The following is a 288358-nucleotide window of genomic DNA, read 5'->3' as shown; positions in this document are numbered from 1 at the left end:
AAGTAAAGTAGTTGCAAACTCATCCTTTTAGAAACTTGTTTGGGCTGTTGAGAGGACTTAAAAACCATCAAAAATTTCAATCCTGCATGATTCTACCAAGAAATGTGATTCTTCATTCAAAACGCTGTTTTTTGCTACTGGGCTCTATTGAATAATGAATGTTTTGAATTTTCTCCAAAAGTAAAGTAGTTGCAAACTCATCCTTTTAGAGTCTTGTTTGGGCTCATGAGAGGAGTAGAAAAACATCAAAAATTTCAGTCCTGCACGATTCTACCAAGAAATGTGAGTGTTCATTCAAACCGCTGTTTTTTGATATTTTGGGCCCTATTGAATAATGAATGTTTTGAATTTTCTCCAAAAGTAAAGTAGTTGCAAACTCATCCTTTTAGAAACTTGTTTGGGCTGTTGAGAGGAGTAAAAGACCATCAAAAATTTCAATTCAATCCTTCATGATTCTACCAAGAAATGTGATTCTTCATTCAAAACCTGATTTTTGCTATTGGGCTCTATTGAATAATGAATGTTTTGAATTTTCTCCAAAAGTAAAGTAGTTGCAAACTCATCCTTTTAGAGTCTTGTTTGGGCTCATGAGAGGAGTAGAAAAACATCAAAAATTTCAGTCCTGCACGATTCTACCAAGAAATGTGAGTAGTCATTCAAACCGCTGGTTTTTGATATTTTGGGCCCTATTGAATAATGGATGTTTTGAATTTTCTCCAAAAGTAAAGAAGTTGCAAACTCATCCTTTTAGAAACTTGTTTGGGCTGTTGAGAGGAGTAGAAAACCATCAAAAATTTCAATCCTGCATGATTCTACCAAGAAATGTGATTCTTCATTCAAAACCTGATTTTTGCTATTGGGCTCTATTGAATAATGAATGTTTTGAATTTTCTCCAAAAGTAAAGTAGTTGCAAACTCATCCTTTTAGAGTCTTGTTTGGGCTCATGAAAGGAGTAGAAAAACATCAAAAATTTCAGTCCTGCACGATTCTACCAAGAAATGTGAGTAGTCATTCAAACCGCTGGTTTTTGATATTTTGGGCCCTATTGAATAATGAATGTTTTGAATTTTCTCCAAAAGTAAAGTAGTTGCAAACTCATCCTTTTAGAAACTTGTTTGGGTTGTTGAGAGGAGTAAAAAACCATCAAAAATTTCAATCCTGCATGATTCTACCAAGAAATGTGATTCTTCATTCAAAACCTGATTTTTGCTATTGGGCTCTATTGAATAATGAATGTTTTCAATATTCTCCAAAAGTAAAGTAGTTGCAAACTCATCCTTTTAGAGTCTTGTTTGGGCTCATGAGAGGAGAAGAAAAACATCAAAAATTTCAGTCCTGCACGATTCTACCAAGAAATGTGAGAATTCATTCAAACCGCTGTTTTTTTATATTTTGGGCCCTATTGAATAATGAATGTTTTGAATTTTCTCCAAAAGTAAAGTAGTTGCAAACTTATCCTTTTAGAAACTTGTTTGGGCTGTTGAGAGGAGTAAAAAACCATCAAAAATTTCAATCCTGCATGATTCTACCAAGAAATGTGATTCTTCATTCAAAACCTGATTTTTGCTATTGGGCTCTATTGAATAATGAATGTTTTGAATTTTCTCCAAAAGTAAAGTAGTTGCAAACTCATCCTTTTAGAGTCTTGTTTGGGCTCATGAGCGGAGTAGAAAAACATCAAAAATTTCAGTCCTGCACGATTCTACCAAGAAATGTGAGTATTCATTCAAACCGCTGGTTTTTGATATTTTGGGCCCTATTGAATTATGAATCTTTTGAATTTTCTCCAAAAGTAAAGTAGTTGCAAACTCATCCTTTTAGAAACTTGTTTGGGCTGTTGAGAGGAGTAAAAAACCATCAAAAATTTCAATCCTGCATGATTCTACCAAGAAATGTGATTCTTCATTCAAAAGCTGGTTTTTGCTACTGGGCTCTATTGAATAATGAATGTTTTGAATTTTCTCCAAAAGTAAAGTAGTTGCAAACTCATCCTTTTAGAGTCTTGTTTGGGCTCATGAAAGGAGTAGAAAAACATCAAAAATTTCAGTCCTGCACGATTCTACCAAGAAATGTGAGTATTCATTCAAACCGCTGGTTTTTGATATTTTGGGCCCTATTGAATAATGAATGTTTTGAATTTTCTCCAAAAGTAAAGTAGTTGCAAACTCATCCTTTTAGAAACTTGTTTGGGTTGTTGAGAGGAGTAAAAAACCATCAAAAATTTCAATCCTGCATGATTCTACCAAGAAATGTGATTCTTCATTCAAAACCTGATTTTTGCTATTGGGCTCTATTGAATAATGAATGTTTTCAATATTCTCCAAAAGTAAAGTAGTTGCAAACTCATCCTTTTAGAGTCTTGTTTGGGCTCATGAGAGGAGTAGAAAAACATCAAAAATTTCAGTCCTGCACGATTCTACCAAGAAATGTGAGAATTCATTCAAACCGCTGTTTTTTTATATTTTGGGCCCTATTGAATAATGAATGTTTTGAATTTTCTCCAAAAGTAAAGTAGTTGCAAACTTATCCTTTTAGAAACTTGTTTGGGCTGTTGAGAGGAGTAAAAAACCATCAAAAATTTCAATCCTGCATGATTCTACCAAGAAATGTGATTCTTCATTCAAAACCTGATTTTTGCTATTGGGCTCTATTGAATAATGAATGTTTTGAATTTTCTCCAAAAGTAAAGTAGTTGCAAACTCATCCTTTTAGAGTCTTGTTTGGGCTCATGAGCGGAGTAGAAAAACATCAAAAATTTCAGTCCTGCACGATTCTACCAAGAAATGTGAGTATTCATTCAAACCGCTGGTTTTTGATATTTTGGGCCCTATTGAATTATGAATGTTTTGAATTTTCTCCAAAAGTAAAGTAGTTGCAAACTCATCCTTTTAGAAACTTGTTTGGGCTGTTGAGAGGAGTAAAAAACCATCAAAAATTTCAATCCTGCATGATTCTACCAAGAAATGTGATTCTTCAATCAAAACGCTGGTTTTTGCTACTGGGCTCTATTGAATAATGAATGTTTTGAATTTTCTCCAAAAGTAAAGTAGTTGCAAACTCATCCTTTTAGAGTCTTGTTTGGGCTCATGAGCGGAGTAGAAAAACATCAAAAATTTCAGTCCTGCACGATTCTACCAAGAAATGTGAGTGTTCATTCAAACCGCTGTTTTTTGATATTTTGGGCCCTATTGAATAATGAATGTTTTGAATTTTCTCCAAAAGTAAAGTAGTTGCAAACTCATCCTTTTAGAAACTTGTTTGGGCTGTTGAGAGGAGTAAAAAACCATCAAAAATTTCAATTCAATCCTTCATGATTCTACCAAGAAATGTGATTCTTCATTCAAAACCTGATTTTTGCTATTGGGCTCTATTGAATAATGAATGTTTTGAATTTTCTCCAAAAGTAAAGTAGTTGCAAACTCATCCTTTTAGAGTCTTGTTTGGGCTCATGAGAGGAGTAGAAAAACATCAAAAATTTCAGTCTTGCACGATTCTACCAAGAAATGTGAGTAGTCATTCAAACCGCTGGTTTTTGATATTTTGGGCCCTATTGAATAATGAATGTTTTGAATTTTCTCCAAAAGTAAAGAAGTTGCAAACTCATCCTTTTAGAAACTTGTTTGGGCTGTTGAGAGGAGTAGAAAACCATCAAAAATTTCAATCCTGCATGATTCTACCAAGAAATGTGATTCTTCATTCAAAACCTGATTTTTGCTATTGGGCTCTATTGAATAATGAATGTTTTGAATTTTCTCCAAAAGTAAAGTAGTTGCAAACTCATCCTTTTAGAGTCTTGTTTGGGCTCATGAAAGGAGTAGAAAAACATCAAAAATTTCAGTCCTGCACGATTCTACCAAGAAATGTGAGTATTCATTCAAACCGCTGGTTTTTGATATTTTGGGCCCTATTGAATAATGAATGTTTTGAATTTTCTCCAAAAGTAAAGTAGTTGCAAACTCATCCTTTTAGAAACTTGTTTGGGCTGTTGAGAGGAGTAAAAAACCATCAAAAATTTCAATCCTGCATGATTCTACCAAGAAATGTGATTCTTCATTCAAAACGCTGGTTTTTGCTACTGGGCTCTATTGAATAATGAATGTTTTGAATTTTCTCCAAAAGTAAAGTAGTTGCAAACTCATCCTTTTAGAGTCTTGTTTGGGCTCATGAGCGGAGTAGAAAAACATCAAAAATTTCAGTCCTGCACGATTCTACCAAGAAATGTGAGTGTTCATTCAAACCGCTGTTTTTTGATATTTTGGGCCCTATTGAATAATGAATGTTTTGAATTTTCTCCAAAAGTAAAGTAGTTGCAAACTCATCCTTTTAGAAACTTGTTTGGGCTGTTGAGAGGAGTAAAAAACCATCAAAAATTTCAATTCAATCCTTCATGATTCTACCAAGAAATGTGATTCTTCATTCAAAACCTGATTTTTGCTATTGGGCTCTATTGAATAATGAATGTTTTGAATTTTCTCCAAAAGTAAAGTAGTTGCAAACTCATCCTTTCAGAGTCTTGTTTGGGCTCATGAGAGGAGTAGAAAAACATCAAAAATTTCAGTCCTGCACGATTCTACCAAGAAATGTGAGTAGTCATTCAAACCGCTGGTTTTTGATATTTTGGGCCCTATTGAATAATGAATGTTTTGAATTTTCTCCAAAAGTAAAGTAGTTGCAAACTCATCCTTTTAGAAACTTGTTTGGGTTGTTGAGAGGAGTAAAAAACCATCAAAAATTTCAATCCTGCATGATTCTACCAAGAAATGTGATTCTTCATTCAAAACCTGATTTTTGCTATTGGGCTCTATTGAATAATGAATGTTTTCAATATTCTCCAAAAGTAAAGTAGTTGCAAACTCATCCTTTTAGAGTCTTGTTTGGGCTCATGAGAGGAGAAGAAAAACATCAAAAATTTCAGTCCTGCACGATTCTACCAAGAAATGTGAGAATTCATTCAAACCGCTGTTTTTTTATATTTTGGGCCCTATTGAATAATGAATGTTTTGAATTTTCTCCAAAAGTAAAGTAGTTGCAAACTTATCCTTTTAGAAACTTGTTTGGGCTGTTGAGAGGAGTAAAAAACCATCAAAAATTTCAATCCTGCATGATTCTACCAAGAAATGTGATTCTTCATTCAAAACCTGATTTTTGCTATTGGGCTCTATTGAATAATGAATGTTTTGAATTTTCCCCAAAAGTAAAGTAGTTGCAAACTCATCCTTTTAGAGTCTTGTTTGGGCTCATGAGCGGAGTAGAAAAACATCAAAAATTTCAGTCCTGCACGATTCTACCAAGAAATGTGAGTATTCATTCAAACCGCTGGTTTTTGATATTTTGGGCCCTATTGAATTATGAATCTTTTGAATTTTCTCCAAAAGTAAAGTAGTTGCAAACTCATCCTTTTAGAAACTTGTTTGGGCTGTTGAGAGGAGTATAAAACCATCAAAAATTTCAATCCTGCATGATTCTACCAAGAAATGTGATTCTTCATTCAAAAGCTGGTTTTTGCTACTGGGCTCTATTGAATAATGAATGTTTTGAATTTTCTCCTAAAGTAAAGTAGTTGCAAACTCATCCTTTTAGAGTCTTGTTTGGGCTCATGAAAGGAGTAGAAAAACATCAAAAATTTCAGTCTTGCACGATTCTACCAAGAAATGTGAGTATTCATTCAAACCGCTGGTTTTTGATATTTTGGGCCCTATTGAATAATGAATGTTTTGAATTTTCTCCGAAAGTAAAGTAGTTGCAAACTCATCCTTTTAGAAACTTGTTTGGGTTGTTGAGAGGAGTAAAAAACCATCAAAAATTTCAATCCTGCATGATTCTACCAAGAAATGTGATTCTTCATTCAAAACCTGATTTTTGCTATTGGGCTCTATTGAATAATGAATGTTTTCAATATTCTCCAAAAGTAAAGAAGTTGCAAACTCATCCTTTTAGAGTCTTGTTTGGGCTCATGAGAGGAGTAGAAAAACATCAAAAATTTCAGTCCTGCACGATTCTACCAAGAAATGTGAGAATTCATTCAAACCGCTGTTTTTTTATATTTTGGGCCCTATTGAATAATGAATGTTTTGAATTTTCTCCAAAAGTAAAGTAGTTGCAAACTTATCCTTTTAGAAACTTGTTTGGGCTGTTGAGAGGAGTAAAAAACCATCAAAAATTTCAATCCTGCATGATTCTACCAAGAAATGTGATTCTTCATTCAAAACCTGATTTTTGCTATTGGGCTCTATTGAATAATGAATGTTTTGAATTTTCTCCAAAAGTGAAGTAGTTGCAAACTCATCCTTTTAGAGTCTTGTTTGGGCTCATGAGCGGAGTAGAAAAACATCAAAAATTTCAGTCCTGCACGATTCTACCAAGAAATGTGAGTATTCATTCAAACCGCTGGTTTTTGATATTTTGGGCCCTATTGAATTATGAATGTTTTGAATTTTCTCCAAAAGTAAAGTAGTTGCAAACTCATCCTTTTAGAAACTTGTTTGGGCTGTTGAGAGGAGTAAAAAACCATCAAAAATTTCAATCCTGCATGATTCTACCAAGAAATGTGATTTTTCATTCAAAACGCTGGTTTTTGCTACTGGGCTCTATTGAATAATGAATGTTTTGAATTTTCTCCAAAAGTAAAGTAGTTGCAAACTCATCCTTTTAGAGTCTTGTTTGGGCTCATGAGAGGAGTAGAAAAACATCAAAAATTTCAGTCCTGCACGATTCTACCAAGAAATGTGAGTATTCATTCAAACCGCTGGTTTTTGATATTTTGGGCCCTATTGAATAATGAATGTTTTGAATTTTCTCCAAAAGTAAAGTAGTTGCAAACTCATCCTTTTAGAGTCTTGTTTGGGCTCATGAGAGGAGTAGAAAAACATCAAAAATTTCAGTCCTGCACGATTCTACCAAGAAATGTGAGTAGTCATTCAAACCGCTGGTTTTTGATATTTTGGGCCCTATTGAATAATGAATGTTTTGAATTTTCTCCAAAAGTAAAGTAGTTGCAAACTCATCCTTTTAGAAACTTGTTTGGGCTGTTGAGAGGAGTAAAAAACCATCAAAAATTTCAATCCTGCATGATTCTACCAAGAAATGTGATTCTTCATTCAAAACCTGATTTTTGCAATTGGGCTCTATTGAATAATGAATGTTTTGAATTTTCTCCAAAAGTAAAGTAGTTGCAAACTCATCCTTTTAGAGTCTTGTTTGGGCTCATGAGAGGAGTAGAAAAACATCAAAAATTTCAGTCCTGCACGATTCTACCAAGAAATGTGAGAATTCATTCAAACCGCTGGTTTTTGATATTTTGGGCCCTATTGAATAATAAATGTTTTGAATTTTCTCCAAAAGTAAAGTAGTTGCAAACTCATCCTTTTAGAGTCTTGTTTGGGCTCATGAGAGGAGTAGAAAAACATCAAAAATTTCAGTCCTGCACGATTCTACCAAGAAATGTGAGTATTCATTCAAACCGCTGGTTTTTGATATTTTGGGCCCTATTGAATAATGAATGTTTTGAATTTTCTCCAAAAGTAAAGTAGTTGCAAACTCATCCTTTTAGAAACTTGTTTGGGTTGTTTAGAGGAGTAAAAAACCATCAAAAATTTCAATCCTGCATGATTCTACCAAGAAATGTGATTCTTCATTCAAAACCTGATTTTTGCTATTGGGCTCTATTGAATAATGAATGTTTTGAATTTTCTCCAAAAGTAAAGTAGTTGCAAACTCATGCTTTTAGAGTCTTGTTTGGGCTCATGAAAGGAGTAGAAAAACATCAAAAATTTCAGTCCTGCACGATTCTACCAAGAAATGTGAGTATTCATTCAAACCGCTGGTTTTTGATATTTTGGGCCCTATTGAATAATGAATGTTTTGAATTTTCTCCAAAAGTAAAGTAGTTGCAAACTCATCCTTTTAGAGTCTTGTTTGGGCTCATGAGAGGAGTAGAAAAACATCAAAAATTTCAGTCCTGCACGATTCTACCAAGAAATGTGAGTAGTCATTCAAACCGCTGGTTTTTGATATTTTGGGCCCTATTGAATAATGAATGTTTTGAATTTTCTCCAAAAGTAAAGTAGTTGCAAACTCATCCTTTTAGAAACTTGTTTGGGCTGTTGAGAGGAGTAAAAAACCATCAAAAATTTCAATCCTGCATGATTCTACCAAGAAATGTGATTCTTCATTCAAAACCTGATTTTTGCTATTGGGCTCTATTGAATAATGAATGTTTTGAATTTTCTCCAAAAGTAAAGTAGTTGCAAACTCATCCTTTTAGAGTCTTGTTTGGGCTCATGAGAGGAGTAGAAAAACATCAAAAATTTCAGTCCTGCACGATTCTACCAAGAAATGTGAGTATTCATTCAAACCGCTGGTTTTTGATATTTTGGGCCCTATTGAATAATGAATGTTTTGAATTTTCTCCAAAAGTAAAGTAGTTGCAAACTCATCCTTTTAGAAACTTGTTTGGGCTGTTGAGAGGAGTAAAAAACCATCAAAAATTTCAATCCTGCATGATTCTACCAAGAAATGTGATTCTTCATTCAAAACCTGATTTTTGCTATTGGGCTCTATTGAATAATGAATGTTTTGAATTTTCTCCAAAAGTAAAGTAGTTGCAAACTCATGCTTTTAGAGTCTTGTTTGGGCTCATGAAAGGAGTAGAAAAACATCAAAAATTTCAGTCCTGCACGATTCTACCAAAAAATGTGAGTATTCATTCAAACCGCTGGTTTTTGATATTTTGGGCCCTATTGAATAATGAATGTTTTGAATTTTCTGCAAAAGTAAAGTAGTTGCAAACTCATCCTTTTAGAGTCTTGTTTGGGCTCATGAAAGGAGTAGAAAAACATCAAAAATTTCAGTCCTGCACGATTCTACCAAGAAATGTGAGTATTCATTCAAACCGCTGGTTTTTGCTACTGGGCTCTATTGAATAATGAATGTTTTGAATTTTCTCCAAAAGTAAAGTAGTTGCAAACTCATCCTTTTAGAGTCTTGTTTGGGCTCATGAAAGGAGTAGAAAAACATCAAAAATTTCAGTCCTGCACGATTCTACCAAGAAATGTGAGTATTCATTCAAACCGCTGGTTTTTGATATTTTGGGCCCTATTGAATAATGAATGTTTTGAATTTTCTCCAAAAGTAAAGTAGTTGCAAACTCATCCTTTTAGAAACTTGTTTGGGCTGTTGAGAGGAGTAAAAAACCATCAAAAATTTCAATCCTGCATGATTCTACCAAGAAATGTGATTCTTCATTCAAAACCTGATTTTTGCTATTGGGCTCTATTGAATAATGAATGTTTTGAATTTTCTCCAAAAGTAAAGTAGTTGCAAACTCATCCTTTCAGAGTCTTGTTTGGGCTCATGAGAGGAGTAGAAAAACATCAAAAATTTCAGTCCTGCACGATTCTACCAAGAAATGTGAGTAGTCATTCAAACCACTGGTTTTTGATATTTTGGGCCCTATTGAATAATGAATGTTTTGAATTTTCTCCAAAAGTAAAGTAGTTGCAAACTCATCCTTTTAGAAACTTGTTTGGGTTGTTGAGAGGAGTAAAAAACCATCAAAAATTTCAATCCTGCATGATTCTACCAAGAAATGTGATTCTTCATTCAAAACCTGATTTTTGCTATTGGGCTCTATTGAATAATGAATGTTTTGAATTTTCTCCAAAAGTAAAGTAGTTGCAAACTCATCCTTTTAGAGTCTTGTTTGGGCTCATGAGAGGAGTAGAAAAACATCAAAAATTTCAGTCCTGCACGATTCTACCAAGAAATGTGAGTATTGATTCAAACCGCTGGTTTTTGATATTTTGGGCCCTATTGAATAATGAATGTTTTGAATTTTCTCCAAAAGTAAAGTAGTTGCAAACTCATCCTTTTAGAAACTTGTTTGGGTTGTTGAGAGGAGTAAAAAACCATCAAAAATTTCAATCCTGCATGATTCTACCAAGAAATGTGATTCTTCATTCAAAACCTGATTTTTGCTATTGGGCTCTATTGAATAATGAATGTTTTGAATATTCTCCAAAAGTAAAGTAGTTGCAAACTCATCCTTTTAGAGTCTTGTTTGGGCTCATGAGAGGAGTAGAAAAACATCAAAAATTTCAGTCCTGCACGATTCTACCAAGAAATGTGAGTATTCATTCAAACCGCTGGTTTTTGATATTTTGGGCCCTATTGAATAATGAATGTTTTGAATTTTCTCCAAAAGTAAAGTAGTTGCAAACTCATCCTTTTAGAAACTTGTTTGGGCTGTTGAGAGGAGTAAAAAAACATCAAAAATTTCAATCCTGCATGATTCTACCAAGAAATGTGATTCTTCATTCAAAACCTGATTTTTGCTATTGGGCTCTATTGAATAATGAATGTTTTGAATTTTCTCCAAAAGTAAAGTAGTTGCAAACTCATGCTTTTAGAGTCTTGTTTGGGCTCATGAAAGGAGTAGAAAAACATCAAAAATTTCAGTCCTGCACGATTCTACCAAGAAATGTGTGTATTCATTCAAACCGCTGGTTTTTGATATTTTGGGCCCTATTGAATAATGAATGTTTTGAATTTTCTCCAAAAGTAAAGTAGTTGCAAACTCATCCTTTTAGAGTCTTGTTTGGGCTCATGAAAGGAGTAGAAAAACATCAAAAATTTCAGTCCTGCACGATTCTACCAAGAAATGTGAGTATTCATTCAAACCGCTGGTTTTTGCTACTGGGCTCTATTGAATAATGAATGTTTTGAATTTTCTCCAAAAGTAAAGTAGTTGCAAACTCATCCTTTTAGAGTCTTGTTTGGGCTCATGAAAGGAGTAGAAAAACATCAAAAATTTCAGTCCTGCACGATTCTACCAAGAAATGTGAGTATTCATTCAAACCGCTGGTTTTTGATATTTTGGGCCCTATTGAATAATGAATGTTTTGAATTTTCTCCAAAAGTAAAGTAGTTGCAAACTCATCCTTTTAGAAACTTGTTTGGGCTGTTGAGAGGAGTAAAAAACCATCAAAAATTTCAATCCTGCATGATTCTACCAAGAAATGTGATTCTTCATTCAAAACCTGATTTTTGCTATTGGGCTCTATTGAATAATGAATGTTTTGAATTTTCTCCAAAAGTAAAGTAGTTGCAAACTCATCCTTTCAGAGTCTTGTTTGGGCTGATGAGAGGAGTAGAAAAACATCAAAAATTTCAGTCCTGCACGATTCTACCAAGAAATGTGAGTAGTCATTCAAACCGCTGGTTTTTGATATTTTGGGCCCTATTGAATAATGAATGTTTTGAATTTTCTCCAAAAGTAAAGTAGTTGCAAACTCATCCTTTTAGAAACTTGTTTGGGTTGTTGAGAGGAGTAAAAAACCATCAAAAATTTCAATCCTGCATGATTCTACCAAGAAATGTGATTCTTCATTCAAAACCTGATTTTTGCTATTGGGCTCTATTGAATAATGAATGTTTTCAATATTCTCCAAAAGTAAAGTAGTTGCAAACTCATCCTTTTAGAGTCTTGTTTGGGCTCATGAGAGGAGTAGAAAAACATCAAAAATTTCAGTCCTGCACGATTCTACCAAGAAATGTGAGAATTCATTCAAACCGCTGTTTTTTTATATTTTGGGCCCTATTGAATAATGAATGTTTTGAATTTTCTCCAAAAGTAAAGTAGTTGCAAACTTATCCTTTTAGAAACTTGTTTGGGCTGTTGAGAGGAGTAAAAAACCATCAAAAATTTCAATCCTGCATGATTCTACCAAGAAATGTGATTCTTCATTCAAAACCTGATTTTTGCTATTGGGCTCTATTGAATAATGAATGTTTTGAATTTTCTCCAAAAGTGAAGTAGTTGCAAACTCATCCTTTTAGAGTCTTGTTTGGGCTCAAGAGCGGAGTAGAAAAACATCAAAAATTTCAGTCCTGCACGATTCTACCAAGAAATGTGAGTGTTCATTCAAACCGCTGGTTTTTGATATTTTGGGCCCTATTGAATTATGAATGTTTTGAATTTTCTCCAAAAGTAAAGTAGTTGCAAACTCATCCTTTTAGAAACTTGTTTGGGCTGTTGAGAGGAGTAAAAAACCATCAAAAATTTAAATCCTGCATGATTCTACCAAGAAATGTGATTCTTCATTCAAAACGCTGGTTTTTGCTACTGGGCTCTTTTGAATAATGAATGTTTTGAATTTTCTCCACAAGTAAAGTAGTTGCAAACTCATCCTTTTAGAGTCTTGTTTGGGCTCATGAGAGGAGTAGAAAAACATCAAAAATTTCAGTCCTGCACGATTCTACCAAGAAATGTGAGTAGTCATTCAAACCGCTGGTTTTTGATATTTTGGGCCCTATTGAATAATGAATGTTTTGAATTTTCTCCAAAAGTAAAGTAGTTGCAAACTCATCCTTTTAGAAACTTGTTTGGGCTGTTGAGAGGAGTAAAAAACCATCAAAAATTTCAATCCTGCATGATTCTACCAAGAAATGTGATTCTTCATTCAAAAGCTGATTTTTGCAATTGGGCTCTATTGAATAATGAATGTTTTGAATTTTCTCCAAAAGTAAAGTAGTTGCAAACTCATCCTTTTAGAGTCTTGTTTGGGCTCATGAAAGGAGTAGAAAAACATCAAAAATTTCAGTCCTGCACGATTCTACAAAGAAATGTGAGTATTCATTCAAACCGCTGGTTTTTGATATTTTGGGCCCTATTGAATAATGAATGTTTTGAATTTTCTCCAAAAGTAAAGTAGTTGCAAACTCATCCTTTTAGAGTCTTGTTTGGGCTCATGAGAGGAGTAGAAAAACATCAAAAATTTCAGTCCTGCACGATTCTACCAAGAAATGTGAGTAGTCATTCAAACCGCTGGTTTTTGATATTTTGGGCCCTATTGAATAATGAATGTTTTGAATTTTCTCCAAAAGTAAAGTAGTTGCAAACTCATCCTTTTAAAAACTTGTTTGGGCTGTTGAGAGGAGTAAAAAACCATCAAAAATTTCAATCCTGCATGATTCTACCAAGCAATGTGATTCTTCATTCAAAACGCTGATTTTTGCTACTGGGCTCTACTGAATAATGAATGTTTTGAATTTTCTCCAAAAGTAAAGTAGTTGCAAACTCATCCTTTTAGAGTCTTGTTTGGGCTCATGAGAGGAGTAGAAAAACATCAAAAATTTCAGTCCTGCACGATTCTACCAAGAAATGTGAGAATTCATTCAAACCGCTGGTTTTTGATATTTTGGGCCCTATTGAATAATGAATGTTTTGAATTTTCTCCAAAAGTAAAGTAGTTGCAAACTCATCCTTTTAGAGTCTTGTTTGGGCTCATGAGAGGAGTAGAAAAACATCAAAAATTTCAGTCCTGCACGATTCTACCAAGAAATGTGAGTATTCATTCAAACCGCTGGTTTTTGATATTTTGGGCCCTATTGAATAATGAATGTTTTGAATTTTCTCCAAAAGTAAAGTAGTTGCAAACTCATCCTTTTAGAAACTTGTTTGGGTTGTTTAGAGGAGTAAAAAACCATCAAAAATTTCAATCCTGCATGATTCTACCAAGAAATGTGATTCTTCATTCAAAACCTGATTTTTGCTATTGGGCTCTATTGAATAATGAATGTTTTGAATTTTCTCCAAAAGTAAAGTAGTTGCAAACTCATGCTTTTAGAGTCTTGTTTGGGCTCATGAAAGGAGTAGAAAAACATCAAAAATTTCAGTCCTGCACGATTCTACCAAGAAATGTGAGTATTCATTCAAACCGCTGGTTTTTGATATTTTGGGCCCTATTGAATAATGAATGTTTTGAATTTTCTCCAAAAGTAAAGTAGTTGCAAACTCATCCTTTTAGAGTCTTGTTTGGGCTCATGAGAGGAGTAGAAAAACATCAAAAATTTCAGTCCTGCACGATTCTACCAAGAAATGTGAGTAGTCATTCAAACCGCTGGTTTTTGATATTTTGGGCCCTATTGAATAATGAATGTTTTGAATTTTCTCCAAAAGTAAAGTAGTTGCAAACTCATCCTTTTAGAAACTTGTTTGGGCTGTTGAGAGGAGTAAAAAACCATCAAAAATTTCAATCCTGCATGATTCTACCAAGAAATGTGATTCTTCATTCAAAACCTGATTTTTGCTATTGGGCTCTATTGAATAATGAATGTTTTGAATTTTCTCCAAAAGTAAATTAGTTGCAAACTCATCCTTTTAGAGTCTTGTTTGGGCTCATGAGAGGAGTAGAAAAACATCAAAAATTTCAGTCCTGCACGATTCTACCAAGAAATGTGAGTATTCATTCAAACCGCTGGTTTTTGATATTTTGGGCCCTATTGAATAATGAATGTTTTGAATTTTCTCCAAAAGTAAAGTAGTTGCAAACTCATCCTTTTAGAAACTTGTTTGGGTTGTTGAGAGGAGTAAAAAACCATCAAAAATTTCAATCCTGCATGATTCTACCAAGAAATGTGATTCTTCATTCAAAACCTGATTTTTGCTATTGGGCTCTATTGAATAATGAATGTTTTGAATATTCTCCAAAAGTAAAGTAGTTGCAAACTCATCCTTTTAGAGTCTTGTTTGGGCTCATGAGAGGAGTAGAAAAACATCAAAAATTTCAGTCCTGCACGATTCTACCAAGAAATGTGAGTATTCATTCAAACCGCTGGTTTTTGATATTTTGGGCCCTATTGAATAATGAATGTTTTGAATTTTCTCCAAAAGTAAAGTAGTTGCAAACTCATCCTTTTAGAAACTTGTTTGGGCTGTTGAGAGGAGTAAAAAACCATCAAAAATTTCAATCCTGCATGATTCTACCAAGAAATGTGATTCTTCATTCAAAACCTGATTTTTGCTATTGGGCTCTATTGAATAATGAATGTTTTGAATTTTCTCCAAAAGTAAAGTAGTTGCAAACTCATGCTTTTAGAGTCTTGTTTGGGCTCATGAAAGGAGTAGAAAAACATCAAAAATTTCAGTCCTGCACGATTCTACCAAGAAATGTGAGTATTCATTCAAACCGCTGGTTTTTGATATTTTGGGCCCTATTGAATAATGAATGTTTTGAATTTTCTCCAAAAGTAAAGTAGTTGCAAACTCATCCTTTTAGAGTCTTGTTTGGGCTCATGAGAGGAGTAGAAAAACATCAAAAATTTCAGTCCTGCACGATTCTACCAAGAAATGTGAGTAGTCATTCAAACCGCTGGTTTTTGATATTTTGGGCCCTATTGAATAATGAATGTTTTGAATTTTCTCCAAAAGTAAAGTAGTTGCAAACTCATCCTTTTAGAAACTTGTTTGGGCTGTTGAGAGGAGTAGAAAACCATCAAAAATTTCAATCCTGCATGATTCTACCAAGAAATGTGATTCTTCATTCAAAACCTGATTTTTGCTATTGGGCTCTATTGAATAATGAATGTTTTGAATTTTCTCCAAAAGTAAAGTAGTTGCAAACTCATCCTTTTAGAGTCTTGTTTGGGCTCATGAAAGGAGTAGAAAAACATCAAAAATTTCAGTCCTGCACGATTCTACCAAGAAATGTGAGTAGTCATTCAAACCGCTGGTTTTTGATATTTTGGGCCCTATTGAATAATGAATGTTTTGAATTTTCTCCAAAAGTAAAGTAGTTGCAAACTCATCCTTTTAGAAACTTGTTTGGGTTGTTGAGAGGAGTAAAAAACCATCAAAAATTTCAATCCTGCATGATTCTACCAAGAAATGTGATTCTTCATTCAAAACCTGATTTTTGCTATTGGGCTCTATTGAATTATGAATGTTTTCAATATTCTCCAAAAGTAAAGTAGTTGCAAACTCATCCTTTTAGAGTCTTGTTTGGGCTCATGAGAGGAGTAGAAAAACATCAAAAATTTCAGTCCTGCACGATTCTACCAAGAAATGTGAGAATTCATTCAAACCGCTGTTTTTTTATATTTTGGGCCCTATTGAATAATGAATGTTTTGAATTTTCTCCAAAAGTAAAGTAGTTGCAAACTTATCCTTTTAGAAACTTGTTTGGGCTGTTGAGAGGAGTAAAAAACCATCAAAAATTTCAATCCTGCATGATTCTACCAAGAAATGTGATTCTTCATTCAAAACCTGATTTTTGCTATTGGGCTCTATTGAATAATGAATGTTTTGAATTTTCTCCAAAAGTAAAGTAGTTGCAAACTCATCCTTTTAGAGTCTTGTTTGGGCTCATGAGCGGAGTAGAAAAACATCAAAAATTTCAGTCCTGCACGATTCTACCAAGAAATGTGAGTATTCATTCAAACCGCTGGTTTTTGATATTTTGGGCCCTATTGAATTATGAATGTTTTGAATTTTCTCCAAAAGTAAAGTAGTTGCAAACTCATCCTTTTAGAAACTTGTTTGGGCTGTTGAGAGGAGTAAAAAACCATCAAAAATTTCAATCCTGCATGATTCTACCAAGAAATGTGATTCTTCAATCAAAACGCTGGTTTTTGCTACTGGGCTCTATTGAATAATGAATGTTTTGAATTTTCTCCAAAAGTAAAGTAGTTGCAAACTCATCCTTTTAGAGTCTTGTTTGGGCTCATGAGCGGAGTAGAAAAACATCAAAAATTTCAGTCCTGCACGATTCTACCAAGAAATGTGAGTGTTCATTCAAACCGCTGTTTTTTGATATTTTGGGCCCTATTGAATAATGAATGTTTTGAATTTTCTCCAAAAGTAAAGTAGTTGCAAACTCATCCTTTTAGAAACTTGTTTGGGCTGTTGAGAGGAGTAAAAAACCATCAAAAATTTCAATTCAATCCTTCATGATTCTACCAAGAAATGTGATTCTTCATTCAAATCCTGATTTTTGCTATTGGGCTCTATTGAATAATGAATGTTTTGAATTTTCTCCAAAAGTAAAGTAGTTGCAAACTCATCCTTTTAGAGTCTTGTTTGGGCTCATGAGAGGAGTAGAAAAACATCAAAAATTTCAGTCCTGCACGATTCTACCAAGAAATGTGAGTAGTCATTCAAACCGCTGGTTTTTGATATTTTGGGCCCTATTGAATAATGAATGTTTTGAATTTTCTCCAAAAGTAAAGAAGTTGCAAACTCATCCTTTTAGAAACTTGTTTGGGCTGTTGAGAGGAGTAGAAAACCATCAAAAATTTCAATCCTGCATGATTCTACCAAGAAATGTGATTCTTCATTCAAAACCTGATTTTTGCTATTGGGCTCTATTGAATAATGAATGTTTTGAATTTTCTCCAAAAGTAAAGTAGTTGCAAACTCATCCTTTTAGAGTCTTGTTTGGGCTCATGAAAGGAGTAGAAAAACATCAAAAATTTCAGTCCTGCACGATTCTACCAAGAAATGTGAGTAGTCATTCAAACCGCTGGTTTTTGATATTTTGGGCCCTATTGAATAATGAATGTTTTGAATTTTCTCCAAAAGTAAAGTAGTTGCAAACTCATCCTTTTAGAAACTTGTTTGGGTTGTTGAGAGGAGTAAAAAACCATCAAAAATTTCAATCCTGCATGATTCTACCAAGAAATGTGATTCTTCATTCAAAACCTGATTTTTGCTATTGGGCTCTATTGAATAATGAATGTTTTCAATATTCTCCAAAAGTAAAGTAGTTGCAAACTCATCCTTTTAGAGTCTTGTTTGGGCTCATGAGAGGAGTAGAAAAACATCAAAAATTTCAGTCCTGCACGATTCTACCAAGAAATGTGAGAATTCATTCAAACCGCTGTTTTTTTATATTTTGGGCCCTATTGAATAATGAATGTTTTGAATTTTCTCCAAAAGTAAAGTAGTTGCAAACTTATCCTTTTAGAAACTTGTTTGGGCTGTTGAGAGGAGTAAAAAACCATCAAAAATTTCAATCCTGCATGATTCTACCAAGAAATGTGATTCTTCATTCAAAACCTGATTTTTGCTATTGGGCTCTATTGAATAATGAATGTTTTGAATTTTCTCCAAAAGTAAAGTAGTTGCAAACTCATCCTTTTAGAGTCTTGTTTGGGCTCATGAGCGGAGTAGAAAAACATCAAAAATTTCAGTCCTGCACGATTCTACCAAGAAATGTGAGTATTCATTCAAACCGCTGGTTTTTGATATTTTGGGCCCTATTGAATTATGAATGTTTTGAATTTTCTCCAAAAGTAAAGTAGTTGCAAACTCATCCTTTTAGAAACTTGTTTGGGCTGTTGAGAGGAGTAAAAAACCATCAAAAATTTCAATCCTGCATGATTCTACCAAGAAATGTGATTCTTCAATCAAAACGCTGGTTTTTGCTACTGGGCTCTATTGAATAATGAATGTTTTGAATTTTCTCCAAAAGTAAAGTAGTTGCAAACTCATCCTTTTAGAGTCTTGTTTGGGCTCATGAGCGGAGTAGAAAAACATCAAAAATTTCAGTCCTGCACGATTCTACCAAGAAATGTGAGTGTTCATTCAAACCGCTGTTTTTTGATATTTTGGGCCCTATTGAATAATGAATGTTTTGAATTTTCTCCAAAAGTAAAGAAGTTGCAAACTCATCCTTTTAGAAACTTGTTTGGGCTGTTGAGAGGAGTAAAAAACCATCAAAAATTTCAATTCAATCCTTCATGATTCTACCAAGAAATGTGATTCTTCATTCAAAACCTGATTTTTGCTATTGGGCTCTATTGAATAATGAATGTTTTGAATTTTCTCCAAAAGTAAAGTAGTTGCAAACTCATCCTTTTAGAGTCTTGTTTGGGCTCATGAGAGGAGTAGAAAAACATCAAAAATTTCAGTCCTGCACGATTCTACCAAGAAATGTGAGTAGTCATTCAAACCGCTGGTTTTTGATATTTTGGGCCCTATTGAATAATGAATGTTTTGAATTTTCTCCAAAAGTAAAGAAGTTGCAAACTCATCCTTTTAGAAACTTGTTTGGGCTGTTGAGAGGAGTAGAAAACCATCAAAAATTTCAATCCTGCATGATTCTACCAAGAAATGTGATTCTTCATTCAAAACCTGATTTTTGCTATTGGGCTCTATTGAATAATGAATGTTTTGAATTTTCTCCAAAAGTAAAGTAGTTGCAAACTCATCCTTTTAGAGTCTTGTTTGGGCTCATGAAAGGAGTAGAAAAACATCAAAAATTTCAGTCCTGCACGATTCTACCAAGAAATGTGAGTATTCATTCAAACCGCTGGTTTTTGATATTTTGGGCCCTATTGAATAATGAATGTTTTGAATTTTCTCCAAAAGTAAAGTAGTTGCAAACTCATCCTTTTAGAAACTTGTTTGGGCTGTTGAGAGGAGTAAAAAACCATCAAAAATTTCAATCCTGCATGATTCTACCAAGAAATGTGATTCTTCATTCAAAACGCTGGTTTTTGCTACTGGGCTCTATTGAATAATGAATGTTTTGAATTTTCTCCAAAAGTAAAGTAGTTGCAAACTCATCCTTTTAGAGTCTTGTTTGGGCTCATGAGCGGAGTAGAAAAACATCAAAAATTTCAGTCCTGCACGATTCTACCAAGAAATGTGAGTGTTCATTCAAACCGCTGTTTTTTGATATTTTGGGCCCTATTGAATAATGAATGTTTTGAATTTTCTCCAAAAGTAAAGTAGTTGCAAACTCATCCTTTTAGAAACTTGTTTGGGCTGTTGAGAGGAGTAAAAAACCATCAAAAATTTCAATTCAATCCTTCATGATTCTACCAAGAAATGTGATTCTTCATTCAAAACCTGATTTTTGCTATTGGGCTCTATTGAATAATGAATGTTTTGAATTTTCTCCAAAAGTAAAGTAGTTGCAAACTCATCCTTTCAGAGTCTTGTTTGGGCTCATGAGAGGAGTAGAAAAACATCAAAAATTTCAGTCCTGCACGATTCTACCAAGAAATGTGAGTAGTCATTCAAACCGCTGGTTTTTGATATTTTGGGCCCTATTGAATAATGAATGTTTTGAATTTTCTCCAAAAGTAAAGTAGTTGCAAACTCATCCTTTTAGAAACTTGTTTGGGTTGTTGAGAGGAGTAAAAAACCATCAAAAATTTCAATCCTGCATGATTCTACCAAGAAATGTGATTCTTCATTCAAAACCTGATTTTTGCTATTGGGCTCTATTGAATAATGAATGTTTTCAATATTCTCCAAAAGTAAAGTAGTTGCAAACTCATCCTTTTAGAGTCTTGTTTGGGCTCATGAGAGGAGAAGAAAAACATCAAAAATTTCAGTCCTGCACGATTCTACCAAGAAATGTGAGAATTCATTCAAACCGCTGTTTTTTTATATTTTGGGCCCTATTGAATAATGAATGTTTTGAATTTTCTCCAAAAGTAAAGTAGTTGCAAACTTATCCTTTTAGAAACTTGTTTGGGCTGTTGAGAGGAGTAAAAAACCATCAAAAATTTCAATCCTGCATGATTCTACCAAGAAATGTGATTCTTCATTCAAAACCTGATTTTTGCTATTGGGCTCTATTGAATAATGAATGTTTTGAATTTTCCCCAAAAGTAAAGTAGTTGCAAACTCATCGTTTTAGAGTCTTGTTTGGGCTCATGAGCGGAGTAGAAAAACATCAAAAATTTCAGTCCTGCACGATTCTACCAAGAAATGTGAGTATTCATTCAAACCGCTGGTTTTTGATATTTTGGGCCCTATTGAATTATGAATCTTTTGAATTTTCTCCAAAAGTAAAGTAGTTGCAAACTCATCCTTTTAGAAACTTGTTTGGGCTGTTGAGAGGAGTATAAAACCATCAAAAATTTCAATCCTGCATGATTCTACCAAGAAATGTGATTCTTCATTCAAAAGCTGGTTTTTGCTACTGGGCTCTATTGAATAATGAATGTTTTGAATTTTCTCCTAAAGTAAAGTAGTTGCAAACTCATCCTTTTAGAGTCTTGTTTGGGCTCATGAAAGGAGTAGAAAAACATCAAAAATTTCAGTCTTGCACGATTCTACCAAGAAATGTGAGTATTCATTCAAACCGCTGGTTTTTGATATTTTGGGCCCTATTGAATAATGAATGTTTTGAATTTTCTCCGAAAGTAAAGTAGTTGCAAACTCATCCTTTTAGAAACTTGTTTGGGTTGTTGAGAGGAGTAAAAAACCATCAAAAATTTCAATCCTGCATGATTCTACCAAGAAATGTGATTCTTCATTCAAAACCTGATTTTTGCTATTGGGCTCTATTGAATAATGAATGTTTTCAATATTCTCCAAAAGTAAAGTAGTTGCAAACTCATCCTTTTAGAGTCTTGTTTGGGCTCATGAGAGGAGTAGAAAAACATCAAAAATTTCAGTCCTGCACGATTCTACCAAGAAATGTGAGAATTCATTCAAACCGCTGTTTTTTTATATTTTGGGCCCTATTGAATAATGAATGTTTTGAATTTTCTCCAAAAGTAAAGTAGTTGCAAACTTATCCTTTTAGAAACTTGTTTGGGCTGTTGAGAGGAGTAAAAAACCATCAAAAATTTCAATCCTGCATGATTCTACCAAGAAATGTGATTCTTCATTCAAAACCTGATTTTTGCTATTGGGCTCTATTGAATAATGAATGTTTTGAATTTTCTCCAAAAGTGAAGTAGTTGCAAACTCATCCTTTTAGAGTCTTGTTTGGGCTCATGAGCGGAGTAGAAAAACATCAAAAATTTCAGTCCTGCACGATTCTACCAAGAAATGTGAGTATTCATTCAAACCGCTGGTTTTTGATATTTTGGGCCCTATTGAATTATGAATGTTTTGAATTTTCTCCAAAAGTAAAGTAGTTGCAAACTCATCCTTTTAGAAACTTGTTTGGGCTGTTGAGAGGAGTAAAAAACCATCAAAAATTTCAATCCTGCATGATTCTACCAAGAAATGTGATTTTTCATTCAAAACGCTGGTTTTTGCTACTGGGCTCTATTGAATAATGAATGTTTTGAATTTTCTCCAAAAGTAAAGTAGTTGCAAACTCATCCTTTTAGAGTCTTGTTTGGGCTCATGAGAGGAGTAGAAAAACATCAAAAATTTCAGTCCTGCACGATTCTACCAAGAAATGTGAGTATTCATTCAAACCGCTGGTTTTTGATATTTTGGGCCCTATTGAATAATGAATGTTTTGAATTTTCTCCAAAAGTAAAGTAGTTGCAAACTCATCCTTTTAGAGTCTTGTTTGGGCTCATGAGAGGAGTAGAAAAACATCAAAAATTTCAGTCCTGCACGATTCTACCAAGAAATGTGAGTAGTCATTCAAACCGCTGGTTTTTGATATTTTGGGCCCTATTGAATAATGAATGTTTTGAATTTTCTCCAAAAGTAAAGTAGTTGCAAACTCATCCTTTTAGAAACTTGTTTGGGCTGTTGAGAGGAGTAAAAAACCATCAAAAATTTCAATCCTGCATGATTCTACCAAGAAATGTGATTCTTCATTCAAAACCTGATTTTTGCAATTGGGCTCTATTGAATAATGAATGTTTTGAATTTTCTCCAAAAGTAAAGTAGTTGCAAACTCATCCTTTTAGAGTCTTGTTTGGGCTCATGAGAGGAGTAGAAAAACATCAAAAATTTCAGTCCTGCACGATTCTACCAAGAAATGTGAGAATTCATTCAAACCGCTGGTTTTTGATATTTTGGGCCCTATTGAATAATAAATGTTTTGAATTTTCTCCAAAAGTAAAGTAGTTGCAAACTCATCCTTTTAGAGTCTTGTTTGGGCTCATGAGAGGAGTAGAAAAACATCAAAAATTTCAGTCCTGCACGATTCTACCAAGAAATGTGAGTATTCATTCAAACCGCTGGTTTTTGATATTTTGGGCCCTATTGAATAATGAATGTTTTGAATTTTCTCCAAAAGTAAAGTAGTTGCAAACTCATCCTTTTAGAAACTTGTTTGGGTTGTTTAGAGGAGTAAAAAACCATCAAAAATTTCAATCCTGCATGATTCTACCAAGAAATGTGATTCTTCATTCAAAACCTGATTTTTGCTATTGGGCTCTATTGAATAATGAATGTTTTGAATTTTCTCCAAAAGTAAAGTAGTTGCAAACTCATGCTTTTAGAGTCTTGTTTGGGCTCATGAAAGGAGTAGAAAAACATCAAAAATTTCAGTCCTGCACGATTCTACCAAGAAATGTGAGTATTCATTCAAACCGCTGGTTTTTGATATTTTGGGCCCTATTGAATAATGAATGTTTTGAATTTTCTCCAAAAGTAAAGTAGTTGCAAACTCATCCTTTTAGAGTCTTGTTTGGGCTCATGAGAGGAGTAGAAAAACATCAAAAATTTCAGTCCTGCACGATTCTACCAAGAAATGTGAGTAGTCATTCAAACCGCTGGTTTTTGATATTTTGGGCCCTATTGAATAATGAATGTTTTGAATTTTCTCCAAAAGTAAAGTAGTTGCAAACTCATCCTTTTAGAAACTTGTTTGGGCTGTTGAGAGGAGTAAAAAACCATCAAAAATTTCAATCCTGCATGATTCTACCAAGAAATGTGATTCTTCATTCAAAACCTGATTTTTGCTATTGGGCTCTATTGAATAATGAATGTTTTGAATTTTCTCCAAAAGTAAAGTAGTTGCAAACTCATCCTTTTAGAGTCTTGTTTGGGCTCATGAGAGGAGTAGAAAAACATCAAAAATTTCAGTCCTGCACGATTCTACCAAGAAATGTGAGTATTCATTCAAACCGCTGGTTTTTGATATTTTGGGCCCTATTGAATAATGAATGTTTTGAATTTTCTCCAAAAGTAAAGTAGTTGCAAACTCATCCTTTTAGAAACTTGTTTGGGCTGTTGAGAGGAGTAAAAAACCATCAAAAATTTCAATCCTGCATGATTCTACCAAGAAATGTGATTCTTCATTCAAAACCTGATTTTTGCTATTGGGCTCTATTGAATAATGAATGTTTTGAATTTTCTCCAAAAGTAAAGTAGTTGCAAACTCATGCTTTTAGAGTCTTGTTTGGGCTCATGAAAGGAGTAGAAAAACATCAAAAATTTCAGTCCTGCACGATTCTACCAAGAAATGTGTGTATTCATTCAAACCGCTGGTTTTTGATATTTTGGGCCCTATTGAATAATGAATGTTTTGAATTTTCTCCAAAAGTAAAGTAGTTGCAAACTCATCCTTTTAGAGACTTGTTTGGGCTCATGAAAGGAGTAGAAAAACATCAAAAATTTCAGTCCTGCACGATTCTACCAAGAAATGTGAGTATTCATTCAAACCGCTGGTTTTTGCTACTGGGCTCTATTGAATAATGAATGTTTTGAATTTTCTCCAAAAGTAAAGTAGTTGCAAACTCATCCTTTTAGAGTCTTGTTTGGGCTCATGAAATGAGTAGAAAAACATCAAAAATTTCAGTCCTGCACGATTCTACCAAGAAATGTGAGTATTCATTCAAACCGCTGGTTTTTGATATTTTGGGCCCTATTGAATAATGAATGTTTTGAATTTTCTCCAAAAGTAAAGTAGTTGCAAACTCATCCTTTTAGAAACTTGTTTGGGCTGTTGAGAGGAGTAAAAAACCATCAAAAATTTCAATCCTGCATGATTCTACCAAGAAATGTGATTCTTCATTCAAAACCTGATTTTTGCTATTGGGCTCTATTGAATAATGAATGTTTTGAATTTTCTCCAAAAGTAAAGTAGTTGCAAACTCATCCTTTCAGAGTCTTGTTTGGGCTGATGAGAGGAGTAGAAAAACATCAAAAATTTCAGTCCTGCACGATTCTACCAAGAAATGTGAGTAGTCATTCAAACCGCTGGTTTTTGATATTTTGGGCCCTATTGAATAATGAATGTTTTGAATTTTCTCCAAAAGTAAAGTAGTTGCAAACTCATCCTTTTAGAAACTTGTTTGGGTTGTTGAGAGGAGTAAAAAACCATCAAAAATTTCAATCCTGCATGATTCTACCAAGAAATGTGATTCTTCATTCAAAACCTGATTTTTGCTATTGGGCTCTATTGAATAATGAATGTTTTCAATATTCTCCAAAAGTAAAGTAGTTGCAAACTCATCCTTTTAGAGTCTTGTTTGGGCTCATGAGAGGAGTAGAAAAACATCAAAAATTTCAGTCCTGCACGATTCTACCAAGAAATGTGAGAATTCATTCAAACCGCTGTTTTTTTATATTTTGGGCCCTATTGAATAATGAATGTTTTGAATTTTCTCCAAAAGTAAAGTAGTTGCAAACTTATCCTTTTAGAAACTTGTTTGGGCTGTTGAGAGGAGTAAAAAACCATCAAAAATTTCAATCCTGCATGATTCTACCAAGAAATGTGATTCTTCATTCAAAACCTGATTTTTGCTATTGGGCTCTATTGAATAATGAATGTTTTGAATTTTCTCCAAAAGTGAAGTAGTTGCAAACTCATCCTTTTAGAGTCTTGTTTGGGCTCAAGAGCGGAGTAGAAAAACATCAAAAATTTCAGTCCTGCACGATTCTACCAAGAAATGTGAGTGTTCATTCAAACCGCTGGTTTTTGATATTTTGGGCCCTATTGAATTATGAATGTTTTGAATTTTCTCCAAAAGTAAAGTAGTTGCAAACTCATCCTTTTAGAAACTTGTTTGGGCTGTTGAGAGGAGTAAAAAACCATCAAAAATTTCAATCCTGCATGATTCTACCAAGAAATGTGATTCTTCATTCAAAACGCTGGTTTTTGCTACTGGGCTCTATTGAATAATGAATGTTTTGAATTTTCTCCACAAGTAAAGTAGTTGCAAACTCATCCTTTTAGAGTCTTGTTTGGGCTCATGAGAGGAGTAGAAAAACATCAAAAATTTCAGTCCTGCACGATTCTACCAAGAAGTGTGAGTGTTCATTCAAACCGCTGGTTTTTGATATTTTGGGCCCTATTGAATAATAAATGTTTTGAATTTTCTCCAAAAGTAAAGTAGTTGCAAACTCATCCTTTTAGAAACTTGTTTGGGCTGTTGAGAGGAGTAAAAAACCATCAAAAATTTCAATCCTGCATGATTCTACCAAGAAATGTGATTCTTCATTCAAAACCTGATTTTTGCTATTGGGCTCTATTGAATAATGAATGTTTTGAATTTTCTCCAAAAGTAAAGTAGTTGCAAACTCATGCTTTTAGAGTCTTGTTTGGGCTCATGAAAGGAGTAGAAAAACATCAAAAATTTCAGTCCTGCACGATTCTACCAAGAAATGTGAGTATTCATTCAAACCGCTGGTTTTTGATATTTTGGGCCCTATTGAATAATGAATGTTTTGAATTTTCTCCAAAAGTAAAGTAGTTGCAAACTCATCCTTTTAGAGTCTTGTTTGGGCTCATGAGAGGAGTAGAAAAACATCAAAAATTTCAGTCCTGCACGATTCTACCAAGAAATGTGAGTAGTCATTCAAACCGCTGGTTTTTGATATTTTGGGCCCTATTGAATAATGAATGTTTTGAATTTTCTCCAAAAGTAAAGTAGTTGCAAACTCATCCTTTTAGAAACTTGTTTGGGCTGTTGAGAGGAGTAAAAAACCATCAAAAATTTCAATCCTGCATGATTCTACCAAGAAATGTGATTCTTCATTCAAAACCTGATTTTTGCAATTGGGCTCTATTGAATAATGAATGTTTTGAATTTTCTCCAAAAGTAAAGTAGTTGCAAACTCATCCTTTTAGAGTCTTGTTTGGGCTCATGAAAGGAGTAGAAAAACATCAAAAATTTCAGTCCTGCACGATTCTACAAAGAAATGTGAGTATTCATTCAAACCGCTGGTTTTTGATATTTTGGGCCCTATTGAATAATGAATGTTTTGAATTTTCTCCAAAAGTAAAGTAGTTGCAAACTCATCCTTTTAGAGTCTTGTTTGGGCTCATGAGAGGAGTAGAAAAACATCAAAAATTTCAGTCCTGCACGATTCTACCAAGAAATGTGAGTAGTCATTCAAACCGCTGGTTTTTGATATTTTGGGCCCTATTGAATAATGAATGTTTTGAATTTTCTCCAAAAGTAAAGTAGTTGCAAACTCATCCTTTTAAAAACTTGTTTGGGCTGTTGAGAGGAGTAAAAAACCATCAAAAATTTCAATCCTGCATGATTCTACCAAGCAATGTGATTCTTCATTCAAAACGCTGATTTTTGCTACTGGGCTCTACTGAATAATGAATGTTTTGAATTTTCTCCAAAAGTAAAGTAGTTGCAAACTCATCCTTTTAGAGTCTTGTTTGGGCTCATGAGAGGAGTAGAAAAACATCAAAAATTTCAGTCCTGCACGATTCTACCAAGAAATGTGAGAATTCATTCAAACCGCTGGTTTTTGATATTTTGGGCCCTATTGAATAATGAATGTTTTGAATTTTCTCCAAAAGTAAAGTAGTTGCAAACTCATCCTTTTAGAGTCTTGTTTGGGCTCATGAGAGGAGTAGAAAAACATCAAAAATTTCAGTCCTGCACGATTCTACCAAGAAATGTGAGTATTCATTCAAACCGCTGGTTTTTGATATTTTGGGCCCTATTGAATAATGAATGTTTTGAATTTTCTCCAAAAGTAAAGTAGTTGCAAACTCATCCTTTTAGAAACTTGTTTGGGTTGTTTAGAGGAGTAAAAAACCATCAAAAATTTCAATCCTGCATGATTCTACCAAGAAATGTGATTCTTCATTCAAAACCTGATTTTTGCTATTGGGCTCTATTGAATAATGAATGTTTTGAATTTTCTCCAAAAGTAAAGTAGTTGCAAACTCATGCTTTTAGAGTCTTGTTTGGGCTCATGAAAGGAGTAGAAAAACATCAAAAATTTCAGTCCTGCACGATTCTACCAAGAAATGTGAGTATTCATTCAAACCGCTGGTTTTTGATATTTTGGGCCCTATTGAATAATGAATGTTTTGAATTTTCTCCAAAAGTAAAGTAGTTGCAAACTCATCCTTTTAGAGTCTTGTTTGGGCTCATGAGAGGAGTAGAAAAACATCAAAAATTTCAGTCCTGCACGATTCTACCAAGAAATGTGAGTAGTCATTCAAACCGCTGGTTTTTGATATTTTGGGCCCTATTGAATAATGAATGTTTTGAATTTTCTCCAAAAGTAAAGTAGTTGCAAACTCATCCTTTTAGAAACTTGTTTGGGCTGTTGAGAGGAGTAAAAAACCATCAAAAATTTCAATCCTGCATGATTCTACCAAGAAATGTGATTCTGCATTCAAAACCTGATTTTTGCTATTGGGCTCTATTGAATAATGAATGTTTTGAATTTTCTCCAAAAGTAAATTAGTTGCAAACTCATCCTTTTAGAGTCTTGTTTGGGCTCATGAGAGGAGTAGAAAAACATCAAAAATTTCAGTCCTGCACGATTCTACCAAGAAATGTGAGTATTCATTCAAACCGCTGGTTTTTGATATTTTGGGCCCTATTGAATAATGAATGTTTTGAATTTTCTCCAAAAGTAAAGTAGTTGCAAACTCATCCTTTTAGAAACTTGTTTGGGTTGTTGAGAGGAGTAAAAAACCATCAAAAATTTCAATCCTGCATGATTCTACCAAGAAATGTGATTCTTCATTCAAAACCTGATTTTTGCTATTGGGCTCTATTGAATAATGAATGTTTTGAATATTCTCCAAAAGTAAAGTAGTTGCAAACTCATCCTTTTAGAGTCTTGTTTGGGCTCATGAGAGGAGTAGAAAAACATCAAAAATTTCAGTCCTGCACGATTCTACCAAGAAATGTGAGTATTCATTCAAACCGCTGGTTTTTGATATTTTGGGCCCTATTGAATAATGAATGTTTTGAATTTTCTCCAAAAGTAAAGTAGTTGCAAACTCATCCTTTTAGAAACTTGTTTGGGCTGTTGAGAGGAGTAAAAAACCATCAAAAATTTCAATCCTGCATGATTCTACCAAGAAATGTGATTCTTCATTCAAAACCTGATTTTTGCTATTGGGCTCTATTGAATAATGAATGTTTTGAATTTTCTCCAAAAGTAAAGTAGTTGCAAACTCATGCTTTTAGAGTCTTGTTTGGGCTCATGAAAGGAGTAGAAAAACATCAAAAATTTCAGTCCTGCACGATTCTACCAAGAAATGTGAGTATTCATTCAAACCGCTGGTTTTTGATATTTTGGGCCCTATTGAATAATGAATGTTTTGAATTTTCTCCAAAAGTAAAGTAGTTGCAAACTCATCCTTTTAGAGTCTTGTTTGGGCTCATGAGAGGAGTAGAAAAACATCAAAAATTTCAGTCCTGCACGATTCTACCAAGAAATGTGAGTAGTCATTCAAACCGCTGGTTTTTGATATTTTGGGCCCTATTGAATAATGAATGTTTTGAATTTTCTCCAAAAGTAAAGTAGTTGCAAACTCATCCTTTTAGAAACTTGTTTGGGCTGTTGAGAGGAGTAAAAAACCATCAAAAATTTCAATCCTGCATGATTCTACCAAGAAATGTGATTCTTCATTCAAAACCTGATTTTTGCTATTGGCTCTATTGAATAATGATTGTTTTGAATTTTCTCCAAAAGTAAAGTAGTTGCAAACTCATCCTTTTAGAGTCTTGTTTGGGCTCATGAGAGGAGTAGAAAAACATCAAAAATTTCAGTCCTGCACGATTCTACCAAGAAATGTGCGTGTTCATTCAAACCGCTGGTTTTTGATATTTTGGGCCCTATTGAATAATGAATGTTTTGAATTTTCTCCAAAAGTAAAGTAGTTGCAAACTCATCCTTTTAGAGTCTTGTTTGGGCTCATGAGAGGAGTAGAAAAACATCAAAAATTTCAGTCCTGCACGATTCTACCAAGAAATGTGAGTAGTCATTCAAACCGCTGGTTTTTGATATTTTGGGCCCTATTGAATAATGAATGTTTTGAATTTTCTCCAAAAGTAAAGTAGTTGCAAACTCATCCTTTTAAAAACTTGTTTGGGCTGTTGAGAGGAGTAAAAAACCATCAAAAATTTCAATCCTGCATGATTCTACCAAGCAATGTGATTCTTCATTCAAAACGCTGATTTTTGCTACTGGGCTCTATTGAATAATGAATGTTTTGAATTTTCTCCAAAAGTAAAGTAGTTGCAAACTCATCCTTTTAGAGTCTTGTTTGGGCTCATGAGAGGAGTAGAAAAACATCAAAAATTTCAGTCCTGCACGATTCTACCAAGAAATGTGAGTATTCATTCAAACCGCTGGTTTTTGATATTTTGGGCCCTATTGAATAATGAATGTTTTGAATTTTCTCCAAAAGTAAAGTAGTTGCAAACTCATCCTTTTAGAAACTTGTTTGGGCTGTTGAGAGGAGTAAAAAACCATCAAAAATTTCAATCCTGCATGATTCTACCAAGAAATGTGATTCTTCATTCAAAACCTGATTTTTGCTATTGGGCTCTATTGAATAATGAATGTTTTGAATTTTCTCCAAAAGTAAAGTAGTTGCAAACTCATCCTTTTAGAGTCTTGTTTGGGCTCATGAGAGGAGTAGAAAAACATCAAAAATTTCAGTCCTGCACGATTCTAAAAAGAAATGTGAGTATTCATTCAAACCGCTGGTTTTTGATATTTTGGGCCCTATTGAATAATGAATGTTTTGAATTTTCTCCAAAAGTAAAGAAGTTGCAAACTCATCCTTTTAGAAACTTGTTTGGGCTGTTGAGAGGAGTAAAAAACCATCAAAAATTTCAATCCTGCATGATTCTACCAAGAAATGTGATTCTTCATTCAAAACCTGATTTTTGCTATTGGGCTCTATTGAATAATGAATGTTTTGAATTTTCTCCAAAAGTAAAGTAGTTGCAAACTCATCCTTTTAGAGTCTTGTTTGGGCTCATGAAAGGAGTAGAAAAACATCAAAAATTTCAGTCCTGCACGATTCTACCAAGAAATGTGAGTATTCATTCAAACCGCTGGTTTTTGATATTTTGGGCCCTATTGAATAATGAATGTTTTGAATTTTCTCCAAAAGTAAAGTAGTTGCAAACTCATCCTTTTAGAAACTTGTTTGAGCTGTTGAGAGGAGTAAAAAATCATCAAAATTTTCAATCCTGCATGATTCTACCAAGAAATGTTATTCTTCATTCAAAACCTGATTTTTGCTATTGGGCTCTATTGAATAATGAATGTTTTGAATTTTCTCCAAAAGTAAAGTAGTTGCAAACTCATCCTTTTAGAGTCTTGTTTGGGCTCATGAGAGGAGTAGAAAAACATCAAAAATTTCAGTCCTGCACGATTCTACCAAGAAATGTGAGTATTCATTCAAACCGCTGGTTTTTGATATTTTGGGCCCTATTGAATAATGAATGTTTTGAATTTTCTCCAAAAGTAAAGTAGTTGCAAACTCATCCTTTTAGAAACTTGTTTGGGCTGTTGAGAGGAGTAAAAAACCATCAAAAATTTCAATCCTGCATGATTCTACCAAGAAATGTGATTCTTCATTCAAAACCTGATTTTTGCTATTGGGCTCTATTGAATAATGAATGTTTTGAATTTTCTCCAAAAGTAAAGTAGTTGCAAACTCATCCTTTTAGAGTCTTGTTTGGGCTCATGAGAGGAGTAGAAAAACATCAAAAATTTCAGTCCTGCACGATTCTAAAAAGAAATGTGAGTATTCATTCAAACCGCTGGTTTTTGATATTTTGGGCCCTATTGAATAATGAATGTTTTGAATTTTCTCCAAAAGTAAAGAAGTTGCAAACTCATCCTTTTAGAAACTTGTTTGGGCTGTTGAGAGGAGTAAAAAACCATCAAAAATTTCAATCCTGCATGATTCTACCAAGAAATGTGATTCTTCATTCAAAACCTGATTTTTGCTATTGGGCTCTATTGAATAATGAATGTTTTGAAGTTTCTCCAAAAGTAAAGTAGTTGCAAACTCATCCTTTTAGAGACTTGTTTGGGCTCATGAGAGGAGTAGAAAAACATCAAAAATTTCAGTCCTGCACGATTCTACCAAGAAATGTGTGTTCATTCAAACCGCTGGTTTTTGATAGTTTGGGCCCTATTGAATAATGAATGTTTTGAATTTTCTCCAAAAGTAAAGTAGTTGCAAACTCATCCTTTTAGAAACTTGTTTGGGCTGTTGAGAGGAGTAAAAAACCATCAAAAATTTCAATCCTGCATGATTCTACCAAGAAATGTGATTCTTCATTCAAAACCTGATTTTTGCTATTGGGCTCTATTGAATAATGAATGTTTTGAAGTTTCTCCAAAAGTAAAGTAGTTGCAAACTCATGCTTTTAGAGACTTGTTTGGGCTCATGAGAGGAGTAGAAAAACATCAAAAATTTCAGTCCTGCATGATTCTACCAAGAAATGTGTGTTCATTGAAACCGCTGGTTTTTGATAGTTTGGGCCCTATTGAATAATGAATGTTTTGAATTTTCTCCAAAAGTAAAGTAGTTGCAAACTCATCCTTTTAGAAACTTGTTTGTGCTGTTGAGAGGAGTAAAAAACCAGCAAAAATTTCAATCCTGCATGATTCTACCAAGAAATGTGATTCTTCATTCAAAACCTGATTTTTGCTATTGGGCTCTATTGAATAATGAATGTTTTGAATTTTCTCCAAAAGTAAAGTAGTTGCAAACTCATGCTTTTAGAGACTTGTTTGGGCTCATGAGAGGAGTAGAAAAACATCAAAAATTTCAGTCCTGCATGATTCTACCAAGAAATGTGTGCTCATTGAAACCGCTGGTTTTTGATAGTTTGGGCCCTATTGAATAATGAATGTTTTGAATTTTCTCCAAAAGTAAAGTAGTTGCAAACTCATCCTTTTAGAAACTTGTTTGGGCTGTTGAGAGGAGTAAAAAACCATCAAAAATTTCAATCCTGCATGATTCTACCAAGAAATGTGATTCTTCATTCAAAACCTGATTTTTGCTATTGGGCTCTATTGAATAATGAATGTTTTGAATTTTCTCCAAAAGCAAAGCAGTTGCAAACTCATCCTTTTAGAAACTTGTTTGGGCTGTTGAGAGGAGTAAAAAACCATCAAAAATTTCAATCCTGCATGATTTTACCAAGAAATGTGATTCTTCATTCAAAACCTGATTTTTGCTATTGGGCTCTATTGAATAATGAATGTTTTGAATTTTCTCCAAAAGTAAAGTAGTTGCAAACTCATGCTTTTAGAGACTTGTTTGGGCTCATGAGAGGAGTAGAAAAACATCAAACATTTCAGTCCTGCATGATTCTACCAAGAAATGTGTGTTCATTGAAACCGCTGGTTTTTGATAGTTTGGGCCCTATTGAATAATGAATGTTTTGAATTTTCTCCAAAAGTAAAGTAGTTACAAACTCATCCTTTTAGAAACTTGTTTGGGCTGTTGAGAGGAGTAAAAAACCATCAAAAATTTCAATCCTGCATGATTCTACCAAGAAATGTGATTCTTCATTCAAAACGCTGGTTTTTGCTATTGGGCTCTATTGAATAATGAATGTTTTGAATTTTCTCCAAAAGTAAAGTAGTTGCAAACTCATCCTTTTAGAGACTTGTTTGGGCTCATGAGAGGAGTAGAAAAACATCAAAAATTTCAGTCCTACATGATTCTACCAAGAAATGTGTGTTCATTGAAACCGCTGGCTTTTGATAGTTTGGGCCCTATTGAATAATGAATGTTTTGAATTTTCTCCAAAAGTAAAGTAGTTGCAAACTCATCCTTTTAGAAACTTGTTTGGGCTGTTGAGAGGAGTAAAAAACCATCAAAAATTTCAATCCTGCATGATTCTACCAAGAAATGTGATTCTTCATTCAAAACGCTGGTTTTTGCTATTGGGCTCTATTGAATAATGAATGTTTTGAATTTTCTCCAAAAGTAAAGTAGTTGCAAACTCATCCTTTTAGAGACTTGTTTGGGCTCATGAGTGGAGTAGAAAAACATCAAAAATTTCAGTCCTGCACGATTCTACCAAGAAATGTGTGTTCATTCAAACCGCTGGTTTTTGATATTTTGGGCCCTATTGAATAATGAATGTTTTGAATTTTCTCCAAAAGTAAAGAAGTTGCAAACTCATCCTTTTAGAAACTTGTTTGGGCTGTTGAGTGGAGTAAAAAACCATCAAAAATTTCAATCCTGCATGATTCTACCAAGAAATGTGATTCCTCATTCAAAACGCTGGTTTTTGCTATTGGGCTCTATTGAATAATGAATGTTTTGAATTTTCTCCAAAAGTAAAGTAGTTGCAAACATCCTTTTAGAGACTTGTTTGGGCTCATGAGAGGAGTAGAAAAACATCAAAAATTTCAGTCCTGCACGATTCTACCAAGAAATGTGTGTTCATTCAAACCGCTGGTTTTTGATATTTTGGGCCCTATTGAATAATGAATGTTTTGAATTTTCTCCAAAAGTAAAGTAGTTGTAAACTCATCCTTTTAGAAACTTGTTTGGGCTGTTGAGTGGAGTAAAAAACCATCAAAAATTTCAATCCTGCATGATTCTACCAAGAAATGTGATTCTTCATTCAAAACCTGATTTTTGCTATTGGGCTCTATTGAATAATGAATGTTTTGAATTTTCTCCAAAAAGAAAAGTAGTTGCAAACTCATGCTTTTAGAGACTTGTTTGGGCTCATGAGAGGAGTAGAAAAACATCAAAAATTTCAGTCCTGCATGATTCTACCAAGAAATGTGTGTTCATTGAAACCGCTGGTTTTTGATAGTTTGGGCCCTATTGAATAATGAATGTTTTGAATTTTCTCCAAAAGTAAAGTAGTTGCAAACTCATCCTTTTAGAAACTTGTTTGGGCTGTTGAGAGGAGTAAAAAACCATCAAAAATTTCAATCCTGCATGATTTTACCAAGAAATGTGATTCTTCATTCAAAACCTGATTTTTGCTATTGGGCTCTATTGAATAATGAATGTTTTGAATTTTCTCCAAAAGTAAAGTAGTTGCAAACTCATGCTTTTAGAGACTTGTTTGGGCTCATGAGAGGAGTAGAAAAATATCAAAAATTTCAGTCCTGCATGATTCTACCAAGAAATGTGTGTTCATTGAAACCGCTGGTTTTTGATAGTTTGGGCCCTATTGAATAATGAATGTTTTGAATTTTCTCCAAAAGTAAAGTAGTTGCAAACTCATCCTTTTAGAAACTTGTTTGTGCTGTTGAGAGGAGTAAAAAACCATCAAAAATTTCAATCCTGCATGATTCTACCAAGAAATGTGATTCTTCATTCAAACCCTGATTTTTGCTATTGGGCTCTATTGAATAATGAATGTTTTGAATTTTCTCCAAAAGTAAAGTAGTTGCAAACTCATGCTTTTAGAGACTTGTTTGGGCTCATGAGAGGAGTAGAAAAACATCAAAAATTTCAGTCCTGCATGATTCTACCAAGAAATGTGTGTTCATTTAAACCGCTGGTTTTTGATAGTTTGGGCCCTATTGAATAATGAATGTTTTGAATTTTCTCCAAAAGTAAAGCAGTTGCAAACTCATCCTTTTAGAAACTTGTTTGGGCTGTTGAGAGGAGTAAAAAACCATCAAAAATTTCAATCCTGCATGATTCTACCAAGAAATGTGATTCTTCATTCAAAACCTGATTTTTGCTATTGGGCTCTATAGAATAATGAATGTTTTGAATTTTCTCCAAAAGTAAAGTAGTTGCAAACTCATGCTTTTAGAGACTTGTTTGGGCTCATGAGAGGAGTAGAAAAACATCAAAAATTTCAGTCCTGCATGATTCTACCAAGAAATGTGTGTTCATTGAAACCGCTGGTTTTTGATAGTTTGGGCCCTATTGAATAATGAATGTTTTGAATTTTCTCCAAAAGTATAGTTGCAAACTCATCCTTTTAGAAACTTGTTTGGGCTGTTGAGAGGAGTAAAAAACCATCAAAAATTTCAATCCTGCATGATTTTACCAAGAAATATGATTCTTCATTCAAAACCTGATTTTTGCTATTGGGCTCTATTGAATAATGAATGTTTTGAAGTTTCTCCAAAAGTAAAGTAGTTGCAAACTCATGCTTTTAGAGACTTGTTTGGGCTCATGAGAGGAGTAGAAAAACATCAAAAATTTCAGTCCTGCATGATTCTACCAAGAAATGTGTGTTCATTGAAACCGCTGGTTTTTGATAGTTTGGGCCCTATTGAATAATGAATGTTTTGAATTTTCTCCAAAAGTATAGTTGCAAACTCATCCTTTTAGAAACTTGTTTGGGCTGTTGAGAGGAGTAAAAAACCATCAAAAATTTCAATCCTGCATGATTTTACCAAGAAATATGATTCTTCATTCAAAACCTGATTTTTGCTATTGGGCTCTATTGAATAATGAATGTTTTGAAGTTTCTCCAAAAGTAAAGTAGTTGCAAACTCATGCTTTTAGAGACTTGTTTGGGCTCATGAGAGGAGTAGAAAAACATCAAAAATTTCAGTCCTGCATGATTCTACCAAGAAATGTGTGTTCATTGAAACCGCTGGTTTTTGATAGTTTGGGCCCTATTGAATAATGAATGTTTTGAATTTTCTCCAAAAGTAAAGTAGTTGCAAACTCATCCTTTTAGAGACTTGTTTGGGCTCATGAGAGGAGTAGAAAAACATCAAAAATTTCAGTCCTGCACGATTCTACCAAGAAATGTGTGTTCATTGAAACCGCTGGTTTTTGATAGTTTGGGCCCTATTGAATAATGAATGTTTTGAATTTTCTCCAAAAGTAAAGTAGTTGCAAACTCATCCTTTTAGAAACTTGTTTGGGCTGTTGAGAGGAGTAAAAAACCATCAAAAATTTCAATCCTGCATGATTCTACCATGAAATGTGATTCTTCATTCAAAACGCTGGTTTTTGCTATTGGGCTCTATTGAATAATGAATGTTTTGAATTTTCTCCAAAAGTAAAGTAGTTGCAAACTCATCCTTTTAGAGACTTGTTTGGGCTCATGAGAGGAGTAGAAAAACATCAAAAATTTCAGTCCTGCACGATTCTACCAAGAAATGTGTGTTCATTCAAACCGCTGGTTTTTGATATTTTGGGCCCTATTGAATAATGAATGTTTTGAATTTTCTCCAAAAGTAAAGTAGTTGCAAACTCATCCTTTTAGAAACTTGTCTGGGCTGTTGAGAGGAGTAAAAAACCATCAAAAATTTCAATCCTGCATGATTCTACCAAGAAATGTGATTCTTCATTCAAAACCTGATTTTTGCTATTGGGCTCTATTGAATAATGAATGTTTTGAATTTTCTCCAAAAGTAAAGTAGTTGCAAACTCATGCTTTTAGAGACTTGTTTGGGCTCATGAGAGGAGTAGAAAAACATCAAAAATTTCAGTCCTGCATGATTCTACCAAGAAATGTGTGTTCATTGAAACCGCTGGTTTTTGATAGTTTGGGCCCTATTGAATAATGAATGTTTTGAATTTTCTCCAAAAGTAAAGTAGTTGCAAACTCATCCTTTTAGAAACTTGTTTGGGCTGTTGAGAGGAGTAAAAAACCATCAAAAATTTCAATCCTGCATGATTCTACCAAGAAATGTGATTCTTCATTCAAAACGCTGGTTTTTGCTATTGGGCTCTATTGAATAATGAATGTTTTGAGTTTTCTCCAAAAGTAAAGTAGTTGCAAACTCATCCTTTTAGAGACTTGTTTGGGCTCATGAGAGGAGTAGAAAAACATCAAAAATTTCAGTCCTGCATGATTCTACCAAGAAATGTGTGTTCATTGAAACCGCTGGCTTTTGATAGTTTGGGCCCTATTGAATAATGAATGTTTTGAATTTTCTCCAAATTAAAGTAGTTGCAAACTCATCCTTTTAGAAACTTGTTTGGGCTGTTGAGAGGAGTAAAAAACCATCAAAAATTTCAATCCTGCATGATTCTACCAAGAAATGTGATTCTTCATTCAAAACGCTGGTTTTTGCTATTGGGCTCTATTGAATAATGAATGTTTTGAATTTTCTCCAAAAGTAAAGTAGTTGCAAACTCATCCTTTTAGAGACTTGTTTGGGCTCATGAGAGGAGTAGAAAAACATCAAAAATTTCAGTCCTGCACGATTCTACCAAGAAATGTGTGTTCATTCAAACCGCTGGTTTTTGATATTTTGGGCCCTATTGAATAATGAATGTTTTGAATTTTCTCCAAAAGTAAAGTAGTTGCAAACTCATCCTTTTAGAAACTTGTTTGGGCTGTTGAGTGGAGTAAAAAACCATCAAAAATTTCAATCCTGCATGATTCTACCAAGAAATGTGATTCTTCATTCAAAACCTGATTTTTGCTATTGGGCTTTATTGAATAATGAATGTTTTGAATTTTCTCCAAAAATAAAAGTAGTTGCAAACTCATGCTTTTAGAGACTTGTTTGGGCTCATGAGAGGAGTAGAAAAATATCAAAAATTTCAGTCCTGCATGATTCTACCAAGAAATGTGTGTTCATTGAAACCGCTGGTTTTTGATAGTTTGGGCCCTATTGAATAATGAATGTTTTGAATTTTCTCCAAAAGTAAAGTAGTTGCAAACTCATCCTTTTAGAAACTTGTTTGTGCTGTTGAGAGGAGTAAAAAACCATCAAAAATTTCAATCCTGCATGATTCTACCAAGAAATGTGATTCTTCATTCAAAACCTGATTTTTGCTATTGGGCTCTATTGAATAATGAATGTTTTGAATTTTCTCCAAAAGTAAAGTAGTTGCAAACTCATGCTTTTAGAGACTTGTTTGGGCTCATGAGAGGAGTAGAAAAACATCAAAAATTTCAGTCCTGCATGATTCTACCAAGAAATGTGTGTTCATTGAAACCGCTGGTTTTTGATAGTTTGGGCCCTATTGAATAATGAATGTTTTGCATTTTCTCCAAAAGTAAAGTAGTTGCAAACTCATACTTTTAGAAACTTGTTTGGGCTGTTGAGAGGAGTAAAAAACCATCAAAAATTTCAATCCTGCATGATTCTACCAAGAAATGTGTGTTCATTGAAACCGCTGGCTTTTGATAGTTTGGGCCCTATTGAATAATGAATGTTTTGAATTTTCTCCAAAAGTAAAGTAGTTGCAAACTCATCCTTTTAGAAACTTGTTTGGGCTGTTGAGAGGAGTAAAAAACCATCAAAAATTTCAATCCTGCATGATTTTACCAAGAAATGTGATTCTTCATTCAAAACCTGATTTTTGCTATTGGGCTCTGTTGAATAATGAATGTTTTGAAGTTTCTCCAAAAGTAAAGTAGTTGCAAACTCATGCTTTTAGAGACTTGTTTGGGCTCATGAGAGGAGTAGAAAAACATCAAAAATTTCAGTCCTGCATGATTCTACCAAGAAATGTGTGTTCATTGAAACCGCTGGTTTTTGATAGTTTGGGCCCTATTGAATAAAGAATGTTTTAAATTTTCTCCAAAAGTAAAGTAGTTGCAAACTCATCCTTTTAGAAACTTGTTTGTGCTGTTGAGAGGAGTAAAAAACCATCAAAAATTTCAATCCTGCATGATTCTACCAAGAAATGTGATTCTTCATTCAAAACCTGATTTTTGCTATTGGGCTCTATTGAATAATGAATGTTTTGAATTTTCTCCAAAAGTAAAGTAGTTGCAAACTCATGCTTTTAGAGACTTGTTTGGGCTCATGAGAGGAGTAGAAAAACATCAAAAATTTCAGTCCTGCATGATTCTACCAAGAAATGTGTGTTCATTGAAACCGCTGGTTTTTGATAGTTTGTGCCCTATTGAATAATGAATGTTTTGAATTTTCTCTAAAAGTAAAGTAGTTGCAAACTCATCCTTTTAGAAACTTGTTTGGGCTGTTGAGAGGAGTAAAAAACCATCAAAAATTTCAATCCTGCATGATTCTACCAAGAAATGTGATTCTTCATTCAAAACCTGATTTTTGCTATTGGGCTTTATTGAATAATGAATGTTTTGAATTTTCTCCAAAAATAAAAGTAGTTGCAAACTCATGCTTTTAGAGACTTGTTTGGGCTCATGAGAGGAGTAGAAAAATATCAAAAATTTCAGTCCTGCATGATTCTACCAAGAAATGTGTGTTCATTGAAACCGCTGGTTTTTGATAGTTTGGGCCCTATTGAATAATGAATGTTTTGAATTTTCTCCAAAAGTAAAGTAGTTGCAAACTCATCCTTTTAGAAACTTGTTTGTGCTGTTGAGAGGAGTAAAAAACCATCAAAAATTTCAATCCTGCATGATTCTACCAAGAAATGTGATTCTTCATTCAAAACCTGATTTTTGCTATTGGGCTCTATTGAATAATGAATGTTTTGAATTTTCTGCAAAAGTAAAGTAGTTGCAAACTCATGCTTTTAGAGACTTGTTTGGGCTCATGAGAGGAGTAGAAAAACATCAAAAATTTCAGTCCTGCATGATTCTACCAAGAAATGTGTGTTCATTGAAACCGCTGGTTTTTGATAGTTTGGGCCCTATTGAATAATGAATGTTTTGAATTTTCTCCAAAAGTAAAGTAGTTGCAAACTCATACTTTTAGAAACTTGTTTGGGCTGTTGAGAGGAGTAAAAAACCATCAAAAATTTCAATCCTGCATGATTCTACCAAGAAATGTGTGTTCATTGAAACCGCTGGCTTTTGATAGTTTGGGCCCTATTGAATAATGAATGTTTTGAATTTTCTCCAAAAGTAAAGTAGTTGCAAACTCATCCTTTTAGAAACTTGTTTGGGCTGTTGAGAGGAGTAAAAAACCATCAAAAATTTCAATCCTGCATGATTTTACCAAGAAATGTGATTCTTCATTCAAAACCTGATTTTTGCTATTGGGCTCTGTTGAATAATGAATGTTTTGAAGTTTCTCCAAAAGTAAAGTAGTTGCAAACTCATGCTTTTAGAGACTTGTTTGGGCTCATGAGAGGAGTAGAAAAACATCAAAAATTTCAGTCCTGCATGATTCTACCAAGAAATGTGTGTTCATTGAAACCGCTGGTTTTTGATAGTTTGTGCCCTATTGAATAATGAATGTTTTGAATTTTCTCTAAAAGTAAAGTAGTTGCAAACTCATCCTTTTAGAAACTTGTTTGGGCTGTTGAGAGGAGTAAAAAACCATCAAAAATTTCAATCCTGCATGATTCTACCAAGAAATGTGATTCTTCATTCAAAACCTGATTTTTGCTATTGGGCTCTATTGAATAATGAATGTTTTGAATTTTCTCCAAAAGTAAAGTAGTTGCAAACTCATGCTTTTAGAGACTTGTTTGGGCTCATGAGAGGAGTAGAAAAACATCAAAAATTTCAGTCCTGCATGATTCTACCAAGAAATGTGTGTTCATTAAAACCGCTGGTTTTTGATAGTTTGGGCCCTATTGAATAATGAATGTTTTGAATTTTCTCCAAAAGTAAAGTAGTTGCAAACTCATCCTTTTAGAAACTTGTTTGGGCTGTTGAGTGGAGTAAAAAACCATCAAAAATTTCAATCCTGCATGATTCTACCAAGAAATGTGATTCTTCATTCAAAACGCTGGTTTTTGCTATTGGGCTCTATTGAATAATGAATGTTTTGAATTTTCTCCAAAAGTAAAGTAGTTGCAAACATCCTTTTAGAGACTTGTTTGGGCTCATGAGAGGAGTAGAAAAACATCAAAAATTTCAGTCCTGCACGATTCTACCAAGAAATGTGTGTTCATTCAAACCGCTGGTTTTTGATATTTTGGGCCCTATTGAATAATGAATGTTTTGAATTTTCTCCAAAAGTAAAGTAGTTGCAAACTCATCCTTTTAGAAACTTGTTTGGGCTGTTGAGTGGAGTAAAAAACCATCAAAAATTTCAATCCTGCATGATTCTACCAAGAAATGTGATTCTTCATTCAAAACCTGATTTTTGCTATTGGGCTCTATTGAATAATGAATGTTTTGAATTTTCTCCAAAAATAAAAGTAGTTGCAAACTCATGCTTTTAGAGACTTGTTTGGGCTCATGAGAGGAGTAGAAAAACATCAAAAATTTCAGTCCTGCATGATTCTACCAAGAAATGTGTGTTCATTGAAACCGCTGGTTTTTGATAGTTTGGGCCCTATTGAATAATGAATGTTTTGAATTTTCTCCAAAAGTAAAGTAGTTGCAAACTCATCCTTTTAGAAACTTGTTTGGGCTGTTGAGAGGAGTAAAAAACCATCAAAAATTTCAATCCTGCATGATTTTACCAAGAAATGTGATTCTTCATTCAAAACCTGATTTTTGCTATTGGGCTCTATTGAATAATGAATGTTTTGAATTTTCTCCAAAAGTAAAGTAGTTGCAAACTCATGCTTTTAGAGACTTGTTTGGGCTCATGAGAGGAGTAGAAAAATATCAAAAATTTCAGTCCTGCATGATTCTACCAAGAAATGTGTGTTCATTGAAACCGCTGGTTTTTGATAGTTTGGGCCCTATTGAATAATGAATGTTTTGAATTTTCTCCAAAAGTAAAGTAGTTGCAAACTCATCCTTTTAGAAACTTGTTTGTGCTGTTGAGAGGAGTAAAAAACCATCAAAAATTTCAATCCTGCATGATTCTACCAAGAAATGTGATTCTTCATTCAAACCCTGATTTTTGCTATTGGGCTCTATTGAATAATGAATGTTTTGAATTTTCTCCAAAAGTAAAGTAGTTGCAAACTCATGCTTTTAGAGACTTGTTTGGGCTCATGAGAGGAGTAGAAAAACATCAAAAATTTCAGTCCTGCATGATTCTACCAAGAAATGTGTGTTCATTGAAACCGCTGGTTTTTGATAGTTTGTGCCCTATTGAATAATGAATGTTTTGAATTTTCTCTAAAAGTAAAGTAGTTGCAAACTCATCCTTTTAGAAACTTGTTTGGGCTGTTGAGAGGAGTAAAAAACCATCAAAAATTTCAATCCTGCATGATTCTACCAAGAAATGTGATTCTTCATTCAAAACCTGATTTTTGCTATTGGGCTCTATAGAATAATGAATGTTTTGAATTTTCTCCAAAAGTAAAGTAGTTGCAAACTCATGCTTTTAGAGACTTGTTTGGGCTCATGAGAGGAGTAGAAAAACATCAAAAATTTCAGTCCTGCATGATTCTACCAAGAAATGTGTGTTCATTGAAACCGCTGGTTTTTGATAGTTTGGGCCCTATTGAATAATGAATGTTTTGAATTTTCTCCAAAAGTATAGTTGCAAACTCATCCTTTTAGAAACTTGTTTGGGCTGTTGAGAGGAGTAAAAAACCATCAAAAATTTCAATCCTGCATGATTTTACCAAGAAATATGATTCTTCATTCAAAAACTGATTTTTGCTATTGGGCTCTATTGAATAATGAATGTTTTGAAGTTTCTCCAAAAGTAAAGTAGTTGCAAACTCATGCTTTTAGAGACTTGTTTGGGCTCATGAGAGGAGTAGAAAAACATCAAAAATTTCAGTCCTGCATGATTCTACCAAGAAATGTGTGTTCATTGAAACCGCTGGTTTTTGATAGTTTGGGCCCTATTGAATAATGAATGTTTTGAATTTTCTCCAAAAGTAAAGTAGTTGCAAACTCATCCTTTTAGAAACTTGTTTGGGCTGTTGAGAGGAGTAAAAAACCATCAAAAATTTCAATCCTGCATGATTCTACCATGAAATGTGATTCTTCATTCAAAACGCTGGTTTTTGCTATTGGGCTCTATTGAATAATGAATGTTTTGAATTTTCTCCAAAAGTAAAGTAGTTGCAAACTCATCCTTTTAGAGACTTGTTTGGGCTCATGAGAGGAGTAGAAAAACATCAAAAATTTCAGTCCTGCACGATTCTACCAAGAAATGTGTGTTCATTCAAACCGCTGGTTTTTGATATTTTGGGCCCTATTGAATAATGAATGTTTTGAATTTTCTCCAAAAGTAAAGTAGTTGCAAACTCATCCTTTTAGAAACTTGTCTGGGCTGTTGAGAGGAGTAAAAAACCATCAAAAATTTCAATCCTGCATGATTCTACCAAGAAATGTGATTCTTCATTCAAAACCTGATTTTTGCTATTGGGCTCTATTGAATAATGAATGTTTTGAATTTTCTCCAAAAGTAAAGTAGTTGCAAACTCATGCTTTTAGAGACTTGTTTGGGCTCATGAGAGGAGTAGAAAAACATCAAAAATTTCAGTCCTGCATGATTCTACCAAGAAATGTGTGTTCATTGAAACCGCTGGTTTTTGATAGTTTGGGCCCTATTGAATAATGAATGTTTTGAATTTTCTCCAAAAGTAAAGTAGTTGCAAACTCATCCTTTTAGAAACTTGTTTGGGCTGTTGAGAGGAGTAAAAAACCATCAAAAATTTCAATCCTGCATGATTCTACCAAGAAATGTGATTCTTCATTCAAAACGCTGGTTTTTGCTATTGGGCTCTATTGAATAATGAATGTTTTGAGTTTTCTCCAAAAGTAAAGTAGTTGCAAACTCATCCTTTTAGAGACTTGTTTGGGCTCATGAGAGGAGTAGAAAAACATCAAAAATTTCAGTCCTGCATGATTCTACCAAGAAATGTGTGTTCATTGAAACCGCTGGCTTTTGATAGTTTGGGCCCTATTGAATAATGAATGTTTTGAATTTTCTCCAAATTAAAGTAGTTGCAAACTCATCCTTTTAGAAACTTGTTTGGGCTGTTGAGAGGAGTAAAAAACCATCAAAAATTTCAATCCTGCATGATTCTACCAAGAAATGTGATTCTTCATTCAAAACGCTGGTTTTTGCTATTGGGCTCTATTGAATAATGAATGTTTTGAATTTTCTCCAAAAGTAAAGTAGTTGCAAACTCATCCTTTTAGAGACTTGTTTGGGCTCATGAGAGGAGTAGAAAAACATCAAAAATTTCAGTCCTGCACGATTCTACCAAGAAATGTGTGTTCATTCAAACCGCTGGTTTTTGATATTTTGGGCCCTATTGAATAATGAATGTTTTGAATTTTCTCCAAAAGTAAAGTAGTTGCAAACTCATCCTTTTAGAAACTTGTTTGGGCTGTTGAGTGGAGTAAAAAAACATCAAAAATTTCAATCCTGCATGATTCTACCAAGAAATGTGATTCTTCATTCAAAACCTGATTTTTGCTATTGGGCTTTATTGAATAATGAATGTTTTGAATTTTCTCCAAAAATAAAAGTAGTTGCAAACTCATGCTTTTAGAGACTTGTTTGGGCTCATGAGAGGAGTAGAAAAATATCAAAAATTTCAGTCCTGCATGATTCTACCAAGAAATGTGTGTTCATTGAAACCGCTGGTTTTTGATAGTTTGGGCCCTATTGAATAATGAATGTTTTGAATTTTCTCCAAAAGTAAAGTAGTTGCAAACTCATCCTTTTAGAAACTTGTTTGTGCTGTTGAGAGGAGTAAAAAACCATCAAAAATTTCAATCCTGCATGATTCTACCAAGAAATGTGATTCTTCATTCAAAACCTGATTTTTGCTATTGGGCTCTATTGAATAATGAATGTTTTGAATTTTCTCCAAAAGTAAAGTAGTTGCAAACTCATGCTTTTAGAGACTTGTTTGGGCTCATGAGAGGAGTAGAAAAACATCAAAAATTTCAGTCCTGCATGATTCTACCAAGAAATGTGTGTTCATTGAAACCGCTGGTTTTTGATAGTTTGGGCCCTATTGAATAATGAATGTTTTGCATTTTCTCCAAAAGTAAAGTAGTTGCAAACTCATACTTTTAGAAACTTGTTTGGGCTGTTGAGAGGAGTAAAAAACCATCAAAAATTTCAATCCTGCATGATTCTACCAAGAAATGTGTGTTCATTGAAACCGCTGGCTTTTGATAGTTTGGGCCCTATTGAATAATGAATGTTTTGAATTTTCTCCAAAAGTAAAGTAGTTGCAAACTCATCCTTTTAGAAACTTGTTTGTGCTGTTGAGAGGAGTAAAAAACCATCAAAAATTTCAATCCTGCATGATTCTACCAAGAAATGTGATTCTTCATTCAAAACCTGATTTTTGCTATTGGGCTCTATTGAATAATGAATGTTTTGAATTTTCTCCAAAAGTAAAGTAGTTGCAAACTCATGCTTTTAGAGACTTGTTTGGGCTCATGAGAGGAGTAGAAAAACATCAAAAATTTCAGTCCTGCATGATTCTACCAAGAAATGTGTGTTCATTGAAACCGCTGTTTTTTGATAGTTTGTGCCCTATTGAATAATGAATGTTTTGAATTTTCTCTAAAAGTAAAGTAGTTGCAAACTCATCCTTTTAGAAACTTGTTTGGGCTGTTGAGAGGAGTAAAAAACCATCAAAAATTTCAATCCTGCATGATTCTACCAAGAAATGTGATTCTTCATTCAAAACCTGATTTTTGCTATTGGGCTTTATTGAATAATGAATGTTTTGAATTTTCTCCAAAAATAAAAGTAGTTGCAAACTCATGCTTTTAGAGACTTGTTTGGGCTCATGAGAGGAGTAGAAAAATATCAAAAATTTCAGTCCTGCATGATTCTACCAAGAAATGTGTGTTCATTGAAACCGCTGGTTTTTGATAGTTTGGGCCCTATTGAATAATGAATGTTTTGAATTTTCTCCAAAAGTAAAGTAGTTGCAAACTCATCCTTTTAGAAACTTGTTTGTGCTGTTGAGAGGAGTAAAAAACCATCAAAAATTTCAATCCTGCATGATTCTACCAAGAAATGTGATTCTTCATTCAAAACCTGATTTTTGCTATTGGGCTCTATTGAATAATGAATGTTTTGAATTTTCTGCAAAAGTAAAGTAGTTGCAAACTCATGCTTTTAGAGACTTGTTTGGGCTCATGAGAGGAGTAGAAAAACATCAAAAATTTCAGTCCTGCATGATTCTACCAAGAAATGTGTGTTCATTGAAACCGCTGGTTTTTGATAGTTTGGGCCCTATTGAATAATGAATGTTTTGAATTTTCTCCAAAAGTAAAGTAGTTGCAAACTCATACTTTTAGAAACTTGTTTGGGCTGTTGAGAGGAGTAAAAAACCATCAAAAATTTCAATCCTGCATGATTCTACCAAGAAATGTGTGTTCATTGAAACCGCTGGCTTTTGATAGTTTGGGCCCTATTGAATAATGAATGTTTTGAATTTTCTCCAAAAGTAAAGTAGTTGCAAACTCATCCTTTTAGAAACTTGTTTGGGCTGTTGAGAGGAGTAAAAAACCATCAAAAATTTCAATCCTGCATGATTTTACCAAGAAATGTGATTCTTCATTCAAAACCTGATTTTTGCTATTGGGCTCTGTTGAATAATGAATGTTTTGAAGTTTCTCCAAAAGTAAAGTAGTTGCAAACTCATGCTTTTAGAGACTTGTTTGGGCTCATGAGAGGAGTAGAAAAACATCAAAAATTTCAGTCCTGCATGATTCTACCAAGAAATGTGTGTTCATTGAAACCGCTGGTTTTTGATAGTTTGTGCCCTATTGAATAATGAATGTTTTGAATTTTCTCTAAAAGTAAAGTAGTTGCAAACTCATCCTTTTAGAAACTTGTTTGGGCTGTTGAGAGGAGTAAAAAACCATCAAAAATTTCAATCCTGCATGATTCTACCAAGAAATGTGATTCTTCATTCAAAACCTGATTTTTGCTATTGGGCTCTATTGAATAATGAATGTTTTGAATTTTCTCCAAAAGTAAAGTAGTTGCAAACTCATGCTTTTAGAGACTTGTTTGGGCTCATGAGAGGAGTAGAAAAACATCAAAAATTTCAGTCCTGCATGATTCTACCAAGAAATGTGTGTTCATTAAAGCCGCTGGTTTTTGATAGTTTGGGCCCTATTGAATAATGAATGTTTTGAATTTTCTCCAAAAGTAAAGTAGTTGCAAACTCATCCTTTTAGAAACTTGTTTGGGCTGTTGAGTGGAGTAAAAAACCATCAAAAATTTCAATCCTGCATGATTCTACCAAGAAATGTGATTCTTCATTCAAAACGCTGGTTTTTGCTATTGGGCTCTATTGAATAATGAATGTTTTGAATTTTCTCCAAAAGTAAAGTAGTTGCAAACATCCTTTTAGAGACTTGTTTGGGCTCATGAGAGGAGTAGAAAAACATCAAAAATTTCAGTCCTGCACGATTCTACCAAGAAATGTGTGTTCATTCAAACCGCTGGTTTTTGATATTTTGGGCCCTATTGAATAATGAATGTTTTGAATTTTCTCCAAAAGTAAAGTAGTTGCAAACTCATCCTTTTAGAAACTTGTTTGGGCTGTTGAGTGGAGTAAAAAACCATCAAAAATTTCAATCCTGCATGATTCTACCAAGAAATGTGATTCTTCATTCAAAACCTGATTTTTGCTATTGGGCTCTATTGAATAATGAATGTTTTGAATTTTCTCCAAAAATAAAAGTAGTTGCAAACTCATGCTTTTAGAGACTTGTTTGGGCTCATGAGAGGAGTAGAAAAACATCAAAAATTTCAGTCCTGCATGATTCTACCAAGAAATGTGTGTTCATTGAAACCGCTGGTTTTTGATAGTTTGGGCCCTATTGAATAATGAATGTTTTGAATTTTCTCCAAAAGTAAAGTAGTTGCAAACTCATCCTTTTAGAAACTTGTTTGGGCTGTTGAGAGGAGTAAAAAAACATCAAAAATTTCAATCCTGCATGATTTTACCAAGAAATGTGATTCTTCATTCAAAACCTGATTTTTGCTATTGGGCTCTATTGAATAATGAATGTTTTGAATTTTCTCCAAAAGTAAAGTAGTTGCAAACTCATGCTTTTAGAGACTTGTTTGGGCTCATGAGAGGAGTAGAAAAATATCAAAAATTTCAGTCCTGCATGATTCTACCAAGAAATGTGTGTTCATTGAAACCGCTGGTTTTTGATAGTTTGGGCCCTATTGAATAATGAATGTTTTGAATTTTCTCCAAAAGTAAAGTAGTTGCAAACTCATCCTTTTAGAAACTTGTTTGTGCTGTTGAGAGGAGTAAAAAACCATCAAAAATTTCAATCCTGCATGATTCTACCAAGAAATGTGATTCTTCATTCAAACCCTGATTTTTGCTATTGGGCTCTATTGAATAATGAATGTTTTGAATTTTCTCCAAAAGTAAAGTAGTTGCAAACTCATGCTTTTAGAGACTTGTTTGGGCTCATGAGAGGAGTAGAAAAACATCAAAAATTTCAGTCCTGCATGATTCTACCAAGAAATGTGTGTTCATTGAAACCGCTGGTTTTTGATAGTTTGTGCCCTATTGAATAATGAATGTTTTGAATTTTCTCTAAAAGTAAAGTAGTTGCAAACTCATCCTTTTAGAAACTTGTTTGGGCTGTTGAGAGGAGTAAAAAACCATCAAAAATTTCAATCCTGCATGATTCTACCAAGAAATGTGATTCTTCATTCAAAACCTGATTTTTGCTATTGGGCTCTATTGAATAATGAATGTTTTGAATTTTCTCCAAAAGTAAAGTAGTTGCAAACTCATGCTTTTAGAGACTTGTTTGGGCTCATGAGAGGAGTAGAAAAACATCAAAAATTTCAGTCCTGCATGATTCTACCAAGAAATGTGTGTTCATTAAAACCGCTGGTTTTTGATAGTTTGGGCCCTATTGAATAATGAATGTTTTGAATTTTCTCCAAAAGTAAAGTAGTTGCAAACTCATCCTTTTAGAAACTTGTTTGGGCTGTTGAGTGGAGTAAAAAACCATCAAAAATTTCAATCCTGCATGATTCTGCCAAGAAATGTGATTCTTCATTCAAAACGCTGGTTTTTGCTATTGGGCTCTATTGAATAATGAATGTTTTGAATTTTCTCCAAAAGTAAAGTAGTTGCAAACATCCTTTTAGAGACTTGTTTGGGCTCATGAGAGGAGTAGAAAAACATCAAAAATTTCAGTCCTGCACGATTCTACCAAGAAATGTGTGTTCATTCAAACCGCTGGTTTTTGATATTTTGGGCCCTATTGAATAATGAATGTTTTGAATTTTCTCCAAAAGTAAAGTAGTTGCAAACTCATCCTTTTAGAAACTTGTTTGGGCTGTTGAGTGGAGTAAAAAACCATCAAAAATTTCAATCCTGCATGATTCTACCAAGAAATGTGATTCTTCATTCAAAACCTGATTTTTGCTATTGGGCTCTATTGAATAATGAATGTTTTGAATTTTCTCCAAAAATAAAAGTAGTTGCAAACTCATGCTTTTAGAGACTTGTTTGGGCTCATGAGAGGAGTAGAAAAACATCAAAAATTTCAGTCCTGCATGATTCTACCAAGAAATGTGTGTTCATTGAAACCGCTGGTTTTTGATAGTTTGGGCCCTATTGAATAATGAATGTTTTGAATTTTCTCCAAAAGTAAAGTAGTTGCAAACTCATCCTTTTAGAAACTTGTTTGGGCTGTTGAGAGGAGTAAAAAACCATCAAAAATTTCAATCCTGCATGATTTTACCAAGAAATGTGATTCTTCATTCAAAACCTGATTTTTGCTATTGGGCTCTATTGAATAATGAATGTTTTGAATTTTCTCCAAAAGTAAAGTAGTTGCAAACTCATGCTTTTAGAGACTTGTTTGGGCTCATGAGAGGAGTAGAAAAATATCAAAAATTTCAGTCCTGCATGATTCTACCAAGAAATGTGTGTTCATTGAAACCGCTGGTTTTTGATAGTTTGGGCCCTATTGAATAATGAATGTTTTGAATTTTCTCCAAAAGTAAAGTAGTTGCAAACTCATCCTTTTAGAAACTTGTTTGTGCTGTTGAGAGGAGTAAAAAACCATCAAAAATTTCAATCCTGCATGATTCTACCAAGAAATGTGATTCTTCATTCAAACCCTGATTTTTGCTATTGGGCTCTATTGAATAATGAATGTTTTGAATTTTCTCCAAAAGTAAAGTAGTTGCAAACTCATGCTTTTAGAGACTTGTTTGGGCTCATGAGAGGAGTAGAAAAACATCAAAAATTTCAGTCCTGCATGATTCTACCAAGAAATGTGTGTTCATTGAAACCGCTGGTTTTTGATAGTTTGGGCCCTATTGAATAATGAATGTTTTGAATTTTCTCCAAAAGTAAAGTAGTTGCAAACTCATACTTTTAGAAACTTGTTTGGGCTGTTGAGAGGAGTAAAAAACCATAAAAAATTTCAATCCTGCATGATTCTACCAAGAAATGTGATTCTTCATTCAAAACGCTGGTTTTTGCTATTGGGCTCTATTGAATAATGAATGTTTTGAATTTTCTCCAAAAGTAAAGTAGTTGCAAACTCATCCTTTTAGAGACTTGTTTGGGCTCATGAGAGGAGTAGAAAAACATCAAAAATTTCAGTCCTGCACGATTCTACCAAGAAATGTGTGTTCATTGAAACCGCTGGTTTTTGATAGTTTGGGCCCTATTGAATAATGAATGTTTTGAATTTTCTCCAAAAGTAAAGTAGTTGCAAACTCATCCTTTTAGAAACTTGTTTGGGCTGTTGAGAGGAGTAAAAAACCATCAAAAATTTCAATCCTGCATGATTCTACCAAGAAATGTGATTCTTCATTCAAAACGCTGGTTTTTGCTATTGGGCTCTATTGAATAATGAATGTTTTGAATTTTCTCCAAAAGTAAAGTAGTTGCAAACTCATCCTTTTAGAGACTTGTTTGGGCTCATGAGAGGAGTAGAAAAACATCAAAAATTTCAGTCCTGCATGATTCTACCAAGAAATGTGTGTTCATTGAAACCGCTGGCTTTTGATAGTTTGGGCCCTATTGAATAATGAATGTTTTGAATTTTCTCCAAATTAAAGTAGTTGCAAACTCATCCTTTTAGAAACTTGTTTGGGCTGTTGAGTGGAGTAAAAAACCATCAAAAATTTCAATCCTGCATGATTCTACCAAGAAATGTGATTCTTCATTCAAAACCTGATTTTTGCTATTGGGCTTTATTGAATAATGAATGTTTTGAATTTTCTCCAAAAATAAAAGTAGTTGCAAACTCATGCTTTTAGAGACTTGTTTGGGCTCATGAGAGGAGTAGAAAAATATCAAAAATTTCAGTCCTGCATGATTCTACCAAGAAATGTGTGTTCATTCAAACCGCTGGTTTTTGATAGTTTGGGCCCTATTGAATAATGAATGTTTTGAATTTTCTCCAAAAGTAAAGTAGTTGCAAACTCATCCTTTTAGAAACTTGTTTGTGCTGTTGAGAGGAGTAAAAAACCATCAAAAATTTCAATCCTGCATGATTCTACCAAGAAATGTGATTCTTCATTCAAAACCTGATTTTTGCTATTGGGCTCTATTGAATAATGAATGTTTTGAATTTTCTCCAAAAGTAAAGTAGTTGCAAACTCATGCTTTTAGAGACTTGTTTGGGCTCATGAGAGGAGTAGAAAAAAATCAAAAATTTCAGTCCTGCATGATTCTACCAAGAAATGTGTGTTCATTGAAACCGCTGGTTTTTGATAGTTTGGGCCCTATTGAATAATGAATGTTTTGAATTTTCTCCAAAAGTAAAGTAGTTGCAAACTCATACTTTTAGAAACTTGTTTGGGCTGTTGAGAGGAGTAAAAAACCATCAAAAATTTCAATCCTGCATGATTCTACCAAGAAATGTGTGTTCATTGAAACCGCTGGCTTTTGATAGTTTGGGCCCTATTGAATAATGAATGTTTTGAATTTTCTCCAAAAGTAAAGTAGTTGCAAACTCATCCTTTTAGAAACTTGTTTGGGCTGTTGAGAGGAGTAAAAAACCATCAAAAATTTCAATCCTGCATGATTCTACCAAGAAATGTGATTCTTCATTCAAAACCTGATTTTTGCTATTGGGCTCTATTGAATAATGAATGTTTTGAATTTTCTCCAAAAGTAAAGTAGTTGCAAACTCATGCTTTTAGAGACTTGTTTGGGCTCATGAGAGGAGTAGAAAAACATCAAAAATTTCAGTCCTGCATGATTCTACCAAGAAATGTGTGTTCATTCAAACCGCTGGTTTTTGATAGTTTGGGCCCTATTGAATAATGAATGTTTTGAATTTTCTCCAAAAGTAAAGTAGTTGCAAACTCATCCTTTTAGAAACTTGTTTGGGCTGTTGAGAGGAGTAAAAAACCATCAAAAATTTCAATCCTGCATGATTCTACCAAGAAATGTGATTCTTCATTCAAAACGCTGGTTTTTGCTATTGGGCTCTATTGAATAATGAATGTTTTGAATTTTCTCCAAAAGTAAAGTAGTTGCAAACTCATCCTTTTAGAGACTTGTTTGGGCTCATGAGTGGAGTAGAAAAACATCAAAAATTTCAGTCCTGCACGATTCTACCAAGAAATGTGTGTTCATTCAAACCGCTGGTTTTTGATATTTTGGGCCCTATTGAATAATGAATGTTTTGAATTTTCTCCAAAAGTAAAGTAGTTGCAAACTCATCCTTTTAGAAACTTGTTTGGGCTGTTGATTGGAGTAAAAAACCATCAAAAATTTCAATCCTGCATGATTCTACCAAGAAATGTGATTCTTCATTCAAAACGCTGGTTTTTGCTATTGGGCTCTATTGAATAATGAATGTTTTGAATTTTCTCCAAAAGTAAAGTAGTTGCAAACATCCTTTTAGAGACTTGTTTGGGCTCATGAGAGGAGTAGAAAAACATCAAAAATTTCAGTCCTGCACGATTCTACCAAGAAATGTGTGTTCATTCAAACCGCTGGTTTTTGATATTTTGGGCCCTATTGAATAATGAATGTTTTGAATTTTCTCCAAAAGTAAAGTAGTTGCAAACTCATCCTTTTAGAAACTTGTTTGGGCTGTTGAGTGGAGTAAAAAACCATCAAAAATTTCAATCCTGCATGATTCTACCAAGAAATGTGATTCTTCATTCAAAACCTGATTTTTGCTATTGGGCTCTATTGAATAATGAATGTTTTGAATTTTCTCCAAAAGTAAAGTAGTTGCAAACTCATGCTTTTAGAGACTTGTTTGGGCTCATGAGAGGAGTAGAAAAATATCAAAAATTTCAGTCCTGCATGATTCTACCAAGAAATGTGTGTTCATTGAAACCGCTGGTTTTTGATAGTTTGGGCCCTATTGAATAATGAATGTTTTGAATTTTCTCCAAAAGTAAAGTAGTTGCAAACTCATCCTTTTAGAAACTTGTTTGTGCTGTTGAGAGGAGTAAAAAACCATCAAAAATTTCAATCCTGCATGATTCTACCAAGAAATGTGATTCTTCATTCAAACCCTGATTTTTGCTATTGGGCTCTATTGAATAATGAATGTTTTGAATTTTCTCCAAAAGTAAAGTAGTTGCAAACTCATGCTTTTAGAGACTTGTTTGGGCTCATGAGAGGAGTAGAAAAACATCAAAAATTTCAGTCTTGCATGATTCTACCAAGAAATGTGTGTTCATTGAAACCGCTGGTTTTTGATAGTTTGGGCCCTATTGAATAATGAATGTTTTGAATTTTCTCCAAAAGTAAAGTAGTTGCAAACTCATACTTTTAGAAACTTGTTTGGGCTGTTGAGAGGAGTAAAAAACCATCAAAAATTTCAATCCTGCATGATTCTACCAAGAAATGTGATTCTTCATTCAAAACGCTGGTTTTTGCTATTGGGCTCTATTGAATAATGAATGTTTTGAATTTTCTCCAAAAGTAAAGAAGTTGCAAACTCATCCTTTTAGAGACTTGTTTGGGCTCATGAGAGGAGTAGAAAAACATCAAAAATTTCAGTCCTGCATGGTTCTACCAAGAAATGTGTGTTCATTGAAACCGCTGGGTTTTGATAGTTTGGGCCCTATTGAATAATGAATGTTTTGAATTTTCTCCAAAAGTAAAGTAGTTGCAAACTCATCCTTTTAAAATTTGTTTGGGCTGTTGAGAGGAGTAAAAAACCATCAAAAATTTCAATCCTGCATGATTCTACCATGAAATGTGATTCTTCATTCAAAACGCTGGTTTTTGCTATTGGGCTCTATTGAATAATGAATGTTTTGAATTTTCTCCAAAAGTAAAGTAGTTGCAAACTCATCCTTTTAGAGACTTGTTTGGGCTCATGAGAGGAGTAGAAAAACATCAAAAATTTCAGTCCTGCACGATTCTACCAAGAAATGTGTGTTCATTCAAACCGCTGGTTTTTGATATTTTGGGCCCTATTGAATAATGAATGTTTTGAATTTTCTCCAAAAGTAAAGTAGTTGCAAACTCATCCTTTTAGAAACTTGTCTGGGCTGTTGAGAGGAGTAAAAAACCATCAAAAATTTCAATCCTGCATGATTCTACCAAGAAATGTGATTCTTCATTCAAAACCTGATTTTTGCTATTGGGCTCTATTGAATAATGAATGTTTTGAATTTTCTCCAAAAGTAAAGTAGTTGCAAACTCATGCTTTTAGAGACTTGTTTGGGCTCATGAGAGGAGTAGAAAAACATCAAAAATTTCAGTCCTGCATGATTCTACCAAGAAATGTGTGTTCATTGAAACCGCTGGTTTTTGATAGTTTGGGCCCTATTGAATAATGAATGTTTTGAATTTTCTCCAAAAGTAAAGTAGTTGCAAACTCATCCTTTTAGAAACTTGTTTGGGCTGTTGAGAGGAGTAAAAAACCATCAAAAATTTCAATCCTGCATGATTCTACCAAGAAATGTGATTCTTCATTCAAAACGCTGGTTTTTGCTATTGGGCTCTATTGAATAATGAATGTTTTGAATTTTCTCCAAAAGTAAAGTAGTTGCAAACTCATCCTTTTAGAGACTTGTTTGGGCTCATGAGAGGAGTAGAAAAACATCAAAAATTTCAGTCCTGCATGATTCTACCAAGAAATGTGTGTTCATTGAAACCGCTGGCTTTTGATAGTTTGGGCCCTATTGAATAATGAATGTTTTGAATTTTCTCCAAATTAAAGTAGTTGCAAACTCATCCTTTTAGAAACTTGTTTGGGCTGTTGAGAGGAGTAAAAAACCATCAAAAATTTCAATCCTGCATGATTCTACCAAGAAATGTGATTCTTCATTCAAAACGCTGGTTTTTGCTATTGGGCTCTATTGAATAATGAATGTTTTGAATTTTCTCCAAAAGTAAAGTAGTTGCAAACTCATCCTTTTAGAGACTTGTTTGGGCTCATGAGAGGAGTAGAAAAACATCAAAAATTTCAGTCCTGCACGATTCTACCAAGAAATGTGTGTTCATTCAAACCGCTGGTTTTTGATATTTTGGGCCCTATTGAATAATGAATGTTTTGAATTTTCTCCAAAAGTAAAGTAGTTGCAAACTCATCCTTTTAGAAACTTGTTTGGGCTGTTGAGTGGAGTAAAAAACCATCAAAAATTTCAATCCTGCATGATTCTACCAAGAAATGTGATTCTTCATTCAAAACCTGATTTTTGCTATTGGGCTTTATTGAATAATGAATGTTTTGAATTTTCTCCAAAAATAAAAGTAGTTGCAAACTCATGCTTTTAGAGACTTGTTTGGGCTCATGAGAGGAGTAGAAAAATATCAAAAATTTCAGTCCTGCATGATTCTACCAAGAAATGTGTGTTCATTGAAACCGCTGGTTTTTGATAGTTTGGGCCCTATTGAATAATGAATGTTTTGAATTTTCTCCAAAAGTAAAGTAGTTGCAAACTCATCCTTTTAGAAACTTGTTTGTGCTGTTGAGAGGAGTAAAAAACCATCAAAAATTTCAATCCTGCATGATTCTACCAAGAAATGTGATTCTTCATTCAAAACCTGATTTTTGCTATTGGGCTCTATTGAATAATGAATGTTTTGAATTTTCTCCAAAAGTAAAGTAGTTGCAAACTCATGCTTTTAGAGACTTGTTTGGGCTCATGAGAGGAGTAGAAAAACATCAAAAATTTCAGTCCTGCATGATTCTACCAAGAAATGTGTGTTCATTGAAACCGCTGGTTTTTGATAGTTTGGGCCCTATTGAATAATGAATGTTTTGCATTTTCTCCAAAAGTAAAGTAGTTGCAAACTCATACTTTTAGAAACTTGTTTGGGCTGTTGAGAGGAGTAAAAAACCATTAAAAATTTCAATCCTGCATGATTCTACCAAGAAATGTGTGTTCATTGAAACCGCTGGCTTTTGATAGTTTGGGCCCTATTGAATAATGAATGTTTTGAATTTTCTCCAAAAGTAAAGTAGTTGCAAACTCATCCTTTTAGAAACTTGTTTGGGCTGTTGAGAGGAGTAAAAAACCATCAAAAATTTCAATCCTGCATGATTTTACCAAGAAATGTGATTCTTCATTCAAAACCTGATTTTTGCTATTGGGCTCTGTTGAATAATGAATGTTTTGAAGTTTCTCCAAATGTAAAGTAGTTGCAAACTCATGCTTTTAGAGACTTGTTTGGGCTCATGAGAGGAGTAGAAAAACATCAAAAATTTCAGTCCTGCATGATTCTACCAAGAAATGTGTGTTCATTGAAACCGCTGGTTTTTGATAGTTTGGGCCCTATTGAATAAAGAATGTTTTAAATTTTCTCCAAAAGTAAAGTAGTTGCAAACTCATCCTTTTAGAAACTTGTTTGTGCTGTTGAGAGGAGTAAAAAACCATCAAAAATTTCAATCCTGCATGATTCTACCAAGAAATGTGATTCTTCATTCAAAACCTGATTTTTGCTATTGGGCTCTATTGAATAATGAATGTTTTGAATTTTCTCCAAAAGTAAAGTAGTTGCAAACTCATGCTTTTAGAGACTTGTTTGGGCTCATGAGAGGAGTAGAAAAACATCAAAAATTTCAGTCCTGCATGATTCTACCAAGAAATGTGTGTTCATTGAAACCGCTGGTTTTTGATAGTTTGTGCCCTATTGAATAATGAATGTTTTGAATTTTCTCTAAAAGTAAAGTAGTTGCAAACTCATCCTTTTAGAAACTTGTTTGGGCTGTTGAGAGGAGTAAAAAACCATCAAAAATTTCAATCCTGCATGATTCTACCAAGAAATGTGATTCTTCATTCAAAACCTGATTTTTGCTATTGGGCTCTATTGAATAATGAATGTTTTGAATTTTCTGCAAAAGTAAAGTAGTTGCAAACTCATGCTTTTAGAGACTTGTTTGGGCTCATGAGAGGAGTAGAAAAACATCAAAAATTTCAGTCCTGCATGATTCTACCAAGAAATGTGTGTTCATTGAAACCGCTGGTTTTTGATAGTTTGGGCCCTATTGAATAATGAATGTTTTGAATTTTCTCCAAAAGTAAAGTAGTTGCAAACTCATACTTTTAGAAACTTGTTTGGGCTGTTGAGAGGAGTAAAAAACCATCAAAAATTTCAATCCTGCATGATTCTACCAAGAAATGTGTGTTCATTGAAACCGCTGGCTTTTGATAGTTTGGGCCCTATTGAATAATGAATGTTTTGAATTTTCTCCAAAAGTAAAGTAGTTGCAAACTCATCCTTTTAGAAACTTGTTTGGGCTGTTGAGAGGAGTAAAAAACCATCAAAAATTTCAATCCTGCATGATTTTACCAAGAAATGTGATTCTTCATTCAAAACCTGATTTTTGCTATTGGGCTCTGTTGAATAATGAATGTTTTGAAGTTTCTCCAAAAGTAAAGTAGTTGCAAACTCATGCTTTTAGAGACTTGTTTGGGCTCATGAGAGGAGTAGAAAAACATCAAAAATTTCAGTCCTGCATGATTCTACCAAGAAATGTGTGTTCATTGAAACCGCTGGTTTTTGATAGTTTGTGCCCTATTGAATAATGAATGTTTTGAATTTTCTCTAAAAGTAAAGTAGTTGCAAACTCATCCTTTTAGAAACTTGTTTGGGCTGTTGAGAGGAGTAAAAAACCATCAAAAATTTCAATCCTGCATGATTCTACCAAGAAATGTGATTCTTCATTCAAAACCTGATTTTTGCTATTGGGCTCTATTGAATAATGAATGTTTTGAATTTTCTCCAAAAGTAAAGTAGTTGCAAACTCATGCTTTTAGAGACTTGTTTGGGCTCATGAGAGGAGTAGAAAAATATCAAAAATTTCAGTCCTGCATGATTCTACCAAGAAATGTGTGTTCATTGAAACCGCTGGTTTTTGATAGTTTGGGCCCTATTGAATAATGAATGTTTTGAATTTTCTCCAAAAGTAAAGTAGTTGCAAACTCATCCTTTTAGAAACTTGTTTGTGCTGTTGAGAGGAGTAAAAAACCATCAAAAATTTCAATCCTGCATGATTCTACCAAGAAATGTGATTCTTCATTCAAACCCTGATTTTTGCTATTGGGCTCTATTGAATAATGAATGTTTTGAATTTTCTCCAAAAGTAAAGTAGTTGCAAACTCATGCTTTTAGAGACTTGTTTGGGCTCATGAGAGGAGTAGAAAAACATCAAAAATTTCAGTCCTGCATGATTCTACCAAGAAATGTGTGTTCATTGAAACCGCTGGTTTTTGATAGTTTGGGCCCTATTGAATAATGAATGTTTTGAATTTTCTCCAAAAGTAAAGTAGTTGCAAACTCATACTTTTAGAAACTTGTTTGGGCTGTTGAGAGGAGTAAAAAACCATAAAAAATTTCAATCCTGCATGATTCTACCAAGAAATGTGATTCTTCATTCAAAACGCTGGTTTTTGCTATTGGGCTCTATTGAATAATGAATGTTTTGAATTTTCTCCAAAAGTAAAGTAGTTGCAAACTCATCCTTTTAGAGACTTGTTTGGGCTCATGAGAGGAGTAGAAAAACATCAAAAATTTCAGTCCTGCACGATTCTACCAAGAAATGTGTGTTCATTGAAACCGCTGGTTTTTGATAGTTTGGGCCCTATTGAATAATGAATGTTTTGAATTTTCTCCAAAAGTAAAGTAGTTGCAAACTCATCCTTTTAGAAACTTGTTTGGGCTGTTGAGAGGAGTAAAAAACCATCAAAAATTTCAATCCTGCATGATTCTACCAAGAAATGTGATTCTTCATTCAAAACGCTGGTTTTTGCTATTGGGCTCTATTGAATAATGAATGTTTTGAATTTTCTCCAAAAGTAAAGTAGTTGCAAACTCATCCTTTTAGAGACTTGTTTGGGCTCATGAGAGGAGTAGAAAAACATCAAAAATTTCAGTCATGCATGATTCTACCAAGAAATGTGTGTTCATTGAAACCGCTGGCTTTTGATAGTTTGGGCCCTATTGAATAATGAATGTTTTGAATTTTCTCCAAATTAAAGTAGTTGCAAACTCATCCTTTTAGAAACTTGTTTGGGCTGTTGAGTGGAGTAAAAAACCATCAAAAATTTCAATCCTGCATGATTCTACCAAGAAATGTGATTCTTCATTCAAAACCTGATTTTTGCTATTGGGCTTTATTGAATAATGAATGTTTTGAATTTTCTCCAAAAATAAAAGTAGTTGCAAACTCATGCTTTTAGAGACTTGTTTGGGCTCATGAGAGGAGTAGAAAAATATCAAAAATTTCAGTCCTGCATGATTCTACCAAGAAATGTGTGTTCATTGAAACCGCTGGTTTTTGATAGTTTGGGCCCTATTGAATAATGAATGTTTTGAATTTTCTCCAAAAGTAAAGTAGTTGCAAACTCATCCTTTTAGAAACTTGTTTGTGCTGTTGAGAGGAGTAAAAAACCATCAAAAATTTCAATCCTGCATGATTCTACCAAGAAATGTGATTCTTCATTCAAACCCTGATTTTTGCTATTGGGCTCTATTGAATAATGAATGTTTTGAATTTTCTCCAAAAGTAAAGTAGTTGCAAACTCATGCTTTTAGAGACTTGTTTGGGCTCATGAGAGGAGTAGAAAAACATCAAAAATTTCAGTCCTGCATGATTCTACCAAGAAATGTGTGTTCATTGAAACCGCTGGTTTTTGATAGTTTGGGCCCTATTGAATAATGAATGTTTTGAATTTTCTCCAAAAGTAAAGTAGTTGCAAACTCATACTTTTAGAAACTTGTTTGGGCTGTTGAGAGGAGTAAAAAACCATAAAAAATTTCAATCCTGCATGATTCTACCAAGAAATGTGATTCTTCATTCAAAACGCTGGTTTTTGCTATTGGGCTCTATTGAATAATGAATGTTTTGAATTTTCTCCAAAAGTAAAGTAGTTGCAAACTCATCCTTTTAGAGACTTGTTTGGGCTCATGAGAGGAGTAGAAAAACATCAAAAATTTCAGTCCTGCACGATTCTACCAAGAAATGTGTGTTCATTGAAACCGCTGGTTTTTGATAGTTTGGGCCCTATTGAATAATGAATGTTTTGAATTTTCTCCAAAAGTAAAGTAGTTGCAAACTCATCCTTTTAGAAACTTGTTTGGGCTGTTGAGAGGAGTAAAAAACCATCAAAAATTTCAATCCTGCATGATTCTACCAAGAAATGTGATTCTTCATTCAAAACGCTGGTTTTTGCTATTGGGCTCTATTGAATAATGAATGTTTTGAATTTTCTCCAAAAGTAAAGTAGTTGCAAACTCATCCTTTTAGAGACTTGTTTGGGCTCATGAGAGGAGTAGAAAAACATCAAAAATTTCAGTCATGCATGATTCTACCAAGAAATGTGTGTTCATTGAAACCGCTGGCTTTTGATAGTTTGGGCCCTATTGAATAATGAATGTTTTGAATTTTCTCCAAATTAAAGTAGTTGCAAACTCATCCTTTTAGAAACTTGTTTGGGCTGTTGAGTGGAGTAAAAAACCATCAAAAATTTCAATCCTGCATGATTCTACCAAGAAATGTGATTCTTCATTCAAAACCTGATTTTTGCTATTGGGCTTTATTGAATAATGAATGTTTTGAATTTTCTCCAAAAATAAAAGTAGTTGCAAACTCATGCTTTTAGAGACTTGTTTGGGCTCATGAGAGGAGTAGAAAAATATCAAAAATTTCAGTCCTGCATGATTCTACCAAGAAATGTGTGTTCATTCAAACCGCTGGTTTTTGATAGTTTGGGCCCTATTGAATAATGAATGTTTTGAATTTTCTCCAAAAGTAAAGTAGTTGCAAACTCATCCTTTTAGAAACTTGTTTGTGCTGTTGAGAGGAGTAAAAAACCATCAAAAATTTCAATCCTGCATGATTCTACCAAGAAATGTGATTCTTCATTCAAAACCTGATTTTTGCTATTGGGCTCTATTGAATAATGAATGTTTTGAATTTTCTCCAAAAGTAAAGTAGTTGCAAACTCATGCTTTTAGAGACTTGTTTGGGCTCATGAGAGGAGTAGAAAAACATCAAAAATTTCAGTCCTGCATGATTCTACCAAGAAATGTGTGTTCATTGAAACCGCTGGTTTTTGATAGTTTGGGCCCTATTGAATAATGAATGTTTTGAATTTTCTCCAAAAGTAAAGTAGTTGCAAACTCATACTTTTAGAAACTTGTTTGGGCTGTTGAGAGGAGTAAAAAACCATCAAAAATTTCAATCCTGCATGATTCTACCAAGAAATGTGTGTTCATTGAAACCGCTGGCTTTTGATAGTTTGGGCCCTATTGAATAATGAATGTTTTGAATTTTCTCCAAAAGTAAAGTAGTTGCAAACTCATCCTTTTATAAACTTGTTTGGGCTGTTGAGAGGAGTAAAAAACCATCAAAAATTTCAATCCTGCATGATTCTACCAAGAAATGTGATTCTTCATTCAAAACCTGATTTTTGCTATTGGGCTCTATTGAATAATGAATGTTTTGAATTTTCTCCAAAAGTAAAGTAGTTGCAAACTCATGCTTTTAGAGACTTGTTTGGGCTCATGAGAGGAGTAGAAAAACATCAAAAATTTCAGTCCTGCATGATTCTACCAAGAAATGTGTGTTCATTCAAACCGCTGGTTTTTGATAGTTTGGGCCCTATTGAATAATGAATGTTTTGAATTTTCTCCAAAAGTAAAGTAGTTGCAAACTCATCCTTTTAGAAACTTGTTTGGGCTGTTGAGAGGAGTAAAAAACCATCAAAAATTTCAATCCTGCATGATTCTACCAAGAAATGTGATTCTTCATTCAAAACGCTGGTTTTTGCTATTGGGCTCTATTGAATAATGAATGTTTTGAATTTTCTCCAAAAGTAAAGTAGTTGCAAACTCATCCTTTTAGAGACTTGTTTGGGCTCATGAGTGGAGTAGAAAAACATCAAAAATTTCAGTCCTGCACGATTCTACCAAGAAATGTGTGTTCATTCAAACCGCTGGTTTTTGATATTTTGGGCCCTATTGAATAATGAATGTTTTGAATTTTCTCCAAAAGTAAAGTAGTTGCAAACTCATCCTTTTAGAAACTTGTTTGGGCTGTTGAGTGGAGTAAAAAACCATCAAAAATTTCAATCCTGCATGATTCTACCAAGAAATGTGATTCTTCATTCAAAACGCTGGTTTTTGCTATTGGGCTCTATTGAATAATGAATGTTTTGAATTTTCTCCAAAAGTAAAGTAGTTGCAAACTCATCCTTTTAGAGACTTGTTTGGGCTCATGAGAGGAGTAGAAAAACATCAAAAATTTCAGTCCTGCACGATTCTACCAAGAAATGTGTGTTCATTCAAACCGCTGGTTTTTGATATTTTGGGCCCTATTGAATAATGAATGTTTTGAATTTTCTCCAAAAGTAAAGTAGTTGCAAACTCATCCTTTTAGAAACTTGTTTGGGCTGTTGAGTGGAGTAAAAAACCATCAAAAATTTCAATCCTGCATGATTCTACCAAGAAATGTGATTCTTCATTCAAAACCTGATTTTTGCTATTGGGCTCTATTGAATAATGAATGTTTTGAATTTTCTCCAAAAGTAAAGTAGTTGCAAACTCATGCTTTTAGAGACTTGTTTGGGCTCATGAGAGGAGTAGAAAAATATCAAAAATTTCAGTCCTGCATGATTCTACCAAGAAATGTGTGTTCATTGAAACCGCTGGTTTTTGATAGTTTGGGCCCTATTGAATAATGAATGTTTTGAATTTTCTCCAAAAGTAAAGTAGTTGCAAACTCATCCTTTTAGAAACTTGTTTGTGCTGTTGAGAGGAGTAAAAAACCATCAAAAATTTCAATCCTGCATGATTCTACCAAGAAATGTGATTCTTCATTCAAACCCTGATTTTTGCTATTGGGCTCTATTGAATAATGAATGTTTTGAATTTTCTCCAAAAGTAAAGTAGTTGCAAACTCATGCTTTTAGAGACTTGTTTGGGCTCATGAGAGGAGTAGAAAAACATCAAAAATTTCAGTCTTGCATGATTCTACCAAGAAATGTGTGTTCATTGAAACCGCTGGTTTTTGATAGTTTGGGCCCTATTGAATAATGAATGTTTTGAATTTTCTCCAAAAGTAAAGTAGTTGCAAACTCATACTTTTAGAAACTTGTTTGGGCTGTTGAGAGGAGTAAAAAACCATCAAAAATTTCAATCCTGCATGATTCTACCAAGAAATGTGATTCTTCATTCAAAACGCTGGTTTTTGCTATTGGGCTCTATTGAATAATGAATGTTTTGAATTTTCTCCAAAAGTAAAGAAGTTGCAAACTCATCCTTTTAGAGACTTGTTTGGGCTCATGAGAGGAGTAGAAAAACATCAAAAATTTCAGTCCTGCACGGTTCTACCAAGAAATGTGTGTTCATTGAAACCGCTGGGTTTTGATAGTTTGGGCCCTATTGAATAATGAATGTTTTGAATTTTCTCCAAAAGTAAAGTAGTTGCAAACTCATCCTTTTAAAATTTGTTTGGGCTGTTGAGAGGAGTAAAAAACCATCAAAAATTTCAATCCTGCATGATTCTACCATGAAATGTGATTCTTCATTCAAAACGCTGGTTTTTGCTATTGGGCTCTATTGAATAATGAATGTTTTGAATTTTCTCCAAAAGTAAAGTAGTTGCAAACTCATCCTTTTAGAGACTTGTTTGGGCTCATGAGAGGAGTAGAAAAACATCAAAAATTTCAGTCCTGCACGATTCTACCAAGAAATGTGTGTTCATTCAAACCGCTGGTTTTTGATATTTTGGGCCCTATTGAATAATGAATGTTTTGAATTTTCTCCAAAAGTAAAGTAGTTGCAAACTCATCCTTTTAGAAACTTGTCTGGGCTGTTGAGAGGAGTAAAAAACCATCAAAAATTTCAATCCTGCATGATTCTACCAAGAAATGTGATTCTTCATTCAAAACCTGATTTTTGCTATTGGGCTCTATTGAATAATGAATGTTTTGAATTTTCTCCAAAAGTAAAGTAGTTGCAAACTCATGCTTTTAGAGACTTGTTTGGGCTCATGAGAGGAGTAGAAAAACATCAAAAATTTCAGTCCTGCATGATTCTACCAAGAAATGTGTGTTCATTGAAACCGCTGGTTTTTGATAGTTTGGGCCCTATTGAATAATGAATGTTTTGAATTTTCTCCAAAAGTAAAGTAGTTGCAAACTCATCCTTTTAGAAACTTGTTTGGGCTGTTGAGAGGAGTAAAAAACCATCAAAAATTTCAATCCTGCATGATTCTACCAAGAAATGTGATTCTTCATTCAAAACGCTGGTTTTTGCTATTGGGCTCTATTGAATAATGAATGTTTTGAATTTTCTCCAAAAGTAAAGTAGTTGCAAACTTATCCTTTTAGAGACTTGTTTGGGCTCATGAGAGGAGTAGAAAAACATCAAAAATTTCAGTCCTGCATGATTCTACCAAGAAATGTGTGTTCATTGAAACCGCTGGCTTTTGATAGTTTGGGCCCTATTGAATAATGAATGTTTTGAATTTTCTCCAAATTAAAGTAGTTGCAAACTCATCCTTTTAGAAACTTGTTTGGGCTGTTGAGTGGAGTAAAAAACCATCAAAAATTTCAATCCTGCATGATTCTACCAAGAAATGTGATTCTTCATTCAAAACGCTGGTTTTTGCTATTGGGCTCTATTGAATAATGAATGTTTTGAATTTTCTCCAAAAGTAAAGTAGTTGCAAACTCATCCTTTTAGAGACTTGTTTGGGCTCATGAGAGGAGTAGAAAAACATCAAAAATTTCAGTCCTGCACGATTCTACCAAGAAATGTGTGTTCATTCAAACCTGCTGGTTTTTGATATTTTGGGCCCTATTGAATAATGAATGTTTTGAATTTTCTCCAAAAGTAAAGTAGTTGCAAACTCATCCTTTTAGAAACTTGTTTGGGCTGTTGAGTGGAGTAAAAAACCATCAAAAATTTCAATCCTGCATGATTCTACCAAGAAATGTGATTCTTCATTCAAAACCTGATTTTTGCTATTGGGCTTTATTGAATAATGAATGTTTTGAATTTTCTCCAAAAATAAAAGTAGTTGCAAACTCATGCTTTTAGAGACTTGTTTGGGCTCATGAGAGGAGTAGAAAAATATCAAAAATTTCAGTCCTGCATGATTCTACCAAGAAATGTGTGTTCATTGAAACCGCTGGTTTTTGATAGTTTGGGCCCTATTGAATAATGAATGTTTTGAATTTTCTCCAAAAGTAAAGTAGTTGAAAACTCATACTTTTAGAAACTTGTTTGGGCTGTTGAGTGGAGTAAAAAATCATCAAAAATTTCAATCCTGCATGATTCTACCAAGAAATGTGTGTTCATTGAAACCGCTGGCTTTTGATAGTTTGGGCCCTATTGAATAATGAATGTTTTGAATTTTCTCCAAAAGTAAAGTAGTTGCAAACCCATCCTTTTAGAAACTTGTTTGGGCTGTTGAGAGGAGTAAAAAACCATCAAAAATTTCAATCCTGCATGATTTTACCAAGAAATGTGATTCTTCATTCAAAACCTGATTTTTGCTATTGGGCTCTGTTGAATAATGAATGTTTTGAAGTTTCTCCAAAAGTAAAGTAGTTGCAAACTCATGCTTTTAGAGACTTGTTTGGGCTCATGAGAGGAGTAGAAAAACATCAAAAATTTCAGTCCTGCATGATTCTACCAAGAAATGTGTGTTCATTGAAACCGCTGGTTTTTGATAGTTTGGGCCCTATTGAATAATGAATGTTTTGAATTTTCTCCAAAAGTAAAGTAGTTGCAAACTCATCCTTTTAGAAACTTGTTTGTGCTGTTGAGAGGAGTAAAAAACCATCAAAAATGTCAATCCTGCATGATTCTACCAAGAAATGTGATTCTTCATTCAAAACCTGATTTTTGCTATTGGGCTCTATTGAATAATGAATGTTTTGAATTTTCTCCAAAAGTAAAGTAGTTGCAAACTCATGCTTTTAGAGACTTGTTTGGGCTCATGAGAGGAGTAGAAAAACATCAAAAATTTCAGTCCTGCATGATTCTACCAAGAAATGTGTGTTCATTGAAACCGCTGGTTTTTGATAGTTTGGGCCCTATTGAATAATGAATGTTTTGAATTTTCTCTAAAAGTAAAGTAGTTGCAAACTCATCCTTTTAGAAACTTGTTTGGGCTGTTGAGAGGAGTAAAAAACCATCAAAAATTTCAATCCTGCATGATTCTACCAAGAAATGTGATTCTTCATTCAAAACCTGATTTTTGCTATTGGGCTCTATTGAATAATGAATGTTTTGAATTTTCTCCAAAAGTAAAGTAGTTGCAAACTCATGCTTTTAGAGACTTGTTTGGGCTCATGAGAGGAGTAGAAAAACATCAAAAATTTCAGTCCTGCATGATTCTACCAAGAAATGTGTGTTCATTAAAACCGCTGGTTTTTGATAGTTTGGGCCCTATTGAATAATGAATGTTTTGAATTTTCTCCAAAAGTAAAGTAGTTGCAAACTCATCCTTTTATTAACTTGTTTGGGCAGTTGAGAGGAGTAAAAAACCATCAAAAATTTCAATCCTGCATGATTCTACCAAGAAATGTGATTCTTCATTCAAAACCTGATTTTTGCTATTGGGCTCTATTGAATAATGAATGTTTTGAATTTTCTCCAAAAGTAAAGTAGTTGCAAACTCATGCTTTTAGAGACTTGTTTGGGCTCATGAGAGGAGTAGAAAAACATCAAAAATGTCAGTCCTGCATGATTCTACCAAGAAATGTGTGATCATTGAAACCGCTGGTTTTTGATAGTTTGGGCCCTATTGAATAATGAATGTTTTGAATTTTCTCCAAAAGTAAAGTAGTTGCAAACTCATCCTTTTAGAGACTTGTTTGGGCTGTTGAGAGGAGTAAAAAACCATCAAAAATTTCAATCCTGCATGATTTTACCAAGAAATGTGATTCTTCATTCAATACCTGATTTTTGCTATTGGGCTCTATTGAATAATGAATGTTTTGAATTTTCTCCAAAAGTAAAGTAGTTGCAAACTCATGCTTTTAGAGACTTGTTTGGGCTCATGAGAGGAGTAGAAAAGCATCAAAAATTTCAGTCCTGCATGATTCTACCAAGAAATGTGTGTTCATTGAAACCGCTGGTTTTTGATAGTTTGGGCCCTATTGAATAATGAATGTTTTGAATTTTCTCCAAAAGTAAAGTAGTTGCAAACTCATCCTTTTAGAAACTTGTTTGGGCTGTTGAGTGGAGTAAAAAACCATCAAAAATTTCAATCCTGCATGATTCTACCAAGAAATGTGATTCTTCATTCAAAACGCTGGTTTTTGCTATTGGGCTCTATTGAATAATGAATGTTTTGAATTTTCTCCAAAAGTAAAGTAGTTGCAAACATCCTTTTAGAGACTTGTTTGGGCTCATGAGAGGAGTAGAAAAACATCAAAAATTTCAGTCCTGCACGATTCTACCAAGAAATGTGTGTTCATTCAAACCGCTGGTTTTTGATATTTTGGGCCCTATTGAATAATGAATGTTTTGAATTTTCTCCAAAAGTAAAGTAGTTGCAAACTCATCCTTTTAGAAACTTGTTTGGGCTGTTGAGTGGAGTAAAAAACCATCAAAAATTTCAATCCTGCATGATTCTACCAAGAAATGTGATTCTTCATTCAAAACCTGATTTTTGCTATTGGGCTCTATTGAATAATGAATGTTTTGAATTTTCTCCAAAAATAAAAGTAGTTGCAAACTCATGCTTTTAGAGACTTGTTTGGGCTCATGAGAGGAGTAGAAAAACATCAAAAATTTCAGTCCTGCATGATTCTACCAAGAAATGTGTGTTCATTGAAACCGCTGGTTTTTGATAGTTTGGGCCCTATTGAATAATGAATATTTTGAATTTTCTCCAAAAGTAAAGTAGTTGCAAACTCATCCTTTTAGAAACTTGTTTGGGCTGTTGAGAGGAGTAAAAAACCATCAAAAATTTCAATCCTGCATGATTTTACCAAGAAATGTGATTCTTCATTCAAACCCTGATTTTTGCTATTGGGCTCTATTGAATAATGAATGTTTTGAATTTTCTCCAAAAGTAAAGTAGTTGCAAACTCATGCTTTTAGAGACTTGTTTGGGCTCATGAGAGGAGTAGAAAAACATCAAAAATTTCAGTCCTGCATGATTCTACCAAGAAATGTGTGTTCATTGAAACCGCTGGTTTTTGATAGTTTGGGCCCTATTGAATAATGAATGTTTTGAATTTTCTCCAAAAGTAAAGTAGTTGCAAACTCATCCTTTTAGAAACTTGTTTGGGCTGTTGAGAGGAGTAAAAAACCATCAAAAATTTCAATCCTGCATGATTCTACCAAGAAATGTGATTCTTCATTCAAAACGCTGGTTTTTGCTATTGGGCTCTATTGAATAATGAATGTTTTGAATTTTCTCCAAAAGTAAAGTAGTTGCAAACTCATCCTTTTAGAGACTTGTTTGGGCTCATGAGAGGAGTAGAAAAACATCAAAAATTTCAGTCCTGCACGATTCTACCAAGAAATGTGTGTTCATTGAAACCGCTGGTTTTTGATAGTTTGGGCCCTATTGAATAATGAATGTTTTGAATTTTCTCCAAAAGTAAAGTAGTTGCAAACTCATCCTTTTAGAAACTTGTTTGGGCTGTTGAGAGGAGTAAAAAACCATCAAAAATTTCAATCCTGCATGATTCTAACATGAAATGTGATTCTTCATTCAAAACGCTGGTTTTTGCTATTGGGCTCTATTGAATAATGAATGTTTTGAATTTTCTCCAAAAGTAAAGTAGTTGCAAACTCATCCTTTTAGAGACTTGTTTGGGCTCATGAGAGGAGTAGAAAAACATCAAAAATTTCAGTCCTGCACGATTCTACCAAGAAATGTGTGTTCATTCAAACCGCTGGTTTTTGATAGTTTGGGCCCTATTGAATAATGAATGTTTTGAATTTTCTCCAAAAGTAAAGTAGTTGCAAACTCATCCTTTTAGAAACTTGTTTGTGCTGTTGAGAGGAGTAAAAAACCATCAAAAATTTCAATCCTGCATGATTCTACCAAGAAATGTGATTCTTCATTCAAAACCTGATTTTTGCTATTGGGCTCTATTGAATAATGAATGTTTTGAATTTTCTCCAAAAGTAAAGTAGTTGCAAACTCATGCTTTTAGAGACTTGTTTGGGCTCATGAGAGGAGTAGAAAAACATCAAAAATTTCAGTCCTGCATGATTCTACCAAGAAATGTGTGTTCATTGAAACCGCTGGTTTTTGATAGTTTGGGCCCTATTGAATAATGAATGTTTTGAATTTTCTCCAAAAGTAAAGTAGTTGCAAACTCATACTTTTAGAAACTTGTTTGGGCTGTTGAGAGGAGTAAAAAACCATCAAAAATTTCAATCCTGCATGATTCTACCAAGAAATGTGTGTTCATTGAAACCGCTGGCTTTTGATAGTTTGGGCCCTATTGAATAATGAATGTTTTGAATTTTCTCCAAAAGTAAAGTAGTTGCAAACTCATCCTTTTAGAAACTTGTTTGGGCTGTTGAGAGGAGTAAAAAACCATCAAAAATTTCAATCCTGCATGATTTTACCAAGAAATGTGATTCTTCATTCAAAAACTGATTTTTGCTATTGGGCTCTGTTGAATAATGAATGTTTTGAAGTTTCTCCAAAAGTAAAGTAGTTGCAAACTCATGCTTTTGGAGACTTGTTTGGGCTCATGAGAGGAGTAGAAAAACATCAAAAATTTCAGTCCTGCATGATTCTACCAAGAAATGTGTGTTCATTGAAACCGCTGGTTTTTGATAGTTTGGGCCCTATTGAATAATGAATGTTTTGAATTTTCTCCAAAAGTAAAGTAGTTGCAAACTCATCCTTTTAGAAACTTGTTTGTGCTGTTGAGAGGAGTAAAAAACCATCAAAAATTTCAATCCTGCATGATTCTACCAAGAAATGTGATTCTTCATTCAAAACCTGATTTTTGCTATTGGGCTCTATTGAATAATGAATGTTTTGAATTTTCTCCAAAAGTAAAGTAGTTGCAAACTCATGCTTTTAGAGACTTGTTTGGGCTCATGAGAGGAGTAGAAAAACATCAAAAATTTCAGTCCTGCATGATTCTACCAAGAAATGTGTGTTCATTGAAACCGCTGGTTTTTGATAGTTTGGGCCCTATTGAATAATGAATGTTTTGAATTTTCTCTAAAAGTAAAGTAGTTGCAAACTCATCCTTTTAGAAACTTGTTTGGGCTGTTGAGAGGAGTAAAAAACCATCAAAAATTTCAATCCTGCATGATTCTACCAAGAAATGTGATTCTTCATTCAAAACCTGATTTTTGCTATTGGGCTCTATTGAATAATGAATGTTTTGAATTTTCTCCAAAAGTAAAGTAGTTGCAAACTCATGCTTTTAGAGACTTGTTTGGGCTCATGAGAGGAGTAGAAAAACATCAAAAATTTCAGTCCTGCATGATTCTACCAAGAAATGTGTGTTCATTAAAACCGCTGGTTTTTGATAGTTTGGGCCCTATTGAATAATGAATGTTTTGAATTTTCTCCAAAAGTAAAGTAGTTGCAAACTCATCCTTTTAGAAACTTGTTTGGGCTGTTGAGAGGAGTAAAAAACCATCAAAAATTTCAATCCTGCATGATTCTACCAAGAAATGTGATTCTTCATTCAAAACGCTGGTTTTTGCTATTGGGCTCTATTGAATAATGAATGTTTTGAATTTTCTCCAAAAGTAAAGTAGTTGCAAACTCATCCTTTTAGAGACTTGTTTGGGCTCATGAGAGGAGTAGAAAAACATCAAAAATTTCAGTCCTGCACGATTCTACCAAGAAATGTGTGTTCATTCAAACCGCTGGTTTTTGATATTTTGGGCCCTATTGAATAATGAATGTTTTGAATTTTCTCCAAAAGTAAAGTAGTTGCAAACTCCTCCTTTTAGAAACTTGTCTGGGCTGTTGAGAGGAGTAAAAAACCATCAAAAATTTCAATCCTGCATGATTCTACCAAGAAATGTGATTCTTCATTCAAAACCTGATTTTTGCTATTGGGCTCTATTGAATAATGAATGTTTTGAATTTTCTCCAAAAGTAAAGTAGTTGCAAACTCATGCTTTTAGAGACTTGTTTGGGCTCATGAGAGGAGTAGAAAAACATCAAAAATTTCAGTCCTGCATGATTCTACCAAGAAATGTGTGTTCATTGAAACCGCTGGTTTTTGATAGTTTGGGCCCTATTGAATAATGAATGTTTTGAATTTTCTCCAAAAGTAAAGTAGTTGCAAACTCATCCTTTTAGAGACTTGTTTGGGCTGTTGAGAGGAGTAAAAAACCATCAAAAATTTCAATCCTGCATGATTTTACCAAGAAATGTGATTCTTCATTCAATACCTGATTTTTGCTATTGGGCTCTATTGAATAATGAATGTTTTGAATTTTCTCCAAAAGTAAAGTAGTTGCAAACTCATGCTTTTAGAGACTTGTTTGGGCTCATGAGAGGAGTAGAAAAGCATCAAAAATTTCAGTCCTGCATGATTCTACCAAGAAATGTGTGTTCATTGAAACCGCTGGTTTTTGATAGTTTGGGCCCTATTGAATAATGAATGTTTTGAATTTTCTCCAAAAGTAAAGTAGTTGCAAACTCATCCTTTTAGAGACTTGTTTGGGCTCATGAGAGGAGTAGAAAAACATCAAAAATTTCAGTCCTGCACGATTCTACCAAGAAATGTGTGTTCATTCAAACCGCTGGTTTTTGATAGTTTGGGCCCTATTGAATAATGAATGTTTTGAATTTTCTCCAAAAGTAAAGTAGTTGCAAACTCATCCTTTTAGAAACTTGTTTGTGCTGTTGAGAGGAGTAAAAAACCATCAAAAATTTCAATCCTGCATGATTCTACCAAGAAATGTGATTCTTCATTCAAAACCTGATTTTTGCTATTGGGCTCTATTGAATAATGAATGTTTTGAATTTTCTCCAAAAGTAAAGTAGTTGCAAACTCATGCTTTTGGAGACTTGTTTGGGCTCATGAGAGGAGTAGAAAAACATCAAAAATTTCAGTCCTGCATGATTCTACCAAGAAATGTGTGTTCATTGAAACCGCTGGTTTTTGATAGTTTGGGCCCTATTGAATAATGAATGTTTTGAATTTTCTCCAAAAGTAAAGTAGTTGCAAACTCATACTTTTAGAAACTTGTTTAGGCTGTTGAGAGGAGTAAAAAACCATCAAAAATTTCAATCCTGCATGATTCTACCAAGAAATGTGTGTTCATTGAAACCGCTGGCTTTTGATAGTTTGGGCCCTATTGAATAATGAATGTTTTGAATTTTCTCCAAAAGTAAAGTAGTTGCAAACTCATCCTTTTAGAAACTTGTTTGGGCTGTTGAGAGGAGTAAAAAACCATCAAAAATTTCAATCCTGCATGATTTTACCAAGAAATGTGATTCTTCATTCAAAACCTGATTTTTGCTATTGGGCTCTATTGAATAATGAATGTTTTGAATTTTCTCCAAAAATAAAAGTAGTTGCAAACTCATGCTTTTAGAGACTTGTTTGGGCTCATGAGAGGAGTAGAAAAACATCAAAAATTTCAGTCCTGCATGATTCTACCAAGAAATGTGTGTTCATTGAAACCGCTGGTTTTTGATAGTTTGGGCCCTATTGAATAATGAATGTTTTGAATTTTCTCCAAAAGTAAAGTAGTTGCAAACTCATCCTTTTAGAAACTTGTTTGGGCTGTTGAGAGGAGTAAAAAACCATCAAAAATTTCAATCCTGCATGATTTTACCAAGAAATGTGATTCTTCATTCAAAACCTGATTTTTGCTATTGGGCTCTATTGAATAATGAATGTTTTGAATTTTCTCCAAAAGTAAAGTAGTTGCAAACTCATGCTTTTAGAGACTTGTTTGGGCTCATGAGAGGAGTAGAAAAATATCAAAAATTTCAGTCCTGCATGATTCTACCAAGAAATGTGTGTTCATTGAAACCGCTGGTTTTTGATAGTTTGGGCCCTATTGAATAATGAATGTTTTGAATTTTCTCCAAAAGTAAAGTAGTTGCAAACTCATCCTTTTAGAAACTTGTTTGTGCTGTTGAGAGGAGTAAAAAACCATCAAAAATTTCAATCCTGCATGATTTTACCAAGAAATGTGATTCTTCATTCAAACCCTGATTTTTGCTATTGGGCTCTATTGAATAATGAATGTTTTGAATTTTCTCCAAAAGTAAAGTAGTTGCAAACTCATGCTTTTAGAGACTTGTTTGGGCTCATGAGAGGAGTAGAAAAACATCAAAAATTTCAGTCCTGCATGATTCTACCAAGAAATGTGTGTTCATTGAAACCGCTGGTTTTTGATAGTTTGGGCCCTATTGAATAATGAATGTTTTGAATTTTCTCCAAAAGTAAAGTAGTTGCAAACTCATCCTTTTAGAAACTTGTTTGGGCTGTTGAGAGGAGTAAAAAACCATCAAAAATTTCAATCCTGCATGATTCTACCAAGAAATGTGATTCTTCATTCAAAACGCTGGTTTTTGCTATTGGGCTCTATTGAATAATGAATGTTTTGAATTTTTTTCCAAAAGTAAAGTAGTTGCAAACTCATCCTTTTAGAGACTTGTTTGGGCTCATGAGAGGAGTAGAAAAACATCAAAAATTTCAGTCCTGCACGATTCTACCAAGAAATGTGTGTTCATTGAAACCGCTGGTTTTTGATAGTTTGGGCCCTATTGAATAATGAATGTTTTGAATTTTCTCCAAAAGTAAAGTAGTTGCAAACTCATCCTTTTAGAAACTTGTTTGGGCTGTTGAGAGGAGTAAAAAACCATCAAAAATTTCAATCCTGCATGATTCTAACATGAAATGTGATTCTTCATTCAAAACGCTGGTTTTTGCTATTGGGCTCTATTGAATAATGAATGTTTTGAATTTTCTCCAAAAGTAAAGTAGTTGCAAACTCATCCTTTTAGAGACTTGTTTGGGCTCATGAGAGGAGTAGAAAAACATCAAAAATTTCAGTCCTGCACGATTCTACCAAGAAATGTGTGTTCATTCAAACCGCTGGTTTTTGATAGTTTGGGCCCTATTGAATAATGAATGTTTTGAATTTTCTCCAAAAGTAAAGTAGTTGCAAACTCATCCTTTTAGAAACTTGTTTGTGCTGTTGAGAGGAGTAAAAAACCATCAAAAATTTCAATCCTGCATGATTCTACCAAGAAATGTGATTCTTCATTCAAAACCTGATTTTTGCCATTGGGCTCTATTGAATAATGAATGTTTTGAATTTTCTCCAAAAGTAAAGTAGTTGCAAACTCATGCTTTTAGAGACTTGTTTGGGCTCATGAGAGGAGTAGAAAAACATCAAAAATTTCAGTCCTGCATGATTCTACCAAGAAATGTGTGTTCATTGAAACCGCTGGTTTTTGATAGTTTGGGCCCTATTGAATAATGAATGTTTTGAATTTTCTCCAAAAGTAAAGTAGTTGCAAACTCATACTTTTAGAAACTTGTTTGGGCTGTTGAGAGGAGTAAAAAACCATCAAAAATTTCAATCCTGCATGATTCTACCAAGAAATGTGTGTTCATTGAAACCGCTGGCTTTTGATAGTTTGGGCCCTATTGAATAATGAATGTTTTGAATTTTCTCCAAAAGTAAAGTAGTTGCAAACTCATCCTTTTAGAAACTTGTTTGGGCTGTTGAGAGGAGTAAAAAACCATCAAAAATTTCAATCCTGCATGATTTTACCAAGAAATGTGATTCTTCATTCAAAACCTGATTTTTGCTATTGGGCTCTGTTGAATAATGAATGTTTTGAAGTTTCTCCAAAAGTAAAGTAGTTGCAAACTCATGCTTTTAGAGACTTGTTTGGGCTCATGAGAGGAGTAGAAAAACATCAAAAATTTCAGTCCTGCATGATTCTACCAAGAAATGTGTGTTCATTGAAACCGCTGGTTTTTGATAGTTTGGGCCCTATTGAATAATGAATGTTTTGAATTTTCTCCAAAAGTAAAGTAGTTGCAAACTCATCCTTTTAGAAACTTGTTTGTGCTGTTGAGAGGAGTAAAAAACCATCAAAAATTTCAATCCTGCATGATTCTACCAAGAAATGTGATTCTTCATTCAAAACCTGATTTTTGCTATTGGGCTCTATTGAATAATGAATGTTTTGAATTTTCTCCAAAAGTAAAGTAGTTGCAAACTCATGCTTTTAGAGACTTGTTTGGGCTCATGAGAGGAGTAGAAAAACATCAAAAATTTCAGTCCTGCATGATTCTACCAAGAAATGTGTGTTCATTGAAACCGCTGGTTTTTGATAGTTTGGGCCCTATTGAATAATGAATGTTTTGAATTTTCTCTAAAAGTAAAGTAGTTGCAAACTCATCCTTTTAGAAACTTGTTTGGGCTGTTGAGAGGAGTAAAAAACCATCAAAAATTTCAATCCTGCATGATTCTACCAAGAAATGTGATTCTTCATTCAAAACCTGATTTTTGCTATTGGGCTCTATTGAATAATGAATGTTTTGAATTTTCTCCAAAAGTAAAGTAGTTGCAAACTCATGCTTTTAGAGACTTGTTTGGGCTCATGAGAGGAGTAGAAAAACATCAAAAATTTCAGTCCTGCATGATTCTACCAAGAAATGTGTGTTCATTAAAACCGCTGGTTTTTGATAGTTTGGGCCCTATTGAATAATGAATGTTTTGAATTTTCTCCAAAAGTAAAGTAGTTGCAAACTCATCCTTTTAGAAACTTGTTTGGGCTGTTGAGAGGAGTAAAAAACCATCAAAAATTTCAATCCTGCATGATTCTACCAAGAAATGTGATTCTTCATTCAAAACGCTGGTTTTTGCTATTGGGCTCTATTGAATAATGAATGTTTTGAATTTTCTCCAAAAGTAAAGTAGTTGCAAACTCATCCTTTTAGAGACTTGTTTGGGCTCATGAGAGGAGTAGAAAAACATCAAAAATTTCAGTCCTGCACGATTCTACCAAGAAATGTGTGTTCATTCAAACCGCTGGTTTTTGATATTTTGGGCCCTATTGAATAATGAATGTTTTGAATTTTCTCCAAAAGTAAAGTAGTTGCAAACTCATCCTTTTAGAAACTTGTCTGGGCTGTTGAGAGGAGTAAAAAACCATCAAAAATTTCAATCCTGCATGATTCTACCAAGAAATGTGATTCTTCATTCAAAACCTGATTTTTGCTATTGGGCTCTATTGAATAATGAATGTTTTGAATTTTCTCCAAAAGTAAAGTAGTTGCAAACTCATGCTTTTAGAGACTTGTTTGGGCTCATGAGAGGAGTAGAAAAACATCAAAAATTTCAGTCCTGCATGATTCTACCAAGAAATGTGTGTTCATTGAAACCGCTGGTTTTTGATAGTTTGGGCCCTATTGAATAATGAATGTTTTGAATTTTCTCCAAAAGTAAAGTAGTTGCAAACTCATCCTTTTAGAGACTTGTTTGGGCTGTTGAGAGGAGTAAAAAACCATCAAAAATTTCAATCCTGCATGATTTTACCAAGAAATGTGATTCTTCATTCAATACCTGATTTTTGCTATTGGGCTCTATTGAATAATGAATGTTTTGAATTTTCTCCAAAAGTAAAGTAGTTGCAAACTCATGCTTTTAGAGACTTGTTTGGGCTCATGAGAGGAGTAGAAAAGCATCAAAAATTTCAGTCCTGCATGATTCTACCAAGAAATGTGTGTTCATTGAAACCGCTGGTTTTTGATAGTTTGGGCCCTATTGAATAATGAATGTTTTGAATTTTCTCCAAAAGTAAAGTAGTTGCAAACTCATCCTTTTAGAGACTTGTTTGGGCTCATGAGAGGAGTAGAAAAACATCAAAAATTTCAGTCCTGCACGATTCTACCAAGAAATGTGTGTTCATTCAAACCGCTGGTTTTTGATAGTTTGGGCCCTATTGAATAATGAATGTTTTGAATTTTCTCCAAAAGTAAAGTAGTTGCAAACTCATCCTTTTAGAAACTTGTTTGTGCTGTTGAGAGGAGTAAAAAACCATCAAAAATTTCAATCCTGCATGATTCTACCAAGAAATGTGATTCTTCATTCAAAACCTGATTTTTGCTATTGGGCTCTATTGAATAATGAATGTTTTGAATTTTCTCCAAAAGTAAAGTAGTTGCAAACTCATGCTTTTAGAGACTTGTTTGGGCTCATGAGAGGAGTAGAAAAACATCAAAAATTTCAGTCCTGCATGATTCTACCAAGAAATGTGTGTTCATTGAAACCGCTGGTTTTTGATAGTTTGGGCCCTATTGAATAATGAATGTTTTGAATTTTCTCCAAAAGTAAAGTAGTTGCAAACTCATACTTTTAGAAACTTGTTTGGGCTGTTGAGAGGAGTAAAAAACCATCAAAAATTTCAATCCTGCATGATTCTACCAAGAAATGTGTGTTCATTGAAACCGCTGGCTTTTGATAGTTTGGGCCCTATTGAATAATGAATGTTTTGAATTTTCTCCAAAAGTAAAGTAGTTGCAAACTCATCCTTTTAGAAACTTGTTTGGGCTGTTGAGAGGAGTAAAAAACCATCAAAAATTTCAATCCTGCATGATTTTACCAAGAAATGTGATTCTTCATTCAAAACCTGATTTTTGCTATTGGGCTCTGTTGAATAATGATTGTTTTGAAGTTTCTCCAAAAGTAAAGTAGTTGCAAACTCATGCTTTTAGAGACTTGTTTGGGCTCATGAGAGGAGTAGAAAAACATCAAAAATTTCAGTCCTGCATGATTCTTCCAATAAATGTGTGTTCATTGAAACCGCTGGTTTTTGATAGTTTGGGCCCTATTGAATAATGAATGTTTTGAATTTTCTCCAAAAGTAAAGTAGTTGCAAACTCATCCTTTTAGAAACTTGTTTGTGCTGTTGAGAGGAGTAAAAAACCATCAAAAATTTCAATCCTGCATGATTCTACCAAGAAATGTGATTCTTCATTCAAAACCTGATTTTTGCTATTGGGCTCTATTGAATAATGAATGTTTTGAATTTTCTCCAAAAGTAAAGTAGTTGCAAACTCATGCTTTTAGAGACTTGTTTGGGCTCATGAGAGGAGTAGAAAAACATCAAAAATTTCAGTCCTGCATGATTCTACCAAGAAATGTGTGTTCATTAAAACCGCTGGTTTTTGATAGTTTGGGCCCTATTGAATAATGAATGTTTTGAATTTTCTCCAAAAGTAAAGTAGTTGCAAACTCATCCTTTTAGAAACTTGTTTGGGCTGTTGAGAGGAGTAAAAAACCATCAAAAATTTCAATCCTGCATGATTCTACCAAGAAATGTGATTCTTCATTCAAAACGCTGGTTTTTGCTATTGGGCTCTATTGAATAATGAATGTTTTGAATTTTCTCCAAAAGTAAAGTAGTTGCAAACTCATCCTTTTAGAGACTTGTTTGGGCTCATGAGAGGAGTAGAAAAACATCAAAAATTTCAGTCCTGCACGATTCTACCAAGAAATGTGTGTTCATTCAAACCGCTGGTTTTTGATATTTTGGGCCCTATTGAATAATGAATGTTTTGAATTTTCTCCAAAAGTAAAGTAGTTGCAAACTCATCCTTTTAGAAACTTGTCTGGGCTGTTGAGAGGAGTAAAAAACCATCAAAAATTTCAATCCTGCATGATTCTACCAAGAAATGTGATTCTTCATTCAAAACCTGATTTTTGCTATTGGGCTCTATTGAATAATGAATGTTTTGAATTTTCTCCAAAAGTAAAGTAGTTGCAAACTCATGCTTTTAGAGACTTGTTTGGGCTCATGAGAGGAGTAGAAAAACATCAAAAATTTCAGTCCTGCATGATTCTACCAAGAAATGTGTGTTCATTGAAACCGCTGGTTTTTGATAGTTTGGGCCCTATTGAATAATGAATGTTTTGAATTTTCTCCAAAAGTAAAGTAGTTGCAAACTCATCCTTTTAGAGACTTGTTTGGGCTGTTGAGAGGAGTAAAAAACCATCAAAAATTTCAATCCTGCATGATTTTACCAAGAAATGTGATTCTTCATTCAATACCTGATTTTTGCTATTGGGCTCTATTGAATAATGAATGTTTTGAATTTTCTCCAAAAGTAAAGTAGTTGCAAACTCATGCTTTTAGAGACTTGTTTGGGCTCATGAGAGGAGTAGAAAAGCATCAAAAATTTCAGTCCTGCATGATTCTACCAAGAAATGTGTGTTCATTGAAACCGCTGGTTTTTGATAGTTTGGGCCCTATTGAATAATGAATGTTTTGAATTTTCTCCAAAAGTAAAGTAGTTGCAAACTCATCCTTTTAGAGACTTGTTTGGGCTCATGAGAGGAGTAGAAAAACATCAAAAATTTCAGTCCTGCACGATTCTACCAAGAAATGTGTGTTCATTCAAACCGCTGGTTTTTGATAGTTTGGGCCCTATTGAATAATGAATGTTTTGAATTTTCTCCAAAAGTAAAGTAGTTGCAAACTCATCCTTTTAGAAACTTGTTTGTGCTGTTGAGAGGAGTAAAAAACCATCAAAAATTTCAATCCTGCATGATTCTACCAAGAAATGTGATTCTTCATTCAAAACCTGATTTTTGCTATTGGGCTCTATTGAATAATGAATGTTTTGAATTTTCTCCAAAAGTAAAGTAGTTGCAAACTCATGCTTTTAGAGACTTGTTTGGGCTCATGAGAGGAGTAGAAAAACATCAAAAATTTCAGTCCTGCATGATTCTACCAAGAAATGTGTGTTCATTGAAACGCTGGTTTTTGATAGTTTGGGCCCTATTGAATAATGAATGTTTTGAATTTTCTCCAAAAGTAAAGTAGTTGCAAACTCATACTTTTAGAAACTTGTTTGGGCTGTTGAGAGGAGTAAAAAACCATCAAAAATTTCAATCCTGCATGATTCTACCAAGAAATGTGTGTTCATTGAAACCGCTGGCTTTTGATAGTTTGGGCCCTATTGAATAATGAATGTTTTGAATTTTCTCCAAAAGTAAAGTAGTTGCAAACTCATCCTTTTAGAAACTTGTTTGGGCTGTTGAGAGGAGTAAAAAACCATCAAAAATTTCAATCCTGCATGATTTTACCAAGAAATGTGATTCTTCATTCAAAACCTGATTTTTGCTATTGGGCTCTGTTGAATAATGATTGTTTTGAAGTTTCTCCAAAAGTAAAGTAGTTGCAAACTCATGCTTTTAGAGACTTGTTTGGGCTCATGAGAGGAGTAGAAAAACATCAAAAATTTCAGTCCTGCATGATTCTTCCAATAAATGTGTGTTCATTGAAACCGCTGGTTTTTGATAGTTTGGGCCCTATTGAATAATGAATGTTTTGAATTTTCTCCAAAAGTAAAGTAGTTGCAAACTCATCCTTTTAGAAACTTGTTTGTGCTGTTGAGAGGAGTAAAAAACCATCAAAAATTTCAATCCTGCATGATTCTACCAAGAAATGTGATTCTTCATTCAAAACCTGATTTTTGCTATTGGGCTCTATTGAATAATGAATGTTTTGAATTTTCTCCAAAAGTAAAGTAGTTGCAAACTCATGCTTTTAGAGACTTGTTTGGGCTCATGAGAGGAGTAGAAAAACATCAAAAATTTCAGTCCTGCATGATTCTACCAAGAAATGTGTGTTCATTAAAACCGCTGGTTTTTGATAGTTTGGGCCCTATTGAATAATGAATGTTTTGAATTTTCTCCAAAAGTAAAGTAGTTGCAAACTCATCCTTTTAGAAACTTGTTTGGGCTGTTGAGAGGAGTAAAAAACCATCAAAAATTTCAATCCTGCATGATTCTACCAAGAAATGTGATTCTTCATTCAAAACGCTGGTTTTTGCTATTGGGCTCTATTGAATAATGAATGTTTTGAATTTTCTCCAAAAGTAAAGTAGTTGCAAACTCATCCTTTTAGAGACTTGTTTGGGCTCATGAGAGGAGTAGAAAAACATCAAAAATTTCAGTCCTGCACGATTCTACCAAGAAATGTGTGTTCATTCAAACCGCTGGTTTTTGATATTTTGGGCCCTATTGAATAATGAATGTTTTGAATTTTCTCCAAAAGTAAAGTAGTTGCAAACTCATCCTTTTAGAAACTTGTCTGGGCTGTTGAGAGGAGTAAAAAACCATCAAAAATTTCAATCCTGCATGATTCTACCAAGAAATGTGATTCTTCATTCAAAACCTGATTTTTGCTATTGGGCTCTATTGAATAATGAATGTTTTGAATTTTCTCCAAAAGTAAAGTAGTTGCAAACTCATGCTTTTAGAGACTTGTTTGGGCTCATGAGAGGAGTAGAAAAACATCAAAAATTTCAGTCCTGCATGATTCTACCAAGAAATGTGTGTTCATTGAAACCGCTGGTTTTTGATAGTTTGGGCCCTATTGAATAATGAATGTTTTGAATTTTCTCCAAAAGTAAAGTAGTTGCAAACTCATCCTTTTAGAGACTTGTTTGGGCTGTTGAGAGGAGTAAAAAACCATCAAAAATTTCAATCCTGCATGATTTTACCAAGAAATGTGATTCTTCATTCAATACCTGATTTTTGCTATTGGGCTCTATTGAATAATGAATGTTTTGAATTTTCTCCAAAAGTAAAGTAGTTGCAAACTCATGCTTTTAGAGACTTGTTTGGGCTCATGAGAGGAGTAGAAAAGCATCAAAAATTTCAGTCCTGCATGATTCTACCAAGAAATGTGTGTTCATTGAAACCGCTGGTTTTTGATAGTTTGGGCCCTATTGAATAATGAATGTTTTGAATTTTCTCCAAAAGTAAAGTAGTTGCAAACTCATCCTTTTAGAAACTTGTTTGGGCTGTTGAGAGGAGTAAAAAACCATCAAAAATTTCAATCCTGCATGATTTTACCAAGAAATGTGATTCTTCATTCAAAACCTGATTTTTGCTATTGGGCTCTATTGAATAATGAATGTTTTGAATTTTCTCCAAAAGTAAAGAAGTTGCAAACTCATGCTTTTAGAGACTTGTTTGGGCTCATGAGAGGAGTAGAAAAACATCAAAATTTTCAGTCCTGCATGATTCTACCAAGAAATGTGTGTTCATTGAAACCGCTGGTTTTTGATAGTTTGGGCCCTATTGAATAATGAATGTTTTGAATTTTCTCCAAAAGTAAAGTAGTTGCAAACTCATCCTTTTAGAAACTTGTTTGGGCTGTTGAGAGGAGTAAAAAACCATCAAAAATTTCAATCCTGCATGATTCTACCAAGAAATGTGATTCTTCATTCAAAACCTGATTTTTGCTATTGGGCTCTATTGAATAATGAATGTTTTGAATTTTCTCCAAAAGTAAAGTAGTTGCAAACTCATGCTTTTAGAGACTTGTTTGGGCTCATGAGAGGAGTAGAAAAGCATCAAAAATTTCAGTCCTGCATGATTCTACCAAGAAATGTGTGTTCATTGAAACCGCTGGTTTTTGATAGTTTGGGCCCTATTGAATAATGAATGTTTTGAATTTTCTCCAAAAGTAAAGTAGTTGCAAACTCATCCTTTTAGAAACTTGTTTGGGCTGTTGAGAGGAGTAAAAAACCATCAAAAATTTCAATCCTGCATGATTCTACCAAGAAATGTGATTCTTCATTCAAAACGCTGGTTTTTGCTATTGGGCTCTATTGAATAATGAATGTTTTGAATTTTCTCCAAAAGTAAAGTAGTTGCAAACTCATCCTTTTAGAGACTTGTTTGGGCTCATGGGAGGAGTAGAAAAAAATCAAAAATTTCAGTCCTGCACGATTCTACCAAGAAATGTGTGTTCATTCAAACCGCTGGTTTTTGATATTTTGGGCCCTATTGAATAATGAATGTTTTGAATTTTCTCCAAAAGTAAAGTAGTTGCAAACTCATCCTTTTAGAAACTTGTTTGGGCTCTTGAGAGGAGTAAAAAACCATCAAAAATTTCAATCCTGCATGATTCTACCAAGAAATGTGATTCTTCATTCAAAACCTGATTTTTGCTATTGGGCTCTATTGAATAATGAATGTTTTGAATTTTCTCCAAAAGTAAAGTAGTTGCAAACTCATCCTTTTAGAGACTTGTTTGGGCTCATGAGAGGAGTAGAAAAACATCAAAAATTTCAGTCCTGCATGATTCTACCAAGAAATGTGTGTTCATTGAAACCGCTGGTTTTTGATAGTTTGGGCCCTATTGAATAATGAATGTTTTGAATTTTCTCCAAAAGTATAGTTGCAAACTCATCCTTTTAGAAACTTGTTTGGGCTGTTGAGAGGAGTAAAAAACCATCAAAAATTTCAATCCTGCATGATTTTACCAAGAAATGTGATTCTTCATTCAAAACCTGATTTTTGCTATTGGGCTCTATTGAATAATGAATGTTTTGAAGTTTCTCCAAAAGTAAAGTAGTTGCAAACTCATGCTTTTAGAGACATGTTTGGGCTCATGAGAGGAGTAGAAAAACATCAAAAATTTCAGTCCTGCATGATTCTACCAAGAAATGTGTGTTCATTGAAACCGCTGGTTTTTGATAGTTTGGGCCCTATTGAATAATGAATGTTTTGAATTTTCTCCAAAAGTAAAGTAGTTGCAAACTCATCCTTTTAGAAACTTGTTTGTGCTGTTGAGAGGAGTAAAAAACCATCAAAAATTTCAATCCTGCATGATTCTACCAAGAAATGTGATTCTTCATTCAAAACCTGATTTTTGCTATTGGGCTCTATTGAATAATGAATGTTTTGAATTTTCTCCAAAAGTAAAGTAGTTGCAAACTCATGCTTTTAGAGACTTGTTTGGGCTCATGAGAGGAGTAGAAAAACATCAAAAATTTCAGTCCTGCATGATTCTACCAAGAAATGTGTGTTCATTGAAACCGCTGGTTTTTGATAGTTTGGGCCCTATTGAATAATGAATGTTTTGAATTTTCTCCAAAAGTAAAGTAGTTGCAAACTCATCCTTTTAGAAACTTGTTTGGGCTGTTGAGAGGAGTAAAAAACCATCAAAAATTTCAATCCTGCATGATTCTACCAAGAAATGTGATTCTTCATTCAAAACCTGATTTTTGCTATTGGGCTCTATTGAATAATGAATGTTTTGAATTTTCTCCAAAAGTAAAGTAGTTGCAAACTCATGCTTTTAGAGACTTGTTTGGGCTCATGAGAGGAGTAGAAAAACATCAAAAATTTCAGTCCTGCATGATTCTACCAAGAAATGTGTGTTCATTGAAACCGCTGGTTTTTGATAGTTTGGGCCCTATTGAATAATGAATGTTTTGAATTTTCTCCAAAAGTAAAGTAGTTGCAAACTCATCCTTTTAGAAACTTGTTTGGGCTGTTGAGAGGAGTAAAAATCCATCAAAAATTTCAATCCTGCATGATTCTACCAAGAAATGTGATTCTTCATTCAAAACGCTGGTTGTTGCTATTGGGCTCTATTGAATAATGAATGTTTTGAATTTTCTCCAAAAGTAAAGTAGTTGCAAACTCATCCTTTTAGAGACTTGTTTGGGCTCATGAGAGGAGTAGAAAAACACCAAAAATTTCAGTCCTGCATGATTCTACCAAGAAATGTGTGTTCATTGAAACCGCTGGCTTTTGATAGTTTGGGCCCTATTGAATAATGAATGTTTTGAATTTTCTCCAAAAGTAAAGTAGTTGCAAACTCATCCTTTTAGAAACTTGTTTGGGCTGTTGAGAGGAGTAAAAAACCATCAAAAATTTCAATCCTGTATGATTCTACCAAGAAATGTGATTCTTCATTCAAAACGCTGGTTTTTGCTATTGGGCTCTATTGAATAATGAATGTTTTGAATTTTCTCCAAAAGTAAAGTAGTTGCAAACATCCTTTTAGAGACTTGTTTGGGCTCATGAGAGGAGTAGAAAAACATCAAAAATTTCAGTCCTGCACGATTCTACCAATAAATGTGTGTTCAATGAAACCGCTGGTTTTTGATAGTTTGGGCCCTATTGAATAATGAATGTTTTGAATTTTCTCCAAAAGTAAAGTAGTTGCAAACTCATCCTTTTAGAAACTTGTTTGTGCTGTTGAGAGGAGTAAAAAACCATCAAAAATTTCAATCCTGCATGATTCTACCAAGAAATGTGATTCTTCATTCAAAACCTGATTTTTGCTATTGGGCTCTATTGTATAATGAATGTTTTGAATTTTCTCCAAAAGTAAAGTAGTTGCAAACTCATGCTTTTAGAGACTTGTTTGGGCTCATGAGAGGAGTAGAAAAACATCAAAAATTTCAGTCCTGCATGATTCTACCAAGAAATGTGTGTTCATTGAAACCGCTGGTTTTTGATAGTTTGGGCCCTATTGAATAATGAATGTTTTGAATTTTCTCCAAAAGTAAAGTAGTTGCAAACTCATCCTTTTAGAAACTTGTTTGGGCTGTTGAGAGGAGTAAAAAACCATCAAAAATTTCAATCCTGCATGATTCTACCAAGAAATGTGTTTCTTCATTCAAAACGCTGGTTTTTGCTATTGGGCTCTATTGAAGAAAGAATGTTTTGAATTTTCTCCAAAAGTAAAGTAGTTGCAAACTCATCCTTTTAGAGACTTGTTTGGGCTCATGAGAGGAGTAGAAAAACATCAAAAATTTCAGTCCTGCACGATTCTACCAAGAAATGTGTGTTCATTCAAACCGCTGGTTTTTGATATTTTGGGCCCTATTGAATAATGAATGTTTTGAATTTTCTCCAAAAGTAAAGTAGTTGCAAACTCATGCTTTTAGAAACTTGTTTGGGCTCATGAGAGGAGTAGAAAAACATCATAAATTTCAGTCCTGCATGATTCTACCAAGAAATGTGTGTTCATTGAAACCGCTGGTTTTTGATAGTTTGGGCCCTATTGAATAATGAATGTTTTGAATTTTCTCCAAAAGTAAAGTAGTTGCAAACTCATCCTTTTAGAAACTTGTTTGGGCTGTTGAGAGGAGTAAAAAACCATCAAAAATTTCAATCCTGCATGATTCTACCAAGAAATGTGATTCTTCATTCAAAACGCTGGTTTTTGCTATTGGGCTCTATTGAATAAAGAATGTTTTGAATTTTCTCCAAAAGTAAAGTAGTTGCAAACTCATCCTTTTAGAGACTTGTTTGGGCTCATGAGAGGAGTAGAAAAACATCAAAAATTTCAGTCCTGCACGATTCTACCAAGAAATGTGTGTTCATTCAAACCGCTGGTTTTTGATATTTTGGGCCCTATTGAATAATGAATGTTTTGAATTTTCTCCAAAAGTAAAGTAGTTGCAAACTCATCCTTTTAGAAACTTGTCTGGGCTGTTGAGAGGAGTAAAAAACCATCAAAAATTTCAATCCTGCATGATTCTACCAAGAAATGTGATTCTTCATTCAAAACCTGATTTTTGCTATTGGGCTCTATTGTATAATGAATGTTTTGAATTTTCTCCAAAAGTAAAGTAGTTGCAAACTCATGCTTTTAGAGACTTGTTTGGGCTCATGAGAGGAGTAGAAAAACATCAAAAATTTCAGTCCTGCATGATTCTACCAAGAAATGTGTGTTCATTGAAAGTGCTGGTTTTTGATAGTTTGGGCCCTATTGAATAATGAATGTTTTGAATTTTCTCCAAAAGTAAAGTAGTTGCAAACTCATCCTTTTAGAAACTTGTTTGGGCTGTTGAGAGGAGTAAAAAACCATCAAAAATTTCAATCCTGCATGATTCTACCAAGAAATGTGTTTCTTCATTCAAAACGCTGGTTTTTGCTATTGGGCTCTATTGAATAAAGAATGTTTTGAATTTTCTCCAAAAGTAAAGTAGTTGCAAACTCATCCTTTTAGAGACTTGTTTGGGCTCATGAGAGGAGTAGAAAAACATCAAAAATTTCAGTCCTGCACGATTCTACCAAGAAATGTGTGTTCATTCAAACCGCTGGTTTTTGATATTTTGGGCCCTATTGAATAATGAATGTTTTGAATTTTCTCCAAAAGTAAAGTAGTTGCAAACTCATGCTTTTAGAAACTTGTTTGGGCTCATGAGAGGAGTAGAAAAACATCATAAATTTCAGTCCTGCATGATTCTACCAAGAAATGTGTGTTCATTGAAACCGCTGGTTTTTGATAGTTTGGGCCCTATTGAATAATGAATGTTTTGAATTTTCTCCAAAAGTAAAGTAGTTGCAAACTCATCCTTTTAGAAACTTGTTTGGGCTGTTGAGAGGAGTAAAAAACCATCAAAAATTTCAATCCTGCATGATTCTACCAAGAAATGTGATTCTTCATTCAAAACGCTGGTTTTTGCTATTGGGCTCTATTGAATAAAGAATGTTTTGAATTTTCTCCAAAAGTAAAGTAGTTGCAAACTCATCCTTTTAGAGACTTGTTTGGGCTCATGAGAGGAGTAGAAAAACATCAAAAATTTCAGTCCTGCACGATTCTACCAAGAAATGTGTGTTCATTCAAACCGCTGGTTTTTGATATTTTGGGCCCTATTGAATAATGAATGTTTTGAATTTTCTCCAAAAGTAAAGTAGTTGCAAACTCATCCTTTTAGAAACTTGTCTGGGCTGTTGAGAGGAGTAAAAAACCATCAAAAATTTCAATCCTGCATGATTCTACCAAGAAATGTGATTCTTCATTCAAAACCTGATTTTTGCTATTGGGCTCTATTGAATAATGAATGTTTTGAATTTTCTCCAAAAGTAAAGTAGTTGCAAACTCATGCTTTTAGAAACTTGTTTGGGCTCATTAGAGGAGTAGAAAAACATCATAAATTTCAGTCCTGCATGATTCTACCAAGAAATGTGTGTTCATTGAAACCGCTGGTTTTTGATAGTTTGGGCCCTATTGAATAATGAATGTTTTGAATTTTCTCCAAAAGTAAAGTAGTTGCAAACTCATCCTTTTAGAAACTTGTTTGGGCTGTTGAGAGGAGTAAAAAACCATCAAAAATTTCAATCCTGCATGATTCTACCAAGAAATGTGATTCTTCATTCAAAACGCTGGTTTTTGCTATTGGGCTCTATTGAATAATGAATGTTTTGAATTTTCTCCAAAAGTAAAGTAGTTGCAAACTCAGCCTTTTAGAGACTTGTTTGGGCTCATGAGAGGAGTAGAAAAACATCAAAAATTTCAGTCCTGCATGATTCTACCAAGAAATGTGTGTTCATTGAAACCGCTGGCTTTTGATAGTTTGGGCCCTATTGAATAATGAATGTTTTGAATTTTCTCCAAAAGTAAAGTAGTTGCAAACTCATCCTTTTAGAAACTTGTTTGGGCTGTTGAGAGGAGTAAAAAACTATCAAAAATTTCAATCCTGCATGATTCTACCAAGAAATGTGATTCTTCATTCAAAACGCTGGTTTTTGCTATTGGGCTCTATTGAATAATGAATGTTTTGAATTTTCTCCAAAAGTAAAGTAGCTGCAAACTCATCCTTTTAGAGACTTGTTTGGGCTCATGAGTGGAGTAGAAAAACATCAAAAATTTCAGTCCTGCACGATTCTACCAAGAAATGTGTGTTCATTCAAACCGCTGGTTTTTGATATTTTGGGCCCTATTGAATAATGAATGTTTTGAATTTTCTCCAAAAGTAAAGTAGTTGCAAACTCATCCTTTTAGAAACTTGTTTGGGCTGTTGAGTGGAGTAAAAAACCATCAAAAATTTCAATCCTGCATGATTTTACCAAGAAATGTGATTCTTCATTCAAAACCTGATTTTTGCTATTGGGCTCTATTGAATAATGAATGTTTTGAATTTTCTCCAAAAGTAAAGTAGTTGCAAACTCATGCTTTTAGAGACTTGTTTGGGCTCATGAGAGGAGTAGAAAAACATCAAAAATTTCAGTCCTGCATGATTCTACCAAGAAATGTGTGTTCATTGAAACCGCTGGCTTTTGATAGTTTGGGCCCTATTGAATAATGAATGTTTTGAATTTTCTCCAAAAGTAAAGTAGTTGCAAACTCATCCTTTTAGAAACTTGTTTGGGCTGTTGAGAGGAGTAAAAAACCATCAAAAATTTCAATCCTGCATGATTCTACCAAGAAATGTGATTCTTCATTCAAAACGCTGGTTTTTGCTATTGGGCTCTATTGAATAATGAATGTTTTGAATTTTCTCCAAAAGTAAAGTAGTTGCAAACATCCTTTTAGAGACTTGTTTGGGCTCATGAGAGGAGTAGAAAAACATCAAAAATTTCAGTCCTGCACGATTCTACCAAGAAATGTGTGTTCATTCAAACCGCTGGTTTTTGCTATTGGGCTCTATTGAATAATGAATGTTTTGAATTTTCTCCAAAAGTAAAGTAGTTGGAAACTCATCCTTTTAGAGTCTTGTTTGGGCTCATGAAAGGAGTAGAAAAACATCAAAAATTTCAGTCCTGCACGATTCTACCAAGAAATGTGAGTATTCATTCAAACCGCTGGTTTTTGCTACTGGGCTCTATTGAATAATGAATGTTTTGAATTTTCTCCAAAAGTAAAGTAGTTGCAAACTCATCCTTTTAGAGTCTTGTTTGGGCTCATGAAAGGAGTAGAAAAACATCAAAAATTTCAGTCCTGCACGATTCTACCAAGAAATGTGAGTATTCATTCAAACCGCTGGTTTTTGATATTTTGGGCCCTATTGAATAATGAATGTTTTGAATTTTCTCCAAAAGTAAAGTAGTTGCAAACTCATCCTTTTAGAAACTTGTTTGGGCTGTTGAGAGGAGTAAAAAACCATCAAAAATTTCAATCCTGCATGATTCTACCAAGAAATGTGATTCTTCATTCAAAACCTGATTTTTGCTATTGGGCTCTATTGAATAATGAATGTTTTGAATTTTCTCCAAAAGTAAAGTAGTTGCAAACTCATCCTTTTAGAGTCTTGTTTGGGCTCATGAGCGGAGTAGAAAAACATCAAAAATTTCAGTCCTGCACGATTCTACCAAGAAATGTGAGTATTCATTCAAACCGCTGGTTTTTGATATTTTGGGCCCTATTGAATTATGAATGTTTTGAATTTTCTCCAAAAGTAAAGTAGTTGCAAACTCATCCTTTTAGAAACTTGTTTGGGCTGTTGAGAGGAGTAAAAAACCATCAAAAATTTCAATCCTGCATGATTCTACCAAGAAATGTGATTCTTCATTCAAAACGCTGGTTTTTGCTATTGGGCTCTATTGAATAATGAATGTTTTGAATTTTCTCCAAAAGTAAAGTAGCTGCAAACTCATCCTTTTAGAGACTTGTTTGGGCTCATGAGTGGAGTAGAAAAACATCAAAAATTTCAGTCCTGCACGATTCTACCAAGAAATGTGTGTTCATTCAAACCGCTGGTTTTTGATAGTTTGGGCCCTATTGAATAATGAATGTTTTGAATTTTCTCCAAAAGTAAAGTAGTTGCAAACTCATCCTTTTAGAAACTTGTTTGGGCTGTTGAGTGGAGTAAAAAACCATCAAAAATTTCAATCCTGCATGATTCTACCAAGAAATGTGATTCTTCATTCAAAACCTGATTTTTGCTATTGTGCTCTATTGAATAATGAATGTTTTGAATTTTCTCCAAAAATAAAAGTAGTTGCAAACTCATGCTTTTAGAGACTTGTTTGGGCTCATGAGAGGAGTAGAAAAACATCAAAAATTTCAGTCCTGCATGATTCTACCAAGAAATGTGTGTTCATTGAAACGGCTCGTTTTTGATAGTTTGGGCCCTATTGAATAATGAATGTTTTGAATTTTCTCCAAAAGTAAAGTAGTTGCAAACTCATCCTTTTAGAAACTTGTTTGGGCTGTTGAGAGGAGTGAAAAACCATCAAAAATTTCAATCCTGCATGATTTTACCAAGAAATGTGATTCTTCATTCAAAACCTGATTTTTGCTATTGGGCTCTATTGAATAATGAATGTTTTGAATTTTCTCCAAAAGTAAAGTAGTTGCAAACTCATGCTTTTAGAGACTTGTTTGGGCTCAGGAGAGGAGTAGAAAAACATCAAAAATTTCAGTCCTGCATGATTCTACCAAGAAATGTGTGTTCATTGAACCCGCTGGCTTTTGATAGTTTGGGCCCTATTGAATAATGAATGTTTTGAATTTTCTCCAAAAGTAAAGTAGTTGCAAACTCATCCTTTTAGAAACTTGTTTGGGCTGTTGAGAGGAGTAAAAAACCATCAAAAATTTCAATCCTGCATGATTCTACCAAGAAATGTGATTCTTCATTCAAAACGCTGGTTTTTGCTATTGGGCTCTATTGAATAATGAATGTTTTGAATTTTCTCCAAAAGTAAAGTAGTTGCAAACATCCTTTTAGAGACTTGTTTGGGCTCATGAGAGGAGTAGAAAAACATCAAAAATTTCAGTCCTGCACGATTCTACCAAGAAATGTGTGTTCATTCAAACCGCTGGTTTTTGCTATTGGGCTCTATTGAATAATGAATGTTTTGAATTTTCTCCAAAAGTAAAGTAGTTGCAAACTCATCCTTTTAGAGTCTTGTTTGGGCTCATGAAAGGAGTAGAAAAACATCAAAAATTTCAGTCCTGCACGATTCTACCAAGAAATGTGAGTATTCATTCAAACCGCTGGTTTTTGCTACTGGGCTCTATTGAATAATGAATGTTTTGAATTTTCTCCAAAAGTAAAGTAGTTGCAAACTCATCCTTTTAGAGTCTTGTTTGGGCTCATGAAAGGAGTAGAAAAACATCAAAAATTTCAGTCCTGCACGATTCTACCAAGAAATGTGAGTATTCATTCAAACCGCTGGTTTTTGATATTTTGGGCCCTATTGAATAATGAATGTTTTGAATTTTCTCCAAAAGTAAAGTAGTTGCAAACTCATCCTTTTAGAAACTTGTTTGGGCTGTTGAGAGGAGTAAAAAACCATCAAAAATTTCAATCCTGCATGATTCTACCAAGAAATGTGATTCTTCATTCAAAACCTGATTTTTGCTATTGGGCTCTATTGAATAATGAATGTTTTGAATTTTCTCCAAAAGTAAAGTAGTTGCAAACTCATCCTTTTAGAGTCTTGTTTGGGCTCATGAGCGGAGTAGAAAAACATCAAAAATTTCAGTCCTGCACGATTCTACCAAGAAATGTGAGTATTCATTCAAACCGCTGGTTTTTGATATTTTGGGCCCTATTGAATTATGAATGTTTTGAATTTTCTCCAAAAGTAAAGTAGTTGCAAACTCATCCTTTTAGAAACTTGTTTGGGTTGTTGAGAGGAGTAAAAAACCATCAAAAATTTCAATCCTGCATGATTCTACCAAGAAATGTGATTCTTCATTCAAAACCTGATTTTTGCTATTGGGCTCTATTGAATAATGAATGTTTTGAATTTTCTCCAAAAGTAAAGTAGTTGCAAACTCATCCTTTTAGAGTCTTGTTTGGGCTCATGAGAGGAGTAGAAAAACATCAAAAATTTCTGTCCTGCACGATTCTACCAAGAAATGTGAGTATTCATTCAAACCGCTGGTTTTTGATATTTTGGGCCCTATTGAATAATGAATGTTTTGAATTTTCTCCAAAAGTAAAGTAGTTGCAAACTCATCCTTTTAGAAACTTGTTTGGGTTGTTGAGAGGAGTAAAAAACCATCAAAAATTTCAATCCTGCATGATTCTACCAAGAAATGTGATTCTTCATTCAAAACCTGATTTTTGCTATTGGGCTCTATTGAATAATGAATGTTTTGAATATTCTCCAAAAGTAAAGTAGTTGCAAACTCATCCTTTTAGAGTCTTGTTTGGGCTCATGAGAGGAGTAGAAAAACATCAAAAATTTCAGTCCTGCACGATTCTACCAAGAAATGTGAGTATTCATTCAAACCGCTGGTTTTTGATATTTTGGGCCCTATTGAATAATGAATGTTTTGAATTTTCTCCAAAAGTAAAGTAGTTGCAAACTCATCCTTTTAGAAACTTGTTTGGGCTGTTGAGAGGAGTAAAAAACCATCAAAAATTTCAATCCTGCATGATTCTACCAAGAAATGTGATTCTTCATTCAAAACCTGATTTTTGCTATTGGGCTCTATTGAATAATGAATGTTTTGAATTTTCTCCAAAAGTAAAGTAGTTGCAAACTCATGCTTTTAGAGTCTTGTTTGGGCTCATGAAAGGAGTAGAAAAACATCAAAAATTTCAGTCCTGCACGATTCTACCAAGAAATGTGAGTATTCATTCAAACCGCTGGTTTTTGATATTTTGGGCCCTATTGAATAATGAATGTTTTGAATTTTCTCCAAAAGTAAAGTAGTTGCAAACTCATCCTTTTAGAGTCTTGTTTGGGCTCATGAAAGGAGTAGAAAAACATCAAAAATTTCAGTCCTGCACGATTCTACCAAGAAATGTGAGTATTCATTCAAACCGCTGGTTTTTGCTACTGGGCTCTATTGAATAATGAATGTTTTGAATTTTCTCCAAAAGTAAAGTAGTTGCAAACTCATCCTTTTAGAGTCTTGTTTGGGCTCATGAAAGGAGTAGAAAAACATCAAAAATTTCAGTCCTGCACGATTCTACCAAGAAATGTGAGTATTCATTCAAACCGCTGGTTTTTGATATTTTGGGCCCTATTGAATAATGAATGTTTTGAATTTTCTCCAAAAGTAAAGTAGTTGCAAACTCATCCTTTTAGAAACTTGTTTGGGCTGTTGAGAGGAGTAAAAAACCATCAAAAATTTCAATCCTGCATGATTCTACCAAGAAATGTGATTCTTCATTCAAAACCTGATTTTTGCTATTGGGCTCTATTGAATAATGAATGTTTTGAATTTTCTCCAAAAGTGAAGTAGTTGCAAACTCATCCTTTTAGAGTCTTGTTTGGGCTCATGAGCGGAGTAGAAAAACATCAAAAATTTCAGTCCTGCACGATTCTACCAAGAAATGTGAGTATTCATTCAAACCGCTGGTTTTTGATATTTTGGGCCCTATTGAATTATGAATGTTTTGAATTTTCTCCAAAAGTAAAGTAGTTGCAAACTCATCCTTTTAGAAACTTGTTTGGGCTGTTGAGAGGAGTAAAAAACCATCAAAAATTTCAATCCTGCATGATTCTACCAAGAAATGTGATTCTTCATTCAAAACGCTGGTTTTTGCTACTGGGCTCTATTGAATAATGAATGTTTTGAATTTTCTCCAAAAGTAAAGTAGTTGCAAACTCATCCTTTTAGAGTCTTGTTTGGGCTCATGAGAGGAGTAGAAAAACATCAAAAATTTCAGTCCTGCACGATTCTACCAAGAAGTGTGAGTGTTCATTCAAACCGCTGGTTTTTGATATTTTGGGCCCTATTGAATAATGAATGTTTTGAATTTTCTCCAAAAGTAAAGTAGTTGCAAACTCATCCTTTTAGAAACTTGTTTGGGCTGTTGAGAGGAGTAAAAAACCATCAAAAATTTCAATCCTGCATGATTCTACCAAGAAATGTGATTCTTCATTCAAAACCTGATTTTTGCTATTGGGCTCTATTGAATAATGAATGTTTTGAATTTTCTCCAAAAGTAAAGTAGTTGCAAACTCATGCTTTTAGAGTCTTGTTTGGGCTCATGAAAGGAGTAGAAAAACATCAAAAATTTCAGTCCTGCACGATTCTACCAAGAAATGTGAGTATTCATTCAAACCGCTGGTTTTTGATATTTTGGGCCCTATTGAATAATGAATGTTTTGAATTTTCTCCAAAAGTAAAGTAGTTGCAAACTCATCCTTTTAGAGTCTTGTTTGGGCTCATGAGAGGAGTAGAAAAACATCAAAAATTTCAGTCCTGCACGATTCTACCAAGAAATGTGAGTAGTCATTCAAACCGCTGGTTTTTGATATTTTGGGCCCTATTGAATAATGAATGTTTTGAATTTTCTCCAAAAGTAAAGTAGTTGCAAACTCATCCTTTTAGAAACTTGTTTGGGCTGTTGAGAGGAGTAAAAAACCATCAAAAATTTCAATCCTGCATGATTCTACCAAGAAATGTGATTCTTCATTCAAAACCTGATTTTTGCAATTGGGCTCTATTGAATAATGAATGTTTTGAATTTTCTCCAAAAGTAAAGTAGTTGCAAACTCATCCTTTTAGAGTCTTGTTTGGGCTCATGAAAGGAGTAGAAAAACATCAAAAATTTCAGTCCTGCACGATTCTACCAAGAAATGTGAGTATTCATTCAAACCGCTGGTTTTTGATATTTTGGGCCCTATTGAATAATGAATGTTTTGAATTTTCTCCAAAAGTAAAGTAGTTGCAAACTCATCCTTTTAGAGTCTTGTTTGGGCTCATGAGAGGAGTAGAAAAACATCAAAAATTTCAGTCCTGCACGATTCTACCAAGAAATGTGAGTAGTCATTCAAACCGCTGGTTTTTGATATTTTGGGCCCTATTGAATAATGAATGTTTTGAATTTTCTCCAAAAGTAAAGTAGTTGCAAACTCATCCTTTTAAAAACTTGTTTGGGCTGTTGAGAGGAGTAAAAAACCATCAAAAATTTCAATCCTGCATGATTCTACCAAGGAATGTGATTCTTCATTCAAAACGCTGATTTTTGCTACTGGGCTCTACTGAATAATGAATGTTTTGAATTTTCTCCAAAAGTAAAGTAGTTGCAAACTCATCCTTTTAGAGTCTTGTTTGGGCTCATGAGAGGAGTAGAAAAACATCAAAAATTTCAGTCCTGCACGATTCTACCAAGAAATGTGAGAATTCATTCAAACCGCTGGTTTTTGATATTTTGGGCCCTATTGAATAATGAATGTTTTGAATTTTCTCCAAAAGTAAAGTAGTTGCAAACTCATCCTTTTAGAGTCTTGTTTGGGCTCATGAGAGGAGTAGAAAAACATCAAAAATTTCAGTCCTGCACGATTCTACCAAGAAATGTGAGTATTCATTCAAACCGCTGGTTTTTGATATTTTGGGCCCTATTGAATAATGAATGTTTTGAATTTTCTCCAAAAGTAAAGTAGTTGCAAACTCATCCTTTTAGAAACTTGTTTGGGTTGTTTAGAGGAGTAAAAAACCATCAAAAATTTCAATCCTGCATGATTCTACCAAGAAATGTGATTCTTCATTCAAAACCTGATTTTTGCTATTGGGCTCTATTGAATAATGAATGTTTTGAATTTTCTCCAAAAGTAAAGTAGTTGCAAACTCATGCTTTTAGAGTCTTGTTTGGGCTCATGAAAGGAGTAGAAAAACATCAAAAATTTCAGTCCTGCACGATTCTACCAAGAAATGTGAGTATTCATTCAAACCGCTGGTTTTTGATATTTTGGGCCCTATTGAATAATGAATGTTTTGAATTTTCTCCAAAAGTAAAGTAGTTGCAAACTCATCCTTTTAGAGTCTTGTTTGGGCTCATGAGAGGAGTAGAAAAACATCAAAAATTTCAGTCCTGCACGATTCTACCAAGAAATGTGAGTAGTCATTCAAACCGCTGGTTTTTGATATTTTGGGCCCTATTGAATAATGAATGTTTTGAATTTTCTCCAAAAGTAAAGTAGTTGCAAACTCATCCTTTTAGAAACTTGTTTGGGCTGTTGAGAGGAGTAAAAAACCATCAAAAATTTCAATCCTGCATGATTCTACCAAGAAATGTGATTCTTCATTCAAAACCTGATTTTTGCTATTGGGCTCTATTGAATAATGAATGTTTTGAATTTTCTCCAAAAGTAAAGTAGTTGCAAACTCATCCTTTTAGAGTCTTGTTTGGGCTCATGAGAGGAGTAGAAAAACATCAAAAATTTCAGTCCTGCACGATTCTACCAAGAAATGTGAGTATTCATTCAAACCGCTGGTTTTTGATATTTTGGGCCCTATTGAATAGAGTTGAGCGATACCAGCCGATACTTGAAAATATCGGATCGGAATGGATCGGCCGATCTTAAAAAAAAGTATCGGTATCGCCGATTCCGATACCGGGAACCAATGCAAGTCAATGGGGCCAAAATATCGGAATTAAAAAAAAACCTTTCTTTCCTTGTAGGTTAATTCTACATGAAGAAAAACAACTAAGAATAATGTAGAATGTATTGTGGGAGGTGGAGGAGACATTAAAGCCATAGAGGTTTAGCCCAATCAAATGGAATAGCAGGAATTAAACTTTTTTTTTTAAAGATGTTAGGAGTTACAAAGATATTGACTATGTTAGCCTCATTTATATTTTGCCAGACATGTATGTCTTCTTCTTCTACTTCCTTTTTTTACATTCTTCTTCTTCTTCTTCTACTTCCTTTTTTTACATTCTTCTTCTTCTTCTTCTACTTCCTTTTTTTACATTCTTCTTCTTATTCCTTTTTTTACATTCTTCTTCTTCTTCTTCTACTTCCTTTTTTTACATTCTTCTTCTTCTTCTTCTTCTTCTTCTTCTTCTTCTTCTTCTTCTTCTTCTTCTTCTTCTTCTTCTTCTTCTTCTTCTTCTTCCTTTTCTTACATTCTTCATATTCTTCTTATTCAACAATTATTATTCTACATATTCAGCTTCTTCATCTTCTTCCTATTCTTCTTCATCATATTCTTGTTTGTGTCAGGCATTCCTGTAGTTGTTATCTAGAAAAGTTAGAAGTTTACACCTTCCGTTCTGCCTGTCACAAAAGATTTACAACAGGATTTGTCCGCGTTCAGTTTGGCCTGCAGAAGCAGGCCTTTTCCAGGGGCACCACGAGGAGGAACGGACTCACCCCCATACACTGCTTAGTCTTCTTCTGCTTATAAATAAGATAATATCATTTGCTCAGAGTATTAGTCTTATGCTTAATGTTCTTCTGCTTTGTTTTTTTATGCTTCTTTGTCTTCTCTCTCTTGTTGTTCTGCATCTTGGTGGTTGTCTTCCTGTTCTTTGTCCTCTTGAACCAGCTGACGGTACTGGCACCCGGAGGGGCAGCAGAAGGAACAAGAGCCAATGGCACTACCGAGGACCAGCTGACGGTGCTGGAACCCGGTTACTAAGCAGGAGGTACCTGTGCTACAAAGCACTACCAAGGACCAGCAGACGTTGCCGGAACTCGGATACCGAGATGGAGGCACCTAGGCCAAACGCTCTGACGAGAACCAGCTGACGGTGCTGGAACCCGGAGGGGTAGCATAAGCTGCAAGAGCAAATGGAAATAGCGAGGACCAGCTGACAGTGCTGGCACCCGGAGGGGCAGCAGAAGGAATAAGAGCCAATGGCACAACCGAGGACCAGCTGACGGTGCTGGAACCCGGTTACTAAGCAGGAGGTACCTGTGCTACAAAGCACTACCAAGGACCAGCAGACGTTGCCGGAACTCGGATACCGAGATGGAGGCACCTAGGCCAAAGGCTCTGACGAGAACCAGCTGACGGTGCTGGAACCCGGAGGGGTAGCATAAGCTGCAAGAGCAAATGGAAATAGCGAGGACCAGCTGACAGTGCTGGCACCCGGAGGGGCAGCAGAAGGAATAAGAGCCAATGGCACAACCGAGGACCAGCTGACGGTGCTGGAACCCGGTTACTAAGCAGGAGGTACCTGTGCTACAAAGCACTACCAAGGACCAGCAGACGTTGCTGGAACTCGGATACCGAGATGGAGGCACCTAGGCCAAAGGCTCTGATGAGAACCAGCTGACGGTGCTGGAACCCGGAGGGGTATCAGAAGTTACCCCTGAAAAGCAAAGTTGGCATGCCGCAAGCTGGCCGCAGTTACCGAATCACACAGTCCTACAGGGGGTGCTTGTCCTACTGGCACTATGGAACAAACCTTTCTTACCAGAACCCGCAGTCCACATAGGAAGCACCTAAACTGCTGGCACCCTAGCCTCGGCTAACCCAACCGCAACACGACATGGCAACTTGGGGTGGCAAACTGACATTGACACTTCCCGGAAACAGCAGGCAGGGCTGGAACCAAGCTGGGCAGGAGGGAGTACCCGTGCCAAAGTCAGTTATGAGCAGCAACTGGCGATGTTGGAGCCCAGGACAAGCACTTAGCAGGCTGAGGCCTGATGTGCTGTCAATTGGGAGGCAGCAGGACAGATTGCCATCAAAACAGCAGGGGAACAGCTGACGTTACTGAACCCCACAAACACAGGAGCTAGTGTTTTACTCTGTGAAGACGGCACTTCCGAGCAACAACTGGCTGTGTTGAAGCCCAGGGACAAGCACGGAGCAGGCTTAGGCTGCATTGAAGAAATTTTAAGATCGGTTGTAGACTACTAATTTGAACCAAGCTCCACTTAGGCCTGTGGATTCACTGATTTTCGTATTTCCCCTGTCCTCCAACCCCGCCAGTTACAGCTCCGAAGTGGCGTCTGCACAATCCACACTTGTTCCTGTGTTACAGGTGTTCAGTCCGGTCAGTTAATCCCCTGATGTGTGTCCGGCAATGTCGCCTGCTCTGTCCACATTCCGATAATGGGAATGTGGACAGAGCAGGCGACATTGCCGGACACACATCAGGGGATTAACTGATCGGACTGAACACCTGTAACACAGGAACAAGTGTGGATTGTGCAGACGCCACTTCGGAGCTGTAACTGGCAGGGTTGGAGGACAGGGGAAATACGAGAGACAGTGGAGCCACAGGCCTAATTGGAGCACGGTTAAAAATCAGTAGTGGTACGACTGTGTAGGCAGCAGGAGACTTTGCCATCCACACAGCAGGGGATCAGCTGACATTACTGAACCCCACTGAGACACGGGAGCAAGTATCTCTTTCCGTGTGGACGGCACTTCCGAACTACAACTGGCTGTGTTGAAGCCCAGGAAATAGGAGGGTGTAGGCAGAGGCCTACTGTATTTTGAATGAGTTTACAGCAGGAGAGACTGCCATCCACAAAGCAGGGGATCAGCTGACGTTACTGAACCCCACTGAGACACGGGAGCAAGTATCTCTTTCCGTGTGGACGGCACTTCCGAACTACAACTGGCTGTGTTGAAGCCCAGGAAATAGGAGGGTGTAGGCAGAGGCCTACTGTATTTTGAATGAGTTTACAGCAGGAGAGACTGCCATCCACACAGCAGGGGATCAGCTGACGTTACTGAACCCCACTGAGACACGGGAGCAAGTATCTCTTTCCGTGTGGACGGCACTTCCGAACTACAACTGGCTGTGTTGAAGCCCAGGAAATAGGAGGGTGTAGGCAGAGGCCTACTGAATTTTGAATGAGGTGACAGCAGGAGAGACTGCCATCCACACAGCAGGGGATCAGCTGACGTTACTGAACCCCACTGAGACACGGGAGCAAGTATCTCTTTCCGTGTGGACGGCACTTCCGAACTACAACTGGCTGTGTTGAAGCCCAGGAAATAGGAGGGTGTAGGCAGAGGCCTACTGAATTTTGAATGAGGTGACAGCAGGAGAGACTGCCATCCACACAGCAGGGGATCAGCTGACGTTACTGAACCCCACTGAGACACGGGAGCAAGTGTCTCTTTCCGTGTGGACGGCACTTCCGAACTAGAACTGGCTGTGTTGAAGCCCAGGAAATAGGAGGGTGTAGGCAGAGGCCTACTGAATTTTGAATGAGGTGACAGCAGGAGAGACTGCCATCCACACAGCAGGGGATCAGCTGACGTTACTGAACCCCACTGAGACACGGGAGCAAGTGTCTCTTTCCGTGTGGACGGCACTTCCGAACTACAACTGGCTGTGTTGAAGCCCAGGAAATAGGAGGGTGTAGGCAGAGGCCTACTGAATTTTGAATGAGGTGACAGCAGGAGAGACTGCCATCCACACAGCAGGGGATCAGCTGACGTTACTGAACCCCACTGAGACACGGGAGCAAGTATCTCTTTCCGTGTGGACGGCACTTCCGAACTACAACTGGCTGTGTTGAAGCCCAGGAAATAGGAGGGTGTAGGCAGAGGCCTACTGTATTTTGAATGAGTTTACAGCAGGAGAGACTGCCATCCACACAGCAGGGGATCAGCTGACGTTACTGAACCCCACTGAGACACGGGAGCAAGTGTCTCTTTCCGTGTGGACGGCACTTCCGAACTACAACTGGCTGTGTTGAAGCCCAGGAAATAGGAGGGTGTAGGCAGAGGCCTACTGTATTTTGAATGAGTTTACAGCAGGAGAGACTGCCATCCACACAGCAGGGGATCAGCTGACGTTACTGAACCCCACTGAGACACGGGAGCAAGTGTCTCTTTCCGTGTGGACGGCACTTCCGAACTACAACTGGCTGTGTTGAAGCCCAGGAAATAGGAGGGTGTAGGCAGAGGCCTACTGAATTTTGAATGAGGTGACAGCAGGAGAGACTGCCATCCACACAGCAGGGGATCAGCTGACGTTACTGAACCCCACTGAGACACGGGAGCAAGTATCTCTTTCCGTGTGGACGGCACTTCCGAACTACAACTGGCTGTGTTGAAGCCCAGGAAATAGGAGGGTGTAGGCAGAGGCCTACTGAATTTTGAATGAGGTGACAGCAGGAGAGACTGCCATCCACACAGCAGGGGATCAGCTGACGTTACTGAACCCCACTGAGACACGGGAGCAAGTGTCTCTTTCCGTGTGGACGGCACTTCCGAACTACAACTGGCTGTGTTGAAGCCCAGGAAATAGGAGGGTGTAGGCAGAGGCCTACTGAATTTTGAATGAGGTGACAGCAGGAGAGACTGCCATCCACACAGCAGGGGATCAGCTGACGTTACTGAACCCCACTGAGACACGGGAGCAAGTGTCTCTTTCCGTGTGGACGGCACTTCCGAACTACAACTGGCTGTGTTGAAGCCCAGGAAATAGGAGGGTGTAGGCAGAGGCCTACTGTATTTTGAATGAGTTTACAGCAGGAGAGACTGCCATCCACACAGCAGGGGATCAGCTGACGTTACTGAACCCCACTGAGACACGGGAGCAAGTATCTCTTTCCGTGTGGACGGCACTTCCGAACTACAACTGGCTGTGTTGAAGCCCAGGAAATAGGAGGGTGTAGGCAGAGGCCTACTGTCTTTGTAATGCGGAGACAGCAGGAGAGACTGCCATCTCCACAGCAGGGGAACAGCTGGCAGTGCTGAACCCCACTAACACTTGAACGAATGTGTTTGGCTCTGTGGAGACGACACTTCTGAACACCAACTGACGCTGTTGGAGCCCAGGATTAGGCGAGGAGCAGGCTGGGGCCTACTGGATTTTGGCAGGTGAAGGCAGCAGGAGACTTGCCATCTCCACAGCAGGGGAACAGCTGGCAGTGCTGAACCCCACTAACACTTGAACGAATGTGTTTGGTTCTGTGGAGACGACACTTCTGAACACCAACTGACGCTGTTGGAGCCCAGGATTAGGCGAGGAGCAGGCTGGGGCCTACTGGATTTTGGCAGGTGAAGGCAGCAGGAGACTTGCCATCTCCACAGCAGGGGAACAGCTGGCAGTGCTGAACCCCACTAACACTTGAACGAATGTGTTTGGTTCTGTGGAGACGACACTTCTGAACACCAACTGACGCTGTTGGAGCCCAGGATTAGGCGAGGAGCAGGCTGGGGCCTACTGGATTTTGGCAGGTGAAGGCAGCAGGAGACTTGCCATCTCCACAGCAGGGGAACAGCTGGCAGTGCTGAACCCCACTAACACTTGAACGAATGTGTTTGGTTCTGTGGAGACGACACTTCTGAACACCAACTGACGCTGTTGGAGCCCAGGATTAGGCGAGGAGCAGGCTGGGGCCTACTGGATTTTGGCAGGTGAATGCAGCAGGAGACTTGCCATCTCCACAGCAGGGGAACAGCTGGCAGTGCTGAACCCCACTAACACTTGAACGAACGTGTTTGGCTCTGTGGAGACAACACTTCTGAACACCAACTGACGCTGTTGGAGCCCAGGATTAGGCGAGGAGCAGGCTGGGGCCTACTGGATTTTGGCAGGTGAAGGCAGCAGGAGACTTGCCATCTCCACAGCAGGGGAACAGCTGGCAGTGCTGAACCCCACTAACACTTGAACGAATGTGTTTGGTTCTGTGGAGACGACACTTCTGAACACCAACTGACGCTGTTGGAGCCCAGGATTAGGCGAGGAGCAGGCTGGGGCCTACTGGATTTTGGCAGGTGAATGCAGCAGGAGACTTGCCATCTCCACAGCAGGGGAACAGCTGGCAGTGCTGAACCCCACTAACACTTGAACGAACGTGTTTGGCTCTGTGGAGACGACACTTCTGAACACCAACTGACGCTGTTGGAGCCCAGGATTAGGCGAGGAGCAGGCTGGGGCCTACTGGATTTTGGCAGGTGAATGCAGCAGGAGACTTGCCATCTCCACAGCAGGGGAACAGCTGGCAGTGCTGAACCCCACTAACACTTGAACGAACGTGTTTGGCTCTGTGGAGACGACACTTCTGAACACCAACTGACGCTGTTGGAGCCCAGGATTAGGCGAGGAGCAGGCTGGGGCCTACTGGATTTTGGCAGGTGAAGGCAGCAGGAGACTTGCCATCTCCACAGCAGGGGAACAGCTGGCAGTGCTGAACCCCACTAACACTTGAACGAATGTGTTTGGCTCTGTGGAGACGACACTTCTGAACACCAACTGACGCTGTTGGAGCCCAGGATTAGGCGAGGAGCAGGCTGGGGCCTACTGGATTTTGGCAGGTGAAGGCAGCAGGAGACTTGCCATCTCCACAGCAGGGGAACAGCTGGCAGTGCTGAACCCCACTAACACTTGAACGAATGTGTTTGGCTCTGTGGAGACGACACTTCTGAACACCAACTGACGCTGTTGGAGCCCAGGATTAGGCGAGGAGCAGGCTGGGGCCTACTGGATTTTGGCAGGTGAAGGCAGCAGGAGACTTGCCATCTCCACAGCAGGGGAACAGCTGGCAGTGCTGAACCCCACTAACACTTGAACGAATGTGTTTGGTTCTGTGGAGACGACACTTCTGAACACCAACTGACGCTGTTGGAGCCCAGGATTAGGCGAGGAGCAGGCTGGGGCCTACTGGATTTTGGCAGGTGAATGCAGCAGGAGACTTGCCATCTCCACAGCAGGGGAACAGCTGGCAGTGCTGAACCCCACTAACACTTGAACGAACGTGTTTGGCTCTGTGGAGACGACACTTCTGAACACCAACTGACGCTGTTGGAGCCCAGGATTAGGCGAGGAGCAGGCTGGGGCCTACTGGATTTTGGCAGGTGAAGGCAGCAGGAGACTTGCCATCTCCACAGCAGGGGAACAGCTGGCAGTGCTGAACCCCACTAACACTTGAACGAATGTGTTTGGCTCTGTGGAGACGACACTTCTGAACACCAACTGACGCTGTTGGAGCCCAGGATTAGGCGAGGAGCAGGCTGGGGCCTACTGGATTTTGGCAGGTGAAGGCAGCAGGAGACTTGCCATCTCCACAGCAGGGGAACAGCTGGCAGTGCTGAACCCCACTAACACTTGAACGAATGTGTTTGGCTCTGTGGAGACGACACTTCTGAACACCAACTGACGCTGTTGGTGCCCAGGATTACGCATGCCGCATGCAGAGGCCAATGGGCAGCGGTTTTTATGGAGGTTGTGGACTACTACTGATTCTAACCATGCTCCACTTAGGCCTCTGGCTCCACTGTCTCTACTATTTACCCTGGCCTCCAACCCCGCCAGCTACATCTCTGAAGTGGCGTCAGCACAATCTACACTTGTTCCTGTGTTACTGGTGCTCAGTCCCATCAGTTGATCCCCTGATGTTTGTCCGGCAAGTTCGCCAGCTCTGTCCTCATTCCCACTACTGGTTATGGGAATGTGGACAGAGCAGGAGACCTTGCCGGACACACATCAGGGGATAAACTGATGGGACTGAGCCACAGGAACACAGGAACAAGTGTAGATTGTGCTGACGCCACTTCAGAGATGTAGATGGCGGGGTTGGAGGTCAGGGGAAATAGTAGAGACAGTGGAGCCAGAGACCTAAGTTGGGCACGGTTAAAAATCAGTAGTGGTTTGAATGTTGATGGAGCTGGTGACTCTGCCGTCCACACAGCAGGGGATCAGCTGGCATTACTGAACCCCAGTAACACAGGAGCTAGTGTGTTTCTCTGTGCAGACGACACATCTGAGCGACAACTGGCTGTGTTGAAGCACAGGGATTATAGTTCAGGTGGTAGAAAAATGAACACACCAGCAGACCTGGATACAGTTGCCAACCACTAATTTAGTCTGTAAGAGGAATGGCAAAGTCTTTGGAGATCCAGGCCTTGTTCATTTTCAGAAAAGTCAGCCGGTCAACATTATCGGAAGATAGTCGCGTGCGACGGTCTGTTAGTACACCACCTGCGGCACTAAAGACACGTTCCGATAATACACTGGCAGCAGGGCAAGCCAGCACCTCCAATGCATACTGGCTAAGCTCTGGCCATGTATCCAGCTTAGAGACCCAAAACTTGAAGGGGGAAGAGCCATCTGGGAGTACAGCGACAGGGCAAGACATGTAGTCTGACACCATCTGACGGAAGCGTTGCCTCCTGCTGACTCGAGGCGTCGCTGATGGTGTAGACAATTGTGGTGGACACACAAAACTTTGCCACATTTGGGCCATAGTGGTCTTGCCTTGTGCTGCGGCACTGCCTCTGCTCCCTCTTTGTGCAGAGTTTCCTCCACTGCCTCGACGCACAGAGCTGCTTTGTAAAGCACTTGCAACAATGCTGTCGGGTGGAATGGAAAACATTATGGACTGCACCAGTGACTCTTCGTACTCCCGCATTTTACGCTCCCGGTTCAACGTTGGTATGAGCCTTTGTACGCTGTCCCGGTAGCGAGGATCTAGGAGGGTGTACACCCAATAATCAGCCGAGACGAGAATGTGGGCGATGCGGCGGTCGTTTCTCAGGCACTGCAGCATGAAATCAACCATGTGCTGCAGACTCCCAACTGCCAAAGAACCGCTGTCCCCTGTTTGAGGCGTGACCTCGACCTGCTCTGCATCACCCCACCCTCGCTGTACATACTGAGTAGAGGTTTGTGTACCTCCCTCCTCTGGAGAGATGTCTTCCTCCTCCATCGACTCCTCCTCATCCTCCTCACAAAGTGTCCCCTGCCTAGGCCTTTGTGAGGAAACACGTAGCGCAGACTGTCCAGAAGCAGATGGCATTTGGGACTCCTCATCCTCCACCTCTTCTGAAACCTCATCCCTTAGTGCTTGCAGTGTTTGTTGAAGCAGGCAGATAAGGGGGACAGTCATGCTGACTAGTGCATCATCTGCACTCGCCATCCGCGTGGATTCATCGAAGGCACGCAAAACGAGGCAGATGTCCTTCATAGAGGCCCACTCAATGGTGCTGAAGTGTGAACGGCGCACAGTGCGACTTGTTTGCGCCTGATGCAGCTGGTACTCCATGACTGCTGCCTGCTGCTCACACAACCGCTCCAACATATGTAACGTTGAATTCCACCGGGTGGGTAGGTCACATATGATGCGATGTTCTGGAAGGCCAAATCGTCGCTGCAGAGCAGCGAGGCGCGATCTTGCCGTGCTGGAACGTCGCAAGTGAGCGCACTCTATGCGGACCTTGTGCAACAGTGCATCAAGATCCGGATAGTCCCTCAGAAAGCTCTGCACGACCAAGTTAAGAACATGTGCCAGACATGGGATGTGTGTGAGGTTGCCTAGGCCAAGAGCTGCCACCAGATTTCGGCCATTGTCACACACTACCAAGCCCGGCTGGAGATTCGCTGGCCCAAACCACACATCGCTCTCCAGCTTGATAGCATTCCAGAGCTCCTGCGCTGTGTGGCTTCGATTCCCCAAAGAAATTAATTTGAGTACAGCCTGTTGACGTTTGGCCACGGCTGTGCTCATATCGGTCGTAACAGGCTCCTGCTCTGCTGTTTCTGAGGAACTTGAGTAGGAGGAGGAGTCTATGTGTACAGACTGGAGTCCTTGCAATCCGTGGCGTTGGAAGAACACGTACAGCGCCACTCTCCAGATCCGTACCCGGCTCCACAACATTGACCCAGTGGGCAGTGAGGGAAAGGTATCGTCCCTGTCCATGGTTACTGGTCCACGCATCGGTGGTCAGGTGGACCTTGCTACTAACGGCGTTTAGTAGCGCATGTTTTATTTTGCCCTCAACATGTTTCTGCAGGGCAGGGACGGCTCGCCTGCTGAAATAAAAGCGGCTGGGCACGTTGTATTGGGGGACTGCCAATGCCATTAAGTCCCGGAAGGTGTCAGTGTCCACCAGCCTGAATGACAGCATTTCAACTGCCAGAAGTTTGGCAATGCCAGCATTCAGAGACTGTGCTCGGGGATGGTTTGCCGAGTAAGGGCGCCTTTTATCCCATGCCTGTGCTACCGATGGCTGTGATGGATGGGAACGTGCTGTTATGGGTGGAATCTGACAGGGTCTCCGGACAACAGTGGCAGAGGTTCTTCCTTGGCGATCCTGTGAGGAAGCCGAACCAGCAGTGTGTGAGCTGGAGGAAGAGGGCCCAACACGAACTGAAGAGGTGGTAGGTGGTGCTGTACGTTGGCCTACGTCTTGAGGGTGTCTATGCAACTCCAACTCGTGCTTGGTGCGCACATGTTTCCACATATTTGTGGTATTGAGGTTGCTGACATTTCTCCCTCTTTTGACTCTCTGATGACACAGCTTGCATTTGACAAAGCAAATGTCATCTGCAACTGTGTCAAAAAAGGACCACGCACTGCAACTCTTGTGAGCGCCCGGTTTGCCTTTGGAAGGAGGAATGCTCCTAACGGGTGTCGAAGTGGAGGGTACAGGCAACCAAGTCTTCCCCCTCCCTCTGCCTCCTGTTTTGGCCGGTAGGGGAATCTCTTCCTCCGAGCTGCTCCCACCACCTTCCTGTTGCTCACGCCATGATGGGTCAAGGACCTCATCATCTTCCCTCCCCTCTTCAAACAGCTGCTTCTCCGGGGTTGTCTCGCCAGCACCGTACGCACCAGAAAGTGGCAACTGAGTCTCGTCATCATCTGATGCGTACTGAGGTGTGCTGACCATAGGCACTGGCCCACTCGCCTCTTCAGATTCAGAGGGACAAAGAAGTTGCGCATCACTGCATACTCCCTCTTCTTCACATTCAGGAATGCTGCTTGGCTGGCCCCCTCTTTCCAAGCCAACAGATTCCGAGAACAGAAGTAGAGATTGTGATGGCTCCTGTCCATGTCTCTCTGACTGCCTGGGCACTTTGGCAGGTGGTGAAGAGACAGATGGTTGCTCTTCGGTGCTCTGACCCTGAGAGGATGCGGAAGTAATTGAAGTCGATGCGTTAGCTGCCATCCATCCGACAACGGCTTCAATTTGTTCCTCCCGCAGCAGTGGGGTACGTTGAGGTCCTACAAAGCTGCGCATAAAGGACTGTTGCCTGCTAAAACTGGGGGATGCTGATCCACTGGTGCCCGCAGCAGGCCCAGAATCCCCACGTCCTCTACCTGTAGAATCCCCACGTCCTCTCCCTGCAGAATCCCCACGTCCTCTCCCTGCTGAAACTCCACGCCCACGCCCCCGCGCCTTACTCCCTGCCTTCTTCATCTTGCAAGACTGCTTAAGATAGGCAAAAAAGGACAAAGGGGGGCCTTAGTGTGCTTATTCCTGAACAGCTGGTTACAGGTACAAGAAACACTAATTTTATGAAGTGTGTGTGTGTGGACTAGACTTTAATAGGAGCTGATGTGGCCTACACAAGTTCAAAATGTAGTGTTTGGTGAACTTTTTATGTGGTTTCTTTGTTTGAAACAAACTCAAAGTATGAGAACAAAGAATTGAAACTGATAGTATCACCAACTTTTTGGAGCTATTACAATGCAGGCAGGTAACCTACAATGCAAAAGATGAGGCTCCAAAAAAATTGGGTAATACTAATCTGGCTGCGCCGGCAGGGCACAAGCCAGAAAAAAAGGCTCCTCTATCTACTCCTATATAGTGTTTGCAACCAACCAATGTTGATGGATACGGATGGATGCACACTAATAGGAGAAGGAAAAATGAGCTGCACTCAGAGACAAATATGTGTGAGGCAGTGACGCACGTTGAGCGTCCTACAACCAGACGTAGCTGCAGGACACTCTACTCAGCGTGAGCTGCACTCACACACAGTCAGAGACCTCTCAGACAGCCGTCAACAGTGCAGCTAAGTGGGCACTGGCACTGACAGGCTGCAGAAAGGCTCCGCTGTGTACTCCTATATAGTGTTTGCAACCACCGTAGATGGAGACGGATGGATGCACACTAATAGAAGAAAAAATGAGCTGCACTCAAATAAAAATATGTGTGAGGCAGTGACGCACGCTGAGCGTCCTACAGCCAGACGTAGCTGCAGGACACACTACTCAGCGTGAGCTGCACTCACACACAGTCAGAGACCTCTCAGACAGCCGTGAACAGTGCAGCAAAGTGGACACTAGCACTGAAAGGCTGCAGAAAGGCTCCGCTGTCTACTACTAGTGTTTGCAACCAACGTATATGGATACGGATGGAAGCACACTAGATTGAAATTATTTAAAAAATGCAGCTCAAAAAATAAAAGATGTATGAGGCAGCAGTGATCACACTGGGTGGCCTACAGCCTGACGTGGCTGCAGGACCCACTCCACAGCGTGAGCTGCACTCACACAGCCCTTGCAGACAGCTGTGAAAACAGCGCTGCTAGGGAAAAGCAAGCTACAGTGGTGGTTTATGTAGCCTGGATAAAGCACAATATTGTTTTTAGAATCGCTATTTCTAACTGTCCCTCACAGTCTTCTACAGCAGCCTGTCCCTAACTGAATTCACAGCAGAGTGACCAGAAATGGCGGCTGCGGTGGCTTTTATAGTGCATCATGACATCATTTCGGCAGCCAATCACAGCCATGCCAATAGTTAACATGCCTACATGCCTAACAGGATGTGCCCACACTTCGGAGGATTCCCATTGGCTTAATCAAAGCAAGCAGGCTCATAGCATGATGGGAACTTCCTATTCCGATTCCGATCCCGGAATCCGATATGAAAAAAGTATCGGAATTAAGTATCGGAATTCCGATACCGCTGATATCGGCCGATACCCGATACTTGCGGTATCGGAATGCTCAACACTACTATTGAATAATGAATGTTTTGAATTTTCTCCAAAAGTAAAGTAGTTGCAAACTCATCCTTTTAGAAACTTGTTTGGGTTGTTGAGAGGAGTAAAAAACCATCAAAAATTTCAATCCTGCATGATTCTACCAAGAAATGTGATTCTTCATTCAAAACCTGATTTTTGCTATTGGGCTCTATTGAATAATGAATGTTTTGAATATTCTCCAAAAGTAAAGTAGTTGCAAACTCATCCTTTTAGAGTCTTGTTTGGGCTCATGAGAGGAGTAGAAAAACATCAAAAATTTCAGTCCTGCACGATTCTACCAAGAAATGTGAGTATTCATTCAAACCGCTGGTTTTTGATATTTTGGGCCCTATTGAATAATGAATGTTTTGAATTTTCTCCAAAAGTAAAGTAGTTGCAAACTCATCCTTTTAGAAACTTGTTTGGGCTGTTGAGAGGAGTAAAAAACCATCAAAAATTTCAATCCTGCATGATTCTACCAAGAAATGTGATTCTTCATTCAAAACCTGATTTTTGCTATTGGGATCTATTGAATAATGAATGTTTTGAATTTTCTCCAAAAGTAAAGTAGTTGCAAACTCATGCTTTTAGAGTCTTGTTTGGGCTCATGAAAGGAGTAGAAAAACATCAAAAATTTCAGTCCTGCACGATTCTACCAAGAAATGTGAGTATTCATTCAAACCGCTGGTTTTTGATATTTTGGGCCCTATTGAATAATGAATGTTTTGAATTTTCTCCAAAAGTAAAGTAGTTGCAAACTCATCCTTTTAGAGTCTTGTTTGGGCTCATGAGAGGAGTAGAAAAACATCAAAAATTTCAGTCCTGCACGATTCTACCAAGAAATGTGAGTAGTCATTCAAACCGCTGGTTTTTGATATTTTGGGCCCTATTGAATAATGAATGTTTTGAATTTTCTCCAAAAGTAAAGTAGTTGCAAACTCATCCTTTTAGAAACTTGTTTGGGCTGTTGAGAGGAGTAAAAAACCATCAAAAATTTCAATCCTGCATGATTCTACCAAGAAATGTGATTCTTCATTCAAAACCTGATTTTTGCTATTGGGCTCTATTGAATAATGATTGTTTTGAATTTTCTCCAAAAGTAAAGTAGTTGCAAACTCATCCTTTTAGAGTCTTGTTTGGGCTCATGAGAGGAGTAGAAAAACATCAAAAATTTCAGTCCTGCACGATTCTACCAAGAAATGTGCGTGTTCATTCAAACCGCTGGTTTTTGATATTTTGGGCCCTATTGAATAATGAATGTTTTGAATTTTCTCCAAAAGTAAAGTAGTTGCAAACTCATCCTTTTAGAGTCTTGTTTGGGCTCATGAGAGGAGTAGAAAAACATCAAAAATTTCAGTCCTGCACGATTCTACCAAGAAATGTGAGTAGTCATTCAAACCGCTGGTTTTTGATATTTTGGGCCCTATTGAATAATGAATGTTTTGAATTTTCTCCAAAAGTAAAGTAGTGGCAAACTCATCCTTTTAAAAACTTGTTTGGGCTGTTGAGAGGAGTAAAAAACCATCAAAAATTTCAATCCTGCATGATTCTACCAAGCAATGTGATTCTTCATTCAAAACGCTGATTTTTGCTACTGGGCTCTATTGAATAATGAATGTTTTGAATTTTCTCCAAAAGTAAAGTAGTTGCAAACTCATCCTTTTAGAGTCTTGTTTGGGCTCATGAGAGGAGTAGAAAAACATCAAAAATTTCAGTCCTGCACGATTCTACCAAGAAATGTGAGTATTCATTCAAACCGCTGGTTTTTGATATTTTGGGCCCTATTGAATAATGAATGTTTTGAATTTTCTCCAAAAGTAAAGTAGTTGCAAACTCATCCTTTTAGAAACTTGTTTGGGCTGTTGAGAGGAGTAAAAAACCATCAAAAATTTCAATCCTGCATGATTCTACCAAGAAATGTGATTCTTCATTCAAAACCTGATTTTTGCTATTGGGCTCTATTGAATAATGAATGTTTTGAATTTTCTCCAAAAGTAAAGTAGTTGCAAACTCATCCTTTTAGAGTCTTGTTTGGGCTCATGAGAGGAGTAGAAAAACATCAAAAATTTCAGTCCTGCACGATTCTAAAAAGAAATGTGAGTATTCATTCAAACCGCTGGTTTTTGATATTTTGGGCCCTATTGAATAATGAATGTTTTGAATTTTCTCCAAAAGTAAAGTAGTTGCAAACTCATCCTTTTAGAAACTTGTTTGAGCTGTTGAGAGGAGTAAAAAATCATCAAAATTTTCAATCCTGCATGATTCTACCAAGAAATGTTATTCTTCATTCAAAACCTGATTTTTGCTATTGGGCTCTATTGAATAATGAATGTTTTGAATTTTCTCCAAAAGTAAAGTAGTTGCAAACTCATCCTTTTAGAGTCTTGTTTGGGCTCATGAGAGGAGTAGAAAAACATCAAAAATTTCATTCCTGCACGATTCTACCAAGAAATGTGAGTATTCATTCAAACCGCTGGTTTTTGATATTTTGGGCCCTATTGAATAATGAATGTTTTGAATTTTCTCCAAAAGTAAAGTAGTTGCAAACTCATCCTTTTAGAAACTTGTTTGGGCTGTTGAGAGGAGTAAAAAACCATCAAAAATTTCAATCCTGCATGATTCTACCAAGAAATGTGATTCTTCATTCAAAACCTGATTTTTGCTATTGGGCTCTATTGAATAATGAATGTTTTGAATTTTCTCCAAAAGTAAAGTAGTTGCAAACTCATCCTTTTAGAGTCTTGTTTGGGCTCATGAGAGGAGTAGAAAAACATCAAAAATTTCAGTCCTGCACGATTCTACCAAGAAATGTGCGTGTTCATTCAAACCGCTGGTTTTTGATATTTTGGGCCCTATTGAATAATGAATGTTTTGAATTTTCTCCAAAAGTAAAGTAGTTGCAAACTCATCCTTTTAGAGTCTTGTTTGGGCTCATGAAAGGAGTAGAAAAACATCAAAAATTTCAGTCCTGCACGATTCTACCAAGAAATGTGAGTAGTCATTCAAACCGCTGGTTTTTGATATTTTGGGCCCTATTGAATAATGAATGTTTTGAATTTTCTCCAAAAGTAAAGTAGTTGCAAACTCATCCTTTTAAAAACTTGTTTGGGCTGTTGAGAGGAGTAAAAAACCATCAAAAATTTCAATCCTGCATGATTCTACCAAGCAATGTGATTCTTCATTCAAAACGCTGATTTTTGCTACTGGGCTCTATTGAATAATGAATGTTTTGAATTTTCTCCAAAAGTAAAGTAGTTTCAAACTCATCCTTTTAGAGTCTTGTTTGGGCTCATGAGAGGAGTAGAAAAACATCAAAAATTTCAGTCCTGCACGATTCTACCAAGAAATGTGAGTATTCATTCAAACCGCTGGTTTTTGATATTTTGGGCCCTATTGAATAATGAATGTTTTGAATTTTCTCCAAAAGTAAAGTAGTTGCAAACTCATCCTTTTAGAAACTTGTTTGGGCTGTTGAGAGGAGTAAAAAACCATCAAAAATTTCAATCCTGCATGATTCTACCAAGAAATGTGATTCTTCATTCAAAACCTGATTTTTGCTATTGGGCTCTATTGAATAATGAATGTTTTGAATTTTCTCCAAAAGTAAAGTAGTTGCAAACTCATCCTTTTAGAGTCTTGTTTGGGCTCATGAGAGGAGTAGAAAAACATCAAAAATTTCAGTCCTGCACGATTCTAAAAAGAAATGTGAGTATTCATTCAAACCGCTGGTTTTTGATATTTTGGGCCCTATTGAATAATGAATGTTTTGAATTTTCTCCAAAAGTAAAGAAGTTGCAAACTCATCCTTTTAGAAACTTGTTTGGGCTGTTGAGAGGAGTAAAAAACCATCAAAAATTTCAATCCTGCATGATTCTACCAAGAAATGTGATTCTTCATTCAAAACCTGATTTTTGCTATTGGGCTCTATTGAATAATGAATGTTTTGAAGTTTCTCCAAAAGTAAAGTAGTTGCAAACTCATCCTTTTAGAGACTTGTTTGGGCTCATGAGAGGAGTAGAAAAACATCAAAAATTTCAGTCCTGCACGATTCTACCAAGAAATGTGTGTTCATTCAAACCGCTGGTTTTTGATATTTTGGGCCCTATTGAATAATGAATGTTTTGAATTTTCTCCAAAAGTAAAGTAGTTGCAAACTCATCCTTTTAGAAACTTGTTTGGGCTGTTGAGAGGAGTAAAAAACCATCAAAAATTTCAATCCTGCATGATTCTACCAAGAAATGTGATTCTTCATTCAAAACCTGATTTTTGCTATTGGGCTCTATTGAATAATGAATGTTTTGAAGTTTCTCCAAAAGTAAAGTAGTTGCAAACTCATGCTTTTAGAGACTTGTTTGGGCTCATGAGAGGAGTAGAAAAACATCAAAAATTTCAGTCCTGCATGATTCTACCAAGAAATGTGTGTTCATTGAAACCGCTGGTTTTTGATAGTTTGGGCCCTATTGAATAATGAATGTTTTGAATTTTCTCCAAAAGTAAAGTAGTTGCAAACTCATCCTTTTAGAAACTTGTTTGTGCTGTTGAGAGGAGTAAAAAACCAGCAAAAATTTCAATCCTGCATGATTCTACCAAGAAATGTGATTCTTCATTCAAAACCTGATTTTTGCTATTGGGCTCTATTGAATAATGAATGTTTTGAAGTTTCTCCAAAAGTAAAGTAGTTGCAAACTCATCCTTTTAGAGACTTGTTTGGGCTCATGAGAGGAGTAGAAAAACATCAAAAATTTCAGTCCTGCACGATTCTACCAAGAAATGTGTGTTCATTCAAACCGCTGGTTTTTGATATTTTGGGCCCTATTGAATAATGAATGTTTTGAATTTTCTCCAAAAGTAAAATAGTTGCAAACTCATCCTTTTAGAAACTTGTTTGGGCTGTTGAGAGGAGTAAAAAACCATCAAAAATTTCAATCCTGCATGATTCTACCAAGAAATGTGATTCTTCATTCAAAACCTGATTTTTGCTATTGGGCTCTATTGAATAATGAATGTTTTGAATTTTCTCCAAAAGTAAAGCAGTTGCAAACTCATCCTTTTAGAAACTTGTTTGGGCTGTTGAGAGGAGTAAAAAACCATCAAAAATTTCAATCCTGCATGATTTTACCAAGAAATGTGATTCTTCATTCAAAACCTGATTTTTGCTATTGGGCTCTATTGAATAATGAATGTTTTGAATTTTCTCCAAAAGTAAAGTAGTTGCAAACTCATGCTTTTAGAGACTTGTTTGGGCTCATGAGAGGAGTAGAAAAACATCAAAAATTTCAGTCCTGCATGATTCTACCAAGAAATGTGTGTTCATTGAAACAGCTGGTTTTTGATAGTTTGGGCCCTATTGAATAATGAATGTTTTGAATTTTCTCCAAAAGTAAAGTAGTTACAAACTCATCCTTTTAGAAACTTGTTTGGGCTGTTGAGTGGAGTAAAAAACCATCAAAAATTTCAATCCTGCATGATTCTACCAAGAAATGTGATTCTTCATTCAAAACGCTGGTTTTTGCTATTGGGCTCTATTGAATAATGAATGTTTTGAATTTTCTCCAAAAGTAAAGTAGTTGCAAACTCATCCTTTTAGAGACTTGTTTGGGCTCATGAGTGGAGTAGAAAAACATCAAAAATTTCAGTCCTGCACGATTCTACCAAGAAATGTGTGTTCATTCAAACCGCTGGTTTTTGATATTTTGGGCCCTATTGAATAATGAATGTTTTGAATTTTCTCCAAAAGTAAAGTAGTTGCAAACTCATCCTTTTAGAAACTTGTTTGGGCTGTTGAGTGGAGTAAAAAACCATCAAAAATTTCAATCCTGCATGATTCTACCAAGAAATGTGATTCCTCATTCAAAACGCTGGTTTTTGCTATTGGGCTCTATTGAATAATGAATGTTTTGAATTTTCTCCAAAAGTAAAGTAGTTGCAAACATCCTTTTAGAGACTTGTTTGGGCTCATGAGAGGAGTAGAAAAACATCAAAAATTTCAGTCCTGCACGATTCTACCAAGAAATGTGTGTTCATTCAAACCGCTGGTTTTTGATATTTTGGGCCCTATTGAATAATGAATGTTTTGAATTTTCTCCAAAAGTAAAGTAGTTGCAAAGTCATCCTTTTAGAAACTTGTTTGGGCTGTTGAGTGGAGTAAAAAACCATCAAAAATTTCAATCCTGCATGATTCTACCAAGAAATGTGATTCTTCATTCAAAACCTGATTTTTGCTATTGGGCTCTATTGAATAATGAATGTTTTGAATTTTCTCCAAAAATAAAAGTAGTTGCAAACTCATGCTTTTAGAGACTTGTTTGGGCTCATGAGAGGAGTAGAAAAACATCAAAAATTTCAGTCCTGCATGATTCTACCAAGAAATGTGTGTTCATTGAAACCGCTGGTTTTTGATAGTTTGGGCCCTATTGAATAATGAATGTTTTGAATTTTCTCCAAAAGTAAAGTAGTTGCAAACTCATCCTTTTAGAAACTTGTTTGGGCTGTTGAGAGGAGTAAAAAACCATCAAAAATTTCAATCCTGCATGATTTTACCAAGAAATGTGATTCTTCATTCAAAACCTGATTTTTGCTATTGGGCTCTATTGAATAATGAATGTTTTGAATTTTCTCCAAAAGTAAAGTAGTTGCAAACTCATGCTTTTAGAGACTTGTTTGGGCTCATGAGAGGAGTAGAAAAACATCAAAAATTTCAGTCCTGCATGATTCTACCAAGAAATGTGTGTTCATTGAAACCGCTGGTTTTTGATAGTTTGGGCCCTATTGAATAATGAATGTTTTGAATTTTCTCCAAAAGTAAAGTAGTTGCAAACTCATCCTTTTAGAAACTTGTTTGTGCTGTTGAGAGGAGTAAAAAACCAGCAAAAATTTCAATCCTGCATGATTCTACCAAGAAATGTGATTCTTCATTCAAAACCTGATTTTTGCTATTGGGCTCTATTGAATAATGAATGTTTTGAATTTTCTCCAAAAGTAAAGTAGTTGCAAACTCATGCTTTTAGAGACTTGTTTGGGCTCATGAGAGGAGTAGAAAAACATCAAAAATTTCAGTCCTGCATGATTCTACCAAGAAATGTGTGCTCATTGAAACCGCTGGTTTTTGATAGTTTGGGCCCTATTGAATAATGAATGTTTTGAATTTTCTCCAAAAGTAAAGTAGTTGCAAACTCATCCTTTTAGAAACTTGTTTGGGCTGTTGAGAGGAGTAAAAAACCATCAAAAATTTCAATCCTGCATGATTCTACCAAGAAATGTGATTCTTCATTCAAAACCTGATTTTTGCTATTGGGCTCTATTGAATAATGAATGTTTTGAATTTTCTCCAAAAGTAAAGCAGTTGCAAACTCATCCTTTTAGAAACTTGTTTGGGCTGTTGAGAGGAGTAAAAAACCATCAAAAATTTCAATCCTGCATGATTTTACCAAGAAATGTGATTCTTCATTCAAAACCTGATTTTTGCTATTGGGCTCTATTGAATAATGAATGTTTTGAATTTTCTCCAAAAGTAAAGTAGTTGCAAACTCATGCTTTTAGAGACTTGTTTGGGCTCATGAGAGGAGTAGAAAAACATCAAAAATTTCAGTCCTGCATGATTCTACCAAGAAATGTGTGTTCATTGAATCCGCTGGTTTTTGATAGTTTGGGCCCTATTGAATAATGAATGTTTTGAATTTTCTCCAAAAGTAAAGTAGTTACAAACTCATCCTTTTAGAAACTTGTTTGGGCTGTTGAGAGGAGTAAAAAACCATCAAAAATTTCAATCCTGCATGATTCTACCAAGAAATGTGATTCTTCATTCAAAACGCTGGTTTTTGCTATTGGGCTCTATTGAATAATGAATGTTTTGAATTTTCTCCAAAAGTAAAGTAGTTGCAAACTCATCCTTTTAGAGACTTGTTTGGGCTCATGAGTGGAGTAGAAAAACTTCAAAAATTTCAGTCCTGCACGATTCTACCAAGAAATGTGTGTTCATTCAAACCGCTGGTTTTTGATATTTTGGGCCCTATTGAATAATGAATGTTTTGAATTTTCTCCAAAAGTAAAGTAGTTGCAAACTCATCCTTTTAGAAACTTGTTTGGGCTGTTGAGTGGAGTAAAAAACCATCAAAAATTTCAATCCTGCATGATTCTACCAAGAAATGTGATTCCTCATTCAAAACGCTGGTTTTTGCTATTGGGCTCTATTGAATAATGAATGTTTTGAATTTTCTCCAAAAGTAAAGTAGTTGCAAACATCCTTTTAGAGACTTGTTTGGGCTCATGAGAGGAGTAGAAAAACATCAAAAATTTCAGTCCTGCACGATTCTACCAAGAAATGTGTGTTCATTCAAACCGCTGGTTTTTGATATTTTGGGCCCTATTGAATAATGAATGTTTTGAATTTTCTCCAAAAGTAAAGTAGTTGCAAAGTCATCCTTTTAGAAACTTGTTTGGGCTGTTGAGTGGAGTAAAAAACCATCAAAAATTTCAATCCTGCATGATTCTACCAAGAAATGTGATTCTTCATTCAAAACCTGATTTTTGCTATTGGGCTCTATTGAATAATGAATGTTTTGAATTTTCTCCAAAAATAAAAGTAGTTGCAAACTCATGCTTTTAGAGACTTGTTTGGGCTCATGAGAGGAGTAGAAAAACATCAAAAATTTCAGTCCTGCATGATTCTACCAAGAAATGTGTGTTCATTGAAACCGCTGGTTTTTGATAGTTTGGGCCCTATTGAATAATGAATGTTTTGAATTTTCTCCAAAAGTAAAGTAGTTGCAAACTCATCCTTTTAGAAACTTGTTTGGGCTGTTGAGAGGAGTAAAAAACCATCAAAAATTTCAATCCTGCATGATTTTACCAAGAAATGTGATTCTTCATTCAAAACCTGATTTTTGCTATTGGGCTCTATTGAATAATGAATGTTTTGAATTTTCTCCAAAAGTAAAGTAGTTGCAAACTCATGCTTTTAGAGACTTGTTTGGGCTCATGAGAGGAGTAGAAAAACATCAAAAATTTCAGTCCTGCATGATTCTACCAAGAAATGTGTGTTCATTGAAACCGCTGGTTTTTGATAGTTTGGGCCCTATTGAATAATGAATGTTTTGAATTTTCTCCAAAAGTAAAGTAGTTGCAAACTCATCCTTTTAGAAACTTGTTTGTGCTGTTGAGAGGAGTAAAAAACCAGCAAAAATTTCAATCCTGCATGATTCTACCAAGAAATGTGATTCTTCATTCAAAACCTGATTTTTGCTATTGGGCTCTATTGAATAATGAATGTTTTGAATTTTCTCCAAAAGTAAAGTAGTTGCAAACTCATGCTTTTAGAGACTTGTTTGGGCTCATGAGAGGAGTAGAAAAACATCAAAAATTTCAGTCCTGCATGATTCTACCAAGAAATGTGTGCTCATTGAAACCGCTGGTTTTTGATAGTTTGGGCCCTATTGAATAATGAATGTTTTGAATTTTCTCCAAAAGTAAAGTAGTTGCAAACTCATCCTTTTAGAAACTTGTTTGGGCTGTTGAGAGGAGTAAAAAACCATCAAAAATTTCAATCCTGCATGATTCTACCAAGAAATGTGATTCTTCATTCAAAACCTGATTTTTGCTATTGGGCTCTATTGAATAATGAATGTTTTGAATTTTCTCCAAAAGTAAAGCAGTTGCAAACTCATCCTTTTAGAAACTTGTTTGGGCTGTTGAGAGGAGTAAAAAACCATCAAAAATTTCAATCCTGCATGATTTTACCAAGAAATGTGATTCTTCATTCAAAACCTGATTTTTGCTATTGGGCTCTATTGAATAATGAATGTTTTGAATTTTCTCCAAAAGTAAAGTAGTTGCAAACTCATGCTTTTAGAGACTTGTTTGGGCTCATGAGAGGAGTAGAAAAACATCAAAAATTTCAGTCCTGCATGATTCTACCAAGAAATGTGTGTTCATTGAATCCGCTGGTTTTTGATAGTTTGGGCCCTATTGAATAATGAATGTTTTGAATTTTCTCCAAAAGTAAAGTAGTTACAAACTCATCCTTTTAGAAACTTGTTTGGGCTGTTGAGAGGAGTAAAAAACCATCAAAAATTTCAATCCTGCATGATTCTACCAAGAAATGTGATTCTTCATTCAAAACGCTGGTTTTTGCTATTGGGCTCTATTGAATAATGAATGTTTTGAATTTTCTCCAAAAGTAAAGTAGTTGCAAACTCATCCTTTTAGAGACTTGTTTGGGCTCATGAGTGGAGTAGAAAAACATCAAAAATTTCAGTCCTGCACGATTCTACCAAGAAATGTGTGTTCATTCAAACCGCTGGTTTTTGATATTTTGGGCCCTATTGAATAATGAATGTTTTGAATTTTCTCCAAAAGTAAAGTAGTTGCAAACTCATCCTTTTAGAAACTTGTTTGGGCTGTTGAGTGGAGTAAAAAACCATCAAAAATTTCAATCCTGCATGATTCTACCAAGAAATGTGATTCCTCATTCAAAACGCTGGTTTTTGCTATTGGGCTCTATTGAATAATGAATGTTTTGAATTTTCTCCAAAAGTAAAGTAGTTGCAAACATCCTTTTAGAGACTTGTTTGGGCTCATGAGAGGAGTAGAAAAACATCAAAAATTTCAGTCCTGCACGATTCTACCAAGAAATGTGTGTTCATTCAAACCGCTGGTTTTTGATATTTTGGGCCCTATTGAATAATGAATGTTTTGAATTTTCTCCAAAAGTAAAGTAGTTGCAAACTCATCCTTTTAGAAACTTGTTTGGGCTGTTGAGTGGAGTAAAAAACCATCAAAAATTTCAATCCTGCATGATTCTACCAAGAAATGTGATTCTTCATTCAAAACCTGATTTTTGCTATTGGGCTCTATTGAATAATGAATGTTTTGAATTTTCTCCAAAAATAAAAGTAGTTGCAAACTCATGCTTTTAGAGACTTGTTTGGGCTCATGAGAGGAGTAGAAAAACATCAAAAATTTCAGTCCTGCATGATTCTACCAAGAAATGTGTGTTCATTGAAACTGCTGGTTTTTGATAGTTTGGGCCCTATTGAATAATGAATGTTTTGAATTTTCTCCAAAAGTAAAGTAGTTGCAAACTCATCCTTTTAGAAACTTGTTTGGGCTGTTGAGAGGAGTAAAAAACCATCAAAAATTTCAATCCTGCATGATTTTACCAAGAAATGTGATTCTTCATTCAAAACCTGATTTTTGCTATTGGGCTCTATTGAATAATGAATGTTTTGAATTTTCTCCAAAAGTAAAGTAGTTGCAAACTCATGCTTTTAGAGACTTGTTTGGGCTCATGAGAGGAGTAGAAAAATATCAAAAATTTCAGTCCTGCATGATTCTACCAAGAAATGTGTGTTCATTGAAACCGCTGGTTTTTGATAGTTTGGGCCCTATTGAATAATGAATGTTTTGAATTTTCTCCAAAAGTAAAGTAGTTGCAAACTCATCCTTTTAGAAACTTGTTTGTGCTGTTGAGAGGAGTAAAAAACCATCAAAAATTTCAATCCTGCATGATTCTACCAAGAAATGTGATTCTTCATTCAAACCCTGATTTTTGCTATTGGGCTCTATTGAATAATGAATGTTTTGAATTTTCTCCAAAAGTAAAGTAGTTGCAAACTCATGCTTTTAGAGACTTGTTTGGGCTCATGAGAGGAGTAGAAAAACATCAAAAATTTCAGTCCTGCATGATTCTACCAAGAAATGTGTGTTCATTTAAACCGCTGGTTTTTGATAGTTTGGGCCCTATTGAATAATGAATGTTTTGAATTTTCTCCAAAAGTAAAGTAGTTGCAAACTCATCCTTTTAGAAACTTGTTTGGGCTGTTGAGAGGAGTAAAAAACCATCAAAAATTTCAATCCTGCATGATTCTACCAAGAAATGTGATTCTTCATTCAAAACCTGATTTTTGCTATTGGGCTCTATAGAATAATGAATGTTTTGAATTTTCTCCAAAAGTAAAGTAGTTGCAAACTCATGCTTTTAGAGACTTGTTTGGGCTCATGAGAGGAGTAGAAAAACATCAAAAATTTCAGTCCTGCATGATTCTACCAAGAAATGTGTGTTCATTGAAACCGCTGGTTTTTGATAGTTTGGGCCCTATTGAATAATGAATGTTTTGAATTTTCTCCAAAAGTATAGTTGCAAACTCATCCTTTTAGAAACTTGTTTGGGCTGTTGAGAGGAGTAAAAAACCATCAAAAATTTCAATCCTGCATGATTTTACCAAGAAATGTGATTCTTCATTCAAAACCTGATTTTTGCTATTGGGCTCTATTGAATAATGAATGTTTTGAAGTTTCTCCAAAAGTAAAGTAGTTGCAAACTCATGCTTTTAGAGACTTGTTTGGGCTCATGAGAGGAGTAGAAAAACATCAAAAATTTCAGTCCTGCATGATTCTACCAAGAAATGTGTGTTCATTGAAACCGCTGGTTTTTGATAGTTTGGGCCCTATTGAATAATGAATGTTTTGAATTTTCTCCAAAAGTAAAGTAGTTGCAAACTCATCCTTTTAGAAACTTGTTTGTGCTGTTGAGAGGAGTAAAAAACCATCAAAAATTTCAATCCTGCATGATTCTACCAAGAAATGTGATTCTTCATTCAAAACCTGATTTTTGCTATTGGGCTCTATTGAATAATGAATGTTTTGAATTTTCTCCAAAAGTAAAGTAGTTGCAAAGTCATGCTTTTAGAGACTTGTTTGGGCTCATGAGAGGAGTAGAAAAACATCAAAAATTTCAGTCCTGCATGATTCTACCAAGAAATGTGTGTTCATTGAAACCGCTGGTTTTTGATAGTTTGGGCCCTATTGAATAATGAATGTTTTGAATTTTCTCCAAAAGTAAAGTAGTTGCAAACTCATCCTTTTAGAAACTTGTTTGGGCTGTTGAGAGGAGTAAAAAACCATCAAAAATTTCAATCCTGCATGATTTTACCAAGAAATGTGATTCTTCATTCAAAACCTGATTTTTGCTATTGGGCTCTATTGAATAATGAATGTTTTGAATTTTCTCCAAAAGTAAAGTAGTTGCAAACTCATCCTTTTAGAGACTTGTTTGGGCTCATGAGAGGAGTAGAAAAACATCAAAAATTTCAGTCCTGCACGATTCTACCAAGAAATGTGTGTTCATTGAAACCGCTGGTTTTTGATAGTTTGGGCCCTATTGAATAATGAATGTTTTGAATTTTCTCCAAAAGTAAAGTAGTTGCAAACTCATCCTTTTAGAAACTTGTTTGGGCTGTTGAGTGGAGTAAAAAACCATCAAAAATTTCAATCCTGCATGATTCTACCAAGAAATGTGATTCTTCATACAAAACCTGATTTTTGCTATTGGGCTCTATTGAATAATGAATGTTTTGAATTTTCTCCAAAAATAAAAGTAGTTGCAAACTCATGCTTTTAGAGACTTGTTTGGGCTCATGAGAGGAGTAGAAAAACATCAAAAATTTCAGTCCTGCATGATTCTACCAAGAAATGTGTGTTCATTGAAACCGCTGGTTTTTGATAATTTGGGCCCTATTGAATAATGAATGTTTTGAATTTTCTCCAAAAGTAAAGTAGTTGCAAACTCATCCTTTTAGAAACTTGTTTGGGCTGTTGAGAGGAGTAAAAAACCATCAAAAATTTCAATCCTGCATGATTCTACCAAGAAATGTGATTCTTCATTCAAAACCTGATTTTTGCTATTGGGCTCTATTGAATAATGAATGTTTTGAATTTTCTCCAAAAGTAAAGTAGTTGCAAACTCATGCTTTTAGAGACTTGTTTGGGCTCATGAGAGGAGTAGAAAAACATCAAAAATTTCAGTCCTGCATGATTCTACCAAGAAATGTGTGTTCATTGAAACCGCTGGTTTTTGGTAGTTTGGGCCCTATTGAATAATGAATGTTTTGAATTTTCTCCAAAAGTAAAGTAGTTGCAAACTCATCCTTTTAGAAACTTGTTTGGGCTGTTGAGAGGAGTAAAAAACCATCAAAAATTTCAATCCTGCATGATTCTACCAAGAAATGTGATTCTTCATTCAAAACGCTGGTTTTTGCTATTGGGCTCTATTGAATAATGAATGTTTTGAATTTTCTCCAAAAGTAAAGTAGTTGCAAACTCATCCTTTTAGAGACTTGTTTGGGCTCATGAGAGGAGTAGAAAAACATCAAAAATTTCAGTCCTGCACGATTCTACCAAGAAATGTGTGTTCATTCAAACCGCTGGTTTTTGATATTTTGGGCCCTATTGAATAATGAACGTTTTGAATTTTCTCCAAAAGTAAAGTAGTTGCAAACTCATCCTTTTAGAAACTTGTTTGGGCTGTTGAGAGGAGTAAAAAACCTTCAAAAATTTCAATCCTGCATGATTCTACCAAGAAATGTGATTCTTCATTCAAAACTCTGGTTTTTGCTATTGCGCTCTATTGAATAATGAATGTTTTGAATTTTCTCCAAAAGTAAAGTAGTTGCAAACTCATCCTTTTAGAGACTTGTTTGGGCTCATGAGAGGAGTAGAAAAACATCAAAAATTTCAGTCCTGCATGATTCTACCAAGAAATGTGTGTTCATTGAAACCGCTGGCTTTTGATAGTTTGGGCCCTATTGAATAATGAATGTTTTGAATTTTCTCCAAAAGTAAAGTAGTTGCAAACTCATCCTTTTAGAAACTTGTTTGGGCTGTTGAGAGGAGTAAAAAACCATCAAAAATTTCAATCCTGCATGATTCTACCAAGAAATGTGATTCTTCATTCAAAACGCTGGTTTTTGCTATTGGGCTCTATTGAATAATGAATGTTTTGAATTTTCTCCAAAAGTAAAGTAGTTGCAAACATCCTTTTAGAGACTTGTTTGGGCTCATGAGAGGAGTAGAAAAACATCAAAAATTTCAGTCCTGCACGATTCTACCAAGAAATGTGTGTTCATTCAAACCGCTGGTTTTTGATATTTTGGGCCCTATTGAATAATGAATGTTTTGAATTTTCTCCAAAAGTAAAGTAGTTGCAAACTCATCCTTTTAGAAACTTGTTTGGGCTGTTGAGTGGAGTAAAAAACCATCAAAAATTTCAATCCTGCATGATTCTACCAAGAAATGTGATTCTTCATTCAAAACCTGATTTTTGCTATTGGGCTCTATTGAATAATGAATGTTTTGAATTTTCTCCAAAAATAAAAGTAGTTGCAAACTCATGCTTTTAGAGACTTGTTTGGGCTCATGAGAGGAGTAGAAAAATATCAAAAATTTCAGTCCTGCATGATTCTACCAAGAAATGTGTGTTCATTGAAACCGCTGGTTTTTGATAGTTTGGGCCCTATTGAATAATGAATGTTTTGAATTTTCTCCAAAAGTAAAGTAGTTGCAAACTCATCCTTTTAGAAACTTGTTTGGGCTGTTGAGAGGAGTAAAAAACCATCACAAATTTCAATCCTGCATGATTCTACCAAGAAATGTGATTCTTCATTCAAAACGCTGGTTTTTGCTATTGGGCTCTATTGAATAATGAATGTTTTGAATTTTCTCCAAAAGTAAAGTAGTTGCAAACTCATCCTTTTAGAGACTTGTTTGGGCTCATGAGAGGAGTAGAAAAACATCAAAAATTTCAGTCCTGCACGATTCTACCAAGAAATGTGTGTTCATTCAAACCGCTGGTTTTTGATATTTTGGGCCCTATTGAATAATGAATGTTTTGAATTTTCTCCAAAAGTAAAGTAGTTGCAAACTCATCCTTTTAGAAACTTGTCTGGGCTGTTGAGAGGAGTAAAAAACCATCAAAAATTTCAATCCTGCATGATTCTACCAAGAAATGTGATTCTTCATTCAAAACCTGATTTTTGCTATTGGGCTCTGTTGAATAATGAATGTTTTGAAGTTTCTCCAAAAGTAAAGTAGTTGCAAACTCATGCTTTTAGAGACTTGTTTGGGCTCATGAGAGGAGTAGAAAAACATCAAAAATTTCAGTCCTGCATGATTCTACCAAGAAATGTGTGTTCATTGAAACCGCTGGTTTTTGATAGTTTGGGCCCTATTGAATAATGAATGTTTTGAATTTTCTCCAAAAGTAAAGTAGTTGCAAACTCATCCTTTTAGAAACTTGTTTGTGCTGTTGAGAGGAGTAAAAAACCATCAAAAATGTCAATCCTGCATGATTCTACCAAGAAATGTGATTCTTCATTCAAAACCTGATTTTTGCTATTGGGCTCTATTGAATAATGAATGTTTTGAATTTTCTCCAAAAGTAAAGTAGTTGCAAACTCATGCTTTTAGAGACTTGTTTGGGCTCATGAGAGGAGTAGAAAAACATCAAAAATTTCAGTCCTGCATGATTCTACCAAGAAATGTGTGTTCATTGAAACCGCTGGTTTTTGATAGTTTGGGCCCTATTGAATAATGAATGTTTTGAATTTTCTCTAAAAGTAAAGTAGTTGCAAACTCATCCTTTTAGAAACTTGTTTGGGCTGTTGAGAGGAGTAAAAAACCATCAAAAATTTCAATCCTGCATGATTCTACCATGAAATGTGATTCTTCATTCAAAACCTGATTTTTGCTATTGGGCTCTATTGAATAATGAATGTTTTGAATTTTCTCCAAAAGTAAAGTAGTTGCAAACTCATGCTTTTAGAGACTTGTTTGGGCTCATGAGAGGAGTAGAAAAACATCAAAAATTTCAGTCCTGCATGATTCTACCAAGAAATGTGTGTTCATTAAAACCGCTGGTTTTTGATAGTTTGGGCCCTATTGAATAATGAATGTTTTGAATTTTCTCCAAAAGTAAAGTAGTTGCAAACTCATCCTTTTATTAACTTGTTTGGGCTGTTGAGAGGAGTAAAAAACCATCAAAAATTTCAATCCTGCATGATTCTACCAAGAAATGTGATTCTTCATTCAAAACGCTGGTTTTTGCTATTGGGCTCTATTGAATAATGAATGTTTTGAATTTTCTCCAAAAGTAAAGTAGTTGCAAACTCATCCTTTTAGAGACTTGTTTGGGCTCATGAGAGGAGTAGAAAAACATCAAAAATTTCAGTCCTGCACGATTCTACCAAGAAATGTGTGTTCATTCAAACCGCTGGTTTTTGATATTTTGGGCCCTATTGAATAATGAATGTTTTGAATTTTCTCCAAAAGTAAAGTAGTTGCAAACTCATCCTTTTAGAAACTTGTCTGGGCTGTTGAGAGGAGTAAAAAACCATCAAAAATTTCAATCCTGCATGATTCTACCAAGAAATGTGATTCTTCATTCAAAACCTGATTTTTGCTATTGGGCTCTATTGAATAATGAATGTTTTGAATTTTCTCCAAAAGTAAAGTAGTTGCAAACTCATGCTTTTAGAGACTTGTTTGGGCTCATGAGAGGAGTAGAAAAGCATCAAAAATTTCAGTCCTGCATGATTCTACCAAGAAATGTGTGTTCATTGAAACCGCTGGTTTTTGATAGTTTGGTCCCTATTGAATAATGAATGTTTTGAATTTTCTCCAAAAGTAAAGTAGTTGCAAACTCATCCTTTTAGAAACTTGTTTGGGCTGTTGAGAGGAGTAAAAAACCATCAAAAATTTCAATCCTGCATGATTTTACCAAGAAATGTGATTCTTCATTCAAAACCTGATTTTTGCTATTGGGCTCTATTGAATAATGAATGTTTTGAATTTTCTCCAAAAGTAAAGAAGTTGCAAACTCATGCTTTTAGAGACTTGTTTGGGCTCATGAGAGGAGTAGAAAAACATCAAAATTTTCAGTCCTGCATGATTCTACCAAGAAATGTGTGTTCATTGAAACCGCTGGTTTTTGATAGTTTGGGCCCTATTGAATAATGAATGTTTTGAATTTTCTCCAAAAGTAAAGTAGTTGCAAACTCATCCTTTTAGAAACTTGTTTGGGCTGTTGAGTGGAGTAAAAAACCATCAAAAATTTCAATCCTGCATGATTCTACCAAGAAATGTGATTCTTCATTCAAAACGCTGGTTTTTGCTATTGGGCTCTATTGAATAATGAATGTTTTGAATTTTCTCCAAAAGTAAAGTAGTTGCAAACATCCTTTTAGAGACTTGTTTGGGCTCATGAGAGGAGTAGAAAAACATCAAAAATTTCAGTCCTGCACGATTCTACCAAGAAATGTGTGTTCATTCAAACCGCTGGTTTTTGATATTTTGGGCCCTATTGAATAATGAATGTTTTGAATTTTCTCCAAAAGTAAAGTAGTTGCAAACTCATCCTTTTAGAAACTTGTTTGGGCTGTTGAGTGGAGTAAAAAACCATCAAAAATTTCAATCCTGCATGATTCTACCAAGAAATGTGATTCTTCATTCAAAACCTGATTTTTGCTATTGGGCTCTATTGAATAATGAATGTTTTGAATTTTCTCCAAAAATAAAAGTAGTTGCAAACTCATGCTTTTAGAGACTTGTTTGGGCTCATGAGAGGAGTAGAAAAACATCAAAAATTTCAGTCCTGCATGATTCTACCAAGAAATGTGTGTTCATTGAAACCGCTGGTTTTTGATAGTTTGGGCCCTATTGAATAATGAATGTTTTGAATTTTCTCCAAAAGTAAAGTAGTTGCAAACTCATCCTTTTAGAAACTTGTTTGGGCTGTTGAGAGGAGTAAAAAACCATCAAAAATTTCAATCCTGCATGATTTTACCAAGAAATGTGATTCTTCATTCAAACCCTGATTTTTGCTATTGGGCTCTATTGAATAATGAATGTTTTGAATTTTCTCCAAAAGTAAAGTAGTTGCAAACTCATGCTTTTAGAGACTTGTTTGGGCTCATGAGAGGAGTAGAAAAACATCAAAAATTTCAGTCCTGCATGATTCTACCAAGAAATGTGTGTTCATTGAAACCGCTGGTTTTTGATAGTTTGGGCCCTATTGAATAATGAATGTTTTGAATTTTCTCCAAAAGTAAAGTAGTTGCAAACTCATCCTTTTAGAAACTTGTTTGGGCTGTTGAGAGGAGTAAAAAACCATCAAAAATTTCAATCCTGCATGATTCTACCAAGAAATGTGATTCTTCATTCAAAACGCTGGTTTTTGCTATTGGGCTCTATTGAATAATGAATGTTTTGAATTTTCTCCAAAAGTAAAGTAGTTGCAAACTCATGCTTTTAGAGACTTGTTTGGGCTCATGAGAGGAGTAGAAAAACATCAAAAATTTCAGTCCTGCACGATTCTACCAAGAAATGAGTGTTCATTGAAACCGCTGGTTTTTGATAGTTTGGGCCCTATTGAATAATGAATGTTTTGAATTTTCTCCAAAAGTAAAGTAGTTGCAAACTCATCCTTTTAGAAACTTGTTTGGGCTGTTGAGAGGAGTAAAAAACCATCAAAAATTTCAATCCTGCATGATTCTACCATGAAATGTGATTCTTCATTCAAAACGCTGGTTTTTGCTATTGGGCTCTATTGAATAATGAATGTTTTGAATTTTCTCCAAAAGTAAAGTAGTTGCAAACTCATCCTTTTAGAGACTTGTTTGGGCTCATGAGAGGAGTAGAAAAACATCAAAAATTTCAGTCCTGCACGATTCTACCAAGAAATGTGTGTTCATTCAAACCGCTGGTTTTTGATAGTTTGGGCCCTATTGAATAATGAATGTTTTGAATTTTCTCCAAAAGTAAAGTAGTTGCAAACTCATCCTTTTAGAAACTTGTTTGTGCTGTTGAGAGGAGTAAAAAACCATCAAAAATTTCAATCCTGCATGATTCTACCAAGAAATGTGATTCTTCATTCAAAACCTGATTTTTGCTATTGGGCTCTATTGAATAATGAATGTTTTGAATTTTCTCCAAAAGTAAAGTAGTTGCAAACTCATGCTTTTAGAGACTTGTTTGGGCTCATGAGAGGAGTAGAAAAACATCAAAAATTTCAGTCCTGCATGATTCTACCAAGAAATGTGTGTTCATTGAAACCGCTGGTTTTTGATAGTTTGGGCCCTATTGAATAATGAATGTTTTGAATTTTCTCCAAAAGTAAAGCAGTTGCAAACTCATACTTTTAGAAACTTGTTTGGGCTGTTGAGAGGAGTAAAAAACCATCAAAAATTTCAATCCTGCATGATTCTACCAAGAAATGTGTGTTCATTGAAACCGCTGGCTTTTGATAGTTTGGGCCCTATTGAATAATGAATGTTTTGAATTTTCTCCAAAAGTAAAGTAGTTGCAAACTCATGCTTTTAGAAACTTGTTTGGGCTGTTGAGAGGAGTAAAAAACCATCAAAAATTTCAATCCTGCATGATTTTACCAAGAAATGTGATTCTTCATTCAAAACCTGATTTTTGCTATTGGGCTCTGTTGAATAATGAATGTTTTGAAGTTTCTCCAAAAGTAAAGTAGTTGCAAACTCATGCTTTTAGAGACTTGTTTGGGCTCATGAGAGGAGTAGAAAAACATCAAAAATTTCAGTCCTGCATGATTCTACCAAGAAATGTGTGTTCATTGAAACCGCTGGTTTTTGATAGTTTGGGCCCTATTGAATAATGAATGTTTTGAATTTTCTCCAAAAGTAAAGTAGTTGCAAACTCATCCTTTTAGAAACTTGTTTGTGCTGTTGAGAGGAGTAAAAAACCATCAAAAATTTCAATCCTGCATGATTCTACCAAGAAATGTGATTCTTCATTCAAAACCTGATTTTTGCTATTGGGCTCTATTGAATAATGAATGTTTTGAATTTTCTCCAAAAGTAAAGTAGTTGCAAACTCATGCTTTTAGAGACTTGTTTGGGCTCATGAGAGGAGTAGAAAAACATCAAAAATTTCAGTCCTGCATGATTCTACCAAGAAATGTGTGTTCATTGAAACCGCTGGTTTTTGATAGTTTGGGCCCTATTGAATAATGAATGTTTTGAATTTTCTCTAAAAGTAAAGTAGTTGCAAACTCATCCTTTTAGAAACTTGTTTGGGCTGTTGAGAGGAGTAAAAAACCATCAAAAATTTCAATCCTGCATGATTCTACCAAGAAATGTGATTCTTCATTCAAAACCTGATTTTTGCTATTGGGCTCTATTGAATAATGAATGTTTTGAATTTTCTCCAAAAGTAAAGTAGTTGCAAACTCATGCTTTTAGAGACTTGTTTGGGCTCATGAGAGGAGTAGAAAAACATCAAAAATTTCAGTCCTGCATGATTCTACCAAGAAATGTGTGTTCATTAAAACCGCTGGTTTTTGATAGTTTGGGCCCTATTGAATAATGAATGTTTTGAATTTTCTCCAAAAGTAAAGTAGTTGCAAACTCATCCTTTTAGAAACTTGTTTGGGCTGTTGAGAGGAGTAAAAAACCATCAAAAATTTCAATCCTGCATGATTCTACCAAGAAATGTGATTCTTCATTCAAAACGCTGGTTTTTGCTATTGGGCTCTATTGAATAATGAATGTTTTGAATTTTCTCCAAAAGTAAAGTAGTTGCAAACTCATCCTTTTAGAGACTTGTTTGGGCTCATGAGAGGAGTAGAAAAACATCAAAAATTTCAGTCCTGCACGATTCTACCAAGAAATGTGTGTTCATTCAAACCGCTGGTTTTTGATATTTTGGGCCCTATTGAATAATGAATGTTTTGAATTTTCTCCAAAAGTAAAGTAGTTGCAAACTCATCCTTTTAGAAACTTGTCTGGGCTGTTGAGAGGAGTAAAAAACCATCAAAAATTTCAATCCTGCATGATTCTACCAAGAAATGTGATTCTTCATTCAAAACCTGATTTTTGCTATTGGGCTCTATTGAATAATGAATGTTTTGAATTTTCTCCAAAAGTAAAGTAGTTGCAAACTCATGCTTTTAGAGACTTGTTTGGGCTCATGAGAGGAGTAGAAAAACATCAAAAATTTCAGTCCTGCATGATTCTACCAAGAAATGTGTGTTCATTGAAACCGCTGGTTTTTGATAGTTTGGGCCCTATTGAATAATGAATGTTTTGAATTTTCTCCAAAAGTAAAGTAGTTGCAAACTCATCCTTTTAGAGACTTGTTTGGGCTGTTGAGAGGAGTAAAAAACCATCAAAAATTTCAATCCTGCATGATTTTACCAAGAAATGTGATTCTTCATTCAATACCTGATTTTTGCTATTGGGCTCTATTGAATAATGAATGTTTTGAATTTTCTCCAAAAGTAAAGTAGTTGCAAACTCATGCTTTTAGAGACTTGTTTGGGCTCATGAGAGGAGTAGAAAAGCATCAAAAATTTCAGTCCTGCATGATTCTACCAAGAAATGTGTGTTCATTGAAACCGCTGGTTTTTGATAGTTTGGGCCCTATTGAATAATGAATGTTTTGAATTTTCTCCAAAAGTAAAGTAGTTGCAAACTCATCCTTTTAGAAACTTGTTTGGGCTGTTGAGAGGAGTAAAAAACCATCAAAAATTTCAATCCTGCATGATTTTACCAAGAAATGTGATTCTTCATTCAAAACCTGATTTTTGCTATTGGGCTCTATTGAATAATGAATGTTTTGAATTTTCTCCAAAAGTAAAGAAGTTGCAAACTCATGCTTTTAGAGACTTGTTTGGGCTCATGAGAGGAGTAGAAAAACATCAAAATTTTCAGTCCTGCATGATTCTACCAAGAAATGTGTGTTCATTGAAACCGCTGGTTTTTGATAGTTTGGGCCCTATTGAATAATGAATGTTTTGAATTTTCTCCAAAAGTAAAGTAGTTGCAAACTCATCCTTTTAGAAACTTGTTTGGGCTGTTGAGAGGAGTAAAAAACCATCAAAAATTTCAATCCTGCATGATTCTACCAAGAAATGTGATTCTTCATTCAAAACGCTGGTTTTTGCTATTGGGCTCTATTGAATAATGAATGTTTTGAATTTTCTCCAAAAGTAAAGTAGTTGCAAACTCATCCTTTTAGAGACTTGTTTGGGCTCATGGGAGGAGTAGAAAAAAATCAAAAATTTCAGTCCTGCACGATTCTACCAAGAAATGTGTGTTCATTCAAACCGCTGGTTTTTGATATTTTGGGCCCTTTTGAATAATGAATGTTTTGAATTTTCTCCAAAAGTAAAGTAGTTGCAAACTCATCCTTTTAGAAACTTGTTTGGGCTCTTGAGAGGAGTAAAAAACCATCAAAAATTTCAATCCTGCATGATTCTACCAAGAAATGTGTGTTCATTGAAACCGCTGGTTTTTGATAGTTTGGGCCCTATTGAATAATGAATGTTTTGAATTTTCTCCAAAAGTATAGTTGCAAACTCATCCTTTTAGAAACTTGTTTGGGCTGTTGAGAGGAGTAAAAAACCATCAAAAATTTCAATCCTGCATGATTTTACCAAGAAATGTGATTCTTCATTCAAAACCTGATTTTTGCTATTGGGCTCTATTGAATAATGAATGTTTTGAAGTTTCTCCAAAAGTAAAGTAGTTGCAAACTCATGCTTTTAGAGACTTGTTTGGGCTCATGAGAGGAGTAGAAAAACATCAAAAATTTCAGTCCTGCATGATTCTACCAAGAAATGTGTGTTCATTGAAACCGCTGGTTTTTGATAGTTTGGGCCCTATTGAATAATGAATGTTTTGAATTTTCTCCAAAAGTAAAGTAGTTGCAAACTCATCCTTTTAGAAACTTGTTTGTGCTGTTGAGAGGAGTAAAAAACCATCAAAAATTTCAATCCTGCATGATTCTACCAAGAAATGTGATTCTTCATTCAAAACCTGATTTTTGCTATTGGGCTCTATTGAATAATGAATGTTTTGAATTTTCTCCAAAAGTAAAGTAGTTGCAAACTCATGCTTTTAGAGACTTGTTTGGGCTCATGAGAGGAGTAGAAAAACATCAAAAATTTCAGTCCTGCATGATTCTACCAAGAAATGTGTGTTCATTGAAACCGCTGGTTTTTGATAGTTTGGGCCCTATTGAATAATGAATGTTTTGAATTTTCTCCAAAAGTAAAGTAGTTGCAAACTCATCCTTTTAGAAACTTGTTTGGGCTGTTGAGAGGAGTAAAAAACCATCAAAAATTTCAATCCTGCATGATTCTACCAAGAAATGTGATTCTTCATTCAAAACGCTGGTTTTTGCTATTGGGCTCTATTGAATAATGAATGTTTTGAATTTTCTCCAAAAGTAAAGTAGTTGCAAACTCATCCTTTTAGAGACTTGTTTGGGCTCATGAGAGGAGTAGAAAAACACCAAAAATTTCAGTCCTGCATGATTCTACCAAGAAATGTGTGTTCATTGAAACCGCTGGCTTTTGATAGTTTGGGCCCTATTGAATAATGAATGTTTTGAATTTTCTCCAAAAGTAAAGTAGTTGCAAACTCATCCTTTTAGAAACTTGTTTGGGCTGTTGAGAGGAGTAAAAAACCATCAAAAATTTCAATCCTGTATGATTCTACCAAGAAATGTGATTCTTCATTCAAAACGCTGGTTTTTGCTATTGGGCTCTATTGAATAATGAATGTTTTGAATTTTCTCCAAAAGTAAAGTAGTTGCAAACATCCTTTTAGAGACTTGTTTGGGCTCATGAGAGGAGTAGAAAAACATCAAAAATTTCAGTCCTGCACGATTCTACCAAGAAATGTGTGTTCATTCAAACCGCTGGTTTTTGATATTTTGGGCCCTATTGAATAATGAATGTTTTGAATTTTCTCCAAAAGTAAAGTAGTTGCAAACTCATCCTTTTAGAAACTTGTCTGGGCTGTTGAGAGGAGTAAAAAACCATCAAAAATTTCAATCCTGCATGATTCTACCAAGAAATGTGATTCTTCATTCAAAACCTGATTTTTGCTATTGGGCTCTATTGAATAATGAATGTTTTGAATTTTCTCCAAAAGTAAAGTAGTTGCAAACTCATGCTTTTAGAAACTTGTTTGGGCTCATTAGAGGAGTAGAAAAACATCATAAATTTCAGTCCTGCATGATTCTACCAAGAAATGTGTGTTCATTGAAACCGCTGGTTTTTGATAGTTTGGGCCCTATTGAATAATGAATGTTTTGAATTTTCTCCAAAAGTAAAGTAGTTGCAAACTCATCCTTTTAGAAACTTGTTTGGGCTGTTGAGAGGAGTAAAAAACCATCAAAAATTTCAATCCTGCATGATTCTACCAAGAAATGTGATTCTTCATTCAAAACGCTGGTTTTTGCTATTGGGCTCTATTGAATAATGAATGTTTTGAATTTTCTCCAAAAGTAAAGTAGTTGCAAACTCAGCCTTTTAGAGACTTGTTTGGGCTCATGAGAGGAGTAGAAAAACATCAAAAATTTCAGTCCTGCATGATTCTACCAAGAAATGTGTGTTCATTGAAACCGCTGGCTTTTGATAGTTTGGGCCCTATTGAATAATGAATGTTTTGAATTTTCTCCAAAAGTAAAGTAGTTGCAAACTCATCCTTTTAGAAACTTGTTTGGGCTGTTGAGAGGAGTAAAAAACTATCAAAAATTTCAATCCTGCATGATTCTACCAAGAAATGTGATTCTTCATTCAAAACGCTGGTTTTTGCTATTGGGCTCTATTGAATAATGAATGTTTTGAATTTTCTCCAAAAGTAAAGTAGCTGCAAACTCATCCTTTTAGAGACTTGTTTGGGCTCATGAGTGGAGTAGAAAAACATCAAAAATTTCAGTCCTGCACGATTCTACCAAGAAATGTGTGTTCATTCAAACCGCTGGTTTTTGATATTTTGGGCCCTATTGAATAATGAATGTTTTGAATTTTCTCCAAAAGTAAAGTAGTTGCAAACTCATCCTTTTAGAAACTTGTTTGGGCTGTTGAGTGGAGTAAAAAACCATCAAAAATTTCAATCCTGCATGATTCTACCAAGAAATGTGATTCTTCATTCAAAACCTGATTTTTGCTATTGTGCTCTATTGAATAATGAATGTTTTGAATTTTCTCCAAAAATAAAAGTAGTTGCAAACTCATGCTTTTAGAGACTTGTTTGGGCTCATGAGAGGAGTAGAAAAACATCAAAAATTTCAGTCCTGCATGATTCTACCAAGAAATGTGTGTTCATTGAAACGGCTCGTTTTTGATAGTTTGGGCCCTATTGAATAATGAATGTTTTGAATTTTCTCCAAAAGTAAAGTAGTTGCAAACTCATCCTTTTAGAAACTTGTTTGGGCTGTTGAGAGGAGTAAAAAACCATCAAAAATTTCAATCCTGCATGATTTTACCAAGAAATGTGATTCTTCATTCAAAACCTGATTTTTGCTATTGGGCTATATTGAATAATGAATGTTTTGAAGTTTCTCCAAAAGTAAAGTAGTTGCAAACTCATGCTTTTAGAGACTTGTTTGGGCTCATGAGAGGAGTAGAAAAACATCAAAAATTTCAGTCCTGCATGATTCTACCAAGAAATGTGTGTTCATTGAAACCGCTGGCTTTTGATAGTTTGGGCCCTATTGAATAATGAATGTTTTGAATTTTCTCCAAAAGTAAAGTAGTTGCAAACTCATCCTTTTAGAAACTTGTTTGTGCTGTTGAGAGGAGTAAAAAACCATCAAAAATTTCAATCCTGCATGATTCTACCAAGAAATGTGATTCTTCATTCAAACCCTGATTTTTGCTATTGGGCTCTATTGAATAATGAATGTTTTGAATTTTCTCCAAAAGTAAAGTAGTTGCAAACTCATGCTTTTAGAGACTTGTTTGGGCTCATGAGAGGAGTAGAAAAACATCAAAAATTTCAGTCCTGCATGATTCTACCAAGAAATGTGTGTTCATTGAAACCGCTGGTTTTTGATAGTTTGAGCCCTATTGAATAATGAATGTTTTGAATTTTCTCCAAAAGTAAAGTAGTTGCAAACTCATACTTTTAGAAACTTGTTTGGGCTGTTGAGAGGAGTAAAAAACCATCAAAAATTTCAATCCTGCATGATTCTACCAAGAAATGTGATTCTTCATTCAAAACGCTGGTTTTTGCTATTGGGCTCTATTGAATAATGAATGTTTTGAATTTTCTCCAAAAGTAAAGTAGTTGCAAACTCATCCTTTTAGAGACTTGTTTGGGCTCATGAGAGGAGTAGAAAAACATCAAAAATTTCAGTCCTGCACGATTCTACCAAGAAATGTGTGTTCATTGAAACCGCTGGTTTTTGATAGTTTGGGCCCTATTGAATAATGAATGTTTTGAATTTTCTCCAAAAGTAAAGTAGTTGCAAACTCATCCTTTTAGAAACTTGTTTGGGCTGTTGAGTGGAGTAAAAAACCATCAAAAATTTCAATCCTGCATGATTCTACCAAGAAATGTGATTCTTCATACAAAACCTGATTTTTGCTATTGGGCTCTATTGAATAATGAATGTTTTGAATTTTCTCCAAAAATAAAAGTAGTTGCAAACTCATGCTTTTAGAGACTTGTTTGGGCTCATGAGAGGAGTAGAAAAACATCAAAAATTTCAGTCCTGCATGATTCTACCAAGAAATGTGTGTTCATTGAAACCGCTGGTTTTTGATAATTTGGGCCCTATTGAATAATGAATGTTTTGAATTTTCTCCAAAAGTAAAGTAGTTGCAAACTCATCCTTTTAGAAACTTGTTTGGGCTGTTGAGAGGAGTAAAAAACCATCAAAAATTTCAATCCTGCATGATTCTACCAAGAAATGTGATTCTTCATTCAAAACCTGATTTTTGCTATTGGGCTCTATTGAATAATGAATGTTTTGAATTTTCTCCAAAAGTAAAGTAGTTGCAAACTCATGCTTTTAGAGACTTGTTTGGGCTCATGAGAGGAGTAGAAAAACATCAAAAATTTCAGTCCTGCATGATTCTACCAAGAAATGTGTGTTCATTGAAACCGCTGGTTTTTGGTAGTTTGGGCCCTATTGAATAATGAATGTTTTGAATTTTCTCCAAAAGTAAAGTAGTTGCAAACTCATCCTTTTAGAAACTTGTTTGGGCTGTTGAGAGGAGTAAAAAACCATCAAAAATTTCAATCCTGCATGATTCTACCAAGAAATGTGATTCTTCATTCAAAACGCTGGTTTTTGCTATTGGGCTCTATTGAATAATGAATGTTTTGAATTTTCTCCAAAAGTAAAGTAGTTGCAAACTCATCCTTTTAGAGACTTGTTTGGGCTCATGAGAGGAGTAGAAAAACATCAAAAATTTCAGTCCTGCACGATTCTACCAAGAAATGTGTGTTCATTCAAACCGCTGGTTTTTGATATTTTGGGCCCTATTGAATAATGAACGTTTTGAATTTTCTCCAAAAGTAAAGTAGTTGCAAACTCATCCTTTTAGAAACTTGTTTGGGCTGTTGAGAGGAGTAAAAAACCTTCAAAAATTTCAATCCTGCATGATTCTACCAAGAAATGTGATTCTTCATTCAAAACGCTGGTTTTTGCTATTGCGCTCTATTGAATAATGAATGTTTTGAATTTTCTCCAAAAGTAAAGTAGTTGCAAACTCATCCTTTTAGAGACTTGTTTGGGCTCATGAGAGGAGTAGAAAAACATCAAAAATTTCAGTCCTGCATGATTCTACCAAGAAATGTGTGTTCATTGAAACCGCTGGCTTTTGATAGTTTGGGCCCTATTGAATAATGAATGTTTTGAATTTTCTCCAAAAGTAAAGTAGTTGCAAACTCATCCTTTTAGAAACTTGTTTGGGCTGTTGAGAGGAGTAAAAAACCATCAAAAATTTCAATCCTGCATGATTCTACCAAGAAATGTGATTCTTCATTCAAAACGCTGGTTTTTGCTATTGGGCTCTATTGAATAATGAATGTTTTGAATTTTCTCCAAAAGTAAAGTAGTTGCAAACATCCTTTTAGAGACTTGTTTGGGCTCATGAGAGGAGTAGAAAAACATCAAAAATTTCAGTCCTGCACGATTCTACCAAGAAATGTGTGTTCATTCAAACCGCTGGTTTTTGATATTTTGGGCCCTATTGAATAATGAATGTTTTGAATTTTCTCCAAAAGTAAAGTAGTTGCAAACTCATCCTTTTAGAAACTTGTTTGGGCTGTTGAGTGGAGTAAAAAACCATCAAAAATTTCAATCCTGCATGATTCTACCAAGAAATGTGATTCTTCATTCAAAACCTGATTTTTGCTATTGGGCTCTATTGAATAATGAATGTTTTGAATTTTCTCCAAAAGTAAAGTAGTTGCAAACTCATGCTTTTAGAGACTTGTTTGGGCTCATGAGAGGAGTAGAAAAACATCAAAAATTTCAGTCCTGCATGATTCTACCAAGAAATGTGTGTTCATTGAAACCGCTGGTTTTTGATAGTTTGGGCCCTATTGAATAATGAATGTTTTGAATTTTCTCCAAAAGTAAAGTAGTTGCAAACTCATCCTTTTAGAAACTTGTTTGGGCTGTTGAGAGGAGTAAAAAACCATCACAAATTTCAATCCTGCATGATTCTACCAAGAAATGTGATTCTTCATTCAAAACGCTGGTTTTTGCTATTGGGCTCTATTGAATAATGAATGTTTTGAATTTTCTCCAAAAGTAAAGTAGTTGCAAACTCATCCTTTTAGAGACTTGTTTGGGCTCATGAGAGGAGTAGAAAAACATCAAAAATTTCAGTCCTGCACGATTCTACCAAGAAATGTGTGTTCATTCAAACCGCTGGTTTTTGATATTTTGGGCCCTATTGAATAATGAATGTTTTGAATTTTCTCCAAAAGTAAAGTAGTTGCAAACTCATCCTTTTAGAAACTTGTCTGGGCTGTTGAGAGGAGTAAAAAACCATCAAAAATTTCAATCCTGCATGATTCTACCAAGAAATGTGATTCTTCATTCAAAACCTGATTTTTGCTATTGGGCTCTGTTGAATAATGAATGTTTTGAAGTTTCTCCAAAAGTAAAGTAGTTGCAAACTCATGCTTTTAGAGACTTGTTTGGGCTCATGAGAGGAGTAGAAAAACATCAAAAATTTCAGTCCTGCATGATTCTACCAAGAAATGTGTGTTCATTGAAACCGCTGGTTTTTGATAGTTTGGGCCCTATTGAATAATGAATGTTTTGAATTTTCTCCAAAAGTAAAGTAGTTGCAAACTCATCCTTTTAGAAACTTGTTTGTGCTGTTGAGAGGAGTAAAAAACCATCAAAAATGTCAATCCTGCATGATTCTACCAAGAAATGTGATTCTTCATTCAAAACCTGATTTTTGCTATTGGGCTCTATTGAATAATGAATGTTTTGAATTTTCTCCAAAAGTAAAGTAGTTGCAAACTCATGCTTTTAGAGACTTGTTTGGGCTCATGAGAGGAGTAGAAAAACATCAAAAATTTCAGTCCTGCATGATTCTACCAAGAAATGTGTGTTCATTGAAACCGCTGGTTTTTGATAGTTTGGGCCCTATTGAATAATGAATGTTTTGAATTTTCTCTAAAAGTAAAGTAGTTGCAAACTCATCCTTTTAGAAACTTGTTTGGGCTGTTGAGAGGAGTAAAAAACCATCAAAAATTTCAATCCTGCATGATTCTACCAAGAAATGTGATTCTTCATTCAAAACCTGATTTTTGCTATTGGGCTCTATTGAATAATGAATGTTTTGAATTTTCTCCAAAAGTAAAGTAGTTGCAAACTCATGCTTTTAGAGACTTGTTTGGGCTCATGAGAGGAGTAGAAAAACATCAAAAATTTCAGTCCTGCATGATTCTACCAAGAAATGTGTGTTCATTAAAACCGCTGGTTTTTGATAGTTTGGGCCCTATTGAATAATGAATGTTTTGAATTTTCTCCAAAAGTAAAGTAGTTGCAAACTCATCCTTTTATTAACTTGTTTGGGCTGTTGAGAGGAGTAAAAAACCATCAAAAATTTCAATCCTGCATGATTCTACCAAGAAATGTGATTCTTCATTCAAAACGCTGGTTTTTGCTATTGGGCTCTATTGAATAATGAATGTTTTGAATTTTCTCCAAAAGTAAAGTAGTTGCAAACTCATCCTTTTAGAGACTTGTTTGGGCTCATGAGAGGAGTAGAAAAACATCAAAAATTTCAGTCCTGCACGATTCTACCAAGAAATGTGTGTTCATTCAAACCGCTGGTTTTTGATATTTTGGGCCCTATTGAATAATGAATGTTTTGAATTTTCTCCAAAAGTAAAGTAGTTGCAAACTCATCCTTTTAGAAACTTGTCTGGGCTGTTGAGAGGAGTAAAAAACCATCAAAAATTTCAATCCTGCATGATTCTACCAAGAAATGTGATTCTTCATTCAAAACCTGATTTTTGCTATTGGGCTCTATTGAATAATGAATGTTTTGAATTTTCTCCAAAAGTAAAGTAGTTGCAAACTCATGCTTTTAGAGACTTGTTTGGGCTCATGAGAGGAGTAGAAAAACATCAAAAATGTCAGTCCTGCATGATTCTACCAAGAAATGTGTGATCATTGAAACCGCTGGTTTTTGATAGTTTGGGCCCTATTGAATAATGAATGTTTTGAATTTTCTCCAAAAGTAAAGTAGTTGCAAACTCATCCTTTTAGAGACTTGTTTGGGCTGTTGAGAGGAGTAAAAAACCATGAAAAATTTCAATCCTGCATGATTTTACCAAGAAATGTGATTCTTCATTCAATACCTGATTTTTGCTATTGGGCTCTATTGAATAATGAATGTTTTGAATTTTCTCCAAAAGTAAAGTAGTTGCAAACTCATGCTTTTAGAGACTTGTTTGGGCTCATGAGAGGAGTAGAAAAGCATCAAAAATTTCAGTCCTGCATGATTCTACCAAGAAATGTGTGTTCATTGAAACCGCTGGTTTTTGATAGTTTGGTCCCTATTGAATAATGAATGTTTTGAATTTTCTCCAAAAGTAAAGTAGTTGCAAACTCATCCTTTTAGAAACTTGTTTGGGTTGTTGAGAGGAGTAAAAAACCATCAAAAATTTCAATCCTGCATGATTTTACCAAGAAATGTGATTCTTCATTCAAAACCTGATTTTTGCTATTGGGCTCTATTGAATAATGAATGTTTTGAATTTTCTCCAAAAGTAAAGAAGTTGCAAACTCATGCTTTTAGAGACTTGTTTGGGCTCATGAGAGGAGTAGAAAAACATCAAAATTTTCAGTCCTGCATGATTCTACCAAGAAATGTGTGTTCATTGAAACCGCTGGTTTTTGATAGTTTGGGCCCTATTGAATAATGAATGTTTTGAATTTTCTCCAAAAGTAAAGTAGTTGCAAACTCATCCTTTTAGAAACTTGTTTGGGCTGTTGAGTGGAGTAAAAAACCATCAAAAATTTCAATCCTGCATGATTCTACCAAGAAATGTGATTCTTCATTCAAAACGCTGGTTTTTGCTATTGGGCTCTATTGAATAATGAATGTTTTGAATTTTCTCCAAAAGTAAAGTAGTTGCAAACATCCTTTTAGAGACTTGTTTGGGCTCATGAGAGGAGTAGAAAAACATCAAAAATTTCAGTCCTGCACGATTCTACCAAGAAATGTGTGTTCATTCAAACCGCTGGTTTTTGATATTTTGGGCCCTATTGAATAATGAATGTTTTGAATTTTCTCCAAAAGTAAAGTAGTTGCAAACTCATCCTTTTAGAAACTTGTTTGGGCTGTTGAGTGGAGTAAAAAACCATCAAAAATTTCAATCCTGCATGATTCTACCAAGAAATGTGATTCTTCATTCAAAACCTGATTTTTGCTATTGGGCTCTATTGAATAATGAATGTTTTGAATTTTCTCCAAAAATAAAAGTAGTTGCAAACTCATGCTTTTAGAGACTTGTTTGGGCTCATGAGAGGAGTAGAAAAACATCAAAAATTTCAGTCCTGCATGATTCTACCAAGAAATGTGTGTTCATTGAAACCGCTGGTTTTTGATAGTTTGGGCCCTATTGAATAATGAATGTTTTGAATTTTCTCCAAAAGTAAAGTAGTTGCAAACTCATCCTTTTAGAAACTTGTTTGGGCTGTTGAGAGGAGTAAAAAACCATCAAAAATTTCAATCCTGCATGATTTTACCAAGAAATGTGATTCTTCATTCAAACCCTGATTTTTGCTATTGGGCTCTATTGAATAATGAATGTTTTGAATTTTCTCCAAAAGTAAAGTAGTTGCAAACTCATGCTTTTAGAGACTTGTTTGGGCTCATGAGAGGAGTAGAAAAACATCAAAAATTTCAGTCCTGCATGATTCTACCAAGAAATGTGTGTTCATTGAAACCGCTGGTTTTTGATAGTTTGGGCCCTATTGAATAATGAATGTTTTGAATTTTCTCCAAAAGTAAAGTAGTTGCAAACTCATCCTTTTAGAAACTTGTTTGGGCTGTTGAGAGGAGTAAAAAACCATCAAAAATTTCAATCCTGCATGATTCTACCAAGAAATGTGATTCTTCATTCAAAACGCTGGTTTTTGCTATTGGGCTCTATTGAATAATGAATGTTTTGAATTTTCTCCAAAAGTAAAGTAGTTGCAAACTCATGCTTTTAGAGACTTGTTTGGGCTCATGAGAGGAGTAGAAAAACATCAAAAATTTCAGTCCTGCACGATTCTACCAAGAAATGTGTGTTCATTGAAACCGCTGGTTTTTGATAGTTTGGGCCCTATTGAATAATGAATGTTTTGAATTTTCTCCAAAAGTAAAGTAGTTTCAAACTCATCCTTTTAGAAACTTGTTTGGGCTGTTGAGAGGAGTAAAAAACCATCAAAAATTTCAATCCTGCATGATTCTACCATGAAATGTGATTCTTCATTCAAAACGCTGGTTTTTGCTATTGGGCTCTATTGAATAATGAATGTTTTGAATTTTCTCCAAAAGTAAAGTAGTTGCAAACTCATCCTTTTAGAGACTTGTTTGGGCTCATGAGAGGAGTAGAAAAACATCAAAAATTTCAGTCCTGCACGATTCTACCAAGAAATGTGTGTTCATTCAAACCGCTGGTTTTTGATAGTTTGGGCCCTATTGAATAATGAATGTTTTGAATTTTCTCCAAAAGTAAAGTAGTTGCAAACTCATCCTTTTAGAAACTTGTTTGTGCTGTTGAGAGGAGTAAAAAACCATCAAAAATTTCAATCCTGCATGATTCTACCAAGAAATGTGATTCTTCATTCAAAACCTGATTTTTGCTATTGGGCTCTATTGAATAATGAATGTTTTGAATTTTCTCCAAAAGTAAAGTAGTTGCAAACTCATGCTTTTAGAGACTTGTTTGGGCTCATGAGAGGAGTAGAAAAACATCAAAAATTTCAGTCCTGCAAGATTCTACCAAGAAATGTGTGTTCATTGAAACCGCTGGTTTTTGATAGTTTGGGCCCTATTGAATAATGAATGTTTTGAATTTTCTCCAAAAGTAAAGTAGTTGCAAACTCATACTTTTAGAAACTTGTTTGGGCTGTTGAGAGGAGTAAAAAACCATCAAAAATTTCAATCCTGCATGATTCTACCAAGAAATGTGTGTTCATTGAAACCGCTGGCTTTTGATAGTTTGGGCCCTATTGAATAATGAATGTTTTGAATTTTCTCCAAAAGTAAAGTAGTTGCAAACTCATGCTTTTAGAAACTTGTTTGGGCTGTTGAGAGGAGTAAAAAACCATCAAAAATTTCAATCCTGCATGATTTTACCAAGAAATGTGATTCTTCATTCAAAACCTGATTTTTGCTATTGGGCTCTGTTGAATAATGAATGTTTTGAAGTTTCTCCAAAAGTAAAGTAGTTGCAAACTCATGCTTTTAGAGACTTGTTTGGGCTCATGAGAGGAGTAGAAAAACATCAAAAATTTCAGTCCTGCATGATTCTACCAAGAAATGTGTGTTCATTGAAACCGCTGGTTTTTGATAGTTTGGGCCCTATTGAATAATGAATGTTTTGAATTTTCTCCAAAAGTAAAGTAGTTGCAAACTCATCCTTCTAGAAACTTGTTTGTGCTGTTGAGAGGAGTAAAAAAACATCAAAAATTTCAATCCTGCATGATTCTACCAAGAAATGTGATTCTTCATTCAAAACCTGATTTTTGCTATTGGGCTCTATTGAATAATGAATGTTTTGAATTTTCTCCAAAAGTAAAGTAGTTGCAAACTCATGCTTTTAGAGACTTGTTTGGGCTCATGAGAGGAGTAGAAAAACATCAAAAATTTCAGTCCTGCATGATTCTACCAAGAAATGTGTGTTCATTGAAACCGCTGGTTTTTGATAGTTTGGGCCCTATTGAATAATGAATGTTTTGAATTTTCTCTAAAAGTAAAGTAGTTGCAAACTCATCCTTTTAGAAACTTGTTTGGGCTGTTGAGAGGAGTAAAAAACCATCAAAAATTTCAATCCTGCATGATTCTACCAAGAAATGTGATTCTTCATTCAAAACGCTGGTTTTTGCTATTGGGCTCTATTGAATAATGAATGTTTTGAATTTTCTCCAAAAGTAAAGTAGTTGCAAACTCATCCTTTTAGAGACTTGTTTGGGCTCATGAGAGGAGTAGAAAAACATCAAAAATTTCAGTCCTGCACGATTCTACCAAGAAATGTGTGTTCATTCAAACCGCTGGTTTTTGATATTTTGGGCCCTATTGAATAATGAATGTTTTGAATTTTCTCCAAAAGTAAAGTAGTTGCAAACTCATCCTTTTAGAAACTTGTCTGGGCTGTTGAGAGGAGTAAAAAACCATCAAAAATTTCAATCCTGCATGATTCTACCAAGAAATGTGATTCTTCATTCAAAACCTGATTTTTGCTATTGGGCTCTATTGAATAATGAATGTTTTGAATTTTCTCCAAAAGTAAAGTAGTTGCAAACTCATGCTTTTAGAGACTTGTTTGGGATCATGAGAGGAGTAGAAAAACATCAAAAATTTCAGTCCTGCATGATTCTACCAAGAAATGTGTGTTCATTGAAACTGCTGGTTTTTGATAGTTTGGGCCCTATTGAATAATGAATGTTTTGAATTTTCTCCAAAAGTAAAGTAGTTGCAAACTCATCCTTTTAGAGACTTGTTTGGGCTGTTGAGAGGAGTAAAAAACCATCAAAAATTTCAATCCTGCATGATTTTACCAAGAAATGTGATTCTTCATTCAATACCTGATTTTTGCTATTGGGCTCTATTGAATAATGAATGTTTTGAATTTTCTCCAAAAGTAAAGTAGTTGCAAACTCATGCTTTTAGAGACTTGTTTGGGCTCATGAGAGGAGTAGAAAAGCATCAAAAATTTCAGTCCTGCATGATTCTACCAAGAAATGTGTGTTCATTGAAACCGCTGGTTTTTGATAGTTTGGGCCCTATTGAATAATGAATGTTTTGAATTTTCTCCAAAAGTAAAGTAGTTGCAAACTCATCCTTTTAGAAACTTGTTTGGGCTGTTGAGAGGAGTAAAAAACCATCAAAAATTTCAATCCTGCATGATTTTACCAAGAAATGTGATTCTTCATTCAAAACCTGATTTTTGCTATTGGGCTCTATTGAATAATGAATGTTTTGAATTTTCTCCAAAAGTAAAGAAGTTGCAAACTCATGCTTTTAGAGACTTGTTTGGGCTCATGAGAGGAGTAGAAAAACATAAAAATTTTCAGTCCTGCATGATTCTACCAAGAAATGTGTGTTCATTGAAACCGCTGGTTTTTGATAGTTTGGGCCCTATTGAATAATGAATGTTTTGAATTTTCTCCAAAAGTAAAGTAGTTGCAAACTCATCCTTTTAGAAACTTGTTTGGGCTGTTGAGAGGAGTAAAAAACCATGAAAAATTTCAATCCTGCATGATTCTACCAAGAAATGTGATTCTTCATTCAAAACCTGATTTTTGCTATTGGGCTCTATTGAATAATGAATGTTTTGAATTTTCTCCAAAAGTAAAGTAGTTGCAAACTCATGCTTTTAGAGACTTGTTTGGGCTCATGAGAGGAGTAGAAAAGCATCAAAAATTTCAGTCCTGCAGGATTCTACCAAGAAATGTGTGTTCATTGAAACCGCTGGTTTTTGATAGTTTGGGCCCTATTGAATAATGAATGTTTTGAATTTTCTCCAAAAGTAAAGTAGTTGCAAACTCATCCTTTTAGAAACTTGTTTGGGCTGTTGAGAGGAGTAAAAAACCATCAAAAATTTCAATCCTGCATGATTCTACCAAGAAATGTGATTCTTCATTCAAAACGCTGGTTTTTGCTATTGGGCTCTATTGAATAATGAATGTTTTGAATTTTCTCCAAAAGTAAAGTAGTTGCAAACTCATCCTTTTAGAGACTTGTTTGGGCTCATGGGAGGAGTAGAAAAAAATCAAAAATTTCAGTCCTGCACGATTCTACCAAGAAATGTGTGTTCATTCAAACCGCTGGTTTTTGATATTTTGGGCCCTATTGAATAATGAATGTTTTGAATTTTCTCCAAAAGTAAAGTAGTTGCAAACTCATCCTTTTAGAAACTTGTTTGGGCTCTTGAGAGGAGTAAAAAACCATCAAAAATTTCAATCCTGCATGATTCTACCAAGAAATGTGATTCTTCATTCAAAACCTGATTTTTGCTATTGGGCTCTATTGAATAATGAATGTTTTGAATTTTCTCCAAAAGTAAAGTAGTTGCAAACTCATCCTTTTAGAGACTTGTTTGGGCTCATGAGAGGAGTAGAAAAACATCAAAAATTTCAGTCCTGCATGATTCTACCAAGAAATGTGTGTTCATTGAAACCGCTGGTTTTTGATAGTTTGGGCCCTATTGAATAATGAATGTTTTGAATTTTCTCCAAAAGTATAGTTGCAAACTCATCCTTTTAGAAACTTGTTTGGGCTGTTGAGAGGAGTAAAAAACCATCAAAAATTTCAATCCTGCATGATTTTACCAAGAAATGTGATTCTTCATTCAAAACCTGATTTTTGCTATTGGGCTCTATTGAATAATGAATGTTTTGAAGTTTCTCCAAAAGTAAAGTAGTTGCAAACTCATGCTTTTAGAGACTTGTTTGGGCTCATGAGAGGAGTAGAAAAACATCAAAAATTTCAGTCCTGCATGATTCTACCAAGAAATGTGTGTTCATTGAAACCGCTGGTTTTTGATAGTTTGGGCCCTATTGAATAATGAATGTTTTGAATTTTCTCCAAAAGTAAAGTAGTTGCAAACTCATCCTTTTAGAAACTTGTTTGTGCTGTTGAGAGGAGTAAAAAACCATCAAAAATTTCAATCCTGCATGATTCTACCAAGAAATGTGATTCTTCATTCAAAACCTGATTTTTGCTATTGGGCTCTATTGAATAATGAATGTTTTGAATTTTCTCCAAAAGTAAAGTAGTTGCAAACTCATGCTTTTAGAGACTTGTTTGGGCTCATGAGAGGAGTAGAAAAACATCAAAAATTTCAGTCCTGCATGATTCTACCAAGAAATGTGTGTTCATTGAAACCGCTGGTTTTTGATAGTTTGGGCCCTATTGAATAATGAATGTTTTGAATTTTCTCCAAAAGTAAAGTAGTTGCAAACTCATCCTTTTAGAAACTTGTTTGGGCTGTTGAGAGGAGTAAAAAACCATCAAAAATTTCAATCCTGCATGATTCTACCAAGAAATGTGATTCTTCATTCAAAACGCTGGTTTTTGCTATTGGGCTCTATTGAATAATGAATGTTTTGAATTTTCTCCAAAAGTAAAGTAGTTGCAAACTCATCCTTTTAGAGACTTGTTTGGGCTCATGAGAGGAGTAGAAAAACACCAAAAATTTCAGTCCTGCATGATTCTACCAAGAAATGTGTGTTCATTGAAACCGCTGGCTTTTGATAGTTTGGGCCCTATTGAATAATGAATGTTTTGAATTTTCTCCAAAAGTAAAGTAGTTGCAAACTCATCCTTTTAGAAACTTGTTTGGGCTGTTGAGAGGAGTAAAAAACCATCAAAAATTTCAATCCTGTATGATTCTACCAAGAAATGTGATTCTTCATTCAAAACGCTGGTTTTTGCTATTGGGCTCTATTGAATAATGAATGTTTTGAATTTTCTCCAAAAGTAAAGTAGTTGCAAACTCATCCTTTTAGAGACTTGTTTGGGCTCATGAGAGGAGTAGAAAAACACCAAAAATTTCAGTCCTGCATGATTCTACCAAGAAATGTGTGTTCATTGAAACCGCTGGCTTTTGATAGTTTGGGCCCTATTGAATAATGAATGTTTTGAATTTTCTCCAAAAGTAAAGTAGTTGCAAACTCATCCTTTTAGAAACTTGTTTGGGCTGTTGAGAGGAGTAAAAAACCATCAAAAATTTCAATCCTGTATGATTCTACCAAGAAATGTGATTCTTCATTCAAAACGCTGGTTTTTGCTATTGGGCTCTATTGAATAATGAATGTTTTGAATTTTCTCCAAAAGTAAAGTAGTTGCAAACATCCTTTTAGAGACTTGTTTGGGCTCATGAGAGGAGTAGAAAAACATCAAAAATTTCAGTCCTGCACGATTCTACCAAGAAATGTGTGTTCATTCAAACCGCTGGTTTTTGATATTTTGGGCCCTATTGAATAATGAATGTTTTGAATTTTCTCCAAAAGTAAAGTAGTTGCAAACTCATCCTTTTAGAAACTTGTCTGGGCTGTTGAGAGGAGTAAAAAACCATCAAAAATTTCAATCCTGCATGATTCTACCAAGAAATGTGATTCTTCATTCAAAACCTGATTTTTGCTATTGGGCTCTATTGAATAATGAATGTTTTGAATTTTCTCCAAAAGTAAAGTAGTTGCAAACTCATGCTTTTAGAAACTTGTTTGGGCTCATTAGAGGAGTAGAAAAACATCATAAATTTCAGTCCTGCATGATTCTACCAAGAAATGTGTGTTCATTGAAACCGCTGGTTTTTGATAGTTTGGGCCCTATTGAATAATGAATGTTTTGAATTTTCTCCAAAAGTAAAGTAGTTGCAAACTCATCCTTTTAGAAACTTGTTTGGGCTGTTGAGAGGAGTAAAAAACCATCAAAAATTTCAATCCTGCATGATTCTACCAAGAAATGTGATTCTTCATTCAAAACGCTGGTTTTTGCTATTGGGCTCTATTGAATAATGAATGTTTTGAATTTTCTCCAAAAGTAAAGTAGTTGCAAACTCAGCCTTTTAGAGACTTGTTTGGGCTCATGAGAGGAGTAGAAAAACATCAAAAATTTCAGTCCTGCATGATTCTACCAAGAAATGTGTGTTCATTGAAACCGCTGGCTTTTGATAGTTTGGGCCCTATTGAATAATGAATGTTTTGAATTTTCTCCAAAAGTAAAGTAGTTGCAAACTCATCCTTTTAGAAACTTGTTTGGGCTGTTGAGAGGAGTAAAAAACTATCAAAAATTTCAATCCTGCATGATTCTACCAAGAAATGTGATTCTTCATTCAAAACGCTGGTTTTTGCTATTGGGCTCTATTGAATAATGAATGTTTTGAATTTTCTCCAAAAGTAAAGTAGCTGCAAACTCATCCTTTTAGAGACTTGTTTGGGCTCATGAGTGGAGTAGAAAAACATCAAAAATTTCAGTCCTGCACGATTCTACCAAGAAATGTGTGTTCATTCAAACCGCTGGTTTTTGATATTTTGGGCCCTATTGAATAATGAATGTTTTGAATTTTCTCCAAAAGTAAAGTAGTTGCAAACTCATCCTTTTAGAAACTTGTTTGGGCTGTTGAGTGGAGTAAAAAACCATCAAAAATTTCAATCCTGCATGATTCTACCAAGAAATGTGATTCTTCATTCAAAACCTGATTTTTGCTATTGTGCTCTATTGAATAATGAATGTTTTGAATTTTCTCCAAAAATAAAAGTAGTTGCAAACTCATGCTTTTAGAGACTTGTTTGGGCTCATGAGAGGAGTAGAAAAACATCAAAAATTTCAGTCCTGCATGATTCTACCAAGAAATGTGTGTTCATTGAAACGGCTCGTTTTTGATAGTTTGGGCCCTATTGAATAATGAATGTTTTGAATTTTCTCCAAAAGTAAAGTAGTTGCAAACTCATCCTTTTAGAAACTTGTTTGGGCTGTTGAGAGGAGTAAAAAACCATCAAAAATTTCAATCCTGCATGATTTTACCAAGAAATGTGATTCTTCATTCAAAACCTGATTTTTGCTATTGGGCTATATTGAATAATGAATGTTTTGAAGTTTCTCCAAAAGTAAAGTAGTTGCAAACTCATGCTTTTAGAGACTTGTTTGGGCTCATGAGAGGAGTAGAAAAACATCAAAAATTTCAGTCCTGCATGATTCTACCAAGAAATGTGTGTTCATTGAAACCGCTGGCTTTTGATAGTTTGGGCCCTATTGAATAATGAATGTTTTGAATTTTCTCCAAAAGTAAAGTAGTTGCAAACTCATCCTTTTAGAAACTTGTTTGGGCTGTTGAGAGGAGTAAAAAACCATCAAAAATTTCAATCCTGCATGATTCTACCAAGAAATGTGATTCTTCATTCAAAACGCTGGTTTTTGCTATTGGGCTCTATTGAATAATGAATGTTTTGAATTTTCTCCAAAAGTAAAGTAGTTGCAAACATCCTTTTAGAGACTTGTTTGGGCTCATGAGAGGAGTAGAAAAACATCAAAAATTTCAGTCCTGCACGATTCTACCAAGAAATGTGTGTTCATTCAAACCGCTGGTTTTTGATATTTTGGGAACTATTGAATAATGAATGTTTTGAATTTTCTCCAAAAGTAAAGTAGTTGCAAACTCATCCTTTTAGAAACTTGTTTGGGCTGTTGAGTGGAGTAAAAAACCATCAAAAATTTCAATCCTGCATGATTCTACCAAGAAATGTGATTCTTCATTCAAAACCTGATTTTTGCTATTGGGCTCTATTGAATAATGAATGTTTTGAATTTTCTCCAAAAATAAAAGTAGTTGCAAACTCATGCTTTTAGAGACTTGTTTGGGCTCATGAGAGGAGTAGAAAAACATCAAAAATTTCAGTCCTGCATGATTCTACCAAGAAATGTGTGTTCATTGAAACCGCTGGTTTTTGATAGTTTGGGCCCTATTGAATAATGAATGTTTTGAATTTTCTCCAAAAGTAAAGTAGTTGCAAACTCATCCTTTTAGAAACTTGTTTGGGCTGTTGAGAGGAGTAAAAAACCATCAAAAATTTCAATCCTGCATGATTTTACCAAGAAATGTGATTCTTCATTCAAAACCTGATTTTTGCTATTGGGCTCTATTGAATAATGAATGTTTTGAATTTTCTCCAAAAGTAAAGTAGTTGCAAACTCATGCTTTTAGAGACTTGTTTGGGCTCATGAGAGGAGTAGAAAAATATCAAAAATTTCAGTCCTGCATGATTCTACCAAGAAATGTGTGTTCATTGAAACCGCTGGTTTTTGATAGTTTGGGCCCTATTGAATAATGAATGTTTTGAATTTTCTCCAAAAGTAAAGTAGTTGCAAACTCATCCTTTTAGAAACTTGTTTGTGCTGTTGAGAGGAGTAAAAAACCATCAAAAATTTCAATCCTGCATGATTCTACCAAGAAATGTGATTCTTCATTCAAACCCTGATTTTTGCTATTGGGCTCTATTGAATAATGAATGTTTTGAATTTTCTCCAAAAGTAAAGTAGTTGCAAACTCATGCTTTTAGAGACTTGTTTGGGCTCATGAGAGGAGTAGAAAAACATCAAAAATTTCAGTCCTGCATGATTCTACCAAGAAATGTGTGTTCATTGAAACCGCTGGTTTTTGATAGTTTGAGCCCTATTGAATAATGAATGTTTTGAATTTTCTCCAAAAGTAAAGTAGTTGCAAACTCATACTTTTAGAAACTTGTTTGGGCTGTTGAGAGGAGTAAAAAACCATCAAAAATTTCAATCCTGCATGATTCTACCAAGAAATGTGATTCTTCATTCAAAACGCTGGTTTTTGCTATTGGGCTCTATTGAATAATGAATGTTTTGAATTTTCTCCAAAAGTAAAGTAGTTGCAAACTCATCCTTTTAGAGACTTGTTTGGGCTCATGAGAGGAGTAGAAAAACATCAAAAATTTCAGTCCTGCACGATTCTACCAAGAAATGTGTGTTCATTGAAACCGCTGGTTTTTGATAGTTTGGGCCCTATTGAATAATGAATGTTTTGAATTTTCTCCAAAAGTAAAGTAGTTGCAAACTCATCCTTTTAGAAACTTGTTTGGGCTGTTGAGTGGAGTAAAAAACCATCAAAAATTTCAATCCTGCATGATTCTACCAAGAAATGTGATTCTTCATACAAAACCTGATTTTTGCTATTGGGCTCTATTGAATAATGAATGTTTTGAATTTTCTCCAAAAATAAAAGTAGTTGCAAACTCATGCTTTTAGAGACTTGTTTGGGCTCATGAGAGGAGTAGAAAAACATCAAAAATTTCAGTCCTGCATGATTCTACCAAGAAATGTGTGTTCATTGAAACCGCTGGTTTTTGATAATTTGGGCACTATTGAATAATGAATGTTTTGAATTTTCTCCAAAAGTAAAGTAGTTGCAAACTCATCCTTTTAGAAACTTGTTTGGGCTGTTGAGAGGAGTAAAAAACCATCAAAAATTTCAATCCTGCATGATTCTACCAAGAAATGTGATTCTTCATTCAAAACCTGATTTTTGCTATTGGGCTCTATTGAATAATGAATGTTTTGAATTTTCTCCAAAAGTAAAGTAGTTGCAAACTCATGCTTTTAGAGACTTGTTTGGGCTCATGAGAGGAGTAGAAAAACATCAAAAATTTCAGTCCTGCATGATTCTACCAAGAAATGTGTGTTCATTGAAACCGCTGGTTTTTGGTAGTTTGGGCCCTATTGAATAATGAATGTTTTGAATTTTCTCCAAAAGTAAAGTAGTTGCAAACTCATCCTTTTAGAAACTTGTTTGGGCTGTTGAGAGGAGTAAAAAACCATCAAAAATTTCAATCCTGCATGATTCTACCAAGAAATGTGATTCTTCATTCAAAACGCTGGTTTTTGCTATTGGGCTCTATTGAATAATGAATGTTTTGAATTTTCTCCAAAAGTAAAGTAGTTGCAAACTCATCCTTTTAGAGACTTGTTTGGGCTCATGAGAGGAGTAGAAAAACATCAAAAATTTCAGTCCTGCACGATTCTACCAAGAAATGTGTGTTCATTCAAACCGCTGGTTTTTGATATTTTGGGCCCTATTGAATAATGAACGTTTTGAATTTTCTCCAAAAGTAAAGTAGTTGCAAACTCATCCTTTTAGAAACTTGTTTGGGCTGTTGAGAGGAGTAAAAAACCTTCAAAAATTTCAATCCTGCATGATTCTACCAAGAAATGTGATTCTTCATTCAAAACGCTGGTTTTTGCTATTGCGCTCTATTGAATAATGAATGTTTTGAATTTTCTCCAAAAGTAAAGTAGTTGCAAACTCATCCTTTTAGAGACTTGTTTGGGCTCATGAGAGGAGTAGAAAAACATCAAAAATTTCAGTCCTGCATGATTCTACCAAGAAATGTGTGTTCATTGAAACCGCTGGCTTTTGATAGTTTGGGCCCTATTGAATAATGAATGTTTTGAATTTTCTCCAAAAGTAAAGTAGTTGCAAACTCATCCTTTTAGAAACTTGTTTGGGCTGTTGAGAGGAGTAAAAAACCATCAAAAATTTCAATCCTGCATGATTCTACCAAGAAATGTGATTCTTCATTCAAAACGCTGGTTTTTGCTATTGGGCTCTATTGAATAATGAATGTTTTGAATTTTCTCCAAAAGTAAAGTAGTTGCAAACATCCTTTTAGAGACTTGTTTGGGCTCATGAGAGGAGTAGAAAAACATCAAAAATTTCAGTCCTGCACGATTCTACCAAGAAATGTGTGTTCATTCAAACCGCTGGTTTTTGATATTTTGGGCCCTATTGAATAATGAATGTTTTGAATTTTCTCCAAAAGTAAAGTAGTTGCAAACTCATCCTTTTAGAAACTTGTTTGGGCTGTTGAGTGGAGTAAAAAACCATCAAAAATTTCAATCCTGCATGATTCTACCAAGAAATGTGATTCTTCATTCAAAACCTGATTTTTGCTATTGGGCTCTATTGAATAATGAATGTTTTGAATTTTCTCCAAAAATAAAAGTAGTTGCAAACTCATGCTTTTAGAGACTTGTTTGGGCTCATGAGAGGAGTAGAAAAATATCAAAAATTTCAGTCCTGCATGATTCTACCAAGAAATGTGTGTTCATTGAAACCGCTGGTTTTTGATAGTTTGGGCCCTATTGAATAATGAATGTTTTGAATTTTCTCCAAAAGTAAAGTAGTTGCAAACTCATCCTTTTAGAAACTTGTTTGTGCTGTTGAGAGGAGTAAAAAACCATCAAAAATTTCAATCCTGCATGATTCTACCAAGAAATGTGATTCTTCATTCAAAACCTGATTTTTGCTATTGGGCTCTATTGAATAATGAATGTTTTGAATTTTCTCCAAAAGTAAAGTAGTTGCAAACTCATGCTTTTAGAGACTTGTTTGGGCTCATGAGAGGAGTAGAAAAACATCAAAAATTTCAGTCCTGCATGATTCTACCAAGAAATGTGTGTTCATTGAAACCGCTGGTTTTTGATAGTTTGGGCCCTATTGAATAATGAATGTTTTGAATTTTCTCCAAAAGTAAAGTAGTTGCAAACTCATCCTTTTAGAAACTTGTTTGGGCTGTTGAGAGGAGTAAAAAACCATCAAAAATTTCAATCCTGCATGATTCTACCAAGAAATGTGATTCTTCATTCAAAACGCTGGTTTTTGCTATTGGGCTCTATTGAATAATGAATGTTTTGAATTTTCTCCAAAAGTAAAGTAGTTGCAAACTCATCCTTTTAGAGACTTGTTTGGGCTCATGAGTGGAGTAGAAAAACATCAAAAATTTCAGTCCTGCACGATTCTACCAAGAAATGTATGTTCATTCAAACCGCTGGTTTTTGATATTTTGGGCCCTATTGAATAATGAATGTTTTGAATTTTCTCCAAAAGTAAAGTAGTTGCAAACTCATCCTTTTAGAAACTTGTTTGGGCTGTTGAGAGGAGTAAAAAACCATCAAAAAATTCAATCCTGCATGATTTTACCAAGAAATGTGATTCTTCATTCAAAACCTGATTTTTGCTATTGGGCTCTATTGAATAATGAATGTTTTGAATTTTCTCCAAAAGTAAAGTAGTTGCAAACTCATGCTTTTAGAGACTTGTTTGGGCTCATGAGAGGAGTAGAAAAATATCAAAAATTTCAGTCCTGCATGATTCTACCAAGAAATGTGTGTTCATTGAAACCGCTGGTTTTTGATAGTTTGGGCCCTATTGAATAATGAATGTTTTGAATTTTCTCCAAAAGTAAAGTAGTTGCAAACTCATCCTTTTAGAAACTTGTTTGTGCTGTTGAGAGGAGTAAAAAACCATCAAAAATTTCAATCCTGCATGATTCTACCAAGAAATGTGATTCTTCATTCAAACCCTGATTTTTGCTATTGGGCTCTATTGAATAATGAATGTTTTGAATTATCTCCAAAAGTAAAGTAGTTGCAAGCTCATGCTTTTAGAGACTTGTTTGGGCTCATGAGAGGAGTAGAAAAACATCAAAAATTTCAGTCCTGCATGATTCTACCAAGAAATGTGTGTTCATTGAAACCGCTGGTTTTTGATAGTTTGGGCCCTATTGAATAATGAATGTTTTGAATTTTCTCCAAAAGTAAAGTAGTTGCAAACTCATACTTTTAGAAACTTGTTTGGGCTGTTGAGAGGAGTAAAAAACCATCAAAAATTTCAATCCTGCATGATTCTACCAAGAAATGTGATTCTTCATTCAAAACGCTGGTTTTTGCTATTGGGCTCTATTGAATAATGAATGTTTTGAATTTTCTCCAAAAGTAAAGTAGTTGCAAACTCATCCTTTTAGAGACTTGTTTGGGCTCATGAGAGGAGTAGAAAAACATCAAAAATTTCAGTCCTGCACGATTCTACCAAGAAATGTGTGTTCATTGAAACCGCTGGTTTTTGATAGTTTGGGCCCTATTGAATAATGAATGTTTTGAATTTTCTCCAAAAGTAAAGTAGTTGCAAACTCATCCTTTTAGAAACTTGTTTGGGCTGTTGAGAGGAGTAAAAAACCATCAAAAATTTCAATCCTGCATGATTCTACCATGAAATGTGATTCTTCATTCAAAACGCTGGTTTTTGCTATTGGGCTCTATTGAATAATGAATGTTTTGAATTTTCTCCAAAAGTAAAGTAGTTGCAAACTCATCCTTTTAGAGACTTGTTTGCGCTCATGAGAGGAGTAGAAAAACATCAAAAATTTCAGTCCTGCACGATTCTACCAAGAAATGTGTGTTCATTCAAACCGCTGGTTTTTGATATTTTGGGCCCTATTGAATAATGAATGTTTTGAATTTTCTCCAAAAGTAAAGTAGTTGCAAACTCATCCTTTTAGAGACTTGTTTGCGCTCATGAGAGGAGTAGAAAAACATCAAAAATTTCAGTCCTGCACGATTCTACCAAGAAATGTGTGTTCATTCAAACCGCTGGTTTTTGATATTTTGGGCCCTATTGAATAATGAATGTTTTGAATTTTCTCCAAAAGTAAAGTAGTTGCAAACTCATCCTTTTAGAAACTTGTTTGGGCTGTTGAGTGGAGTAAAAAAACATCAAAAATTTCAATCCTGCATGATTCTACCAAGAAATATGATTCTTCATTCAAAACCTGATTTTTGCTATTGGGCTCTATTGAATAATGAATGTTTTGAATTTTCTCCAAAAATAAAAGTAGTTGCAAACTCATGCTTTTAGAGACTTGTTTGGGCTCATGAGAGGAGTAGAAAAACATCAAAAATTTCAGTCCTGCATGATTCTACCAAGAAATGTGTGTTCATTGAAACCGCTGGTTTTTGATAGTTTGGGCCCTATTGAATAATGAATGTTTTGAATTTTCTCCAAAAGTAAAGTAGTTGCAAACTCATCCTTTTAGAAACTTGTTTGGGCTGTTGAGAGGAGTAAAAAACCATCAAAAATTTCAATCCTGCATGATTTTACCAAGAAATGTGATTCTTCATTCAAAACCTGATTTTTGCTATTGGGCTCTATTGAATAATGAATGTTTTGAATTTTCTCCAAAAGTAAAGTAGTTGCAAACTCATGCTTTTAGAGACTTGTTTGGGCTCATGAGAGGAGTAGAAAAATATCAAAAATTTCAGTCCTGCATGATTCTACCAAGAAATGTGTGTTCATTGAAACCGCTGGTTTGTGATAGTTTGGGCCCTATTGAATAATGAATGTTTTGAATTTTCTCCAAAAGTAAAGTAGTTGCAAACTCATCCTTTTAGAAACTTGTTTGTGCTGTTGAGAGGAGTAAAAAACCATCAAAAATTTCAATCCTGCATGATTCTACCAAGAAATGTGATTCTTCATTCAAACCCTGATTTTTGCTATTGGGCTCTATTGAATAATGAATGTTTTGAATTTTCTCCAAAAGTAAAGTAGTTGCAAACTCATGCTTTTAGAGACTTGTTTGGGCTCATGAGAGGAGTAGAAAAACATCAAAAATTTCAGTCCTGCATGATTCTACCAAGAAATGTGTGTTCATTGAAACCGCTGGTTTTTGATAGTTTGGGCCCTATTGAATAATGAATGTTTTGAATTTTCTCCAAAAGTAAAGTAGTTGCAAACTCATCCTTTTAGAAACTTGTTTGGGCTGTTGAGAGGAGTAAAAAACCATCAAAAATTTCAATCCTGCATGATTCTACCAAGAAATGTGATTCTTCATTCAAAACGCTGGTTTTTGCTATTGGGCTCTATTGAATAATGAATGTTTTGAATTTTCTCCAAAAGTAAAGTAGTTGCAAACTCATCCTTTTAGAGACTTGTTTGGGCTCATGAGAGGAGTAGAAAAACATCAAAAATATCAGTCCTGCACGATTCTACCAAGAAATGTGTGTTCATTGAAACCGCTGGTTTTTGATAGTTTGGGCCCTATTGAATAATGAATGTTTTGAATTTTCTCCAAAAGTAAAGTAGTTGCAAACTCATCCTTTTAGAAACTTGTTTGGGCTGTTGAGAGGAGTAAAAACCATCAAAAATTTCAATCCTGCATGATTCTACCATGAAATGTGATTCTTCATTCAAAACGCTGGTTTTTGCTATTGGGCTCTATTGAATAATGAATGTTTTGAATTTTCTCCAAAAGTAAAGTAGTTGCAAACTCATCCTTTTAGAGACTTGTTTGGGCTCATGAGAGGAGTAGAAAAACATCAAAAATTTCAGTCCTGCACGATTCTACCAAGAAATGTGTGTTCATTCAAACCGCTGGTTTTTGATATTTTGGGCCCTATTGAATAATGAATGTTTTGAATTTTCTCCAAAAGTAAAGTAGTTGCAAACTCATCCTTTTAGAAACTTGTCTGGGCTGTTGAGAGGAGTAAAAAACCATCAAAAATTTCAATCCTGCATGATTCTACCAAGAAATGTGATTCTTCATTCAAAACGCTGATTTTTGCTATTGGGCTCTATTGAATAATGAATGTTTTGAATTTTCTCCAAAAGTAAAGGAGTTGCAAACTCATGCTTTTAGAGACTTGTTTGGGCTCATGAGAGGAGTAGAAAAACATCATAAATTTCAGTCCTGCATGATTCTACCAAGAAATGTGTGTTCATTGAAACCGCTGGTTTTTGATAGTTTGGGCCCTATTGAATAATGAATGTTTTGAATTTTCTCCAAAAGTAAAGTAGTTGCAAACTCATCCTTTTAGAAACTTGTTTGGGCTGTTGAGAGGAGTAAAAAACCATCAAAAATTTCAATCCTGCATGATTCTACCAAGAAATGTGATTCTTCATTCAAAACGCTGGTTTTTGCTATTGGGCTCTATTGAATAATGAATGTTTTGAATTTTCTCCAAAAGTAAAGTAGTTGCAAACTCATCCTTTTAGAGACTTGTTTGGGCTCATGAGAGGAGTAGAAAAACATCAAAAATTTCAGTCCTGCATGATTCTACCAAGAAATGTGTGTTCATTGAAACCGCTGGCTTTTGATAGTTTGGGCCCTATTGAATAATGAATGTTTTGAATTTTCTCCAAAAGTAAAGTAGTTGCAAACTCATCCTTTTAGAAACTTGTTTGGGCTATTGAGAGGAGTAAAAAACCATCAAAAATTTCAATCCTGCATGATTCTACCAAGAAATGTGATTCTTCATTCAAAACGCTGGTTTTTGCTATTGGGCTCTATTGAATAATGAATGTTTTGAATTTTCTCCAAAAGTAAAGTAGTTGCAAACATCCTTTTAGAGACTTGTTTGGGCTCATGAGAGGAGTAGAAAAACATCAAAAATTTCAGTCCTGCACGATTCTACCAAGAAATGTGTGTTCATTCAAACCGCTGGTTTTTGATATTTTGGGAACTATTGAATAATGAATGTTTTGAATTTTCTCCAAAAGTAAAGTAGTTGCAAACTCATCCTTTTAGAAACTTGTTTGGGCTGTTGAGTGGAGTAAAAAACCATCAAAAATTTCAATCCTGCATGATTCTACCAAGAAATGTGATTCTTCATTCAAAACCTGATTTTTGCTATTGGGCTCTATTGAATAATGAATGTTTTGAATTTTCTCCAAAAATAAAAGTAGTTGCAAACTCATGCTTTTAGAGACTTGTTTGGGCTCATGAGAGGAGTAGAAAAACATCAAAAATTTCAGTCCTGCATGATTCTACCAAGAAATGTGTGTTCATTGAAACCGCTGGTTTTTGATAGTTTGGGCCCTATTGAATAATGAATGTTTTGAATTTTCTCCAAAAGTAAAGTAGTTGCAAACTCATCCTTTTAGAAACTTGTTTGGGCTGTTGAGAGGAGTAAAAAACCATCAAAAATTTCAATCCTGCATGATTTTACCAAGAAATGTGATTCTTCATTCAAACCCTGATTTTTGCTATTGGGCTCTATTGAATAATGAATGTTTTGAATTTTCTCCAAAAGTAAAGTAGTTGCAAACTCATGCTTTTAGAGACTTGTTTGGGCTCATGAGAGGAGTAGAAAAACATCAAAAATTTCAGTCCTGCATGATTCTACCAAGAAATGTGTGTTCATTGAAACCGCTGGTTTTTGATAGTTTGGGCCCTATTGAATAATGAATGTTTTGAATTTTCTCCAAAAGTAAAGTAGTTGCAAACTCATACTTTTAGAAACTTGTTTGGGCTGTTGAGAGGAGTAAAAAACCATCAAAAATTTCAATCCTGCATGATTCTACCAAGAAATGTGATTCTTCATTCAAAACGCTGGTTTTTGCTATTGGGCTCTATTGAATAATGAATGTTTTGAATTTTCTCCAAAAGTAAAGTAGTTGCAAACTCATCCTTTTAGAGACTTGTTTGGGCTCATGAGAGGAGTAGAAAAACATCAAAAATTTCAGTCCTGCACGATTCTACCAAGAAATGTGTGTTCATTGAAACCGCTGGTTTTTGATAGTTTGGGCCCTATTGAATAATGAATGTTTTGAATTTTCTCCAAAATTAAAGTAGTTGCAAACTCATCCTTTTAGAAACTTGTTTGGGCTGTTGAGTGGAGTAAAAAACCATCAAAAATTTCAATCCTGCATGATTCTACCAAGAAATGTGATTCTTCATTCAAAACCTGATTTTTGCTATTGGGCTCTATTGAATAATGAATGTTTTGAATTTTCTCCAAAAATAAAAGTAGTTGCAAACTCATGCTTTTAGAGACTTGTTTGGGCTCATGAGAGGAGTAGAAAAACATCAAAAATTTCAGTCCTGCATGATTCTACCAAGAAATGTGTGTTCATTGAAACCGCTGGTTTTTGATAATTTGGGCCCTATTGAATAATGAATGTTTTGAATTTTCTCCAAAAGTAAAGTAGTTGCAAACTCATCCTTTTAGAAACTTGTTTGGGCTGTTGAGAGGAGTAAAAAACCATCAAAAATTTCAATCCTGCATGATTCTACCAAGAAATGTAATTCTTCATTCAAAACCTGATTTTTGCTATTGGGCTCTATTGAATAATGAATGTTTTGAATTTTCTCCAAAAGTAAAGTAGTTGCAAACTCATGCTTTTAGAGACTTGTTTGGGCTCATGAGAGGAGTAGAAAAACATCAAAAATTTCAGTCCTGCATGATTCTACCAAGAAATGTGTGTTCATTGAAACCGCTGGTTTTTGGTAGTTTGGGCCCTATTGAATAATGAATGTTTTGAATTTTCTCCAAAAGTAAAGTAGTTGCAAACTCATCCTTTTAGAAACTTGTTTGGGCTGTTGAGAGGAGTAAAAAACCATCAAAAATTTCAATCCTGCATGATTCTACCAAGAAATGTGATTCTTCATTCAAAACGCTGGTTTTTGCTATTGGGCTCTATTGAATAATGAATGTTTTGAATTTTCTCCAAAAGTAAAGTAGTTGCAAACTCATCCTTTTAGAGACTTGTTTGGGCTCATGAGAGGAGTAGAAAAACATCAAAAATTTCAGTCCTGCACGATTCTACCAAGAAATGTGTGTTCATTCAAACCGCTGGTTTTTGATATTTTGGGCCCTATTGAATAATGAATGTTTTGAATTTTCTCCAAAAGTAAAGTAGTTGCAAACTCATCCTTTTAGAAACTTGTCTGGGCTGTTGAGAGGAGTAAAAAACCATCAAAAATTTCAATCCTGCATGATTCTACCAAGAAATGTGATTCTTCATTCAAAACCTGATTTTTGCTATTGGGCTCTATTGAATAATGAATGTTTTGAATTTTCTCCAAAAGTAAAGTAGTTGCAAACTCATGCTTTTAGAGACTTGTTTGGGCTCATGAGAGGATTAGAAAAACATCATAAATTTCAGTCCTGCATGATTATACCAAGAAATGTGTGTTCATTGAAACCGCTGGTTTTTGATAGTTTGGGCCCTATTGAATAATGAATGTTTTGAATTTTCTCCAAAAGTAAAGTAGTTGCAAACTCATCCTTTTAGAAACTTGTTTGGGCTGTTGAGAGGAGTAAAAAACCATCAAAAATTTCAATCCTGCATGATTCTACCAAGAAATGTGATTCTTCATTCAAAACGCTGGTTTTTGCTATTGGGCTCTATTGAATAATGAATGTTTTGAATTTTCTCCAAAAGTAAAGTAGTTGCAAACTCATCCTTTTAGAGACTTGTTTGGGCTCATGAGAGGAGTAGAAAAACATCAAAAATTTCAGTCCTGCACGATTCTACCAAGAAATGTGTGTTCATTGAAACCGCTGGTTTTTGATAGTTTGGGCCCTATTGAATAATGAATGTTTTGAATTTTCTCCAAAAGTAAAGTAGTTGCAAACTCATCCTTTTAGAAACTTGTTTGGGCTGTTGAGTGGAGTAAAAAACCATCAAAAATTTCAATCCTGCATGATTCTACCAAGAAATGTGATTCTTCATTCAAAACCTGATTTTTGCTATTGGGCTCTATTGAATAATGAATGTTTTGAATTTTCTCCAAAAATAAAAGTAGTTGCAAACTCATGCTTTTAGAGACTTGTTTGGGCTCATGAGAGGAGTAGAAAAACATCAAAAATTTCAGTCCTGCATGATTCTACCAAGAAATGTGTGTTCATTGAAACCGCTGGTTTTTGATAATTTGGGCCCTATTGAATAATGAATGTTTTGAATTTTCTCCAAAAGTAAAGTAGTTGAAAACTCATCCTTTTAGAAACTTGTTTGGGCTGTTGAGAGGAGTAAAAAACCATCAAAAATTTCAATCCTGCATGATTCTACCAAGAAATGTGATTCTTCATTCAAAACCTGATTTTTGCTATTGGGCTCTATTGAATAATGAATGTTTTGAATTTTCTCCAAAAGTAAAGTAGTTGCAAACTCATCCTTTTAGAAACTTGTTTGAGCTGTTGAGAGGAGTAAAAAACCATCAAAAATTTCAATCCTGCATGATTCTACCAAGAAATGTGATTCTTCATTCAAACCCTGATTTTTGCTATTGGGCTCTATTGAATAATGAATGTTTTGAATTTTCTCCAAAAGTAAAGTAGTTGCAAACTCATGCTTTTAGAGACTTGTTTGGGCTCATGAGAGGAGTAGAAAAACATCAAAAATTTCAGTCCTGCATGATTCTACCAAGAAATGTGTGTTCATTGAAACCGCTGGTTTTTGATAGTTTGGGCCCTATTGAATAATGAATGTTTTGAATTTTCTCCAAAAGTAAAGTAGTTGCAAACTCATACTTTTAGAAACTTGTTTGGGCTGTTGAGAGGAGTAAAAAAACATCAAAAATTTCAATCCTGCATGATTCTACCAAGAAATGTGATTCTTCATTCAAAACGCTGGTTTTTGCTATTGGGCTCTATTGAATAATGAATGTTTTGAATTTTCTCCAAAAGTAAAGTAGTTGCAAACTCATCCTTTTAGAGACTTGTTTGGGCTCATGAGAGGAGTAGAAAAACATCAAAAATGTCAGTCCTGCATGATTCTACCAAGAAATGTGTGTTCATTGAAACCGCTGGCTTTTGATAGTTTGGGCCCTATTGAATAATGAATGTTTTGAATTTTCTCCAAAAGTAAAGTAGTTGCAAACTCATCCTTTTAGAAACTTGTTTGGGCTGTTGAGAGGAGTAAAAAACCATCAAAAATTTCAATCCTGCATGATTCTACCAAGAAATGTGATTCTTCATTCAAAACGCTGGTTTTTGCTATTGGGCTCTATTGAATAATGAATGTTTTGAATTTTCTCCAAAAGTAAAGTAGTTGCAAACATCCTTTTAGAGACTTGTTTGGGCTCATGAGAGGAGTAGAAAAACATCAAAAATTTCAGTCCTGCACGATTCTACCAAGAAATGTGTGTTCATTCAAACCGCTGGTTTTTGATATTTTGGGCCCTATTGAATAATGAATGTTTTGAATTTTCTCCAAAAGTAAAGTAGTTGCAAACTCATCCTTTTAGAAACTTGTTTGGGCTGTTGAGAGGAGTAAAAACCATCAAAAATTTCAATCCTGCATGATTCTACCAAGAAATGTGATTCTTCATTCAAACCCTGATTTTTGCTATTGGGCTCTATTGAATAATGAATGTTTTGAATTTTCTCCAAAAGTAAGGTAGTTGCAAACTCATGCTTTTAGAGACTTGTTTGGGCTCATGAGAGGAGTAGAAAAACATCAAAAATTTCAGTCCTGCATGATTCTACCAAGAAATGTGTGTTCATTGAAACCGCTGGTTTTTGATAGTTTGGGCCCTATTGAATAATGAATGTTTTGAATTTTCTCCAAAAGTAAAGTAGTTGCAAACTCATACTTTTAGAAACTTGTTTGGGCTGTTGAGAGGAGTAAAAAACCATCAAAAATTTCAATCCTGCATGATTCTACCAAGAAATGTGATTCTTCATTCAAAACGCTGGTTTTTGCTATTGGGCTCTATTGAATAATGAATGTTTTGAATTTTCTCCAAAAGTAAAGTAGTTGCAAACTCATCCTTTTAGAGACTTGTTTGGGCTCATGAGAGGAGTAGAAAAACATCAAAAATATCAGTCCTGCACGATTCTACCAAGAAATGTGTGTTCATTGAAACCGCTGGTTTTTGATAGTTTGGGCCCTATTGAATAATGAATGTTTTGAATTTTCTCCAAAAGTAAAGTAGTTGCAAACTCATCCTTTTAGAAACTTGTTTGGGCTGTTGAGAGGAGTAAAAACCATCAAAAATTTCAATCCTGCATGATTCTACCATGAAATGTGATTCTTCATTCAAAACGCTGGTTTTTGCTATTGGGCTCTATTGAATAATGAATGTTTTGAATTTTCTCCAAAAGTAAAGTAGTTGCAAACTCATCCTTTTAGAGACTTGTTTGGGCTCATGAGAGGAGTAGAAAAACATCAAAAATTTCAGTCCTGCACGATTCTACCAAGAAATGTGTGTTCATTCAAACCGCTGGTTTTTGATATTTTGGGCCCTATTGAATAATGAATGTTTTGAATTTTCTCCAAAAGTAAAGTAGTTGCAAACTCATCCTTTTAGAAACTTGTCTGGGCTGTTGAGAGGAGTAAAAAACCATCAAAAATTTCAATCCTGCATGATTCTACCAAGAAATGTGATTCTTCATTCAAAACCTGATTTTTGCTATTGGGCTCTATTGAATAATGAATGTTTTGAATTTTCTCCAAAAGTAAAGGAGTTGCAAACTCATGCTTTTAGAGACTTGTTTGGGCTCATGAGAGGAGTAGAAAAACATCATAAATTTCAGTCCTGCATGATTCTACCAAGAAATGTGTGTTCATTGAAACCGCTGGTTTTTGATAGTTTGGGCCCTATTGAATAATGAATGTTTTGAATTTTCTCCAAAAGTAAAGTAGTTGCAAACTCATCCTTTTAGAAACTTGTTTGGGCTGTTGAGAGGAGTAAAAAACCATCAAAAATTTCAATCCTGCATGATTCTACCAAGAAATGTGATTCTTCATTCAAAACGCTGGTTTTTGCTATTGGGCTCTATTGAATAATGAATGTTTTGAATTTTCTCCAAAAGTAAAGTAGTTGCAAACTCATGCTTTTAGAGACTTGTTTGGGCTCATGAGAGGAGTAGAAAAACATCAAAAATTTCAGTCCTGCATGATTCTACCAAGAAATGTGTGTTCATTGAAACCGCTGGCTTTTGATAGTTTGGGCCCTATTGAATAATGAATGTTTTGAATTTTCTCCAAAAGTAAAGTAGTTGCAAACTCATCCTTTTAGAAACTTGTTTGGGCTATTGAGAGGAGTAAAAAACCATCAAAAATTTCAATCCTGCATGATTCTACCAAGAAATGTGATTCTTCATTCAAAACGCTGGTTTTTGCTATTGGGCTCTATTGAATAATGAATGTTTTGAATTTTCTCCAAAAGTAAAGTAGTTGCAAACATCCTTTTAGAGACTTGTTTGGGCTCATGAGAGGAGTAGAAAAACATCAAAAATTTCAGTCCTGCACGATTCTACCAAGAAATGTGTGTTCATTCAAACCGCTGGTTTTTGATATTTTGGGAACTATTGAATAATGAATGTTTTGAATTTTCTCCAAAAGTAAAGTAGTTGCAAACTCATCCTTTTAGAAACTTGTTTGGGCTGTTGAGTGGAGTAAAAAACCATCAAAAATTTCAATCCTGCATGATTCTACCAAGAAATGTGATTCTTCATTCAAAACCTGATTTTTGCTATTGGGCTCTATTGAATAATGAATGTTTTGAATTTTCTCCAAAAATAAAAGTAGTTGCAAACTCATGCTTTTAGAGACTTGTTTGGGCTCATGAGAGGAGTAGAAAAACATCAAAAATTTCAGTCCTGCATGATTCTACCAAGAAATGTGTGTTCATTGAAACCGCTGGTTTTTGATAGTTTGGGCCCTATTGAATAATGAATGTTTTGAATTTTCTCCAAAAGTAAAGTAGTTGCAAACTCATCCTTTTAGAAACTTGTTTGGGCTGTTGAGAGGAGTAAAAAACCATCAAAAATTTCAATCCTGCATGATTTTACCAAGAAATGTGATTCTTCATTCAAACCCTGATTTTTGCTATTGGGCTCTATTGAATAATGAATGTTTTGAATTTTCTCCAAAAGTAAAGTAGTTGCAAACTCATGCTTTTAGAGACTTGTTTGGGCTCATGAGAGGAGTAGAAAAACATCAAAAATTTCAGTCCTGCATGATTCTACCAAGAAATGTGTGTTCATTGAAATCGCTGGTTTTTGATAGTTTGGGCCCTATTGAATAATGAATGTTTTGAATTTTCTCCAAAAGTAAAGTAGTTGCAAACTCATACTTTTAGAAACTTGTTTGGGCTGTTGAGAGGAGTAAAAAACCATCAAAAATTTCAATCCTGCATGATTCTACCAAGAAATGTGATTCTTCATTCAAAACGCTGGTTTTTGCTATTGGGCTCTATTGAATAATGAATGTTTTGAATTTTCTCCAAAAGTAAAGTAGTTGCAAACTCATCCTTTTAGAGACTTGTTTGGGCTCATGAGAGGAGTAGAAAAACATCAAAAATTTCAGTCCTGCACGATTCTACCAAGAAATGTGTGTTCATTGAAACCGCTGGTTTTTGATAGTTTGGGCCCTATTGAATAATGAATGTTTTGAATTTTCTCCAAAATTAAAGTAGTTGCAAACTCATCCTTTTAGAAACTTGTTTGGGCTGTTGAGTGGAGTAAAAAACCATCAAAAATTTCAATCCTGCATGATTCTACCAAGAAATGTGATTCTTCATTCAAAACCTGATTTTTGCTATTGGGCTCTATTGAATAATGAATGTTTTGAATTTTCTCCAAAAATAAAAGTAGTTGCAAACTCATGCTTTTAGAGACTTGTTTGGGCTCATGAGAGGAGTAGAAAAACATCAAAAATTTCAGTCCTGCATGATTCTACCAAGAAATGTGTGTTCATTGAAACCGCTGGTTTTTGATAATTTGGGCCCTATTGAATAATGAATGTTTTGAATTTTCTCCAAAAGTAAAGTAGTTGCAAACTCATCCTTTTAGAAACTTGTTTGGGCTGTTGAGAGGAGTAAAAAACCATCAAAAATTTCAATCCTGCATGATTCTACCAAGAAATGTAATTCTTCATTCAAAACCTGATTTTTGCTATTGGGCTCTATTGAATAATGAATGTTTTGAATTTTCTCCAAAAGTAAAGTAGTTGCAAACTCATGCTTTTAGAGACTTGTTTGGGCTCATGAGAGGAGTAGAAAAACATCAAAAATTTCAGTCCTGCATGATTCTACCAAGAAATGTGTGTTCATTGAAACCGCTGGTTTTTGGTAGTTTGGGCCCTATTGAATAATGAATGTTTTGAATTTTCTCCAAAAGTAAAGTAGTTGCAAACTCATCCTTTTAGAAACTTGTTTGGGCTGTTGAGAGGAGTAAAAAACCATCAAAAATTTCAATCCTGCATGATTCTACCAAGAAATGTGATTCTTCATTCAAAACGCTGGTTTTTGCTATTGGGCTCTATTGAATAATGAATGTTTTGAATTTTCTCCAAAAGTAAAGTAGTTGCAAACTCATCCTTTTAGAGACTTGTTTGGGCTCATGAGAGGAGTAGAAAAACATCAAAAATTTCAGTCCTGCACGATTCTACCAAGAAATGTGTGTTCATTCAAACCGCTGGTTTTTGATATTTTGGGCCCTATTGAATAATGAATGTTTTGAATTTTCTCCAAAAGTAAAGTAGTTGCAAACTCATCCTTTTAGAAACTTGTCTGGGCTGTTGAGAGGAGTAAAAAACCATCAAAAATTTCAATCCTGCATGATTCTACCAAGAAATGTGATTCTTCATTCAAAACCTGATTTTTGCTATTGGGCTCTATTGAATAATGAATGTTTTGAATTTTCTCCAAAAGTAAAGTAGTTGCAAACTCATGCTTTTAGAGACTTGTTTGGGCTCATGAGAGGAGTAGAAAAACATCATAAATTTCAGTCCTGCATGATTCTACCAAGAAATGTGTGTTCATTGAAACCGCTGGTTTTTGATAGTTTGGGCCCTATTGAATAATGAATGTTTTGAATTTTCTCCAAAAGTAAAGTAGTTGCAAACTCATCCTTTTAGAAACTTGTTTGGGCTGTTGAGAGGAGTAAAAAACCATCAAAAATTTCAATCCTGCATGATTCTACCAAGAAATGTGATTCTTCATTCAAAACGCTGGTTTTTGCTATTGGGCTCTATTGAATAATGAATGTTTTGAATTTTCTCCAAAAGTAAAGTAGTTGCAAACTCATCCTTTTAGAGACTTGTTTGGGCTCATGAGAGGAGTAGAAAAACATCAAAAATTTCAGTCCTGCACGATTCTACCAAGAAATGTGTGTTCATTGAAACCGCTGGTTTTTGATAGTTTGGGCCCTATTGAATAATGAATGTTTTGAATTTTCTCCAAAAGTAAAGTAGTTGCAAACTCATCCTTTTAGAAACTTGTTTGGGCTGTTGAGTGGAGTAAAAAACCATCAAAAATTTCAATCCTGCATGATTCTACCAAGAAATGTGATTCTTCATTCAAAACCTGATTTTTGCTATTGGGCTCTATTGAATAATGAATGTTTTGAATTTTCTCCAAAAATAAAAGTAGTTGCAAACTCATGCTTTTAGAGACTTGTTTGGGCTCATGAGAGGAGTAGAAAAACATCAAAAATTTCAGTCCTGCATGATTCTACCAAGAAATGTGTGTTCATTGAAACCGCTGGTTTTTGATAATTTGGGCCCTATTGAATAATGAATGTTTTGAATTTTCTCCAAAAGTAAAGTAGTTGAAAACTCATCCTTTTAGAAACTTGTTTGGGCTGTTGAGAGGAGTAAAAAACCATCAAAAATTTCAATCCTGCATGATTCTACCAAGAAATGTGATTCTTCATTCAAAACCTGATTTTTGCTATTGGGCTCTATTGAATAATGAATGTTTTGAATTTTCTCCAAAAGTAAAGTAGTTGCAAACTCATCCTTTTAGAAACTTGTTTGAGCTGTTGAGAGGAGTAAAAAACCATCAAAAATTTCAATCCTGCATGATTCTACCAAGAAATGTGATTCTTCATTCAAACCCTGATTTTTGCTATTGGGCTCTATTGAATAATGAATGTTTTGAATTTTCTCCAAAAGTAAAGTAGTTGCAAACTCATGCTTTTAGAGACTTGTTTGGGCTCATGAGAGGAGTAGAAAAACATCAAAAATTTCAGTCCTGCATGATTCTACCAAGAAATGTGTGTTCATTGAAACCGCTGGTTTTTGATAGTTTGGGCCCTATTGAATAATGAATGTTTTGAATTTTCTCCAAAAGTAAAGTAGTTGCAAACTCATACTTTTAGAAACTTGTTTGGGCTGTTGAGAGGAGTAAAAAAACATCAAAAATTTCAATCCTGCATGATTCTACCAAGAAATGTGATTCTTCATTCAAAACGCTGGTTTTTGCTATTGGGCTCTATTGAATAATGAATGTTTTGAATTTTCTCCAAAAGTAAAGTAGTTGCAAACTCATCCTTTTAGAGACTTGTTTGGGCTCATGAGAGGAGTAGAAAAACATCAAAAATGTCAGTCCTGCATGATTCTACCAAGAAATGTGTGTTCATTGAAACCGCTGGCTTTTGATAGTTTGGGCCCTATTGAATAATGAATGTTTTGAATTTTCTCCAAAAGTAAAGTAGTTGCAAACTCATCCTTTTAGAAACTTGTTTGGGCTGTTGAGAGGAGTAAAAAACCATCAAAAATTTCAATCCTGCATGATTCTACCAAGAAATGTGATTCTTCATTCAAAACGCTGGTTTTTGCTATTGGGCTCTATTGAATAATGAATGTTTTGAATTTTCTCCAAAAGTAAAGTAGTTGCAAACATCCTTTTAGAGACTTGTTTGGGCTCATGAGAGGAGTAGAAAAACATCAAAAATTTCAGTCCTGCACGATTCTACCAAGAAATGTGTGTTCATTCAAACCGCTGGTTTTTGATATTTTGGGCCCTATTGAATAATGAATGTTTTGAATTTTCTCCAAAAGTAAAGTAGTTGCAAACTCATCCTTTTAGAAACTTGTTTGGGCTGTTGAGTGGAGTAAAAAACCATCAAAAATTTCAATCCTGCATGATTCTACCAAGAAATGTGATTCTTCATTCAAAACCTGATTTTTGCTATTGGGCTCTATTGAATAATAAATGTTTTGAATTTTCTTCAAAAATAAAAGTAGTTGCAAACTCATGCTTTTAGAGACTTGTTTGGGCTCATGAGAGGAGTAGAAAAATATCAAAAATTTCAGTCCTGCATGATTCTACCAAGAAATGTGTGTTCATTGAAACCGCTGGTTTTTGATAGTTTGGGCCCTATTGAATAATGAATGTTTTGAATTTTCTCCAAAAGTAAAGTAGTTGCAAACTCATCCTTTTAGAAACTTGTTTGTGCTGTTGAGAGGAGTAAAAAACCATCAAAAATTTCAATCCTGCATGATTCTACCAAGAAATGTGATTCTTCATTCAAAACCTGATTTTTGCTATTGGGCTCTATTGAATAATGAATGTTTTGAATTTTCTCCAAAAGTAAAGTAGTTGCAAACTCATGCTTTTAGAGACTTGTTTGGGCTCATGAGAGGAGTAGAAAAACATCAAAAATTTCAGTCCTGCATGATTCTACCAAGAAATGTGTGTTCATTGAAACCGCTGGTTTTTGATAGTTTGGGCCCTATTGAATAATGAATGTTTTGAATTTTCTCCAAAAGTAAAGTAGTTGCAAACTCATCCTTTTAGAAACTTGTTTGGGCTGTTGAGAGGAGTAAAAAACCATCACAAATTTCAATCCTGCATGATTCTACCAAGAAATGTGATTCTTCATTCAAAACGCTGGTTTTTGCTATTGGGCTCTATTGAATAATGAATGTTTTGAATTTTCTCCAAAAGTAAAGTAGTTGCAAACTCATCCTTTTAGAGACTTGTTTGGGCTCATGAGAGGAGTAGAAAAACATCAAAAATTTCAGTCCTGCACGATTCTACCAAGAAATGTGTGTTCATTCAAACCGCTGGTTTTTGATATTTTGGGCCCTATTGAATAATGAATGTTTTGAATTTTCTCCAAAAGTAAAGTAGTTGCAAACTCATCCTTTTAGAAACTTGTCTGGGCTGTTGAGAGGAGTAAAAAACCATCAAAAATTTCAATCCTGCATGATTCTACCAAGAAATGTGATTCTTCATTCAAAACCTGATTTTTGCTATTGGGCTCTATTGAATAATGAATGTTTTGAATTTTCTCCAAAAGTAAAGTAGTTGCAAACTCATGCTTTTAGAGACTTGTTTGGGCTCATGAGAGGAGTAGAAAAACATCATAAATTTCAGTCCTGCATGATTCTACCAAGAAATGTGTGTTCATTGAAACCGCTGGTTTTTGATAGTTTGGGCCCTATTGAATAATGAATGTTTTGAATTTTCTCCAAAAGTAAAGTAGTTGCAAACTCATCCTTTTAGAAAATTGTTTGGGCTGTTGAGAGGAGTAAAAAACCATCAAAAATTTCAATCCTGCATGATTCTACCAAGAAATGTGATTCTTCATTCAAAACGCTGGTTTTTGCTATTGGGCTCTATTGAATAATGAATGTTTTGAATTTTCTCCAAAAGTAAAGTAGTTGCAAACTCAGCCTTTTAGAGACTTGTTTGGGCTCATGAGAGGAGTAGAAAAACATCAAAAATTTCAGTCCTGCATGATTCTACCAAGAAATGTGTGTTCATTGAAACCGCTGGCTTTTGATAGTTTGGGCCCTATTGAATAATGAATGTTTTGAATTTTCTCCAAAAGTAAAGTAGTTGCAAACTCATCCTTTTAGAAACTTGTTTGGGCTGTTGAGAGGAGTAAAAAACCATCAAAAATTTCAATCCTGCATGATTCTACCAAGAAATGTGATTCTTCTTTCAAAACGCTGGTTTTTGCTATTGGGCTCTATTGAATAATGAATGTTTTGAATTTTCTCCAAAAGTAAAGTAGTTGCAAACTCATCCTTTTAGAGACTTGTTTGGGCTCATGAGTGGAGTAGAAAAACATCAAAAATTTCAGTCCTGCACGATTCTACCAAGAAATGTGTGTTCATTCAAACCGCTGGTTTTTGATATTTTGGGCCCTATTGAATAATGAATGTTTTGAATTTTCTCCAAAAGTAAAGTAGTTGCAAACTCATCCTTTTAGAAACTTGTTTGGGCTGTTGAGAGGAGTAAAAAACCATCAAAAAATTCAATCCTGCATGATTTTACCAAGAAATGTGATTCTTCATTCAAAACCTGATTTTTGCTATTGGGCTCTATTGAATAATGAATGTTTTGAATTTTCTCCAAAAGTAAAGTAGTTGCAAACTCATGCTTTTAGAGACTTGTTTGGGCTCATGAGAGGAGTAGAAAAATATCAAAAATTTCAGTCCTGCATGATTCTACCAAGAAATGTGTGTTCATTGAAACCGCTGGTTTTTGATAGTTTGGGCCCTATTGAATAATGAATGTTTTGAATTTTCTCCAAAAGTAAAGTAGTTGCAAACTCATCCTTTTAGAAACTTGTTTGTGCTGTTGAGAGGAGTAAAAAAACATCAAAAATTTCAATCCTGCATGATTCTACCAAGAAATGTGATTCTTCATTCAAAACGCTGGTTTTTGCTATTGGGCTCTATTGAATAATGAATGTTTTGAATTTTCTCCAAAAGTAAAGTAGTTGCAAACATCCTTTTAGAGACTTGTTTGGGCTCATGAGAGGAGTAGAAAAACATCAAAAATTTCAGTCCTGCACGATTCTACCAAGAAATGTGTGTTCATTCAAACCGCTGGTTTTTGATATTTTGGGCCCTATTGAATAATGAATGTTTTGAATTTTCTCCAAAAGTAAAGTAGTTGCAAACTCATCCTTTTAGAAACTTGTTTGGGCTGTTGAGTGGAGTAAAAAACCATCAAAAATTTCAATCCTGCATGATTCTACCAAGAAATGTGATTCTTCATTCAAAACCTGATTTTTGCTATTGGGCTCTATTGAATAATAAATGTTTTGAATTTTCTTCAAAAATAAAAGTAGTTGCAAACTCATGCTTTTAGAGACTTGTTTGGGCTCATGAGAGGAGTAGAAAAATATCAAAAATTTCAGTCCTGCATGATTCTACCAAGAAATGTGTGTTCATTGAAACCGCTGGTTTTTGATAGTTTGGGCCCTATTGAATAATGAATGTTTTGAATTTTCTCCAAAAGTAAAGTAGTTGCAAACTCATCCTTTTAGAAACTTGTTTGTGCTGTTGAGAGGAGTAAAAAACCATCAAAAATTTCAATCCTGCATGATTCTACCAAGAAATGTGATTCTTCATTCAAAACCTGATTTTTGCTATTGGGCTCTATTGAATAATGAATGTTTTGAATTTTCTCCAAAAGTAAAGTAGTTGCAAACTCATGCTTTTAGAGACTTGTTTGGGCTCATGAGAGGAGTAGAAAAACATCAAAAATTTCAGTCCTGCATGATTCTACCAAGAAATGTGTGTTCATTGAAACCGCTGGTTTTTGATAGTTTGGGCCCTATTGAATAATGAATGTTTTGAATTTTCTCCAAAAGTAAAGTAGTTGCAAACTCATCCTTTTAGAAACTTGTTTGGGCTGTTGAGAGGAGTAAAAAACCATCACAAATTTCAATCCTGCATGATTCTACCAAGAAATGTGATTCTTCATTCAAAACGCTGGTTTTTGCTATTGGGCTCTATTGAATAATGAATGTTTTGAATTTTCTCCAAAAGTAAAGTAGTTGCAAACTCATCCTTTTAGAGACTTGTTTGGGCTCATGAGAGGAGTAGAAAAACATCAAAAATTTCAGTCCTGCACGATTCTACCAAGAAATGTGTGTTCATTCAAACCGCTGGTTTTTGATATTTTGGGCCCTATTGAATAATGAATGTTTTGAATTTTCTCCAAAAGTAAAGTAGTTGCAAACTCATCCTTTTAGAAACTTGTCTGGGCTGTTGAGAGGAGTAAAAAACCATCAAAAATTTCAATCCTGCATGATTCTACCAAGAAATGTGATTCTTCATTCAAAACGCTGGTTTTTGCTATTGGGCTCTATTGAATAATGAATGTTTTGAATTTTCTCCAAAAGTAAAGTAGTTGCAAACTCAGCCTTTTAGAGACTTGTTTGGGCTCATGAGAGGAGTAGAAAAACATCAAAAATTTCAGTCCTGCATGATTCTACCAAGAAATGTGTGTTCATTGAAACCGCTGGCTTTTGATAGTTTGGGCCCTATTGAATAATGAATGTTTTGAATTTTCTCCAAAAGTAAAGTAGTTGCAAACTCATCCTTTTAGAAACTTGTTTGGGCTGTTGAGAGGAGTAAAAAACCATCAAAAATTTCAATCCTGCATGATTCTACCAAGAAATGTGATTCTTCTTTCAAAACGCTGGTTTTTGCTATTGGGCTCTATTGAATAATGAATGTTTTGAATTTTCTCCAAAAGTAAAGTAGTTGCAAACTCATCCTTTTAGAGACTTGTTTGGGCTCATGAGTGGAGTAGAAAAACATCAAAAATTTCAGTCCTGCACGATTCTACCAAGAAATGTGTGTTCATTCAAACCGCTGGTTTTTGATATTTTGGGCCCTATTGAATAATGAATGTTTTGAATTTTCTCCAAAAGTAAAGTAGTTGCAAACTCATCCTTTTAGAAACTTGTTTGGGCTGTTGAGAGGAGTAAAAAACCATCAAAAAATTCAATCCTGCATGATTTTACCAAGAAATGTGATTCTTCATTCAAAACCTGATTTTTGCTATTGGGCTCTATTGAATAATGAATGTTTTGAATTTTCTCCAAAAGTAAAGTAGTTGCAAACTCATGCTTTTAGAGACTTGTTTGGGCTCATGAGAGGAGTAGAAAAATATCAAAAATTTCAGTCCTGCATGATTCTACCAAGAAATGTGTGTTCATTGAAACCGCTGGTTTTTGATAGTTTGGGCCCTATTGAATAATGAATGTTTTGAATTTTCTCCAAAAGTAAAGTAGTTGCAAACTCATCCTTTTAGAAACTTGTTTGTGCTGTTGAGAGGAGTAAAAAAACATCAAAAATTTCAATCCTGCATGATTCTACCAAGAAATGTGATTCTTCATTCAAACCCTGATTTTTGCTATTGGGCTCTATTGAATAATGAATGTTTTGAATTTTCTCCAAAAGTAAAGTAGTTGCAAACTCATGCTTTTAGAGACTTGTTTGGGCTCATGAGAGGAGTAGAAAAACATCAAAAATTTCAGTCCTGCATGATTCTACCAAGAAATGTGTGTTCATTGAAACCGCTGGTTTTTGATAGTTTGGGCCCTATTGAATAATGAATGTTTTGAATTTTCTCCAAAAGTAAAGTAGTTGCAAACTCATACTTTTAGAAACTTGTTTGGGCTGTTGAGAGGAGTAAAAAACCATCAAAAATTTCAATCCTGCATGATTCTACCAAGAAATGTGATTCTTCATTCAAAACGCTGGTTTTTGCTATTGGGCTCTATTGAATAATGAATGTTTTGAATTTTCTCCAAAAGTAAAGTAGTTGCAAACTCATCCTTTTAGAAACTTGTTTGGGCTGTTGAGAGGAGTAAAAAACCATCAAAAATTTCAATCCTGCATGATTCTACCATGAAATGTGATTCTTCATTCAAAACGCTGGTTTTTGCTATTGGGCTCTATTGAATAATGAATGTTTTGAATTTTCTCCAAAAGTAAAGTAGTTGCAAACTCATCCTTTTAGAGACTTGTTTGCGCTCATGAGAGGAGTAGAAAAACATCAAAAATTTCAGTCCTGCACGATTCTACCAAGAAATGTGTGTTCATTGAAACCGCTGGTTTTTGATAGTTTGGGCCCTATTGAATAATGAATGTTTTGAATTTTCTCCAAAAGTAAAGTAGTTGCAAACTCATCCTTTTAGAAACTTGTTTGGGCTGTTGAGAGGAGTAAAAAACCATCAAAAATTTCAATCCTGCATGATTCTACCATGAAATGTGATTCTTCATTCAAAACGCTGGTTTTTGCTATTGGGCTCTATTGAATAATGAATGTTTTGAATTTTCTCCAAAAGTAAAGTAGTTGCAAACTCATCCTTTTAGAGACTTGTTTGCGCTCATGAGAGGAGTAGAAAAACATCAAAAATTTCAGTCCTGCATGATTCTACCAAGAAATGTGTGTTCATTCAAACCGCTGGTTTTTGATATTTTGGGCCCTATTGAATAATGAATGTTTTGAATTTTCTCCAAAAGTAAAGTAGTTGCAAACTCATCCTTTTAGAGACTTGTTTGCGCTCATGAGAGGAGTAGAAAAACATCAAAAATTTCAGTCCTGCACGATTCTACCAAGAAATGTGTGTCCATTCAAACCGCTGGTTTTTGATATTTTGGGCCCTATTGAATAATGAATGTTTTGAATTTTCTCCAAAAGTAAAGTAGTTGCAAACTCATCCTTTTAGAAACTTGTTTGTGCTGTTGAGAGGAGTAAAAAACCATCAAAAATTTCAATCCTGCATGATTCTACCAAGAAATGTGATTCTTCATTCAAATCCTGATTTTTGCTATTGGGCTCTATTGAATAATGAATGTTTTGAATTTTCTCCAAAAGTAAAGTAGTTGCAAACTCATGCTTTTAGAGACTTGTTTGGGCTCATGAGAGGAGTAGAAAAACATCAAAAATTTCAGTCCTGCATGATTCTACCAAGAAATGTGTGTTCATTGAAACCGCTGGTTTTTGATAGTTTGGGCCCTATTGAATAATGAATGTTTTGAATTTTCTCCAAAAGTAAAGTAGTTGCAAACTCATACTTTTAGAAACTTGTTTGGGCTGTTGAGAGGAGTAAAAAACCATCAAAAATTTCAATCCTGCATGATTCTACCAAGAAATGTGATTCTTCATTCAAAACGCTGGTTTTTGCTATTGGGCTCTATTGAATAATGAATGTTTTGAATTTTCTCCAAAAGTAAAGTAGTTGCAAACTCATCCTTTTAGAGACTTGTTTGGGCTCATGAGAGGAGTAGAAAAACATCAAAAATATCAGTCCTGCACGATTCTACCAAGAAATGTGTGTTCATTGAAACTGCTGGTTTTTGATAGTTTGGGCCCTATTGAATAATGAATGTTTTGAATTTTCTCCAAAAGTAAAGTAGTTGCAAACTCATCCTTTTAGAAACTTGTTTGGGCTGTTGAGAGGAGTAAAAAACATCAAAAATTTCAATCCTGCATGATTCTACCAAGAAATGTGATTCTTCATTCAAAACGCTGGTTTTTGCTATTGGGCTCTATTGAATAATGAATGTTTTGAATTTTCTCCAAAAGTAAAGTAGTTGCAAACTCATCCTTTTAGAGACTTGTTTGGGCTCATGAGAGGAGTAGAAAAACATCAAAAATTTCAGTCCTGCACGATTCTACCAAGAAATGTGTGTTCATTGAAACCGCTGGTTTTTGATAGTTTGGGCCCTATTGAATAATGAATGTTTTGAATTTTCTCCAAAAGTAAAGTAGTTGCAAACTCATCCTTTTAGAAACTTGTTTGGGCTGTTGAGAGGAGTAAAAAACCATCAAAAATTTCAATCCTGCATGATTTTACCAAGAAATGTGATTCTTCATTCAAAACCTGATTTTTGCTATTGGGCTCTATTGAATAATGAATGTTTTGAATTTTCTCCAAAAGTAAAGTAGTTGCAAACTCATGCTTTTAGAGACTTGTTTGGGCTCATGAGAGGAGTAGAAAAATATCAAAAATTTCAGTCCTGCATGATTCTACCAAGAAATGTGTGTTCATTGAAACCGCTGGTTTTTGATAGTTTGGGCCCTATTGAATAATGAATGTTTTGAATTTTCTCCAAAAGTAAAGTAGTTGCAAACTCATCCTTTTAGAAACTTGTTTGTGCTGTTGAGAGGAGTAAAAAACCATCAAAAATTTCAATCCTGCATGATTCTACCAAGAAATGTGATTCTTCATTCAAACCCTGATTTTTGCTATTGGGCTCTATTGAATAATGAATGTTTTGAATTTTCTCCAAAAGTAAAGTAGTTGCAAACTCATGCTTTTAGAGACTTGTTTGGGCTCATGAGAGGAGTAGAAAAACATCAAAAATTTCAGTCCTGCATGATTCTACCAAGAAATGTGTGTTCATTGAAACCGCTGGTTTTTGATAGTTTGGGCCCTATTGAATAATGAATGTTTTGAATTTTCTCCAAAAGTAAAGTAGTTGCAAACTCATACTTTTAGAAACTTGTTTGGGCTGTTGAGAGGAGTAAAAAACCATCAAAAATTTCAATCCTGCATGATTCTACCAAGAAATGTGATTCTTCATTCAAAACGCTGGTTTTTGCTATTGGGCTCTATTGAATAATGAATGTTTTGAATTTTCTCCAAAAGTAAAGTAGTTGCAAACTCATCCTTTTAGAGACTTGTTTGGGCTCATGAGAGGAGTAGAAAAACATCAAAAATATCAGTCCTGCACGATTCTACCAAGAAATGTGTGTTCATTGAAACTGCTGGTTTTTGATAGTTTGGGCCCTATTGAATAATGAATGTTTTGAATTTTCTCCAAAAGTAAAGTAGTTGCAAACTCATCCTTTTAGAAACTTGTTTGGGCTGTTGAGAGGAGTAAAAAACATCAAAAATTTCAATCCTGCATGATTCTACCAAGAAATGTGATTCTTCATTCAAAACGCTGGTTTTTGCTATTGGGCTCTATTGAATAATGAATGTTTTGAATTTTCTCCAAAAGTAAAGTAGTTGCAAACTCATCCTTTTAGAGACTTGTTTGGGCTCATGAGAGGAGTAGAAAAACATCAAAAATTTCAGTCCTGCACGATTCTACCAAGAAATGTGTGTCCATTCAAACCGCTGGTTTTTGATATTTTGGGCCCTATTGAATAATGAATGTTTTGAATTTTCTCCAAAAGTAAAGTAGTTGCAAACTCATCCTTTTAGAAACTTGTTTGGGCTGTTGAGTGGAGTAAAAAACCATCAAAAATTTCAATCCTGCATGATTCTACCAAGAAATGTGATTCTTCATTCAAAACCTGATTTTTGCTATTGGGCTCTATTGAATAATGAATGTTTTGAATTTTCTCCAAAAATAAAAGTAGTTGCAAACTCATGCTTTTAGAGACTTGTTTGGGCTCATGAGAGGAGTAGAAAAACATCAAAAATTTCAGTCCTGCATGATTCTACCAAGAAATGTGTGTTCATTGAAACCGCTGGTTTTTGATAGTTTGGGCCCTATTGAATAATGAATGCTTTGACTTTTCTCCAAAAGTAAAGTAGTTGCAAACTCATCCTTTTAGAAACTTGTTTGGGCTGTTGAGAGGAGTAAAAAACCATCAAAAATTTCAATCCTGCATGATTTTACCAAGAAATGTGATTCTTCATTCAAAACCTGATTTTTGCTATTGGGCTCTATTGAATAATGAATGTTTTGAATTTTCTCCAAAAGTAAAGTAGTTGCAAACTCATGCTTTTAGAGACTTGTTTGGGCTCATGAGAGGAGTAGAAAAATATCAAAAATTTCAGTCCTGCATGATTCTACCAAGAAATGTGTGTTCATTGAAACCGCTGGTTTTTGATAGTTTGGGCCCTATTGAATAATGAATGTTTTGAATTTTCTCCAAAAGTAAAGTAGTTGCAAACTCATCCTTTTAGAAACTTGTTTGTGCTGTTGAGAGGAGTAAAAAACCATCAAAAATTTCAATCCTGCATGATTCTACCAAGAAATGTGATTCTTCATTCAAACCCTGATTTTTGCTATTGGGCTCTATTGAATAATGAATGTTTTGAATTTTCTCCAAAAGTAAAGTAGTTGCAAACTCATGCTTTTAGAGACTTGTTTGGGCTCATGAGAGCAGTAGAAAAACATCAAAAATTTCAGTCCTGCATGATTCTACCAAGAAATGTGTGTTCATTGAAACCGCTGGTTTTTGATAGTTTGGGCCCTATTGAATAATGAATGTTTTGAATTTTCTCCAAAAGTAAAGTAGTTGCAAACTCATACTTTTAGAAACTTGTTTGGGCTGTTGAGAGGAGTAAAAAACCATCAAAAATTTCAATCCTGCATGATTCTACCAAGAAATGTGATTCTTCATTCAAAACGCTGGTTTTTGCAATTGGGCTCTATTGAATAATGAATGTTTTGAATTTTCTCCAAAAGTAAAGTAGTTGCAAACTCATCCTTTTAGAGACTTGTTTGGGCTCATGAGAGGAGTAGAAAAACATCAAAAATTTCAGTCCTGCACGATTCTACCAAGAAATGTGTGTTCATTGAAACCGCTGGTTTTTGATAGTTTGGGCCCTATTGAATAATGAATGTTTTGAATTTTCTCCAAAATTAAAGTAGTTGCAAACTCATCCTTTTAGAAACTTGTTTGGGCTGTTGAGTGGAGTAAAAAACCATCAAAAATTTCAATCCTGCATGATTCTACCAAGAAATGTGATTCTTCATTCAAAACCTGATTTTTGCTATTGGGCTCTGTTGAATAATGAATGTTTTGAATTTTCTCCAAAAGTAAAGTAGTTGCAAACTCATCCTTTTAGAGTCTTGTTTGGGCTCATGAGAGGAGTAGAAAAACATCAAAAATTTCAGTCCTGCACGATTCTACCAAGAAATGTGAGTAGTCATTCAAACCGCTGGGTTTTGATATTTTGGGCCCTATTGAATAATGAATGTTTTGAATTTTCTCCAAAAGTAAAGTAGTTGCAAACTCATCCTTTTAGAAACTTGTTTGGGCTGTTGAGAGGAGTAAAAAACCATCAAAAATTTCAATCCTGCATGATTCTACCTAGAAATGTGATTCTTCATTCAAAACCTGATTTTTGCTATTGGGCTCTATTGAATAATGAATGTTTTGAATTTTCTCCAAAAGTAAAGTAGTTGCAAACTCATCCTTTTAGAGCCTTGTTTGGGCTCATGAGAGGAGTAGAAAAACATCAAAAATTTCAATCCTGCACGATTCTACCAAGAAATGTGGGTATTCATTCAAACCGCTGGTTTTTGATATTTTGGGCCCTATTGAATAATGAATGTTTTGAATTTTCTCCAAAAGTAAAGTAGTTGCAAACTCATCCTTTTAGAAACTTGTTTGGGCTGCTGAGAGGAGTATAAAACCATCAAAAATTTCAATCCTGCATGATTCTACCAAGAAATGTGATTCTTCATTCAAAACGCTGATTTTTGCTACTGGGCTCTATTGAATAATGAATGTTTTGAATTTTCTCCAAAAGTAAAGTAGTTGCAAACTCGTCCTTTTAGTGTCTTGTTTGGGCTCATGAGAGGAGTAGAAAAACATCAAAAATTGCAGTCCTGCACGATTCTAACAAGAAATGTGAGTGTTCATTCAAACCGCTGGTTTTTGATATTTTGGGCCCTATTGAATAATGAATGTTTTGAATTTTCTCCAAAAGTAAAGTAGTTGCAAACTCATCCTTTTAGAAACTTGTTTGGGCTGTTGAGAGGAGTATAAAACCATCAAAAATTTCAATCCTGCATGATTCTACCAAGAAATGTGATTCTTCATTCAAAACCTGATTTTTGCTATTGGGCTCTATTGAATAATGAATGTTTTGAATTTTCTCCAAAAGTAAAGTAGTTGCAAAATCATCCTTTTAAGAGTCTTGTTTGGTCTCATGAGAGGAGTAGAAGAACATCAAAAATTTCAGTCCTGCACGATTCTACCAAGAAATGTGGGTATTCATTCAAACCGCTGGTTTTTGATATTTTGGGCCCTATTGGATAATGAATGTTTTGAATTTTCTCCAAAAGTAAAGTAGTTGCAAACTCATCCTTTTAGAAACTTGTTTGGGCTGTTGAGAGGAGTAAAAAACCATCAAAAATTTCAATCCTGCATGATTCTACCAAGAAATGTGATTCTTCATTCAAAACCTGATTTTTGCTATTGGGCTCTATTGAATAATGAATGTTTTGAATTTTCTCCAAAAGTAAAGTAGTTGCAAACTCATCCTTTTAGAGTCTTGTTTGGGCTCATGAGAGGAGTAGAAAAACATCAAAAATTTCAGTCCTGCACGATTCTACCAAGAAATGTGAGTAGTCATTCAAACCGCTGGTTTTTGATATTTTGGGCCCTATTGAATAATGAATGTTTTGAATTTTCTCCAAAAGTAAAGTAGTTGCAAACTCATCCTTTTAGAGTCTTGTTTGGGCTCATGAGAGGAGTAGAAAAACATCAAAAATTTCAGTCCTGCACGATTCTACCAAGAAATGTGAGTAGTCATTCAAACCGCTGGGTTTTGATATTTTGGGCCCTATTGAATAATGAATGTTTTGAATTTTCTCCAAAAGTAAAGTAGTTGCAAACTCATCCTTTTAGAAACTTGTTTGGGCTGTTGAGAGGAGTAAAAAACCATTAAAAATTTCAATCCTGCATGATTCTACCTAGAAATGTGATTCTTCATTCAAAACCTGATTTTTGCTATTGGGCTCTATTGAATAATGAATGTTTTGAATTTTCTCCAAAAGTAAAGTAGTTGCAAACTCATCCTTTTAGAGCCTTGTTTGGGCTCATGAGAGGAGTAGAAAAACATCAAAAATTTCAATCCTGCACGATTCTACCAAGAAATGTGGGTATTCATTCAAACCGCTGGTTTTTGATATTTTGGGCCCTATTGAATAATGAATGTTTTGAATTTTCTCCAAAAGTAAAGTAGTTGCAAACTCATCCTTTTAGAAACTTGTTTGGGCTGCTGAGAGGAGTATAAAACCATCAAAAATTTCAATCCTGCATGATTCTACCAAGAAATGTGATTCTTCATTCAAAACGCTGATTTTTGCTACTGGGCTCTATTGAATAATGAATGTTTTGAATTTTCTCCAAAAGTAAAGTAGTTGCAAACTCGTCCTTTTAGTGTCTTGTTTGGGCACATGAGAGGAGTAGAAAAACATCAAAAATTGCAGTCCTGCAAGATTCTAACAAGAAATGTGAGTGTTCATTCAAACCGCTGGTTTTTGATATTTTGGGCCCTATTGAATAATGAATGTTTTGAATTTTCTCCAAAAGTAAAGTAGTTGCAAACTCATCCTTTTAGAGTCTTGTTTGGGCTCATGAGAGGAGTAGAAAAACATCAAAAATTTCAGTCCTGCACGATTCTACCAAGAAATGTGAGTAGTCATTCAAACCGCTGGGTTTTGATATTTTGGGCCCTATTGAATAATGAATGTTTTGAATTTTCTCCAAAAGTAAAGTAGTTGCAAACTCATCCTTTTAGAAACTTGTTTGGGCTGTTGAGAGGAGTAAAAAACCATCAAAAATTTCAATCCTGCATGATTCTACCTAGAAATGTGATTCTTCATTCAAAACCTGATTTTTGCTATTGGGCTCTATTGAATAATGAATGTTTTGAATTTTCTCCAAAAGTAAAGTAGTTGCAAACTCATCCTTTTAGAGCCTTGTTTGGGCTCATGAGAGGAGTAGAAAAACATCAAAAATTTCAATCCTGCACGATTCTACCAAGAAATGTGGGTATTCATTCAAACCGCTGGTTTTTGATATTTTGGGCCCTATTGAATAATGAATGTTTTGAATTTTCTCCAAAAGTAAAGTAGTTGCAAACTCATCCTTTTAGAAACTTGTTTGGGCTGCTGAGAGGAGTATAAAACCATCAAAAATTTCAATCCTGCATGATTCTACCAAGAAATGTGATTCTTCATTCAAAACGCTGATTTTTGCTACTGGGCTCTATTGAATAATGAATGTTTTGAATTTTCTCCAAAAGTAAAGTAGTTGCAAACTCGTCCTTTTAGTGTCTTGTTTGGGCTCATGAGAGGAGTAGAAAAACATCAAAAATTGCAGTCCTGCACGATTCTAACAAGAAATGTGAGTGTTCATTCAAACCGCTGGTTTTTGATATTTTGGGCCCTATTGAATAATGAATGTTTTGAATTTTCTCCAAAAGTAAAGTAGTTGCAAACTCATCCTTTTAGAAACTTGTTTGGGCTGTTGAGAGGAGTAAAAAACCATCAAAAATTTCAATCCTGCATGATTCTACCAAGAAATGTGATTCTTCATTCAAAACCTGATTTTTGCTATTGGGCTCTATTGAATAATGAATGTTTTGAATTTTCTCCAAAAGTAAAGTAGTTGCAAAATCATCCTTTTAAGAGTCTTGTTTGGGCTCATGAGAGGAGTAGAAGAACATCAAAAATTTCAGTCCTGCACGATTCTACCAAGAAATGTGGGTATTCATTCAAACCGCTGGTTTTTGATATTTTGGGCCCTATTGGATAATGAATGTTTTGAATTTTCTCCAAAAGTAAAGTAGTTGCAAACTCATCCTTTTAGAAACTTGTTTGGGCTGTTGAGAGGAGTAAAAAACCATCAAAAATTTCAATCCTGCATGATTCTACCAAGAAATGTGATTCTTCATTCAAAACCTGATTTTTGCTATTGGGCTCTATTGAATAATGAATGTTTTGAATTTTCTCCAAAAGTAAAGTAGTTGCAAACTCATCCTTTTAGAGTCTTGTTTGGGCTCATGAGAGGAGTAGAAAAACATCAAAAATTTCAGTCCTGCACGATTCTACCAAGAAATGTGAGTAGTCATTCAAACCGCTGGTTTTTGATATTTTGGGCCCTATTGAATAATGAATGTTTTGAATTTTCTCCAAAAGTAAAGTAGTTGCAAACTCATCCTTTTAGAGTCTTGTTTGGGCTCATGAGAGGAGTAGAAAAACATCAAAAATTTCAGTCCTGCACGATTCTACCAAGAAATGTGAGTAGTCATTCAAACCGCTGGGTTTTGATATTTTGGGCCCTATTGAATAATGAATGTTTTGAATTTTCTCCAAAAGTAAAGTAGTTGCAAACTCATCCTTTTAGAAACTTGTTTGGGCTGTTGAGAGGAGTAAAAAACCATCAAAAATTTCAACCCTGCATGATTCTACCTAGAAATGTGATTCTTCATTCAAAACCTGATTTTTGCTATTGGGCTCTATTGAATAATGAATGTTTTGAATTTTCTCCAAAAGTAAAGTAGTTGCAAACTCATCCTTTTAGAGCCTTGTTTGGGCTCATGAGAGGAGTAGAAAAACATCAAAAATTTCAATCCTGCACGATTCTACCAAGAAATGTGGGTATTCATTCAAACCGCTGGTTTTTGATATTTTGGGCCCTATTGAATAATGAATGTTTTGAATTTTCTCCAAAAGTAAAGTAGTTGCAAACTCATCCTTTTAGAAACTTGTTTGGGCTGCTGAGAGGAGTATAAAACCATCAAAAATTTCAATCCTGCATGATTCTACCAAGAAATGTGATTCTTCATTCAAAACGCTGATTTTTGCTACTGGGCTCTATTGAATAATGAATGTTTTGAATTTTCTCCAAAAGTAAAGTAGTTGCAAACTCGTCCTTTTAGTGTCTTGTTTGGGCTCATGAGAGGAGTAGAAAAACATCAAAAATTGCAGTCCTGCAAGATTCTAACAAGAAATGTGAGTGTTCATTCAAACCGCTGGTTTTTGATATTTTGGGCCCTATTGAATAATGAATGTTTTGAATTTTCTCCAAAAGTAAAGTAGTTGCAAACTCATCCTTTTAGAAACTTGTTTGGGCTGTTGAGAGGAGTATAAAACCATCAAAAATTTCAATCCTGCATGATTCTACCAAGAAATGTGATTCTTCATTCAAAACCTGATTTTTGCTATTGGGCTCTATTGAATAATGAATGTTTTGAATTTTCTCCAAAAGTAAAGTAGTTGCAAACTCATCCTTTTAGAGTCTTGTTTGGGCTCATGAGAGGAGTAGAAAAACATCAAAAATTTCAGTCCTGCACGATTCTACCAAGAAATGTGAGTAGTCATTCAAACCGCTGGTTTTTGATATTTTGGGCCCTATTGAATAATGAATGTTTTGAATTTTCTCCAAAAGTAAAGTAGTTGCAAACTCATCCTTTTAGAAACTTGTTTGGGCTGTTGAGAGGAGTAAAAAACCATCAAAAATTTCAATCCTGCATGATTCTACCAAGAAATGTGATTCTTCATTCAAAACCTGATTTTTGCTATTGGGCTCTATTGAATAATGAATGTTTTGAATTTTCTCCAAAAGTAAAGTAGTTGCAAAATCATCCTTTTAAGAGTCTTGTTTGGGCTCATGAGAGGAGTAGAAGAACATCAAAAATTTCAGTCCTGCACGATTCTACCAAGAAATGTGGGTATTCATTCAAACCGTTGTTTTTTGATATTTTGGTGTCATGTCGGACGCTGTTCACACCACAGCATCCGGCAGGCAGAGGTAGTTCCACCTCCAGCCACTATAGCCTCAGTGGCGCCGGCCTGATCTTCAGGCTCTCGGGGGTTAATCCTGCTGGAGACCAGGTTGGATGGTTAGTCACGCCCACGGTCTTTAAATAGTCATGCTGGCCTATGGGCGTCGCCGATTATAGCTTGTGTTTCATACCAAGTGGTTCCGGTCTGGAGTGGAGGTGTTCAAGAGAGAGAGATTCATATCTGGTGTCGTATGATCCGTCGTTATCCTTTCTCCTTCCCATATTTGTGTTTAGTTGTGCCCTGTTCACATTACTGTTTATTCCTGTGTGTGTGCGGCGCAGTGCAGTTTAAGTTCTCCCTGTCTGTCATTATTTGTGTGGGAGCTTTGGTGGTGACTTCTCACTGGGTGGAGGGTGGAGGGTTACGTGCAGGGCTGAGCAGGAGATAAGGAAAGGTCGGAGGCTCAGGCATTTGCACCTTCAGCAAAAACCCTGGGTTGAGGGTCAGACAGGGTTTCCCCTAGTAAAGGGACACCACAGGGGCCCCGGGTATTTCAGCCTTAGTTGAACTAAGCCCCCGTGACATTATAATCGGCCCACATTTTTTCAGGAGTCCATGGATCCCATGGATTCCATAACCCGCCAGTTGGCGGCGCTGTCCATACAGGTCTCCGAGTTGAATGGGGCAGTTCAGCAGCAGGGCCTGGTAGTAGCAAAGGTGCAAACGGCATCTGCAGGTATCGGTGCAGAGCCGAAGTTTCCGCTGCCAGAACGATTTTCAGGCGATCGCAGCAAATTTGTCGTATTTCGGGAGGCCTGCAAATTATACTTCCGCATGCGGCCAATATCCTCAGGTAATGAGGCCCAGCGAGTAGGGCTGGTGTTGTCATTACTGAGTGGTGACCCCCAAGCATGGGCATTTTCCTTACCACCTGACTCTGCTACATTTCATTCGGTCGATAATGTTTTTTCTGCCCTCGGGCTCATTTACGATGACCCTGACCGACTGGCTCTAGCGGAATCTAAAATCCGCGCCCTCCGCCAGGGGGAGCGCTTGGCAGAAGACTATTGTTCGGAATTTCGCCGCTGGGCTGTAGACACACAGTGGAATGACCCAGCACTGCGGAGCCAGTTTATTCATGGGGTATCAGGGAGGGTGAAACAAGCCCTCCTGATGTATGAGACTCCGGCATCATTGGAGTCTGCCATGAGTTTGGTGATACGTATTGATCGCCGTTTTCGTCAGGGGGCACAGGAGACGCTACCTCTGGGGGAAAACAGAGGTGCAGGTGTGGTTGAAGTAGATGAGTCCCCTGAACCTATGCAGATTGCTGGCGTGGCACAGGTTCAGCCTCGCGCTCCGGGAGTCCGGAAGTCCGGAGCATGTTTCTACTGTGGTAAAGGTGGTCATTATGTTAACGTTTGCCCGGTACTACCTAAGAGGGTCACACCGGCGGAAAACTGTTAAGCTCAGAGGGTATGGAGGAGACCCAACTGAGCGCATGCATATCCTCCATGATGGTATCTCAATGTATGCTCCCTGCCAAGGTTATTGTCGCCGGCAGAGAGCTACCTATATCAGTGTTTGTGGATAGCGGTTCCGCCACCAATCTCATAGATGAGGAGTTTGCACACACCGCCGGGTTTAAGATTGAAAAACTTCCTCACCCCATACAGGTGGTGACCATTAATGCTGTTCCCCTCCCTCAAGGGGAGATTACTGAGTTTGTGGCAGAGGTGAAACTCCACATTGGGGTCCTACATTCTGAGTCGGTTACATGTAGGGTCCTCCGTAATCTCCCAGCTCAAATGGTCCTGGGTTTTCCATGGCTGTCCAGGCACAACCCGGTAATTGATTGGAAAACTCAGGACATAGTACAATGGAGTGGTTTCTGCCAAGACAATTGCTTGGCCACATGTGTGTCCGCCGTGACGCCCAGCCTGCCGGAGGCTTTGCAGGATTTCGCGGATGTTTTCTCTGAGAAGGGTTGCTCAGAACTGCCTCCACATAGAGCCTATGACTGTGCTATTAGGCTAAAACCCGGGGCCAAATTACCTAAGGCCAGGATGTTTAATATTTCTGGCCCTGAGAGACAAGCTCTGAAAGACTACATCGCGGAGAGTCTGAGCAAAGGTCACATCCGGCCTTCGTCCTCGCCTGTAGCCGCGGGGTTTTTCTTCATTAAGAAGAAAGATGGGGGGTTACGCCCGTGTCTGGATTTCCGAGAGTTAAACCAGATTACTATCCGTGATCCCTACCCAATGCCGTTGATCCCGGATTTGTTCAACCAGGTAGCGGGGGCAAAATGGTTTTCCAAGCTGGACCTCAGGGGGGCGTATAACCTCATAAGGGTCCGTCAGGGGGATGAGTGGAAGACGGCGTTTAACACTCCTGAGGGTCATTTTGAGAGTCTGGTTATGCTGTTTGGGTTGACCACCGCGCCTGCCGTTTTCCAACATTTTATTAATGATGTCTTTGCTCATGTCCTGGGGAGATTTGTGATTGTATACCTGGATGATATCCTCATTTATTCTAGCGATTGGGACACTCATTTGCAGCATGTTAGGCAGGTGTTACAGTTGCTCCGGGAGAACCAGCTCTATGCTAAGCTGGAAAAATGTTTATTTTTTGTCCAGGAGTTGCCCTTTTTGGGATATATTGTGTCCGCAGCTGGTTTTAAAATGGACACCGCTAAGGTGCAAGCGGTGTTGCAATGGGAGAGGCCGGAGAGTCTGAAAGCACTCCAGCGGTTCCTGGGGTTTGCGAATTATTATAGGAAATTTATAAAACACTTTTCGACTGTCGCCAAACCGCTCACGGACATGACAAAAAAGGGTGCCGATCTGGCGAACTGGCCTGAGGTGGCTATACGTGCATTTGAGCGTCTGAAGAATAGTTTTGCTTCAGCCCCCATTCTGGTGCAACCAGACGTGTCTAAACCTTTTGTGGTAGAGGTTGATGCGTCGGAGGTGGGAGTGGGGGCAGTACTGTCTCAAGGCTCGTCCTTGAGCGAGATGCATCCATGCGCCTACTTCTCCAAGAAGTTGTCGCCGGCCGAACAGAATTATGATATCGGCAACAGGGAGTTGTTGGCCATCAAGCTGGCTTTTGAGGAATGGCGACACTTCTTGGAGGGGGCGGCTCACCAGGTCACAGTTATCACCGACCATAAGAATCTGCTCTACCTGGAGTCGGCCAAGCGTCTGTCTCCTAGGCAGGCTCGCTGGGCATTGTTTTTTACTCGTTTCAATTTTCTTGTGACGTACCGTCCCGGGGCTAAAAACACCAAGGCGGATGCTTTGTCTAGGTGTTTTCCGGGGGGAGAACCTCGGGAAGAGCCGGTACCCATCCTCCAGAAAGGGGTAGTGGTCTCGGCTCTCACGACTGAGGTAGAGGCGGAGATTGCCGAGGCCCAAGAGGAGGTACCACCAGGACTTCCCGCCAACAAATCATTTGTACCCCTGCATCTTCGGCCTAAGGTGTTGAAGGAACACCACGATTCGGTACTGGCTGGTCACCCAGGGGTGAAGGGCACCTTAGAGCTGGTATCGCGTCGTTTCTGGTGGCCCAAAATCCGGCAGGACGTGGTCTCGTACGTGGCAGCTTGCATCACGTGCGCTAGGGCTAAGTCACCCCGAACCCGTCCTGCTGGCACGCTACAGCCTCTGGGGGTACCCAATAGGCCATGGACAGAAATCTCCATGGATTTTATCACTGACTTGCCAGCCTCGGCAGGGAACACGGTCATCCTGGTGGTGGTTGACCGTTTTTCAAAGATGGCGCATTTTGTGGCGTTGTCTTCTTTGCCCAATGCTAAGACGTTGGCTCAGGTATTTGTGAAGGAGGTGGTCAGACTCCACGGAGTACCGTCTGACATAGTATCTGATAGGGGTACGCAATTTGTGGCGAGGTTTTGGAAAGCTTTTTGCTCAAGGTTGGGGATCAAGTTGTCACATTCATCGGCGTTTCATCCACAGTCTAATGGACAAACTGAGCGCATGAACCAAAATCTTGAACAGTATTTACGATGCTTTGTGTCCGACAACCAGGAGGAGTGGTCTACTTTCCTTCCTCTGGCCGAATTCGCATTAAATAATCACCGCCAAGAGTCATCAGGAGAGTCTCCATTCTTTTGTGTGTACGGTCAACATCCTCAGTTTTGTACCTTACGTCAGGGTGACTCCGGGGGTGTCCCGGAGGAGGATCAGCTAGGAGCCCAATTGTCATCAGTCTGGAGGCGGGTGAAACAGCGTTTGTTGAGCATGAGTGCCAGGTACAAACGGGTGGCTGACAGTAGACGCGTGCCAGGTCCGGACCTGTGTGTGGGTGAATGGGTGTGGTTAGCTACGAAGAACATAAAACTCAAAATCCCTTCTTTAAAACTGGGTCCAAGGTTTATTGGGCCTTTTAGGATTTCTGCCATCATTAACCCAGTGGCTTATCGGTTGGAACTTCCCGCAGTGTACAAGATACACAACGTGTTTCACAGGGCTTTATTGAAAAAGGTGGTAGGCTCTGTGGACACAACGCCGATGCCACCTCCAGTCATGGTGGATGGCGAGTTAGAGTTCGAGGTCGCCAAGGTAGTGGACTCTCGAGTAGTACGCCGTACTCTTCAGTATTTGGTGCACTGGCAGGGGTATGGTCCAGAGGAGAGGTCTTGGGTTCCAGCCTCAGACATACATGCGGATCGGCTGGTCAGTTCTTTTCACCGTCGTCATCCGGACAAGCCGGGTCCTATGAGTCTTGAGGGCCCTGGGGTCCCTCGTAGAAGACAGGGTACTGTCATGTCGGACGCTGTTCACACCACAGCATCCGGCAGGCAGAGGTAGTTCCACCTCCAGCCACTATAGCCTCAGTGGCGCCGGCCTGATCTTCAGGCTCTCGGGGGTTAATCCTGCTGGAGACCAGGTTGGATGGTTAGTCACGCCCACGGTCTTTAAATAGTCATGCTGGCCTATGGGCGTCGCCGATTATAGCTTGTGTTTCATACCAAGTGGTTCCGGTCTGGAGTGGAGGTGTTCAAGAGAGAGAGATTCATATCTGGTGTCGTATGATCCGTCGTTATCCTTTCTCCTTCCCATATTTGTGTTTAGTTGTGCCCTGTTCACATTACTGTTTATTCCTGTGTGTGTGCGGCGCAGTGCAGTTTAAGTTCTCCCTGTCTGTCATTATTTGTGTGGGAGCTTTGGTGGTGACTTCTCACTGGGTGGAGGGTGGAGGGTTACGTGCAGGGCTGAGCAGGAGATAAGGAAAGGTCGGAGGCTCAGGCATTTGCACCTTCAGCAAAAACCCTGGGTTGAGGGTCAGACAGGGTTTCCCCTAGTAAAGGGACACCACAGGGGCCCCGGGTATTTCAGCCTTAGTTGAACTAAGCCCCCGTGACATTTGGGCCCTATTGGATAATGAATGTTTTGAATTTTCTCCAAAAGTAAAGTAGTTGCAAACTCATCCTTTTAGAAACTTGTTTGGGCTGTTGAGAGGAGTAAAAAACCATCAAAAATTTCAATCCTGCATGATTCTACCAAGAAATGTGATTCTTCATTCAAAACGCTGGTTTTTGCTATTGGGCTCTATTGAATAATGAATGTTTTGAATTATCTCCAAAAGTAAAGTAGTTGCAAACTCATCCTTTTAGAGACTTGTTTGGGCTCATGAGAGGAGTAGAAAAACATCAAAAATTTCAGTCCTGCACGATTCTACCAAGAAATGTGAGTGTTCATTCAAACCGCTGATTTTTGATCTTTTGGGCCCTATTGAATAATGAATGTTTTGAATTTTCTCCAAAAGTAAAGTAGTTGCCAACTCATCCTTTTAGAAACTTGTTTGGGCTGTTGAGAGGAGTAAAAAACCATCAAAAATTTCAATCCTGCATGATTCTACCAAGAAATGTGATTCTTCGTTCAAAACCTGATTTTTGCTATTGGGCTCTATTCAATAATGAATGTTTTGAATTTTCTCCAAAAGTAAAGTAGTTGCAAACTCATCCTTTTAGAGTCTTGTTTGGGCTCATGAGAGGAGTAGAAAAACATCAAAAATTTCAGTCCTGCACGATTCTACCAAGACATGTGAGTAGTCATTCAAACCGCTGGTTTTTGATATTTTGGGCCCTATTGAATAATGAATGTTTTGAATTTTCTCCAAAAGTAAAGTAGTTGCAAACTCATCCTTTTAGAAACTTGTTTGGGCTGTTGAGAGGAGTAAAAAACCATCAAAAATTTCAATCCTGCATGATTCTACCAAGAAATGTGATTCTTCATTCAAAACCTGATTTTTGCTATTGGGCTCTATTGAATAATGAATGTTTTGAATTTTCTCCAAAAGTAAAGCAGTTGCAAACTCATCCTTTTAGAGTCTTGTTTTTGCTCATGAGAGGAGTAGAAAAACATCAAAAATTTCAGTCCTGCACGATTCTACCAAGAAATGTGAGTATTCATTCAAACCGCTGGTTTTTGATATTTTGGGCCCTATTGAATAATGAATGTTTTGAATTTTCTCCAAAAGTAAAGCAGTTGCAAACTCATCCTTTTAGAAACTTGTTTGGGCTGTTGAGAGGAGTAAAAAACCATGAAAAATTTCAATCCTGCATGATTCTACCAAGAAATGTGATTCTTCATTCAAAACCTGATTTTTGCTATTGGGCTCTATTGAATAATGAATGTTTTGAATTTTCTCCAAAAGTAAAGTAGTTGCAAACTCATCCTTTTAGAGTCTTGTTTGGGCTCATGAGAGGAGTAGAAAAACATCAAAAATTTCAGTCCTGCACGATTCTACCAAGAAATGTGAGTAGTCATTCAAACCGCTGGTTTTTGATATTTTGGGCCCTATTGAATAATGAATGTTTTGAATTTTCTCCAAAAGTAAAGTAGTTGCAAACTCATCCTTTTAGAAACTTGTTTGGGCTGTTGAGAGGAGTAAAAACCATCAAAAATTTCAATCCTGCATGATTCTACCAAGAAATGTGATTCTTCATTCAAAACCTGATTTTTGCTATTGGGCTCTATTGAATAATGAATGTTTTGAATTTTCTCCAAAATTAAAGTAGTTGCAAACTCATCCTTTTAGAGTCTTGTTTGGGCTCATGAGAGGAGTAGAAAAACATCAAAAATTTCAGTCCTGCACGATTCTACCAAGAAATGTGGGTATTCATTCAAACCGCTGGTTTTTGATATTTTGGGCCCTATTGAATAATGAATGTTTTGAATTTTCTCCAAAAGTAAAGTAGTTGCAAACTCATCCTTTTAGAAACTTGTTTGGGCTGTTGAGAGGAGTATAAAACCATCAAAAATTTCAATCCTGCATGATTCTACCAAGAAATGTGATTCTTCATTCAAAACCTGATTTTTGCTATTGGGCTCTGTTGAATAATGAATGTTTTGAATTTTCTCCAAAAGTAAAGTAGTTGCAAACTCATCCTTTTAGAGTCTTGTTTGGGCTCATGAGAGGAGTAGAAAAACATCAAAAATTTCAGTCCTGCACGATTCTACCAAGAAATGTGAGTAGTCATTCAAACCGCTGGGTTTTGATATTTTGGGCCCTATTGAATAATGAATGTTTTGAATTTTCTCCAAAAGTAAAGTAGTTGCAAACTCATCCTTTTAGAAACTTGTTTGGGCTGTTGAGAGGAGTAAAAAACCATCAAAAATTTCAATCCTGCATGATTCTACCTAGAAATGTGATTCTTCATTCAAAACCTGATTTTTGCTATTGGGCTCTATTGAATAATGAATGTTTTGAATTTTCTCCAAAAGTAAAGTAGTTGCAAACTCATCCTTTTAGAGCTTTGTTTGGGCTCATGAGAGGAGTAGAAAAACATCAAAAATTTCAATCCTGCACGACTCTACCAAGAAATGTGGGTATTCATTCAAACCGCTGGTTTTTGATATTTTGGGCCCTATTGAATAATGAATGTTTTGAATTTTCTCCAAAAGTAAAGTAGTTGCAAACTCATCCTTTTAGAAACTTGTTTGGGCTGTTGAGAGGAGTATAAAACCATCAAAAATTTCAATCCTGCATGATTCTACCAAGAAATGTGATTCTTCATTCAAAACCTGATTTTTGCTATTGGGCTCTATTGAATAATGAATGTTTTGAATTTTCTCCAAAAGTAAAGTAGTTGCCAACTCATCAACTAAGAAACTTGTTTGGGCTGTTGAGAGGAGTAAAAAAACATCAAAAATTTCAATCCTGCATGATTCTACCAAGAAATGTGATTCATCATTCAAAACCTGATTTTTGCTATTGGGCTCTATTGAATAATGAATGTTTTGAATTTTCTCCAAAAGTAAAGTAGTTGCAAACTCATCCTTTTAGAAACTTGTTTGGGCTGTTGAGTGGAGTAAAAAACCATCAAAAATTTCAATCCTGCATGATTCTACCAAGAAATGTGATTCTTCATTCAAAACGCTGGTTTTTGCTACTGGGCTCTATTGAATAATGAATGTTTGGAATTTTCTCCAAAAGTAAACTAGTTGCAAACTCATCTTGTTTTTGCTCATGAGAGGAGTAGAAAAACATCAAAAATTTCAGTCCTGCACGATTCTACCAAGAAATGTGAGTATTCATTCAAACCGCTGTTTTTTTTATATTTTGGGCCCTATTGAATAATGAACGTTTTGAATTTTCTCCAAAAGTAAAGTAGTTGCAAACTCATCCTTTGAGAAACTTGTTTGGGCTGTTGAGAGGAGTAAAAACCATCAAAAATTTCAATCCTGCATGATTCTACCAAGAAATGTGATTCTTCATTCAAAACCTGATTTTTGCTATTGGGCTCTATTGAATAATGAATGATTTGAATTTTCTCCAAAAGTAAAGTAGTTGCAAACTCATGCTTTTAGAGTCTTGTTTGGGCTCATGAGAGTAGTAGAAAAACATCAAAAATTTCAGTCCTGCACGATTCTACCAAGAAATGTGAGTATTCATTCAAACCGCTGGTTTTTGATGTTTTGGGCCCTATTGAATAATGAATGTTTTGAATTTTCTCCAAAAGTAAAGTAGTTGCAAACTTATCCTTTTAGAAACTTGTTTGGGCTGTTGAGAGGAGTAAAAAACGATCAAAAATTTCAATCCTGCATGATTCTACCAAGAAATGTGATTCTTCATTCAAAACGCTGATTTTTGCTACTGGGCTCTATTGAATAATGAATGTTTTGAATTTTCTCCAAAAGTAAAGTAGTTGCAAACTCGTCCTTTTAGAGTCTTGTTTGGGCTCATGAGAGGAGTAGAAAAACATCAAAAATTTCAGTCCTGCACGATTCTACAAAGAAATGTGGGTATTCATTCAAACCGCTGGTTTTTGATATTTTGGGCCCTATTGAATAATGAATGTTTTGAATTTTCTCCAAAAGTAAAGTAGTTGCAAACTCATCCTTTTAGAAACTTGTTTGGGCTGTTGAGAGGAGTATAAAACCATCAAAAATTTCAATCCTGCATGATTCTACCAAGAAATGTGATTCTTCATTCAAAACCTGATTTTTGCTATTGGGCTCTGTTGAATAATGAATGTTTTGAATTTTCTCCAAAAGTAAAGTAGTTGCAAACTCATCCTTTTAGAGTCTTGTTTGGGCTGTTGAGAGGAGTATAAAACCATCAAAAATTTCAATCCTGCATGATTCTACCAAGAAATGTGATTCATCATTCAAAACCTGATTTTTGCTATTGGGCTCTATTGAATAATGAATGTTTTGAATTTTCTCCAAAAGTAAAGTAGTTGCCAACTCATCAATTAAGAAACTTGTTTGGGCTGTTGAGAGGAGTAAAAAAACATCAAAAATTTCAATCCTGCATGATTCTACCAAGAAATGTGATTCATCATTCAAAACCTGATTTTTGCTATTGGGCTCTATTGAATAATGAATGTTTTGAATTTTCTCCAAAAGTAAAGTAGTTGCAAACTCGTCCTTTTAGAGTCTTGTTTGGGCTCATGAGAGTAGTAGAAAAACATCAAAAATTTCAGTCCTGCACGATTCTACCAAGAAATGTGAATATTCATTCAAACCACTGGTTTTTGATGTTTTGGGCCCTATTGAATAATGAATGTTTTGAATTTTCTCCAAAAGTAAAGTAGTTGCAAACTTATAATTTTAGAAACTTGTTTGGGCTGTTGAGAGGAGTAAAAAACGATCAAAAATTTCAATCCTGCATGATTCTACCAAGAAATGTGATTCTTCATTCAAAACGCTGATTTTTGCTACTGGGCTCTATTGAATAATGAATGTTTTGAATTTTCTCCAAAAGTAAAGTAGTTGCAAACTCGTCCTTTTAGAGTCTTGTTTGGGCTCATGAGAGGAGTAGAAAAACATCAAAAATTTCTGTCCTGCACGATTCTACCAAGAAATGTGAGTGTTCATTCAAACCGCTGGTTTTTGATATTTTGGGCCCTATTGAATAATGAATGTTTTGAATTTTCTCCAAAAGTAAAGTAGTTGCAAACTCATCCTTTTAGAAACTTGTTTGGGCTGTTGAGAGGAGTAAAAAACCATCAAAAATTTCAATCCTGCATGATTCTACCAAGAAATGTGATTCTTCATTCAAAACCTGATTTTTGCTATTGGGCTCTATTGAATAATGAATGTTTTGAATTTTCTCCAAAAGTAAAGTAGTTGCAAACTCATCTTGTTTGGGCTCATGAGAGGAGTAGAAAAACATCAAAAATTTCAGTCCTGCACGATTCTACCAAGAAATGTGAGTATTCATTCAAACCGCTGGTTTTTTTTATATTTTGGGCCCTATTGAATAATGAACGTTTTGAATTTTCTCCAAAAGTAAAGTAGTTGCAAACTCATCCTTTTAGACACTTGTTTTGGCTGTTGAGAGGAGTAAAAACCATCAAAAATTTCAATCCTGCATGATTCTACCAAGAAATGTGATTCTTCATTCAAAACCTGATTTTTGCTATTGGGCTCTATTGAATAATGAATGTTTTGAATTTTCTCCAAAAGTAAAGTAGTTGCAAACTCATCCTTTTAGAGTCTTGTTTGGGCTCATGAGAGGAGTAGAAAAACATCAAAAATTTCAGTCCTGCACGATTCTACCAAGAAATGTGAGTATTCATTCAAACCGCTGGTTTTTGATATTTTGGGCCCTATTGAATAATGAATGTTTTGAATTTTCTCCAAAAGTAAAGCAGTTGCAAACTCATCCTTTTAGAAACTTGATTGGGCTGTTGAGAGGAGTAAAAAACCATCAAAAATTTCAATCCTGCATGATTCTACCAAGAAATGTGATTCTTCATTCAAAACCTGATTTTTGCTATTGGGCTCTATTGAATAATGAATGTTTTGAATTTTCTCCAAAAGTAAAGTAGTTGCAAACTCATCCTTTTAGAGTCTTGTTTGGGCTCATGAGAGGAGTAGAAAAACATCAAAAATTTCAGTCCTGCACGATTCTACCAAGAAATGTGAGTAGTCATTCAAACCGCTGGTTTTTGATATTTTGGGCCCTATTGAATAATGAATGTTTTGAATTTTCTCCAAAAGTAAAGTAGTTGCAAACTCATCCTTTTAGAGTCTTGTTTGGGCTCATGAGAGGAGTAGAAAAACATCAAAAATTTCAGTACTGCACGATTCTACCAAGAAATGTGTGTAGTCATTCAAACCGCTGGTTTTTGATATTTTGGGCCCTATTGAATAATGAATGTTTTGAATTTTCTCCAAAAGTAAAGTAGTTGCAAACTCATCCTTTTAGAAACTTGTTTGGGCTGTTAAGAGGAGTAAAAAACCATCAAAAATTTCATTCCTGCATGATTCTACCAAGAAATGTGATTCTTCATTCAAAACTTGATTTTTGCTATTGGGCTCTATTGAATAATGAATGTTTTGAATTTTCTCCAAAAGTAAAGTAGTTGCAAACTCATCCTTTTAGAGTCTTGTTTGGGCTCATGAGAGGAGTAGAAAAACATCAAAAATTTCAGTCCTGCACGATTCTACCAAGAAATGTGAGTATTCATTCAAACCGCTGGTTTTTGATATTTTGGGCCCTATTGAATAATGAATGTTTTGAATTTTCTCCAAAAGTAAAGTAGTTGCAAACTCATCCTTGTATAAACTTGTTTGGGCTGTTGAGAGGAGTAAAAAACCATCAAAAATTTCAATCCTGCATGATTCTACCAAGAAATGTGATTCATCATTCAAAACCTGATTTTTGCTATTGGGCTCTATTGAATAATGAATGTTTTGAATTTTCTCCAAAAGTAAAGTAGTTGCAAACTCATCCTTTTAGAGTCTTGTTTGGGCTCATGAGAGGAGTAGAAAAACATCAAAAATTTCAGTCCTGCACGATTCTACCAAGAAATGTGAGTGTTCATTCAAACCGCTGGTTTTTGATATTTTGGGCCCTATTGAATAATGAATGTTTTGAATTTTCTCCAAAAGTAAAGTAGTTGCAAACTCATCCTTTTAGAAACTTGTTTGGGCTGTTGAGAGGAGTATAAAACCATCAAAAATTTCAATCCTGCATGATTCTACCAAGAAATGTGATTCTTCATTCAAAACCTGATTTTTGCTATTGGGTCTTGTTTGGGCTCATGAGAGGAGTAGAAAAACATCAAAAATTTCAGTCCTGCACGATTCTACCAAGAAATGTGGGTATTCATTCAAACCGCTGGTTTTTGATATTTTGGGCCCTATTGAATAATGAATGTTTTGAATTTTCTCCAAAAGTAAAGTAGTTGCAAACTCATCCTTTTAGAAACTTGTTTGGGCTGTTGAGAGGAGTATAAAACCATCAAAAATTTCAATCCTGCATGATTCTACCAAGAAATGTGATTCTTCATTCAAAACCTGATTTTTGCTATTGGGCTCTGTTGAATAATGAATGTTTTGAATTTTCTCCAAAAGTAAAGTAGTTGCAAACTCATCCTTTTAGAGTCTTGTTTGGGCTCATGAGAGGAGTAGAAAAACATCAAAAATTTCAGTCCTGCACGATTCTACCAAGAAATGTGAGTAGTCATTCAAACCGCTGGTTTTTGATATTTTGGGCCCTATTGAATAATGAATGTTTTGAATTTTCTCCAAAAGTAAAGTAGTTGCAAACTCATCCTTTTAGAAACTTGTTTGGGCTGTTGGGAAGAGTAAAAAACCATCAAAAATTTCAATCCTGCATGATTCTACCTAGAAATGTGATTCTTCATTCAAAACCTGATTTTTGCTATTGGGCTCTATTGAATAATGAATGTTTTGAATTTTCTCCAAAAGTAAAGTAGTTGCAAACTCATCCTTTTAGAGTCTTGTTTGGGCTCATGAGAGGAGTAGAAAAACATCAAAAATTTCAGTCCTGCACGATTCTACCAAGAAATGTGGGTATTCATTCAAACCACTGGTTTTTGATATTTTGGGCCCTATTGAATAATGAATGTTTTGAATTTTCTCCAAAAGTAAAGTAGTTGCAAACTCATTCTTTTAGAAACTTGTTTGGGCTGTTGAGAGGAGTAAAAAACCATCAAAAATTTCAATCCTGCATGATTCTACCAAGAAATGTGATTCTTCATTCAAAACGCTGGTTTTTGCTATTGGGCTCTATTGAATAATGAATGTTTTGAATTTTCTCCAAAAGTAAAGTACTTGCAAACTCATCCTTTTAGAGTCTTGTTTGGGCTCATGAGAGGAGTAGAAAAACATCAAAAATTTCAGTCCTGCACGATTCTACCAAGAAATGTGAGTGTTCATTCAAACCGCTGATTTTTGATATTTTGGGCCCTATTGAATAATGAATGTTTTGAATTTTCTCCAAAAGTAAAGTAGTTGCCAACTCATCCTTTTAGAAACTTGTTTGGGCTGTTGAGAGGAGTAAAAAACCATCAAAAATTTCAATCCTGCATGATTCTACCAAGAAATGTGATTCTTCATTCAAAACCTGATTTTTGCTATTGGGCTCTATTGAATAATGAATGTTTTGAATTTTCTCCAAAAGTAAAGTAGTTGCAAACTCATCCTTTTAGAGTATTGTTTGGGCTCATGAGAGGAGTAGAAAAACATCAAAAATTTCAGTCCTGCACGATTCTACCAAGAAATGTGAGTATTCATTCAAACCGCTGGTTTTTGATATTTTGGGCCCTATTGAATAATGAATGTTTTGAATTTTCTCCAAAAGTAAAGTAGTTGCAAACTCATCCTTTTAGAAACTTGTTTGGGCTGTTGAGTGGAGTAAAAAACCATCAAAAATTTCAATCCTGCATGATTCTACCAAGAAATGTGATTCTTCATTCAAAACGCTGGTTTTTGCTACTGGGCTCTATTGAATAATGAATGTTTGGAATTTTCTCCAAAAGTAAACTAGTTGCAAACTCATCTTGTTTGGGCTCATGAGAGGAGTAGAAAAACATCAAAAATTTCAGTCCTGCACGATTCTACCAAGAAATGTGAGTATTCATTCAAACCGCTGTTTTTTTTATATTTTGGGCCCTATTGAATAATGAACGTTTTGAATTTTCTCCAAAAGTAAAGTAGTTGCAAACTCATCCTTTGAGAAACTTGTTTGGGCTGTTGAGAGGAGTAAAAACCATCAAAAATTTCAATCCTGCATGATTCTACCAAGAAATGTGATTCTTCATTCAAAACCTGATTTTTGCTATTGGGCTCTATTGAATAATGAATGTTTTGAATTTTCTCCAAAAGTAAAGTAGTTGCAAACTCATGCTTTTAGAGTCTTGTTTGGGCTCATGAGAGTAGTAGAAAAACATCAAAAATTTCAGTCCTGCACGATTCTACCAAGAAATGTGAGTATTCATTCAAACCGCTGGTTTTTTTTAATATTTTGGGCCCTATTGAATAATGAACGTTTTGAATTTTCTCCAAAAGTAAAGTAGTTGCAAACTCATCCTTTTAGACACTTGTTTTGGCTGTTGAGAGGAGTAAAAACCATCAAAAATTTCAATCCTGCATGATTCTACCAAGAAATGTGATTCTTCATTCAAAACCTGATTTTTGCTATTGGGCTCTATTGAATAATGAATGTTTTGAATTTTCTCCAAAAGTAAAGTAGTTGCAAACTCATCCTTTTAGAGTCTTGTTTGGGCTCATGAGAGGAGTAGAAAAACATCAAAAATTTCAGTCCTGCACGATTCTACCAAGAAATGTGAGTAGTCATTCAAACCGCTGGTTTTTGATATTTTGGGCCCTATTGAATAATGAATGTTTTGAATTTTCTCCAAAAGTAAAGTAGTTGCAAACTCATCCTTTTAGAAACTTGTTTGGGCTGTTGAGAGGAGTATAAAACCATCAAAAATTTCAATCCTGCATGATTCTACCAAGAAATGTGATTCTTCATTCAAAACCTGATTTTTGCTATTGGGCTCTATTGAATAATGAATGTTTTGAATTTTCTCCAAAAGTAAAGTAGTTGCAAACTCATCCTTTTAGAGTCTTGTTTGGGCTCATGAGAGGAGTAGAAAAACATCAAAAATTTCAGTCCTGCACGATTCTACCAAGAAATGTGAGTATTCATTCAAACCGCTGGTTTTTGATATTTTGGGCCCTATTGAATAATGAATGTTTTGAATTTTCTCCAAAAGTAAAGTACTTGCAAACTCATCCTTTTAGAGTCTTGTTTGGGCTCATGAGAGGAGTAGAAAAACATCAAAAATTTCAGTCCTGCACGATTCTACCAAGAAATGTGAGTGTTCATTCAAACCGCTGATTTTTGATATTTTGGGCCCTATTGAATAATGAATGTTTTGAATTTTCTCCAAAAGTAAAGTAGTTGCCAACTCATCCTTTTAGAAACTTGTTTGGGCTGTTGAGAGGAGTAAAAAACCATCAAAAATTTCAATCCTGCATGATTCTACCAAGAAATGTGATTCTTCATTCAAAACCTGATTTTTGCTATTGGGCTCTATTGAATAATGAATGTTTTGAATTTTCTCCAAAAGTAAAGTAGTTGCAAACTCATCCTTTTAGAGTCTTGTTTGGGCTCATGAGAGGAGTAGAAAAACATCAAAAATTTCAGTCCTGCACGATTCTACCAAGAAATGTGAGTATTCATTCAAACTGCTGGTTTTTGATATTTTGGGCCCTATTGAATAATGAATGTTTTGAATTTTCTCCAAAAGTAAAGTAGCTGCAAACTCATCCTTTTAGAAACTTGTTTGGGCTGTTGAGTGGAGTAAAAAACCATCAAAAATTTCAATCCTGCATGATTCTACCAAGAAATGTGATTCTTCATTCAAAACGCTGGTTTTTGCTACTGGGCTCTATTGAATAATGAATGTTTGGAATTTTCTCCAAAAGTAAACTAGTTGCAAACTCATCTTGTTTGGGCTCATGAGAGGAGTAGAAAAACATCAAAAATTTCAGTCCTGCACGATTCTACCAAGAAATGTGAGTATTCATTCAAACCGCTGTTTTTTTTATATTTTGGGCCCTATTGAATAATGAACGTTTTGAATTTTCTCCAAAAGTAAAGTAGTTGCAAACTCATCCTTTGAGAAACTTGTTTGGGCTGTTGAGAGGAGTAAAAACCATCAAAAATTTCAATCCTGCATGATTCTACCAAGAAATGTGATTCTTCATTCAAAACGCTGGTTTTTGCTATTGGGCTCTATTGAATAATGAATGTTTTGAATTTTCTCCAAAAGTAAAGTAGTTGCAAACTCATCCTTTTAGAAACTTGTTTGGGCTGTTGAGAGGAGTAAAAAACCATCAAAAATTTCAATCCTGCATGATTCTACCAAGAAATGTGATTCTTCATTCAAAACGCTGGTTTTTGCTATTGGGCTCTATTGAATAATGAATGTTTTGAATTATCTCCAAAAGTAAAGTAGTTGCAAACTCATCCTTTTAGAGTCTTGTTTGGGCTCATGAGAGGAGTAGAAAAACATCAAAAATTTCAGTCCTGCACGATTCTACCAAGAAATGTGAGTGTTCATTCAAACCGCTGATTTTTGATCTTTTGGGCCCTATTGAATAATGAATGTTTTGAATTTTCTCCAAAAGTAAAGTAGTTGCCAACTCATCCTTTTAGAAACTTGTTTGGGCTGTTGAGAGGAGTAAAAAACCATCAAAAATTTCAATCCTGCATGATTCTACCAAGAAATGTGATTCTTCGTTCAAAACCTGATTTTTGCTATTGGGCTCTATTGAATAATGAATGTTTTGAATTTTCTCCAAAAGTAAAGTAGTTGCAAACTCATCCTTTTAGAGTCTTGTTTGGGCTCAAGAGAGGAGTAGAAAAACATCAAAAATTTCAGTCCTGCACGATTCTACCAAGAAATGTGAGTAGTCATTCAAACCGCTGGTTTTTGATATTTTGGGCCCTATTGAATAATGAATGTTTTGAATTTTCTCCAAAAGTAAAGTAGTTGCAAACTCATCCTTTTAGAAACTTGTTTGGGCTGTTGAGAGGAGTAAAAAACCATCAAAAATTTCAATCCTGCATGATTCTACCAAGAAATGTGATTCTTCATTCAAAACCTGATTTTTGCTATTGGGCTCTATTGAATAATGAATGTTTTGAATTTTCTCCAAAAGTAAAGCAGTTGCAAACTCATCCTTTTAGAGTCTTGTTTTTGCTCATGAGAGGAGTAGAAAAACATCAAAAATTTCAGTCCTGCACGATTCTACCAAGAAATGTGAGTATTCATTCAAACCGCTGGTTTTTGATATTTTGGGCCCTATTGAATAATGAATGTTTTGAATTTTCTCCAAAAGTAAAGCAGTTGCAAACTCATCCTTTTAGAAACTTGTTTGGGCTGTTGAGAGGAGTAAAAAACCATCAAAAATTTCAATCCTGCATGATTCTACCAAGAAATGTGATTCTTCATTCAAAACCTGATTTTTGCTATTGGGCTCTATTGAATAATGAATGTTTTGAATTTTCTCCAAAAGTAAAGTAGTTGCAAACTCATCCTTTTAGAGTCTTGTTTGGGCTCATGAGAGGAGCAGAAAAACATCAAAAATTTCAGTCCTGCACGATTCTACCAAGAAATGTGAGTAGTCATTCAAACCGCTGGTTTTTGATATTTTGGGCCCTATTGAATAATGAATGTTTTGAATTTTCTCCAAAAGTAAAGTAGTTGCAAACTCATCCTTTTAGAAACTTGTTTGGGCTGTTGAGAGGAGTAAAAACCATCAAAAATTTCAATCCTGCATGATTCTACCAAGAAATGTGATTCTTCATTCAAAACCTGATTTTTGCTATTGGGCTCTATTGAATAATGAATGTTTTGAATTTTCTCCAAAATTAAAGTAGTTGCAAACTCATCCTTTTAGAGTCTTGTTTGGGCTCATGAGAGGAGTAGAAAAACATCAAAAATTTCAGTCCTGCACGATTCTACCAAGAAATGTGGGTATTCATTCAAACCGCTGGTTTTTGATATTTTGGGCCCTATTGAATAATGAATGTTTTGAATTTTCTCCAAAAGTAAAGTAGTTGCAAACTCATCCTTTTAGAAACTTGTTTGGGCTGTTGAGAGGAGTATAAAACCATCAAAAATTTCAATCCTGCATGATTCTACCAAGAAATGTGATTCTTCATTCAAAACCTGATTTTTGCTATTGGGCTCTGTTGAATAATGAATGTTTTGAATTTTCTCCAAAAGTAAAGTAGTTGCAAACTCATCCTTTTAGAGTCTTGTTTGGGCTCATGAGAGGAGTAGAAAAACATCAAAAATTTCAGTCCTGCACGATTCTACCAAGAAATGTGAGTAGTCATTCAAACCGCTGGGTTTTGATATTTTGGGCCCTATTGAATAATGAATGTTTTGAATTTTCTCCAAAAGTAAAGTAGTTGCAAACTCATCCTTTTAGAAACTTGTTTGGGCTGTTGAGAGGAGTAAAAAACCATCAAAAATTTCAATCCTGCATGATTCTACCTAGAAATGTGATTCTTCATTCAAAACCTGATTTTTGCTATTGGGCTCTATTGAATAATGAATGTTTTGAATTTTCTCCAAAAGTAAAGTAGTTGCAAACTCATCCTTTTAGAGCCTTGTTTGGGCTCATGAGAGGAGTAGAAAATCATCAAAAATTTCAATCCTGCACGATTCTACCAAGAAATGTGGGTATTCATTCAAACCGCTGGTTTTTGATATTTTGGGCCCTATTGAATAATGAATGTTTTGAATTTTCTCCAAAAGTAAAGTAGTTGCAAACTCATCCTTTTAGAAACTTGTTTGGGCTGTTGAGAGGAGTATAAAACCATCAAAAATTTCAATCCTGCATGATTCTACCAAGAAATGTGATTCTTCATTCAAAACCTGATTTTTGCTATTGGGCTCTATTGAATAATGAATGTTTTGAATTTTCTCCAAAAGTAAAGTAGTTGCCAACTCATCAATTAAGAAACTTGTTTGGGCTGTTGAGAGGAGTAAAAAAACATCAAAAATTTCAATCCTGCATGATTCTACCAAGAAATGTGATTCATCATTCAAAACCTGATTTTTGCTATTGGGCTCTATTGAATAATGAATGTTTTGAATTTTCTCCAAAAGTAAAGTAGTTGCAAACTCATTCTTTTAGAAACTTGTTTGGGCTGTTGAGTGGAGTAAAAAACCATCAAAAATTTCAATCCTGCATGATTCTACCAAGAAATGTGATTCTTCATTCAAAACGCTGGTTTTTGCTACTGGGCTCTATTGAATAATGAATGTTTGGAATTTTCTCCAAAAGTAAACTAGTTGCAAACTCATCTTGTTTGGGCTCATGAGAGGAGTAGAAAAACATCAAAAATTTCAGTCCTGCACGATTCTACCAAGAAATGTGAGTATTCATTCAAACCGCTGTTTTTTTTATATTTTGGGCCCTATTGAATAATGAACGTTTTGAATTTTCTCCAAAAGTAAAGTAGTTGCAAACTCATCCTTTGAGAAACTTGTTTGGGCTGTTGAGAGGAGTAAAAACCATCAAAAATTTCAATCCTGCATGATTCTACCAAGAAATGTGATTCTTCATTCAAAACCTGATTTTTGCTATTGGGCTCTATTGAATAATGAATGTTTTGAATTTTCTCCAAAAGTAAAGTAGTTGCAAACTCATGCTTTTAGAGTCTTGTTTGGGCTCATGAGAGTAGTAGAAAAACATCAAAAATTTCAGTCCTGCACGATTCTACCAAGAAATGTGAGTATTCATTCAAACCGCTGGTTTTTGATGTTTTGGGCCCTATTGAATAATGAATGTTTTGATTTTTCTCCAAAAGTAAAGTAGTTGCAAACTCATCCTTTTAGAAACTTGTTTGGGCTGTTGAGAGGAGTAAAAAACGATCAAAAATTTCAATCCTGCATGATTCTACCAAGAAATGTGATTCTTCATTCAAAACGCTGATTTTTGCTACTGGGCTCTATTGAATAATGAATGTTTTGAATTTTCTCCAAAAGTAAAGTAGTTGCAAACTCGTCCTTTTAGAGTCTTGTTTGGGCTCATGAGAGGAGTAGAAAAACATCAAAAATTTCAGTCCTGCACGATTCTACCAAGAAATGTGGGTATTCATTCAAACCGCTGGTTTTTGATATTTTGGGCCCTATTGAATAATGAATGTTTTGAATTTTCTCCAAAAGTAAAGTAGTTGCAAACACATCCTTTTAGAAACTTGTTTGGGCTGTTGAGAGGAGTATGAAACCATCAAAAATTTCAATCCTGCATGATTCTACCAAGAAATGTGATTCTTCATTCAAAACCTGATTTTTGCTATTGGGCTCTGTTGAATAATGAATGTTTTGAATTTTCTCCAAAAGTAAAGTAGTTGCAAACTCATCCTTTTAGAGTCTTGTTTGGGCTGTTGAGAGGAGTATAAAACCATCAAAAATTTCAATCCTGCATGATTCTACCAAGAAATGTGATTCATCATTCAAAACCTGATTTTTGCTATTGGGCTCTATTGAATAATGAATGTTTTGAATTTTCTCCAAAAGTAAAGTAGTTGCCAACTCATCAATTAAGAAACTTGTTTGGGCTGTTGAGAGGAGTAAAAAAACATCAAAAATTTCAATCCTGCATGATTCTACCAAGAAATGTGATTCATCATTCAAAACCTGATTTTTGCTATTGGGCTCTATTGAATAATGAATGTTTTGAATTTTCTCCAAAAGTAAAGTAGTTGCAAACTCATCCTTTTAGAGTCTTGTTTGGGCTCATGAGAGGAGTAGAAAAACATCAAAAATTTCAGTCCTGCACGATTCTACCAAGAAATGTGAGTATTCATTCAAACCGCTGGTTTTTGATATTTTGGGCCCTATTGAATAATGAATGTTTTGAATTTTCTCCAAAAGTAAAGTAGTTGCAAACTCATCCTTTTAGAAACTTGTTTGGGCTGTTGAGTGGAGTAAAAACCATCAAAAATTTCAATCCTGCATGATTCTACCAAGAAATGTGATTCTTCATTCAAAACGCTGGTTTTTGCTACTGGGCTCTATTGAATAATGAATGTTTGGAATTTTCTCCAAAAGTAAACTAGTTGCAAACTCATCTTGTTTGGGCTCATGAGAGGAGTAGAAAAACATCAAAAATTTCAGTCCTGCACGATTCTACCAAGAAATGTGAGTATTCATTCAAACCGCTGTTTTTTTTATATTTTGGGCCCTATTGAATAATGAACGTTTTGAATTTTCTCCAAAAGTAAAGTAGTTGCAAACTCATCCTTTGAGAAACTTGTTTGGGCTGTTGAGAGGAGTAAAAACCATCAAAAATTTCAATCCTGCATGATTCTACCAAGAAATGTGATTCTTCATTCAAAACCTGATTTTTGCTATTGGGCTCTATTGAATAATGAATGTTTTGAATTTTCTCCAAAAGTAAAGTAGTTGCAAACTCATGCTTTTAGAGTCTTGTTTGGGCTCATGAGAGTAGTAGAAAAACATCAAAAATTTCAGTCCTGCACGATTCTACCAAGAAATGTGAGTATTCATTCAAACCACTGGTTTTTGATGTTTTGGGCCCTATTGAATAATGAATGTTTTGAATTTTCTCCAAAAGTAAAGTAGTTGCAAACTTATCCTTTTAGAAACTTGTTTGGGCTGTTGAGAGGAGTAAAAAACGATCAAAAATTTCAATCCTGCATGATTCTACCAAGAAATGTGATTCTTCATTCAAAACGCTGATTTTTGCTACTGGGCTCTATTGAATAATGAATGTTTTGAATTTTCTCCAAAAGTAAAGTAGTTGCAAACTCGTCCTTTTAGAGTCTTGTTTGGGCTCATGAGAGGAGTAGAAAAACATCAAAAATTTCTGTCCTGCACGATTCTACCAAGAAATGTGAGTGTTCATTCAAACCGCTGGTTTTTGATATTTTGGGCCCTATTGAATAATGAATGTTTTGAATTTTCTCCAAAAGTAAAGTAGTTGCAAACTCATCCTTTTAGAAACTTTTTTTGGCTGTTGAGAGGAGTAAAAAACCATCAAAAATTTCAATCCTGCATGATTCTACCAAGAAATGTGATTCTTCATTCAAAACCTGATTTTTGCTATTGGGCTCTATTGAATAATGAATGTTTTGAATTTTCTCCAAAAGTAAAGTAGTTGCAAACTCATCTTGTTTGGGCTCATGAGAGGAGTAGAAAAACATCAAAAATTTCAGTCCTGCACGATTCTACCAAGAAATGTGAGTATTCATTCAAACCGCTGGTTTTTTTTATATTTTGGGCCCTATTGAATAATGAACGTTTTGAATTTTCTCCAAAAGTAAAGTAGTTGCAAACTCATCCTTTTAGAAACTTGTTTTGGCTGTTGAGAGGAGTAAAAACCATCAAAAATTTCAATCCTGCATGATTCTACCAAGAAATGTGATTCTTCATTCAAAACCTGATTTTTGCTATTGGGCTCTATTGAATAATGAATGTTTTGAATTTTCTCCAAAAGTAAAGTAGTTGCAAACTCATCCTTTTAGAGTCTTGTTTGGGCTCATGAGAGGAGTAGAAAAACATCAAAAATTTCAGTCCTGCACGATTCTACCAAGAAATGTGAGTATTCATTCAAACCGCTGGTTTTTGATATTTTGGGCCCTATTGAATAATGAATGTTTTGAATTTTCTCCAAAAGTAAAGCAGTTGCAAACTCATCCTTTTAGAAACTTGATTGGGCTGTTGAGAGGAGTAAAAAACCATCAAAAAGTTCAATCCTGCATGATTCTACCAAGAAATGTGATTCTTCATTCAAAACCTGATTTTTGCTATTGGGCTCTATTGAATAATGAATGTTTTGAATTTTCTCCAAAAGTAAAGTAGTTGCAAACTCATCCTTTTAGAGTCTTGTTTGGGCTCATGAGAGGAGTAGAAAAACATCAAAAATTTCAGTCCTGCACGATTCTACCAAGAAATGTGAGTAGTCATTCAAACCGCTGGTTTTTGATATTTTGGGCCCTATTGAATAATGAATGTTTTGAATTTTCTCCAAAAGTAAAGTAGTTGCAAACTCATCCTTTTAGAAACTTGTTTGGGCTGTTGAGAGGAGTAAAAAACCATCAAAAATTTCAATCCTGCATGATTCTACCAAGAAATGTGATTCTTCATTCAAAACCTGATTTTTGCTATTGGGCTCTATTGAATAATGAATGTTTTGAATTTTCTCCAAAAGTAAAGTAGTTGCAAACTCATCCTTTTAGAGTCTTGTTTGGGCTCATGAGAGGAGTAGAAAAACATCAAAAATTTCAGTCCTGCACGATTCTACCAAGAAATGTGAGTAGTCATTCAAACCGCTGGTTTTTGATATTTTGGGCCCTATTGAATAATGAATGTTTTGAATTTTCTCCAAAAGTAAAGTAGTTGCAAACTCATCCTTTTAGAAACTTGTTTGGGCTGTTGAGAGGAGTAAAAACCATCAAAAATTTCAATCCTGCATGATTCTACCAAGAAATGTGATTCTTCATTCAAAACCTGATTTTTGCTATTGGGCTCTATTGAATAATGAATGTTTTGAATTTTCTCCAAAATTAAAGTAGTTGCAAACTCATCCTTTTAGAGTCTTGTTTGGGCTCATGAGAGGAGTAGAAAAACATCAAAAATTTCAGTCCTGCACGATTCTACCAAGAAATGTGTGTAGTCATTCAAACCGCTGGTTTTTGATATTTTGGGCCCTATTGAATAATGAATGTTTTGAATTTTCTCCAAAAGTAAAGTAGTTGCAAACTCATCCTTTTAGAAACTTGTTTGGGCTGTTGAGAGGAGTAAAAAACCATCAAAAATTTCATTCCTGCATGATTCTACCAAGAAATGTGATTCTTCATTCAAAACCTGATTTTTGCTATTGGGCTCTATTGAATAATGAATGTTTTGAATTTTCTCCAAAAGTAAAGTAGTTGCAAACTCATCCTTTTAGAGTCTTGTTTGGGCTCATGAGAGGAGTAGAAAAACATCAAAAATTTCAGTCCTGCACGATTCTACCAAGAAATGTGAGTATTCATTCAAACCGCTGGTTTTTGATATTTTGGGCCCTATTGAATAATGAATGTTTTGAATTTTCTCCAAAAGTAAAGTAGTTGCAAACTCATCCTTGTATAAACTTGTTTGGGCTGTTGAGAGGAGTAAAAAACCATCAAAAATTTCAATCCTGCATGATTCTACCAAGAAATGTGATTCATCATTCAAAACCTGATTTTTGCTATCGGGCTCTATTGAATAATGAATGTTTTGAATTTTCTCCAAAAGTAAAGTAGTTGCAAACTCATCCTTTTAGAGTCTTGTTTGGGCTCATGAGAGGAGTAGAAAAACATCAAAAATTTCAGTCCTGCACGATTCTACCAAGAAATGTGAGTGTTCATTCAAACCGCTGGTTTTTGATATTTTGGGCCCTATTGAATAATGAATGTTTTGAATTTTCTCCAAAAGTAAAATAGTTGCAAACTCATCCTTTTAGAAACTTGTTTGGTCTGTTGAGAGGAGTATAAAACCATTAAAAATTTCAATCCTGCATGATTCTACCAAGAAATGTGATTCTTCATTCAAAACCTGATTTTTGCTATTGGGTCTTGTTTGGGCTCATGAGAGGAGTAGAAAAACATCAAAAATTTCAGTCCTGCACGATTCTACCAAGAAATGTGGGTATTCATTCAAACCGCTGGTTTTTGATATTTTGGGCCCTATTGAATAATGAATGTTTTGAATTTTCTCCAAAAGTAAAGTAGTTGCAAACTCATCCTTTTAGAAACTTGTTTGGGCTGTTGAGAGGAGTATAAAACCATCAAAAATTTCAATCCTGCATGATTCTACCAAGAAATGTGATTCTTCATTCAAAACCTGATTTTTGCTATTGGGTTCTGTTGAATAATGAATGTTTTGAATTTTCTCCAAAAGTAAAGTAGTTGCAAACTCATCCTTTTAGAGTCTTGTTTGGGCTCATGAGAGGAGTAGAAAAACATCAAAAATTTCAGTCCTGCACGATTCTACCAAGAAATGTGAGTAGTCATTCAAACCGCTGGGTTTTGATATTTTGGGCCCTATTGAATAATGAATGTTTTGAATTTTCTCCAAAAGTAAAGTAGTTGCAAACTCATCCTTTTAGAAACTTGTTTGGGCTGTTGAGAGGAGTAAAAAACCATCAAAAATTTCAATCCTGCATGATTCTACCTAGAAATGTGATTCTTCATTCAAAACCTGATTTTTGCTATTGGGCTCTATTGAATAATGAATGTTTTGAATTTTCTCCAAAAGTAAAGTAGTTGCAAACTCATCCTTTTAGAGCCTTGTTTGGGCTCATGAGAGGAGTAGAAAAACATCAAAAATTTCAATCCTGCACGATTCTACCAAGAAATGTGGGTATTCATTCAAACCGCTGGTTTTTGATATTTTGGGCCCTATTGAATAATGAATGTTTTGAATTTTCTCCAAAAGTAAAGTAGTTGCAAACTCATCCTTTTACAAACTTGTTTGGGCTGCTGAGAGGAGTATAAAACCATCAAAAATTTCAATCCTGCATGATTCTACCAAGAAATGTGATTCTTCATTCAAAACGCTGATTTTTGCTACTGGGCTCTATTGAATAATGAATGTTTTGAATTTTCTCCAAAAGTAAAGTAGTTGCAAACTCGTCCTTTTAGTGTCTTGTTTGGGCTCATGAGAGGAGTAGAAAAACATCAAAAATTGCAGTCCTGCACGATTCTAACAAGAAATGTGAGTGTTCATTCAAACCGCTGGTTTTTGATATTTTGGGCCCTATTGAATAATGAATGTTTTGAATTTTCTCCAAAAGTAAAGTAGTTGCAAACTCATCCTTTTAGAAACTTGTTTGGGCTGTTGAGAGGAGTATAAAACCATCAAAAATTTCAATCCTGCATGATTCTACCAAGAAATGTGATTCTTCATTCAAAACCTGATTTTTGCTATTGGGCTCTATTGAATAATGAATGTTTTGAATTTTCTCCAAAAGTAAAGTAGTTGCAAACTCATCCTTTTAGAGTCTTGTTTGGGCTCATGAGAGGAGTAGAAAAACATCAAAAATTTCAGTCCTGCACGATTCTACCAAGAAATGTGAGTAGTCATTCAAACCGCTGGTTTTTGATATTTTGGGCCCTATTGAATAATGAATGTTTTGAATTTTCTCCAAAAGTAAAGTAGTTGCAAACTCATCCTTTTAGAAACTTGTTTGTGCTGTTGAGAGGAGTAAAAAACCATCAAAAATTTCAATCCTGCATGATTCTACCAAGAAATGTGATTCTTCATTCAAAACCTGATTTTTGCTATTGGGCTCTATTGAATAATGAATGTTTTGAATTTTCTCCAAAAGTAAAGTAGTTGCAAAATCATCCTTTTAAGAGTCTTGTTTGGGCTCATGAGAGGAGTAGAAGAACATCAAAAATTTCAGTCCTGCACGATTCTACCAAGAAATGTGGGTATTCATTCAAACCGCTGGTTTTTGATATTTTGGGCCCTATTGGATAATGAATGTTTTGAATTTTCTCCAAAAGTAAAGTAGTTGCAAACTCATCCTTTTAGAAACTTGTTTGGGCTGTTGAGAGGAGTAAAAAACCATCAAAAATTTCAATCCTGCATGATTCTACCAAGAAATGTGATTCTTCATTCAAAACCTGATTTTTGCTATTGGGCTCTATTGAATAATGAATGTTTTGAATTTTCTCCAAAAGTAAAGTAGTTGCAAACTCATCCTTTTAGAGTCTTGTTTGGGCTCATGAGAGGAGTAGAAAAACATCAAAAATTTCAGTCCTGCACGATTCTACCAAGAAATGTGAGTAGTCATTCAAACCGCTGGTTTTTGATATTTTGGGCCCTATTGAATAATGAATGTTTTGAATTTTCTCCAAAAGTAAAGTAGTTGCAAACTCATCCTTTTAGAGTCTTGTTTGGGCTCATGAGAGGAGTAGAAAAACATCAAAAATTTCAGTCCTGCACGATTCTACCAAGAAATGTGAGTAGTCATTCAAACCGCTGGGTTTTGATATTTTGGGCCCTATTGAATAATGAATGTTTTGAATTTTCTCCAAAAGTAAAGTAGTTGCAAACTCATCCTTTTAGAAACTTGTTTGGGCTGTTGAGAGGAGTAAAAAACCATCAAAAATTTCAATCCTGCATGATTCTACCTAGAAATGTGATTCTTCATTCAAAACCTGATTTTTGCTATTGGGCTCTATTGAATAATGAATGTTTTGAATTTTCTCCAAAAGTAAAGTAGTTGCAAACTCATCCTTTTAGAGCCTTGTTTGGGCTCATGAGAGGAGTAGAAAAACATCAAAAATTTCAATCCTGCACGATTCTACCAAGAAATGTGGGTATTCATTCAAACCGCTGGTTTTTGATATTTTGGGCCCTATTGAATAATGAATGTTTTGAATTTTCTCCAAAAGTAAAGTAGTTGCAAACTCATCCTTTTAGAAACTTGTTTGGGCTGCTGAGAGGAGTATAAAACCATCAAAAATTTCAATCCTGCATGATTCTACCAAGAAATGTGATTCTTCATTCAAAACGCTGATTTTTGCTACTGGGCTCTATTGAATAATGAATGTTTTGAATTTTCTCCAAAAGTAAAGTAGTTGCAAACTCGTCCTTTTAGTGTCTTGTTTGGGCTCATGAGAGGAGTAGAAAAACATCAAAAATTTCAGTCCTGCACGATTCTACCAAGAAATGTGAGTGTTCATTCAAACCGCTGATTTTTGATCTTTTGGGCCCTATTGAATAATGAATGTTTTGAATTTTCTCCAAAAGTAAAGTAGTTGCCAACTCATCCTTTTAGAAACTTGTTTGGGCTGTTGAGAGGAGTAAAAAACCATCAAAAATTTCAATCCTGCATGATTCTACCAAGAAATGTGATTCTTCGTTCAAAACCTGATTTTTGCTATTGGGCTCTATTGAATAATGAATGTTTTGAATTTTCTCCAAAAGTAAAGTAGTTGCAAACTCATCCTTTTAGAGTCTTGTTTGGGCTCATGAGAGGAGTAGAAAAACATCAAAAATTTCAGTCCTGCACGATTCTACCAAGAAATGTGAGTAGTCATTCAAACCGCTGGTTTTTGATATTTTGGGCCCTATTGAATAATGAATGTTTTGAATTTTCTCCAAAAGTAAAGTAGTTGCAAACTCATCCTTTTAGAAACTTGTTTGGGCTGTTGAGAGGAGTAAAAAACCATCAAAAATTTCAATCCTGCATGATTCTACCAAGAAATGTGATTCTTCATTCAAAACCTGATTTTTGCTATTGGGCTCTATTGAATAATGAATGTTTTGAATTTTCTCCAAAAGTAAAGCAGTTGCAAACTCATCCTTTTAGAGTCTTGTTTTTGCTCATGAGAGGAGTAGAAAAACATCAAAAATTTCAGTCCTGCACGATTCTACCAAGAAATGTGAGTATTCATTCAAACCGCTGGTTTTTGATATTTTGGGCCCTATTGAATAATGAATGTTTTGAATTTTCTCCAAAAGTAAAGCAGTTGCAAACTCATCCTTTTAGAAACTTGTTTGGGCTGTTGAGAGGAGTAAAAAACCATCAAAAATTTCAATCCTGCATGATTCTACCAAGAAATGTGATTCTTCATTCAAAACCTGATTTTTGCTATTGGGCTCTATTGAATAATGAATGTTTTGAATTTTCTCCAAAAGTAAAGTAGTTGCAAACTCATCCTTTTAGAGTCTTGTTTGGGCTCATGAGAGGAGTAGAAAAACATCAAAAATTTCAGTCCTGCACGATTCTACCAAGAAATGTGAGTAGTCATTCAAACCGCTGGTTTTTGATATTTTGGGCCCTATTGAATAATGAATGTTTTGAATTTTCTCCAAAAGTAAAGTAGTTGCAAACTCATCCTTTTAGAAACTTGTTTGGGCTGTTGAGAGGAGTAAAATCCATCAAAAATTTCAATCCTGCATGATTCTACCAAGAAATGTGATTCTTCATTCAAAACCTGATTTTTGCTATTGGGCTCTATTGAATAATGAATGTTTTGAATTTTCTCCAAAATTAAAGTAGTTGCAAACTCATCCTTTTAGAGTCTTGTTTGGGCTCATGAGAGGAGTAGAAAAACATCAAAAATTTCAGTCCTGCACGATTCTACCAAGAAATGTGTGTTCATTCAAACCGCTGGTTTTTGATAGTTTGGGCCCTATTGAATAATGAATGTTTTGAATTTTCTCCAAAAGTAAAGTAGTTGCAAACTCATCCTTTTAGAAACTTGTTTGGGCTGTTGAGAGGAGTAAAAAACCATCAAAAATTTCAATCCTGCATGATTCTACCAAGAAATGTGATTCTTCGTTCAAAACCTGATTTTTGCTATTGGGCTCTATTGAATAATGAATGTTTTGAATTTTCTCCAAAAGTAAAGTAGTTGCAAACTCATCCTTTTAGAGTCTTGTTTGGGCTCATGAGAGGAGTAGAAAAACATCAAAAATTTCAGTCCTGCACGATTCTACCAAGAAATGTGAGTAGTCATTCAAACCGCTGGTTTTTGATATTTTGGGCCCTATTGAATAATGAATGTTTTGAATTTTCTCCAAAAGTAAAGTAGTTGCAAACTCATCCTTTTAGAAACTTGTTTGGGCTGTTGAGAGGAGTAAAAAACCATCAAAAATTTCAATCCTGCATGATTCTACCAAGAAATGTGATTCTTCATTCAAAACCTGATTTTTGCTATTGGGCTCTATTGAATAATGAATGTTTTGAATTTTCTCCAAAAGTAAAGCAGTTGCAAACTCATCCTTTTAGAGTCTTGTTTTCGCTCATGAGAGGAGTAGAAAAACATCAAAAATTTCAGTCCTGCACGATTCTACCAAGAAATGTGAGTATTCATTCAAACCGCTGGTTTTTGATATTTTGGGCCCTATTGAATAATGAATGTTTTGAATTTTCTCCAAAAGTAAAGCAGTTGCAAACTCATCCTTTTAGAAACTTGTTTGGGCTGTTGAGAGGAGTAAAAAACCATCAAAAATTTCAATCCTGCATGATTCTACCAAGAAATGTGATTCTTCATTCAAAACCTGATTTTTGCTATTGGGCTCTATTGAATAATGAATGTTTTGAATTTTCTCCAAAAGTAAAGTAGTTGCAAACTCATCCTTTTAGAGTCTTGTTTGGGCTCATGAGAGGAGTAGAAAAACATCAAAAATTTCAGTCCTGCACGATTCTACCAAGAAATGTGAGTAGTCATTCAAACCGCTGGTTTTTGATATTTTGGGCCCTATTGAATAATGAATGTTTTGAATTTTCTCCAAAAGTAAAGTAGTTGCAAACTCATCCTTTTAGAAACTTGTTTGGGCTGTTGAGAGGAGTAAAATCCATCAAAAATTTCAATCCTGCATGATTCTACCAAGAAATGTGATTCTTCATTCAAAACCTGATTTTTGCTATTGGGCTCTATTGAATAATGAATGTTTTGAATTTTCTCCAAAATTAAAGTAGTTGCAAACTCATCCTTTTAGAGTCTTGTTTGGGCTCATGAGAGGAGTAGAAAAACATCAAAAATTTCAGTCCTGCACGATTCTACCAAGAAATGTGTGTAGTCATTCAAACCGCTGGTTTTTGATATTTTGGGCCCTATTGAATAATGAATGTTTTGAATTTTCTCCAAAAGTAAAGTAGTTGCAAACTCATCCTTTTAGAAACTTGTTTGGGCTGTTGAGAGGAGTAAAAAACCATCAAAAATTTCATTCCTGCATGATTCTACCAAGAAATGTGATTCTTCATTCAAAACCTGATTTTTGCTATTGGGCTCTATTGAATAATGAATGTTTTGAATTTTCTCCAAAAGTAAAGTAGTTGCAAACTCATCCTTTTAGAGTCTTGTTTGGGCTCATGAGAGGAGTAGAAAAACATCAAAAATTTCAGTCCTGCACGATTCTACCAAGAAATGTGAGTATTCATTCAAACCGCTGGTTTTTGATATTTTGGGCCCTATTGAATAATGAATGTTTTGAATTTTCTCCAAAAGTAAAGTAGTTGCAAACTCATCCTTGTATAAACTTGTTTGGGCTGTTGAGAGGAGTAAAAAACCATCAAAAATTTCAATCCTGCATGATTCTACCAAGAAATGTGATTCATCATTCAAAACCTGATTTTTGCTATTGGGCTCTATTGAATAATGAATGTTTTGAATTTTCTCCAAAAGTAAAGTAGTTGCAAACTCATCCTTTTAGAGTCTTGTTTGGGCTCATGAGAGGAGTAGAAAAACATCAAAAATTTCAGTCCTGCACGATTCTACCAAGAAATGTGAGTGTTCATTCAAACCGCTGGTTTTTGATATTTTGGGCCCTATTGAATAATGAATGTTTTGAATTTTCTCCAAAAGTAAAATAGTTGCAAACTCATCCTTTTAGAAACTTGTTTGGGCTGTTGAGAGGAGTATAAAACCATTAAAAATTTCAATCCTGCATGATTCTACCAAGAAATGTGATTCTTCATTCAAAACCTGATTTTTGCTATTGGGTCTTGTTTGGGCTCATGAGAGGAGTAGAAAAACATCAAAAATTTCAGTCCTGCACGATTCTACCAAGAAATGTGGGTATTCATTCAAACCGCTGGTTTTTGATATTTTGGGCCCTATTGAATAATGAATGTTTTGAATTTTCTCCAAAAGTAAAATAGTTGCAAACTCATCCTTTTAGAAACTTGTTTGTGCTGTTGAGAGGAGTATAAAAACATCAAAAATTTCAATCCTGCATGATTCTACCAAGAAATGTGATTCTTCATTCAAAACCTGATTTTTGCTATTGGGCTCTGTTGAATAATGAATGTTTTGAATTTTCTCCAAAAGTAAAGTAGTTGCAAACTCATCCTTTTAGAGTCTTATTTGGGCTCATGAGAGGAGTAGAAAAACATCAAAAATTTCAGTCCTGCACGATTCTACCAAGAAATGTGAGTAGTCATTCAAACCGCTGGGTTTTGATATTTTTGGCCCTATTGAATAATGAATGTTTTGAATTTTCTCCAAAAGTAAAGTAGTTGCAAACTCATCCTTTTAGAAACTTGTTTGGGCTGTTGAGAGGAGTAAAAAACCATCAAAAATTTCAATCCTGCATGATTCTACCTAGAAATGTGATTCTTCATTCAAAACCTGATTTTTGCTATTGGGCTCTATTGAATAATGAATGTTTTGAATTTTCTCCAAAAGTAAAGTAGTTGCAAACTCATCCTTTTAGAGCTTTGTTTGGGCTCATGAGAGGAGTAGAAAAACATCAAAAATTTCAATCCTGCACGATTCTACCAAGAAATGTGGGTATTCATTCAAACCGCTGGTTTTTGATATTTTGGGCCCTATTGAATAATGAATGTTTTGAATTTTCTCCAAAAGTAAAGTAGTTGCAAACTCATCCTTTTAGAAACTTGTTTAGGCTGTTGAGAGGAGTATAAAACCATCAAAAATTTCAATCCTGCATGATTCTACCAAGAAATGTGATTCTTCATTCAAAACCTGATTTTTGCTATTGGGCTCTATTGAATAATGAATGTTTTGAATTTTCTCCAAAAGTAAAGTAGTTGCCAACTCATCAATTAAGAAACTTGTTTGGGCTGTTGAGAGGAGTAAAAAAACATCAAAAATTTCAATCCTGCATGATTCTACCAAGAAATGTGATTCATCATTCAAAACCTGATTTTTGCTATTGGGCTCTATTGAATAATGAATGTTTTGAATTTTCTCCAAAAGTAAAGTAGTTGCAAACTCATCCTTTTAGAAACTTGTTTGGGCTGTTGAGTGGAGTAAAAAACCATCAAAAATTTCAATCCTGCATGATTCTACCAAGAAATGTGATTCTTCATTCAAAACGCTGGTTTTTGCTACTGGGCTCTATTGAATAATGAATGTTTGGAATTTTCTCCAAAAGTAAACTAGTTGCAAACTCATCTTGTTTGGGCTCATGAGAGGAGTAGAAAAACATCAAAAATTTCAGTCCTGCACGATTCTACCAAGAAATGTGAGTATTCATTCAAACCGCTGTTTTTTTTATATTTTGGGCCCTATTGAATAATGAACGTTTTGAATTTTCTCCAAAAGTAAAGTAGTTGCAAACTCATCCTTTGAGAAACTTGTTTGGGCTGTTGAGAGGAGTAAAAACCATCAAAAATTTCAATCCTGCATGATTCTACCAAGAAATGTGATTCTTCATTCAAAACCTGATTTTTGCTATTGGGCTCTATTGAATAATGAATGTTTTGAATTTTCTCCAAAAGTAAAGTAGTTGCAAACTCATGCTTTTAGAGTCTTGTTTGGGCTCATGAGAGTAGTAGAAAAACATCAAAAATTTCAGTCCTGCACGATTCTACCAAGAAATGTGAGTATTCATTCAAACCGCTGGTTTTTGATGTTTTGGGCCCTATTGAATAATGAATGTTTTGAATTTTCTCCAAAAGTAAAGTAGTTGCAAACTTATCCTTTTAGAAACTTGTTTGGGCTGTTGAGAGGAGTAAAAAACGATCAAAAATTTCAATCCTGCATGATTCTACCAAGAAATGTGATTCTTCATTCAAAACGCTGATTTTTGCTACTGGGCTCTATTGAATAATGAATGTTTTGAATTTTCTCCAAAAGTAAAGTAGTTGCAAACTCGTCCTTTTAGAGTCTTGTTTGGGCTCATGAGAGGAGTAGAAAAACATCAAAAATTTCAGTCCTGCACGATTCTACAAAGAAATGTGGGTATTCATTCAAACCGCTGGTTTTTGATATTTTGGGCCCTATTGAATAATGAATGTTTTGAATTTTCTCCAAAAGTAAAGTAGTTGCAAACTCATCCTTTTAGAAACTTGTTTGGGCTGTTGAGAGGAGTATAAAACCATCAAAAATTTCAATCCTGCATGATTCTACCAAGAAATGTGATTCTTCATTCAAAACCTGATTTTTGCTATTGGGCTCTGTTGAATAATGAATGTTTTGAATTTTCTCCAAAAGTAAAGTAGTTGCAAACTCATCCTTTTAGAAACTTGTTTGGGCTGTTGAGAGGAGTATAAAACCATCAAAAATTTCAATCCTGCATGATTCTACCAAGAAATGTGATTCTTCATTCAAAACCTGATTTTTGCTATTGGGCTCTATTGAATAATGAATGTTTTGAATTTTCTCCAAAAGTAAAGTAGTTGCAAACTCATCCTTTTAGAGTCTTGTTTGGGCTCATGAGAGGAGTAGAAAAACATCAAAAATTTCAGTCCTGCACGATTCTACCAAGAAATGTGAGTAGTCATTCAAACCGCTGGTTTTTGATATTTTGGGCCCTATTGAATAATGAATGTTTTGAATTTTCTCCAAAAGTAAAGTAGTTGCAAACTCATCCTTTTAGAAACTTGTTTGGGCTGTTGAGAGGAGTAAAAAACCATCAAAAATTTCAATCCTGCATGATTCTACCAAGAAATGTGATTCTTCATTCAAAACCTGATTTTTGCTATTGGGCTCTATTGAATAATGAATGTTTTGAATTTTCTCCAAAAGTAAAGCAGTTGCAAACTCATCCTTTTAGAGTCTTGTTTTTGCTCATGAGAGGAGTAGAAAAACATCAAAAATTTCAGTCCTGCACGATTCTACCAAGAAATGTGAGTATTCATTCAAACCGCTGGTTTTTGATATTTTGGGCCCTATTGAATAATGAATGTTTTGAATTTTCTCCAAAAGTAAAGCAGTTGCAAACTCATCCTTTTAGAAACTTGTTTGGGCTGTTGAGAGGAGTAAAAAACCATCAAAAATTTCAATCCTGCATGATTCTACCAAGAAATGTGATTCTTCATTCAAAACCTGATTTTTGCTATTGGGCTCTATTGAATAATGAATGTTTTGAATTTTCTCCAAAAGTAAAGTAGTTGCAAACTCATCCTTTTAGAGTCTTGTTTGGGCTCATGAGAGGAGTAGAAAAACATCAAAAATTTCAGTCCTGCACGATTCTACCAAGAAATGTGAGTAGTCATTCAAACCGCTGGTTTTTGATATTTTGGGCCCTATTGAATAATGAATGTTTTGAATTTTCTCCAAAAGTAAAGTAGTTGCAAACTCATCCTTTTAGAAACTTGTTTGGGCTGTTGAGAGGAGTAAAATCCATCAAAAATTTCAATCCTGCATGATTCTACCAAGAAATGTGATTCTTCATTCAAAACCTGATTTTTGCTATTGGGCTCTATTGAATAATGAATGTTTTGAATTTTCTCCAAAATTAAAGTAGTTGCAAACTCATCCTTTTAGAGTCTTGTTTGGGCTCATGAGAGGAGTAGAAAAACATCAAAAATTTCAGTCCTGCACGATTCTACCAAGAAATGTGTGTTCATTCAAACCGCTGGTTTTTGATAGTTTGGGCCCTATTGAATAATGAATGTTTTGAATTTTCTCCAAAAGTAAAGTAGTTGCAAACTCATCCTTTTAGAAACTTGTTTGGGCTGTTGAGAGGAGTAAAAAACCATCAAAAATTTCAATCCTGCATGATTCTACCAAGAAATGTGATTCTTCGTTCAAAACCTGATTTTTGCTATTGGGCTCTATTGAATAATGAATGTTTTGAATTTTCTCCAAAAGTAAAGTAGTTGCAAACTCATCCTTTTAGAGTCTTGTTTGGGCTCATGAGAGGAGTAGAAAAACATCAAAAATTTCAGTCCTGCACGATTCTACCAAGAAATGTGAGTAGTCATTCAAACCGCTGGTTTTTGATATTTTGGGCCCTATTGAATAATGAATGTTTTGAATTTTCTCCAAAAGTAAAGTAGTTGCAAACTCATCCTTTTAGAAACTTGTTTGGGCTGTTGAGAGGAGTAAAAAACCATCAAAAATTTCAATCCTGCATGATTCTACCAAGAAATGTGATTCTTCATTCAAAACCTGATTTTTGCTATTGGGCTCTATTGAATAATGAATGTTTTGAATTTTCTCCAAAAGTAAAGCAGTTGCAAACTCATCCTTTTAGAGTCTTGTTTTCGCTCATGAGAGGAGTAGAAAAACATCAAAAATTTCAGTCCTGCACGATTCTACCAAGAAATGTGAGTATTCATTCAAACCGCTGGTTTTTGATATTTTGGGCCCTATTGAATAATGAATGTTTTGAATTTTCTCCAAAAGTAAAGCAGTTGCAAACTCATCCTTTTAGAAACTTGTTTGGGCTGTTGAGAGGAGTAAAAAACCATCAAAAATTTCAATCCTGCATGATTCTACCAAGAAATGTGATTCTTCATTCAAAACCTGATTTTTGCTATTGGGCTCTATTGAATAATGAATGTTTTGAATTTTCTCCAAAAGTAAAGTAGTTGCAAACTCATCCTTTTAGAGTCTTGTTTGGGCTCATGAGAGGAGTAGAAAAACATCAAAAATTTCAGTCCTGCACGATTCTACCAAGAAATGTGAGTAGTCATTCAAACCGCTGGTTTTTGATATTTTGGGCCCTATTGAATAATGAATGTTTTGAATTTTCTCCAAAAGTAAAGTAGTTGCAAACTCATCCTTTTAGAAACTTGTTTGGGCTGTTGAGAGGAGTAAAATCCATCAAAAATTTCAATCCTGCATGATTCTACCAAGAAATGTGATTCTTCATTCAAAACCTGATTTTTGCTATTGGGCTCTATTGAATAATGAATGTTTTGAATTTTCTCCAAAATTAAAGTAGTTGCAAACTCATCCTTTTAGAGTCTTGTTTGGGCTCATGAGAGGAGTAGAAAAACATCAAAAATTTCAGTCCTGCACGATTCTACCAAGAAATGTGTGTAGTCATTCAAACCGCTGGTTTTTGATATTTTGGGCCCTATTGAATAATGAATGTTTTGAATTTTCTCCAAAAGTAAAGTAGTTGCAAACTCATCCTTTTAGAAACTTGTTTGGGCTGTTGAGAGGAGTAAAAAACCATCAAAAATTTCATTCCTGCATGATTCTACCAAGAAATGTGATTCTTCATTCAAAACCTGATTTTTGCTATTGGGCTCTATTGAATAATGAATGTTTTGAATTTTCTCCAAAAGTAAAGTAGTTGCAAACTCATCCTTTTAGAGTCTTGTTTGGGCTCATGAGAGGAGTAGAAAAACATCAAAAATTTCAGTCCTGCACGATTCTACCAAGAAATGTGAGTATTCATTCAAACCGCTGGTTTTTGATATTTTGGGCCCTATTGAATAATGAATGTTTTGAATTTTCTCCAAAAGTAAAGTAGTTGCAAACTCATCCTTGTATAAACTTGTTTGGGCTGTTGAGAGGAGTAAAAAACCATCAAAAATTTCAATCCTGCATGATTCTACCAAGAAATGTGATTCATCATTCAAAACCTGATTTTTGCTATTGGGCTCTATTGAATAATGAATGTTTTGAATTTTCTCCAAAAGTAAAGTAGTTGCAAACTCATCCTTTTAGAGTCTTGTTTGGGCTCATGAGAGGAGTAGAAAAACATCAAAAATTTCAGTCCTGCACGATTCTACCAAGAAATGTGAGTGTTCATTCAAACCGCTGGTTTTTGATATTTTGGGCCCTATTGAATAATGAATGTTTTGAATTTTCTCCAAAAGTAAAATAGTTGCAAACTCATCCTTTTAGAAACTTGTTTGGGCTGTTGAGAGGAGTATAAAACCATTAAAAATTTCAATCCTGCATGATTCTACCAAGAAATGTGATTCTTCATTCAAAACCTGATTTTTGCTATTGGGTCTTGTTTGGGCTCATGAGAGGAGTAGAAAAACATCAAAAATTTCAGTCCTGCACGATTCTACCAAGAAATGTGGGTATTCATTCAAACCGCTGGTTTTTGATATTTTGGGCCCTATTGAATAATGAATGTTTTGAATTTTCTCCAAAAGTAAAATAGTTGCAAACTCATCCTTTTAGAAACTTGTTTGTGCTGTTGAGAGGAGTATAAAAACATCAAAAATTTCAATCCTGCATGATTCTACCAAGAAATGTGATTCTTCATTCAAAACCTGATTTTTGCTATTGGGCTCTGTTGAATAATGAATGTTTTGAATTTTCTCCAAAAGTAAAGTAGTTGCAAACTCATCCTTTTAGAGTCTTATTTGGGCTCATGAGAGGAGTAGAAAAACATCAAAAATTTCAGTCCTGCACGATTCTACCAAGAAATGTGAGTAGTCATTCAAACCGCTGGGTTTTGATATTTTTGGCCCTATTGAATAATGAATGTTTTGAATTTTCTCCAAAAGTAAAGTAGTTGCAAACTCATCCTTTTAGAAACTTGTTTGGGCTGTTGAGAGGAGTAAAAAACCATCAAAAATTTCAATCCTGCATGATTCTACCTAGAAATGTGATTCTTCATTCAAAACCTGATTTTTGCTATTGGGCTCTATTGAATAATGAATGTTTTGAATTTTCTCCAAAAGTAAAGTAGTTGCAAACTCATCCTTTTAGAGCTTTGTTTGGGCTCATGAGAGGAGTAGAAAAACATCAAAAATTTCAATCCTGCACGATTCTACCAAGAAATGTGGGTATTCATTCAAACCGCTGGTTTTTGATATTTTGGGCCCTATTGAATAATGAATGTTTTGAATTTTCTCCAAAAGTAAAGTAGTTGCAAACTCATCCTTTTAGAAACTTGTTTAGGCTGTTGAGAGGAGTATAAAACCATCAAAAATTTCAATCCTGCATGATTCTACCAAGAAATGTGATTCTTCATTCAAAACCTGATTTTTGCTATTGGGCTCTATTGAATAATGAATGTTTTGAATTTTCTCCAAAAGTAAAGTAGTTGCCAACTCATCAATTAAGAAACTTGTTTGGGCTGTTGAGAGGAGTAAAAAAACATCAAAAATTTCAATCCTGCATGATTCTACCAAGAAATGTGATTCATCATTCAAAACCTGATTTTTGCTATTGGGCTCTATTGAATAATGAATGTTTTGAATTTTCTCCAAAAGTAAAGTAGTTGCAAACTCATCCTTTTAGAAACTTGTTTGGGCTGTTGAGTGGAGTAAAAAACCATCAAAAATTTCAATCCTGCATGATTCTACCAAGAAATGTGATTCTTCATTCAAAACGCTGGTTTTTGCTACTGGGCTCTATTGAATAATGAATGTTTGGAATTTTCTCCAAAAGTAAACTAGTTGCAAACTCATCTTGTTTGGGCTCATGAGAGGAGTAGAAAAACATCAAAAATTTCAGTCCTGCACGATTCTACCAAGAAATGTGAGTATTCATTCAAACCGCTGTTTTTTTTATATTTTGGGCCCTATTGAATAATGAACGTTTTGAATTTTCTCCAAAAGTAAAGTAGTTGCAAACTCATCCTTTGAGAAACTTGTTTGGGCTGTTGAGAGGAGTAAAAACCATCAAAAATTTCAATCCTGCATGATTCTACCAAGAAATGTGATTCTTCATTCAAAACCTGATTTTTGCTATTGGGCTCTATTGAATAATGAATGTTTTGAATTTTCTCCAAAAGTAAAGTAGTTGCAAACTCATGCTTTTAGAGTCTTGTTTGGGCTCATGAGAGTAGTAGAAAAACATCAAAAATTTCAGTCCTGCACGATTCTACCAAGAAATGTGAGTATTCATTCAAACCGCTGGTTTTTGATGTTTTGGGCCCTATTGAATAATGAATGTTTTGAATTTTCTCCAAAAGTAAAGTAGTTGCAAACTTATCCTTTTAGAAACTTGTTTGGGCTGTTGAGAGGAGTAAAAAACGATCAAAAATTTCAATCCTGCATGATTCTACCAAGAAATGTGATTCTTCATTCAAAACGCTGATTTTTGCTACTGGGCTCTATTGAATAATGAATGTTTTGAATTTTCTCCAAAAGTAAAGTAGTTGCAAACTCGTCCTTTTAGAGTCTTGTTTGGGCTCATGAGAGGAGTAGAAAAACATCAAAAATTTCAGTCCTGCACGATTCTACAAAGAAATGTGGGTATTCATTCAAACCGCTGGTTTTTGATATTTTGGGCCCTATTGAATAATGAATGTTTTGAATTTTCTCCAAAAGTAAAGTAGTTGCAAACTCATCCTTTTAGAAACTTGTTTGGGCTGTTGAGAGGAGTATAAAACCATCAAAAATTTCAATCCTGCATGATTCTACCAAGAAATGTGATTCTTCATTCAAAACCTGATTTTTGCTATTGGGCTCTGTTGAATAATGAATGTTTTGAATTTTCTCCAAAAGTAAAGTAGTTGCAAACTCATCCTTTTAGAGTCTTGTTTGGGCTGTTGAGAGGAGTATAAAACCATCAAAAATTTCAATCCTGCATGATTCTACCAAGAAATGTGATTCATCATTCAAAACCTGATTTTTGCTATTGGGCTCTATTGAATAATGAATGTTTTGAATTTTCTCCAAAAGTAAAGTAGTTGCCAACTCATCAATTAAGAAACTTGTTTGGGCTGTTGAGAGGAGTAAAAAAACATCAAAAATTTCAATCCTGCATGATTCTACCAAGAAATGTGATTCTTCATTCAAAACCTGATTTTTGCTATTGGGCTCTATTGAATAATGAATGTTTTGAATTTTCTCCAAAAGTAAAGTAGTTGCAAACTCATCCTTTTAGAGTCTTGTTTGGGCTCATGAGAGGAGTAGAAAAACATCAAAAATTTCAGTCCTGCACGATTCTACCAAGAAATGTGAGTAGTCATTCAAACCGCTGGTTTTTGATATTTTGGGCCCTATTGAATAATGAATGTTTTGAATTTTCTCCAAAAGTAAAGTAGTTGCAAACTCATCCTTTTAGAAACTTGTTTGGGCTGTTGAGAGGAGTAAAATCCATCAAAAATGTCAATCCTGCATGATTCTACCAAGAAATGTGATTCTTCATTCAAAACCTGATTTTTGCTATTGGGCTCTATTGAATAATGAATGTTTTGAATTTTCTCCAAAATTAAAGTAGTTGCAAACTCATCCTTTTAGAGTCTTGTTTGGGCTCATGAGAGGAGTAGAAAAACATCAAAAATTTCAGTCCTGCACGATTCTACCAAGAAATGTGAGTAGTCATTCAAACCGCTGGTTTTTGATATTTTGGGCCCTATTGAATAATGAATGTTTTGAATTTTCTCCAAAAGTAAAGTAGTTGCAAACTCATCCTTTTAGAAACTTGTTTGGGCTGTTGAGAGGAGTAAAATCCATCAAAAATTTCAATCCTGCATGATTCTACCAAGAAATGTGATTCTTCATTCAAAACCAGATTTTTGCTATTGGGCTCTATTGAATAATGAATGTTTTGAATTTTCTCCAAAATTAAAGTAGTTGCAAACTCATCCTTTTAGAGTCTTGTTTGGGCTCATGAGAGGAGTAGAAAAACATCAAAAATTTCAGTCCTGCACGATTCTACCAAGAAATGTGTGTAGTCATTCAAACCGCTGGTTTTTGATATTTTGGGCCCTATTGAATAATGAATGTTTTGAATTTTCTCCAAAAGTAAAGTAGTTGCAAACTCATCCTTTTAGAAACTTGTTTGGGCTGTTGAGAGGAGTAAAAAACCATCAAAAATTTCATTCCTGCATGATTCTACCAAGAAATGTGATTCTTCATTCAAAACCTGATTTTTGCTATTGGGCTCTATTGAATAATGAATGTTTTGAATTTTCTCCAAAAGTAAAGTAGTTGCAAACTCATCCTTTTAGAGTCTTGTTTGGGCTCATGAGAGGAGTAGAAAAACATCAAAAATTTCAGTCCTGCACGATTCTACCAAGAAATGTGAGTATTCATTCAAACCGCTGGTTTTTGATATTTTGGGCCCTATTGAATAATGAATGTTTTGAATTTTCTCCAAAAGTAAAGTAGTTGCAAACTCATCCTTGTATAAACTTGTTTGGGCTGTTGAGAGGAGTAAAAAACCATCAAAAATTTCAATCCTGCATGATTCTACCAAGAAATGTGATTCATCATTCAAAACCTGATTTTTGCTATTGGGCTCCATTGAATAATGAATGTTTTGAATTTTCTCCAAAAGTAAAGTAGTTGCAAACTCATCCTTTTAGAGTCTTGTTTGGGCTCATGAGAGGAGTAGAAAAACATCAAAAATTTCAGTCCTGCACGATTCTACCAAGAAATGTGAGTGTTCATTCAAACCGCTGGTTTTTGATATTTTGGGCCCTATTGAATAATGAATGTTTTGAATTTTCTCCAAAAGTAAAATAGTTGCAAACTCATCCTTTTAGAAACTTGTTTGGGCTGTTGAGAGGAGTATAAAACCATTAAAAATTTCAATCCTGCATGATTCTACCAAGAAATGTGATTCTTCATTCAAAACCTGATTTTTGCTATTGGGTCTTGTTTGGGCTCATGAGAGGAGTAGAAAAACATCAAAAATTTCAGTCCTGCACGATTCTACCAAGAAATGTGGGTATTCATTCAAACCGCTGGTTTTTGATATTTTGGGCCCTATTGAATAATGAATGTTTTGAATTTTCTCCAAAAGTAAAATAGTTGCAAACTCATCCTTTTAGAAACTTGTTTGTGCTGTTGAGAGGAGTATAAAAACATCAAAAATTTCAATCCTGCATGATTCTACCAAGAAATGTGATTCTTCATTCAAAACCTGATTTTTGCTATTGGGCTCTGTTGAATAATGAATGTTTTGAATTTTCTCTAAAAGTAAAGTAGTTGCAAACTCATCCTTTTAGAGTCTTATTTGGGCTCATGAGAGGAGTAGAAAAACATCAAAAATTTCAGTCCTGCACGATTCTACCAAGAAATGTGAGTAGTCATTCAAACCGCTGGGTTTTGATATTTTTGGCCCTATTGAATAATGAATGTTTTGAATTTTCTCCAAAAGTAAAGTAGTTGCAAACTCATCCTTTTAGAAACTTGTTTGGGCTGTTGAGAGGAGTAAAAAACCATCAAAAATTTCAATCCTGCATGATTCTACCTAGAAATGTGATTCTTCATTCAAAACCTGATTTTTGCTATTGGGCTCTATTGAATAATGAATGTTTTGAATTTTCTCCAAAAGTAAAGTAGTTGCAAACTCATCCTTTTAGAGCTTTGTTTGGGCTCATGAGAGGAGTAGAAAAACATCAAAAATTTCAATCCTGCACGATTCTACCAAGAAATGTGGGTATTCATTCAAACCGCTGGTTTTTGATATTTTGGGCCCTATTGAATAATGAATGTTTTGAATTTTCTCCAAAAGTAAAGTAGTTGCAAACTCATCCTTTTAGAAACTTGTTTAGGCTGTTGAGAGGAGTATAAAACCATCAAAAATTTCAATCCTGCATGATTCTACCAAGAAATGTGATTCTTCATTCAAAACCTGATTTTTGCTATTGGGCTCTATTGAATAATGAATGTTTTGAATTTTCTCCAAAAGTAAAGTAGTTGCCAACTCATCAATTAAGAAACTTGTTTGGGCTGTTGCGAGGAGTAAAAAAACATCAAAAATTTCAATCCTGCATGATTCTACCAAGAAATGTGATTCATCATTCAAAACCTGATTTTTGCTATTGGGCTCTATTGAATAATGAATGTTTTGAATTTTCTCCAAAAGTAAAGTAGTTGCAAACTCATCCTTTTAGAAACTTGTTTGGGCTGTTGAGTGGAGTAAAAAACCATCAAAAATTTCAATCCTGCATGATTCTACCAAGAAATGTGATTCTTCATTCAAAACGCTGGTTTTTGCTACTGGGCTCTATTGAATAATGAATGTTTGGAATTTTCTCCAAAAGTAAACTAGTTGCAAACTCATCTTGTTTGGGCTCATGAGAGGAGTAGAAAAACATCAAAAATTTCAGTCCTGCACGATTCTACCAAGAAATGTGAGTATTCATTCAAACCGCTGTTTTTTTTATATTTTGGGCCCTATTGAATAATGAACGTTTTGAATTTTCTCCAAAAGTAAAGTAGTTGCAAACTCATCCTTTGAGAAACTTGTTTGGGCTGTTGAGAGGAGTAAAAACCATCAAAAATTTCAATCCTGCATGATTCTACCAAGAAATGTGATTCTTCATTCAAAACCTGATTTTTGCTATTGGGCTCTATTGAATAATGAATGTTTTGAATTTTCTCCAAAAGTAAAGTAGTTGCAAACTCATGCTTTTAGAGTCTTGTTTGGGCTCATGAGAGTAGTAGAAAAACATCAAAAATTTCAGTCCTGCACGATTCTACCAAGAAATGTGAGTATTCATTCAAACCGCTGGTTTTTGATGTTTTGGGCCCTATTGAATAATGAATGTTTTGAATTTTCTCCAAAAGTAAAGTAGTTGCAAACTTATCCTTTTAGAAACTTGTTTGGGCTGTTGAGAGGAGTAAAAAACGATCAAAAATTTCAATCCTGCATGATTCTACCAAGAAATGTGATTCTTCATTCAAAACGCTGATTTTTGCTACTGGGCTCTATTGAATAATGAATGTTTTGAATTTTCTCCAAAAGTAAAGTAGTTGCAAACTCGTCCTTTTAGAGTCTTGTTTGGGCTCATGAGAGGAGTAGAAAAACATCAAAAATTTCAGTCCTGCACGATTCTACAAAGAAATGTGGGTATTCATTCAAACCGCTGGTTTTTGATATTTTGGGCCCTATTGAATAATGAATGTTTTGAATTTTCTCCAAAAGTAAAGTAGTTGCAAACTCATCCTTTTAGAAACTTGTTTGGGCTGTTGAGAGGAGTATAAAACCATCAAAAATTTCAATCCTGCATGATTCTACCAAGAAATGTGATTCTTCATTCAAAACCTGATTTTTGCTATTGGGCTCTGTTGAATAATGAATGTTTTGAATTTTCTCCAAAAGTAAAGTAGTTGCAAACTCATCCTTTTAGAGTCTTGTTTGGGCTGTTGAGAGGAGTATAAAACCATCAAAAATTTCAATCCTGCATGATTCTACCAAGAAATGTGATTCATCATTCAAAACCTGATTTTTGCTATTGGGCTCTATTGAATAATGAATGTTTTGAATTTTCTCCAAAAGTAAAGTAGTTGCCAACTCATCAATTAAGAAACTTGTTTGGGCTGTTGAGAGGAGTAAAAAAACATCAAAAATTTCAATCCTGCATGATTCTACCAAGAAATGTGATTCTTCATTCAAAACCTGATTTTTGCTATTGGGCTCTATTGAATAATGAATGTTTTGAATTTTCTCCAAAAGTAAAGTAGTTGCAAACTCATCCTTTTAGAGTCTTGTTTGGGCTCATGAGAGGAGTAGAAAAACATCAAAAATTTCAGTCCTGCACGATTCTACCAAGAAATGTGAGTATTCATTCAAACCGCTGGTTTTTGATATTTTGGGCCCTATTGAATAATGAATGTTTTGAATTTTCTCCAAAAGTAAAGTAGTTGCAAACTCATCCTTTTAGAAACTTGTTTGGGCTGTTGAGTGGAGTAAAAAACCATCAAAAATTTCAATCCTGCATGATTCTACCAAGAAATGTGATTCTTCATTCAAAACGCTGGTTTTTGCTACTGGGCTCTATTGAATAATGAATGTTTGGAATTTTCTCCAAAAGTAAACTAGTTGCAAACTCATCTTGTTTGGGCTCATGAGAGGAGTAGAAAAACATCAAAAATTTCAGTCCTGCACGATTCTACCAAGAAATGTGAGTATTCATTCAAACCGCTGTTTTTTTTATATTTTGGGCCCTATTGAATAATGAACGTTTTGAATTTTCTCCAAAAGTAAAGTAGTTGCAAACTCATCCTTTGAGAAACTTGTTTGGGCTGTTGAGAGGAGTAAAAACCATCAAAAATTTCAATCCTGCATGATTCTACCAAGAAATGTGATTCTTCATTCAAAACCTGATTTTTGCTATTGGGCTCTATTGAATAATGAATGTTTTGAATTTTCTCCAAAAGTAAAGTAGTTGCAAACTCATGCTTTTAGAGTCTTGTTTGGGCTCATGAGAGTAGTAGAAAAACATCAAAAATTTCAGTCCTGAACGATTCTACCAAGAAATGTGAGTATTCATTCAAACCACTGGTTTTTGATGTTTTGGGCCCTATTGAATAATGAATGTTTTGAATTTTCTCCAAAAGTAAAGTAGTTGCAAACTTATCCTTTTAGAAACTTGTTTGGGCTGTTGAGAGGAGTAAAAAACGATCAAAAATTTCAATCCTGCATGATTCTACCAAGAAATGTGATTCTTCATTCAAAACGCTGATTTTTGCTACTGGGCTCTATTGAATAATGAATGTTTTGAATTTTCTCCAAAAGTAAAGTAGTTGCAAACTCGTCCTTTTAGAGTCTTGTTTGGGCTCATGAGAGGAGTAGAAAAACATCAAAAATTTCTGTCCTGCACGATTCTACCAAGAAATGTGAGTGTTCATTCAAACCGCTGGTTTTTGATATTTTGGGCCCTATTGAATAATGAATGTTTTGAATTTTCTCCAAAAGTAAAGTAGTTGCAAACTCATCCTTTTAGAAACTTGTTTGGGCTGTTGAGAGGAGTAAAAAACCATCAAAAATTTCAATCCTGCATGATTCTACCAAGAAATGTGATTCTTCATTCAAAACCTGATTTTTGCTATTGGGCTCTATTGAATAATGAATGTTTTGAATTTTCTCCAAAAGTAAAGTAGTTGCAAACTCATCTTGTTTGGGCTCATGAGAGGAGTAGAAAAACATCAAAAATTTCAGTCCTGCACGATTCTACCAAGAAATGTGAGTATTCATTCAAACCGCTGGTTTTTTTAATATTTTGGGCCCTATTGAATAATGAACGTTTTGAATTTTCTCCAAAAGTAAAGTAGTTGCAAACTCATCCTTTTAGACACTTGTTTTGGCTGTTGAGAGGAGTAAAAACCATCAAAAATTTCAATCCTGCATGATTCTACCAAGAAATGTGATTCTTCATTCAAAACCTGATTTTTGCTATTGGGCTCTATTGAATAATGAATGTTTTGAATTTTCTCCAAAAGTAAAGTAGTTGCAAACTCATCATTTTAGAGTCTTGTTTGGGCTCATGAGAGGAGTAGAAAAACATCAAAAATTTCAGTCCTGCACGATTCTACCAAGAAATGTGAGTATTCATTCAAACCGCTGGTTTTTGATATTTTGGGCCCTATTGAATAATGAATGTTTTGAATTTTCTCCAAAAGTAAAGCAGTTGCAAACTCATCCTTTTAGAAACTTGATTGGGCTGTTGAGAGGAGTAAAAAACCATCAAAAATTTCAATCCTGCATGATTCTACCAAGAAATGTGATTCTTCATTCAAAACCTGATTTTTGCTATTGGGCTCTATTGAATAATGAATGTTTTGAATTTTCTCCAAAAGTAAAGTAGTTGCAAACTCATCCTTTTAGAGTCTTGTTTGGGCTGTTGAGAGGAGTAGAAAAACATCAAAAATTTCAGTCCTGCACGATTCTACCAAGAAATGTGAGTATTCATTCAAACCGCTGGTTTTTGATATTTTGGGCCCTATTGAATAATGAATGTTTTGAATTTTCTCCAAAAGTAAAGTAGTTGCAAACTCATCCTTTTAGAAACTTGTTTGGGCTGTTGAGTGGAGTAAAAAACCATCAAAAATTTCAATCCTGCATGATTCTACCAAGAAATGTGATTCTTCATTCAAAACGCTGGTTTTTGCTACTGGGCTCTATTGAATAATGAATGTTTGGAATTTTCTCCAAAAGTAAACTAGTTGCAAACTCATCTTGTTTGGGCTCATGAGAGGAGTAGAAAAACATCAAAAATTTCAGTCCTGCACGATTCTACCAAGAAATGTGAGTATTCATTCAAACCGCTGTTTTTTTTATATTTTGGGCCCTATTGAATAATGAACGTTTTGAATTTTCTCCAAAAGTAAAGTAGTTGCAAACTCATCCTTTGAGAAACTTGTTTGGGCTGTTGAGAGGAGTAAAAACCATCAAAAATTTCAATCCTGCATGATTCTACCAAGAAATGTGATTCTTCATTCAAAACCTGATTTTTGCTATTGGGCTCTATTGAATAATGAATGTTTTGAATTTTCTCCAAAAGTAAAGTAGTTGCAAACTCATGCTTTTAGAGTCTTGTTTGGGCTCATGAGAGTAGTAGAAAAACATCAAAAATTTCAGTCCTGCACGATTCTACCAAGAAATGTGAGTGTTCATTCAAACCGCTGGTTTTTGATATTTTGGGCCCTATTGAATAATGAATGTTTTGAATTTTCTCCAAAAGTAAAATAGTTGCAAACTCATCCTTTTAGAAACTTGTTTGGGCTGTTGAGAGGAGTATAAAACCATTAAAAATTTCAATCCTGCATGATTCTACCAAGAAATGTGATTCTTCATTCAAAACCTGATTTTTGCTATTGGGTCTTGTTTGGGCTCATGAGAGGAGTAGAAAAACATCAAAAATTTCAGTCCTGCACGATTCTACCAAGAAATGTGGGTATTCATTCAAACCGCTGGTTTTTGATATTTTGGGCCCTATTGAATAATGAATGTTTTGAATTTTCTCCAAAAGTAAAGTAGTTGCAAACTCATCCTTTTAGAAACTTGTTTGGGCTGTTGAGAGGAGTATAAAAACATCAAAAATTTCAATCCTGCATGATTCTACCAAGAAATGTGATTCTTCATTCAAAACGCTGATTTTTGCTACTGGGCTCTATTGAATAATGAATGTTTTGAATTTTCTCCAAAAGTAAAGTAGTTGCAAACTCATGCTTTTAGAGTCTTGTTTGGGCTCATGAGAGTAGTAGAAAAACATCAAAAATTTCAGTCCTGCACGATTCTACCAAGAAATGTGAGTATTCATTCAAACCGCTGGTTTTTGATGTTTTGGGCCCTATTGAATAATGAATGTTTTGAATTTTCTCCAAAAGTAAAGTAGTTGCAAACTTATCCTTTTAGAAACTTGTTTGGGCTGTTGAGAGGAGTAAAAAACGATCAAAAATTTCAATCCTGCATGATTCTACCAAGAAATGTGATTCTTCATTCAAAACGCTGATTTTTGCTACTGGGCTCTATTGAATAATGAATGTTTTGAATTTTCTCCAAAAGTAAAGTAGTTGCAAACTCGTCCTTTTAGAGTCTTGTTTGGGCTCATGAGAGGAGTAGAAAAACATCAAAAATTTCAGTCCTGCACGATTCTACAAAGAAATGTGGGTATTCATTCAAACCGCTGGTTTTTGATATTTTGGGCCCTATTGAATAATGAATGTTTTGAATTTTCTCCAAAAGTAAAGTAGTTGCAAACTCATCCTTTTAGAAACTTGTTTGGGCTGTTGAGAGGAGTATAAAACCATCAAAAATTTCAATCCTGCATGATTCTACCAAGAAATGTGATTCTTCATTCAAAACCTGATTTTTGCTATTGGGCTCTGTTGAATAATGAATGTTTTGAATTTTCTCCAAAAGTAAAGTAGTTGCAAACTCATCCTTTTAGAGTCTTGTTTGGGCTGTTGAGAGGAGTATAAAACCATCAAAAATTTCAATCCTGCATGATTCTACCAAGAAATGTGATTCATCATTCAAAACCTGATTTTTGCTATTGGGCTCTATTGAATAATGAATGTTTTGAATTTTCTCCAAAAGTAAAGTAGTTGCCAACTCATCAATTAAGAAACTTGTTTGGGCTGTTGAGAGGAGTAAAAAAACATCAAAAATTTCAATCCTGCATGATTCTACCAAGAAATGTGATTCTTCATTCAAAACCTGATTTTTGCTATTGGGCTCTATTGAATAATGAATGTTTTGAATTTTCTCCAAAAGTAAAGTAGTTGCAAACTCATCCTTTTAGAGTCTTGTTTGGGCTCATGAGAGGAGTAGAAAAACATCAAAAATTTCAGTCCTGCACGATTCTACCAAGAAATGTGAGTATTCATTCAAACCGCTGGTTTTTGATATTTTGGGCCCTATTGAATAATGAATGTTTTGAATTTTCTCCAAAAGTAAAGTAGTTGCAAACTCATCCTTTTAGAAACTTGTTTGGGCTGTTGAGTGGAGTAAAAAACCATCAAAAATTTCAATCCTGCATGATTCTACCAAGAAATGTGATTCTTCATTCAAAACGCTGGTTTTTGCTACTGGGCTCTATTGAATAATGAATGTTTGGAATTTTCTCCAAAAGTAAACTAGTTGCAAACTCATCTTGTTTGGGCTCATGAGAGGAGTAGAAAAACATCAAAAATTTCAGTCCTGCACGATTCTACCAAGAAATGTGAGTATTCATTCAAACCGCTGTTTTTTTTATATTTTGGGCCCTATTGAATAATGAACGTTTTGAATTTTCTCCAAAAGTAAAGTAGTTGCAAACTCATCCTTTGAGAAACTTGTTTGGGCTGTTGAGAGGAGTAAAAACCATCAAAAATTTCAATCCTGCATGATTCTACCAAGAAATGTGATTCTTCATTCAAAACCTGATTTTTGCTATTGGGCTCTATTGAATAATGAATGTTTTGAATTTTCTCCAAAAGTAAAGTAGTTGCAAACTCATGCTTTTAGAGTCTTGTTTGGGCTCATGAGAGTAGTAGAAAAACATCAAAAATTTCAGTCCTGAACGATTCTACCAAGAAATGTGAGTATTCATTCAAACCACTGGTTTTTGATGTTTTGGGCCCTATTGAATAATGAATGTTTTGAATTTTCTCCAAAAGTAAAGTAGTTGCAAACTTATCCTTTTAGAAACTTGTTTGGGCTGTTGAGAGGAGTAAAAAACGATCAAAAATTTCAATCCTGCATGATTCTACCAAGAAATGTGATTCTTCATTCAAAACGCTGATTTTTGCTACTGGGCTCTATTGAATAATGAATGTTTTGAATTTTCTCCAAAAGTAAAGTAGTTGCAAACTCGTCCTTTTAGAGTCTTGTTTGGGCTCATGAGAGGAGTAGAAAAACATCAAAAATTTCTGTCCTGCACGATTCTACCAAGAAATGTGAGTGTTCATTCAAACCGCTGGTTTTTGATATTTTGGGCCCTATTGAATAATGAATGTTTTGAATTTTCTCCAAAAGTAAAGTAGTTGCAAACTCATCCTTTTAGAAACTTGTTTGGGCTGTTGAGAGGAGTAAAAAACCATCAAAAATTTCAATCCTGCATGATTCTACCAAGAAATGTGATTCTTCATTCAAAACCTGATTTTTGCTATTGGGCTCTATTGAATAATGAATGTTTTGAATTTTCTCCAAAAGTAAAGTAGTTGCAAACTCATCTTGTTTGGGCTCATGAGAGGAGTAGAAAAACATCAAAAATTTCAGTCCTGCACGATTCTACCAAGAAATGTGAGTATTCATTCAAACCGCTGGTTTTTTTAATATTTTGGGCCCTATTGAATAATGAACGTTTTGAATTTTCTCCAAAAGTAAAGTAGTTGCAAACTCATCCTTTTAGACACTTGTTTTGGCTGTTGAGAGGAGTAAAAACCATCAAAAATTTCAATCCTGCATGATTCTACCAAGAAATGTGATTCTTCATTCAAAACCTGATTTTTGCTATTGGGCTCTATTGAATAATGAATGTTTTGAATTTTCTCCAAAAGTAAAGTAGTTGCAAACTCATCATTTTAGAGTCTTGTTTGGGCTCATGAGAGGAGTAGAAAAACATCAAAAATTTCAGTCCTGCACGATTCTACCAAGAAATGTGAGTATTCATTCAAACCGCTGGTTTTTGATATTTTGGGCCCTATTGAATAATGAATGTTTTGAATTTTCTCCAAAAGTAAAGCAGTTGCAAACTCATCCTTTTAGAAACTTGATTGGGCTGTTGAGAGGAGTAAAAAACCATCAAAAATTTCAATCCTGCATGATTCTACCAAGAAATGTGATTCTTCATTCAAAACCTGATTTTTGCTATTGGGCTCTATTGAATAATGAATGTTTTGAATTTTCTCCAAAAGTAAAGTAGTTGCAAACTCATCCTTTTAGAGTCTTGTTTGGGCTGTTGAGAGGAGTAGAAAAACATCAAAAATTTCAGTCCTGCACGATTCTACCAAGAAATGTGAGTATTCATTCAAACCGCTGGTTTTTGATATTTTGGGCCCTATTGAATAATGAATGTTTTGAATTTTCTCCAAAAGTAAAGTAGTTGCAAACTCATCCTTTTAGAAACTTGTTTGGGCTGTTGAGTGGAGTAAAAAACCATCAAAAATTTCAATCCTGCATGATTCTACCAAGAAATGTGATTCTTCATTCAAAACGCTGGTTTTTGCTACTGGGCTCTATTGAATAATGAATGTTTGGAATTTTCTCCAAAAGTAAACTAGTTGCAAACTCATCTTGTTTGGGCTCATGAGAGGAGTAGAAAAACATCAAAAATTTCAGTCCTGCACGATTCTACCAAGAAATGTGAGTATTCATTCAAACCGCTGTTTTTTTTATATTTTGGGCCCTATTGAATAATGAACGTTTTGAATTTTCTCCAAAAGTAAAGTAGTTGCAAACTCATCCTTTGAGAAACTTGTTTGGGCTGTTGAGAGGAGTAAAAACCATCAAAAATTTCAATCCTGCATGATTCTACCAAGAAATGTGATTCTTCATTCAAAACCTGATTTTTGCTATTGGGCTCTATTGAATAATGAATGTTTTGAATTTTCTCCAAAAGTAAAGTAGTTGCAAACTCATGCTTTTAGAGTCTTGTTTGGGCTCATGAGAGTAGTAGAAAAACATCAAAAATTTCAGTCCTGCACGATTCTACCAAGAAATGTGAGTGTTCATTCAAACCGCTGGTTTTTGATATTTTGGGCCCTATTGAATAATGAATGTTTTGAATTTTCTCCAAAAGTAAAATAGTTGCAAACTCATCCTTTTAGAAACTTGTTTGGGCTGTTGAGAGGAGTATAAAACCATTAAAAATTTCAATCCTGCATGATTCTACCAAGAAATGTGATTCTTCATTCAAAACCTGATTTTTGCTATTGGGTCTTGTTTGGGCTCATGAGAGGAGTAGAAAAACATCAAAAATTTCAGTCCTGCACGATTCTACCAAGAAATGTGGGTATTCATTCAAACCGCTGGTTTTTGATATTTTGGGCCCTATTGAATAATGAATGTTTTGAATTTTCTCCAAAAGTAAAGTAGTTGCAAACTCATCCTTTTAGAAACTTGTTTGGGCTGTTGAGAGGAGTATAAAAACATCAAAAATTTCAATCCTGCATGATTCTACCAAGAAATGTGATTCTTCATTCAAAACGCTGATTTTTGCTACTGGGCTCTATTGAATAATGAATGTTTTGAATTTTCTCCAAAAGTAAAGTAGTTGCAAACTCATGCTTTTAGAGTCTTGTTTGGGCTCATGAGAGTAGTAGAAAAACATCAAAAATTTCAGTCCTGCACGATTCTACCAAGAAATGTGAGTATTCATTCAAACCGCTGGTTTTTGATGTTTTGGGCCCTATTGAATAATGAATGTTTTGAATTTTCTCCAAAAGTAAAGTAGTTGCAAACTTATCCTTTTAGAAACTTGTTTGGGCTGTTGAGAGGAGTAAAAAACGATCAAAAATTTCAATCCTGCATGATTCTACCAAGAAATGTGATTCTTCATTCAAAACGCTGATTTTTGCTACTGGGCTCTATTGAATAATGAATGTTTTGAATTTTCTCCAAAAGTAAAGTAGTTGCAAACTCGTCCTTTTAGAGTCTTGTTTGGGCTCATGAGAGGAGTAGAAAAACATCAAAAATTTCAGTCCTGCACGATTCTACAAAGAAATGTGGGTATTCATTCAAACCGCTGGTTTTTGATATTTTGGGCCCTATTGAATAATGAATGTTTTGAATTTTCTCCAAAAGTAAAGTAGTTGCAAACTCATCCTTTTAGAAACTTGTTTGGGCTGTTGAGAGGAGTATAAAACCATCAAAAATTTCAATCCTGCATGATTCTACCAAGAAATGTGATTCTTCATTCAAAACCTGATTTTTGCTATTGGGCTCTGTTGAATAATGAATGTTTTGAATTTTCTCCAAAAGTAAAGTAGTTGCAAACTCATCCTTTTAGAGTCTTGTTTGGGCTGTTGAGAGGAGTATAAAACCATCAAAAATTTCAATCCTGCATGATTCTACCAAGAAATGTGATTCATCATTCAAAACCTGATTTTTGCTATTGGGCTCTATTGAATAATGAATGTTTTGAATTTTCTCCAAAAGTAAAGTAGTTGCCAACTCATCAATTAAGAAACTTGTTTGGGCTGTTGAGAGGAGTAAAAAAACATCAAAAATTTCAATCCTGCATGATTCTACCAAGAAATGTGATTCTTCATTCAAAACCTGATTTTTGCTATTGGGCTCTATTGAATAATGAATGTTTTGAATTTTCTCCAAAAGTAAAGTAGTTGCAAACTCATCCTTTTAGAGTCTTGTTTGGGCTCATGAGAGGAGTAGAAAAACATCAAAAATTTCAGTCCTGCACGATTCTACCAAGAAATGTGAGTATTCATTCAAACCGCTGGTTTTTGATATTTTGGGCCCTATTGAATAATGAATGTTTTGAATTTTCTCCAAAAGTAAAGTAGTTGCAAACTCATCCTTTTAGAAACTTGTTTGGGCTGTTGAGTGGAGTAAAAAACCATCAAAAATTTCAATCCTGCATGATTCTACCAAGAAATGTGATTCTTCATTCAAAACGCTGGTTTTTGCTACTGGGCTCTATTGAATAATGAATGTTTGGAATTTTCTCCAAAAGTAAACTAGTTGCAAACTCATCTTGTTTGGGCTCATGAGAGGAGTAGAAAAACATCAAAAATTTCAGTCCTGCACGATTCTACCAAGAAATGTGAGTATTCATTCAAACCGCTGTTTTTTTTATATTTTGGGCCCTATTGAATAATGAACGTTTTGAATTTTCTCCAAAAGTAAAGTAGTTGCAAACTCATCCTTTGAGAAACTTGTTTGGGCTGTTGAGAGGAGTAAAAACCATCAAAAATTTCAATCCTGCATGATTCTACCAAGAAATGTGATTCTTCATTCAAAACCTGATTTTTGCTATTGGGCTCTATTGAATAATGAATGTTTTGAATTTTCTCCAAAAGTAAAGTAGTTGCAAACTCATGCTTTTAGAGTCTTGTTTGGGCTCATGAGAGTAGTAGAAAAACATCAAAAATTTCAGTCCTGAACGATTCTACCAAGAAATGTGAGTATTCATTCAAACCACTGGTTTTTGATGTTTTGGGCCCTATTGAATAATGAATGTTTTGAATTTTCTCCAAAAGTAAAGTAGTTGCAAACTTATCCTTTTAGAAACTTGTTTGGGCTGTTGAGAGGAGTAAAAAACGATCAAAAATTTCAATCCTGCATGATTCTACCAAGAAATGTGATTCTTCATTCAAAACGCTGATTTTTGCTACTGGGCTCTATTGAATAATGAATGTTTTGAATTTTCTCCAAAAGTAAAGTAGTTGCAAACTCGTCCTTTTAGAGTCTTGTTTGGGCTCATGAGAGGAGTAGAAAAACATCAAAAATTTCTGTCCTGCACGATTCTACCAAGAAATGTGAGTGTTCATTCAAACCGCTGGTTTTTGATATTTTGGGCCCTATTGAATAATGAATGTTTTGAATTTTCTCCAAAAGTAAAGTAGTTGCAAACTCATCCTTTTAGAAACTTGTTTGGGCTGTTGAGAGGAGTAAAAAACCATCAAAAATTTCAATCCTGCATGATTCTACCAAGAAATGTGATTCTTCATTCAAAACCTGATTTTTGCTATTGGGCTCTATTGAATAATGAATGTTTTGAATTTTCTCCAAAAGTAAAGTAGTTGCAAACTCATCTTGTTTGGGCTCATGAGAGGAGTAGAAAAACATCAAAAATTTCAGTCCTGCACGATTCTACCAAGAAATGTGAGTATTCATTCAAACCGCTGGTTTTTTTAATATTTTGGGCCCTATTGAATAATGAACGTTTTGAATTTTCTCCAAAAGTAAAGTAGTTGCAAACTCATCCTTTTAGACACTTGTTTTGGCTGTTGAGAGGAGTAAAAACCATCAAAAATTTCAATCCTGCATGATTCTACCAAGAAATGTGATTCTTCATTCAAAACCTGATTTTTGCTATTGGGCTCTATTGAATAATGAATGTTTTGAATTTTCTCCAAAAGTAAAGTAGTTGCAAACTCATCATTTTAGAGTCTTGTTTGGGCTCATGAGAGGAGTAGAAAAACATCAAAAATTTCAGTCCTGCACGATTCTACCAAGAAATGTGAGTATTCATTCAAACCGCTGGTTTTTGATATTTTGGGCCCTATTGAATAATGAATGTTTTGAATTTTCTCCAAAAGTAAAGCAGTTGCAAACTCATCCTTTTAGAAACTTGATTGGGCTGTTGAGAGGAGTAAAAAACCATCAAAAATTTCAATCCTGCATGATTCTACCAAGAAATGTGATTCTTCATTCAAAACCTGATTTTTGCTATTGGGCTCTATTGAATAATGAATGTTTTGAATTTTCTCCAAAAGTAAAGTAGTTGCAAACTCATCCTTTTAGAGTCTTGTTTGGGCTGTTGAGAGGAGTAGAAAAACATCAAAAATTTCAGTCCTGCACGATTCTACCAAGAAATGTGAGTATTCATTCAAACCGCTGGTTTTTGATATTTTGGGCCCTATTGAATAATGAATGTTTTGAATTTTCTCCAAAAGTAAAGTAGTTGCAAACTCATCCTTTTAGAAACTTGTTTGGGCTGTTGAGTGGAGTAAAAAACCATCAAAAATTTCAATCCTGCATGATTCTACCAAGAAATGTGATTCTTCATTCAAAACGCTGGTTTTTGCTACTGGGCTCTATTGAATAATGAATGTTTGGAATTTTCTCCAAAAGTAAACTAGTTGCAAACTCATCTTGTTTGGGCTCATGAGAGGAGTAGAAAAACATCAAAAATTTCAGTCCTGCACGATTCTACCAAGAAATGTGAGTATTCATTCAAACCGCTGTTTTTTTTATATTTTGGGCCCTATTGAATAATGAACGTTTTGAATTTTCTCCAAAAGTAAAGTAGTTGCAAACTCATCCTTTGAGAAACTTGTTTGGGCTGTTGAGAGGAGTAAAAACCATCAAAAATTTCAATCCTGCATGATTCTACCAAGAAATGTGATTCTTCATTCAAAACCTGATTTTTGCTATTGGGCTCTATTGAATAATGAATGTTTTGAATTTTCTCCAAAAGTAAAGTAGTTGCAAACTCATGCTTTTAGAGTCTTGTTTGGGCTCATGAGAGTAGTAGAAAAACATCAAAAATTTCAGTCCTGCACGATTCTACCAAGAAATGTGAGTGTTCATTCAAACCGCTGGTTTTTGATATTTTGGGCCCTATTGAATAATGAATGTTTTGAATTTTCTCCAAAAGTAAAATAGTTGCAAACTCATCCTTTTAGAAACTTGTTTGGGCTGTTGAGAGGAGTATAAAACCATTAAAAATTTCAATCCTGCATGATTCTACCAAGAAATGTGATTCTTCATTCAAAACCTGATTTTTGCTATTGGGTCTTGTTTGGGCTCATGAGAGGAGTAGAAAAACATCAAAAATTTCAGTCCTGCACGATTCTACCAAGAAATGTGGGTATTCATTCAAACCGCTGGTTTTTGATATTTTGGGCCCTATTGAATAATGAATGTTTTGAATTTTCTCCAAAAGTAAAGTAGTTGCAAACTCATCCTTTTAGAAACTTGTTTGGGCTGTTGAGAGGAGTATAAAAACATCAAAAATTTCAATCCTGCATGATTCTACCAAGAAATGTGATTCTTCATTCAAAACCTGATTTTTGCTATTGGGCTCTGTTGAATAATGAATGTTTTGAATTTTCTCCAAAAGTAAAGTAGTTGCAAACTCATCCTTTTACAGTCTTATTTGGGCTCATGAGAGGAGTAGAAAAACATCAAAAATTTCAGTCCTGCACGATTCTACCAAGAAATGTGAGTAGTCATTCAAACCGCTGGGTTTTGATATTTTTGGCCCTATTGAATAATGAATGTTTTGAATTTTCTCCAAAAGTAAAGTAGTTGCAAACTCATCCTTTTAGAAACTTGTTTGGGCTGTTGAGAGGAGTAAAAAACCATCAAAAATTTCAATCCTGCATGATTCTACCTAGAAATGTGATTCTTCATTCAAAACCTGATTTTTGCTATTGGGCTCTATTGAATAATGAATGTTTTGAATTTTCTCCAAAAGTAAAGTAGTTGCAAACTCATCCTTTTAGAGCTTTGTTTGGGCTCTTGAGAGGAGTAGAAAAACATCAAAAATTTCAATCCTGCACGATTCTACCAAGAAATGTGGGTATTCATTCAAACCGCTGGTTTTTGATATTTTGGGCCCTATTGAATAATGAATGTTTTGAATTTTCTCCAAAAGTAAAGTAGTTGCAAACTCATCCTTTTAGAAACTTGTTTGGGCTGTTGAGAGGAGTATAAAACCATCAAAAATTTCAATCCTGCATGATTCTACCAAGAAATGTGATTCTTCATTCAAAACCTGATTTTTGCTATTGGGCTCTATTGAATAATGAATGTTTTGAATTTTCTCCAAAAGTAAAGTAGTTGCCAACTCATCAATTAAGAAACTTGTTTGGGCTGTTGAGAGGAGTAAAAAAACATCAAAAATTTCAATCCTGCATGATTCTACCAAGAAATGTGATTCATCATTCAAAACCTGATTTTTGCTATTGGGCTCTATTGAATAATGAATGTTTTGAATTTTCTCCAAAAGTAAAGTAGTTGCAAACTCATCCTTTTAGAAACTTGTTTGGGCTGTTGAGTGGAGTAAAAAACCATCAAAAATTTCAATCCTGCATGATTCTACCAAGAAATGTGATTCTTCATTCAAAACGCTGGTTTTTGCTACTGGGCTCTATTGAATAATGAATGTTTGGAATTTTCTCCAAAAGTAAACTAGTTGCAAACTCATCTTGTTTGGGCTCATGAGAGGAGTAGAAAAACATCAAAAATTTCAGTCCTGCACGATTCTACCAAGAAATGTGAGTATTCATTCAAACCGCTGTTTTTTTTATATTTTGGGCCCTATTGAATAATGAACGTTTTGAATTTTCTCCAAAAGTAAAGTAGTTGCAAACTCATCCTTTGAGAAACTTGTTTGGGCTGTTGAGAGGAGTAAAAACCATCAAAAATTTCAATCCTGCATGATTCTACCAAGAAATGTGATTCTTCATTCAAAACCTGATTTTTGCTATTGGGCTCTATTGAATAATGAATGTTTTGAATTTTCTCCAAAAGTAAAGTAGTTGCAAACTCATGCTTTTAGAGTCTTGTTTGGGCTCATGAGAGTAGTAGAAAAACATCAAAAATTTCAGTCCTGCACGATTCTACCAAGAAATGTGAGTATTCATTCAAACCGCTGGTTTTTGATGTTTTGGGCCCTATTGAATAATGAATGTTTTGAATTTTCTCCAAAAGTAAAGTAGTTGCAAACTTATCCTTTTAGAAACTTGTTTGGGCTGTTGAGAGGAGTATAAAAACATCAAAAATTTCAATCCTGCATGATTCTACCAAGAAATGTGATTCTTCATTCAAAACCTGATTTTTGCTATTGGGCTCTGTTGAATAATGAATGTTTTGAATTTTCTCCAAAAGTAAAGTAGTTGCAAACTCATCCTTTTACAGTCTTATTTGGGCTCATGAGAGGAGTAGAAAAACATCAAAAATTTCAGTCCTGCACGATTCTACCAAGAAATGTGAGTAGTCATTCAAACCGCTGGGTTTTGATATTTTTGGCCCTATTGAATAATGAATGTTTTGAATTTTCTCCAAAAGTAAAGTAGTTGCAAACTCATCCTTTTAGAAACTTGTTTGGGCTGTTGAGAGGAGTAAAAAACCATCAAAAATTTCAATCCTGCATGATTCTACCTAGAAATGTGATTCTTCATTCAAAACCTGATTTTTGCTATTGGGCTCTATTGAATAATGAATGTTTTGAATTTTCTCCAAAAGTAAAGTAGTTGCAAACTCATCCTTTTAGAGCTTTGTTTGGGCTCTTGAGAGGAGTAGAAAAACATCAAAAATTTCAATCCTGCACGATTCTACCAAGAAATGTGGGTATTCATTCAAACCGCTGGTTTTTGATATTTTGGGCCCTATTGAATAATGAATGTTTTGAATTTTCTCCAAAAGTAAAGTAGTTGCAAACTCATCCTTTTAGAAACTTGTTTGGGCTGTTGAGAGGAGTATAAAACCATCAAAAATTTCAATCCTGCATGATTCTACCAAGAAATGTGATTCTTCATTCAAAACCTGATTTTTGCTATTGGGCTCTATTGAATAATGAATGTTTTGAATTTTCTCCAAAAGTAAAGTAGTTGCCAACTCATCAATTAAGAAACTTGTTTGGGCTGTTGAGAGGAGTAAAAAAACATCAAAAATTTCAATCCTGCATGATTCTACCAAGAAATGTGATTCATCATTCAAAACCTGATTTTTGCTATTGGGCTCTATTGAATAATGAATGTTTTGAATTTTCTCCAAAAGTAAAGTAGTTGCAAACTCATCCTTTTAGAAACTTGTTTGGGCTGTTGAGTGGAGTAAAAAACCATCAAAAATTTCAATCCTGCATGATTCTACCAAGAAATGTGATTCTTCATTCAAAACGCTGGTTTTTGCTACTGGGCTCTATTGAATAATGAATGTTTGGAATTTTCTCCAAAAGTAAACTAGTTGCAAACTCATCTTGTTTGGGCTCATGAGAGGAGTAGAAAAACATCAAAAATTTCAGTCCTGCACGATTCTACCAAGAAATGTGAGTATTCATTCAAACCGCTGTTTTTTTTATATTTTGGGCCCTATTGAATAATGAACGTTTTGAATTTTCTCCAAAAGTAAAGTAGTTGCAAACTCATCCTTTGAGAAACTTGTTTGGGCTGTTGAGAGGAGTAAAAACCATCAAAAATTTCAATCCTGCATGATTCTACCAAGAAATGTGATTCTTCATTCAAAACCTGATTTTTGCTATTGGGCTCTATTGAATAATGAATGTTTTGAATTTTCTCCAAAAGTAAAGTAGTTGCAAACTCATGCTTTTAGAGTCTTGTTTGGGCTCATGAGAGTAGTAGAAAAACATCAAAAATTTCAGTCCTGCACGATTCTACCAAGAAATGTGAGTATTCATTCAAACCGCTGGTTTTTGATGTTTTGGGCCCTATTGAATAATGAATGTTTTGAATTTTCTCCAAAAGTAAAGTAGTTGCAAACTTATCCTTTTAGAAACTTGTTTGGGCTGTTGAGAGGAGTAAAAAACGATCAAAAATTTCAATCCTGCATGATTCTACCAAGAAATGTGATTCTTCATTCAAAACGCTGATTTTTGCTACTGGGCTCTATTGAATAATGAATGTTTTGAATTTTCTCCAAAAGTAAAGTAGTTGCAAACTCGTCCTTTTAGAGTCTTGTTTGGGCTCATGAGAGGAGTAGAAAAACATCAAAAATTTCAGTCCTGCACGATTCTACAAAGAAATGTGGGTATTCATTCAAACCGCTGGTTTTTGATATTTTGGGCCCTATTGAATAATGAATGTTTTGAATTTTCTCCAAAAGTAAAGTAGTTGCAAACTCATCCTTTTAGAGTCTTGTTTGGGCTGTTGAGAGGAGTATAAAACCATCAAAAATTTCAATCCTGCATGATTCTACCAAGAAATGTGATTCATCATTCAAAACCTGATTTTTGCTATTGGGCTCTATTGAATAATGAATGTTTTGAATTTTCTCCAAAAGTAAAGTAGTTGCCAACTCATCAATTAAGAAACTTGTTTGGGCTGTTGAGAGGAGTAAAAAAACATCAAAAATTTCAATCCTGCATGATTCTACCAAGAAATGTGATTCTTCATTCAAAACCTGATTTTTGCTATTGGGCTCTATTGAATAATGAATGTTTTGAATTTTCTCCAAAAGTAAAGTAGTTGCAAACTCATCCTTTTAGAGTCTTGTTTGGGCTCATGAGAGGAGTAGAAAAACATCAAAAATTTCAGTCCTGCACGATTCTACCAAGAAATGTGAGTATTCATTCAAACCGCTGGTTTTTGATATTTTGGGCCCTATTGAATAATGAATGTTTTGAATTTTCTCCAAAAGTAAAGTAGTTGCAAACTCATCCTTTTAGAAACTTGTTTGGGCTGTTGAGTGGAGTAAAAAACCATCAAAAATTTCAATCCTGCATGATTCTACCAAGAAATGTGATTCTTCATTCAAAACGCTGGTTTTTGCTACTGGGCTCTATTGAATAATGAATGTTTGGAATTTTCTCCAAAAGTAAACTAGTTGCAAACTCATCTTGTTTGGGCTCATGAGAGGAGTAGAAAAACATCAAAAATTTCAGTCCTGCACGATTCTACCAAGAAATGTGAGTATTCATTCAAACCGCTGTTTTTTTTATATTTTGGGCCCTATTGAATAATGAACGTTTTGAATTTTCTCCAAAAGTAAAGTAATTGCAAACTCATCCTTTGAGAAACTTGTTTGGGCTGTTGAGAGGAGTAAAAACCATCAAAAATTTCAATCCTGCATGATTCTACCAAGAAATGTGATTCTTCATTCAAAACCTGATTTTTGCTATTGGGCTCTATTGAATAATGAATGTTTTGAATTTTCTCCAAAAGTAAAGTAGTTGCAAACTCATGCTTTTAGAGTCTTGTTTGGGCTCATGAGAGTAGTAGAAAAACATCAAAAATTTCAGTCCTGCACGATTCTACCAAGAAATGTGAGTATTCATTCAAACCACTGGTTTTTGATGTTTTGGGCCCTATTGAATAATGAATGTTTTGAATTTTCTCCAAAAGTAAAGTAGTTGCAAACTTATCCTTTTAGAAACTTGTTTGGGCTGTTGAGAGGAGTAAAAAACGATCAAAAATTTCAATCCTGCATGATTCTACCAAGAAATGTGATTCTTCATTCAAAACGCTGATTTTTGCTACTGGGCTCTATTGAATAATGAATGTTTTGAATTTTCTCCAAAAGTAAAGTAGTTGCAAACTCGTCCTTTTAGAGTCTTGTTTGGGCTCATGAGAGGAGTAGAAAAACATCAAAAATTTCTGTCCTGCACGATTCTACCAAGAAATGTGAGTGTTCATTCAAACCGCTGGTTTTTGATATTTTGGGCCCTATTGAATAATGAATGTTTTGAATTTTCTCCAAAAGTAAAGTAGTTGCAAACTCATCCTTTTAGAAACTTGTTTGGGCTGTTGAGAGGAGTAAAAAACCATCAAAAATTTCAATCCTGCATGATTCTACCAAGAAATGTGATTCTTCATTCAAAACCTGATTTTTGCTATTGGGCTCTATTGAATAATGAATGTTTTGAATTTTCTCCAAAAGTAAAGTAGTTGCAAACTCATCTTGTTTGGGCTCATGAGAGGAGTAGAAAAACATCAAAAATTTCAGTCCTGCACGATTCTACCAAGAAATGTGAGTATTCATTCAAACCGCTGGTTTTTTTAATATTTTGGGCCCTATTGAATAATGAACGTTTTGAATTTTCTCCAAAAGTAAAGTAGTTGCAAACTCATCCTTTTAGACACTTGTTTTGGCTGTTGAGAGGAGTAAAAACCATCAAAAATTTCAATCCTGCATGATTCTACCAAGAAATGTGATTCTTCATTCAAAACCTGATTTTTGCTATTGGGCTCTATTGAATAATGAATGTTTTGAATTTTCTCCAAAAGTAAAGTAGTTGCAAACTCATCCTTTTAGAGTCTTGTTTGGGCTCATGAGAGGAGTAGAAAAACATCAAAAATTTCAGTCCTGCACGATTCTACCAAGAAATGTGAGTATTCATTCAAACCGCTGGTTTTTGATATTTTGGGCCCTATTGAATAATGAATGTTTTGAATTTTCTCCAAAAGTAAAGCAGTTGCAAACTCATCCTTTTAGAAACTTGATTGGGCTGTTGAGAGGAGTAAAAAACCATCAAAAATTTCAATCCTGCATGATTCTACCAAGAAATGTGATTCTTCATTCAAAACCTGATTTTTGCTATTGGGCTCTATTGAATAATGAATGTTTTGAATTTTCTCCAAAAGTAAAGTAGTTGCAAACTCATCCTTTTAGAGTCTTGTTTGGGCTGTTGAGAGGAGTAGAAAAACATCAAAAATTTCAGTCCTGCACGATTCTACCAAGAAATGTGAGTATTCATTCAAACCGCTGGTTTTTGATATTTTGGGCCCTATTGAATAATGAATGTTTTGAATTTTCTCCAAAAGTAAAGTAGTTGCAAACTCATCCTTTTAGAAACTTGTTTGGGCTGTTGAGTGGAGTAAAAAACCATCAAAAATTTCAATCCTGCATGATTCTACCAAGAAATGTGATTCTTCATTCAAAACGCTGGTTTTTGCTACTGGGCTCTATTGAATAATGAATGTTTGGAATTTTCTCCAAAAGTAAACTAGTTGCAAACTCATCTTGTTTGGGCTCATGAGAGGAGTAGAAAAACATCAAAAATTTCAGTCCTGCACGATTCTACCAAGAAATGTGAGTATTCATTCAAACCGCTGTTTTTTTTATATTTTGGGCCCTATTGAATAATGAACGTTTTGAATTTTCTCCAAAAGTAAAGTAGTTGCAAACTCATCCTTTGAGAAACTTGTTTGGGCTGTTGAGAGGAGTAAAAACCATCAAAAATTTCAATCCTGCATGATTCTACCAAGAAATGTGATTCTTCATTCAAAACCTGATTTTTGCTATTGGGCTCTATTGAATAATGAATGTTTTGAATTTTCTCCAAAAGTAAAGTAGTTGCAAACTCATGCTTTTAGAGTCTTGTTTGGGCTCATGAGAGTAGTAGAAAAACATCAAAAATTTCAGTCCTGCACGATTCTACCAAGAAATGTGAGTATTCATTCAAACCACTGGTTTTTGATGTTTTGGGCCCTATTGAATAATGAATGTTTTGAATTTTCTCCAAAAGTAAAGTAGTTGCAAACTTATCCTTTTAGAAACTTGTTTGGGCTGTTGAGAGGAGTAAAAAACGATCAAAAATTTCAATCCTGCATGATTCTACCAAGAAATGTGATTCTTCATTCAAAACGCTGATTTTTGCTACTGGGCTCTATTGAATAATGAATGTTTTGAATTTTCTCCAAAAGTAAAGTAGTTGCAAACTCGTCCTTTTAGAGTCTTGTTTGGGCTCATGAGAGGAGTAGAAAAACATCAAAAATTTCTGTCCTGCACGATTCTACCAAGAAATGTGAGTGTTCATTCAAACCGCTGGTTTTTGATATTTTGGGCCCTATTGAATAATGAATGTTTTGAATTTTCTCCAAAAGTAAAGTAGTTGCAAACTCATCCTTTTAGAAACTTGTTTGGGCTGTTGAGAGGAGTAAAAAACCATCAAAAATTTCAATCCTGCATGATTCTACCAAGAAATGTGATTCTTCATTCAAAACCTGATTTTTGCTATTGGGCTCTATTGAATAATGAATGTTTTGAATTTTCTCCAAAAGTAAAGTAGTTGCAAACTCATCTTGTTTGGGCTCATGAGAGGAGTAGAAAAACATCAAAAATTTCAGTCCTGCACGATTCTACCAAGAAATGTGAGTATTCATTCAAACCGCTGGTTTTTTTAATATTTTGGGCCCTATTGAATAATGAACGTTTTGAATTTTCTCCAAAAGTAAAGTAGTTGCAAACTCATCCTTTTAGACACTTGTTTTGGCTGTTGAGAGGAGTAAAAACCATCAAAAATTTCAATCCTGCATGATTCTACCAAGAAATGTGATTCTTCATTCAAAACCTGATTTTTGCTATTGGGCTCTATTGAATAATGAATGTTTTGAATTTTCTCCAAAAGTAAAGTAGTTGCAAACTCATCCTTTTAGAGTCTTGTTTGGGCTCATGAGAGGAGTAGAAAAACATCAAAAATTTCAGTCCTGCACGATTCTACCAAGAAATGTGAGTATTCATTCAAACCGCTGGTTTTTGATATTTTGGGCCCTATTGAATAATGAATGTTTTGAATTTTCTCCAAAAGTAAAGCAGTTGCAAACTCATCCTTTTAGAAACTTGATTGGGCTGTTGAGAGGAGTAAAAAACCATCAAAAATTTCAATCCTGCATGATTCTACCAAGAAATGTGATTCTTCATTCAAAACCTGATTTTTGCTATTGGGCTCTATTGAATAATGAATGTTTTGAATTTTCTCCAAAAGTAAAGTAGTTGCAAACTCATCCTTTTAGAGTCTTGTTTGGGCTGTTGAGAGGAGTAGAAAAACATCAAAAATTTCAGTCCTGCACGATTCTACCAAGAAATGTGAGTATTCATTCAAACCGCTGGTTTTTGATATTTTGGGCCCTATTGAATAATGAATGTTTTGAATTTTCTCCAAAAGTAAAGTAGTTGCAAACTCATCCTTTTAGAAACTTGTTTGGGCTGTTGAGTGGAGTAAAAAACCATCAAAAATTTCAATCCTGCATGATTCTACCAAGAAATGTGATTCTTCATTCAAAACGCTGGTTTTTGCTACTGGGCTCTATTGAATAATGAATGTTTGGAATTTTCTCCAAAAGTAAACTAGTTGCAAACTCATCTTGTTTGGGCTCATGAGAGGAGTAGAAAAACATCAAAAATTTCAGTCCTGCACGATTCTACCAAGAAATGTGAGTATTCATTCAAACCGCTGTTTTTTTTATATTTTGGGCCCTATTGAATAATGAACGTTTTGAATTTTCTCCAAAAGTAAAGTAGTTGCAAACTCATCCTTTGAGAAACTTGTTTGGGCTGTTGAGAGGAGTAAAAACCATCAAAAATTTCAATCCTGCATGATTCTACCAAGAAATGTGATTCTTCATTCAAAACCTGATTTTTGCTATTGGGCTCTATTGAATAATGAATGTTTTGAATTTTCTCCAAAAGTAAAGTAGTTGCAAACTCATGCTTTTAGAGTCTTGTTTGGGCTCATGAGAGTAGTAGAAAAACATCAAAAATTTCAGTCCTGCACGATTCTACCAAGAAATGTGAGTATTCATTCAAACCACTGGTTTTTGATGTTTTGGGCCCTATTGAATAATGAATGTTTTGAATTTTCTCCAAAAGTAAAGTAGTTGCAAACTTATCCTTTTAGAAACTTGTTTGGGCTGTTGAGAGGAGTAAAAAACCATCAAAAATTTCAATCCTGCATGATTCTACCAAGAAATGTGATTCTTCATTCAAAACGCTGATTTTTGCTACTGGGCTCTATTGAATAATGAATGTTTTGAATTTTCTCCAAAAGTAAAGTAGTTGCAAACTCGTCCTTTTAGAGTCTTGTTTGGGCTCATGAGAGGAGTAGAAAAACATCAAAAATTTCTGTCCTGCACGATTCTACCAAGAAATGTGAGTGTTCATTCAAACCGCTGGTTTTTGATATTTTGGGCCCTATTGAATAATGAATGTTTTGAATTTTCTCCAAAAGTAAAGTAGTTGCAAACTCATCCTTTTAGAAACTTGTTTGGGCTGTTGAGAGGAGTAAAAAACCATCAAAAATTTCAATCCTGCATGATTCTACCAAGAAATGTGATTCTTCATTCAAAACCTGATTTTTGCTATTGGGCTCTATTGAATAATGAATGTTTTGAATTTTCTCCAAAAGTAAAGTAGTTGCAAACTCATCTTGTTTGGGCTCATGAGAGGAGTAGAAAAACATCAAAAATTTCAGTCCTGCACGATTCTACCAAGAAATGTGAGTATTCATTCAAACCGCTGGTTTTTTTAATATTTTGGGCCCTATTGAATAATGAACGTTTTGAATTTTCTCCAAAAGTAAAGTAGTTGCAAACTCATCCTTTTAGACACTTGTTTTGGCTGTTGAGAGGAGTAAAAACCATCAAAAATTTCAATCCTGCATGATTCTACCAAGAAATGTGATTCTTCATTCAAAACCTGATTTTTGCTATTGGGCTCTATTGAATAATGAATGTTTTGAATTTTCTCCAAAAGTAAAGTAGTTGCAAACTCATCCTTTTAGAGTCTTGTTTGGGCTCATGAGAGGAGTAGAAAAACATCAAAAATTTCAGTCCTGCACGATTCTACCAAGAAATGTGAGTATTCATTCAAACCGCTGGTTTTTGATATTTTGGGCCCTATTGAATAATGAATGTTTTGAATTTTCTCCAAAAGTAAAGCAGTTGCAAACTCATCCTTTTAGAAACTTGATTGGGCTGTTGAGAGGAGTAAAAAACCATCAAAAATTTCAATCCTGCATGATTCTACCAAGAAATGTGATTCTTCATTCAAAACCTGATTTTTGCTATTGGGCTCTATTGAATAATGAATGTTTTGAATTTTCTCCAAAAGTAAAGTAGTTGCAAACTCATCCTTTTAGAGTCTTGTTTGGGCTGTTGAGAGGAGTAGAAAAACATCAAAAATTTCAGTCCTGCACGATTCTACCAAGAAATGTGAGTAGTCATTCAAACCGCTGGTTTTTGATATTTTGGGCCCTATTGAATAATGAATGTTTTGAATTTTCTCCAAAAGTAAAGTAGTTGCAAACTCATCCTTTTAGAGTCTTGTTTGGGCTCATGAGAGGAGTAGAAAAACATCAAAAATTTCAGTCCTGCACGATTCTACCAAGAAATGTGTGTAGTCATTCAAACCGCTGGTTTTTGATATTTTGGGCCCTATTGAATAATGAATGTTTTGAATTTTCTCCAAAAGTAAAGTAGTTGCAAACTCATCCTTTTAGAAACTTGTTTGGGCTGTTGAGAGGAGTAAAAAACCATCAAAAATTTCATTCCTGCATGATTCTACCAAGAAATGTGATTCTTCATTCAAAACTTGATTTTTGCTATTGGGCTCTATTGAATAATGAATGTTTTGAATTTTCTCCAAAAGTAAAGTAGTTGCAAACTCATCCTTTTAGAGTCTTGTTTGGGCTCATGAGAGGAGTAGAAAAACATCAAAAATTTCAGTCCTGCACGATTCTACCAAGAAATGTGAGTATTCATTCAAACCGCTGGTTTTTGATATTTTGGGCCCTATTGAATAATGAATGTTTTGAATTTTCTCCAAAAGTAAAGTAGTTGCAAACTCATCCTTGTATAAACTTGTTTGGGCTGTTGAGAGGAGTAAAAAACCATCAAAAATTTCAATCCTGCATGATTCTACCAAGAAATGTGATTCATCATTCAAAACCTGATTTTTGCTATTGGGCTCTATTGAATAATGAATGTTTTGAATTTTCTCCAAAAGTAAAGTAGTTGCAAACTCATCCTTTTAGAGTCTTGTTTGGGCTCATGAGAGGAGTAGAAAAACATCAAAAATTTCAGTCCTGCACGATTCTACCAAGAAATGTGAGTGTTCATTCAAACCGCTGGTTTTTGATATTTTGGGCCCTATTGAATAATGAATGTTTTGAATTTTCTCCAAAAGTAAAGTAGTTGCAAACTCATCCTTTTAGAAACTTGTTTGGGCTGTTGAGAGGAGTATAAAACCATCAAAAATTTCAATCCTGCATGATTCTACCAAGAAATGTGATTCTTCATTCAAAACCTGATTTTTGCTATTGGGTCTTGTTTGGGCTCATGAGAGGAGTAGAAAAACATCAAAAATTTCAGTCCTGCACGATTCTACCAAGAAATGTGGGTATTCATTCAAACCGCTGGTTTTTGATATTTTGGGCCCTATTGAATAATGAATGTTTTGAATTTTCTCCAAAAGTAAAGTAGTTGCAAACTCATCCTTTTAGAAACTTGTTTGGGCTGTTGAGAGGAGTATAAAACCATCAAAAATTTCAATCCTGCATGATTCTACCAAGAAATGTGATTCTTCATTCAAAACCTGATTTTTGCTATTGGGCTCTGTTGAATAATGAATGTTTTGAATTTTCTCCAAAAGTAAAGTAGTTGCAAACTCATCCTTTTAGAGTCTTGTTTGGGCTCATGAGAGGAGTAGAAAAACATCAAAAATTTCAGTCCTGCACGATTCTACCAAGAAATGTGAGTAGTCATTCAAACCGCTGGTTTTTGATATTTTGGGCCCTATTGAATAATGAATGTTTTGAATTTTCTCCAAAAGTAAAGTAGTTGCAAACTCATCCTTTTAGAAACTTGTTTGGGCTGTTGGGAAGAGTAAAAAACCATCAAAAATTTCAATCCTGCATGATTCTACCTAGAAATGTGATTCTTCATTCAAAACCTGATTTTTGCTATTGGGCTCTATTGAATAATGAATGTTTTGAATTTTCTCCAAAAGTAAAGTAGTTGCAAACTCATCCTTTTAGAGTCTTGTTTGGGCTCATGAGAGGAGTAGAAAAACATCAAAAATTTCAGTCCTGCACGATTCTACCAAGAAATGTGGGTATTCATTCAAAACACTGGTTTTTGATATTTTGGGCCCTATTGAATAATGAATGTTTTGAATTTTCTCCAAAAGTAAAGTAGTTGCAAACTCATTCTTTTAGAAACTTGTTTGGGCTGTTGAGAGGAGTAAAAAACCATCAAAAATTTCAATCCTGCATGATTCTACCAAGAAATGTGATTCTTCATTCAAAACGCTGGTTTTTGCTATTGGGCTCTATTGAATAATGAATGTTTTGAATTTTCTCCAAAAGTAAAGTACTTGCAAACTCATCCTTTTAGAGTCTTGTTTGGGCTCATGAGAGGAGTAGAAAAACATCAAAAATTTCAGTCCTGCACGATTCTACCAAGAAATGTGAGTGTTCATTCAAACCGCTGATTTTTGATATTTTGGGCCCTATTGAATAATGAATGTTTTGAATTTTCTCCAAAAGTAAAGTAGTTGCCAACTCATCCTTTTAGAAACTTGTTTGGGCTGTTGAGAGGAGTAAAAAACCATCAAAAATTTCAATCCTGCATGATTCTACCAAGAAATGTGATTCTTCATTCAAAACCTGATTTTTGCTATTGGGCTCTATTGAATAATGAATGTTTTGAATTTTCTCCAAAAGTAAAGTAGTTGCAAACTCATCCTTTTAGAGTATTGTTTGGGCTCATGAGAGGAGTAGAAAAACATCAAAAATTTCAGTCCTGCACGATTCTACCAAGAAATGTGAGTATTCATTCAAACCGCTGGTTTTTGATATTTTGGGCCCTATTGAATAATGAATGTTTTGAATTTTCTCCAAAAGTAAAGTAGTTGCAAACTCATCCTTTTAGAAACTTGTTTGGGCTGTTGAGTGGAGTAAAAAACCATCAAAAATTTCAATCCTGCATGATTCTACCAAGAAATGTGATTCTTCATTCAAAACGCTGGTTTTTGCTACTGGGCTCTATTGAGTAATGAATGTTTGGAATTTTCTCCAAAAGTAAACTAGTTGCAAACTCATCTTGTTTGGGCTCATGAGAGGAGTAGAAAAACATCAAAAATTTCAGTCCTGCACGATTCTACCAAGAAATGTGAGTATTCATTCAAACCGCTGTTTTTTTTATATTTTGGGCCCTATTGAATAATGAACGTTTTGAATTTTCTCCAAAAGTAAAGTAGTTGCAAACTCATCCTTTGAGAAACTTGTTTGGGCTGTTGAGAGGAGTAAAAACCATCAAAAATTTCAATCCTGCATGATTCTACCAAGAAATCTGATTCTTCATTCAAAACCTGATTTTTGCTATTGGGCTCTATTGAATAATGAATGTTTTGAATTTTCTCCAAAAGTAAAGTAGTTGCAAACTCATGCTTTTAGAGTCTTGTTTGGGCTCATGAGAGTAGTAGAAAAACATCAAAAATTTCAGTCCTGCACGATTCTACCAAGAAATGTGAGTATTCATTCAAACCGCTGGTTTTTTTTATATTTTGGGCCCTATTGAATAATGAACGTTTTGAATTTTCTCCAAAAGTAAAGTAGTTGCAAACTCATCCTTTTAGAAACTTGTTTGGGCTGTTGAGAGGAGTATAAAACCATCAAAAATTTCAATCCTGCATGATTCTACCAAGAAATGTGATTCTTCATTCAAAACCTGATTTTTGCTATTGGGCTCTATTGAATAATGAATGTTTTGAATTTTCTCCAAAAGTAAAGTAGTTGCAAACTCATCCTTTTAGAGTCTTGTTTGGGCTCATGAGAGGAGTAGAAAAACATCAAAAATTTCAGTCCTGCACGATTCTACCAAGAAATGTGAGTATTCATTCAAACCGCTGGTTTTTGATATTTTGGGCCCTATTGAATAATTAATGTTTTGAATTTTCTCCAAAAGTAAAGTACTTGCAAACTCATCCTTTTAGAGTCTTGTTTGGGCTCATGAGAGGAGTAGAAAAACATCAAAAATTTCAGTCCTGCACGATTCTACCAAGAAATGTGAGTGTTCATTCAAACCGCTGATTTTTGATATTTTGGGCCCTATTGAATAATGAATGTTTTGAATTTTCTCCAAAAGTAAAGTAGTTGCCAACTCATCCTTTTAGAAACTTGTTTGGGCTGTTGAGAGGAGTAAAAAACCATCAAAAATTTCAATCCTGCATGATTCTACCAAGAAATGTGATTCTTCATTCAAAACCTGATTTTTGCTATTGGGCTCTATTGAATAATGAATGTTTTGAATTTTCTCCAAAAGTAAAGTAGTTGCAAACTCATCCTTTTAGAGTCTTGTTTGGGCTCATGAGAGGAGTAGAAAAACATCAAAAATTTCAGTCCTGCACGATTCTACCAAGAAATGTGAGTATTCATTCAAACCGCTGGTTTTTGATATTTTGGGCCCTATTGAATAATGAATGTTTTGAATTTTCTCCAAAAGTAAAGTAGCTGCAAACTCATCCTTTTAGAAACTTGTTTGGGCTGTTGAGTGGAGTAAAAAACCATCAAAAATTTCAATCCTGCATGATTCTACCAAGAAATGTGATTCTTCATTCAAAGCGCTGGTTTTTGCTACTGGGCTCTATTGAATAATGAATGTTTGGAATTTTCTCCAAAAGTAAACTAGTTGCAAACTCATCTTGTTTGGGCTCATGAGAGGAGTAGAAAAACATCAAAAATTTCAGTCCTGCACGATTCTACCAAGAAATGTGAGTATTCATTCTAACCGCTGTTTTTTTTATATTTTGGGCCCTATTGAATAATGAACGTTTTGAATTTTCTCCAAAAGTAAAGTAGTTGCAAACTCATCCTTTGAGAAACTTGTTTGGGCTGTTGAGAGGAGTAAAAACCATCAAAAATTTCAATCCTGCATGATTCTACCAAGAAATGTGATTCTTCATTCAAAACCTGATTTTTGCTATTGGGCTCTATTGAATAATGAATGTTTTGAATTTTCTCCAAAAGTAAAGTAGTTGCAAACTCATGCTTTTAGAGTCTTGTTTGGGCTCATGAGAGTAGTAGAAAAACATCAAAAATTTCAGTCCTGCACGATTCTACCAAGAAATGTGAGTATTCATTCAAACCGCTGGTTTTTGATGTTTTGGGCCCTACTGAATAATGAATGTTTTGAATTTTCTCCAAAAGTAAAGTAGTTGCAAACTCATCCTTTTAGAAACTTGTTTGGGCTGTTGAGAGGAGTAAAAAACCATCAAAAATTTCAATCCTGCATGATTCTACCAATAAATGTGATTCTTCATTCAAAACCTGATTTTTGCTATTGGGCTCTATTGAATAATGAATGTTTTGAATTTTCTCCAAAAGTAAAGTAGTTGCAAACTCATCCTTTTAGAGTCTTGTTTGGGCTCATGAGAGGAGTAGAAAAACATCAAAAATTTCAGTCCTGCACGATTCTACCAAGAAATGTGAGTAGTCATTCAAACCGCTGGTTTTTGATATTTTGGGCCCTATTGAACAATGAATGTTTTGAATTTTCTCCAAAAGTAAAGTAGTTGCAAACTCATCCTTTTAGAAACTTGTTTGGGCTGTTGAGAGGAGTAAAAACCATCAAAAATTTCAATCCTGCATGATTCTACCAAGAAATGTGATTCTGCATTCAAAACCTGATTTTTGCTATTGGGCTCTATTGAATAATGAATGTTTTGAATTTTCTCCAAAAGTAAATTAGTTGCAAACTCATCCTTTTAGAGTCTTGTTTGGGCTCATGAGAGGAGTAGAAAAACATCAAAAATTTCAGTCCTGCACGATTCTACCAAGAAATGTGAGTAGTCATTCAAACCGCTGGTTTTTGATATTTTGGGCCCTATTGAATAATGAATGTTTTGAATTTTCTCCAAAAGTAAAGTAGTTGCAAACTCATCCTTTTAGAAACTTGTTTGGGCTGTTGAGAGGAGTAAAAAACCATCAAAAATTTCAATCCTGCATGATTCTACCTAGAAATGTGATTCTTCATTCAAAACCTGATTTTTGCTATTGGGCTCTATTGAATAATGAATGTTTTGAATTTTCTCCAAAAGTAAAGTAGTTGCGAACTCATCCTTTTAGAGTCTTGTTTGGGCTCATGAGAGGAGTAGAAAAACATCAAAAATTTCAGTCCTGCACGATTCTACCAAGAAATGTGGGTATTCATTCAAACCGCTGGTTTTTGATATTTTGGGCCCTAGTGAATAATTAATGTTTTGAATTTTCTCCAAAAGTAAAGTAGTTGCAAACTCATCCTTTTAGAAACTTGTTTGGGCTGTTGAGAGGAGTATAAAACCATCAAAAATTTCAATCCTGCATGATTCTACCAAGAAATGTGATTCTTCATTCAAAACCTGATTTTTGCTATTGGGCTCTATTGAATAATGAATGTTTTGAATTTTCTCCAAAAGTAAAGTAGTTGCAAACTCATCCTTTTAGAGTCTTGTTTGGGCTCATGAGAGGAGTAGAAAAACATCAAAAATTTCAGTCCTGCACGATTCTACCAAGAAATGTGGGTATTCATTCAAACCGCTGGTTTTTGATATTTTGGGCCCTATTGAATAATGAATGTTTTGAATTTTCTCCAAAAGTAAAGTAGTTGCAAACTCATCCTTTTAGAAACTTGTTTGGGCTGTTGAGAGGAGTATAAAACCATCAAAAATTTCAATCCTGCATGATTCTACCAAGAAATGTGATTCTTCATTCAAAACCTGATTTTTGCTATTGGGCTCTATTGAATAATGAATGTTTTGAATTTTCTCCAAAAGTAAAGTAGTTGCAAACTCATCCTTTTAGAGTCTTGTTTGGGCTCATGAGAGGAGTAGAAAAACATCAAAAATTTCAGTCCTGCACGATTCTACCAAGAAATGTGAGTATTCATTCAAACCGCTGGTTTTTGATATTTTGGGCCCTATTGAATAATGAATGTTTTGAATTTTCTCCAAAAGTAAAGTAGTTGCAAACTCATCCTTTTAGAAACTTGTTTGGGCTGTTGAGAGGAGTAAAAAACGATCAAAAATTTCAATCCTGCATGATTCTACCAAGAAATGTGATTCTTCATTCAAAACCTGATTTTTGCTATTGGGCTCTATTGAATAATGAATGTTTTGAATTTTCTCCAAAAGTAAAGTAGTTGCAAACTCATCCTTTTAGAGTCTTGTTTGGGCTCATGAGAGGAGTAGAAAAACATCAAAAATTTCAGTCCTGCACGATTCTACCAAGAAATGTGAGTAGTCATTCAAACCGTTGGTTTTTGATATTTTGGGCCCTATTGAATAATGAATGTTTTGAATTTTCTCCAAAAGTAAAGTAGTTGCAAACTCATCCTTTTAGAAACTTGTTTGGGCTGTTGAGAGGAGTAAAAAACCATCAAAAATTTCAATCCTGCATGATTCTACCAAGAAATGTGATTCTTCATTCAAAACCTGATTTTTGCTATTGGGCTCTATTGAATAATGAATGTTTTGAATTTTCTCCAAAAGTAAAGTAGTTGCAAACTCATCCTTTTAGAGTCTTGTTTGGGCTCATGAGAGGAGTAGAAAAACATCAAAAATTTCAGTCCTGCACGATTCTACCAAGAAATGTGAGTATTCATTCAAACCGCTGGTTTTTGATATTTTGGGCCCTATTGAATAATGAATGTTTTGAATTTTCTCCAAAAGTAAAGTAGTTGCAAACTCATCCTTTTAGAAACTTGTTTGGGCTGTTGAGAGGAGTAAAAAACCATCAAAAATTTCAATCCTGCATGATTCTACCAAGAAATGTGATTCTTCATTCAAAACACTGATTTTTGCTACTGGGCTCTATTGAATAATGAATGTTTTGAATTTTCTCCAAAAGTAAAGTAGTTGCAAACTCGTCCTTTTAGAGTCTTGTTTGGGCTCATGAGAGGAGTAGAAAAACATCAAAAATTTCAGTCCTGCACGATTCTACCAAGAAATGTGAGTATTCATTCAAACCGCTGGTTTTTGATATTTTGGGCCCTATTGAATAATGAATGTTTTGAATTTTCTCCAAAAGTAAAGTAGTTGCAAACTCATCCTTTTAGAAACTTGTTTGGGCTGTTGAGTGGAGTAAAAAACCATCAAAAATTTCAATCCTGCATGATTCTACCAAGAAATGTGATTCTTCATTCAAAACGCTGGTTTTTGCTATTGGGCTCTATTGAATAATGAATGTTTGGAATTTTCTCCAAAAGTAAACTAGTTGCAAACTCATCTTGTTTGGGCTCATGAGAGGAGTAGAAAAACATCAAAAATTTCAGTCCTGCACGATTCTACCAAGAAATGTGAGTATTCATTCAAACCGCTGTTTTTTTTATATTTTGGGCCCTATTGAATAATGAACGTTTTGAATTTTCTCCAAAAGTAAAGTAGTTGCAAACTCATCCTTTGAGAAACTTGTTTGGGCTGTTGAGAGGAGTAAAAACCATCAAAAATTTCAATCCTGCATGATTCTACCAAGAAATGTGATTCTTCATTCAAAACCTGATTTTTGCTATTGGGCTCTATTGAATAATGAATGTTTTGAATTTTCTCCAAAAGTAAAGTAGTTGCAAACTCATGCTTTTAGAGTCTTGTTTGGGCTCATGAGAGTAGTAGAAAAACATCAAAAATTTCAGTCCTGCACGATTCTACCAAGAAATGTGAGTATTCATTCAAACCGCTGGTTTTTTTTATATTTTGGGCCCTATTGAATAATGAACGTTTTGAATTTTCTCCAAAAGTAAAGTAGTTGCAAACTCATCCTTTTAGACACTTGTTTTGGCTGTTGAGAGGAGTAAAAACCATCAAAAATTTCAATCCTGCATGATTCTACCAAGAAATGTGATTCTTCATTCAAAACCTGATTTTTGCTATTGGGCTCTATTGAATAATGAATGTTTTGAATTTTCTCCAAAAGTAAAGAAGTTGCAAACTCATCCTTTTAGAGTCTTGTTTGGGCTCATGAGAGGAGTAGAAAAACATCAAAAATTTCAGTCCTGCACGATTCTACCAAAAAATGTGAGTAGTCATTCAAACCGCTGGTTTTTGATATTTTGGGCCCTATTGAATAATGAATGTTTTGAATTTTCTCCAAAAGTAAAGTAGTTGCAAACTCATCCTTTTAGAAACTTGTTTGGGCTGTTGAGAGGAGTATAAAACCATCAAAAATTTCAATCCTGCATGATTCTACCAAGAAATGTGATTCTTCATTCAAAACCTGATTTTTGCTATTGGGCTCTATTGAATAATGAATGTTTTGAATTTTCTCCAAAAGTAAAGTAGTTGCAAACTCATCCTTTTAGAGTCTTGTTTGGGCTCATGAGAGGAGTAGAAAAACATCAAAAATTTCAGTCCTGCACGATTCTACCAAGAAATGTGAGTATTCATTCAAACCGCTGGTTTTTGATATTTTGGGCCCTATTGAATAATGAATGTTTTGAATTTTCTCCAAAAGTAAAGTACTTGCAAACTCATCCTTTTAGAGTCTTGTTTGGGCTCATGAGAGGAGTAGAAAAACATCAAAAATTTCAGTCCTGCACGATTCTACCAAGAAATGTGAGTGTTCATTCAAACCGCTGATTTTTGATATTTTGGGCCCTATTGAATAATGAATGTTTTGAATTTTCTCCAAAAGTAAAGTAGTTGCCAACTCATCCTTTTAGAAATTTGTTTGGGCTGTTGAGAGGAGTAAAAAACCATCAAAAATTTCAATCCTGCATGATTCTACCAAGAAATGTGATTCTTCATTCAAAACCTGATTTTTGCTATTGGGCTCTATTGAATAATGAATGTTTTGAATTTTCTCCAAAAGTAAAGTAGTTGCAAACTCATCCTTTTAGAGTCTTGTTTGGGCTCATGAGAGGAGTAGAAAAACATCAAAAATTTCAGTCCTGCACGATTCTACCAAGAAATGTGAGTATTCATTCAAACCGCTGGTTTTTGATATTTTGGGCCCTATTGAATAATGAATGTTTTGAATTTTCTCCAAAAGTAAAGTAGCTGCAAACTCATCCTTTTAGAAACTTGTTTGGGCTGTTGAGTGGAGTAAAAAACCATCAAAAATTTCAATCCTGCATGATTCTACCAAGAAATGTGATTCTTCATTCAAAACGCTGGTTTTTGCTACTGGGCTCTATTGAATAATGAATGTTTGGAATTTTCTCCAAAAGTAAACTAGTTGCAAACTCATCTTGTTTGGGCTCATGAGAGGAGTAGAAAAACATCAAAAATTTCAGTCCTGCACGATTCTACCAAGAAATGTGAGTATTCATTCAAACCGCTGTTTTTTTTATATTTTGGGCCCTATTGAATAATGAACGTTTTGAATTTTCTCCAAAAGTAAAGTAGTTGCAAACTCATCCTTTGAGAAACTTGTTTGGGCTGTTGAGAGGAGTAAAAACCATCAAAAATTTCAATCCTGCATGATTCTACCAAGAAATGTGATTCTTCATTCAAAACCTGATTTTTGCTATTGGGCTCTATTGAATAATGAATGTTTTGAATTTTCTCCAAAAGTAAAGTAGTTGCAAACTCATGCTTTTAGAGTCTTGTTTGGGCTCATGAGAGTAGTAGAAAAACATCAAAAATTTCAGTCCTGCACGATTCTACCAAGAAATGTGAGTATTCATTCAAACCGCTGGTTTTTGATGTTTTGGGCCCTATTGAATAATGAATGTTTTGAATTTTCTCCAAAAGTAAAGTAGTTGCAAACTTATCCTTTTAGAAACTTGTTTGGGCTGTTGAGAGGAGTAAAAAACGATCAAAAATTTCAATCCTGCATGATTGTACCAAGAAATGTGATTCTTCATTCAAAACCTGATTTTTGCTACTGGGCTCTATTGAATAATGAATGTTTTGAATTTTCTCCAAAAGTAAAGTAGTTGCAAACTCGTCCTTTTAGAGTCTTGTTTGGGCTCATGAGAGGAGTAGAAAAACATCAAAAATTTCTGTCCTGCACGATTCTACCAAGAAATGTGAGTGTTCATTCAAACCGCTGGTTTTTGATATTTTGGGCCCTATTGAATAATGAATGTTTTGAATTTTCTCCAAAAGTAAAGTAGTTGCAAACCCATCCTTTTAGAAACTTGTTTGGGCTGTTGAGAGGAGTAAAAAACCATCAAAAATTTCAATCCTGCATGATTCTACCAATAAATGTGATTCTTCATTCAAAACCTGATTTTTGCTATTGGGCTCTATTGAATAATGAATGTTTTGAATTTTCTCCAAAAGTAAAGTAGTTGCAAACTCATCCTTTTAGAGTCTTGTTTGGGCTCATGAGAGGAGTAGAAAAACATCAAAAATTTCAGTCCTGCACGATTCTACCAAGAAATGTGGGTATTCATTCAAACCACTGGTTTTTGATATTTTGGGCCCTATTGAATAATGAATGTTTTGAATTTTCTCCAAAAGTAAAGTAGTTGCAAACTCATTCTTTTAGAAACTTGTTTGGGCTGTTGAGAGGAGTAAAAAACCATCAAAAATTTCAATCCTGCATGATTCTACCAAGAAATGTGATTCTTCATTCAAAACGCTGGTTTTTGCTATTGGGCTCTATTGAATAATGAATGTTTTGAATTTTCTCCAAAAGTAAAGTACTTGCAAACTCATCCTTTTAGAGTCTTGTTTGGGCTCATGAGAGGAGTAGAAAAACATCAAAAATTTCAGTCCTGCACGATTCTACCAAGAAATGTGAGTGTTCATTCAAACCGCTGATTTTTGATATTTTGGGCCCTATTGAATAATGAATGTTTTGAATTTTCTCCAAAAGTAAAGTAGTTGCCAACTCATCCTTTTAGAAACTTGTTTGGGCTGTTGAGAGGAGTAAAAAACCATCAAAAATTTCAATCCTGCATGATTCTACCAAGAAATGTGATTCTTCATTCAAAACCTGATTTTTGCTATTGGGCTCTATTGAATAATGAATGTTTTGAATTTTCTCCAAAAGTAAAGTAGTTGCAAACTCATCCTTTTAGAGTATTGTTTGGGCTCATGAGAGGAGTAGAAAAACATCAAAAATTTCAGTCCTGCACGATTCTACCAAGAAATGTGAGTATTCATTCAAACCGCTGGTTTTTGATATTTTGGGCCCTATTGAATAATGAATGTTTTGAATTTTCTCCAAAAGTAAAGTAGTTGCAAACTCATCCTTTTAGAAACTTGTTTGGGCTGTTGAGTGGAGTAAAAAACCATCAAAAATTTCAATCCTGCATGATTCTACCAAGAAATGTGATTCTTCATTCAAAACGCTGGTTTTTGCTACTGGGCTCTATTGAGTAATGAATGTTTGGAATTTTCTCCAAAAGTAAACTAGTTGCAAACTCATCTTGTTTGGGCTCATGAGAGGAGTAGAAAAACATCAAAAATTTCAGTCCTGCACGATTCTACCAAGAAATGTGAGTATTCATTCAAACCGCTGTTTTTTTTATATTTTGGGCCCTATTGAATAATGAACGTTTTGAATTTTCTCCAAAAGTAAAGTAGTTGCAAACTCATCCTTTGAGAAACTTGTTTGGGCTGTTGAGAGGAGTAAAAACCATCAAAAATTTCAATCCTGCATGATTCTACCAAGAAATCTGATTCTTCATTCAAAACCTGATTTTTGCTATTGGGCTCTATTGAATAATGAATGTTTTGAATTTTCTCCAAAAGTAAAGTAGTTGCAAACTCATGCTTTTAGAGTCTTGTTTGGGCTCATGAGAGTAGTAGAAAAACATCAAAAATTTCAGTCCTGCACGATTCTACCAAGAAATGTGAGTATTCATTCAAACCGCTGGTTTTTTTTATATTTTGGGCCCTATTGAATAATGAACGTTTTGAATTTTCTCCAAAAGTAAAGTAGTTGCAAACTCATCCTTTTAGAAACTTGTTTGGGCTGTTGAGAGGAGTATAAAACCATCAAAAATTTCAATCCTGCATGATTCTACCAAGAAATGTGATTCTTCATTCAAAACCTGATTTTTGCTATTGGGCTCTATTGAATAATGAATGTTTTGAATTTTCTCCAAAAGTAAAGTAGTTGCAAACTCATCCTTTTAGAGTCTTGTTTGGGCTCATGAGAGGAGTAGAAAAACATCAAAAATTTCAGTCCTGCACGATTCTACCAAGAAATGTGAGTATTCATTCAAACCGCTGGTTTTTGATATTTTGGGCCCTATTGAATAATTAATGTTTTGAATTTTCTCCAAAAGTAAAGTACTTGCAAACTCATCCTTTTAGAGTCTTGTTTGGGCTCATGAGAGGAGTAGAAAAACATCAAAAATTTCAGTCCTGCACGATTCTACCAAGAAATGTGAGTGTTCATTCAAACCGCTGATTTTTGATATTTTGGGCCCTATTGAATAATGAATGTTTTGAATTTTCTCCAAAAGTAAAGTAGTTGCCAACTCATCCTTTTAGAAACTTGTTTGGGCTGTTGAGAGGAGTAAAAAACCATCAAAAATTTCAATCCTGCATGATTCTACCAAGAAATGTGATTCTTCATTCAAAACCTGATTTTTGCTATTGGGCTCTATTGAATAATGAATGTTTTGAATTTTCTCCAAAAGTAAAGTAGTTGCAAACTCATCCTTTTAGAGTCTTGTTTGGGCTCATGAGAGGAGTAGAAAAACATCAAAAATTTCAGTCCTGCACGATTCTACCAAGAAATGTGAGTATTCATTCAAACCGCTGGTTTTTGATATTTTGGGCCCTATTGAATAATGAATGTTTTGAATTTTCTCCAAAAGTAAAGTAGCTGCAAACTCATCCTTTTAGAAACTTGTTTGGGCTGTTGAGTGGAGTAAAAAACCATCAAAAATTTCAATCCTGCATGATTCTACCAAGAAATGTGATTCTTCATTCAAAGCGCTGGTTTTTGCTACTGGGCTCTATTGAATAATGAATGTTTGGAATTTTCTCCAAAAGTAAACTAGTTGCAAACTCATCTTGTTTGGGCTCATGAGAGGAGTAGAAAAACATCAAAAATTTCAGTCCTGCACGATTCTACCAAGAAATGTGAGTATTCATTCTAACCGCTGTTTTTTTTATATTTTGGGCCCTATTGAATAATGAACGTTTTGAATTTTCTCCAAAAGTAAAGTAGTTGCAAACTCATCCTTTGAGAAACTTGTTTGGGCTGTTGAGAGGAGTAAAAACCATCAAAAATTTCAATCCTGCATGATTCTACCAAGAAATGTGATTCTTCATTCAAAACCTGATTTTTGCTATTGGGCTCTATTGAATAATGAATGTTTTGAATTTTCTCCAAAAGTAAAGTAGTTGCAAACTCATGCTTTTAGAGTCTTGTTTGGGCTCATGAGAGTAGTAGAAAAACATCAAAAATTTCAGTCCTGCACGATTCTACCAAGAAATGTGAGTATTCATTCAAACCGCTGGTTTTTGATGTTTTGGGCCCTACTGAATAATGAATGTTTTGAATTTTCTCCAAAAGTAAAGTAGTTGCAAACTCATCCTTTTAGAAACTTGTTTGGGCTGTTGAGAGGAGTAAAAAACCATCAAAAATTTCAATCCTGCATGATTCTACCAATAAATGTGATTCTTCATTCAAAACCTGATTTTTGCTATTGGGCTCTATTGAATAATGAATGTTTTGAATTTTCTCCAAAAGTAAAGTAGTTGCAAACTCATCCTTTTAGAGTCTTGTTTGGGCTCATGAGAGGAGTAGAAAAACATCAAAAATTTCAGTCCTGCACGATTCTACCAAGAAATGTGAGTAGTCATTCAAACCGCTGGTTTTTGATATTTTGGGCCCTATTGAACAATGAATGTTTTGAATTTTCTCCAAAAGTAAAGTAGTTGCAAACTCATCCTTTTAGAAACTTGTTTGGGCTGTTGAGAGGAGTAAAAACCATCAAAAATTTCAATCCTGCATGATTCTACCAAGAAATGTGATTCTGCATTCAAAACCTGATTTTTGCTATTGGGCTCTATTGAATAATGAATGTTTTGAATTTTCTCCAAAAGTAAATTAGTTGCAAACTCATCCTTTTAGAGTCTTGTTTGGGCTCATGAGAGGAGTAGAAAAACATCAAAAATTTCAGTCCTGCACGATTCTACCAAGAAATGTGAGTAGTCATTCAAACCGCTGGTTTTTGATATTTTGGGCCCTATTGAATAATGAATGTTTTGAATTTTCTCCAAAAGTAAAGTAGTTGCAAACTCATCCTTTTAGAAACTTGTTTGGGCTGTTGAGAGGAGTAAAAAACCATCAAAAATTTCAATCCTGCATGATTCTACCTAGAAATGTGATTCTTCATTCAAAACCTGATTTTTGCTATTGGGCTCTATTGAATAATGAATGTTTTGAATTTTCTCCAAAAGTAAAGTAGTTGCGAACTCATCCTTTTAGAGTCTTGTTTGGGCTCATGAGAGGAGTAGAAAAACATCAAAAATTTCAGTCCTGCACGATTCTACCAAGAAATGTGGGTATTCATTCAAACCGCTGGTTTTTGATATTTTGGGCCCTAGTGAATAATTAATGTTTTGAATTTTCTCCAAAAGTAAAGTAGTTGCAAACTCATCCTTTTAGAAACTTGTTTGGGCTGTTGAGAGGAGTAAAAAACGATCAAAAATTTCAATCCTGCATGATTCTACCAAGAAATGTGATTCTTCATTCAAAACCTGATTTTTGCTATTGGGCTCTATTGAATAATGAATGTTTTGAATTTTCTCCAAAAGTAAAGTAGTTGCAAACTCATCCTTTTAGAGTCTTGTTTGGGCTCATGAGAGGAGTAGAAAAACATCAAAAATTTCAGTCCTGCACGATTCTACCAAGAAATGTGAGTATTCATTCAAACCGCTGGTTTTTGATATTTTGGGCCCTATTGAATAATGAATGTTTTGAATTTTCTCCAAAAGTAAAGTAGTTGCAAACTCATCCTTTTAGAAACTTGTTTGGGCTGTTGAGAGGAGTAAAAAACGATCAAAAATTTCAATCCTGCATGATTCTACCAAGAAATGTGATTCTTCATTCAAAACCTGATTTTTGCTATTGGGCTCTATTGAATAATGAATGTTTTGAATTTTCTCCAAAAGTAAAGTAGTTGCAAACTCATCCTTTTAGAGTCTTGTTTGGGCTCATGAGAGGAGTAGAAAAACATCAAAAATTTCAGTCCTGCACGATTCTACCAAGAAATGTGAGTAGTCATTCAAACCGTTGGTTTTTGATATTTTGGGCCCTATTGAATAATGAATGTTTTGAATTTTCTCCAAAAGTAAAGTAGTTGCAAACTCATCCTTTTAGAAACTTGTTTGCGCTGTTGAGAGGAGTAAAAAACCATCAAAAATTTCAATCCTGCATGATTCTACCAAGAAATGTGATTCTTCATTCAAAACCTGATTTTTGCTATTGGGCTCTATTGAATAATGAATGTTTTGAATTTTCTCCAAAAGTAAAGTAGTTGCAAACTCATCCTTTTAGAGTCTTGTTTGGGCTCATGAGAGGAGTAGAAAAACATCAAAAATTTCAGTCCTGCACGATTCTACCAAGAAATGTGAGTATTCATTCAAACCACTGGTTTTTGATATTTTGGGCCCTATTGAATAATGAATGTTTTGAATTTTCTCCAAAAGTAAAGTAGTTGCAAACTCATCCTTTTAGAAACTTGTTTGGGCTGTTGAGAGGAGTAAAAAACCATCAAAAATTTCAATCCTGCATGATTCTACCAAGAAATGTGATTCTTCATTCAAAACACTGATTTTTGCTACTGGGCTCTATTGAATAATGAATGTTTTGAATTTTCTCCAAAAGTAAAGTAGTTGCAAACTCGTCCTTTTAGAGTCTTGTTTGGGCTCATGAGAGGAGTAGAAAAACATCAAAAATTTCAGTCCTGCACGATTCTACCAAGAAATGTGAGTATTCATTCAAACCGCTGGTTTTTGATATTTTGGGCCCTATTGAATAATGAATGTTTTGAATTTTCTCCAAAAGTAAAGTAGTTGCAAACTCATCCTTTTAGAAACTTGTTTGGGCTGTTGAGTGGAGTAAAAAACCATCAAAAATTTCAATCCTGCATGATTCTACCAAGAAATGTGATTCTTCATTCAAAACGCTGGTTTTTGCTATTGGGCTCTATTGAATAATGAATGTTTGGAATTTTCTCCAAAAGTAAACTAGTTGCAAACTCATCTTGTTTGGGCTCATGAGAGGAGTAGAAAAACATCAAAAATTTCAGTCCTGCACGATTCTACCAAGAAATGTGAGTATTCATTCAAACCGCTGTTTTTTTTATATTTTGGGCCCTATTGAATAATGAACGTTTTGAATTTTCTCCAAAAGTAAAGTAGTTGCAAACTCATCCTTTGAGAAACTTGTTTGGGCTGTTGAGAGGAGTAAAAACCATCAAAAATTTCAATCCTGCATGATTCTACCAAGAAATGTGATTCTTCATTCAAAACCTGATTTTTGCTATTGGGCTCTATTGAATAATGAATGTTTTGAATTTTCTCCAAAAGTAAAGTAGTTGCAAACTCATGCTTTTAGAGTCTTGTTTGGGCTCATGAGAGTAGTAGAAAAACATCAAAAATTTCAGTCCTGCACGATTCTACCAAGAAATGTGAGTATTCATTCAAACCGCTGGTTTTTTTTATATTTTGGACCCTATTGAATAATGAACGTTTTGAATTTTCTCCAAAAGTAAAGTAGTTGCAAACTCATCCTTTTAGACACTTGTTTTGGCTGTTGAGCGGAGTAAAAACCATCAAAAATTTCAATCCTGCATGATTCTACCAAGAAATGTGATTCTTCATTCAAAACCTGATTTTTGCTATTGGGCTCTATTGAATAATGAATGTTTTGAATTTTCTCCAAAAGTAAAGAAGTTGCAAACTCATCCTTTTAGAGTCTTGTTTGGGCTCATGAGAGGAGTAGAAAAACATCAAAAATTTCAGTCCTGCACGATTCTACCAAAAAATGTGAGTAGTCATTCAAACCGCTGGTTTTTGATATTTTGGGCCCTATTGAATAATGAATGTTTTGAATTTTCTCCAAAAGTAAAGTAGTTGCAAACTCATCCTTTTAGAAACTTGTTTGGGCTGTTGAGAGGAGTATAAAACCATCAAAAATTTCAATCCTGCATGATTCTACCAAGAAATGTGATTCTTCATTCAAAACCTGATTTTTGCTATTGGGCTCTATTGAATAATGAATGTTTTGAATTTTCTCCAAAAGTAAAGTAGTTGCAAACTCATCCTTTTAGAGTCTTGTTTGGGCTCATGAGAGGAGTAGAAAAACATCAAAAATTTCAGTCCTGCACGATTCTACCAAGAAATGTGAGTATTCATTCAAACCGCTGGTTTTTGATATTTTGGGCCCTATTGAATAATGAATGTTTTGAATTTTCTCCAAAAGTAAAGTACTTGCAAACTCATCCTTTTAGAGTCTTGTTTGGGCTCATGAGAGGAGTAGAAAAACATCAAAAATTTCAGTCCTGCACGATTCTACCAAGAAATGTGAGTGTTCATTCAAACCGCTGATTTTTGATATTTTGGGCCCTATTGAATAATGAATGTTTTGAATTTTCTCCAAAAGTAAAGTAGTTGCCAACTCATCCTTTTAGAAATTTGTTTGGGCTGTTGAGAGGAGTAAAAAACCATCAAAAATTTCAATCCTGCATGATTCTACCAAGAAATGTGATTCTTCATTCAAAACCTGATTTTTGCTATTGGGCTCTATTGAATAATGAATGTTTTGAATTTTCTCCAAAAGTAAAGTAGTTGCAAACTCATCCTTTTAGAGTCTTGTTTGGGCTCATGAGAGGAGTAGAAAAACATCAAAAATTTCAGTCCTGCACGATTCTACCAAGAAATGTGAGTATTCATTCAAACCGCTGGTTTTTGATATTTTGGGCCCTATTGAATAATGAATGTTTTGAATTTTCTCCAAAAGTAAAGTAGCTGCAAACTCATCCTTTTAGAAACTTGTTTGGGCTGTTGAGTGGAGTAAAAAACCATCAAAAATTTCAATCCTGCATGATTCTACCAAGAAATGTGATTCTTCATTCAAAACGCTGGTTTTTGCTACTGGGCTCTATTGAATAATGAATGTTTGGAATTTTCTCCAAAAGTAAACTAGTTGCAAACTCATCTTGTTTGGGCTCATGAGAGGAGTAGAAAAACATCAAAAATTTCAGTCCTGCACGATTCTACCAAGAAATGTGAGTATTCATTCAAACCGCTGTTTTTTTTATATTTTGGGCCCTATTGAATAATGAACGTTTTGAATTTTCTCCAAAAGTAAAGTAGTTGCAAACTCATCCTTTGAGAAACTTGTTTGGGCTGTTGAGAGGAGTAAAAACCATCAAAAATTTCAATCCTGCATGATTCTACCAAGAAATGTGATTCTTCATTCAAAACCTGATTTTTGCTATTGGGCTCTATTGAATAATGAATGTTTTGAATTTTCTCCAAAAGTAAAGTAGTTGCAAACTCATGCTTTTAGAGTCTTGTTTGGGCTCATGAGAGTAGTAGAAAAACATCAAAAATTTCAGTCCTGCACGATTCTACCAAGAAATGTGAGTATTCATTCAAACCGCTGGTTTTTGATGTTTTGGGCCCTATTGAATAATGAATGTTTTGAATTTTCTCCAAAAGTAAAGTAGTTGCAAACTTATCCTTTTAGAAACTTGTTTGGGCTGTTGAGAGGAGTAAAAAACGATCAAAAATTTCAATCCTGCATGATTGTACCAAGAAATGTGATTCTTCATTCAAAACCTGATTTTTGCTACTGGGCTCTATTGAATAATGAATGTTTTGAATTTTCTCCAAAAGTAAAGTAGTTGCAAACTCGTCCTTTTAGAGTCTTGTTTGGGCTCATGAGAGGAGTAGAAAAACATCAAAAATTTCTGTCCTGCACGATTCTACCAAGAAATGTGAGTGTTCATTCAAACCGCTGGTTTTTGATATTTTGGGCCCTATTGAATAATGAATGTTTTGAATTTTCTCCAAAAGTAAAGTAGTTGCAAACCCATCCTTTTAGAAACTTGTTTGGGCTGTTGAGAGGAGTAAAAAACCATCAAAAATTTCAATCCTGCATGATTCTACCAATAAATGTGATTCTTCATTCAAAACCTGATTTTTGCTATTGGGCTCTATTGAATAATGAATGTTTTGAATTTTCTCCAAAAGTAAAGTAGTTGCAAACTCATCCTTTTAGAGTCTTGTTTGGGCTCATGAGAGGAGTAGAAAAACATCAAAAATTTCAGTCCTGCACGATTCTACCAAGAAATGTGAGTAGTCATTCAAACCGCTGGTTTTTGATATTTTGGGCCCTATTGAACAATGAATGTTTTGAATTTTCTCCAAAAGTAAAGTAGTTGCAAACTCATCCTTTTAGAAACTTGTTTGGGCTGTTGAGAGGAGTAAAAACCATCAAAAATTTCAATCCTGCATGATTCTACCAAGAAATGTGATTCTGCATTCAAAACCTGATTTTTGCTATTGGGCTCTATTGAATAATGAATGTTTTGAATTTTCTCCAAAAGTAAATTAGTTGCAAACTCATCCTTTTAGAGTCTTGTTTGGGCTCATGAGAGGAGTAGAAAAACATCAAAAATTTCAGTCCTGCACGATTCTACCAAGAAATGTGGGTAGTCATTCAAACCGCTGGTTTTTGATATTTTGGGCCCTATTGAATAATGAATGTTTTGAATTTTCTCCAAAAGTAAAGTAGTTGCAAACTCATCCTTTTAGAAACTTGTTTGGGCTGTTGAGAGGAGTAAAAAACCATCAAAAATTTCAATCCTGCATGATTCTACCTAGAAATGTGATTCTTCATTCAAAACCTGATTTTTGCTATTGGGCTCTATTGAATAATGAATGTTTTGAATTTTCTCCAAAAGTAAAGTAGTTGCGAACTCATCCTTTTAGAGTCTTGTTTGGGCTCATGAGAGGAGTAGAAAAACATCAAAAATTTCAGTCCTGCACGATTCTACCAAGAAATGTGGGTATTCATTCAAACCGCTGGTTTTTGATATTTTGGGCCCTAGTGAATAATGAATGTTTTGAATTTTCTCCAAAAGTAAAGTAGTTGCAAACTCATCCTTTTAGAAACTTGTTTGGGCTGTTGAGAGGAGTATAAAACCATCAAAAATTTCAATCCTGCATGATTCTACCAAGAAATGTGATTCTTCATTCAAAACCTGATTTTTGCTATTGGGCTCTATTGAATAATGAATGTTTTGAATTTTCTCCAAAAGTAAAGTAGTTGCAAACTCATCCTTTTAGAGTCTTGTTTGGGCTCATGAGAGGAGTAGAAAAACATCAAAAATGTCAGTCCTGCACGATTCTACCAAGAAATGTGGGTATTCATTCAAACCGCTGGTTTTTGATATTTTGGGCCCTATTGAATAATGAATGTTTTGAATTTTCTCCAAAAGTAAAGTAGTTGCAAACTCATCCTTTTAGAAACTTGTTTGGGCTGTTGAGAGGAGTATAAAACCATCAAAAATTTCAATCCTGCATGATTCTACCAAGAAATGTGATTCTTCATTCAAAACCTGATTTTTGCTATTGGGCTCTATTGAATAATGAATGTTTTGAATTTTCTCCAAAAGTAAAGTAGTTGCAAACTCATCCTTTTAGAGTCTTGTTTGGGCTCATGAGAGGAGTAGAAAAACATCAAAAATTTCAGTCCTGCACGATTCTACCAAGAAATGTGAGTATTCATTCAAACCGCTGGTTTTTGATATTTTGGGCCCTATTGAATAATGAATGTTTTGAATTTTCTCCAAAAGTAAAGTAGTTGCAAACTCATCCTTTTAGAAACTTGTTTGGGCTGTTGAGAGGAGTAAAAAACCATCAAAAATTTCAATCCTGCATGATTCTACCAAGAAATGTGATTCTTCATTCAAAACCTGATTTTTGCTATTGGGCTCTATTGAATAATGAATGTTTTGAATTTTCTCCAAAAGTAAAGTAGTTGCAAACTCATCCTTTTAGAGTCTTGTTTGGGCTCATGAGAGGAGTAGAAAAACATCAAAAATTTCAGTCCTGCACGATTCTACCAAGAAATGTGGGTAGTCATTCAAACCGCTGGTTTTTGATATTTTGGGCCCTATTGAATAATGAATGTTTTGAATTTTCTCCAAAAGTAAAGTAGTTGCAAACTCATCCTTTTAGAAACTTGTTTGGGCTGTTGAGAGGAGTAAAAAACCATCAAAAATTTCAATCCTGCATGATTCTACCTAGAAATGTGATTCTTCATTCAAAACCTGATTTTTGCTATTGGGCTCTATTGAATAATGAATGTTTTGAATTTTCTCCAAAAGTAAAGTAGTTGCGAACTCATCCTTTTAGAGTCTTGTTTGGGCTCATGAGAGGAGTAGAAAAACATCAAAAATTTCAGTCCTGCACGATTCTACCAAGAAATGTGGGTATTCATTCAAACCGCTGGTTTTTGATATTTTGGGCCCTAGTGAATAATGAATGTTTTGAATTTTCTCCAAAAGTAAAGTAGTTGCAAACTCATCCTTTTAGAAACTTGTTTGGGCTGTTGAGAGGAGTATAAAACCATCAAAAATTTCAATCCTGCATGATTCTACCAAGAAATGTGATTCTTCATTCAAAACCTGATTTTTGCTATTGGGCTCTATTGAATAATGAATGTTTTGAATTTTCTCCAAAAGTAAAGTAGTTGCAAACTCATCCTTTTAGAGTCTTGTTTGGGCTCATGAGAGGAGTAGAAAAACATCAAAAATTTCAGTCCTGCACGATTCTACCAAGAAATGTGGGTATTCATTCAAACCGCTGGTTTTTGATATTTTGGGCCCTATTGAATAATGAATGTTTTGAATTTTCTCCAAAAGTGAAGTAGTTGCAAACTCATCCTTTTAGAAACTTGTTTGGGCTGTTGAGAGGAGTATAAAACCATCAAAAATTTCAATCCTGCATGATTCTACCAAGAAATGTGATTCTTCATTCAAAACCTGATTTTTGCTATTGGGCTCTATTGAATAATGAATGTTTTGAATTTTCTCCAAAAGTAAAGTAGTTGCAAACTCATCCTTTTAGAGTCTTGTTTGGGCTCATGAGAGGAGTAGAAAAACATCAAAAATTTCAGTCCTGCACGATTCTACCAAGAAATGTGAGTAGTCATTCAAACCGCTGGTTTTTGATATTTTGGGCCCTATTGAATAATGAATGTTTTGAATTTTCTCCAAAAGTAAAGTAGTAGCAAACTCATCCTTTTAGAAACTTGTTTGGGCTGTTGAGAGGAGTAAAAAACCATCAAAAATTTCAATCCTGCATGATTCTACCAAGAAATGTGATTCTTCATTCAAAACCTGATTTTTGCTATTGGGCTCTATTGAATAATGAATGTTTTGAATTTTCTCCAAAAGTAAAGTAGTTGCAAACTCATCCTTTTAGAGTCTTGTTTGGGCTCATGAGAGGAGTAGAAAAACATCAAAAATTTCAGTCCTGCACGATTCTACCAAGAAATGTGAGTATTCATTCAAACCGCTGGTTTTTGATATTTTGGGCCCTATTGAATAATGAATGTTTTGAATTTTCTCCAAAAGTAAAGTAGTTGCAAACTCATCCTTTTAGAAACTTGTTTGGGCTGTTGAGAGGAGTAAAAAACCATCAAAAATTTCAATCCTGCATGATTCTACTAAGAAATGTGATTCTTCATTCAAAACACTGATTTTTGCTACTGGGCTCTATTGAATAATGAATGTTTTGAATTTTCTCCAAAAGTAAAGTAGTTGCAAACTCGTCCTTTTAGAGTCTTGTTTGGGCTCATGAGAGGAGTAGAAAAACATCAAAAATTTCAGTCCTGCACGATTCTACCAAGAAATGTGAGTGTTCATTCAAACCGCTGGTTTTTCATATTTTGGGCCCTATTGAATAATGAATGTTTTGAATTTTCTCCAAAAGTAAAGTAGTTGCAAACTCATCCTTTTAGAAACTTGTTTGGGCTGTTGAGAGGAGTAAAAAACGATCAAAAATTTCAATCCTGCATGATTCTACCAAGAAATGTGATTCTTCATTCAAAACGCTGATTTTTGCTACTGGGCTCTATTGAATAATGAATGTTTTGAATTTTCTCCAAAAGTAAAGTAGTTGCAAACTCGTCCTTTTAGAGTCTTGTTTGGGCTCATGAGAGGAGTAGAAAAACATCAAAAATTTCAGTCCTGCACGATTCTACCAAGAAATGTGGGTATTCATTCAAACCGCTGGTTTTTGATATTTTGGGCCCTATTGAATAATGACTGTTTTGAATTTTCTCCAAAAGTAAAGTAGTTGCAAACTCATCCTTTTAGAAACTTGTTTGGGCTGTTGAGAGGAGTATAAAACCATCAAAAATTTCAATCCTGCATGATTCTACCAAGAAATGTGATTCTTCATTCAAAACCTGATTTTTGCTATTGGGCTCTGTTGAATAATGAATGTTTTGAATTTTCTCCAAAAGTAAAGTAGTTGCAAACTCATCCTTTTAGAGTCTTGTTTGGGCTGTTGAGAGGAGTATAAAACCATCAAAAATTTCAATCCTGCATGATTCTACCAAGAAATGTGATTCATCATTCAAAACCTGATTTTTGCTATTGGGCTCTATTGAATAATGAATGTTTTGAATTTTCTCCAAAAGTAAAGTAGTTGCCAACTCATCAATTAAGAAACTTGTTTGGGCTGTTGAGAGGAGTAAAAAAACATCAAAAATTTCAATCCTGCATGATTCTACCAAGAAATGTGATTCATCATTCAAAACCTGATTTTTGCTATTGGGCTCTATTGAATAATGAATGTTTTGAATTTTCTCCAAAAGTAAAGTAGTTGCAAACTCATCCTTTTAGAGTCTTGTTTGGGCTCATGAGAGGAGTAGAAAAACATCAAAAATTTCAGTCCTGCACGATTCTACCAAGAAATGTGAGAGTATTCATTCAAACCGCTGGTTTTTGATATTTTGGGCCCTATTGAATAATGAATGTTTTGAATTTTCTCCAAAAGTAAAGTAGTTGCAAACTCATCCTTTTAGAAACTTGTTTGGGCTGTTGAGTGGAGTAAAAAACCATCAAAAATTTCAATCCTGCATGATTCTACCAAGAAATGTGATTCTTCATTCAAAACGCTGGTTTTTGCTACTGGGCTCTATTGAATAATGAATGTTTGGAATTTTCTCCAAAAGTAAACTAGTTGCAAACTCATCTTGTTTGGGCTCATGAGAGGAGTAGAAAAACATCAAAAATTTCAGTCCTGCACGATTCTACCAAGAAATGTGAGTATTCATTCAAACCGCTGTTTTTTTTATATTTTGGGCCCTATTGAATAATGAACGTTTTGAATTTTCTCCAAAAGTAAAGTAGTTGCAAACTCATCCTTTGAGAAACTTGTTTGGGCTGTTGAGAGGAGTAAAAACCATCAAAAATTTCAATCCTGCATGATTCTACCAAGAAATGTGATTCTTCATTCAAAACCTGATTTTTGCTATTGGGCTCTATTGAATAATGAATGTTTTGAATTTTCTCCAAAAGTAAAGTAGTTGCAAACTCATGCTTTTAGAGTCTTGTTTGGGCTCATGAGAGTAGTAGAAAAACATCAAAAATTTCAGTCCTGCACGATTCTACCAAGAAATGTGAGTATTCATTCAAACCGCTGGTTTTTGATGTTTTGGGCCCTATTGAATAATGAATGTTTTGAATTTTCTCCAAAAGTAAAGTAGTTGCAAACTTATCCTTTTAGAAACTTGTTTGGGCTGTTGAGAGGAGTAAAAAACGATCAAAAATTTCAATCCTGCATGATTGTACCAAGAAATGTGATTCTTCATTCAAAACCTGATTTTTGCTACTGGGCTCTATTGAATAATGAATGTTTTGAATTTTCTCCAAAAGTAAAGTAGTTGCAAACTCGTCCTTTTAGAGTCTTGTTTGGGCTCATGAGAGGAGTAGAAAAACATCAAAAATTTCTGTCCTGCACGATTCTACCAAGAAATGTGAGTGTTCATTCAAACCGCTGGTTTTTGATATTTTGGGCCCTATTGAATAATGAATGTTTTGAATTTTCTCCAAAAGTAAAGTAGTTGCAAACCCATCCTTTTAGAAACTTGTTTGGGCTGTTGAGAGGAGTAAAAAACCATCAAAAATTTCAATCCTGCATGATTCTACCAATAAATGTGATTCTTCATTCAAAACCTGATTTTTGCTATTGGGCTCTATTGAATAATGAATGTTTTGAATTTTCTCCAAAAGTAAAGTAGTTGCAAACTCATCCTTTTAGAGTCTTGTTTGGGCTCATGAGAGGAGTAGAAAAACATCAAAAATTTCAGTCCTGCACGATTCTACCAAGAAATGTGAGTAGTCATTCAAACCGCTGGTTTTTGATATTTTGGGCCCTATTGAACAATGAATGTTTTGAATTTTCTCCAAAAGTAAAGTAGTTGCAAACTCATCCTTTTAGAAACTTGTTTGGGCTGTTGAGAGGAGTAAAAACCATCAAAAATTTCAATCCTGCATGATTCTACCAAGAAATGTGATTCTGCATTCAAAACCTGATTTTTGCTATTGGGCTCTATTGAATAATGAATGTTTTGAATTTTCTCCAAAAGTAAATTAGTTGCAAACTCATCCTTTTAGAGTCTTGTTTGGGCTCATGAGAGGAGTAGAAAAACATCAAAAATTTCAGTCCTGCACGATTCTACCAAGAAATGTGGGTAGTCATTCAAACCGCTGGTTTTTGATATTTTGGGCCCTATTGAATAATGAATGTTTTGAATTTTCTCCAAAAGTAAAGTAGTTGCAAACTCATCCTTTTAGAAACTTGTTTGGGCTGTTGAGAGGAGTAAAAAACCATCAAAAATTTCAATCCTGCATGATTCTACCTAGAAATGTGATTCTTCATTCAAAACCTGATTTTTGCTATTGGGCTCTATTGAATAATGAATGTTTTGAATTTTCTCCAAAAGTAAAGTAGTTGCGAACTCATCCTTTTAGAGTCTTGTTTGGGCTCATGAGAGGAGTAGAAAAACATCAAAAATTTCAGTCCTGCACGATTCTACCAAGAAATGTGGGTATTCATTCAAACCGCTGGTTTTTGATATTTTGGGCCCTAGTGAATAATGAATGTTTTGAATTTTCTCCAAAAGTAAAGTAGTTGCAAACTCATCCTTTTAGAAACTTGTTTGGGCTGTTGAGAGGAGTATAAAACCATCAAAAATTTCAATCCTGCATGATTCTACCAAGAAATGTGATTCTTCATTCAAAACCTGATTTTTGCTATTGGGCTCTATTGAATAATGAATGTTTTGAATTTTCTCCAAAAGTAAAGTAGTTGCAAACTCATCCTTTTAGAGTCTTGTTTGGGCTCATGAGAGGAGTAGAAAAACATCAAAAATGTCAGTCCTGCACGATTCTACCAAGAAATGTGGGTATTCATTCAAACCGCTGGTTTTTGATATTTTGGGCCCTATTGAATAATGAATGTTTTGAATTTTCTCCAAAAGTAAAGTAGTTGCAAACTCATCCTTTTAGAAACTTGTTTGGGCTGTTGAGAGGAGTATAAAACCATCAAAAATTTCAATCCTGCATGATTCTACCAAGAAATGTGATTCTTCATTCAAAACCTGATTTTTGCTATTGGGCTCTATTGAATAATGAATGTTTTGAATTTTCTCCAAAAGTAAAGTAGTTGCAAACTCATCCTTTTAGAGTCTTGTTTGGGCTCATGAGAGGAGTAGAAAAACATCAAAAATTTCAGTCCTGCACGATTCTACCAAGAAATGTGAGTATTCATTCAAACCGCTGGTTTTTGATATTTTGGGCCCTATTGAATAATGAATGTTTTGAATTTTCTCCAAAAGTAAAGTAGTTGCAAACTCATCCTTTTAGAAACTTGTTTGGGCTGTTGAGAGGAGTAAAAAACCATCAAAAATTTCAATCCTGCATGATTCTACCAAGAAATGTGATTCTTCATTCAAAACCTGATTTTTGCTATTGGGCTCTATTGAATAATGAATGTTTTGAATTTTCTCCAAAAGTAAAGTAGTTGCAAACTCATCCTTTTAGAGTCTTGTTTGGGCTCATGAGAGGAGTAGAAAAACATCAAAAATTTCAGTCCTGCACGATTCTACCAAGAAATGTGGGTAGTCATTCAAACCGCTGGTTTTTGATATTTTGGGCCCTATTGAATAATGAATGTTTTGAATTTTCTCCAAAAGTAAAGTAGTTGCAAACTCATCCTTTTAGAAACTTGTTTGGGCTGTTGAGAGGAGTAAAAAACCATCAAAAATTTCAATCCTGCATGATTCTACCTAGAAATGTGATTCTTCATTCAAAACCTGATTTTTGCTATTGGGCTCTATTGAATAATGAATGTTTTGAATTTTCTCCAAAAGTAAAGTAGTTGCGAACTCATCCTTTTAGAGTCTTGTTTGGGCTCATGAGAGGAGTAGAAAAACATCAAAAATTTCAGTCCTGCACGATTCTACCAAGAAATGTGGGTATTCATTCAAACCGCTGGTTTTTGATATTTTGGGCCCTAGTGAATAATGAATGTTTTGAATTTTCTCCAAAAGTAAAGTAGTTGCAAACTCATCCTTTTAGAAACTTGTTTGGGCTGTTGAGAGGAGTATAAAACCATCAAAAATTTCAATCCTGCATGATTCTACCAAGAAATGTGATTCTTCATTCAAAACCTGATTTTTGCTATTGGGCTCTATTGAATAATGAATGTTTTGAATTTTCTCCAAAAGTAAAGTAGTTGCAAACTCATCCTTTTAGAGTCTTGTTTGGGCTCATGAGAGGAGTAGAAAAACATCAAAAATTTCAGTCCTGCACGATTCTACCAAGAAATGTGGGTATTCATTCAAACCGCTGGTTTTTGATATTTTGGGCCCTATTGAATAATGAATGTTTTGAATTTTCTCCAAAAGTGAAGTAGTTGCAAACTCATCCTTTTAGAAACTTGTTTGGGCTGTTGAGAGGAGTATAAAACCATCAAAAATTTCAATCCTGCATGATTCTACCAAGAAATGTGATTCTTCATTCAAAACCTGATTTTTGCTATTGGGCTCTATTGAATAATGAATGTTTTGAATTTTCTCCAAAAGTAAAGTAGTTGCAAACTCATCCTTTTAGAGTCTTGTTTGGGCTCATGAGAGGAGTAGAAAAACATCAAAAATTTCAGTCCTGCACGATTCTACCAAGAAATGTGAGTAGTCATTCAAACCGCTGGTTTTTGATATTTTGGGCCCTATTGAATAATGAATGTTTTGAATTTTCTCCAAAAGTAAAGTAGTAGCAAACTCATCCTTTTAGAAACTTGTTTGGGCTGTTGAGAGGAGTAAAAAACCATCAAAAATTTCAATCCTGCATGATTCTACCAAGAAATGTGATTCTTCATTCAAAACCTGATTTTTGCTATTGGGCTCTATTGAATAATGAATGTTTTGAATTTTCTCCAAAAGTAAAGTAGTTGCAAACTCATCCTTTTAGAGTCTTGTTTGGGCTCATGAGAGGAGTAGAAAAACATCAAAAATTTCAGTCCTGCACGATTCTACCAAGAAATGTGAGTATTCATTCAAACCGCTGGTTTTTGATATTTTGGGCCCTATTGAATAATGAATGTTTTGAATTTTCTCCAAAAGTAAAGTAGTTGCAAACTCATCCTTTTAGAAACTTGTTTGGGCTGTTGAGAGGAGTAAAAAACCATCAAAAATTTCAATCCTGCATGATTCTACTAAGAAATGTGATTCTTCATTCAAAACACTGATTTTTGCTACTGGGCTCTATTGAATAATGAATGTTTTGAATTTTCTCCAAAAGTAAAGTAGTTGCAAACTCGTCCTTTTAGAGTCTTGTTTGGGCTCATGAGAGGAGTAGAAAAACATCAAAAATTTCAGTCCTGCACGATTCTACCAAGAAATGTGAGTGTTCATTCAAACCGCTGGTTTTTCATATTTTGGGCCCTATTGAATAATGAATGTTTTGAATTTTCTCCAAAAGTAAAGTAGTTGCAAACTCATCCTTTTAGAAACTTGTTTGGGCTGTTGAGAGGAGTAAAAAACGATCAAAAATTTCAATCCTGCATGATTCTACCAAGAAATGTGATTCTTCATTCAAAACGCTGATTTTTGCTACTGGGCTCTATTGAATAATGAATGTTTTGAATTTTCTCCAAAAGTAAAGTAGTTGCAAACTCGTCCTTTTAGAGTCTTGTTTGGGCTCATGAGAGGAGTAGAAAAACATCAAAAATTTCAGTCCTGCACGATTCTACCAAGAAATGTGGGTATTCATTCAAACCGCTGGTTTTTGATATTTTGGGCCCTATTGAATAATGACTGTTTTGAATTTTCTCCAAAAGTAAAGTAGTTGCAAACTCATCCTTTTAGAAACTTGTTTGGGCTGTTGAGAGGAGTATAAAACCATCAAAAATTTCAATCCTGCATGATTCTACCAAGAAATGTGATTCTTCATTCAAAACCTGATTTTTGCTATTGGGCTCTGTTGAATAATGAATGTTTTGAATTTTCTCCAAAAGTAAAGTAGTTGCAAACTCATCCTTTTAGAGTCTTGTTTGGGCTGTTGAGAGGAGTATAAAACCATCAAAAATTTCAATCCTGCATGATTCTACCAAGAAATGTGATTCATCATTCAAAACCTGATTTTTGCTATTGGGCTCTATTGAATAATGAATGTTTTGAATTTTCTCCAAAAGTAAAGTAGTTGCCAACTCATCAATTAAGAAACTTGTTTGGGCTGTTGAGAGGAGTAAAAAAACATCAAAAATTTCAATCCTGCATGATTCTACCAAGAAATGTGATTCATCATTCAAAACCTGATTTTTGCTATTGGGCTCTATTGAATAATGAATGTTTTGAATTTTCTCCAAAAGTAAAGTAGTTGCAAACTCATCCTTTTAGAGTCTTGTTTGGGCTCATGAGAGGAGTAGAAAAACATCAAAAATTTCAGTCCTGCACGATTCTACCAAGAAATGTGAGAGTATTCATTCAAACCGCTGGTTTTTGATATTTTGGGCCCTATTGAATAATGAATGTTTTGAATTTTCTCCAAAAGTAAAGTAGTTGCAAACTCATCCTTTTAGAAACTTGTTTGGGCTGTTGAGTGGAGTAAAAAACCATCAAAAATTTCAATCCTGCATGATTCTACCAAGAAATGTGATTCTTCATTCAAAACGCTGGTTTTTGCTACTGGGCTCTATTGAATAATGAATGTTTGGAATTTTCTCCAAAAGTAAACTAGTTGCAAACTCATCTTGTTTGGGCTCATGAGAGGAGTAGAAAAACATCAAAAATTTCAGTCCTGCACGATTCTACCAAGAAATGTGAGTATTCATTCAAACCGCTGTTTTTTTTATATTTTGGGCCCTATTGAATAATGAACGTTTTGAATTTTCTCCAAAAGTAAAGTAGTTGCAAACTCATCCTTTGAGAAACTTGTTTGGGCTGTTGAGAGGAGTAAAAACCATCAAAAATTTCAATCCTGCATGATTCTACCAAGAAATGTGATTCTTCATTCAAAACCTGATTTTTGCTATTGGGCTCTATTGAATAATGAATGTTTTGAATTTTCTCCAAAAGTAAAGTAGTTGCAAACTCATGCTTTTAGAGTCTTGTTTGGGCTCATGAGAGTAGTAGAAAAACATCAAAAATTTCAGTCCTGCACGATTCTACCAAGAAATGTGAGTATTCATTCAAACCGCTGGTTTTTGATGTTTTGGGCCCTATTGAATAATGAATGTTTTGAATTTTCTCCAAAAGTAAAGTAGTTGCAAACTTATCCTTTTAGAAACTTGTTTGGGCTGTTGAGAGGAGTAAAAAACGATCAAAAATTTCAATCCTGCATGATTCTACCAAGAAATGTGATTCTTCATTCAAAACGCTGATTTTTGCTACTGGGCTCTATTGAATAATGAATGTTTTGAATTTTCTCCAAAAGTAAAGTAGTTGCAAACTCGTCCTTTTAGAGTCTTGTTTGGGCTCATGAGAGGAGTAGAAAAACATCAAAAATTTCTGTCCTGCACGATTCTACCAAGAAATGTGAGTGTTCATTCAAACCGCTGGTTTTTGATATTTTGGGCCCTATTGAATAATGAATGTTTTGAATTTTCTCCAAAAGTAAAGTAGTTGCAAACTCATCCTTTTAGAAACTTGTTTGGGCTGTTGAGAGGAGTAAAAAACCATCAAAAATTTCAATCCTGCATGATTCTACCAAGAAATGTGATTCTTCATTCAAAACCTGATTTTTGCTATTGGGCTCTATTGAATAATGAATGTTTTGAATTTTCTCCAAAAGT

The sequence above is a fragment of the Dendrobates tinctorius genome, unplaced genomic scaffold, assembly GCF_039654945.1.
Source record: "Dendrobates tinctorius isolate UK_male_01 unplaced genomic scaffold, ASM3965494v1 ptg000033l, whole genome shotgun sequence".
NCBI lineage: Eukaryota > Metazoa > Chordata > Amphibia > Anura > Dendrobatidae > Dendrobates > Dendrobates tinctorius.
Note: the sequence above shows the minus strand (reverse complement) of the source record.